This window comes from Clarias gariepinus, chromosome 22 (genome assembly GCF_024256425.1).
Source record: "Clarias gariepinus isolate MV-2021 ecotype Netherlands chromosome 22, CGAR_prim_01v2, whole genome shotgun sequence".
Classification (NCBI taxonomy): domain Eukaryota; kingdom Metazoa; phylum Chordata; class Actinopteri; order Siluriformes; family Clariidae; genus Clarias; species Clarias gariepinus.
This window is the reverse complement of record NC_071121.1, coordinates 23,553,910-23,836,478: the sequence shown is the minus strand read 5'-3', so window position 1 is coordinate 23,836,478 and position 282,569 is coordinate 23,553,910. Positions and strand designations below refer to the sequence as shown.

Genomic DNA, 282,569 nt, shown 5'->3' with positions numbered 1-282,569 from the left:
TTGATTGAAAAGGGAAGCTATTGAGTGATTTCTATCATAAATTATAAAAGGACATAACATGTTTCAGGTTCTTGGCAAATGTATTTATCAAGAGATTTAAAAAAATGCCATTTTTTAAATTAAATTAATAGGATATTGTCTTTAATTTCTTAATTTAAAAAGCCCCTGATTATTTTGTTCCCTACCTCATAAGCTAGCTTAAGATACCTCCAGTAGCTTAAAGGATACTTAAAATAATACAAAATTATAATTCTTCATTTTTACTTGACTATGTGTTTTTTTTTTACCTGACTGAGCAGGGTAAACTTTTGTATGTGTTCTTTAGTAGGTGCCATATTGTGTAGAACAAATATCACATCATTGATTCAACAAAATGCACTATATTCCTACCAAAGAACTGATTGTAGTATATACAGTATATAAGAAAAATGACCTTCTTTTTTTCTTTGCTTATAAATCCAGACTAGTGTACTGACACATTTTAAAGGAATAGTTATGATATCATGTGCCTATAATGACTGAATTTCTAAAATTAAGTAAATTAGCAAAAGATTCATTGCCTCATTTAATACCACCTGATTATGCATTAAATCTGCATTCAGCATATAGATAATTTAGTCAACATCTCTTTTTTAGTTTTTACTGTTGTTTTTGCATTTCATAAATTGGTGGTAGATTACTGTCAAATGACCAGTTTAGTCATGCCAATAAAGGCCTGGTTACTATTACCAAATGTTATCTGATAACTTAAATGCACCTTGTTAAAGTCTCAGAGCAATGAGGTGAAATGCACATTAGAAAATAATAAAATGTTTTAATTAAATAATTAAATGTTTTAGGTCTCCTGAAGTGTAATAAATTGTTGATTGTACTTTTTGGTATTTAATTTTTCATTTGCAATTAAATACATGAAAATGTGTTCAAAGTGCTTATGTACCATCTACTTAGATACTTAGAAAACAAAGCTTGAGACTCCAAAATGCCATGTTGATGTATAAACACTGTACGTGTGTGATTTTTTAAAGAATTTTTTAAAAGAAGGAAAGAAAACCATAAATGTACCTGTTTGGCTGACTTTTATCATGGGTTAGAATTAAAAACTGACTCTTTGTACTTTAATGAAAAGAAAATTCATTATAAATCTTAGCCTTACATCTTTTCTGCTTACTTTTTCTGTTTAAGCTTTACACTTCAGGTAAGATTAAATTCTTCTTAAAAAATTTTTTTACAGATTTTTCAAAAATTTTATTTTTATCTAGCCAGTCAAGTAAGAGAAACATGCTTTAGCAGCTAACATTTTAAATATTTAAAAACAAACAAACAAATAAATAAATAAATAAATAAAGCTACACTTAGAATCGTAAATACATAAAATATTAAAGAATTAGACAAAACATAATTTCACTCTCAACCAACAATGACAGCAAGAAAATCCTAGCCGACAAAAATATATAACATTCAAAATTCAAAAAGAGTTTGTCATTGGCCAAAAAAAGGACCTTTTTATTCCATCAAGCTGTGTTTAACGCTACAGTCTCTCCTGAGAAGTGCTCATCCTGTCACAATAACTAAAGTGTCTGGATGCTGGCTTCCAGCTACACAACACTATGTGTGAAACATTGGCTTCCTGTCATGCTCAAATACAAGACGGGAGAAAAAAAAATCACTCACCCGTTGCACTTGGAAGTGATAAGTTTTCTTGCCTTAAGCTTAAGTTTGAACCTGCTGAGACTTGCTGTGTAAAGTTTATCTTTTTTTCCCCCTTTTTTTTGTAAAGACATTTTTAGAAGGAAATAAACAGCTAAAATAAAATAAAATGCTTATTATCACCCTAGCTGGGGCTTTTGCTCTGTTGGTTAAATATGTTAGCTGCAGTGGCGGCTGCTAGCTTTTGAAACAGGGAAGGCTCATATTAGGCCTTCATCATAAAATTCATTATGTTCTTTGCACTTTTTATGCCTTTTGTATGGCCTGTCAAAGTTACCCAGATCCCCAAAACCTACGTTTGACCAAACTGTATTCTCACAGCACTTCCAGTCAGCCAGTTCACCTTGTCATATCAGGAGAGCTGAAGAGACCTGTTATTTTTTTCTGATTTTTGCACCACATCAATCTTGGGCATTGGTCTGCCCTGCTGTTTAATTCTGAGTCTCTCCTCGGAACTCGAATCTCTGTAGCGCTGATGTATACTTAAGACCTGCTGTCAATCAAAAAAGGGGTTCCGCCCTTAAAACAGCTCCTCCAATCATCATGCAGCAGCCCAGCGTCCTGGCCCGCCCACTGCTCCATTCACTCCCAGAGAAGCTGAGCTTCCCTGGAAGTGACGATTTTGGTGCATTTATTCAATTACCGTCCAGCTTTTCTGCAGTGAAAAAAGCTCCTCTGTGCCCATAGAGCTTCAGTGAAGCTGGGCTTCAGGAGGGTTTAACGCGCTGTGCTGCGCGAAAATGTATGACAAGAAAATCGCGTCAAACAATCTACAATAAATACCTTATTTTGAATGAGCTAGTCTTGAAGTTGAACGCGTTCTAGCGCACTTTTATTAAAACCAATATAAATACGACAGTGCATATATGAGCATTTATTTTCTGACATAGTAGAGGAAGCGGAGCTTCCCCTGTTGTCTTAGAGCAGCCGCCACTGGTTAGCTGGTGATATAAATGGCACGTATTATGCAAAAATTATTATTGATTTTCAAAATATTTCTAGACATACATATCCAAAGATAAAATTATGAAAATGTAAATTTTCTGTTACATTTTTTGTTAATAAATAGCTTGAACCTGCCTGTCAGTTTTCAAAAAGGACGTTCAAGGTCCTGTGTTCTAATTAGCTGGAAACATGTAAACATAAACATATAATATAGCGCCTTTAATGGGAAATTTTCCAGTTCTATGCATCATTTACCAAAATCTTCAAGTTTTCAATGTGTCATTAATAATTTGTCAAAATGGTAAATCAAAACCTGTTCTTGCACACTTTGCTGAAATTATAATTCTGTTTCATTCATTTTAGATTTTCTTGACATTCTTTATTTTATATAAATGCATCGTTTTGCATAACACCACGCTTTAATAATTTTTTTTTTATTGTTCAATGAGAGCACACTAATTTAACAACTTTTAATGTAATCTGCGCACAGTAACAGCGAAACAAAGAGGGTTTGGTCATTTAAACACACTTGGGCATTAAGATTACTGTATCACTATGACATGGACCGAAAAAATGTTCTACTTTTACTATCGCCTTACCCAACCAGGGACTTAAAGGTGTGTCCTCGTCGCAGTTGTGGCTTCACAGCTGCACTTCAAAGGACTCAATCTTATTGTTATTGTGCAACATGAACACATATCATACTACATACACCAATAGAAACAATATAGTGCATTAGAATGGGGTGGATAAGATGTGGTGAAACGATTCAGTACTGAAAAATAAAGAATCGACAAGAAAAAAAATTGTTTGTGTCAACATTTCTCAGGAGAGTGTGTTAAAAGACAAACCCTGTCCTGTAGCACTCAGATAAAATGGCCTTTTATCTGAATCTAGGTCATATATTCATAACAGGGTTATTTTAAATAGACAGGGAAGATCCTGGGAACGTAACAGAGATGAAGGACTTGCGAAACATGGACAGATCATTTTGTGCTTTTCATGATTGTGTCATTTCTAACACAAACATGTCTAAGCAAAAACAACTTTTCATGAGATCTGGGGCTGAATTACAAGAAAATACCAAAAATGGAAAAATTACAAAAAGCACATTTACCTAGTGCTAGTTTCTAACGTTTTAACCTTAAAAATTTAGGTTATGTTATCCTGTTGTGCTCAATGTGTTCTATTATAATGTTAAGTTATAGACTAAAGTAATGTAAAACCAAAAAAATGTTAAAATTCAATCCACATTTAGAAATGTCATAGGGATCAGTGAATTTATATTACAGGTAACAGTTCCTGCACTAAAACAGATGTACTTGTGTATGTGCATCTTGAAGGTTGTACTTGAAAATAGAAAGACTCAGTTTTATGTTTCCTGACTTGCACTTCTTTATGAGACTTAGACAACTTTATTTATAGACAATTGTGCGTCGACATGCCCTTAAGAGCCACCATAGGCATCTTAGCTTCTCCTTGTGATAAGACTAGACACTGTAAATGATAGTTCAGCCAGGCTATAAATTCAGCCTGACAGGAACGCTGCGTATCAGAAATGCTGAAAAATCCTCTGACTGATGACTTTCTGTGTGGGAATAGAGGAAGAATCAGAGGGCTCAAAAAGAAAATCAATACTAGCTTTTATACCGGATCGTATAAAACTAAAAAAAACAAAAACATGAAAAAGACTTGAATTCAGAGCTTTAGGTATAACTAACATAAATGTTTAGTGTAGTTTGATCATCTCGGAATACAGGTTTCTTTTTGTGTGTGTGTGTGTTAAGCTTCAGGCAACTAAAGCTCTGATGTCATACTGCTTTTTATTAGCAGCATTTGATTTGGATGTGGGCTAATGGCATGCTTCTTCTCCCCGTCAGGTTACAGTGAGCACTTCAGACGTGCTTTAAAGAGAAAATAACAAATGACAGAGTGCTGTGGTCTAATGCAACACTAATTATTTTTGAACAACAGTGAGCATCCTATCCATGCTCGTATCACAGCAATTTACCAAATGGCTTAAAAAAATGAATTAAAGAATGAGAGAACACAAAATTCTGATTTTGTTAGAATGCTAGTGGCAAACCCAGAAATGCATTAAACATAGAATATACATAGAATAGTACAACAAGCAGTGCAATGCTTAAAACTGACTGTAAAAATATGATTTTGACCACCTTTACTTTACATTATTCCACACAATGTGGTGTCGACTTCATCTGTGAAAATGATTCCTCATGCTTCCAGAACCATTCTGTTAGAATCCGAGTCCTTAAACATGGTTGTGCCATCAGAGAAGGAAAACTCCATAAATAAAAAAGGTACACGGTGGTACTAATACGATAAACGTACCCTTAATGGCTTGAAAAAGATCTCTGATGATAATTTTTTTTTTTTACAACTGAATTAAAGGTACATTCTACATACAAAGCTATTCTAACATCAAGGTAAAGTGTAAACCTAACTGATATATTACTCTCTTTGTATTACACGTGCATACACTCTATGAACAAAACACACATTTCCTCATTAAAATGTGAAGCAACATTTACATTTTCTAATAATTAGCTTAAATATTAATTATCATAGCAGTGAAACTATATATAACTTTGCATGGTATAAATAATGTCTTTAATGGTACTGTACAAACAGAATTGGTACAAATTTGTTTTTCTATATTAAGGTACAACTCTGTGCCCTTGAAAGGTACTGACCCAGTGACAACGGTTTGTACCTTCATTAATACAAAACTGTATTTTTATTTCCGAGAGTGTAGAGACCTAAGCAGCTGAAGCAACCCCAGATCATAACCCTGCCACCAGAGGCTTGTACACTGACCACTATGCATGATGGGTGCATCGCTTCATGAGCTTCTCTTCTTACTTTGATGATCCCATCGCTCGGGAATAGGGTCAGTCTGGACTTATCAGACCATGTGACCTTTTTCCAATCTTTATGTTCCCTAGCAAACTGATTAATTTTTTTCCAATTAATCTCAGTGATAAAAGTGGTTTTCTTATGGGGACATACAGTATCTGTTTAGTTCAATTCCCCTGAGTTCTCATCACATTATATGTATGTAAATGCTCTTACTATTATTATTAAAGATGCAGTAGCTCTGAATTATATAATTTTTTTTAACCAAGCGGTTAGATAATTTTGAACATTGATGAAAATTTTTTCCACGAAGTTGACAATTCAGTACTATCCTTCCAGGTTTTAATAATGCATTGGACAGTTCTAGTCCAATTCCAGTAACCAAACCTTTTGACCAATCGAATTAAAGAATACAACCGGCTATCACAGAGGTATTTAACACAAAGCTTTAGAGTAGTCTCTGCTTTTTCATGTACCAAGTAAACAGTGGTTCTGTTTTTTACGTCTTACTGTGCTGTTTGTCCTCATGTTTATTTATTATTTTTTGTTTTTATCTCACTGATAGCTTGCCAGTTTCTGACATAACCCAAATATTTTAAAACTCTGTATCGGCAGACAACAAGAATGAAAAAGCAGACAGCCTGGAGGAAAGTACCGGTCATCGATTCGGTGTCCGTTGGTGGCTCTTTGTGTTTAAAGCTAAAAAGATGAAGCCTAAAATCTCACAAGTGTGACAGGGTCTGACAGAAGGAACAATATCCATCTTCAGCTTGTTCTTTGGAAATGTCAGTCTGGCTCGTACGTCAGTAATGCACAGCCTGCACAAGCTAGATATTTTGCTTAATTTGTTGCATCAGTCAAAATGCTGGCTTAAAGCGAGCAAGGACTTTATAACCTCAGACGTAAGGGATGTCATAACCCCCAGTGACAGCTACAAATGTGGATGGTCATTCAGCGTTTCAGAGGCATTAGCTCCAAGACAGGACGCATCTATTTTTCCCCCTCACTGAGACGAGCAGCCGAGCGAGGCTAAATTGAGATGAATAGCGCTCGGGCAGTGCCCTGGCGATGTACCTGGGAGTGCGCAGACCTGCATTAAAAACGTTTACAGAATAGTAAAACACTAAAATATAAGCAAAGCATAAATTATACTGTCGTTTCTGCAAATGATCTAAAGGGCCTGTCCTTGTTCAGTAATTGCATGGGCTTATGGGAGATTTGCGCACACTCAGTCTGTGCTGTTTGCTTATGGAATCTCAGCGGATTGGGAAAGATTTGTTCAAGAATGAAATTTTCAGTTATTAGTGCATGTCCTGGAACAGGAACTGCATATTTTATAGGAGCAGAGCTTAATGGCTTTTTAGGATTCTTGTTCAGTTTGTTAGACAGCAATGAAATGTTTATAAAAATATTTTAAAAGTAGTAAGAATTGTAGGAGAAAAGTAACAGTTTTTTTGTGGGGACATTTTTCCTGGTCCCCACAATAGTACGATTCATAGTTTACTTTTACACCATATAGAATTGTAACACTTGATTGTAATATATAAATGCAATGCAAAAAAGTATATATTTTGCCTTAATATTTTATTTATTTATTTGCTATTTTTAATGTCTATTTACTTTAATCTGACTGTATATATTTATACATTTTTCATTCTTATTAAAATTCGTGCATGGTTCTTGCTAGAATGCTGTAATTTAACCTTGGGATCAGTATTATCTTATCTTACTCTCCGTGACACAATGGGCATTGGTGGCTCAGTGGTAGGTTTTCTCAGCTGCCATGAGGAACGTCTGTTTTAATTTTATTTTCCGGTTTTAATTTCCACCCAAGTCCACGGTTGCAGTTCTGGTCCAAAGTCCAGATAAAATGGGAGGGTTTTGTCAGGAACGGCGTCCGGTGAAAAACCTGTGCCAAGTTGTGTGTGGAACAGATGGTCCGCTGTGCCAACTCCAAATCCCATTCCCAGTTCTGTGCAGAAGTGGGTAGTAACAAGTTACATTCACTTTGTTAAATTTACTTAAGTAACGTTTTGAAAAAATTTTACTTCTATAAGTAGTTTTACTTCACCATACTTTTTACTTTTACTTGAGTATATTTGTGAAGAATAAATACTACTCATACTTTGCTACATTTGGCTACACTCAACTTGTTACTGTTCTAAACATTTATTCTACACACTAGAATTTTTTTGTCTATTTTTGCCAGAGAAATGCAGCCGGGGGATCTAAGACATGACTGTGTTTGACCAATCAGATGTAGCAACAATAATCACATGACTCCGTTTGACCGATCAGCCGCAATTACAATAACCACATGTAACCCCCTCCCACCCCCTTCCCTTCTTGGCTTCCAACACACACACACATACAGACGCACACTTTCTGCCTTACACAGAAACTCCGCTTTGTTGTGATTCTTTTCAAAGGTAAAGTGCCGGTTCATTTGTGTTTTTTTTTGTTGTTTTTTTACTTTACGGCAGTGATTCTGTTAGTATGCGCTCATGCAAGTGTGACTAGCGATGTTCCTCGCGAATTTTTCTGATAAAACAATCTCTTTATATTTTGTATTGATTAATTTTATGTATTTATTTTTTTGGGATGTAGAATAAATAATTTAAGTTTCCATTATTTTTTATGGGAAAATTTAATTTGATTTATGAGTGTTTGGAATACGAGCCTGCTTCCGGAACGAATTACATGTACAAGAGTCTCACTTCACCATAAACTGTGGGAGCACGGTGTCAAATTACACGCGCACACACACACACACACACACACACACACACACACACACACACGCACACACACACACACACACACACTCTTGCCTTTACAGCCCCCCTACCCCTTCCTCCTCCCAGCTTCACACACACACACACACACACACACACACACACACACACACACACACACACTCTTTGCCAGAAACTCTGCTTTTTCGCGATTCTTTTTAAAGGTAAAATGAAACACGACAGGCTGATACAGAGAGGGAGAGAAAAAAATGGATCTTTACCCTTTAATGAGACTCGCTTTTGCTTTATACGTGCACACACACCTGCACTGTACAAACACGCTTACAAACACAAAATAAAATATGTCTTACACACACACGTGGTCACAGTGTTATGGTAAACAGTACACGCGTGCACGGATGTTGACTATACCAATAAGAGACAAGCATTAAGACCCAGCAGGGGAGACAATTAACAATCTTAACTAATCGTTTTGTAAGTCAAAAAATTAATAAAAAATCTTTGCTCGTCTTGTGGAACACTCGTAAACCACGTTACTTATAATCCGAGGTTCCACTGTAATATTATTTTAAAGTACAGCTACTGTTACTTGAGTACAATTTTGGGCTACTCTACCCACCTCTGGTTCTATGATCCTTTCTTTCCAGTCTTACGAGGGACAGTAAATTTAAATTATTATATGAAAAAAACAGAAAATATTTGCCCAAATTATGTCTCAAGAAATGAGTATGTTCAGGAACATTTCTTCTTGTTTAAAAAAACAGCAGTGTTCTGTAGTTCTGCGTGATGACAATACACCATCAAAACCAAAATATTTATTTTCATTGCATAATTTTTTTTTAGCAATAATAGCAATTTATGACCATCCCGCATAAGTCCTGAGGGTGATATGTTCCTTTGGTCTACAGTATATAGCACATAATGAAAAACTGACATCTCCCCAGCTCTTTCTTTGTTTAATAGGTCTTGGGCGATTGTGGGAACTCATCAAAGCCTCCAAAAGTATATACAGTAGGGCGATTTACTGCTGGAGTTAGGTTTAAGCATAACAGGGATTGAATTTTTGTTCTTTTTGCTCCTTTTTTGGCTGTTTAATTGAATTCTTTGTAGAGACATCCACAACCAAAAAATAATGATCCACGTCCCAGCATGCAACACTGACAGCTCCACCACCAGCAGTTCACACCCATGTGTTTCTACTGTAATTCTGTTTATTTCATAACAGAATTACAGTAGAAGTACAATATTCTCTGTTACAGTTCTACATCTTGTCTAATTACATTTATGAAAATAATTATATATATATATATTATTGTATAATATTAGGTATAATATTTAGACCTCATATTATGCCTGGCCAAAAAACAAAACAAAAGTTTTTCACTATTTCATAAGTGTCTATTCTTTTATCCTGCAACAGGCAAGGGGAAAATTAAATAATGTCTGAGACTGGCGTAAGAACTGTCCAAACTATCATTAAAACCTAGAAGGATAATACTGCACCATTAACTTTGCAGAAAAAAAATAATAAATCATGATTGGACATCAAGCAAACTTTTGGTGAAATTGCATCTTATAATTCACAGTATAAATCAGAGCTATCTTTACTGGTGAAAGTAAGGGCATTTCTTCACACAATTGGGAGTAAACAGCTCACAGCATTGGGAGTAAACAGCTGTGTGTCCATAAGAAAACCACGCGTTAATGGAACAAAAGCTTCAGTTGCTATGGAGCGTTAAGATTACACTTTAAAGTGATGGAGAAAGGTCATGTGGGCTGATGAGTTCAGATTGACCTATACAGTACCAGAGTGATGGGAGTCTCAGGGTAACAAGGGAACGCATGAAGCTACTGTATGCACTTATCATGTACCAGTCTCTGGAGACGTTGGTGTGTTATAATCTGGGGTTGCTTCAGTCGCTCAGGTCTAGACTCAGCAACGTTATGTCACAATAAAATGAAGTCAGCTGACGATTTGAATGTCCTGAATAACCGGATTATCACATCTATGTCATCAAGAAACAGCTGTTCCTTAATCAGCCTCTTCTTTTTCTCTCTCTCTCTCCTACTTGAGACAACAAAATCCGCCTTTATCATTAAGATTTAAAAAGACAGATGGACAATAAACGTCCTTACGGAAAATGTTTACATTCAACAAACTATTACTGTTATAAAGTGATGATTATATTGTAAGACTCGCTTCATTACATAACACCTATAGGAACCATAATCTATTAGAATGAACGCATTAATATAAAAATGTCACTGGAAATACAAAATTATACGGTGTGCAAACTTGAAATGTCATTTATCCTTGTGTGTACTGGGTCGTGGGGGGCCAGGAAGCACAAGAGCACATGGCGGGGTACAACCTGGACAGGGTGGCAATCCATCACAGAGCACACACTCACACACTCATTCACACACTACGGGCAATTTGGGAATGCCATTTAGCTTAATCTGAATTTCTTTGGACTGTGGGAGGAAACCGGAGTACCAGGAGGAAACCCACCCAGCACTGGGAGAACACGCACAGTGAAATGTCATTTACTGTCTATGTAACTATTTCTTTCGAACTAATTAAGCCTAACCATAAAATTGAGGTTGCTTTTTTAATTGCTTTCAGTCTAGTAAAGTTTTTTACATCAGCATCAGAAGTACTCTTAACAGCTTTAAAGAACAGGATGTGACCTGGCTGTTACATAAAGCCGCTGTGAAGGCTGCAATTACCGCAGCTGCTCATTTTTTTCGCCCCCTCTTAAGTCTCAGCTGCACTTTTCCTGTTCTCCCTGAATAACTCCTCGAGTGAGACTAAGCTAAGCGTCGTCTGTGCCAGACCTTTTAGGAGCGACCGCGGAGTGAAGAAATGACTCAGAGACGAGTTGAGGCTTTAATTATGTTTAAAAAGTGGCCATTAGGCCGACTAGTAGCCTGTTGTGTGAAGGCAAGCCCTAATGAGCTATTATGCATGCAAAAATGGCACTTCGTTTCCTTTTCCTCTTTCTCTGTGCCCTCGTCATCATTGTGATTCATCGAGTTGCTCCTGAGGGGAACGTCAGAAACTTAAGAGCTGTAATGTTTCTTAACAAGACCTGTCAGTCAGGAGACAGACCTGTTCGCTGTCTGTCAGGTGATAACACAGCCTAAAGCCCAGATCGATGCTGTGAGTGTGTGTGTGTGTGTGTGTGTGTGTGTACTGTACATCTCTCCTTTGTACCAGAAATGCTTAAGCAGACAGACCGAGACATGAAAACACCTACATACTTTATCTGCTCGAGCAGACACATTACACTGCTAACATCTCGGGAATATTTTCCAGAATGGTTAACCATATTATGGCCATAAAACTCAGATTATATTACAAAAATTATAAAAACAATTAAAAAAAAAGTAGAGTTGAGTTGAAAGTTGTGTTTTAAAGGAACGAAATACAATATAATAACTATGAAAAACTAAAAGGTATTGCAAAAGAGTCCCCCCCCCAATTATTAGATAGAACAATTACAGTAGATTTTTCTTTTAATTAACAATGTTGTTGCTAGGCAGCAAAGGAGTAACGAGGAAAAGAGGTAAGCACCAAAAAGTGGGATACTATGACCGAACTTAAATTCATTCACTCAAAGTCCTTATGCATAAAATTCATACAGCAATAAAAATGATTGTGATGTTATAAATACACAGTAGGTGTTTAATGAACGAAGCAGGAAACGGCAAGACTTTGTCTGTGCACATATTGAACTGATTGCAACCCTACATAAGGTCTTGTGTCTGGTGTAAGTATTTATAGAAACTGTAACTGATTAGGAGGCAGTCGAGGCGGAGCGCTGAGGCCGAGGCGAATGTAGAGGCATGCTGGGACTTAAAAAAAAAAAAAAAATTACAGGTTGCATAAAGGGTGAAAAAACGAAAAAGGGTGGTTGACATCAAAGTAAACAATAAAGCAAGGAGCTTTTACATACTAACTTTTATTTTTTTAAAAAGAAATAATTTTTTTAACATCGAATCTAAAAACATTTAAAAAAACCCAGTAAATAATGCATTTTTATTTTTAAGAATAGTATCCAAGGCAATAAGTGTTTATTGAATGAAATTCACTTATCGGTCAGTATCAGAATATAAAAAATTCTGTAAAAAACTTAAAATAAAAGAAACAGAACTAGATAAACTTGTGTTCTTCTATTTGATATCATCAGAAAATTCAAATTTTTTTAATTCTGTTATAATGTTTTAAATATTTCAAAAGGGAGATATTTTAGTAAATTAATGAAAAAGAATTATATATAAGATTGCCGTTACATTGAGCTGGCTGGCGGCATGTACTTGAGCTGTTGTGAAAAACACATTATTTTTGCCTAGAATATCTTTTTCACTTTAAATATTTATATTAATGAACTCAACAAATATGCTCTTATATCTCATACTGAATTAAATCACCTCTCAAAGCTCTAAGACTGAATATTACAGCATAGCTTTCTTTTAAATAAATGAATATATATGAAGTACTATCTACTATCTATCAGAAATACACACACACACACAGACACAGACACACACACACACACACACACACACACAGGGTAGAAATAGACACACAGACAAGTAAGTATAAACGTACAGAGGGAATGAAGGGGGCGGCAGCGTCCTGACTCCCTACACAACAAAATCACGTATCCGTCAAGTAGTGGCTAAAGAAAAGACAGCGAACGTGAAGAGAGGCTGCGGGGCTGAATGAGAGAAAGCGTGAGAGGATTTCTAAGGCCGGCTCGTGGGTGTGCTGTGTCCCTCACTCTGTGCTTTTGTCTCTGTACATACAGTATCTCTTAGTCTGACTGAAGCTCAAATAGACGCTGTGCACATTTTCAACACACCTCCAGGAGGAACATTAGCCTTGGCACATCACAGGGCTGAGAGTTAAGTTAAAAAGCCTACAGCTAAAGATGAACTGAAGAGAGACATGGAGGGTGAATAAAAGGTTTACTGACCCCCTACTTTAAATGCAACACAGTACACACTCCTGATAACGTGTGCATGAAATGTTCGCTGTACAGACTAATAATAATTATAATAATAACAACAACAATAATAATAATAATAATAACAACAACAAAAATAATGATAACAATAATAATAATAATAACAAATAAAAAAACTGTTTTTTAAATCCTTTTTTATTTATTACTTCTCAATATATAGACCTTTACATTATGTGATTTCAGTTTTTTTTTTTGTTTAGTATCAATCATTTAAAAGATTAAATTATTGTTTTCCTGTCTTACTTATTATTATTTTTTTTTTTGTAGAAATAATTTTGGGGGGATTTTGCACATGTTGCAATGATTTATTGAACTGAATGATTTTTTACTGAGTATCAGTACAGCTGTGATGCAATCGCAGGTGATATTCAATACAACAGCACGACCTTGAGTGTGATATTGCTTTCATCAACCCATTATGGTTTGTTTGTTTATTTAGCCTGTTATTTTGCTCCACAACTGGCAAAGCTGGCAACTGACAGTTAGTGTAATTACCTGGGGAGAAAGTAGTTTTAAATTCTTTACCCAAACTATGTAGCCAAAAGCTGAGGATAATAAACCACAGTGGTGGTGGACAGTCCTGAGTGCTTATGCAACTTACTTTATTTATACTTTAGAATATCAGCTAACCTCTGGGGTTCCATGGTTCAATGCCAAATAGCATTAAATGGAAAGCTAGTGCACTATGCAGGGTGTAGAATCTCTTTTGTTCCACATACCAAGTAGTGTCCTCGATTATGAGTTAGAGCGGGATTAGAAACAATTCAAAATGACTTTGAAGCAAATACTAAAGAGACAAAGTGTTGTTTGAGATGTCATAACGTTATCAGATATGTTTTCTTGCTGAAAGTGTTTCTGTGACTGCATGGTTTTAAGGTGAGTTTTGGCAGGAAGCTGCTCTCCCCTCAGTACAGCGCACCGCACAGACCTGCTTTCACCTGTTCTGCGTCCGACAGTTGGTGTAATTAATGATTGTTAGAACACCTGTGATGTGTCCCAGTGTTGTTATGCTCAATATTAGCGCTCGTTAAATACCTAACAGAACTAACTGTTGTAAAATATTTATTCACATTGTAAACAGTATATAATAAAATATTTATCATTTTTTATTTATGACCATGGATATTACCTGCACAAATATTTCACTACAACAGTATAAATATTGCAAAGTCCCGAGTCTTGCTTTAATCATGTGAAACACATCCTCCCACTACTTCACTTTGAATTACTAGTCAACTAGTTAATAATTAATACCCAAGCAACCTCTCCTGACTGTGCATGCAGAGAAAACAGATTACACTGCATTTATTGTGTCCACTTGAGAACAACTACCATTTACACATTTGTAGCGGTTCTGCTTCAGCATTATCCAGGAACTGATCCGTCCACTTTAATGTCTCCTCGAGGGGTCGAGGGGGTTCAGAGTGCAACGTCGACAAGCTCACAAACTGATGCAATGGTACTGATTCCCATCCAGTGATTAGCTCCAGGGGTAAGTTTGCAAGAGGGCAGAGACAGATCGATAAGGCGTAACAGGGTAGTGCGGGGCACAAGGCTAATGGGACTAGAAGACCGTCGTACACCTCAGACTGAAATGAGCAGGAGGCCTAAAGGAAGCACTTCAAAGTAAAGCATAGTACACAGTATGAGAGAGAATTATAAAGATAAAAGATACAGTATAAAGTCAACTGATAAATGATGACTTACTCCATGTCTTAGAATGTTCTGTTAGTATTCCAGAATGAGTGCAGGTTTTAGCGGTAAGTCGTTACAAACAGTTACAAGTGTAGATGTAGATAGGTTCATTGCTCATTATTGCAAGTCAACACTTCATGTTTTATTAACTGAATATTAACAAGCTTTCCCAAAGTATGACTGCAATCAAGCACTTTACATAAAGCAGCTGGCAAAGTTCCTCTTCAATTACCTGTACAGATGAGTTCAATAAACAGCTGTGATCAAAGTGGGTATAAATTATTAATTTATGCAGCCCAAAGGTGAAGTTGCATCTTTTTTTTTGTAGCTATTATGGAAATTGTACCCTAGCTCCTAGTAAATAGCTGCGCTTCTACTTAAGCACAACCTCATCAGCATGTGGGCCTGATCATAAGACTTCAGGCTAATGGGAAAGATTTTCACTTATTTGTCCTTTTTTGTCTTTTTTTTTATTGTTGCGATGGTGGCTATGATGACATTGGCATTTCAGGATTTTAGAAACTGTTGATCTCCTGAGATTTTAAACACTTTCAAAAAAAAAAAAAAAAAAACCACAGGAATTGGATGTTCTGTTGGTGAAAATACCTTGGTGATGATACCGTAGATGTTAGAATGGACAGGACGCTAGGGTAACTCAAACTGGAGAAATTGTAAAGTAGGGGTGCATTGATGAATTGGTTTTCATGACCAAAGCAGCTTATATGAAGGTCATAGTGTCCTGGAGATCTGCCCAATCTCTTATCCTGGGTGCATGAATATATGTCCTGTATATAGATTTCCCAGAGAGATAGATTTGGTCTAGTAGTCCTAGCAAAGCCTGTGGCTGCACGTTTGACTCACATGCTGAGAATGTAACCCAACTTCCAAGTGCACAACGAATGAGAAAATTAATTTTTTTGTCCGGTCCCAAACAATGCTTGATAGCTCCCAAACAGTTTGAGAAATCTTATCGATTTACAGTTTAATCAAGGAATGAGGCCCTGCTCTCCAGTTTGGTAAAAGTGTTGTGGCGGAGAGTGCAATACTGAGCATGTAACTGGGAGCGAGATAGAGGTAGGCTTATTATAAATCGATGTGGGTCCAGTGTTATATTTGATTGAGTGATTTTGCTGTGATTTCAAGCCCATTTTGAAGCAGTTAACTATTTATGATCGACATAATTTGTTGATCTCTTTGACATGACGTTTTTCACTTTCCGATTGGACCCAAAAACGTTCCATTGGAGAACAGTTTGATATAAGTTTCAGAGGGTTGCATGAATAATAGAGGGTGATATGACCCCATACTCCCTACTAATACTATAACAATACATAATAATACAATACATAATAATACTAGTATTAAAAACCACACTGTACAACTAGGATAAGCAGAAAAGCATCTCAGAATGCAAAATATACTGTATCAAACCTTAAGTATGATGGGCTTACACTGAGAAAAACACATTCCGAAAATCTACAGTATTATAAATATTAAAACTGTATTATTGGAGTATATTTCAACATCTGATTAATTAGTGTTCAATACAGACCTGACCATCTTTTTTTTAACATTTGACAAAGAAACACCTGGTCTTCCTGCCTGACCAACTTTCCAGTGTCTCATCTATAAACCTACATACATTCTGATATTAATCGATCAGCCGAGAAGGTTTTTTTTGTTGTTGTTTTTATTTTCTCAGGATGCACATGCTCTGGAGGTGAAGTCAAGTCTCCCTTGTGGCTCTCGTTTAAGACGCTGTCAGTAACAGACACTAATTAGCACTAACAAGCTCCCTTGCGAGCTTGTTTTTCGCTCCATGCTGCCATTGTTCTCAGTGCTAGAAAGAAGAACGGAAAAACCAGTGGATAATGTTTAGTAGGATGTCTTAAAAATAGGGGTGTTAATGCACCAGTGAAGGGCGATTAAGTCCGGACGCTCCCTGCTGGTTTAAACACCCACTCTCGCTCAGTTCCTTAACATTAGCACTAGAGCTTTCCTATTCACTCTAAAGAAAAGGCACAGAATGTCTCGTCTGCAGATGTCCAACCATGTATTCTTAGAATTCTTGCTTTTGCTTAATATGTAAAAACATTTCAAGTGGAACATCTTCATGAAGCAAAGAACGCCTAACTACTATATCCTAGAGGAAGCGCTTTCTGACAGCATCAGTCTCAGCATCACTCTCTGCTTATTCGTTCCCGTACTGTAAGTAAGCACATCAAAGAGCCATTTGTAAAAGTAACAGAAAAAAGTAGCAGTGTAACCTTACTATACTTTGATTTTCTCTTTCTCAAGCTTGTGTCCAGGCATCAAAACGAAAGTGTCTACTCAGCATTTATCTTCACGGCAAAATACAGCATCCACACCAAACAAAAAGTGGTCAGCATAATTCATCATCTGACTCAGACACTGGCAAGCTGATTTATATGAAGTCCTGGCAACCAGACAAAAGCATCACAGTCTCTCACGTTTTTTTCCCCCCTTCCTTTTTTAATCCGGGGAATTGTGGGTAAGTGTGCAGACGGCTGAATTACTAATACACTCTTTGCTGACAACAGAGTTTCAGGGAGGTGTTTTAATCCAAGCACATATAAAATCTTTCACATTTGTCATCCTATATTATGAATAATTTATTTACATACAATAACATACAACAAATTTCATGCAGTATTCCTAAATCGGAATGGTTTTCTATAAAAAATAAGTTTAACCTGCAAAGTTAATATTAATAATATTCTTGTTCTAATTTAATTCACAGGAACGGCGTATTATGATGTACCAAGGGGCGTTCGAGTCAAACTGGGACTTATGATAAAATGTCTTGAGAATGAAGGCATAAAACATTTTCAGCATTTACAGAAGACACAGCTCTGTAAGCTGTCTCAGAGGCAACTGCACTCGTTATAGAAGGTGAAACACTTTATCCCTGATAAATAACTTGCAGAAGAGATGCATCTGTCTGGGAAAACCGTCCACACAATCATTGATCACAATCAACACGTCCACGTACAGTTCTGACCTTACTCCAAGCCATTTCCATATATCAGGGCTATTTAAAGGAGTTCCTGGTAGGCCGTGTTTTAGATGTGAAGCAGTCAGTGCGATACTGAAAATACTTTCTACTGTACCTTGATGGTATCCAAGCACTGGTGAAACACTGGAATAATTGCATTAGTGTAGCAGAGGATTATATAGGGGATTTTTACTCGTTTTACACAACAAAAAGTCCCTGGTTGACTTGAAAGACCCTTGATAAATTGTTGATTCAAGCACACTACACTACACTATGTCATTAAACTGTGTCACACACTGCATACTTATGAACTATTATAGACACTGAGTATTACCACAAGGTTATTTCCCTACTTTGGTTAGTGTTTGAATTGTGAGATGAGAAATCATCTCATCCAGGCTTTTCATTTGAGACAGATAATAATATTAAATATTTAGCATTTAGCTGCTGCATAAGGAGAAATATGTGTTCCACAACAGCTGGCATGAAATTGATAAACATCACAGTGGCTAATGTGAAAAACGAATAGACACTGTATTGTACAGGTAAGTCCTGTACTATAGCGTCCCATTTTTTTTCTTCATATTTTGCTTCCAAAGAGCCATTTTTCAATGTAGTCTTGAGGAATAGTTCTCCAGGCTTCATGATCCCGGAGAGATGGTGGGTCCAGCCGAGCAGTGCTGGCGGATCAGAGGGAACGTGGTGTGATTAGAGCTGAGAGGGAAATGGGTACTGGGTAAGTATAGTATATCTTTGCAGGCAAGCATCAGTGTTTTGAATTTCTGCTACAGGAAGCCAGTGCAGGGAACGGAGAAGTGGGGTGGTGTGGGAGAACTTGGGAAGGTGGAAAACAAGCCGTGCAGATGTATTCTAGATCAGCTGAATGGTGGACAGAGGCATACCCGCCAGGAGTGACTTGCAGTAGTCCAGTCTTGAAAAAACAAGGTACTGAACAAGCACCTGGATAGAGAGAAATGGGCGGATTAGGAAAAGAAAAAAAAACGAGTCAGGTTAGCAACCTGTGGAGGAAAAGACAGATGATTATCCAGAGTTACCACAAGATTGTGGGTAGTGACTAAAGTAGTGATCTGATTGTTGTTCAGGAGGATCACAAGATCCTGACCGGGGGCTACTTAATGCATGAACCAGTGAGAAACAGGTGCAGATGTTCAGGTGACAGATGATCAGGCGCGTGATTAGTATATAGGTGATGCTGAATGCTGAGTGGCTGGAACTGACGAGAGGGGAAACGAGGCTGCTGCTGAGGTTGTTACATAAACAAACTGTTTTTAAAGTGATTCTTAAGACACTGTGCAGACTGGCACAGCAAAACATTTATTCATTTTTTTATTATTATTTAATCTGCATCATTTAATTTAATATGACCAAATGACAGGGAGCTCAAGACTTTTTCACAGCACTGTAGATCTTGTACAGGAGCATGTAGGTTTTAAGCTTAAAGTTGCCCTTATAGCTAATTATAGTACACAGATTAGTGTGTGGTGCAGTCCAAAATCATTTAATCTTTAATCTTTTAATACTTAAAATCCATGATAGCACCATCAGATTTGCACTAAATTTACATTTACACTAAAGTAAAAAGAAAAAAAAGCAACAAAGCACCAAAAAAAACCTCCCCGTGCCAGTGCCACGGTTTGCCTACACACAGGTGTGCCTTGAGCGAGCTGGAGGGTTGAGGAATAAATCAAACCGTATTTAATTTTACAGCTGCACGTGTTCTGTAACACAAGTAGACTGTAAGAACAGAAGAGGATTCATGGCGTGTCAGAGTCATGCGCTTGCCTTATAATTCATTATAATGACACACTTCGCTTTTCCTTTGTGTTAGCGTCTGTCATTGTATTGTTGTTCCACACAGTAGGAAGGATCTAACCCTGCGACACCATCTACAGTACTTCAAGCATGCAATGAACATTATTTCATTCAAGCACCTTTTCTCATTTAGAGAAACTTACGGCGCTGCGAGTTTCATTTGGTTTATGAGCTCAGATTTCTACATTATAACATACAGAATAAATAAATATAACATATTTTTTTCTGTTCTCCTCTGTTTGATTTTCATTACAATTTTAACCATGCACTAAACTGAAGGACGGCAAAAAAATAAAAATAAAAGGTTGTTCAAAAGGTAGCCTCGAACATCCTTCGGCTGGGAGTTAAACGGCCTTGCCGAGGATAAAGCGGTGACGCTGTTCTGATCTTGTGCCAGATCTCCATTATAATTGCAGTTTATCTTCAGGTTGTGAAACTACGTACATCGAACCACCTCTGGAAAGTCTCCTTCATTAACAAAGGTGACTCAATATGGTAAAACTTTCCTCCAACACGCAACCCCGCCCCCCCCACGTTCCCTTTGTCCCATTTAGCTTTTGTTCAGCAGAAATTATTAGCACTAATGACTCGAATCTGAACGTTGTAATTTTAATTGCAGCTTAAGAAATGAAAAGCGCATTCGAAAGTGATTGTTACCTGCTGGAGAAATAATCATCTCGAATGCGATTTTTCTCAAAAGTGCGGGACTCACCGATCGCATCATCTGAGTCACTTCGGATAAAATCGGTGAGGCTATGCGGAAAGAAGGGTGCAGTTTGTAGGATTACACTTTTGAACACAGTTTAAATGTCTCCTGCATTCAGATTGCTCATTTTCCACCTGCTGGCTTTCTAATTTCCGAAAGATAAAGGGCGGCCAGAAAACAAAAATGAAAATGATCCTGTGCTTCAGAGCACTAAAGATCACAATTTTAATAGCCACAAGTGTGCCTTCTTTAGTTCTGGGCCAGTATTTTTCAAGATGGTGCTCAGGGACTTCATGATCTCGCGCTGACATTTTTTCTTATTTGATTTTCCCTGTAAACTTACAGAAGATATAATACAGATATGAGAACAGTATGACAGTTCTACCCTGCTGAACCGAACCAAGTCACATCTCGGCTCACACACAGATCGATATTCTGTGCACACACTGTTCCCTGTGTGCTCATCAATCAAGAACCGGTACACACACACCTCCAGAAGAAAAAAAAAACATGCTGGCAAATGTACTTTGATGCGCTCCTGTGAGTGGACGTGTTAGACTGGCGTCCCATCAAGCCTGATTTCAGATTTTTAAATAAGGCCAAAACAACCGTGACCAGAATAAAATGCTTACCTTGAAGTGCTCTTAAATAGCCCTGTATTTACATAAAAGATGTAAAATGACTCATAAAACAAACCATTTAATACAATTATTACATTATCTTATTAAGGAATGATATGGTGATACAGTACAATGGAGGCTGCATGCTTAAAGCCTGGCGATGCCATGGCAACACCGGCCTCTCTCGTCTCGTCTCTCAGTTCAAAAAGATGTAGCAGCTTTGTTTTTCTTGTTTCAAGTACTCTAATCATCCCTCAAGTGTCTGGCAGATAGATTGTTATTCTTATTTATTCATTTTAAAGCGTGCTTTCAAGTCAGTATGTGGTTTATTTCAAAGGCTAGCATGCTAACAGTGTCTTTAAAGTGGCATGAGCGGGTAGGGGTTTATTGATCCACATGCAGCTTTATTGGCAAAACCAACAAACCCAAAGGACAAAGACAACACTCAAGTCATAAAGAGCTCATGAAATCCATAAACTAATTGTTTTGGCCAAATCAAACATTTAAGAAGTATCACATGACTGAGAATGCTGATGTATTAGTTATTACCGTGTGGGCACAAAGGCACAGTTCGGGTGCTGAACATATCTCAGCTGTGCTGATCTTACTGTATAAGTGCAGAAGTTCCACAAACACTATTTATTATCAACAGATTATGATCGGTTTATTTATTTAATCAGGGAGAACTGTTGCGTAGTGGTTAGCATTGTGGCCTCGCGCATCTAGTGAGGCAGTCGGTGGGCGCTTGTGCGTCCTGTGACGGATTGGTACCTGGTCCAGGGTTTATCCCGAGCCCAGTGTCCAGTGGGCTTGGATGAGTGAGTGCGTGAGTATTTGTTCAACCAGTTATTTTTGCTCTGCCGACACGTATGCCAGCGGAGCGAACTAATCGTGACTGGTAGAACTGGTGATTAACAATTAGCGACTGTAAATAACAGGGTTGAAAGTAGTTTTAAAAATTCTTACCGCTACATCTGTATGTGTAAAAGTGAGTAGTCAAAAAGTAAAGTAAATAAACCATGGAGTTGGTGAACAGTCCTGAGAAACTTTATATTCATCCTAACACACACGCCACAAATGTTAACACACAGACTCACACACCACACAAACAAACACGCACAAACACATTTACTCATCACACAAAGACTGACACACACACACTAACCAGGGGTGTCAAATAACGAAGTACAAATACTTCGTTACCCTCCTCAAGTAAAGATTTGGGGTATCTATACTTTACTGGAGTAATTATTTTTTTAGCCGACTTTTTCCTTCTACTCCTTACATTTTTACGCAATTTTACGGGGGGTAATGACACAGGGTGCTTGGGCCCGCTCATCGTTGCTCACAACTATATTCTTTTCATAGTAGCTTGGCTTAGCTGTGAACAGAACAACATTTACGGTTCAGAAGCACTTCGGAATGACTTAGAAGTGATTACTTAGGAGACAAAGTTTTTCTTTAAGTTGACATAACTGTATCAGATGTGTTTTCTTGCTGAAAGTGTTTCCATGACTGGTTTTGATTGTGGGTTTTGTCAGGCAGCTGCCCTCTCTTCAGTACTGCGGATCGTACAGACCTACTTTTCACCACGCTGCGACCGAAAGTTGGTGTAATTAAGGATTGTTAGAACACCTGGGACAAGGATTAATACATACAGGATATCAGATTACTTGGTCAGAACTGTTGTATAAACATCATACACCAACTATTTTAAAACCAGAATGCATGCGCGAAATCGTTCGAAATACAGTATGGTCTAATTTTACAGCAGTAAACTCAATGAGAAGGCTGTACAAGTATACCTTTATGACATTTCCTCTCTTCCCTCTCCCAAACAGTGTTTAGGAAAATGTCATCGCATAAAAGCGCAACATCAGCTTTGTTGACGTGCTGAGTGCTGATTTCCAGATCTACTGTATGTCATGGATAAATGAATACTGTTCTCACACCAGTGTTTGTATTTCTTATGATACCCCTGAGAGTGTCAAGAAAGCATATTTGGGTCGGCATCTTTGTGAAAACCTCGTTCTCGAAATCTAATATATAATTAACTTCGTCCTATAGGAGAGGATAAAACGTGCGGACTCGCAAAGCAGAACTCGATCACTGCCAAATCGAAATGTAAATTCGCTCAGGCTTCGGTCTCGTTTAAGCGCTGCTGAAGCACGATTTCAGAACATTTCTCCCAGTATGCCTTTAAGGAGAAGATAAAACGACAAAGCCGGCTTGATCTAAATGAGATTTTCACTATTTATGAGCTCGGGGGGAGGACTATTGAGCCACCAGATATATTAATCTCAGTATACTCAATAGACAGATTTATAATCCGGATCTATTAACACAGAAAGGAGGCCATCGAGTTAAATAGATAGACGGATAGATAGAATTACTTATTTAACCATATTGAATAATTGTTTATTAAAAGCATGGAGCTCCTCAGTAACGCAGTGTTAAAAGACAATAATAATGCAATTAAAAACAACTTGCTCGCAGCTGTAACTGTGTGAGATGAGCATGCAGTACATTAGCAGCATAACTTGCTTCATTGTCCCGCAGAGAGGCAGAGGTCTGGAGGAAATGCTGTCTCAGTCAAATATTGCAGTAGTTGCTTATGGGTCTTTGTTAGACCAAATTCCAACCCGGGAATTTTTCACAAGACACATTATCCTTTAACTGCAAAGCAACTTCACGGCAAAGTTGTCTGATTTCTTGGCTATATTTCTCCAGGGGCAAATACTAAACACTTGTTATTAGATAGCTGTATACTGTACAGTATGTTGCAAGATTGGAAAGCACATCAGAAAACAGGGTTTCACCAAAATATATGTTTTTTCCTTTACCTAAAAGAAAGAATAACCAGAGGTGACTCCATTCTGCTCTCCTGCCTTCACTAGGTTCATTGGCACTTACCTTGGTTTCTTTGGTGGCTTCATCCATACAACCCTGTGGAAGGAATTTGGGAATAATATGTGATATCAACCTTACGTTAGAGAAACAGATAAACTTATTCACTAACTTATTGTATATAGCACTTTATCCTGTATACATGGTGGCAGGGGGCCGGTACACCCTGGACTCATCCGGATACACACACTCACCCACACAATATGGGCAATTTGGGAACGCCAACCTGTATGTCTTTGGACTATCTGAGGAAACCAGAGTACCCGGAGAAAACCCACCAAGCACAGGGAGCCACGGCGCACAGCTGCAGTATTTGGGTTTGTGTGTTTGCTGGCGTTTACCGCTGAATGGCGCTATATAACTATAGACTGACACCTCAGGCGTTAGTTTATTCTCTCAGGGATTATTGAGCCGCAGCTCCTTTAGAGCTGCACCTAGTAGCGGATAAAATCAAGTGAAACAGTGTAGGTAAACAAATTCATAATCACAGTACTAAAATTACAGTACAATGTAGAATTCAAATTTTTATTATGATCATCATAATTTTTTAAAATAAATAATGACCCCCGTTCCGCTGTACCACTGCTGGCAAAACCTTATGAAATACAAACGAAACATTAAACAAATTTACAATCACAGTACTAAAATTACAGTACAGATTTTGAATATAAAGGCTACATAGCCTTTATAAGACTCCACTTTTATTTAAGTGCACTCATAATGATGCAAAAACGTTATGATTTCGTAAAATAATGAGAGCAAACAGTGTGCGCTATTCTGTATTGTTTTCGGTGAACTTGAGCGCGTCAGAAAATGAACTTGAAATTCTGTGTATACTTGACTCACAGACGTGAAAAATATATACTTATAGAAAGCTTATGGAAAACTATTTTAGACGTCTAATTTTAGACGATGTAATCCGTAATTCGAAAAGTGAATTATAGGCGCGTCCACTGCTGCAGAGACGAAGAGATGACGTGATCACCTTCATCGCAGCCAAAACCAAAGACATCACTAATTTATTAATGACTTATTAAAATGGTCAGAGTCATTCTCCTTGTTGTTTTTCCCCGACGCATTCATAATCATTAGTCTACTTCTGCCTGTGCGCTCTGGAAAATTTTATGCGTGCGGTTGAGCGCCTGATTAGACCACATAGGAAATTAAAGAGGAGGATCACGGCTCAACATCCCGGAGTCCAAACCCCATTTAAACTAAATTAACAAAATGATTTATATATTGAAAAATAAATAAAAAACAAAATTTAAATAAGTGTGCTATGGAACTTACACTTAAAATATACTTTTTCTATAACATATTTTTGAAAAATGTACTATAAAACAATTATTTTTAAGTACTTTTTAAAATTTAATTCCAAAAATTGGTAAAAGCATTATGTTAGTATACTTTTTATATACTGTATTAACTGATGGCACAATTTTTTTCAGTATATTTGCAATGTACTATCGAAGATTTGAATATATTTCTAATACACCTAAGTGTTTTTTTTTACTAGAGATATACAGTATACTACAGTTAGACATGTATTTCTTCTGTGATGCTTCTTTTATGTAACAGATTCTAAGCTAAAGTGTAAAAGCTAAAAAAGTCTAAGCTAAAAATAAAGTTTGCATAATAGTCTGAAACTAGTTCTAGTTTTGTAATTCTTTTTCTTCATCACTTATTCTTAAATTCCTCAATCTTATGTTTTCAAGCATGTATGGCATGTAAAATAGAATTAATCAATACATACGCTTTCCAGAAATTCTGACACATCTGCTAAATCAAAACATTTTTGTAAATTTTCATTCTTACAGTGAAAAAGTACACAAATCTACACAATATATTATACTACATGTCAGTGATTCACTATTTTATTTTATATTTTAAAGAGGAATAAGAAAGAGGAAGAAAATAAAGGAAGTGAAATTCATTAGTCATGATCTCATTTTAACAAAGTATCTTAAAGCTAAAATTGGCTGCTAGTTTTATAATGAAAGTCTAGAAGCGTGTCAGAGTCTGGACACTACAGTACTTCCTTTTTGTTGTTTTTAAGAAATGTTGCAATTTAGCAGGTACCAATCACAGATCAATCGCATATCAATCGCAAAATTAATCTGCAGTTTTAATGTTGAATTTTCAGCATAGGCCTGTACCAGATTCTAAAGTGTATGATTAGCCATAACATTATGACCACTTAGTGAAGTGAATAACATTGATTAGCTCGTTACAATGGCACCTGGAAATAGGTGGGATTTATTAGGCAACAAGTAAACATTTTGTCCCTAAAGCTGATGTGGTGCAAGCAGAAAAAATGGGGAAGCATGAGGATTTGGGTAACTTTTAAAAGGGCCAAATTGCGATACCTAGATTACTGGGTCTGAGGAACTCCAAAACTAGAGCTCATGTCAGGTGTTCCTGGTGTTCAGTGAATAAGACCTACTGAAAGTGGTCCAAGGAATAAAATGTGGTGAGGGTCATAGATGGCTAAGGTTCTTGATCAACGGAGGAGCAAAGGCTGGCCCATATAGTCTCAATGGGAAAGCCTCAGTAGCTCAAACTGCTGAAAAAAATTTTATGCTCGTTCTGATAGAAAGGTGTCTGCAAACTGAAAATATTGCTCACGGATGGTTTGAAGAACACAGCAATGAGCTTAAGGTGTTGACTCTGTCTTCAGATTCTCTAGATCTCAATTCAGTTGAGCATCTGTGGGTTGTGATGGAAAAACAAATCTGATCCATGGAGGCCCGAGCTTGCAACATACAAGCCTTAAAGGATCTGCTACTGATGGCTTGGTGCCAGATACCACAGCACACCACCGGGAGTCTAGTGGAGTCCATGCCATGATGGGTCAAGGCTGTTTTGGAGACAAAAGTAAGACCAGCTCAATATTAGTGGTCGTGACGTTATTGCTGATTGGAGAACATATACTGTAAATATATCCGTTCTGGGACCACGTTTGTAAGTCGGATTTGTTTGTAAGTCCGACAAAGTGAGTCTTTGAAAATCTTGATTTGCTTTAACTGACCCAAAATAATTAGAATGATGTTCTGCCCTCTCCATTTGTTCAGCGCTTAGAGTTGCTTATGTTTGAAAAATCTCTCTCACTGCTTTGGGAAATATAAACCCAAACAAAGCATAGATCACTGGATTGCAGCACCGGATAAAAGCCATTAGATGGCAAATGTAGCTTGCATAACTAAGGTGTTTTAAGTTCTAAAGTAAACCTTATTCGATAGTAAGTTAAGATGTCTAGAAAATTCACTATGTTATAAGCAGCCCAACAAATAAAGAAGGTAAGTACCAGAAGGAAGGTGAGACTGGTATTTTTTTCCTCTGGTTTGTTGGTAATTTGACTATAGTTCACACAATCCTGATGTAGTAAACACTTAACACAAAATCAATATTCTCTATATGCATAAAATAAAGGAATTCAGTCTTGTTGCTCTTTACAGACTCCTGAGTAAGTAGATGCCATGACAGGCAGCACGACTGGCAACGCTGCCAAGAGGCTCACCACCCACACAAAGCTACTGTAAGAGCACATCTGACACAACGTCTTTTCTTCCAGCCTGAGTGAGGGTGCACCATGGTTGCGTATTTCCGAATGCTCATCAGTAACAGGAACATGATGCTGCTGTAAAATCCAGCTGGGAAAGTAGAGTGAATCACTTCGCATGCTGCATCTCTGAAAGTCAAACCTGAGATGAGGTGATAAACACTGAGCACCAAGTTGAGCATGAAGATGCTGGTCAGTAATCTAAGCCTCATGCAGGATACATTGATCACAACAACCAGGACGTTACCAATGAGACTGAGGTCACAATGCTGAGGGTTTGGGAAATTCAGTGCGTCTGTATTCAAGCATGAATCTTTCCTTGTCCAGTTCATAATTATAAAATTAATCCTTGTACACAAATACATCGAAAGTCTTCATTAATCTACTTGTTTCTGGAAAGCAAAGTAAAATAAAAATAAATAAATAATAATAATACTAAAATAATAATAATAATAATAATAATAATAATAATAATAATAAATAAACAAATTAATAATAATAACAATAAAAATAAATTAAATGAACAAAGTAATAATAATAATAATAAATAAACAAATAAACACAATAGTAATAATAATAATAATAATAATAATAATGCCATTATGTTTTACTCACATGCTATTCATTTATTTATTGATTTATGTCTGACAAGCTCAACTAGTGGTTATATCTCCTAACATGAGCCCAAATGTGATAAAAATAAATAAATAACATCATTATTTTCAATTTTGCAGTTTAAAATCATGAAATTGAATAATTGTGATTTGGAGATCACTTAAACGTTTGGTTAAACCACAACTACATTTAATATTAAAAGTAAGAGCATTCACACACACACACACACACACACACACACACACACAAAAATGAAGAGAATTAAAGGGATTAGGACTAAACAGTTGAAGCCTTAAGAACTCAAAAAACACGTGGTCTGATGAGTCCAGATACTGTAGATCTGTAGATAGAGTGATGGATGCATGTCTCCAGAGTGAGAACTTGTAGTTCATGCAATTCTTAATTTATATCCTGCTCTGGGACTTGATTGTTTAAACTGTCCCCACCCTGAAGAGGACATTCTTCAGTCTCTGTTTGTGCAGTATACAGGAGCTCGGGTGAAGACCAGAAGACAACTGATGTGACTCGCATAATTGAGATATTTTAAAAACTGCAAAGAAAAATTTATTGGATTAAAATGTTAAGGTGTACAGAAAATTCATTATGTTATAAGGAGCCCAACAAATAAAGAACATAAATAAGAGAATGAAGGCGAGTCCTGGAGTCCGGTGTCTCAGGTTTGTTGGTAATTTGGTATCGACACTCTAAATCTCTATGTAGTTTAACACTCAGAAACAAAAAGGCACACACACAAACACAAAGCTCTCTTTATGGGTGAAGGCAAGAAATGCAACATCGCTGCTGTACTTACAGGCTCCTGAGTCAGGAAATGCTGCAGTGTGTAACACGACTGGCTATGCTGCCAAGAGGCTTAACACCCAGGCAAAGATAAAAATGCATGTGACGCAACGTCTTATCTTCCAGCCTGAGTGAGGGTGCACTGTGGTTGTGTATCGCTGAATGCTTATCAGTACCAGGAACATACAGTAATTCTGCTGTGAAATTAAATTTGGAAAATACAGTAAATCGCGATTATGGGCAATTCTATGGGCTTATGCTTTGTCTTGAATCCTTTGTTGTCCAGTTCGTAATAACATTTAATTACATTTGTTGTGTTGGTTTCTAAAAAGCAAAGCAAGAATCGCAAATAAATATAAATAGTAAATAAAAGTCATCATATTGACAAGTCACTGCCTTTAAAAATGTTTACATTACAAACCACGTTGCTCAATTCCAGTTTTCCGGTCAGATCGGATTTGCTATCATGACGATAAACATCCACAATTACAAGTGACTTTTATGTGACTTTAATGTGGATGCATTAGTCCTGGGAACCGGCGCGTATGAACTCATCAATACATTTTTGCTCTCACAATCTGTGTTAAAACACATTATGAGTTTGCATCTGCTGATTCATTTCAAACAACACTTGGGGTTTTGCTCTGAAGGACAGCAAGCAGTTACCCAGCTGTGTTTGGTGAGGTCCAGAAAGAAGAAGAAAGCCTGACATCTCGCTTTGGCTGTTTTAGCATTGCTATGAAATTCGCATGCGCAGAGGCAAAAAAAAAAATGCTTGTTACTGTAAATAAAGAACATGTTTACAATTAATGTCTTGCCTTGTGAAAAAAAAAATACACTTAATGTATTACAAATATATTAAAATCTTCTGTAGCACATTGCAAGTATACTAACAAAAAAAAATATTGTATTATACTGTAGTAAAGAACCCTTTCCAGTATGATGTTATAGGCAAATATATTTTAAGTGAAAGTTTAGTGTGATTTCCAAAGCACTTTTTTTTTAATACTGTTATGTTAAATAATCAATGTAATAATGTACAGAAAGCATACATTGGAATACAAATTGTAATACACTGTAGTCTCAGCATCTTTTCAGTTGAATTTGAATGTACTTATTCATATGGTCTTATTCGTACTTATATTTTTTTGGTTTTGGTTCCTGAAACTCACTTTTGCATGTTCAAGCTCATTTTTGTGTGTTTAAAGTCTTTTGTGTGTACTTGACATTACAAAGCTACAATTGTTGTATTGTTATAACTCAATTTGAACAGGCTCTGCTGTCCTCCGCTAAATCTTCTTTTGAATTTGCTAATATGCTGTATTTACATCATTCATATTGTATTTTCATTAGTATAAGATAAATTTCATTTTTCATAGTTTTTGTTACTGTAGGTATTTTGAAATGAAGTACATAGTTTAAACTATAAAATATATTGTCTAATGTGTTATCGCTAAATCTTGTGCTTGTGTTTGTTAGTTAACCTAAATTTGTTTGTTTGTTTGTTTTGTAATCATGTGCAGTTAAATTACATCTGAAATCTGTCCGTCATTACTGATGTGATTTGTTTCAATAGCCATACAAACATGTTATAATATAGAAAGTGCATTCAGCATTTGTAAATGGTCCTTAAACCCTTTAGTGTACTGTTAACACATTTGCAATAGAGTAGAATAAAATGTTGTGTGCATTTAACAAAGTATATTTTTATTGATCACAAATTATACTTTTAGAAATTAAAATTGGCCAGCTCACAAAACCGTTAACCTTGCAAGTGACTTGGGGTATGAAATTCTTCCTTATCCACCTTATTTCATCCACCCCGATCTCACACTCAGGGACTTCTTCCTCTTCCATCACTTGAAGAAACCACTTTGTGGCAGGTGTTTGATGACAATGAGGTACTTACCAAGGTGGAAATCCTTTGTCAAAAGCCAAAAAGAAGGCTTCTTCAAAGACACTCTCCACCAGCTTATCCATCGTTTATAGGAGTGTAGGTGGAGGAGCCACCAACATTCGCTTTTATTACATAATTTTTTCTTAGCAATAATAATTTTATGACTCTTAATGTACTCATACTATATATAACTTCCATTTATTTTTTATTTTTATTATTTGCTGAATCAGGGACAGTACATTAGTACACACACATAAAAGTAGACTTGATACACTTAAAATTGTTCTTTTGTATAATTTAATTACAATTTAAATTCATTGGTACAAAATTAGTTGTTCAAAAAAGGCAAACTCCAAGTATACTGCTCATTATTCTGGTTGCATGAACTCTTAAGTATGGTTTAGCATACTAAAATATACTTCTGGGTTTGTTGTTTATATGCAGTTTAATTTTGTAATGCCTTATAGAATATACTGTACTATATATCGTTTACTAAAGTTCAGTCATTGAATTTCCTTTTCCTTATTTGTCCTGAGTACTGATAGAGTTTTTAGTCTTGAAATTCCTCTTTTATCTTAGTCTCTGTTATCACTAGGAGACACTACTTATTTAATTCGGAATTTCTTATGGTTAAGACTTTTGTCTTTTATCTGCCCAGAGAATTAACATCAACCATCTTTACTTCTGTACACATTCCACCAGATGCTAATGCCAAGCTTGCAATGAAAGAACTACATGCAGCCATTAGCCATTAAGAGTCAACTCATGCACATGCTACTTTTATCGTTGTGGATGACTTTAACCACTCAAACTTAAAAACAGTGCTTCCTAAATTTAACCAGCATGATTCCTTCCACGCCAGAGGAAATAAAACCCTGGAGCATGTTTCCACCAACATACCTGGAGCTTAAAAAGGCTACATCGCTCCCCCACCTGGGACAATCAGGTCACCTCTCTTTGTCTCTCTCCCATATTACTCCCTATATTCAGCACTCATCAAACATGTGGGACCAACAGTAAAAACAATCTTACTAAAGGCTCGCAATGCCAACTTTAGATCTGGTGATGCACAGACCTACAGTACCGCAAGGGTCAATCTGAGGTGGGGCATTAAGATGGCCAAGTACTGCTACAAGCTGACAATTAAAGAACACCAATTCACCATCTCCAATTCTCAGCAGATGTGGCGGGGCATTCAGGCCATCAGCAACAGGCCCATCAAGCCCTCACCCTGTCCACCGATATCTTCTTTCTCACGTAAACTAAACAACTCAGCTCTCTGCAGACTACCAGCCACCAGCCACTAGCACCCTCCAAGTTAGCCAATACACTCGGAGAACTGGGCGTCTGGACTTTTTGACCAACAGGCCTCATCGTGCTTGGATAGATTACCACTGCTCTTCCATCCTTATCCTTGGCAACAGCGTACCACAAGGCTGTGTGCTAAGTCCCTTCCTCTACTCTCTCTTCACCTATGACTGCAAGCCGGCACATAGGTCCAACACAATTAATAAGTTTGCAGTTGACACAACAGTGATTGGATTCAAAACAGACAACAATGAGTCAGCTTACGATATAGAGAGGAGATGAACCGTCTGAACACCAAGAAGACCAAGGTGCTCATAGTTGACTTCAGAAAGAAGAAAGGTGACACACACACACCCTTTAACATCAATGGAGAGGTGGTGGGCCATGTTCCTGGGCATCCATATCTCTGAGCATCTCTCGTGGACTAGACAAGCAGGTTCAGAAACAACTTTTTCGCCACAACTGTTTCCTTGCTGAACTCTGCCTCCACCTGAGCACAACAAACACATTGACTGGATGCATTACCTTACCTTGCACTACCGAAATTGCTGCTCTCACAACTAACATAAACTAAACACTCAGGACTGGACTATTTATAATTGTTGCACATATTGTATATTATATAAAATGAGCTCCTCATCCCACTCCCAATAACAAGTTACACACATGCATATAACCTTCTCTACTGCAATATCATAACCATAGTATACAATCTGTTTCCCCATCTATAACCAATGCACTCATTGTACCCTTCTCTGTTTATATTTTACATATGCATATTCCTTTATCATGCCATATACAGTATCTTCCTTCATTGTACTCAGTTTATATAACCCTTTCTGTATATAACCCTCTCTGTGTACAGTTTACATATGTGTACAGTATACATAAGCAAGTTATTTAGCATAGTATACCATATCTTTCTCATTGCATACATCTAAAACATTGCACTCTGTTTACATAACTCTTTCTCTGTATACTGTTTATATGCAAATTCTTATAATTCATTTGCTCATTCGCACTCATTGTATTTACCTCCCTCACTGTTTATGGTTTACAAATGCAAATTCTTTATCATGGTATCTAATCTAATCTAATCTAATCTAATCTAATCTAATCTAATCTAATGTGACTTCATTACAGGCACACCTACATAAAGAGCATGCAGGAACCATGGCATAAAGGAAAACAGTGAATGAATCACAGACAACTTCCAAAATAGTGGACTTTGTGTGTCTTTTATGCTAACATGACAATAATAAAAGTATTTAAAAAAACAACAAAAAACATCAAAAGATAATTCAAATTTAAGCTAATGAGAATTTTTTTTGATGTATTACAGATCCCCTCAGCTATATTTATGGCAGAATCAGTGTGCACAGACTGACAAACTAGATTACTAAATTTAGCGCACAGATTACTAAAGTGAGCGCACGGATTGTTACAAGTAAATTGAGCGTTCAGATTAATAAACCGAGTGTGCCGATTACTAAACTGACCACATCGATTACTAAATTGAGTGAACTGATTATTAAACTGATCAGATGATGTACTAAACTAAACATTTGGATAGACAAACCCAGCACACCAACTACTAAACTAAAAGAAACAAACTACTTTGAGGAATAAATCAATCAGCGTGCCAATCAATCACAGGACACACACATACACACACTCATTCACACACTACGGGCAATTTGGGAACGCCAATTAACCTAACCTGCATGTCACTTCCATTTCCTTGCTAATTTTTCTTTCTTTCAACACAGATTACTTTCCAAAGCAAAGCCTTGTCTATCCTTTTCAGATCTTAAAAAGACTATACATGCATGTATTAGGTTAGATTCCTGTAATAGTTCATACAGTGGTCACCCACAATCATCCCTGAACAGGTTACAGTCAGTTCAAAATACCGCTGCTCGTCTTCTGACTAATACATGTAGGCGAGGACATACTGTATAACCCCTGATTTGGCCACACTGGCTTTAAATTCATTTTAGAGTTGATTTTAAAGTTGTTATGTTTGTCTATAAAGCTTTAAATAATTCTGCTCCAAAATACCTTTCTGACGTACTACTGCTGCATTCTTCATCACGTTCACGTAGATCCTCCCCTCAGCTTCTTTTGTATATAACTATATATATATTTATACTATACAGTATCTAACGACTAAGTAGTAGCACAGTGGCTCAATAGTTGCCACTGCCTTGTGGTCCGTGTGCATGGATTTTTTATAGTCTCCTCATGCTTGGTGGGTTTCCTCCGGGTACTCCAGTTTCCTCCCACGGTCCAAGGACATGTAGATTAGTCTAATTGGTGTTCCCAAATTGTGTTGACTGGAGGTCCTTCCACTGTTGTAAAATAGCAATAAATACAATGGTAATCACCATTGAAGAGCTGAAGATGTTGAGGTTCTCCTTGGGAGTGACAAGGATGGATAGGATTAAGAATGAGTTTATCAGAGGGACAACCCACGTTAGATGTTTTGGAGATAAAGTCAGAGAGGCCAGATTGAGGTGGTTTGGGCATGTTCAGAGGAGAGATTGTGAATATATCGGTAGAAGGTTGCTGAGGTTGGAACTGCCAGGCAGGAGGTCTAGAGGAAGAGCAAAGAGGAGATTTATGGATGCAGTGAGAGAGGACATGAAGTTAGTTGGTGTGAGAGAAGAGGATGCAGAGGATAGGGTTAGATGGAGGCAGATGATTCGCTGTGGCGACCCCTGAAAGGGAACAGCCGAAAGACAAAGAAGAAGAAGAAGAAGAAGACAATGGTAATCACCACTGGCCTCCAAGGCGCCACCATAATTTAGAAATTAATTCTTTAAAAACCCTACAATATGATTTTTTTTTCTTATTTTGTCTCTCATAGTTAAGGTATACCTATGATGAAAATTACAGGCCTCTCTTATTTTTTTAAGCAGAAGAACTTGCACGATTGGTGGCTGACTTAATACTTTTTTGCCCTACTGTATAGGGTATAGAATGTAAAATAAAATGGTTTCCATCCGAACTCCATGTTTTCTCTAAATAAGCAGAAAAACATTGTTTCGTTTAAGAAATAAGCCAGGGTTGAAGATGTTTTTTTTTCTACACAAGCACAAGTTCATCAAAGGGTCACTTGACCTCGAATCCAAATTTCCAGAAGGAAAAAAAAAAAAAACACAACTAATTCAGCAGTTTTAATTAAATTTCAGTTTCGATCCCACTTGCTGAAGGACAACCATGAATGAAAACAATTAATATAAAAATGCAGGCTGAGCTCTGTATCACCGCACCGCATCCAGAATGATAATGTTTAACCCTCTACGTGATTCAGCTTAATTTAACCTGGATAGACGCTTGAATAGCAATGTGCTTGTGTCTTTCACAGCTCCAGCTTATATAAATACTACCTTGTACGAATTTCGATCTTTGCAGGCGCGTATAAATGGTGCTTAGTCACACATGCGCTCTTGTTTTGAATAGCACTGGCTGTGCAGCCTTGTGAACCTCACTATTATCTTGTGGGTATTTCTGGAACAGAATGACAAAAAGTGTAAGCTTTTTTCTAGCTGTGGACTTTATTGTAATTAACCCTTAAAAAAGACGAATACATAATTTTTCAACATAACCTCCTTGATGAATCTTTATCCTTGTAGGGCTGCTTTCAGGGGACCAAACAGGTGGAAGTCTGACGGAGCGAAACAGGACTATAGGGAGGAGCCTTAAACATCTCAAACTAATTTTGCATCCTGCAAGGACTTGAGCTTTTCTTTAAGCCTCACTGTAACAAGCACTGTTGATTATTGTCCCCCCCACCCAATAATGTTCCAATACTTCTGGCCCTTAAGAATCCCAAAAAACTGTAAGCATTGATGAATTTTCCAGTTGATGGTTGACTTTTTTTTTTTTCCTCAGTCGGTGACTGAGGATGTTTCCGCTCCATACTCTGGCATTTACTCTCAGACTCGCAGTGATGAATCCATGTCTCGTCACCAGTAATGATTCTCTTTAAAAAAACTTTCACCTTCCTTAGAGTATCGCTCCAAATGCTGTTTGCGGATATCCAAACGCGTCTGTTTACGCTATTCCGTGTGTTGTTCCGGCACCAGTGCAGACCACAAAAAATTAATTACTGCATGCAATCACAAGTGGGGCATACATTTTTCACTCGCACCGCAGTTTCAAATGAACTAATGTAATACTGTACATTCACACCTGCTCAGCAGTGACTGGGGAGACAGTGGCCTTGAACAGAAAGCGCTGATAAGATGGTGCGGCCAACAGAGGTGTACTACATGACTTAAGATGTTTGACTTAACTATGTGTGTGTGTGTGTGTGTATATATATATATACATCTACTTTTTCACACAGGGCTATGTAGTTCTGTTTGATTTAGTTTTCCCTTAATAATAAAAACCTTTACTTAAAAACTGCATGATGTGTTCACTTGTAAATCTTTGACTAATATTTAATTTTTTTCGATGACCTAAAACATTAACGTGTGACAAACATCTTAGCAAAAAACTAAGAAATCACTAAGGGGGCAAATACTTTTTTCACACCACAGTATAAATGATGTATGTTATTGCATGGATATGTTGAGCAGGTGTTTTTAAAGACGTGCAAGCCATTTTTTTTTCCAGCTCTATGTTATCAGTGTTATGCAATCCAAGCGTGGCAGCTCTGTAGCGTCTCTGTTCCTCGGGGAAGGATGTCAAAAAAACAGAGAGAGGGAGAGGCAGCTTTCAGTAAGTGTGCAGAATAGGATTACCGAGTGCAATTTGCCAACAGGCAAACTCAAACAAATTTAAAACGAAGTGTGATTAAAACAAAGACATGGAAGCACATGTAGAATGACAACAACGGAATCCTATGGGAGAAAGCTATAACACAAGCTGTAAAACCCTCGTCTAATGTCTGTGTGTGTACTAAAGCCCAGTTTTTCACCCGTGTCATAAGATTAAAACCAATGCCCATACGTTATTAAAAAAAAAAAGATCAAATCTATAAATGCTCTACTGTATGTATAAACTGATAACGGAGAGATGAAGCAAAGCAGCCTTAGCTATCCGAACATGTGTGAGGACGAAAGAAGGTCAGCAGTGTCAAGGCACGCTTAGATAAAGTGCCCACGCTGAGATAGACTCCGGGGTTTGACTGACAGGAGTGTTTATCCTGGCTGAGGATATTAATCTGTCAGATAGGGAGATAGGGTTTAGTCAATACACACACTCCTCATTACTGAACCCAGAGACGAGCAGCCGTCTGCACTGCAATTTCACCGTCTTGTTATTGGTAGAATATATAAACAGCCTGCCTATTAGAACGGCATATTAATTGTCTGACTATTCAGTTAGGAATAAAACATGACAGGGTGCGGTTATAGGACAATAATCATCAACGGAATGGTATGATATGAAGAGGGCGGTTTTAGAATCAACTTCGAGACATGTTTTGTGTTCTCATAACTGAGAGCTTGTTAAATTAAAGTCTTTTAAGCATAACGTTTGACAAGCAGCAACATGCAATGCATGAATGAAACTGATGATTTGAAGACTTGGGCTTGTTTAGTCTTAATCTTGACTCAATCTTGCTTTTGTTTGGACTCCGTCTCTGTCTCAACCTCTGTTGACTTGTTGTGGTCTTGGACTTGCCAGTGCCTGCAGTGCACACGGGCATGAAGTGGAGCTCTACCCAGTGGACACAGGTAGGAATGCAGGACAATATACAACCTAGAGACCTATTGGGGACATCTTCAGGACATGGGCATTTTATAGAGTAAATAGTAATGGTAAAGCTTTTATTGCTAAAAATGTTCTTCTAGTGCTGATCTGAGGGCTGGTCTGCATGCTCAGTGGGTAATACCATCACATTTAAAAGCATTTCGTTCCCATTATGCCACAGTAACATGCCAAAATTTTCAATATACAGTAACTTACATTTCATTTTATTAAAGTGTTACACTTCACATTGTAGAACAGCCACAAGACAAGCTGGGTCCTGTTATCACAGCTATATAATGGTTTTTCCTTCACCAGTCTAGGCGTCTTGTCATTTTAATTAGAAACCTCGCAACAAGAAAACGTCACCTTGTCAACAAATAGGCACATTTCCGTGGGATGCACACCCAATATACACACGACTCTCAGATAAGTAGGGTTGTTTCTATAGAAATTATATTGTGATAAAAGCGCAATAATATTAATTTATGATTCGCCTTTAATCTTTACCTAATGTTAGATCGGCTGCTCAAGACAAAGAGTAAAAGAAGCCCATCTAGTAGGGATGGTAATGATTAATAATTAATCAATTAATTGCTATAAAGGACATAATTCAATTAACTGATAAAGTTTGTATTAATTGTATTAACTGATAAAATTTGTTTTGCATCATATTTCTCATGTGTCTGCATTTTTAGCTGCGTTGTTTTTTAGACTGGGCTTATTAGTTGGCTCTGTCGTCTTGCACCTCCAGTTTCCGTGTTCGATTCCTGCCTCAGGTCTGTGTGCATGGAGTTTGCCTGTTCTCCCTGTGCTTGGTGGGTTTTCTCCAGGTACTACGGTTTCCTCCCATATCCCAAAGACATGCAGATTAGGTTAACTGCCATTAGTATGTAGTGTGTGACTGAGTGTGTGTGTGTGCCCTGCAATAGATTGCGATAGACCCTGTCCAGGCTGTACCCCGCCTCGTGCTCTAAGTCTCCAGAGATAGGCTCCAGGCCCCTGTGACCCTGAATACAGGATAAGCGGTAGAGATGTGAGAGTGGGTGAATGTTTTTGACTGAGTTTTATTATTATATTATTTATAAGTAACAGGTATTGATGGTTAGCTTATTTGACTTAAAGTTAGGGAAATTTTTAAAAATAGTTTTATAGGTCAAGTAGTGAGATGTGAGAGCTTCGTAACAGGCGGTTTTTCACAATGGTAAAGTCTTCAGCTGATTTAATTGTTTTTGTCTTATACATTTCAGGCGAGAGAGAAAAGAGGAAAATAAGAAAAGAGGCTGGTTAGGGAACATCACCTGAAGACATGCTGGTTTTGGAAAATAACCAACGTTCGTTTGGGAACAATGACTGCATCACAGCCTTGTTAATTATTTTCCTATAACAGGACACCACATCATGTTAAATAACATTGTAAACTGAAACACATTTCCAGATAATGTAAAAGTAAGAAAAAATTAAATACTGTATATAATTTGTAAATTATTTGATGCTGCCCTTTAGTTAATATAATTACATTATTTGATATCTAATGCTACTCACAGAAGTGGTAATCATTTCTAGGTCTACTGTATATACTCCCAGTACTTTGTACTAGTTGTATGTTAAGTAAAAAAATACATGACCTTTTCCTATTACAGACATGTTTTCTCAAAATGTCAGTGCAAATATAAATCAGATGACAATGAAACCTTTGCGTGAAAACTAGGGTTAGCTCTCGGCTCCACTCAGCTGTGCGTTGGCTCTCGGCTTCATTCGGCTATGTGTTGGCCCTCGGCTCCACTCGGCTGTGCGTTGGCTCTGGGCTCCACTCGGCTGTGTGTTGACTCTGGGCTCCACTTGGCCGTGTGTTGGCTCTGGGCTCCACTCGGCTGTGTGTTGGCTCTCGGCTCTACTCGGCTGTGCGTTGGCTCTGGGCTCCACTCGGCTGTGCGTTGGCTCTCGGCTCCACTCGGCTGTGTGTTGGCTCTCGGCTCTACTCGGCTGTGCGTTGGCTCTGGGCTCCACTCGGCTGTGCGTTGGCTCTCGGCTCCACTCGGCTGTGCGTTGGCTCTCGGCTCCATTTGGCTGTGCGTTGGCTCTCGGCTCCACTCGGCTGTGCGTTGGCTCTCGGCTCCAATCGGCTGTGCGTTGGCTCTCGGCTCTACTCGGCTGTGCGTTGGCTCTGGGCTCCACTCGGCTGTGTGTTGGCTCTGGGCTCCACTCGGCTGTGCGTTGGCTCTGGGCTCCACTCGGCTGTGCGTTGGCTCTGGGCTCCACTCGGCTGTGCGTTGGCTCTGGGCTCCACTCGGCTGTGCGTTGGCTCTGGGCTCCACTCGGCCGTGCGTTGGCTCTGGGCTCCACTCGGCTGTGCGTTGGCTCTCGGCTCTACTCGGCTGTGCGTTGGCTCTGGGCTCCACTCGGCTGTGCGTTGGCTCTAGGCTCCACTCGGCTGTGTGTTGGCTCTGGGCTCTACTCGGCTGTGTGTTGGCTCTCTGCTCCACTCGGCCGTGTGCATGTAAATCAGGTGGTGTGTGAGGTGCATGCTGTCTCTCTCGCTGTACTAAAGCGAGCGACTGTAATGAAGGCATAATTCTTCGTGTCTCCGTGGCATTATTTTCTTCACACTGCTGTCTCGTTAGCGCTGGGCATGTGTTTTTGCTCCCCATCAACCGAGTCATTTCCATCACTACCAAACCGAAATTAGTAATGGAAAACAGAGTCGTGTTGAGAATGCTAGTTTTGCAAGCTTATTACATATAAACCTCTCCTTAATAAAATCTCCGCAATCAGGATTTTTTTTTCAATGCTTTCCAGCGAGCGACGTGTAATCAAAGGCTCGTCTGTTTATTTATTTCTATATTTATGCCACAGTGAATTGAAGACTTTAGGCAACGCATCTTTTATTCATCAGCATCGACTAAAAAAACAGTAATGAAAAACATATTAAAGGAATATTCCAGTGCCTTACAAACAGTCTCTGTATGTGTGATTACAGCAAAAAGCAAACAACAACAACAGATGCGGATGTTTGTTCCAACCCTAACACAGATACTAAACAGGTAGAGATGATGGACCTTAAAATAACAACTCTCCCAAGAAAGATAATGAGAATGACCCAAAAACCAATAATAACTACAACAATGGCAACTATAACAGCGGCACCAAGGACACCTACAGTATGGACAACAACGAACACAGTGATAATAGTTACTATAACTGTGACTATAATTAACAGAGGTGTCAAGTAACGAAGTACAAATACTTCGTTACCTTACTTAAGTAGAAATTTTTGGTATCTATACATTACTGGAGTAATTATTTTTTTAGACGACTTTTTACTTCTACTCCTTACATTTTTACGCAATTATCTGTACTTTCAACTCCTTACATTTAAAAAAAAAAGGCCTCGTTACTCCTATTTTATTTCAGCTTGTCATTCAAAAAACAACAAAAAAAAAACATCCAGATAAATCGCGCCATCCGGATGAAGCAAATTTGATTGTGGTTGGATGAGAAGTATAAACATACCATTCCGACACCCTATTGATTGGTACGCGATCCATCGCACCAGCACATGACGTCACGTCACACACTCCAGCAAGGACGTTTGAATAAAATAGCATTTTCAGTTGATAACGTTGTGATAAGTAGACGAAGATGTCCGTGATAGAGATGTCACAACCAAAACAGGAATTATATATTTAAAAAAAAAAAATATATATATATATATAATAATTTTTTTGATTAATCACTTGGATTAATCATTCATTCTGACAGCACTAATGTTTATTGTAGACAACCATACAGGGGTAATTGTTACTAAGCCTGCCCTGGGTACACTAATTTCCTTGTATGCTGCCCTCACAGATTCCTGCAGCTAAGCTTGGATGTACATTTACATTCCAATAAAGGTTACCGATGACACGCCTCTGAAGTTTGACTTTTTGCACCATTAAAATACTTATAGGCAACTAGTTATCATATCTTCTTCTCCATCAAACATGTTAATGCTCAGTAGTACACATATATGGTTCTTTAATGTATTTGCATTGTACTAAGATGCATTCTTTTTCAATTGCCATATACAGTATCCCAAATCACTATGGCCGTTAAAAATACAACAAAAAAACAACACATTTTTCTTTTTTTTTTTTTTATGAGGTGTAGGTTTAGTGCAGTATATAGGCCCGTGGCACAGCCCAAGCTTTTATCCTTAATGCTTTTTCCCCCTCACGTTACTTTCACTTTTATACTTTAAGTAGTTTTGAAACCAGTACTTTTACACTTTTACTTGAGTAAAAAGCTTGAGTTGATATTTCAATTTCTAAAGAAGTCTTTTTAAACCCTAGTATCTACACTTCTACTCAAGTAATGAATGTGAATACTTTTGACACCACTGATAATAAATTACTATAATAAAAACTATAATAGCACCAATGACCATTCTGACAATGAAGAAAACAACAATGTCCAAAATGAACCACACTCTGGGTACATTAAAACTTCTGTGGGCCAAACTCAGCGCTTTCCGTTACAGACTACTGTCTTCCCAGAATCACTGGTGTGCAGGTGTGAACATGTTACATCAGTTCATTTGTAACTGCGGTAAAAAAAAATGGATGCTGGACATGTGATTTGTACAAAAGAAGGGAAGCTTACTGTGATTGTTTTTTTTTGTGGTCTGAGAGTGAACCTGGTGCTGAAGCAACTCAATAAAGACCATAAACAGAAGAATTTGGATATCTGGAGCGATACTCTAATGAAGGTGAAAGTTTCTTAAAGAGAATCGTTACTGGTGACGAGACACGAATTCCTCACTCCTCGAGTCTAAGAGTAAACAGCAGAGTAAGGAACGGAAACATCCTCAATCACAGAACGAGAAGAAGTTCAACCTTCAGCTGGAAAATTTATCAATGCTTACAGGTTTCCTGAGATTATCGAGGGCCAAAAGTATTGGAACATTATCAGGAAAAAGGTTCAACAATCAACAGTGCTCGTTACGGTGAGATGCTTATTGAAGAGCTGAAACCTAAACTTCAGATTAAACACAGAGGGGATGTGGTCTTGCATGACGATGCACTTCTGCCCACACTGTCGACACTCTGCAAAGACCTGAAGCATTCTTTCTATAATTCTGATCTTGCTCAATTAGACTTTCACCTGTGTGGTCCCATGAAATCAGCCTAACTTGGACAAAGATTCACTTCTGATGAAGAAGTGGAGATAGCAGTGCATTCATGGCTCACAGTCAGCCCAAACATTTTTAACTCCCGAATACAAAAGCTTGTTGCTGGACAAAGTGTATTGCAAAGCAAACAGATCATGTCGGAAAATTATGTATTTCTTTTCTATAAATAAATTCTACAGCCAGGATGTGGATTACTTTTTACTCACCCTCATCATTTTTTAACATCATATTTTTTATTTTTTAACAACAAAAGACAACAACAGTGACTGAAACCAGAAATAATAACTATCATGACGGTAGCTATGACAGCTAAACCAGCAATAATTACAATATTTCGACAACTACTGTATGACAACAACAACAATAACAACCCTGACAGTGAGGACAACAATAAACACAAAAATCATTACAACAATAACAACTATGACAGCCACATCACCAGCAACTATGGCTGTAACAATAAAGACAGTGACAGGACTGTGATGATTATAATTAACCAGCAACACCAGCAACACCACTCATTATGACGACAACATTTGCATTTATATTTACATTTAGGCCTTTGTCAGACGCTCTTATCCCTAGTGACTTACAAAAGTAGCAACAATAATAATAATTACAGATGTGGCCATTAAGACTGTGCGTGTTTTCCCGCGAGATGCCTCAATTTAGCGCGCGGCGTGCCGCATTCGGGAATTTAAAATAAATGTTTTGTGCTTCACTAAACATCCGCCAAATGGCGCATGGAAGGACTTTATCTAAAATTGTGTATAAAGTTAACCTAAAACAATATTGTTTCCAATGCTAACGCAAACATGAATTATACTTTGTTTTACAACAGATATTTCATAATGAACGTGTGTATATGTGCTTCATGTTAATTTCATAATAATAAAATGACCAAATTCGTGCTTTAAAAGTTTCTTATATAGTTTTTGTAATGTCTTAACACTGATGACCGACACACTGCTGACAACTATGAAACTAACAAGACAGATAATAACGATGACCACAGTGATAGTAATTGTTACAACAATGACAACACCTATGACAACAAAGTCAACAAAAATGTTCAAAATAAACAAAAACAGTAGCTATTACAACAATGACAACAACCATAATAATGATTACTACAACAAACAGTGATGACATCATCAATGGTTAAAACCACAAATACTTAAAAAGTTAAAATAATGACAACAATGAACGACAACAACAGTGACCAAAATCACAAATAATTACAGTTCTTTAGTGACTATAACAATAAAGACAACAACAATGACAACAATGACAACAATTATTACCATGAGGACAACATTAAATTAAATGTGTAATATTTGGCTGATAAATAAATAAACAAACAAACAAATAAATAAATAATAAATTAGTGGTGTGCAAAATGATTTTTTCCTAGAAAAAAATGCACTAGCCTTTTTTTTATCTATGTACTGTATATTAACCCTTAAACATCGGGTGTTTTTTGAAAACATGAATATGTGTCTGCCTTTCATGCCAACTTGATTTGTACTGTACATATACAGTACCATACAGTTTTAGTCAACATCAGCTGCATGAGGGTAATGCAAATATCAAGATCGCTCATAAACCATGAAATATTCAGTCACAAGGTATTTTGCGGCAGCGCCCGGGGGGTGGGGGGGGGATGGGGAAATCGTGTGATTAGTACACCTTTTAATAGCTTAGCTTACATCTGTGTGCTCAGTGCAGAAATAATTCATGCAGTTGCTCATGCAACTTTGCTTTGTAGGTCGTTGTAGGCTATGTACTAATTATGCAGAATTCCCAGAGTGCATAGCTGCAAATCTAAGAAGGATAGAAATGTGTTATTTGCTTTATTTTAGAAAGTGATTGTAATCGGTGTGATAGATTTGCTCGAGTGAAAAAGACTTGGATATGGGCAATGCTGCATAGAAACAATCACACACACACACACACACACACACACTATCTTGGGATTTGAATCACGGCTAGTCATTACATTTAGGAGCTTCGAGTTACACAACTAGATTTGTGTCAAAGCCCAGTGCTGGTTATCCAATTAAGGCTTGTCTGGGAGATCACTGCAGATTCACCGACAAGGCTTTGCACCTTCTTCTTCTTTTTTTTTTAAATAGGTTTTACAGTGATCTCTGAAGACACAGGCAATCTATCCTCTCCTCACACCAGCATCCCAGTAAATGTGCATAAAAGTCTGGTGAAAATTTCCAAGCAGTAAAATGAAATTGCATCCGGAGAGTAATTTCACACCTCGCTTTTGAGTTCCTTTCTATTAGAATAAAATGTTTGCCCTTCAATGTGTGTGTGTGAGAGAGAGAGAGAGAGAAAGAGAGAGAGTGTAAGAGAGAGAGACAGTGTGTGTGTGTGTGGGTAAGAATGATTCTGCAAAGCCACACCAATGGAATGTTCTTGAATCATCATCAAAGGTGCAACAAATAACCAGGCAGTTCAACACATTCCTTTACAGCTCGCTCCTGATCACAAATTAAACTGTAAAATGGTTACTAATCATCATGTATGCAAGAAATCTAGATACATACAACATTCGAAGGATTTACACCGCTATAATTGCACACGTGCTCGCATTTACACACGTCCTCATTAAAACCGTGCACATCTGGCTTCGAGAAGCAGAACGACAGCAGGCGTAAATAATGCACGAGCCAAAGTATCCGCTTTGTGTTTTCCATCATGAAATGACAAGGCTCATCTCTATGCGAGAAATAATCGAGACATTTATTTTCCCCGCCGAAGCCAGGAGACACAGACGAATGCAGAAACATGTTAATGCTCTGTCTACCACCCCAGTGCCCCTCTAGCTTTCTTTTACATAACCACAGCACTTTCATTTCGGGAGCTTATTAAGGGAGAGGCCTTATTAGCGGAGATGAGGAGATTAAAGCGTAAAGGAGTTTGATCTCAGTCTTTGGCAGTTCTATCACGGAGCTGGAGATTCGCTCACTTGTCTCTACAACTAAAAGAACTTCTCCCAGGTGAAGAGCCAGATGAAGCGAGTCTTTTATCCGGAGGAAGATGTTCATTAATATCTGTACAGTACTTTGAGACAAAAAGTTGGGGAGTTGGACATTATAACACTGCGGAGGTCGGGGTTATTTCAGCCAGCAGACAGTATATAAGATTGTCTACAGAAATGAGAATGATGCTATTTTGTGAATGATACTGAATTTTGTAAACGTTTAGACTTGAGTGATTGTATAATCATTATCTCCTCTACAAAATCACGATTTTCAGATAAATCAATATTTTTATTTACCAACATGGCGGTGGTGGCTCAGTGTGTTCAGGCTCTAAGTTACTGATCAGAAGGTTGATGGTTCGAGTCTTTCGGGCCCTTGAGCAAGGCCCTTAACCCTGTCTACTCTGGGTGCCGTATAATGCTGGACCCTGCACTCTGGCCCCAGCCAGGAGAATTTCACCGTGCAGTAATGTATATATGAAAAATGATGGCTAAACTTAATAATAGCTTAAGTTAATAAAGCTGCTGGAGAAGTACTCACTCACTCACTCATCTTCTACAGTATACCGCTTTATCCTGTATTCAGGGTCGCGAGGACCTGGAGCCTATCCCAGAAGACTTAGTGCCGAAGCAGGGTACACCCTGGACCGGGTGCCAATCTGCTGGAGAAGTATTTGTAAATAATCTTCAAACTTTTATACATAATGTGTGAAGTTGCTAAGACTGTTTATGGCTTATGTTCATATTATTGCTTTTATAAAAAGCAAAAATTGATGTTTGCAGCTGCACCGTGTGGCCTCACACCTCCAGGGTAGCGGGTTCAAACCTGGTCTGTGTCTATGGAATTTGCATGCTTGGTGGGTTTCCTTCCTACCACAGTTCAAAGGCATACAGATTTCCAAATGTCCCACAATGTGTAAGTTTATATGTACTGTATGCTTACATGCCCTCTAATGGATTGGAACCCTGTCCAGAGTCTTCACTGCCTATTGCCTAGGTCATAAGTCCCCTGGGGATAAGATCATGGCCTTGTGCAACCCTTTACAGGATAAGTGCATAGAGAATGAGTGTATTCTGTTTTTTTTTTTTCATAACGAGGCTTAATTTTGGCCAAGTGGATGAATGTACCTCACAGAAGTGTCAGTTTTGCTATACCATGTGCACCATTTTAACAATTTCAGTGTAATTATTATCTTTATTCTTTATTACACTTTATTATATTGTTTTTTTTATTCAGCAACAAATATTATGTCTTTTGTCAAGCGTCATGATATCTAGCCAATTTTTATGTAATAAACTGTTTTAATGTGATAAAGTTTATTGTGTTAAAATGGTTATTATATTTTCCATGCCTAAAGGAGCTTAAATATAATCAAAATCTTTTTATAATACTTATATTTCTTTTAATGGCTAACTTTGCTGTGAAAGTTAATATTAAAATGACTAAAAATATTAATACTTCCGTTACATACTCACATTCCCATGAGGCACAGGTCATAAAATAAGTGAATAATTTTGTGGAAGATGTTTAAAAAAGAATGAATAAATCATAATTAAACTGAGTTTAATCAATCCACATATAGTATCAGACCCTTAATAATAAAAACCTTAATTTAAAAACTGCACAATGTCTTCACTTGTGTTATCTTTGACTAATATTTAAATTTGTGTGATGATCTGATAGATTAAAGTGTAAAAAACTTACAAAAAAACAAAAAACAAAAATAAATCAGAAAGGGGGGGCAAACACTTTTTCACACCACTGTAGGATCAGTTATAAGGAGGAGCGGGCGTCACGGCTTGGGCTTGCAAGGCTGTGTCTGGAGCTCACGATGAAGCAGCAGAATGAATTCACAAGTCTAGACAAACATTCTGCCTGGCAGTTTACATAAAAATGCAGCCAATCTAATTAGGAGGAGCTTCATTGTGCAGCGAAGACAATAAATGACTTCATCAGGGGGGAATCGTGGAAGACCTTAAAGGGATAGTTTGGGTTTGTTAACTTGTATTACTAGTCGTATCTGTACAGAAAATAGCCAGGGAACGAAAAGAGTTAAATATGTGCTGATGATACCAACTCGAATACAGAAGCTTCATGTGAGTCTCAGCTGTACTTTGGAATGCATTTCTGCATGGAATGAGGGTTGTGGAATTACTTACCTCGACCTCATATTCTGGGCGTCAAACTTCACCGTCGGTGTGCAGAGCAGGAAAAGTTATAATGACCGAGACCTATTGTAATCTGCTTATACAGTACTGTATACGCATCTCAATTTTGATTTAGGACTAACTTGAACTATCCCTTTAAATGAATTCTGCAGCATTGCACCTCAAGCAGAAGGAAGAAACAAACCACAGGAGAAAGAAGCTGCAGTACGCGCCTGGAAAAGCATCTCAAAAGGCTGCGGTTGTTAAACAGCTGCTGCTGCCGTCAGAGTGTCATAATCAATTAAAGCAGTCTTTTGAGGCTTGTTATCTGGAGTTCAGCAGTTTCATAGGTGACTTCAGTATGTCCTGGACACCATCTTCACCTGACATGTCACCCTGTGGGAAAAAGCGTACAGTAATGAGAGAGGAACTGAAAAAAACGAATCTTTTCCGTATAGAGAGACAGCCCCGTGTTCAGCTGTCAAGGAGAAACTCTCGGTAGTGCAGTGAAGACGGATCTGAACTGTTTGTATTTTTAAAGGTGCGGTTTCTAATCTCTAAAGAAGACCCTCAACATATAACTTTACTATCTTTTTAGAAAATATTTCTGTGAAAAGAGATCTGTGATCCTGCCATGCGAAAAAGTTTGCTAGGTTCATTATCCGTTCCCTGACATTTAATTGACTTCCTGTTGTGCCGCTATTAAGGCAATGCAATTTCCCGTTTCTAAAAATGAACACTGCTGTTAACGCACCAGAGAGCAGCAGATTCATCACGATGTCCCTTTATGTGAATTTGTCCAATGGGTTTACTAATGTCTTCTAAAAGCCTCTTGTGAAAGGTCGCCAAAGTAAAAATAGACTGTCAGATTTGATGGAACTGGAACAAAAGGACAGATGCGGTCCTGTCTGGAGCTTGGACGGAGAACTCGGCTGAGTTAAAGTCTATTGGAATAAAAAAGCAGTAAAAATGGGAACTGGGCCAAAACATGAGAAACATGATGAAAAAAAACATCAAAGCGATGTTTTTTGTTCTGAATAACATGCTAGTTACTTAAACTATACAGACACACTATACACACACACACACACATATATAGAAATGCAATGTACAAAACAAAAAGCTCATTCACAACATTCAAGACCTAAGTGTAATAAAGGTGAAGCTTGATTTGCTTTTCTTTCTGCCAGTACAGTAAAATGCGACAGCTTCTATAAACGCATGCAAACTTGCGGAGCAGCAAAAAGACCTTGCGAGTCATTTTGTCACATTACTGAGCTTTATGAGAACATTCGCTTCCGGCGAATACGGTACGTGTGGGCGTGTTATGTGTGCGAGTGTCTGGTACACAGTAGGAGATCGCTCTTTAAGATCTCGCACTGTAATAGGGACAGCAGCAGAACGAGCGCAGGCCTGGTTTGCTTGCCTTGTGTACGCTGAGGTGATCTGTCTAAAGCGCTGAAGGCACTTTGCTCTCTCACACAGAAAACACTCGAGACACTGAATATTAGAAGATGGCAATCGGCAAACTGTGGAGAGAGAGAAAGAGAGAGAGAGAGAGAGAGAGAGAGAGAGAGAGAGAGAGGGAGCAGTTAGAAAAATCCTAAGAAGAATTATTGAATCACTTCTGTTATTGCACATTTTCTCAAGCGTAGTGCCAAACGATGCCCAAAGGAGAACGGCAAGGTTATAAGCTTTAATCTAATATATCGGAGTGTAGGAGCGTAATCAGGAGAGACTTCACTCTCTTAACTGAAAGGATTTTTTAAAAGTGGGTCAGAGTTTATTAACTCTCCTTACACACCTTCTTCCATTCTTTATTAATTGATTATTATTTCTTTTTGTTTAGACACAATGGGTTCACCGTCATGCAGCTGTGGCCTGCTAACAGTATATAACAGTCGTGTCCAATCTTGTATTGAACATCCCGTTACATCTTCGATCATTTAAAATAAAAAAAAATCCCAGAAACCTTATTTTCATTACAATTCTACCTAACGGTAATAAAATTGTATAAAGTGTAGACAGGTCAAAGACTGCTTTAGTTTTATTATAATTACCTGAGAGTTTTTGGAGGAGGCTGGAAGAGCTGCTATATTTCTGAATTGGCTGTGAGGTTTGTATTTGTACTGGCACACAGCTGGAGTTTTACTTATATAATGGCACGCTCAATGTGACTGCATTAGAGAAAAAGAAATCTCAGATACTGTTAATCTGAAGAACTGACACTGAAAAAAAAGTCTGTTCACTTATTTGGAAAATCAAGACATCAAAAAGTTGTAAATAGAAAAACAATGGAGGGTTTAATGTACAGTAATGTGACAAAGTGGGACCATACAGTTAAAATTGCAATAAGGCAGTATTAAAATAATGCTTTTTTGTGATTGCTTTTACATAAAGAAGCTGTGTTACATTTTATAAATTCATATGCTTTCTTTTTTTGTTCCTCTTGTGCTGGGACAGACAACAGCAGAGTGGTTTTGTATAAGTATATTGTTAACAGCATTGCCCAAAGGCAGAACAGTTGCAGCCCAAGGGTTGGAGGATGTCGAACCGTCGACACTCCAATCAGCACCCCAGAGCTACAACCACTTGAGCAACCTGATGTGTCATATTTTACATGTAGAAATACGTAAGTACATGTACAGTACATACAATATATACAGTATTTTAAAAAATGGAATAACATATGACCCACTTTTTAGCCTTTCTTATAAAAGAAGCTAGGGATTTTGAGCGTCCCATTTAACCATTCCTTGAAACCTGCACGTTCCTATTTATGACAAAATAAAATGTCCTTGCTAGGTTTAAAAGTAGCATGGGTATGTTAGTTGAGCAGAAAATAAATGGTTTATTTATTGGTTAAAAATGCATAATTTTTTTTTGTACATTTCAACTATTTTAAATACAGGTTGTTTTTTTAACAGGTTTATTCTGGCAACCGCAGCTCCCAGCTTTTGTTGTTGTTTTTGTTGTTGTTGTTGCAGTGCAGCTGCGGCACTTTTAAGCATTTCGAATGGGAAAAGATATATATATATATAAGATATATATATATAATTATTCTTTTTTTATCTTTATCTTTTTCCATTCGAAATGCTTAAAAGTGCTGCAGCTGCACTGCAACAGTATGTATTTTTATTTTATTTTTTTTTACATTTATGAAATAAGTTTAAATCTTACAATACACTGTGAAGAACAAAGTCTGGTGTGAACACTGAACGTCAACAATTCTGGCTGTTTTTTAAAATAAGTTATTTTACAAGGTCCTATTAAATATCTATTACAATAGAAGCAAAACTGTATTAGAACAAAGTTACATTGTATCAAAAACTACATTTGGCCGATAACGAAAATTAATCAACACCTTCCGATCGATCAGAATCGACCATTTAACAGCCCTATAGTGCAAATATATTTAACTAATTAACCTGCCTTTTTTCCTCCATCATTAAACCGGAATTGACATGAAGATTAAAATGTTTAGGTTTTATTGATTTGCTATTGGGTCGAAATGACTGACAAATGATCGGCAGTGATTTTCTGTTAGATCGGATAATTGCTCTGTCTCCAGCTTGAGTCAGGATTTAATTGCATTTTCAAGGAATGAATTGTCTTTCTTTGTATATACTAAGTATAAGGGTTTATTCGATAAATAAATAATTGTTCTTAGTTTTTTAAAAATAGTTCTCACTTTCATTGATCTAGTTTCCAAAATGGTGATTGTTTTTGTCCTAATTCATGTTACTGTATATTACTTTATTTCTGAGTTTGAGTTTTCGGAACTGATTATCAGTTCACCTCGACTGATCTTGACCTAATTGTATTTTTTCTTCATTCATGGATCTGGGTCACGTTTCATGGACATGACATCCATCTAACAAAATCCTCACTGGTTCGAAAAAGGATTTGAATTCTGATTCAAAGCAACAAAAATTTCAACACTGACTTTATAGTGTATCTAAGGAAATCTAAATTTTAGAAATAAAAGTAGAGTAGTGTTAATGAGAAGCTGTTTGATGTTCCCTGATTGCCAGGATGACGTTCAGAAATGACATCAGCGTTGACGTTGTGTCAGTAAAAAGGAATGGCAAATGTTTTTCAGAAAATGTATTTATTTAGAACTCATTCACTGTTACACACAGTCTGTTTCATAATCACTCTTCTAATGAGGGGAATGATGTCAGCAGCATGGCAGGCCAGCTGGGCACCATGGAAGGTGTCTGAATCCAATCGCTAAGTCCTAACGGGTGAAATAAACCGATAAAAATTACTCCATACAACATGAAATGGGTAGGCCTACTGAGACATTACACTGGGATTTATGAGCTGGACCTCTGATCTGCACAGCTTTTCTTTGGGTTTTTATTCTGTACAGCACACTGATGTATGAACACTCAGAATATTAGATAGTCTGGGTGTCAAAGGGCAGCGAACTCAATTGCAAAGAGATTAAAAGTTCTCCGGCTGGGGCTTTAAGTAGAACAGACTGTGCAGGTTCAAGCATCCTCAACCGTCTTCTCTACTAAGTCTGGTCACTAAGCATGGTAATCTGAGGCACTCACACATGGGACCAATTCCTGGGAGGGTGACCAGGTAAGAATTGTCTATCCACTAAGACACAAACCTCCAGGTGGAAATCTGTTCATGCAGCTCAAGGATGGATTATGTGCATTAAGGCTTTATATATTCATTACATAATCGTCTAATCATTTATACCGCTTTATCCTGTATACAGGGTCGCGGGCCTGAAGCTTAACCTAGGAGACTTAAAGCATGAGGTGGGGTACAACCTGGATATACACACATACACACACTCACATACTCATTCAAACACTATGGCCAATTTGGGGAAAGCCAATTAGCCTAATCTGCATGCCTTTTGACTGGCCAAGCCCAGTGGGAACTCAGAGGCAGGAATCAAACCTTGACCCTGGAGGTGCCAGGCGACAATGCCAATCCACTGTGCCACCTTCCTCTCATGTGATATTGCCTAATTCGGATCTAATGTGCTTTGTCACACAAAGTTAAATGAATATAAAGTGCCTTGGATGCTAGAGGGAATCCTGGTATACTGTATATAAGTTTGAGACCCCTCCGGACTTATTGAGACAGCCTATTCCATAATATCTCTAAATCACTGCATCACGCGTCCAATTGGTCCCAAGGTACTAATGGCTATCTATGGGATGAATAATGTATAATAGACAATAAGTATCTACTGTATATGTTGTAAATCAAAGTGGCAATGAGTTTGACTTTATTTTTAGATTCCACGGAGGGTTCACTGGAGTGTTAAGAGGTCGCAGTAATACTCTCAGGAAGAGAGGCAGCTGGTGAGAATGAGCTGAAAGTGGTGGAAGTGTAAGCTGTTCAGATTAAAGCCCTGGTGTTCACAAACAGCTGGGAGATGCTGTCAGAAAGCTGTTTGCCTTCTTGTTCAATCGCAGAAAGGTTGCCTAACTGCTTTAACGCTGACACGGCCTGACAGAAACTACTCGACAGGAAAGATATTTACTGTAAAATCTTGTTACAAAAAAGACTTTAAAAGAAGAATTTTCACACCAAACTCCTTGAATTGGAGTCTAGAAGGCTGAAACCTTAAGTTTCTTCACTTTCCTATACTGTACATGGACAAGACACTGATGAGACAGTAGGAAGGAATGTAACATAGCTGTTTGTATTAAAGTTTCTCTCTCTCTCTCTCTCTCTTTCTCTCTCCCTCTCTCTGACAGGTCATGCAATATTTAGAAGCTGCGACTATGTAGGCTACAAGTCAGCTGGCGGGCGCTAGATCTTGCTCTGAAGTGTTAATCATGGCGCAGGACTGTGAGCTGAGACTGAGACAAAGTGTTACATAAAATTGGAAATGTGCGACATCTGCTTAGCGACTAGACCAGGTGCACGGCAAAGTGAACATACAGTGTTTATGTCGGTCCAGCTGAACACCAGTGAACACTGCAAAGAGATTATTTGACACAGCAGGTGGCTGGTCAATAGTGTGAAGAGTCAGGAAATGCAGAAATAGTTTGGTGCATAACTTTTCCTTTACAAATATAGTATTCATTTTTCATTCTAACAGCCCTGAAATTTCAATTATATTGTTTTATAATACATCACTGTATAAAAAGTATTAAAGTAATAAATCTTTTATTGCCTTATAATTTGCAAGTACTGCATGGCCAAAAAAAAAAAAAAAAAGGATTTATATTCCAAACTTACTTATAATGGAAGTTCTTGTTGGAGAACTTAAAGGTTGCCCTAATCCATAATATGTGATACATTTTTTTATATAAAAAAGAAAATTCACACAAAAGAAACTATGCATTTGTGCTCGTTGTCCTTACTGCACATGGTTATCAGAGGTTTGATGTTAAAATTGCAAGTTTTTTATAACACCAGCAGTAAAAATGCACACTGGTAATCAAGCTTGGAAGTCATAAACAAGCTAGAGTCAGGCAAAATGCAGACAGGTGTAAACTGCTGTAGGTTTACGCCTACACCAGTTTTTTGTATTTACCAATACAAATTTTTTTTTTTTGGTTCTTTGGCTAATATAAAAATCGATAAAAAGAAACCTAGTCAAACATTAGAAAATATATACACATATCAACCATAATATCATTTTTTTTAAATTATCAACAGAGGTGGGTAGAATAGCCAAAAATTGTACTCAAGTAAGAGTTGCTGTACTTATAATGTGTGTATAATACGTAATAATATTACTTACGTAGAAGTAAAAAGTAGTTATCCAAAATATTTGGATGACTACTTATATTACAAAATATGAGAGTAAAAAAGTATTCAGTGAAAAGATACTCAAGTACTAAGTAACTGTTTTATCATAATGTCAAATTTATTCTTTTTAAACAAAAGGATAAAATAATATACAAATTCTGACATTTCTAAATAATAAAATAAATGAAATAAATAAAATAAAATCAATTAATAAAACTAAATATCTTTACAAAATAGCAACTTAAGGAACAAGAAACACAAATTTCCTAATCTCACTTTTTCACAACAGAAGGCTTTTAAAACATATACTGTACCTACTGTACTGTAGGTAACATATGTATATTTGAACAGTGTAAACTATTTCCCATGTAAGATAAATGGCATATTCAGTTGCCCTCCAAATGGCTCACCAGGTAGAAAATCACATTAGAACATGTACAGTACAAGAGTCTCACTTTACCATAAACTATGTCCAGCAGAACAACTGTAGAAAACTTATATTTTTAGCCTCTAGCTTATTTGCTAAAAATATATGTTGACATTGTTAAATAAAACAGCTAAACTAACCGTGAAATGTTTCCTTCAGCTGTCTAGTAGTGTCTACCACAGCTGAAGATTTGACTATGTGGTTATTGATATTGCGGCTGACCGGTCAATCGGAGTCATGTGATTATTATTATTACGTCTGATTAGTGAAACACAGTCACGTGGTGGATCCCCCGGTTGCATTTCTCTGCCAAAAATAAAAAATATCTAACGGTAGGGTAAATGGTTAGAAAAGTCGAGTGTAGCTGAATGTAGTAGAGTACGAGTAGTGTTTCTTTATCATAAATCTACTCAAGTAAAAGTAAAACATATGGTGCAGTAAAACTACTCATAGTATTATATATTTTTTTAAGTTACTTAAGTAAATGTAACGGAGTAAATGTAACTCGTTACTACCCACCTCTGTAATTATATTACAGAAAACTGGTGACACGTTTACGGTCAGATTGAATTGTGTGCTGGTCTCTTCTAGTACAGGATCAGTGTCGACTCAGAGTCATGGCACGTATATCATAGAGAGGCTTTGAGAAGGCAGAATTAATTATGTATGGTTGGGTGGATAAATCTAGAAAAATGTGTAGGTAGTGATAATAATGCTGTATCTAACAATACAGCACAAGAGGACAGCTGAGTGCTACTGTGGAATACCAATGAAACACACACACACACACTCACACTAAACGCCTAAATTCGGCTCTCAGCCAGCGTGCTGTGGCTCATTGATCGGGATTGTTCTGTCCCTAGCACACCTCGTTCTCCTTTCTGCTTCTAGGAGAACTCATTAGCGCCTTCTCTAAACCCTTCCTCAAGCGCCGCCGCAACTCTGTACCTCCCGTTGTTCCTCAGTGAGCAGGTGACAGGAGTCACACACACACACACACACACACACACAGAGCTCTGTTCTCTGTGCTAAAGCCAAGTACACTCTTACGCCCACCACTCCTTTCATCTGTCTCCAAGAAGACTCTCTGGCAGCGATGGAAAAAAAATGCCAAATCACAATCTCGGGCATCCTCCAGACACCAAAAACACACAGGAAATGTTTCTTTCAGCTCACACTCGATGCCGTTGGACCGTTTGTCCCCGAAGGCCCCATCTGCACAACATGTGCTGTGTGATTTGATGCAGATGTAGTCTGCGGATTCCCCGCAGGGCTCAGCATCAAACACTCGTCTGCTCGGCACACGGGCAACAGTGATGAAAGACGCCTTTTCTTCCTCCGGTATGGCTTCCATCTGGACCTCATCTTCTGTTTGCCGATGTGTACGAGATGGTATACGTGTTTTGTCTAATGTGGTTTCTCAGTTAAGGCAGCACACGTACATATGGGACAACAGGCCACATGTTTAAATCATTCAAACTAGCTATGTACAGAATACATACTGTAGTATAAACAAGAGCTTTAATATGTAGCGACCTGGGAACACCCTTCCCTCTATTGTATGAATATTCAATTCTGTTTTTGTTTTTGTAAACATTGTCATGAAGCAGCTCCAGATGTAAATTTAGATCTCAAAGGAGAGAACAATAGATGACAAAGAAAAGGGGGGAAAAAGATGAATCACACTATCCATGTGAAGAGAGTGCAAATGTTTAAGGCAACCATTTGAAATCATTAGTAAGGGCTGGCTAGCTAACTGCTAGCATACAGTAAATTTCAGGTCAACACCAGAGCAATTTTATTATTTCAGAATCTTGACTTGTATAATCATATTCTTAGATAAACCTGTCACTGTTGTACACCACAACAGTGACTAAAATACCTAAAACAAGTCATTAGCTAGCTGACTAGCCAAACAATTGTTAGCCTACTGTACCTTGCTCCCCTGAGTTTACTCTCAAAATCTCTTTATAAATAAAAGAAAAAAAAAATTACAAATGGCAATTGGTACCTGACTGGCTAATTATGGATTTCATACAAATAATTAAAATTTAATATTTTATTAGCATTATCCTTTAGATAACAAACTTTAGAGACAAAGAGTGCTTAGCTACTCTGCTAGCAAAATATTATTGTTAAGGTATATTTGTAATTAGAAATATTATGTGTAAGGTATATTTTCGGGTATATCTTAATTTTTTTCTTTAAGCTATATCTTAAATCTTTATATCTCTATATCCTATAAATTTCATGTTAGAATTGCAGGAAATATGTAAACCTGTGATTGATCCTTGCTAGTTTACTAGCCAGCTAGCTAAAAAGAAATGGGTGAACATGGTTTCCAAATTGCATATTCATGTATTCATGTATTCATTTATTTCAGGTAATATCTGGTTGTAAATTTGGTATTAACAGTTAGTAAAAACATTATTATTATTATTTTTTTTGCATTTTGTCCTTTTACCAGATTCAAGTTTGCCTTAATGGATAAAATCTTTGCCATAGTATCAGTGTCACTGTAGTGTGATGGTACCTGTACCATGGTATATAGTAGCATTTTACTTGCAATGGTACCCCCTAAAGTTTAACACACAATACCATAGTTGATACCATGTTGCTTGTGGAGCATCAGCAGGTATATGTTATGCCTGTCCTATACCATACCAGTAGTACAGTATGTTCTACAGTATGTAGTAAAATGTGCTTAACTTTTGTAGATATTGTTAAATAATATGGTATATAGTGGTATGTACTATAGTGTATCATAGTAACCTTTTTATGGATACATGTGTTTGTTTTTTACTTGTAAGTTTTCCAGTAGGTGATTATTGAAGACGTATATTGACCATTCCTCAATGGCTCTCCGAAGACTAATTCATCTGAATAATTCACATTTCACCCTCCTGTGTGGGCTGTTCAGCTCTAGAATACAAAATAATAATAATAAAAAAAGAGAGGCTTTGTGTAGTAAGCCTGCAAATTCAAATTAGGGACTGTTCAATTTCTGAAGCGACAAGGGTAAAATTATGGAAGTCGCGTTAATATGAGGTTTCTGTTTTGTTAATTAAAGGTCGGGTCTGTCTGTCGATGTAACAGACTGAGTACCGGGATGCAGAAACAGTTGAGACTTACGTCATGCTGAAATATCGAGCCAGGTGCTTTTATGGTCATTTCCTGTACACTCTGATCATCTGACGAATCTCCTGGCTTTGACAGGGCTGTGTGTGTGCGTATGTGTGTGTGAAGAGATTTCTGCTTCCCTCTCCAGAGCCCACTCACAGCCGGTGTCAATCTGCATAGCCATTTGTGCAGAGATTGTTCATCTTTTTAGCTGGCAAATAAAGTGTAATGAAACATTGCCTGAAAATCACAGATAATTCTGATTTTTTTGTTGTTGTTGTTGTTTTCCTCTGTTTCTTTGAATGTGAACAGACAAACAGATCACACATTCACACAATTCAGGCTAATATCCAAAAACAGCATCTTTATCAAAATAGATTTTTTTTCCCCAGCATTTTATTATACTGTAATTTCATGTTATTTAGTGCAATTGGAATGACAGCTTATGAAATGCCTAGTACAATATTATTATTATCACAAAGCAACTCTTCGATAAAAACATGTCTACGAATATGAGTCAGTGTCAGCTGGCATACGATTTTGAACAATGCATTACCTCTTAAAGCAGTAAAGCTTATTTACCTGTGTGTCATGTAGAAACAAACATAGACTATATTCTTATATTATTTTTCCTTATATTGGTCCCAGACATGTCACAGTGCAAACCAGGGTCAGTAAAACAGCAAACATTTAAAAGATCCTGCCTTAAATGCCATGGTCGACGTCTCCACTGGTCATACGGTAAATGATTCTGGAGCTGTAATGTACGGCAGCTGTAAACCCATCAAGTCAATGGCTGATATCCTAAATCATGGATTAATTCATTAGTGCTGCTGCCTTGGTGTAGATGCTGAATGCTTTCACTGAGGTTTTGGCCAGAAGGGAAAGTTACATAGGCGAGAGAGATGGTTACGTAGAAAAAAGCACATTATACACAAATAACATATTTCCAAAATGATCCAGTAAAATCTGAGAAAAGTACGTATTTTCATGCAATCACATGAAAAGAACACAAAGGCTTGTTGAAGGTCTCTTTTGTCCTTGTTTGTTTCATAGCCCACGAACTGAGCTCCTTCTGTGTTTGTCCTCCCGGGGTTGCTTTGCAGCATGACGCTCTCTCTCGTTGTGCTTTTGTGTTTATTCACAAAGTTCCACTTTATTAAACACCCATATAGAAAGTGCTCACGAGGCAAGCCAGCAGCAACTCAGCATTAAACTTGCTGATGGTGGACCAGGTCAGGCTCTGCAGGAATCGGCTATCTCTGAGGATACAGCGCTCTTCTGAAGTGGACAGAGAGGATAAAGGAGGCAGGGGAAAAGGTACAGTATAAAGAAGTCCAGTATCCAGCTTTGGTCACACAAGTGTGCTGAGCGTCATGTGCACATCGTCTCTGATGGTGATTGAAAACCCGTCTAGTTCATGAACTATGTATTTCAGCTCTCTCTCAGGGGGTTCCTCTGGCTCAGGCTTTGGTGGATCAGTATTTGATACCTTTCCCTCTTTGTTGGCTATCTGCTCTTGCACCTCCTCCTCCTCTTCCTCATCCTCCTCAGTGATGGAGAACAGACGATTGGAATTGCCAGGCCTGTCTACTGGGGGCTGATAGTGACACTGTCCATTCAGGAGCTTCCGTATGGGCATAAGTGGCATGATATCCTCTCCGAGCAGCTCCTGCTTGCGGTGCCGGAAATCACTTTGCCGTTTGAGCCTCTTAAACTCACTGAAGGCTGAAATAGAGTTCTGGTACAAGCTAAGAGCAATAGCATGGGCCTTGTCCGCCTTGGCCAAAAGCACAGCGTGGCAGCGTAGAACCACTGCCTTGTGCTTGACCTGGTGTCGGTAGATCCAGGCCAAGATCTTGGGCCGGTAGGGGTCTGTTGTGCAGTAGGTGATACGGTTAAGGGTGTAAAGGTGCGGGGGTTTCCTGCGGCAACCCATGCGTATGCCGTGTGGTCCTACACTCAGCTTCATCTTTGCACTTTGCTCACCGTAGTTGCTGGATGCCCAGATCTTGGCGACAGCGTCATGCGTGCAGCCCTCACCCTTGGCCACAACAGTCACTACGCTTCCCAGATAGCGGACACTGTATATGGGCTCCTCCTTGTTTAGCTCCACTTTCTGGCGCTTGCTGTGGAAAACCCCGGCGAGCCAGTGGAAGGGGCACTCAGGCACCAGGTCAGGGCAAGACCTTAGCAACGAGGACAGCAATGAGTGGTAGGTGAGTCCAGCGCTCAGGCTCTTCGCTTTGCTCTTTGAATCGTCCTCCACCAGCACAAACTTGCTCCTTTTCCAGGGCAGCATGGTCCCAATTTGTCTGAGGGGCTCGGTGCCCCTCTTGCCGGCAAACAAGCGAGCGTGTGTTTGTTGTGTACTGAATGCCTGGGAGCAAGAGTGAGGAAAGCTTTTCTGTCACACGCTGAAGAGAGACTGAGAGCAATGAAGCTCAGCTGGTCTGCTCCAAAGCTCGCTCACTCGCTCGCCCCTCCTTTCTCTCCTCCTCCTCTCCTTCTGGTCTGTTCACATCAGAGAGAGCGAGAGCGAGAGAGAGCAAGAGAGAGAGCAAGAGAGAGAGGGTGCGATGATCAGTACTGGGCTTCCAGCCCAGTGTCTCAGCATCACTTATCTTTAACTCTTCCTGTTCCTCACATGATTCTACCATCAATATGTCCAACAATGAAGGATCCAGAAGCACAGTAAGACTGTTGCTCTTTAAATATGTAGGTTTTAACCAAGTAACGCGTGTGCTTTTTGACAGTTTATAACTCTTAGAAATTCATGTCTGTCAATTCTTAAAAAAGGCAAGTTTAACAAACTAGGAATTACAGTAGGTTAACATGAAGAGCTGGTTGACAGTGAGCATTTCATCAGAACATTTTTATACAATCAAATAAAATTAATACAAATCATTAACAGCCATATGTGCATACATCTACTGTATGTGCCACCCAGCATATTGGGCAACAGATGTATATCCATTGTTTCTGTGGCAGTTATTTACAGGGTCAGGCTGCCAGCTCATTGCCGCAATTGGTTGAAAGATCTTGTTCAACCCAGCAGTGTCAGAACTTAAACCAGGGCTCTATCAGCTTTGCACATCTGTTTCCTGATATACTTTGCTTATTCTCCTTAGTAAAAAAATTCTCTGAGATATAGAGATGACTTTTCTTCAACAAATCTTGCTATATAGTAGATTCTTAAATGGATTGATTTCTGAGCTAAACCATATTATCAATTTAGTGAAAATGTTGAGAAATTTTTATTTTTCAGTTCTAGAACGAAACACAAATTTAAAAAAAGTGTGAAGAGTTAAAGACAGGCGATAAGTAATTGGTTTAATATTTTGAAGAATTATTCGTCAGAGTGGGAAGCACAGCACTGCTATTAGTTCCTCTGATCTGTTTTGGCGGTGCAGCTGTCCATTTTTATGCAGAACAACACATGAAAAAATGGTTTGCTTCAATCATGCTCACTTACTCAAATGACTTGCTGATCTGTTTGCACTTCATTAATTTCTATTAGTACAGAGATTGAACAAATGTAACTGCAGCTGTTTGCCTTATACATTGTCATACTGACATTCCACATCCATGATACATTGCTTCTACAGGATTGCCCATGTGTTTGTTTGCTAGACGTCTCTGCCAGACATGGTTTCATTTCAATAATGCTCGAGCTATTTCCATGTCTATTCCCCTGAAGTCTGAAGTATATAATAGCAGACAAGGATGTGGAGGGAAGCCGTTCAGCTGGTCAGGTTAGCTGTGATGAATCATTGGGGGTGGGTAGTGGAGGGCTATTGCACATGTCCAGTCGAGATGAGATCTCGGTGTGATGGATTGAGTCCCATCTGAGTTCCCGGCTTGTGATTACTTGCTAGTAATAGGGCAGTTGGAGCTCTTGTAGATATTGCTATCAGGGACTTCCGAAATGTGGACCTTTGGTATTTCAAAACCAATTTTATAATGGCAAGAGTGACACATAATGAGACAATCTTATTTCCACAATAGTAGCAGGACACGGTTGCACAACATGCACAACCCATAGGCTACTTATCTTCATCTTCATTGACTCTGTTCTATAAAATATTTGTCAATTGTCAAAATGTTTGTTATTTAAATAACATGGATGGACTATTGTTGGGGGGCGGTGGCTCAGTGTGTTGAGGCTTTGACTTAGGCTCAGAGGGTTGAAAGGTGGTTCCACCAGGTTGCTGCTATTTGGCCCTAAAGCAAGGCCCTTAACCCTGTGAGCTCCAGGGGCACTGTATAATGGCTGACCCTGTCCTCTGACCCTTTTCTGACAAAAAGCTGAAATACAGTTCTTTGATACATTGTAAATCTAAAATAGAAAACATTACACACTCTACTTAAAAGGTTATTTTAGGAAACAGCTTGTAATTAAATATTTTTGTACAATAAAGATCATACCAGGATACCAACTCACTTTAGATCAGTCGGACCGCAGAAGATTCTCTATGATCCTCAGCTGAACTTCAGAATGCATTTTTTTTGCACAGAACAAAGGTTGTGTAATTTGGCCCCAATTACATACATTGTACTCGCGTTCCGGGGGACAAATTTCTTAATCAGAGCGCAGAGCAGGAAAATTTATAACAACCAAGACCTATGATATTGTACATGCACTTTAGTTTTTATTTAACACAAATCCAAACCATTCCTTTAAAATGAAAAAGGATAAAGTGCCTATACACGACATACAATTGTCAAATTAGAATATATGAACATTAATATTCTTTTTTTCTATACAGTTTATACTGTGTAAGTGTTTTATGGTGTCTGAAGCTAGGGTGTAAGGCTGGTAGTTGGACAACCAAAAAGGGATGCCAACCTATTAAATGGCACAATTACACACCCAATCATGCACTCAGTCTACAAGATACTGTATGTATTTGGACTATATGGAGAAAACTAGAGTGTATGGAGAAAATACAAAAAGCATGATAAGAAAATGCACACACACTCTTTACAGACAAAATAAATTACGGAAATAAGTAACAAAGGTGTGCAGAAATATGTATTACCCATAACTATCAGTCTCTCCCTGATGAGCAAACCGAAGGTTAAGGTGGCAAGGAAAACTGCCCTGGATGACAATATGAAGAAACCTTGATAGGAACCAAACTCAACAGGAAACCCATCCGTGTTTGGGTGATATTATGAACGAAATGAACTAAAAAAAATTAAAATAAAATGTTAACAGAACAACAACAACAAAAAAATCTGTTAAGCTGACTATGGAATGATGTTTCTGTTGAGTCAACATAACATTTCGTGCTATTTTTCACATTCAGGAGTGTTTGTGACGACTCTAGGCAAACATTGTGTCAGTTGGGATTTACAGTGTAGTTCGTCCAATTAAATGCTCTCTAAAAAGCTGAGGTGGATTTTGTGCTAGCAGCTCGTTAACGGGAAACATGATCATTGGTGCAATTTTTTGGGGGGCATTTTCTGTTTTGCTTCTTCAGACACACATTTGTGCAAGGTGACGTGGGGGTGGGGGTGTGTGTGTGTGTGTGGAGGTGGGGGGGGGGTGGGGGGGGGTCTTGGGGGATTGTTAGTTGTCAGTTGTGTAGTTTTACCAAACCGTAGTTGTTTACTGCTAGAATTTTACACCCTTAAACTGATTGAGATTACTATTCATCTTTATAGCACATAAGTAAGTTCTATGTTCTGATATTCAGATCCGCCGTCTCAGATCTCTACAACTCTCAGTTTCCATGAGCATCAGCTGAACTATCATCTTACTTGCTCATCATCAGATCATCTTAACATTTTGATTCATATACCTATACATTTTATACAAACTTAAATAATTCTTTTGATTGTGTAAAGCTGCTTTGCGACAATGTCAACTGTTAAAAGTGCCACACAAATAAAATATAATTGAAAAAATACAACTGAATCTATTGCATTTGGTTCACCCAAGATTTGGTCCTGAGATCGGACAATTTGTTTATTTATTTATTTATTTTCAATAAACAAAAATCTTTTTAATGCTTAAAACATTTTCCAACACTTCTACTTCTTTTAAATTCTGTCTGAAATACACACACTAGTCCCGTCCGTACAAACTGCTTTAAAGACAGCAGAGGGGAGTCAGAATAGTCCATTAAGTCAGAGTAGTTTTTTTTTTAGAGCAGATTCAAGTAGAAGCTATTTGTTTGAGTGAGTACACGTGCACACGCGGGTTTCTTGGACACGAGCCGAGTGTGTGACAACACAAAAAAAAAGAGCTGCAGAAGATTAACGTGCAGGGCAGAACTCAGCCATGACTCGCTGGCCTTTGCTGAGATTGATGAACGTGGCTCGTATTGACTTAACTGCCACTGAAGTTAACGCCGCAGAGCAGGGACGAGAGCTGAGGAATGAAATAAGGAAATGCCCGAAGAAAAATTGACCCAGAGCCATCTTAGTTTTTCATTTATGACCACCATTCTGTGATGGTTTCTTTTTTTTTTTCTTCTCCCCTAAATCTTAAATTTGAGTGCCAGATTCAAGAAAAGCAACTTCAAGACGAGGAACTGGTATGAAACCGGTATGAAATGTCACACAGTAGGGAAGAAGCGGTGCAATTGTGACACTGTTGACAGTAATGTCTTTAACATAATATCATGTATATATTTCTTTCTTTAATCAAGCACTAGTTGTTCAATAGTTTTTTTAATTCAGAAATCATGCATGTTCAGTACTATGAGAAATGTTAAATGATGTACGGTAAATTCAAGTGACAGGCTGCAAAGTGTTTAAAGACACAATTAAAAAAATTGGTTATTTATGTAAACCTCATTTTCCCTCTCTTCTGTTCCATCCATTTATCATTCAGCATCACCAATAAAAGTTTGTTTTTAAGGAAGACTGACCTGGAAAGTTGGGTTTAAAGGACAGGGAAGCTGAGGAGAGAGAGATACTGTAGGTGGCGGTGATGCAACCTTTAGTTGCCGGATAAAGCAGATGAACCTTCAAGTGCCGGATAAAGCAGATGAAAAGTTAAGGACTAAGTACAGTAATAAGTCAAGACAAGATCGAGGAAGCTTTAAGAGGCCAGAAAGACAGTCAGTTATCGCTAATGTAACCTACCTCCTGAATTCCAACCACCATTAAACAACAAAGAAGAAGAACCACTCAGCATTCAGCATCACCAGTATACTAATGACTGGCCTCATCATCTGCACCTGTTTCTTACTAGTTAATTCTTTAAGTTAGATTTTTTATGTTTAAATGATTTATTGGCCACTGTGTGGCTCAAGAAACAAAAACATTCATCTGAAACTGCTAAGATACAGTGACTGGACTGAAAACGAAAGACAAAATCTTGCCAAAACTGAGAGCCAAGAAAGTCCTTGAGGAAGAGCCTGGAGAACTATTCCTCAAGAGTACATTAAAAATACAAGAAACTCTGTCTCTTTGAAAGCAAAATATGAAGCAGTGAGGGGAAAGGGGCAAGACTCACACAGTGCTGTAGAACATCACGTTGTCTGCATATGAATGCCTGGAGCTTGAGGGAATTAATTATGTGCGTGACTTTTTACTAATGATGAAGGAAGCAAGCTGGAATGAAAGACAGCCCCGGCCTCATGTGAAGTAAATGATTCCCTCAAAATGACGAGCTCTCATCGAGGCTGTTCTCTAAATAATGCAATGGTGTGTGAAAGATTTTTTTATAGTGTATTGACGAATAATCTCTTATCTGACTATGCACTAAAGGCTTTATAATCAGCGTTTATATCAGCGTCAGAGTCAAAAAGAATTAAAGAATTAGGACTCCTTGCACCCTACTGTTTGGTCAAAGTTTTAAATCTATGGACAAGAACAAACAAATAAATAAATAATAATAATAATAATAATAATATATGTTATTGATCTTGGAGCTGAAGGAACGGAGTCAAATCTGCAGATGTTTTTTCTCTTTTTCATGTAAAGGATTTTTTTTTCTCTACCCCATCCCATTTATCTGCCCTCCTCTTGCATGAGCAGCCCACAGTGCGGAACAGTGTCGAATCAAACCAATTATTTTTATCTAAACATGCTCCTCTCGCTTTTTTGGTTCACTTACCAGTCTCCGTTTCTGCATACACATAGTGACTTTGATTATGTAGCAAAGCTCCTGGCGTAGATCATTATTCTGACCAATTAGGTTCGAGGATTCCACAGCAACAGCTGTGGCATTTGTGATTTGAAAAAAAAAAGGGAAAAACGTGTCTCATCAGTTAGGACACAATAAGAACACACTTAAGGTGTTTGGGTTAAGTGTTTTATCTTTGTAATGCTCTATTGTTTGCTTGTTATGTTTCTTTGAATTCCAGATTTAAAAACTTTGGTATAAAATCCACCTTGTATTACTGAAATATTTCAGGGTGACTAAAATAATGAATAAAAAAAGACCATAAAATTTGAATAATATACGCCGCTGCACTATATTTTGAAAATAAATATATACGAAATATAAAACTTGAATCCATCATTGTGGAAAAAAGAAGGATCAATGAACTCTCATATTAAATTCAGGTGCTGCTGGAAATAAATATGGTAAGGGGATCGGTAATGCTTTCCTTTAAACTTTAAGTAGGACCAATTATATTAAAAAAGTTCACATTTTAGTCATTTATGGGTCTCCAGTGTGTGTGTGTGTGTGTGTGTGTGTGTATCTTCCTATTTTGTCCTCTTTTTATAAGTCTGACCAAGACAAGCCAATTAAATTTATCCGCTATTGTGACCTCATATAAGAAGAGCCCCTCCCCCAACGTGTTTCAGTAGCTTATTTACACAGGCACTGAAAAGTGAAATAAAGGAAGTTTTAAATAGGAAAAGAAACAGGTTGTTGTTAAGCACACACTTTGGGGGAGTTCTGAGTACCGTTTTAATGTTTTTTAAAAAATAATTTAAATAATTATAAAATGATAACATTTTAAATATTGTAAAATATGGGACCATTTAAACTTTTTTTACATTTACTTTTTCCTTTTTTTTTTTTTAAACTTATTTCATACTCTCATATGGTCTTTGCGAAATCTATCTACTTTTATTTGATTCTCAAAAAGACACAGTAAAAATCCACTTGTTTAAATAATCCAGCATGTGGATGCTGGTGTGCTCTATTCCACACAAATCTAAAAAAAAAAAAAATCAGCTTTCCTATATTTGATACCATCAAATAATCTGATGTGGATGCCAAAAACAAAACCCATACATTTATATTTGTAAGAACGGCTTACTTTTTCCTACTTTGTCGGTCAGCGTGTAATTAAATCAGGCTCTTGACAGAGCTCGACTCAATCCGGTGTGATAAAAGACGAGAAAGAGGACCGGCTCTTAGACGGGTGATTTATAGTCTCTGGTGTGCTTTCGCTTTGAGGAAATGTCTGGCACGATGACAGCGTACATCCTGGCCTGCTGTGACGACTACAGTAACGGCAACCTGCAGCCAAACAATCATGCACTGAATACCAAGCAGGTAAAGTTTGTCCTCTATCCCATGTGGCGATGGAAAAAAAAACCCAACAACATATTAGCTGTCTATTTTGTGGCCCAAACAATGTTCTTAGTCATTCATTCATTTATTCATCCTTGGTCTCTTTTCTTTCAGGTTTGTTAGTGTTGATAGTCAAGCACACCATTTAACAATCGTCGAATATTTCATCCAGACAGGAAAACACGCACAAGGGTTATCTAGTCCTTTTAATCTCACCCAAACGGGTAACTTCTCCACCCGGTTTTAACTGATTCACCCTTATTTCCATATTCATCAGACTCGGCCCCGATTGCATATCCGCCTCGCTGCCGAACTCTCTAAAGAGCGGAAATGAAAATCAGCATGATGCAAGCCAGTGCCAATCGGCTTCATTATTCACTGACTGCTTTTGTCTCGTAAATCCTCAGAGCCAGCACTCCGGATGCATTATGACTCTCAATAGATGGCATGATTTTTAATATCCTTAACTAGCTGAGATGGTTTGGCACCTGTTTTTTTGGTCTTGTTTTTTTTTTTTATTAGAAATGAGGTTTTTACAAAGAAGTAGAAAAAAAACAGAACAAGCATTAGTTGTTAGTCATCAGACATCACATTGCTTACGACCCCAACCTCCCTCCCATTTTCTTTTCTGGAGCCAATCATCCTTCTGTTTACCATTTAGCTTTACTATAGTGGATGCAAAGTAATTAGGTAATAAAGTGGTAATAAAATCCATATTTCTAATATACATTTATTGAAACAAATTCTACAGTTACTTTATTACATACAGTAGAAAAATGAGAGCAAATTATCAAATTGTCAACGTGACATGTACTGTATGTCTGTGTGTGACTGGTACTCCACACACTAGCAGTCAGTCAAAAGTTTGGACACACCTTCTAATTTTATGGTCTTTTCTGATCCTTTATATTTACTGTAAAACAATACTGAATGCGTTCAAATTATACCATCATCTCCTTTAAACAGTTGATATTGAGACCTTCAAAACGGCTCTAATCTAAGGTGCTGGTTGTTAATTGGTGATTTCTGAGGCTGGTGACTCTAAAGGAACTTCTCCTCTGCAGCAGAGGGAGGTTTTGATCTTGCTTTCATTGGGAAGGTCTTCATAAGAGACAGTTTCATCATGGTGCTTCTTGGGTTTTGTAATTTTGCATAAATTTCACAATACTGTTTTTTTTTTTTTTACACTTTTATAACGGTGTTCTATTATTCTGTACACTCAAAAGTCCCAGTATGACTTGAACAGCCCTTGTGTACATATATTTTAATAGTTTCCTCACATTACTGTATATGTGTTTGGCCCTGCTCTGATTGGCTTTCATTATTTATAGTTTTTTGTATATTGTGTTTATAATAAAGTTTATAATATACTGTATTGGACAGAGAATGACTGTTTGTAGCTGCTACTGTATAATGAAAGCGAAAGCAGGAACTAACTTGTTTTGTGGTTTTAAATGTTAAACATAAACGAATACTTTATAGCACATGCTGTTTTTACAGATTCTTGGTAACAATAGCTCCACTCCATCACACCACCATGCTTACAGTAAGTATGTAATTATTTTCCTCCTAATGCACACTTCATCTGTTTAGTGTTTCATTTGTTTCAGTGATTTTAAGAAATCAAACAGTGTATTCACTTTGTACTCTTTGCCTTCAGCTCAGAGGTTTATGAGTCAGAAAATAGATTTTCAACATGGCACATCTGTCTGAATGACAGGGAGATCCACGAAATAGAGCGTCATTATAAAAAATAAAAAAAAACACGACAGGATGACACAGCCAGACAGACAATAATGAGGTCATGTGATAGAAAAAACTCTGATTCGGGAAGGACGGCTTTTCCTTGCCAAACCGTCACTGCCAGCTGCATCATTAGGGATAAAGATTTTTCATTATATCCAGAATTTTTGTACCTGTAAAGCTGCTTTACATTAATGACAACTGTTAAAAGCACCATACAAATACGAATTGAATTGATTAAATGTAAGCAGTTACTGTTTAATGTCAAAACCTTAAGTTTATACTTCTATCGAACATATTCGATCTGCTTGTTTATTCTATTTTGTGAATAAAGTATTTAAATCAAATTAAATTAAATTAAATTAAACCTTTAGCAAAGAGAAATCACAAAAAAATTATATATATTGTTGTGTAGTTAAATATTTTCTCCTAGATGTTGTCTATAGTATATTGGTATATGTGTCTGATCAGACTGATATACGCACTCAAAATCATCCTATATCTCAGAAACAAATTCCTCATCGTTCTAGTATGTATAAAAAAGAAACAAAGAAAATTGGTCAAATCTGTCACCCGGTATGAAAATCCACAGGTGTTCAATATAGAAAGGATGGAGAATGAAATGTGGTGCAAGAGTAAGAGAAGACCCAGTCTTCGAATAAAACACTGATATTGTGATCATGTCAGGTTCTCATTCAGTGTCTGTTCTCATGCTTCATCTTCTTTACACTAGACCATAGAAAGCTCTAGAAATTAGTACAAATGATGTACACAACCCCTGAGCTGGATATTAACCAAGTCATGTTGCTGTATGTTGATAGAGCAGGATTAAGGGATTATAAATGAAAGAACTAAACAGATAACAGGGAATTAGGAAGAGTTTGGAGAGGTATCCTTAATGCAGCTGTACACATTAAAGATAGGATCGTGATTAGGTATCGTGATTCTTTTGTGACGCAGATTGTACTTTCACATCGACTCATTTGACACCCTTACCCAAAGAAACTTCTGAACATCTGAACAGTTGAGGGTTAAGGGCCTTGCTCAAGGGCCAAACAATAGATTTGAACCTGAGACCTTCCTATTTAGTCGTATCCAATTCCCACCCATCGTTAGAGCACTCATTTTATCTGTAATGAACAACTGAAAATATTTGAAAATAAACCATTTTTGACCCATCAGCCAGTGTGCATCACATGTCACATGACTGTGTGCACCTTCATGCTAAACAACAAAGAATTTATTTTTAGTATTAGATGATGTCCTTCATTTTCTCTGAGCAGCCTGTGTTTTTTGGCTTAGTGGTTGGCACTGTGGTCTCTGGACCTCCAGAGTCGAGGGGTCTATTCCCTGTCTGTTCAAAAGTCATGCAGATTAAGCTCAGTGGCATCTCAAATTGCTTGTATTGTTTGTGGCCTGAGATAGATTGGCACCCTGTCTAGGGTGTACCCCATTTGTGCCCAAAGTCCCCTAAGAGCCCCCTGCAACCCTGTAAAGCATAAATGGTGTAGAAGAAGAAAGAATAAATACTTGACCAAATACTTTGTTTCATTAATTTCAAGACTTATTTTTTAGGATTTATTGGCATGCATGTACCTAATAATTTTCCACAGTAAGGGTAAGTCCCTGTGTATGAGCTGTTCCTATAGAAATGACAATATGCTAGAACCATGAACTGTTCCAGAAAATAAATCTACATTCTTGTAAACCAATCAGATTTCAGAATTCAACAGCAAATTGCTATCATAGTCAGTAGCTAATATAACTTTGTTATATTTTTTAAATCATTCGAGAAGTACGCTTAACGTTTATGCAAATAAATGCTGGTCTGGTTTTGCTTTGTCTAACAATGCAGTTTCATGCTAGCTGGTAGGAAGATGGAAAAAGCAATTCTGTCAGGATGAATTGAAAAAAAAAAACACCTGTCTGAAGAAAGGGCCAGGGGTAGCTCAGTGGTTAAGGCATTGGACTACGGTTCGGAAGATCACAGGTTCAAACCCCACAACCACCAAGTTGCCACTGGTGGGCCCTTGAGCAAGGCCCTTAACCCTCAACTGCTCAGATGTGTAATGAGATAAAAATGTAAGTCGCTCTGGATAAGAGCGTCTGCCAAATGCCTAAATGTAAATGTAAATGTAAGAAAGGCAGGTCATTATGGCAGGCATGCATTAGGCCTTGGCACAGTCAGGGCAAGACAAAGACTGTGACAACACTGTGATGGGTACAAACAATATATAACACATGATATATCGATATGATATGATATGATATGATTTAATCTGATATGATATGATACAGTATGATATGATACAGTATGACATGACATGACATGATGATGTTAATGGCAATGACCTTCTTAGAATCTTTTTTTTTTAAATGCTCCATTGTGCACCATCCCATGTTCATTAAAGTGAAGATGTATGTAACGCCAGAGCTACCGTATTAACAAACATCCCGCTTCATCATGACGCTCTGTGTGTAGTCAGCCGCAGCTAACCACACTCCATCTGGAAAACATTTGGAGCTCGCTCGTTCATCCATATACCTGCACCAGTGCATCTGTGCATCTGTGTGTGTGTGTGTGTGTGTGTGTGTGTGTGCATGCGTGTGTGTGTGTGTGTGTGTGTATGTGTGTGAGGGGAATGACTAAGTGTGCAAGCTGAGTGTGCAAGTGAATGGTTTTATGTGGGTCATAAAACAATCATAGAGCATCACATGGTGACATCAATGTGCATTAAAAAAAAGTAGTAAAATGCAAGAAGTTATGTTTACATTCTGCTTTACTGCATATTGTGTGGATTTCGAAAAGCTTTTCGAAAAGGTAAAACAACACTATCGTACGCTGCTTTCCGCCACTATACTAGCAGAAATTTCTTTTATTTTTCTTTTCATATACAGTAGCTAGCAGTAACAACATACTGTAGCACCCTAGTGTAACATGTTGTTGCTAAAGATAGCTAGCTTATTTTATTTCAATTTTATTAAAAAGCAAAAAAAGTTAGCTACAGTAGCAAATATATAATTTTTCCTGCCTCATTATACTGTAAGCACCTTTTGATTGCTACTTATGATGTTAGCTAGGTTAGTTACAGTATGTTACTTGCATTAGTTCATTAATTACATTTTTAGCATCTGGTCTTTTAACACCACAAGGAGGAGCGATGTGAGTGCTGCATATGTAAAATTTTTGACTAAATGATATTTAATTGTTCTTTGCGCATCTATTTTAAAAATCACAATGCCCCCTGGTGGACTGGAGGCGTCAGTGATTACTTTTTTTTTATTTTTTTTTTACAGTTTGCGTTTCCTACTGTATATACATACAGAAAGTCCCCTAAGTTCTGTCCTGAGAGCTCATTCGTAAGTCCAGTTTGTCCAACAAACATTGTCTATGTACTAGGATACTAACACGATTGGCTATACATACTATATTACAGTACAGCATTCTTTAGAATTGTGCTGATGGTTGAATGATTTGTGTTAAAGGAATGACCAATGTCTGCCATCTCGCTCCATTCTCTTAATTATTTTCCCTGTTCTGGACATCCCTGGGCTTGCATTGCACTGGCAGAGGATGCATGCTGCATGCACGTGACAATGTACTGCAGACATGTGACCTAACTTCTGCCATAGAACATGCACGAACACACGTCCGTATCTTTGAACATTTGTATCTCAAATGTTTGTATGCTTGAATATTCATATGTAGGGCACTTACTGTACTGTACTGTACATGTTTCTACTGTATGTGTAGGCGGTCTAACCCTTAAACGAAGTTTTTGCACAAATCTTTTCTCACAAGTATAATCTATTCTGATTAACTCCTATAAGATACATTACATAAAATTTTCCACTTACTAGTTCTATGAATTCATTCATTAAAGTTATTTCTAGATAAGAAATAATAAAAAATAAAGCATACATCAGCAGTCTACAGCAGCTTCCTCGAGTCTGAGTAATTATCTGTGCTGGCTGTGTTGTATCCCAGGTGGAAAAGATGTGCATCTTAGCAGGTATCTGACTAATTAACCTCTTTCTGTTTAAAGCAGTGGAAGATAATTGACATTTTAATGAAACCAGTGCAGCAGAGTGGTACTTGTCAGGGCGCTCCTCTGCTGCACATGCTCAGGGTTATCTCCACAACCTTCTGCGTGGCTTTGTGCTGCTTACACGAAACTGTTTATCATGCAAACCCGAGTCGCTGGGTGGCTGCTGCTGCTGCTGCTGTTGTTGATGCCGCTGTTGCTACTGCTGTTGTTGCTGCACCGCCGCCTTTTCTGCTCAGGGAAGATTTATTAGTCTCTGACCTCATCACCTGGAACACTGTTCATGAAGAAGTGTTTCTGCAAAGCGACTCTTCTCAGTGGTTCCGCATACAGGAACACAGTGTGGCTGTTTTGTATAGACACATACTGTAACCTAAGCAGTATGACTAATAATACTGTATAAAGTATGGATTAAAATATACTGTATGCTGGTATATAAGTATAAATATATTGACCGTCGCGAAAAAGACTATTTTGAAAAGTTGCTTTGAAGCTGACACTCAGTTGCCTGCTGTATGGCATTCCTATTTTTTAAACATTTTAATTTTGGAACGTGCCACAGCTAGATTTCATAAAGCTACACTTCGAACAATTAATGCTTGGACTGCTGCTATAGACTTTGTTAAAGAATCGATACCGTGATTGGCTTTATGTAAAATGAACGTATGCGTGTAACACTAACCGCCGCCCCCCCTTTGTGTGTGTGTGTGTGTGTTTACATTTCTTTATTCTGTGATTCACTTATTATTCATTTTGTGTGTTCCTCCCCCTTTACATTTTTTTTCTTTTTACCCCAACTCTGAAAGTGTTGCATTTGTTTGTTTTCATTATTGAATTTCCAATAAAAAGTCATTAGCAAAAAAATTAAATAATAATAATAAATATATCTTTTTTTCCTTTGTAAGTTTTTATTTATAATAACACATTTATAATAACACAATTGTTACCTTTAGTGCATAAAAACTAATTAATTTAGTCGACAGACAAAATTGATGATAAACAACCAGGAGACACTACACTACATATGACCAGTTTCACAGGAAAACACAATAAATGCCATTTTCAGGCTTTTACTTATTTTGGCAAATTCTTTCCCTCTGGTGCGCAACAAAACCATTTCTGATCCTTTTTTTAGAAGCTTTGAACTTCCACATTCCATCTGTAAAATAACACATATGTTAGGTAGAGTTAGGTAATTTTATCATTTTGAGTCATACACACACATTCACATTTCATAAAAATTTCAATAATTCTTCTGATTGTTTAAAGCTGCTTTGCGATAGTCAATAGTTAAAAGCGCTATACAAATAAAATTGAATTGAATTGAATTAATTATATGATAATAACAACAACGACAGTTGTACTGGAATAGTTCTTACAAGAACAGTATTGTGTCTTTTGTAAAAACCATTAAGACCATGATAAAACTGTCTCTCATGAAGACCTTCCCAGAAAAAAAAGCCAAAACGTACCTCTGCTGCAGAGGAGAAGTTCAATTAGAGTTACCAGCCTTAGAAATCACCAATTAACAAACAGCACCTCAGATTAGAGCCGTTATGAAGGATTTACAGAGCACAAGTAACAGATACATCTCAATATCAACTGTTCAAAGGAGATTATTGTATAATTTGGACGCCTTCTGTATTATTTTACAATGTAGAAAGAAAGATCATGGAGTTAGAACTAACTAAACTGTAACCTGATGGAAACACTAATGTATGCTATAATAAAGCACTTACCTGTACTATAATAGCAATTTGTCACTGCCACTACTCTCTGTTTGGTTCACTATTCAATTCAATTCAATTTTATTTGTATAGCGCTTTTAACAATTGACATTGTCGCAAAGCAGCTTTACAAAATCATGAGAATTATATAAGTTTGTATGAAATGTGAATGTGTATGAACCGAAATGATAAGACTGTCCCTGATGAGCGAGTCGAGGACGACGGCGACAGCGGCAAGGAAAAACTCCCTGAGATGATAATAGGAAGAAACCTTGAGAGGAACCAGACTCAACAGGGAACCCATCACTTTAGGGGTGATAACGGATAGCTGGGATTGATCTGCAGTCGTGTGAGGCTGGAAGTTCAGTATAACAGGAGATTACTGTAAGTTAATATGGATTCCAGTTCATTACTGAAGGCTCAGGTAGACTATACATTAGGAAACCCCACTACAAGCTCACAATGAGCAAAAGTTTGCTATATCAAACTTAACCAACATATTACTGATACCCAAATACATTCTTAAATGACCGCAAACACAACTGCAGGCTGATTTATACATTGTGACAAAACCGTTGGAGCTTTTTGCAAAATGAAACACAGTTAACAAGTTTGACCAAATATTTTGCTTTTGCCACTTTTGTGACACAATAAAAGCATGCGCTACATATTCTTTATCAGTTTGCAATACTTTAATAAAAATTTCTTTATCTCATTTTGCCATCAAACCATATAATCTTTACATTCTCAGTCAAGTAAAAAAATATATATTAACAGCAATTAAGCATAATATTTTATGCATATATATTAATTAATATATAATAATATATTAATTAATAATTATTATTATTATATAAGCATATAATTATTATTATATAATTATTATTATATAATTATTATTATTATTATTAAGCATAATATTAATATATATTAGCTAAATTTAGGAACAAAGAATGTTTAGGGGACACCAGTCATGCCAATCAAAAGCTAGAGATTTAAAAGTGCTAAAGAATGATATGAAAGCCACTTATTATAAAATTTGTTTGTATTTTCTTTTCTTTAATCTTCTCAGGCTTACAACTATAAGCACCTGAGTGCTTGCAGAAACCTCAATGATGCGAGGAGGACAGCTAAATCCTCACTAAATCCTGCACAAAATGCAAAAAAAAAAAAAAGTACTCACATAAAAAAAAATTAAACTTTGCTTGGCTCAACAATTTTTGAACAGCTACCAGATGTATGTGAAACCAGAAGTACTGAAACTGAAAATCCAGCCAGAATGTTGGTCTGTTAGTCGAAACATTTTCAAGATTGTATGCCAGGGGTCGACTGTACTGAAATGATGTACAGTATGTGTTACATTAGACAACAAATATCTATTAAGGCTTGTCAAAAAATGATAGTAACGTCAACCTGATGAGCAGCAATGCAACTGAGCAGAAGATTTGATTATGCCAGCAACTTGGCTGAACTCCTTAAATAAAATATTTGTATCTTAAAACATTTTGTTATCCGAACAATAAGATGTACAAACATCTAATCTAATTTATTAATTTATCTGTAAAATATAAACCAGTATTTTACATAAAACATAAAATCTTAATTTATTTTTAAAAATACACCTAGTATTTATTTGCAATGAATTTATAAATTTAATTCAATCTGCTTTCACACCAATTTATTTTTTACAGTGCAGTAGACTTCCCGCGAAGTAGCAGGTGGCATCATGCCAACAAGGAGGTGATTGTTTTTAGTCTTGTGGGAGATGAATATAGCAGTATGAGAAGAAATTATTATATTTGACAAAGCGTGAAGCAGATTTGCCAGAACGGTAGGATTAATGGATAAGAACAAAACATATGGGTTAGCACAAAGGAGCATGACGTTTATCGCATTTATTTTGATATTGTATTTGAAACAATCAGGCTTTAAAGACCGTAATCCTGTATACAACCTTAAACTGTAAAAGAGTGAGACGAGAACAAGCTGCACTTCTATGAATTTTATTAAGTGCAGCGTCCCATCAGTTATCCACCAAATCCAATCCCGGCTCTCGCTCCCGCGGGCTAGTTGTGATTTGATGGCTGGAGAAGTGTCATAAGAAAGGAGTTGATTTTACACCTTTGAGATGAGCAACTTTTATACCACCGAATCAGATCTGGGGAAAAAAAAAAAAAACTGTCTCCCACATTTCTGGCCGTGAGAGACTGTGAAAGAGATTAGGGAGAAAGATTTAATACAGTGTTTAATTTGGAATTATGTAAAGAGAATGATATGATATTCTTATAGAAATCCGGGAGAACTTAAAGCAAAAGTAAGAAAAGCAGGATCCATGATTGCAGTTTGAAATAAATGGTTCTCAACATGGGAGATAAGAGGGATTCTCAAGACAATTAAAGATGGTCCAAGATTTTGAGAGTAGAATTGACACTTTATATGTTATGCCAGTGGGGTTCATCGATTGAGGAAGAAGAGGTGAGAAGAGTCATTAGAGATGATGATACATCACTGACTGTGTCTCTAACTTGCACTGAGATTGGTTCATCAAGTCTGTCAATTTACTCACTCATTCACTCACTCACTCACTCGTCTATACCGCTTTATCCTGTGTACAGGGTCACATGGGACTGGAGCCTATGCCAGGAGACTTAGGGCATGAGACAGGGTACACCCTGGACAGGGCTTTGAGTAATTAAGAGTACTCAAGTCTAGCCCGTTTCTTAAAACATTACATTTGTCACTTAAAAAAACAAGCGCAGCATTTAAACAATACAAACTCACTTCATTTAACTTCAAGTTAAATTAAACCACTACGTTTTTACTGAACAGCACATAGCTCATCATCCGCCATAGTTATTGTTTCTAAACAAGCTTAGCAAATGCACATAATGCCAGTGTGTGAATAGGTTAGAATGTATAGAGTGTTTTATGTCCTTAAATGTGTCTAAAGAATTGTAATGAGTGGGTTTGAGACTAATTCGCTTGTAGAGTTTGGAAAATGGTCAATAAAAGGCTTTTCAACGCACACAACTTTGGGTAAGCTCAGAAGCTCACACACTTGGCACAGAATCGGTTATGTCCAAAGTGATTGATGGCTGATCAAACTAAAAAACAGCCAATTCCGGTCACTGGCTGATTGACCGCTTCTCTCTATTATAAATGTAATAAATCATTGAAAAATCTAATTTGGGGTCAATGTACAGTATGGAGTTAATACATGAATCACGATTTATAACTGAACCAATTTACCCCCCACATCTCCACTACTTACCGCTATAGTGGTTAAAACTTGGTGGTCTTGATTTAAATCATTGTGTGATAAAAGGAAAGACATTGAGACAAGAACAGAAGAAGCTAGGGGGGAAAAAAACATTGACTTTAACAGCATTAATCCTTCCAGTCAAGGCGGGTGTTAAACTTCTCCATCGTCGAAGATCTGATTTAACTTTAGACATTAAAGGGAGAGAAAATTGGCAAAGGAACAAGACATTAACGATCTTGTTTACATCGATTTGCAGGTGTTTAAAGGCAGAAAGCCTCTGTTTAACGGAAATCTCTGTTTAAGTTGTAATGCAGAAGCATTAATGAGGAATTATTCACTCTTGGAAATTTACTTAAAGGTGCAATATTTTACTATTTGTTTAACAAATTAAGACAAATCTCAGAGATACCCAAAAGTGTGTGTGTGTGTGTGTGTGTGTGTGTGTGTGTGTGTGTGTGTGTGTGTGTGTTAAACCTCAAATATAATTGAGCGACTGCTGAGCCACAGCCTCCCAGAGACCAGCAGAGCTGAGCAAGCCGGGCGAGGGATCTTCTTATATGAGGTCACAATAGGGGAAAAAATCTATATATCTCTCTCTCTCCATCTCCCTCGCTTTCTCTCCCTTCTTGTCTGTTTTTTTTTTTATGCACACTGGGACCCAACTGAAGGTCTAAAATGACTAAGCAGTGAATTTTGCATAATAGACATCATGAATAATAGAAAACAAACCAAGGATCTGAAGAAAAGTGCATTTATTCAGCAGCTGTGGGTCTTAAACAAAGAACAATAAGTCGTTATTAGTCACCATTAGAGCGACAGATTAAATTCCATCCTCAGATGGAAGAATATCTCAGATAAATTGGGGTATCCAAATTTTTGAATTATAGTCAAAAATGTATACATACTGTATAGTAGTCTACAGTGGAACCACTATGTTATAATCAGGTTTCTTTTCTTAACCACCGGAAAGTTTAACTGCTGTCTGCTTTGCCAAGCCGCATTATTTTTTTTATTAGCTTTATTATTTGACAGTTGCAGTGTGCTGCTGCTTACATATTTTACAGGAATGACATGATTCAAGACTGCCATCTACAGTACAGCACTGACTCTCTGCTCCTGTGTTTGTTCCTTCTTAATCCTCCTTTTTTAATTTCTTTAATTTTATTGACTTGTTGAATTGTTTTTATTAATTAAAGTGTGTGTGTGTGTGTGTGTGTGTGTGTGTGTGTGTTACAGACAGACAGACAGACAGACAGATAGATAGATAGATAGATAGATAGATAGATAGATAGATAGATAGATAGATAGATAGATAGATAGATAGATCTAAAGCTATGAATAATACTTCTCACCCTGTATTCACCTAACTATTCAGGCTCCTTTAAGATAATAACATTTTATTGCTTTGAAGCTTGAAATGAAGACAGACTCAATTTTTGTTTTATCCAGCTACACTTACTTCGTAGAAATATTAACATCCAAGTCAAAGATATAACAAAAACATGTAATTATAAAAAAAATATTATAGTTGCGAGGACTGATGAGTGGGCCCAAGCACCCTGTGCCCTCGCCACCCTGCACTAAGCGCATGCATTTAAAGGGGACGTACAAATCTACCATTATGACATAATTTTATAAAAGTGGGAATTTTATGTTTAGACGTCCAAAAAGACTCAAATGCTGGAAAAATTGCATCACACTGTGATGTCACTCAATATGATGCCTTTTCACAGCTATTTATAGTATATGGATATTTGCATATACGTTATATTTATACAGCTCTAAGCCTCAATTATATACCATCCATAAAGTTTTTTTTTTTATTTATACATTCATTACATTTATTAATTAAACTGTAGAACAGGTTATTGGAAATAATTTATTAAGTATTGAATAGTCACTAAATTGGTGACACAGAACAAACAGAACAGTGGCTGTGAAACGGTTGCACCCTCCACACCACACCGTGGCGGTAAATTCATCACATACCTTAAAGTTCACATAAAAATCAAGGCTGCATTAAAAAAAAAGAGCACGGTTGCTCCCTAGGTGTGCTATCTAGTGCACCTCTGCCCTGTACAGTACTCCGTGCGTGACATGTTTGAATTGGGACGGACCCAGGGGAGGGGCTTTAGTGGAAGTTACTGGACGTGGAGAGTTGTTGACATTTCTCTGGGTCATTACAAATGCTAAGATTATAACATAGACATAATTGTTCATAAAGGTTTGACATAAATGTCGTTCGTTTTTATCCTTGTAAAACTGGGGTCTGTTTATAAAAACACAGCGCTAATGAAATGTTAGCCTAGCATTCAGGTAACCAGCCAGGAAGGACAAGCTAACCAGCTAACTAAAGCTACAAGACAAGTGTATTACACACAGGTAGGTTAGTTATCTCAGTGAGTGTGAGATCAAGCTTTGGTTTTTATTACTAGTATTATTATTATTGTTGTTGTTGTTGTTGTGTTAAAATATCATAAATAAAAATAAGAATGTGACTGATTTCACTGTTTTAGTTTATAGTTAAAACTAAAAGTCTGTTTTAGTAACCAATGACTCTGAGTATCTGGTTACTCTGCACATAGCCAAGGTCCATGTATATTAATATGATATTAAAACATTATATGTTGATATCATTTCCATATTAAGTATTGTTACATAAACAGGGAAGCTTTTCTGAAGGCACAATTGTAAGTGTACAGACAAGCTTCCTTGTTTATGTAACACTACTTAATATGCAAACGTACAATATGTTACTGTACTGTTTCATCCTAATAGAAAGTGACAGATTAAAACATATTTCTTATATCGTATCAGCAGGGATCACCTGATACAATATCACGATATACATTATAGGTGCAGGGTCATATTGCGATTCTATAAGTATCACGATTTTAGAAATATCCCAGCTCAATATTTGATTTTATTTCCTTTAGATTTTTTTTTACAATTTTGAAAGTTTAAACCTTTAAAAAAAAAAAAAGGTTTATTCAACAGCTTCACAACTAAATCGAACATACAGATCAATTCCAGGGGGGTTTAATTCAGTGATGAATCGCAGTACTTTTGTGCAGTGATTCACGTATCGACACACTGACTCTTGCCGTGACCGGTGATCCCCTCTGATATAAAAGATCTGTATCGAGCGCAGAAGCTTTCGAATGGCGCAACAGAAACACATTATTATGGCATTACACACGTTAAAAGCCTCCAATCTGCCCTTTACTCCGAATTATTCTCAAACCTGCTCATTACACACGTAATAGGTTTTAAAAAAAATCTATCTAGGAGTCAGTGTGGCGATATATGAATCGCTTCACAATAGAATCGCGATTCAGTCAACTAAACTGATTTTTCTCCTTATCTTTGTTTCTTATAAAATAATCCACTGGATTGTGCCGTCATTTGAGAAAAAAAAATCCCAAAAAATTTTTAATTAAATAAAAATAAAAAAATTTTCTTATTCTTAAAGGTTTTAAGTGGTTAATGGGATCTGAAAAGAAGGTTGGAAACACTGGAAAAATTTCCACGTGTTGTGACTGTAGTTTTCTACACCTGTCTTACTACTGTTACTCGTCGTTTTCATTTTCTTCTTCCTCATGGTTTATTGCTGGTTGGAATCCAGTAGGTTACTGTACATCATCACTGACCCTACGTCTCATTCTCCCTTATGATCCCGGCCCTGTTTTGCAGTCCAGCCTTCCAGAACCTTCTTCATTTTACTCACCCTAGTTCTTGGAGCTGTGCCATCATATCTATCCTTTCCTGCACATCCTTCCTGCACGAGAGCAGTACATGCTTAACAGTCCCCTGTTTATTGTCCTGTTGGGTGTTTATCTACTACAGTGGAACCTCGGATTGCGAGTAACCCAGAGTGTTCCGCAAGACAAGCAGATTTTTAATAAATTTTTACTTGAAAAACGAACTAGTCTTAGTTTACGAGTACCAAGTATCATGTATCATGCATGCGCTTCTTGTTTCGACGCAGAGCATCACGTGATCACAACTGAGCCAATGTTTTTCTCGCTTCCCCCCCCCCCAGAACCCCCCCGATTTTCTCCCCAATTTAGTCGTGTCCATTCCTCCCCATTACTAGATATGATATAACTTTTTTGGTTAGTCTTTAGGATAAGATTATTATGTGATGATTATAATTAACAAGCTTTTTCCTATTATCTACTACTCAGAGTTTTACAAAAATGGACTCCAATGGCAAACCGTCCACAGGCCAGCTCTTGCTTTTGGCCACCAGTTCAGCTCTCACTGCTCTTCTGTACTCAGTGTACAGGAAGAAGTCCAGCAATGCCACCAGATTAAGAGTAAGTAGGAAAATGATTGAGATTTGTTTGGCACAGATAACATACAGTAGCGCCTGATTATGTTCTAATTAACAGGAAGCCAAGAAAATATCATTAGATCAAGATCTGCAGAGCATCCTCGCCGAAGCTCCGGGCAAATGTATACCGTATGCCGTTATAGAAGGTATGGATGACCATCAGCGTAATAAGATAAGAATACTGTACGTGATTACGTCTAGTCTGATGGTAAACCCACAGAGTTTCTTCTCTTATTTGTCTTTAGGAGTGGTTCGGTCTGTTAAAGAAACCTTGAGCAGTCAGTTTGTGGACAACTGCCGAGGCGTGATCTCCAGACTGACGCTAAAGGAGAAGAAAATGGTGTGGAACCGGACCACTCACATCTGGTAAAACCTTGATACTTAAATAATCTCATTATTCGTTTGTAACAAATTCTGAAACTGACTTCCGAAACCGTTTAAAACCTTTGAGGAATGACTACGAGAAGGTCATCCACCAGCGCACCAACACCGTGCCCTTTGTCCTGGCGTCACACGACGACGATATAACATCCACCGTGCGCGTCATCCGCCCCCTGGATGCCGATCTGGACCTGGAGAAGACCTTCGAGAACTTCCACCCGGCCACGAGCTCCTTCACCAGCATCGTGGGTCACTTCCTGAGCGGCGAGCGGCCCCAGGGCGTGACTGAGATGGAGGAGATGCTGCGGCTGGGCGCAAACATCACCGGCGTGGGCGAGCTAGTGATGGACGGCGGCATGGTGCGCCTACAGCCGCCCAAACAGGGCCTGGCCTACTTGCTGAGCAACCTGGATTACGACACGCTCCTGGAGAACCACAAAAGAAGCGTGAGGCTCTGGAGAATCCTGACGGCGCTCACGGGTCTGGTGGCGTGCGCGACACTGGCGTACGTACTGTGGAGGCGCTACACCTGGCACAGGGAGAAAAAAAAGGAGCGGGAGATGATCGAGGAGATCGAAGAGCAGAGGAGGAGGAGGACAGACGGGGAAGAGGAAGGCATGCAGGTCGGAGCTTGTGTCGTGTGCCTGAGCCACCAGCGCTCGTGCGTCTTTCTCGAGTGCGGCCACGTGTGCTCCTGCTGGCAGTGTTACCGCGCGCTGCCTGCGCCAAAGAAGTGCCCCATGTGCCGGGCTACTATAGACCGCGCGGTGACCCTGTACAGCAGCTAAATCGTCTCTGAAAAGAGAAAAACTTTAGGTTTAAAAATTGTCCAGCATGGTTACGGGTGCTACGCTAATACCGGGTGAAAATCAAAGTCCCTTATTTAGCCTCCTCTTTAAGCACAACACCAAATGGGACATGCAATCTGCTCATCATATATACACTATACAGCGGTACCACGGGATACAAATTTAATCTTTTCCAGAGACAGGTTCCAAAGGCAAAAAAAAAAAATTAGGTGCAGATAATCTGTTCCAATCACCCCCAAAAAATACCAATATTACCAATTTCCAAAATTGTAATCATATTTTGACATATAAAAACAATTAAAAGATTTAGAAAAGACGTAAATTTAGTAAAATATATAAGAAATAGACTTTAAACCATGTTTATCATTCATTTTTTCCTTTTGCCGCCGACCGCTAAAAAACTTAACTGAAATTGGCTCCGTTTTCTTCTTGCTACCGTTCTTGATAACATTATTGCGACCCATGGTGCTACTGTATGTTCTGCACAAAATGCCAAAAAGAATAAAAAATGTAACTCGCTTCGCTTGGCTTTCCACTGACGCAAACAATTTTAGTACAGCTCCCGGACATACGCGCTCATATGCTGAAAATGCTTCAAATGCGGTGATAAATTCCTTGCAAAATTTCAGTTCTTAAGGTGAAATTTCTTTAGGTCGTGTTCATATGCCGAGGTACCGCTGTACACGCAGAGAGAGAGAGAGCTGATGAATAAAAAAATTGCGATAAACAGATGCTTAAAATACCTCAGTAACTCTCACAGTCAAGGAATTATTTGGTGTATAAGATTTGCTTTATTTCACATAAACTATGATGCTGACATACGGTACGATGGATTCATTTTCAGCAGGTGATTCTGACTGGGTTCAGTCAGAGTGTTAGAACAAGCGTTCCTGCTCTGATGACTGCTGCCAAAGAGAGAAAGACAGGATGAAACTTAAACAATATGAAATGTGCAGGTTGATAATCATCATATCTGTTCTAAAATCGCTAATGGATTAAAGCATTTGTATAATTTATTAAACTATATCAGCACTTCTATTAAAAATAGGAGAAAAGTCTGCTGATTTACTTGACCTCTGAAAGTGATTTATATCTGTGTAAAGATAGAGCAATATGATGGTGGGTGATTTTTTTTTTTTTTTTTTGGAGCTGGTATATACACTATATGGACAAAAGTATTTTCCTAAACCTGCAATGACATTGACATATCCAAATACATATACTTTAGTATGGAGTCGGTCCCCCTTTTGCGGCTTCCACAATAGTAAAGGGCCTTCCCCAAACTGTTGCCACAAAGCCAGAAGCATACAGTAGTATTGTCCAAGATGTCTTTGTGTGCTGAAGCATCAAGATTGTCCGTCACTGGGAGTAAGGGGCCTGACTAAAACACCAAAATTCAATAATTAACAGTTTTGTCCAAATACATTTGTCCATATTCATAGGAAAGGTTTGACACAACAAGCTTTATGCACAACATACTGTACCTGGTAAATAGATTGTTCAGGGGCTTTAAAATGCTTGAAAATCTTCATTTTCTTTGAAAAAAAAAAGATTACTTTTCATAAAAGGCTTCAATAAAGTTTTCTTTTGATGAATCATAAATTAAAAATCTTGGCTGAATTCTTCAATAAATAAAATCAGAGCAGTGGAGTGTTCAGTTTCAGCTTCAGATTTTCCCTGTGGAAAAGTATTTAGGATGAAAGATGAATTTTTGCGTGTGTGTGTGTGTGTGTGTGTGTGTGCATGTCTCGTTAACTTCAAAAGAATGTGAAAGAACCAACATTTATAGCTGCTATCTTCCAACCATGTAATTGCTGGAAGATATGCGCAGATACAGTATAAGAGGAAGCAAATCATTTCAGCCATGATGTTAGGGAAAATAATCAACTCTGGGCTTGTGATGGTTCATTAAACAAAATTTTTTACTACTGTAATTATTACTCTGCTTTATTATTATTTTTCTAGAATGGTTGAAGGTGGTATTCATATTGTTTAACCTCTAGTCCCAGCACAAATAACCAGCCCCACCCTTTTTCCCCACCCAAGGTTCTCCGGTCAGTTCTGTCGAAAAGAGGCTTGTGAATGCTTTCGCATTAATTTTGATTTGATTTTAAGGCAGGAGCCTAAAACGGTTAACTGCTTCTGAAAATATATTTGCATTTTAGTCAGTGTAATGTTTGTCATAAAGGATAGATTCACAATAAGAATTTACCTTGACCAAAAGAGGGCGCTGTCTATCTATTATCTGCAGGACCTTGCATAAGTAATTAGACTCCTTGAACTTATTTTATAGTTTTCTAACCTGGAATTGACGTACAGTAAACCTCATTTGGATGTATATTATTTGATAGATAGAATATTTCTAACATTTTGACCATCAGCTGCTGAGTGTAGAACCACTTCCCTTCAATATTATAGGTTACAAAAATAAAGGTATTTTTCTTTGTGGCTGTGCCATCTACACCTGGAAATGTGAATGAAGTCTACAGTAAATTTAGGTCCACTGACATTGCCTTGAAAAGTAACACAGGCCCCTTCTCAAGTAATAGTTACATACCGAAGGTACAGAAACATTCCTTGATGGTATCATGGCAGCAACCAGGGCAAATTGTGGGGAAAATGTCAAACAGATGAATGGGGGTAACTCACAGGTTAAGGCACTGCTGGGCCCTTGAGCAAGATCCTTAACCCTTTAATGATCAGATGTACCATGAGATGAAATGTAACCCGTCCTGGATAAGGGCATCTGCCAAATGCTGGTTAATGGCATTATTTTTTTAAATAAAAAATATGTATTTAAAGTATCAGTAGTAGTGGTGTTGCATTAGCTGTCTTGATTGTGTTGTTTTTTTGTTTGACATAAAAAGGCTTCAGCTCAGATCATTGCAGAACATCTGCTACATCCCCATTTAACCTCAAATTCAGAGTAAAATTAGGCAACATTAATTAAAGTAGGAATAAACAAAATAAGGACTTTTTAGAATATTGTTTAAATAAGCTAGAATTAAAATGATAAGGCATTTAAAATTATACAGTCAGTACTAGTCTAGCATTTGGATTTCTAAATTCTGGAACAATACTGGATATATATATATATATTTCAAAACAATAAAATAACACATATGGCATTAGGCAATTAAGTAACACCACCACCAACAGTCAGTTGTTATTTTAAGACATGAAGATCAGCCTTTCTGGAAAAGTTGTTCTTTTAAGAACTTTTCCAGAAAGACTGATCTTCATGTCTTAAAATTGTGTCGAGTGCGTTTGCAAAACCCATCAAGCTCTAGGATGAAACTGTCTCTCATGAAGACCTTCCCAAGAAAGCAAGACCAAAACTGACCTCTGCTGCAGAGGAGAAGTTCATTTAGAGTCACCAGCTTCAGAAATCACCAATTAACAACCAGCACCTCAGATTAGAGCCGCTTTGAAGATTTTCCAGGATCAGATACATTTTAATTTTAATTGATTATTGCATAATCTGGATTCCTTCAGTATTGATTGGTTTACGATGTTTAAAGAAAGATTTTTCTCCCCTGCTTTTTATTTATTTTCTAAACCAAACACTATTGTGTATACACTGTATCTGATACTTATATGCTGTAGAATCTTCCAGCTCCAGGCCCCATAATGGGTGATATATACATTACTGATTCCTACCTCAGGTTTGTGTAATTGTTATTCCCAGTTTGCATGTAGTGTGTAATTGACCTTATGTGTCTGTGTGTGTGTGTGTGTGTGTGTGTGTGTGTACAGGATAAAGTGGTACCATGAGTGAGTGACTGAGTGATATTCATACTTGCAAAATAATGAAGCTCATTTTTGCAGAATGATGATCCATACTGTACACACCATCAGCTTTGGAAAGGAAAAACAAAACATGCATGTTGCAGACAGTCAAACAGAACGTGCAGCTCACACAGTAATAAGAGAAACTCATCCTGATCTAATCTCGGATTTATTTTTCGCTTCCCATCAGCTGTTTTTTTTTTTCCCTTAGCTGTATTACGACTTTGAAATCATCCAAAAACACGACAACCCACGTGTCCCAAATCACACAGTACACACTTGTGTAGTGCACTATTTTTTGGGTGGGAGTTTTCTCTTTTTGTGTGTGTGTTTGTTTTACTCGTTGTTGAAAAGCTTACTGGGCGGGAAATGTAATGCTACACAGACGGAGAGTGTGCAAACCTCGCACCCTAACTAGTAAAGATTGAAAATAGTGCACGTTTTATTCGTAGGGACTATTTCGGACACGAGTACGTGTTATGTTGAATCCGTACTTTGGAAATAATCGTATCCGTCCGTCTGTGATTGGATGGTTTCGAGAAATCCCGCCCATCTGGATTGTGATTGGGCAGTAATTCTCACGATGTGAACCTGATTGGTTGGTTTCGGGGCGGGCCGGCCAATCCGCGCGCGGGAGAGCAGATTTTTACGTCGTTGTGATTTCTGTGCAGCACGTGGCTTCTCTGACTGTACGACCTGCTTTGAAACACCGAAACACCTAAAGAGGCTCGCGGGTAAATAATTTATTTTGTATAATTGCGTGTCTTTTGACATTTCCGGGTATTTAATTTGTATCTAAGACAGGTTTGTTTCTTGACTTTGGGTTTAGACGAAGACAGAGACAGAGAGAGATCATCATGTCGCAGGTGTTGCCTTACGAGGAAAACATAAGTCGTTTCGGTAACGATGGAGACGAGGAGCAAATGTCTCTCACCTGCCGCGTGCACAACACCAACAACTTCTACAGCTCCACGCAGAATAAACGGCCTCCGAAACTCGGGCAGATTGGACGGAGCAAACGAGGTAAGCACGACTTCCACACGACATGTTACCTTTTAAAGTTAATGAGGCTTAAAATTTTCAGGTACATCCAGATAGAGAGCAGATCAAAGGAAAAAAAGTCCACTCTGAAACATTGTAAACATTTTTAAATGTTTGATGTTTTATTATTATTATTATTATTATTATTATCTTTCTTGGTTTGTTTGTTTTTTGTTTTGGTTTTACAATGTGCGTTATTCATGTGAGAAGTTTGATGGATTGTGTTCGTCTGTGACGTCACAAGAGGGCACTATTATTGCTAGTGCATTTACAGAGGAGTTAAAAATGTATATTGCATGCCTTCAGATGTGTGTTAACGCAGAGGTTTCAGACATCATACCGTGGTCATTTGAGTTTCTGGATATGTCGGGTAGAATAATGTCGCAAAATGTAGGACCTTTAAAAATGGGCATATTATTGTTAGACGTGATCATGAGTATGTGTGTATTTGTGCCACTTCCTTGCCAATGTAACACATTTTAAAATATTTTTGCTCAGTCATGTTTGTATAGTTGGTTAAAATGAAATAATATTCGGTTCATCATTTTGCCTAGGTTGTGCTGAAAAGAAAAAAAAGGTATGTCCCTTTATACTGCACGAACCTGAGCCCGAACTGTATGTGTTATGAGGTTACAGTATATGAGGTTTCTCGTCTGCCATGCGGAAGGCCCAAACCCCAGCCACTGGATGGCAGTGCCGGTCCCAAGCCTAGATAAAATGGGAGGGTTGGGTCATGAAGGGCATCTGGTGTAAAACCCGTGCCAAGTAAGTGTGCGGATCCGTGGCGTCTCCTTGTCGGGAGCAGCTGATGCAGTAGTCCAACAACAAATCAGCTAAACTGCATGTCTTTGCACTGTCTGAGGTAACCAGAGGAAACCCACCAAGAACCAGGAGAACATGCTGGAGATGACATTCAAACCCACAGCCCTTCATGTTCGAGGTGCCACCATGCCACTCCATGGAGTTTAGCAGGAGAAGAAATGATGTTCCCGAAACTAAAGCGCTGCTGCATCACTTCCATCACGTGGAGAGAGGTTTAAAAAAGGCACAATCACTCCTTATTAATAATGACAACCATGGATAAAAAAAGCAAGCCATCTAGAGTGGATGTATCTTGTATTATTTGGGGAAGATTCCTATTGCTTGATTTGTAGTATTCAGGTGTCATATCATGTCATCGTCTCTCTCGTTCTCAGTGCATTTGCATTTCTGGTTCGTCTGTCTGTAAGGGTGTAAGCCCAGAGGTTTTCCCGTGGAAACACGAGACGAGTCGGTTCGCTTGTTTTCGCTGCCTGCACGTTATTATCTGCTCATATTCTCTCGGCCGTGGTTGGTGTAATGTCTGGAAAGATAATGTCAGGTCGAGGGATGGGTTTAGATGGATTACATAATGCGTGCGTGCAGGAGAGGAACGAGCGAGCGAGCGAGCTGGAGATGCTGGTGATGGGGATTTTAAAGTGGCTGGAGTGAGGAGCAGGCTGAAATGCATCATTCAGCTGGATTTAGTTGCATTAAAAATAGGCTCATTAATGAAATACAATTAATTCTTTATCATCATTATTCTTATTATTTCTAATTCATGTTTTTGTTTAAAAGCAGTTTTGATTGTGTTTCATTGTTTTAATTAGGACCTAATCAGATCTCCCCTCTCTCTCTCTCTCTCTCTCTGTGTGTTTCCCCCCCAGTTGTCATAGAAGATGACAGAATTGATGAGGTGCTCCAGAACACAACGGAAAAGTCACAGTCGAATGTGTAAAAAAAAAAAAAAAAATTACAAAAAAATTCAATCGAAGGACGTTTTTAAATGTTAGACGTCTCACCTCTGTGTGAAACGGCACTTTGCGGCGCTCTCCAGTATGGGTTGAATTTTTTTTGCACAGCACAGGAGGAGAGCAGCACCGGCGCAGGCTCTTACACAAAGAACACTAATGTCTGACCTACTGATTCTTCCTGAGGGCATGTTTTGATCACTTATATTTTTTTTCCTTCCCTTTTTATGGTTTTAACGGTCTAATATTTCTAATTTCTTGTTTAACCTTAGTGGTAAAGGTGCCGTCGTATTGTGAGAATGCATTAATATTAATAAGCACAAATCACAGACTAATGTGAAATCTTATTTTTTTTTTCTCTCTTTCTCGGTCTTTAACAGCGCACTTTTTTTTGGTTGGTTTTTTTCCCGTTCATTTTGTGCACAATGGAACTGTGAATTTCTTCAGTGATGTGTTTTTTTTCACTTTACACATAGATTTTTGCAGCACTAAAAGACAGTTTGTTTTTTATATATATATATATAAAATTATAATTAGTTTTTTTGAAACTTTTTTTTGATGTTGCTAATCGTAATTTTTGTTGTCGCTGAACTGCCTGCGCAAAAAAACAAAAAAAAAAACACTACTAATAAAATGAAAACGCTAACTTTTGTACGGAGAAGCGAGTTTGTGAAACTGGCTTGTTTGTAGCTGTAGTTCTAGCACTTTCCCGACGTGCTCGCCACTCTGTGCTGTACAGGATGTTCGTGATCACGATTCGTGCCAAATCTTGCAAAAGTATGCCAGTCGAAGCTGTGTCCGCCGTGCTCTGCGTACTGTGAAATTCTGCGAGCCTGGCCGTCCTGTCCGTTTCAGGGCTTTTCTAAACCGCTTTTGCATGAGACAGGCTGAAGTGCCTCGCTGTGTGGCAGTTAAACTGGTGTACTTACAGTAACTTTGGAATGACAGACCTCAAAACTCTTGATTATTACTTATCGTATATGTTGCACTTCTTACTGTTTAACAGGGCTACATTGATTACGGAAAGTATGACCATGGAAATGTGAATATACAATAAAAACCAGTACAAATTATCATCCCTTGTCATTCGTTTCTGTATTTTCTCTTTATCTTGCACCACACTTTACGGATGCTTCCGACACGTATGAGATCTCTGGAACTAATCCTTAGTAATCCATGCACTCATAAGGTGCATTTTTTTTTTTTTTATCCTTGTGTGCACATACGCTTCTAATCACAAAGCAATCTAACTTTTCCATTAGAGCAAGGGATGTCCAAATTGGGATTTTTGATTAATTGTATAATAACACAATTATGAGAGTAAAAACTCTTTATCTTATTATAATCCCTGCTACACTAATGCACTCAAGCTAGAAAGTTTTCTCAGTAAGCTGGAGCCATGTTTGAACTTTCTGCTTGATGCCTGAGACGCTGGCCTCCCAGGAACTCCCTTAATGGCCCAAACATACTGTATGGATATGGCTTGGATCGAGGTCGGAAATGTATTCCCACCTTAGGTATGTGTGCGTGGAGTTTGCATGTTCTCCCCATGCTTGGTGGGTTTCCTCCAGGTACTCCGGTTTCAGTCCAAAGACATTCATATTTGTCTACTTGGCGTTCTCAAATTGTCCATAGTATGTGAATGATGTAAAAAATGGGAATAAATACAATGCTATTTGCCATTGGCTTCCAACGTCTTCTGGACAGATATCTATCTATCTTAAACTTTCATGTTTATCTGATGGTTGGCTATGGGCAGTTTGGAAACACCAGTGAGCCTACAACACGTGTTTTTGTGTTGTCCCTGGGTCTTCTCATTATTCAAGGAGTCTGTTTAAAAGAAACATTCTCTGGATTCATGCTAAGCAAATGTTAATCAATATTTTGAAAATGAATCATTTGCAACTGGTTTGTGCCTGCATCTGCTAGAGCATGTTAGAGTTGGCTGGCATGGCAACAGCGAGGCGCCCCGTATTAGCTTGTTAGCTTTCATTTAGGCCCCTGAACCAACACCAGGTCATCAAAATGCTCAATTATTCAGCGCTCGTTTTCAGTTAATCAGCAGCTCTTTATTCAATGTTAGCACCGAACACTCTCAAGAGCCTCTCCTGGCTCAAGAGAAATGCTGTTAAGCATCTTTTTTTTTTTTTTCAATGTTCCAATGTTCCCCAGGCTCTAAAAACACTTTCCAAGTGGTTCAGCCTAACTAGGTTAAGTATAGGTATAGCAAATAAACCTGGGCAGTGTTAGCATGTCCAGAGATCTCATTAGCATCTTGCGCTAGCAGTATTAGCTAGGATCTGTAAATTCTAGCTACGTTGGGTATTCTTATTGCTCAAAAGTGGACGAACGGACATGGTTTCTACTTCAGCGTATGCCTACACGACACATTGTGTGCAAAGCCGATATATAACACTTATTTGTCTAGCCTGAAACCAATGCCCCATGCAAGGTGGTTGCCATGGAAACATTTTTTTTTTTTACCACAAAGGGAGACACTTCAGCTGTGCTCATTTCCAACAATTCATTCATTATGGTGCATTTAAACGGATGGCATCATTTCAGGGGAACAATAGGTGAAGAGCTGTTTATAGGATCATTTCTGCATCCAGGCTACAACAGCAGTGCAGTTGAATCCATTTCTCCTTCGGTGCAGCTCAGGATCTCGCTCTCTCTTTCTCTTCCATGTCTTTGGGCACCATAACTACTAACACAAAGCAGAGGGAGGGACAATCACCACATCAAGCTCCCAGGACAAGCAAATTATGTCAGGGTGGTTGTTGTTTTTTTTGCCCAGTGGACTGATGACTCAGTACATTACTTGCCAGGACACCAGTTTTTTGTTTGTTTTTGTTCTTCATCCAACCATGGACAAATTGTCCCTCTTTGCTTTCACAGCTACACAAATGCAAGTACTGTAGATTCCCGCATGATACCACAGCTATCTATGGCCGGGTGGCAAAAAGCAAACTTGGCCATGTATTTTTTCCGCCGCCTGTCAATCACAGCAGGCGATTATGGTATCTATGAGCTTAGGTACACTCAAAAAAATAACTTGTTGAATGAACGTAATTAAATTATGGAAAGAATTTCCACCTGATTTAATGGCTTTCTTTCAGCATTAAGCAATTTTGTTGGCCCAACTTAATGTTCTTAGGTTCAGTCAAATTAATTTTATTAGGTTCATTTAACTTATTTACTACAGCTGCGTCCAACATAATTTAATACTGTTAACATAAATGAATAGCGTTGGTACAACACATTTTTCAGTTGTAAATTAAGTTGATCCAACTCAAGTAAATTTTAATTTCAAGCCCTGGTCAACAGAATTCTGTGAAGGAAGGAAGCATAAGACAAACGGGATAAAACAGAGATTTTTATTTTACACCAGCAGCAACTTACAAATTAAGTCTCAATTTGAAAAGATGTAAAAAACATAAAACACCACAAATAAGTATTAATCATAGAAAAACAATTAAACACCAACAGAAACGTTTTGTACTTTATAACTGTACGTTATAACTTAAATATGACCGTTAGAGACGGTTGGTCAGGAAACTCCTGAAGTCAGATACAGTCAGGACACTTTCACTCACAAACTCCTGTGAAAAAATACAGAGATAGATTCAATTAAAATTCATGATACTTAATTTATCAAATGAACAATATTTATATTTTCTTCCTCTCGCTTCACAACTCATGAGAACAGACCGAAACCAGAACCGAACCGCAGATTAAGCACGCGCATATAACCCTCAGTATTTTAAGTGTAAAAATACAAGAAATAGCTTAAACCAAAATAACGTGACTAAACATCGCTAAACAGCAGGTGACATTTATGTTCGGTATTTCGTTTCTATTTAGAAAGACGGGAATTAATTCCTGCTTACCTTTTCCACACGCCCGCCAAACGTTTGTCTTCTCAACACGCTGTGTTCTCTTCTCGCGATATTTCCGGTTTTGCTATTTCCGGTTTTCATAGTGACAAGATCTCTTTGGTTTATCTCAACATGATTAAATCTAATAAATGTTAAGTTGTTGAATTTTATGTAAATACAATATCATTTATTCATGTTCATCTTGGAAACATGAAATTATTATGTACAAAACACATATTACATTTTAGTACATGTAACAGGTAGCCATGTTTATTTTTTTGAGTGTACTGTAAGCATGAGAATGCATCTGGATACAGTTTACGCCCGATCTATTAGAAGATTAGAAGAGTTTAAACTTGGGGACATGGGCAAAAAGCATCCACGATGAGCATCAGGGTTTTAAACTAGCAAAATTTCCAGTGAATCAAAAATATCAGAAGTGCATGGGCAACTATCAGGCATGGTCTAATACAAGTAAGATCTGACATAGACATCACCTATGAACGATGTTTTCCTCAATGAGACAGGTGTGGTCTAATTCCAGCATCACTAGGTCATATGCTCTGGAATTGCATTGGACCCAGACCTAATATTAGCTATTTATAATGTTGGTACAGTAGTGATAAAGTGTTGAGCTGTCTTAAAGTCAGCATACAGTGATTGAAGCTGTGGAACTCTTAGCACGCAGGCTGATTTGAACTAGAAACAAAAAAATCCACCACACTGCTCAACTCTCATTAAGGATGTTATGCCTCACTGACAATGGAAAACAAAAAAAGAAGACTGACCATTTTTATGCAGCATGGAAGCCATTTATTGACTATTTTCATAAAAAAGCAATAATGGAGTTGGTGTAATGGTGTAGTGCACTGTCGCCTTGCACCTCCAGGGTCCGTGTTCGATTCCCGACCAGACTTGATTCCCATCTTTGCATGCATGGAGTTAGCTTTTTCTCCCTGTGCCTGGTGGGTTTTCTCGGGGTACTCTGGTTTCCTTCCACAGTCCAAAGACATGCGGATTTGGCTAATTGGCGTTCCCAATTTGTCCATAGTGTGTGTTTGTGCCCTGTGATGGATTGGCACCCTGTCTAGGGTGTACCCTGCCGTGTGCCCTAAGCCTCCTGGGACAGGCTCCAGGCCCTGCGACCCTGAATACAAGATAAAGCGGTATAGACGATGGGTGAGTGAGTATCCTTCGGAATAATGACAATCTTTAAGAAGTGTATTAAAATGTTGTGCCAATTTAAAAAAAATTAAAAAAGAGAATGTAAAATGAAAAAATAAAAAGAAAGTAATTATTATTCAGATATCACTTAAACATATATCGTAAAGATATCTCAAGACAGAATACATGTGTGTGAATGAGAGGAACCTAAGTGGAACGGCAAGGCTACAGGGAGCAGAGGTAAAGAAGGTGCAGGACCTTAAGTTCTTAGGGTCAACGATCCAGAGCAACGTAGAGTGTGAAAAGGAGGTGAAGAGGCGGGTACAGGCACGTTGGAATTGGTGGAGAAAAGTGTCAGGTGTGTTGTGCGATAAAAGAGTATCAGCGAGAATGAAAGGAAAGGTGTACAGGACAGTGGTGAGACCAGCGATGCTCTACGGCTTAGAGACAGTGGCGCTGAAGAGAAGACAGGAGGCAGAGTTGGAGGTAGCAGAGCTGAAGATGTTGAGGTTCTCTTTGGGAGTGACAAGGATGGATAGAATCAAGAATGAGTTAATCATCGGGACAACCCATGTTAGATGACCAAAGAGGAGATTTATGGATGCAGTGAGAGAGGATATGAAGTTAGTTGGTGTGAGAGAAGATGGAGGCAGAGGATAGGGTTAGATGGAGGCAGATGATTCACTGTGGCGACCCCAGTAAGGGAACAGCCGAAAGACAAAGAAGAAGATTCAGATGTTACTTAAACACTCAATGAGGTGGAGGGGCAGGGGTAGTTAGTGTCAGTAGTCAGTAGTTAAGGCATTGGGAAATGATCTGAAGATCCCAGGTTCAAGTCCTACCACTGCCAAGTTACCTCTGTTGCACCTTTGAGCAAGGCCCTCAACCTTCAACTGCTCATTATACTGTAGAATCAGACAAAATGTAAGTCGCTCTAAAAAAGGTCGTCTGCCAAATGCTGTAAATGTAAATAAAAAAAATGGATGGATGATTGGACATTAAGACAATGTAAGAACATCATATGCTCTAATGAGTTCTCTCACTCACTTTTACCCATACTTTTACTTACTCTTACTTTACTCTACCACTTATCCTGTTCAGGTGAGCTGAAGCAGCCTACTGTATACCAGGGGACTCAAGGGGGCACGAGGCAGGGTACACCCTGGATGGGGTGTCAATCCATCATGTGGCACACACACTCCCACTTACGGGCAAGTTGGGAATGCCAGGTAGGCCCTGGAGGCCACAGTGTTAACCATTAGGCCACCGTGCCGGGTCTGATGAATCCAGATTGACCATCTACTGTATGGAATTCTTTTTCCCTGATGGAGGAGGCATATTCCATGACTTGTGTATGGAATTGTGAATGATGGGCCTGGCCTTGCTGATGCAGAACGCTGTTCTCTGAGGACTTGTGGCTGCAGTCAGGAATGGAATTTCCTACCTGAGCCTCCAATAATGAACTTAAACACATCTATTATATTGAACGTCCAGCCTCCTAACACACAGTATGACTGCAGATCAATCCCTGCCATCCGTTATCTCCCAGATGATGATGGTTTCCTTGTTGAGTCTGAGTTTTTAGAGTCAGGGTTTCTTTCTGTAGCAATCTTGGAGAGTTTTTCCTCACCACCATCACCCTCGGCTTGCTTATCAGGGACGATCTGACGATTATGATTCATACATATTTTTTTGCACACATTTCATCCTCATTTGTCTAATTTTCCTATGATTCCGTAAAGCCGCTTTGCGACAATGACCGTTGTTAAAAAAAAAACCTTTATAAATAAAAATGAATTGAATATTGATTTAATTAACCTTAATTGAATGAAAAAAAGAAAGAAAGTCCACATGATATAATTAACTCAATTATTCATTATACATCACCCACACACAGCTACTTTTTCTGTCATTTAGTTGAGAAATTGTACTTCAGAGCTCATCCGACAGCTAGACTATCTCAAGGTCATTCGTCTCTGAATGAAACGTTTCAGTGAGATTGACATTAGTCTAAATCAATTTCGTTCATGCAAATCATGCCTGCAGGATGTCAGGTTTTGTTTCGCATAATGGGATCAGTCACTGAATTATTAAAAGGACGATAATGAAGCTGGTTTCATTATTTTTTTTATTAATAAAATAAAGGCTTTCATGAACACGGCTACAGAAAAACAGAAACTCCTCTCATAAGTACACATTTTATAATGTGTAATATTTAAAGATTAATTTCTTGGCAGCAGTTGCTAGTGAGAAAGTCATTTCGTTAGATGTTTGTCTCTGACATGCTCTCATGTTTCAGTTCATGTATTACAGTATTAAGATATCTGTGGTGCAAATAAAACTGTTATTTATTTATTTATTTAAAAAAAAATCAAATGAGACAAAAAAAAGAGATTTTTTTTTCTGAATAAAGAATGAGATTAAAGACATCATTTGGCTCATGAGTTCTTGTTTTTCTTTTCTTTTCATCTCATTTCTCTTACTAAGATAAGATATGAATCTCTTTTCAGATTTCCTTTTCCTGCATAATAGTAATGAATAGTGGTTAATTTTAAATGTAATTACTGTTATTTCATTCTGTAAGAACAGCACAGGAGCAAAAAAAGATTTTTTTTTTTTTTTTACATTTTTGTTCATTGATCTGATTTCACAACCTCTCTGCTCTCTCCTTGTGATTCCTGTCATCATTAGCAGAAGCTGACAGACTCGAGAGCGTGCGAGTGTTTGTTGTGCGAAACGACGGTCCCGCAGGAAGCCGGGATAGCACATGGTAACACACTCCTGGCACAGAATACTGTATGCTGAGGTGAGTGCTGCCAAAGTTGTTGCTATGGTAACCACCACCTCCACCTCCTCCTCCTCCTCCTCTTCCTCCTCCTTCTCTAGCTTTCTCGAACACACACGCGCACAGAGAGTCCGCAACAAAGTTGAGGATGAGTTTAATTTTGTGGAGGAGGACAGCAGGTCTGAGCATCCTACGCGCGGCCGAAGAGCAAGCGCTGCCTTGCTGCAAAAAACTCTTTATTACTTCCAGTTAAAAAAAATTAAGGGAAAATTAAACAAATTGTGTTTATTACGGAGGAATATCAGTAATGCTAATGGTTTGAAGAAACCAGTGATTGGGATGAATGTTGATCTGCAACTTGCAGGAAATAATGGAAGATAAATTTTAATAAATAATAATCAATAGTTATCAATAATTCTAAAAAAAAAAAAAAAGGGGTGAATCCACCATATACTGCATGTGGTAAACAGGCCAGCCAAAAAAATAATAATCCACCATCTGGATTCAACTAATCAAATATGTACGAGCTTTCTATTAGATAATTACTGCAGCTGACAACAAGTTATTTAACCCTAACTGATGCAGCGAGGAGCTTCTCATTTCTTAAACAACCATATCAGAAGAAGACATCCTGTGATCGTGGCAAAGATCTTACTTTCGAAAGGGGTAAATTATTGTCCTGCATCAAGCAAAGCAAACAGCTAAGGAGATTACTCTCACTCTCACTCATCTTCTATACCGCTTTATCCTGTATTCAGGGTCGCGGAGGGTCTGGAGCCCATCCCGGGGGACGTAGGGCACAAGGCAGGGTGCCAATCTCTCACAGGGCACACACACATGCTTTACTTAACTATTCATTAAGCACATTTAAAAACAACTCAAGGTTGACCAAAGTGCTTTACACATCAGAAATAAAAATAATAAAATACAATACATGGAATTTACATCTAAAAATAGATACACACTCTTTTACAAACTGCAGGCAATTTGGGAATACCTATTAGCCTAATCTGCGGGTCTTTGGACTGTTGAAGGAAACGGGAGTACCCAGGCAAGCACGGGGAGAACATACAAACTCCATGCACTCGAGACTGGAATCGAACCCGCACCCTTAAGGCGCAGGGCGACAGTGCTAATCCCTACACCATCGTGCCGCCCCTGATGAGATCACTCAAACTAAAATATACCAAAATTGGGTTAAGAACTGAAAAACACATTATTAAAACCTCGAAGAACAGTGGTGAACCATCATCTTCCGGGAAGAAATGTGGTCGTAAAACAATTGTGATCAGACATTACGTAAACATGATATCAAATAAATAAATAAATAGAACTCACAGCTATGTTTAATAGTGAATAGTTAAATAGTAAGAGCGTTTACACACACACAATGTGAACAGAGCTCAGGGGATTAGGACTAAACAGCTGTGTAGCTTTAAGAAAAACACTTATCAGTGAGGGCAACGAAAAAAAAAGACTTAAATTTGCTATAGGCGAATGGACTGTAGAGCATTGGGAAACTCCAATGGACTCCCATGAGATCTCCCATGTGAGTTTCTTTCAATTAAAATAAATGTTATGATATTGATTAAGCTTATCAAAATAATGCCATCTTTTTGATCAAAGCAAATGACAGTTAAATGAAATATTAGACTCTTTTTTTTTTGGCCAGACAGTAGGTAATGTAATCTGTGTGCTGTTGTTCTGAATATCAGCATGGCTGTGATGCAGTCATAGAACACAGGCTGAGAACTGAAGATATCATAGCCTTGCTGTGCACAACCTCTAGTGTGACCTCTAGTTCTTCTTCATAAACATAATGTGTGTGTGTGTGAGAGAGAGAGAGAGAGAGAGAGAGAGCGAAAGAGAAATGAAACAACACATACAGTATCTGCATTTTCTTTTCAACACTAATGCATGTATGGTTCTGTGTTATCAATGAACAAGCCTATCCACGCATGTCTCCTTATAATTGGGATACAGCAACCGTCTTCCAGCCCTGAGCACCGTTAATTGGCTCTGGGAGATCACTGATAACGTCATCTGTAAAAACAGATAGCATCATCTGTAGAGCCCTGATGATCTGCTTAGTGAGTCTCTTCGACAACAAAGTGCCGAGTGACAGAGACATGATCAGTGTGTTAATGTTCCTGGCAGGCGAGTGGGCGAGCAGCTTTTAGTAGCTGATGTGTCTGATGCCTGCAACAAACACGAGTACAAAACTGTCAAGTCAGTGATCACATTTATGGAACAATTGGGAGCCGTGAACTTTCCATATTAGATATTTCCCACGTCTATGGGTTGGATTGTATTCATGCTTTTTTTTTCTAAGGCCAAATGAATAAATATGAACAGCCCACAGATGTCAGCTCTCAATTTCTTTCTTTCTTTTTATTTATTTATTTATTTATTTATTTATTTGGCCGTGTAGGCATTCGGATAAAAAATAGATACAAGTCTAAACGCTGAAAAGATTGCAGTTGCCTTATTTTCCTGCTTTTGTTGTTGAAGCCTAAAATAAAAAATGACATTGTGTAAGAACAAAGATTGTCCCTGATGCATGGCCATGGAGTCTGTAGAAATGGGTTTAACTTGAATAAATCCAAAAAGTCAGACTGTAATAAATGCCACTTGAATTTTGATTAAAAAAATGTAACCTGTGAGTGAGAAGTTCAGAAAAAAAACAGCTTTTTTAAATATCATTCCCAAAGACTTTTTTTTAAAAACATTTTTAACTTGCTGATCAGCTTGCAAATCTGAAAAAAAAAAAAAAAAAAGATTTTCACATTGAAAATAGGTGTCGAACTCCATCCTATTAAAATATATTGGAGGCTACAATAGAGTCAACTAAATTTGACCTAAGCTTTTAAACTGCCACTATTTGGCCAATTTAGTGCGAAACCAAGATCAAAAGCGTCCCAAAGTCTCCAAACACTAACAGTGTCCAATATGACTTGATAAGACTTCAACACAACACCCAAAACTGTGTTTCAAATAGACACTAATGAAGGTAGGCACTCTAACTTTCACTGAAAATTGCTGCCTGGAGAATTAATTAAATTTAGTTTTTTTTTAAACTGCCATTGCACCCAAAGTTTTCACAAGAGATATACAGTATACATAAGTCACTCAACGTCTTCTGCTATTCCGCTATACTGTATAGACACAATACCCAGTAATACCCAAATGTGTTTAATGTTTCAATTGTTGAATTATGGTAAAACAATTAAGTAAATCTGCACAAATTATTATTGTTATTTTTTTTTTGTAAAAACCTTTCCAAAAATGTGGTCTAGATAATACATACGTCTTTTGGGGATCGTTCATAGGTCCACAAACAGGTTAATTGTTCAGATCGAAGATGTTGTAGGGTCCTACATGGAACATAATCCTTTACTCAAAACAGTTTTCAGTATTTTAAGAACAATATGGAAGACATAGAGACTTCAGGTTAACTTTAATTAGATGTTTTACATAAACGTTAGGAGATTAATCTTATAAGTTTGCCAAAAAGTACACAGAGTCACAAGATCCTAGAGGATATATACTAATATACTAATAATACAGTATACTAATAATAAAAATATAACAATAAATTAGATTTTGTAAATCATAACTAATTCACATTTTTAATGCATTCCTCCTTTTGGAGTGCAATCTCCATACAAATGTCACCAACTATAATGTTTACTCTATAGTAACCAACTAATGTGATTTTGCAAAACTGGAAAAATCCATCTACATGGTGGTCTTAAAAGCCCATGTTTTGTTCTCAACCTCTAAATCTAATGTCCTATTTAAAAATAAATAAATAAATAAATAAAAAGAGTATAATGGATGTTATGAAATACACACCTGTAGTTCAGTAATGCTGGGGTAACTACAATGGCAGCAACAAAGAGTTACTCACGGCAGCTGCTATTTAGCACAACTTCTAGTTTCTCTTAAATGCTCATGTGACACTTTTTATGTGAGCTTTTTATGTAAGATCAAAGACAGATAAAGACAGTAATAAATTAAAGAGTAGTAATTCATTCATTTGTCTTCTATACTGCTTATTGTGTACAGGTTCACAGAGCCTATTTCAGGAGACTTTGGGCACACCTGGACAGGGTGCCAATCCATCGCAGGGCATGCATGCACACACATACTATCCAAAGTAACACCGCCTAGCACGGGGAGAATATGCACACAGACCTGAGGTGGGAATCAAACTCTTGACCCTGGAAGGTTGAGGCCACAGTGCTAACCACTATGCCACCATGCCATGTAATGTAATTTATAAAGTAATTCAAATGTCTCGTGGGTTTAAATAGTGAGATCATACCTTTAAAGGTAGACACTATAGTGCACATACAGGATGAACATTATCATTTTTTTTACGTACAATTTTGTTCCTTAAATAGGAAGGGCAAAAGTGTGTATGTACTGTACACATACTGTAATGTAGTGCCTTGCCTAGGCTAGTCTTTACATATTAACAAGTGGCAGCATTATTCCTCCCAACAAGAGGAGAGATTTGTAGGGCTATTTTATAAATGTCCTGCTATTTTGTCACCACTACAGTACCTCTGGCAGGACTGCTCATAATTCCTCTTTGGGGTTACGGGATCTGGTACAGGCCTTCTGATGAGACTCAGTGATGTTATTATGGCATGACTGAGTAGCGAAACCTCATTAAATAATTACAGCTGGTAGGGCCATTGATAATGACAAGCTCATGATCCATCCAGAAGGGCGGTGGTCTAAATGTTTAAAGTCATAACTTGTGCCAAGGTCTTACCAGCGATCCATCATCAAAATGGCAAATCCTGTATACGAACTGAATTGGGAACTGGAATTCATACATACACTATCATGCACTCCTCTGCAATAATACAGTCACGATGTTGAATTAGTAATGCTGATCAGATGACATGGGGCTTGTGCTTTCCTCAATAGGGCTGCAACATCCTGCCAGGGCCCGAACCACCCGGCCATCACCAGGCAGCGGCGACACTCAATCCTCCGCCTTGCGAACGGCGAAGCCCTAGAGGAATCATCTGTGTCGCTCATGATTAATTTAAAGCTACCACCTACCGCCCGCCAACCTCGTGTGCGCGATGCCGCTCCGTTCCCCTCGGGGCTTGAGTGCAGAGACACCACCATCGTCTTAGCTAAGAGACCGGAGCTAATAAATCTGCTTCACCTTAGGTGCTTATGCAACACTTTACTGTATATACTCCTGAGAAAAGTGTCAGCGTTGGACTGTGATGCACATGCGCATCATACCGGAGAGAGTTCTATATGATAGATATGATGGATATGAACTTATGAACTTACAACTTTTAAAGTTGTAATATAACAGATGCAAGGCTAAAATTGAATGAGATAGGATTCAATTATTTGTCACATGTGTCTTTGCACAGGGGAATTATTATTTTTGGTGACAACTGGTGATTGAATAGCTTTGGGATCTAAGCTTCCTGAAGGAATTCCAGCTGTCTGTAGGTTTCATCATAGAGACAAGCGAAAGCCTATGTGATTGTGAATTTAATGGAGTGGTTTGGTACAATCTTGAAGTTACTTAACGTATACCTACAGTACTTAACTCATAAACATAAAAAAATGAATATACTGTAATATTGGCAGCAGTTCCCTCATGGCATAGTGATTTAGTGGTTAAGGCTGTTGCCTTGCACCTCTAGGGTCCCGGTTTAATTCCTGCCTTAGGGTCTGTTTGCATGGAGTTTGCATGTTCTACCTGTGCTTGGTGGATCGGCCGTTTCATTTAGGATCAGCCAGTTTCATGTAGAAGATGGTAAGTGTGTGTGTGTGTCCTTTAATGGAAATAGCCCTCTTGTGCCCTAAGTCTCCAGGGATAGGCTCCAGGCTCCCAGCGACCCTGTATATGGGATAAAGTGGTACAGTACAGAGTATAAGTGAGTGTGTGAGTGGCAGCAATTCCAAGCCAGTAAAAATCCTTTTTGATATAAACATTTTTAACACTTTTTCTTTCTTTATACTGCTTTGCAAAATAATAAATAAACCTATTTATTTACATAGAGGAAGGCAATTTGTAAAAAAATTTCCTCCATTCAACTATAATAAAAAAACTTTCCTCGGATTGACCCAGTGCTCAGGTACAGAGCAACCAGAAATATAACCATGAAAAAATCAACAATCATGATTTCTCCGAAAATAGCAAAACCATTCCAGTGAAGTATTGCACTTCAGAAATGTTCTTCTCAAGGTTAAAGGGTAAATAGGAATCAATAAGTGGACACGTAAAGGCAAAGTTTCTTCAGAGCGTAAGGAAATAACTTTAAAAACACTCATGCATTGAACAGTTGCCTGGAAACCCATGTTTCCACAGAAAAGCTTTCATTTACTGTTGCTGCTATTTATTCCACATCCGGTAATGGACTATTTCAGTGAAGGAAGAAATTTTTTCCTTGGAAACTGTGCATGTTATGGTCAAGCTTAAAGACTGTTTAAATCTGTTTTGAGAGGTGGAATGTTTTGTCATTACTGTCAGAAACACTGACTTCTTTTCATAATTGTGGGCATGATTTTATGCTTTGCGCTTCTGCCATATGATTGGCTCATTGGATAATTGCCTGAATAAGCAGGTGTTTATAATGTGATTGGCGAATGTATATAATAAAGCATGTTTAATCCTTCATTGGGCGGCACCGGGGCTTAGGGGTTAGCACTTTCAACTAGCACCACCAGCGTCCGGGTTCCATTCCTGAGTTTGCATGTTTCCTCCAGTTTCCTCCGGTTTCCTCCCTCAGTCCAAAGCTAGGCAGATTAGGCTAATTGACTTGATCCAAAATTGTATGTGAGTGTGTGTGCCCTGTGATGGCTTGGCATCCCGTCCAGTCTCCCAAGTCTCGGATAGAATGGCTTTAAAGAATAAAGCGGTATACACAATGAGTGAGTGAGTGACCCTTTATTCTAATGCTTATGAAAATATAAAAATACTAAAAGAAAATTCATTGTTTCCATTTTACATCATCTTCATGATTAGAAATAAATAAATAAATAAATAAATAAATACGAATAATATTACCCAAGTTTAATATCAAATAATAAATATGACAAGATCATCAGAATGATTGTGAATTATCAAAATTATTTTTGAATTTCAGTTTTCTTTTCTCACCAATAAGTGTTATGCAAATAATTTTTTTGTTTCCTTACTGCTGATGATTGAGTTGCAGTTTGTGGCTTGGCCTTTGTATTTATGCTCTTAAATCCTCTTTAAATACTAGTTTGTGATATCTTCACCCCACCCCCTGTGGAGGGTTTATGAAGTCACTGGCAGGTTTTTTTTTTATGACTCCTAACATGTTTCTATGATTGGGTGTTTTTTCTTGGTCGACATGTTCCATGCCTGGACATTCCAAATTCTTGTATTGGCTACTGTATTTTATGTAGATTTAAAGATCAGGCTATTAAATAAAAAAATTATAAGCTATCAACTCATATTTATCATTTGATCCCGAACCCATATATGTTCAGTGTATAGCAAACTGCTGTTCCAATACTTATGAAGATGGGCACAGGTAGAAAAACTGCAACATACTGTACAGTACCACCATTCCAGTTATCTAAATTGACACACATACAGTACAGTAGCTGCGTGGTTTCTGTAAAAAGCTCTTAAAGCATCTTAACACATATTGTTATGACGTTTGTTATACAATATGCAGTCACAGGGGTTTAGTCTGGATTTAATAATAATTACACATAACCTAATCCTAATTAGTGTACATAAGCTCCCATTACCTATAAGAAGCACAACAGTGACACCAGACGTGTCTCGACTCTCTAAATGAAGTAGACTTTTCTGCTTTACCCATTTTTAATTCTGAATCTTAACCTATGGGTCTGGATATTATGAGCAGCTGATTTAAATCTTGAAATCTTAAGACGTCTGAATCATCATGCGATAAAGAGCACAGCAGTCATGATTAAAACCGGTCCTTACCGCTGTGAGTATAACCTCGGTCTTTCAGCACTGAGAATAACAATCATTAGAGAATTACTTCACCCAAGACTGACCACAGTAATAATAACCGACTGCTAAAAGGTGGCTCTTACCATTAAAGAAATAACAGCTCTTAAGGTGTGTATGTGTGTGAGGGTTTGCTTGCTTTCATTTTGGGCTGCAGTACATTTGGAAATCTCGGAGACAAGTCGAGTCAAATTGGCTTTTATTGTCATTTCCAGTTCAGAACACAGTGAAACCAAACAGCGTTCCTCCAGGAGCAAAGTGCTGCATACAACAGCATAAAGTGCAGCATAAATTATCTAAGAACTATGCGATACTCTGTGATAATGAGTTACGATGGGTTACCCCAGCTCTGATGTTCTCTGTTGGGGGCGTGGCTCATTAGTAGCTCATTTACATACATTAAAATAAGGAATGTGGAAAAGGAGAGAAACAGATGGAGTTTTAAGGTATGACCAAAAAATGTGTTTCTGAGTGGTACAGTATTTCAGCCGCAGCATTAACACACACTACTTGAGACCTGGGTTAAATTGGTAAAGAATTTTAATGAGCATTCGAGTGAAACCGGGATGAAGTGATGAAATTTCTCGTGAACAAAACCATAAAAAGATTAACATTTACAGAAGAATGTGAGCACAATACGGTATAAGACTGTTAGCAGACAGCGTCAGTAAAACAATTGATCAGTGCAAACATTTTAAAGGAGGACGTATGTACACCTGATCCTTGAAAATTAATAGATAACTTGTTGCCAACTTGCGGAAGAGACGCATCAGTCTGTGTGAACTGTACACACAATCATTCACCAACACCACTTGCACATTACAGGAACTCGCCACATCCCCCATACAGTCCTGACCTCACTCCAAGCAATTTCCAAATGTTTGGGCCATTGAGGGAGTTCCTGGGAGGCCAGTGTTTAAGATGAAAAGCAGGAAGTCTGATCAACTTTCGACTCTGATGGTACGCAAGCAATAGTGAAACGCTTTCTATATATAGATATCTATTTATTTCTATATAGAAAAAAATAAAGACTTTCTTAACTGTGTTCTGTTATTCTGCACGATCAAAAATCCCGGTTCGACTTGAACGCCACTCAGGAAAAGCTAAATAATTTAAGATCTTTAAGCTTTCAGACATGGGAAAGTTTTTAGAGTGATGGACTTCACAGTTTGTGATTTCTCTGCAACAGAATAAGATGCATATTTTGTCGTATTGTGTTGCGCAAGACTGCATTATTGATTGTTTTTTTTTTTTACTAGAATGTGAAAGTGTTTGTTCCTTACTTTCATCAGTGCACCAAAGTAGATAAAATGCATTCGTGTACTTCATCACGGATCACCCAAGAGCAGTACACCATCGAAAGGTCGATAATTAAGTTCCATGACTGCGACTATCCAAACCACCGTGTCCACTTCGTCAAGTAGGATTACAGAGGATGAATCACAGCTCACTGTCGGAGACTCAGCTGACTCTCTCCACGGAAGAACGAGGATCATTCACACGGTCAATCATTAGCTCATAAATAATAAACTGTTTACAAGCTGACGATCAGAAATGATCGAGGGCTTTGGAGTGAAGCTCAGTTCTTCAGAACGCTTCCAGTTTCCATAGAAACCAAAGTTCTAACCAAAGCACGTTGCACTTTTATAAGTTATCAGGGCACACGCTGTCCTAATCACCATGGTAAACGGCGGTGTTAAAATAGTCGTATTTGTCATAAAATTATATCAGGCAGCGTGACGCAGCGGATTACAGTAAGGGCCAATTAAGTCTCTCACTCAGAGTTCCCAGCAAATTGCACACGTTTAATCAAGCTGTGTTAGTGATGTTAAAAATAAGATGAGATATGTTACAATATGTTAGGAATTATTTGCCAAAATGTTATATTAGTGTATGAACAGCTTAACTATTTTTACTGTGTCAAGTTTCACTTAAGCTCGGAAAGTAGCCAGTCAACTCTGAATTCTTACTCCAAGTTCAGAACAAGTTGTCATGCCAACATGGCCGCCCATGCCATTAACGGTAAATAACGTACTGTGGTAGCTCATTACTTTAATCAGTCATTATAGACACAGTAACTAGTTGAATTTCCAACAATGACCAATCAATACATCATAAACGTCTGATCACTAATTTTAACCAACATGATTGTATTTAAGGTTTTTTTGTCAGCTGAGCTTGAAAATATATCATGAATCAGATTTCCAACTTCTGAGTTAATTTGATCACAGCATGACCATTAGTCAAAATGCTTTCATTTTTAGCAGTACAAAATTCACCCATGTACAGGGTCACGGGAGGCCTGGAGCCCATCGCAGAAGCCTCGGGATACAATGCAGGTTATTCCCCAGAAGGCATCCCAATTCATCATAGGGCCAAGCAGGCACTCATACAATTAGGCATTTGTCAGATGTTCTTATCCAGAATGATTTACATTTTAATCTTTATCTCATTATACACCCGAACAGTTGAGGGTTAAGGGCCTTGATCAAGAGCCCAACAGGGGCAACTTTGAAACTGGGACTTTCTGAACTGTAGTCCAATGCATAATCCACTGGGCTACCCCTGACACACCCCAACTTCTTGAGAATCCAGAAGACCCTCTGCGTAGAGCATTTATGTCCATACTGGACTCAGTAGGAGTAAATCAGTGTGTAGTAGGACCCACTCATAAAGCAGGTCACACTTTAGATAGTTACATACTGTATATGCACTGAATGATGCATATACAGTATAGTATGTGCGATCCCTTGCCCCATCTGCTAAAAGAAATGAGAATCGCAGGTTGGAAAAGGCAGGAAACGGCATGACCGGCGCACAGCTGTCAGCGATTTCACATAAATACTGTAAGAGCAAAACAGCTTTATACTGGCTTTTACTGGTGTGATTTTGAAAATGTAAGCATACAGGGTGATTAAGCTCACAGAACTAGGAAAAGTCATGAAAGGAGGGTCCTGAAATTTGATCGAGTGTGAAGTATATATTTTTTTTTACCCCCTTGCGGTCAAATGACCGCTGCTTGGCGCTTCTAGTGTTAATAATATCTTTCGGATTAAGCATAAGAAATTTATTCACAACTCCACTGTCTGAAGTTATATCAGATCACTATCATGTCTCAATTAAAGTGTGTTATAGTGATAATGTATGCGCAGCACCACGCTACCGTACTAAACGTACATTCGCATCGACTACAACACAGAGTTAACAACTTTGATTGGATTACCGCCTGACCCCACAGAACTCGATCAGGCGACTGAATATTTAGAGTCGACGTTCCGTTATACCGTAGATAATGTAGCTCCAGTTAAAAGAAAAATTATTAGATATAAGAAACTTGCTCCCTGGTATAACAACCACACACATACTGTAAAACAGACCGCTCGGAAATTAGAACGTAAATGGCGTCAAACTAAATTGTTAGTATTTCAAATAGCTCTTAGTGTAGCTAAATTAACGTATTTCTCCACTCTTATAGAAAATAACAAAAATAATCCTAGATTTTTATTTAATACCATAGCTAAATTAACTAGAAATAAGACCACTGCAGAAATCTCCACGACAACATCATGCAATAGTGAGGACTTCATGAACTTTTTTTATAATAAAATTGTAAATATTAGGCATAAAATTGAGGCTTTGAAACCGAACAATGTAATTGATGCAGATGTTAATCTAGCCATGTCAGATCAGAACCTAGAATACTTTACTCCCCTTGAAGAGAATGAACTAATTTTACTCATCTCTTCTGCAAATTCATTAACTTGTATATTAGATCCTGTACCAACACATTTTACTAAACAGATAGTACCAGCAATAACAGAACCCCTGTTGAGAATAATTAACTCCTCACTCAGCATTGGTTATGTTCCAAAATCTTTTAAATTAGCAGTCATTAAACCGAATATTAAGAAACCTGACCTCGACCCCTGTCAGCTGTCCAATTACAGGCCAATATCAAACCTCCCCTTTATCTCTAAGATTCTGGAAAAGATAGTAGCGGAGCAGCTATGCTCATATCTACATACTGTAGAAATAGCATACATGAACTGTATCAGTCAGGATTTAGGCCTCATCACAGCACAGAAACAGCTTTCATTAAAGTAGTAAATGACCTCCTATTGGCCTCTGATCAGGGTTGTGTAACTATTCTTGTGTTACTCGACTTCAGTGCAGCGTTTGACACCATTGATCATGGGAGTCTTCTTCACAGGTTAAAAAATGTAGTAGGAATTAAGGGTACAGCCCTCTCCTGGCTCAGATCCTATTTGACTGATCGTTATCAGTATGTAAATGTAAATGGTAATTATTCTGCATGCTTTCTAGTGGAGTTTGGTGTTCCAAAAGGTTCAGTTTTAGGCCCACTGCTTTTTTCCCTATACATGCTTCCTCTAGGCAACATAATCTGTAAACATGGTATTAGTTTTCATTGTTATGCTGACGACACACAGATATATATATATATTTTTCCCTTTGTTTTAAGGGGAGGGTAGTCACATTGAGACAGTAGTCTTTTGCAAGTGAGCCCTGGCCAAGAAAAGCAAATGTATATGTCTCAGCAAAAAAACACTAAAGAAAAACCACTCAGAAAAAGTTACTAAACTAAAGTTGAGCAATTTGTGCAGGACATAAGAGATTGGATGCTAATTAACTCCCTTTGCTTAATAAGACAGAAGTTCATGTCATAGGACCGCATTCAGCTAGAAGTAAGATTTTAGATCACACTGTAACTTAAGATGGCCTTTCTGTTCCATTGAGTGCAACAGTAAAAGACCTAGGTGTGATTAGATTCCAGCCTTTCATTTGAACCTCATGTAGATAATATTACCAGGATAGCATTCTTTCACCCCTAGAAATATTGCCAAGATAAGAAACATACTGTCGCTAAATGATGCAGAAAAACTATTTCATGCTTTTAGTACCTCTAGGTTGGACTATTGTAATGCCTTGCTGTCTGGTTGTTCAGCTAGATGCATAAACAAGCTTCAGCTAGTCCAGAATGCAGCAGCAAGAGTCCTCACTAGAACCAGAAGATACGAGCACATCACACCTTAAACCTCATACCTTATCTTCACTTCATTGGCTCCCCGTGAAATTTCGCATTGATTTTAAAGTATTACTCTTGACATATAAAGCATTAAATGGTCTCGCGCCGCAGTACCTGAGCAAACTGCTAGTGTCTTACGAACTGCCACGCCTAAAAAATGATTCTGTGGCCTTGTAAATTTCACAGTTATAAAAAAGTTATGTTACCTTAATAAAATCTCTAAAAGTCACATACATGATTGTTTGAGTTAGACAAATCAAAATAAATGCCTAAAAAAACAATTATTCATTTTGTCTTAAATTTACACTATAATTTAAGTTTACTTCACTAGTAAAAATCAGTATTTGACTAACTGAATTATATTTTTAACATGCACTTAATATTTTTTGATACATTTCAATCAAAATATCTGGTAATGGAGTAATTGTACTGATTATTTTCAAGAACTACAATTATAAATTATTCCAACTCAATATTCTTTATTTTTAACAACAAAAACTTAAATAATTGAGTAAATTGCCAGTTGCAAGTGCTCATGGGAAGTCTGGTGTAACATCAGAGACCAGAAGGCTGTGAGGATGGACATGAAGCACCTGGAACATTGTGGAACATTCCTTACAAATTCTGGTGAGTAAACAGCTAACACAAGTTACTGTAATAATGACTCTGTCTGCCTGCACACACAACTTTATAGGGTGTGAGTTACTGTTCTGAATCCTGTCACAGCCGAGCTCCAGAGCTAACGATAGCTAGCAACAGGTCAGTCCTGGGGTTCAGTGTGATTTAGCTTGTTTGTTCCGACCACCAAACTGCTCAGCTAAAGCGCGTTTAATACAGACACTTAAACTCTGGCGTAAAAGGAGAGATTTAACACCGAGCAGCAGCGCGTGCATGTCCGGGTTTTTTCCGGGTTTCTCGGTGTAAACGGCGGCGGTTGTGCCGCAATATTTGAATTTCTCCCGCCAAATGCGGTGATTTTGTGCAGCCTACCGCCACTGTGGCGAGGATATAAAACTAGCATGTTCAAATAATTACCGCATGTGTAACATTACACACCTCAGACACTGAACCGCGAGTCTGCTCGGCAACTCCTACACTTTAAGGAAGAAACTCAGAATAAAGCAGGTTTAAACAGCAGAAATGAGGTGCAGTGTCCGGCAGTGTTTAATCCGTTACTGTATATGAGTATTCTTAACATGATTAAACACTGAGCACGCAGCAGCAGATGTTATAAATAAAAGTGCTAAGTACTGTACTAGTAACTAAAGCTATGAAATATAAAGATTTAGTGAAAATACAACATTTCTCTCAGAATTAGAATTGGGAGAAAGTAATATGAAATTTAAATATTTATATTGACAATGTTATGTATGTTCTGATATGTAAGTAAAATAAACTAAAACTGATTGATTTTGTGTGTTTGTGTGAAACATGTTATATATTTTCTATATCTCTTTCACAGCACCAACACCACTAATGAAAAGAAGTTGAATAGAGATAAAACAGGAGGTAAATGTCAACTTTTTTAAATGTTACAGAAGTATTAAATGTGTAACCATTGAATCAAAGATAGAAATAGACTATTAGTCCAAAAAGTATGTATTTGAACGGAAGTACTATTTTACCAGTCTGGTAGACTTTACAGTAACAGTCACACTTGTACTTACTTGTACACTATTGTTCCTTTTTCAGGTGCCAGTTTATGGGATGGCGGTGTAAGCTCTGCACATTTGTCGTATCATCAAAAGGAATTTCGATCATTATGGAGTGAAGCATGGTACTGTTGGTCATGGATATTTAGTGTCCTGTCTTCATTTAGACTGTCATTGCTTCTTTAAGACCTGAGAAGGTCTGCACACACATTTGTATGGATCCCACAGTTTGCAGGAAACTGAAGTGTGAAGGTGTGCAATCTTTCAGATGTAAAATGTGACTCATTAGATTCTAATATAAAAGTCTACTTTCCATGTGTTAACTGTATAATACTTGTGGCAGGAGTATTGTTTCTGAAACTGTTTACTGATAACATAAATTCAGCTCTTTGTTTATGATCTTGTTACATGTCATTTGCAAAGTAAACCAGGTTGAGTTTAGACTTCATGTCTTGTCAAATTTGGCAAATAAATGTTTAATTAAAATGAAAATGTGTATTGTTTCTTTCATTCAGTTAAAATATTTAGTAAATGTAGCACATTTGTTTATTAAATAATAGTATAATTTTCAGTATCTTCTACCTTCCATTTTAATTATATCTACTCAATTATTTTACTCATTTTCACTTTTCATTAACTTCTAATTTTCATTACATTTACTCAATTTTGTACATCATTGTACTAAATATAGTTATTCAGGTCTACTTAATTTTTTTACTGACTTGTACTCAACTCATGAAGTATATTTTACATGTTTTTTATATTTTTTTATATTTACTCAATATTTTTAAGTGTAAAAATGTTTCACCAAAAAAATTGAGTACAGCACAGTTTTATTTTTTAGAGTGAGTCCAGAATGCAGCAGCAAGAGTCCTCACTAGAACCAGAAGATACGAGCACATCACACCTTAAACCTCATACCTTATCTTCACTTCATTGGCTCCCCGTGAAATTTCGCATTGATTTTAAAGTATTACTCTTGACATATAAAGCATTAAATGGTCTCGCGCCGCAGTACCTGAGCAAACTGCTAGTGTCTTACGAACTGCCACGCCTATTTCGATCAAAGGATGCAGGCTGCTTGTCAGTACCGCGTATTATTAAAACTACAGCTGGGGGCAGAGCTTTTTCTTACAAAGCCTCAAAATTATGGAATAGTCTTCCAAATAATGTTATGGATATGGAGTAATATATTTTATATTGCAGCATGTCCTAAGGTGTTTGTTCCTTTTATACCACATATGTAATTATGGCAATTTTTTAATTTTATTAAAGAACAACAATGTGTTCAAATGTAAACAATGTAACAATGTGTTCAATGTAACATTACTTAGTATCAAATCATAATTACGTTTAATGTTGTGGACTGTGGCGGCACAGTGGTATAGTGGTTAGCACAGTCGTCTTGCACCTCCAGGGTCCGGGTTTGATTTCTGTCTGTTTCCTCCCATAGTCCAAAGACCTGCAGATTAGGTTAATTGGTGTTCCTGTTTCCTGTAGTGTGTGAATGAGTATCTATATGTGTGTGTCCTGCGATGAATTGGCCTGGGTATACCCCGCCTTACGCCCTAAGTCTCCCGGGATTGGCTTCAGGGCCCCCGCAACCCTGAATACACCACAATATGGTATAGACGATGAGTGAGTAAGTTGTGGACTGTGCTTCTGTTATACCAGCTATAAACCACTGTTCCCTTAAAACTCTTGCTTCCATCTCTCTCTCTCTCTTTCTCTTTCTCTTTTAAGGTCATCAAGGAAAAAAATTATCCATGTCCATAAATTGTCATGTTACCATAAAACCACATCTTCTGTTCAGTATGAAGGTGCGACAATCTTAAATAAATCAATGTCATTAAATAAATAATTTTCAATGTAATTTAGTTATTAAATGTCCCATTATTTAATTTGATTACATTTTGAAATATGTAATTTTTTAAGTGCTTTTTAAATGTTATTGCAAGCATTCATTTAATCATTTATTCGTTTCGTGATTGATTTATTTCAAGCTCGCCAGTCAGTCATGCACCACAGTATTATTAAATCTGTCAAAGTCCAATCAATCCCAGCTGGCGTGCTCTAATAAAGTTCCTGATCCATTTAGCTTTGGGCTGCCACCTGCCATTTACGGAAAAATTGCTTTAAAATATTTTAAAATGTTCAATAATCAATGAAAGATTAAATTAATTAATTATTTTTTGTTATTTTTGTTTATTAATTTTTTTTTATTATTTAGTGTATTTATTTAAAATTTTCACATTCCTCCAGCCACAATCCAAAAGCCTTTCCAGTTCGGGAAAGGTACATTATCGTTACAGCTTTACCTCTTATACCACTCCAAAATTCTCATACTGGAGACTCCTTCCAAAAATGCTAAATAAGTATCTATTCAAAGACACTTAACACGAAAAAAAAAGGAAAATCTGTTTTTGTCCAGTGTCCTGCATACAAGTCCCAGTGAAGGAGCTGTTACCATGGAAACAATAATGTGTTGAAATGGGTGCATTAAAAAAAAACCTTACAGTTAGACGTACTTACAGAAAATCAAACCAATCAGAAGGCAGAATTTGACACTGACCCTCCTTAAATAGCTATGTTGGTGCTTATTTGTTTAATGCGCTTAATATTTGAGTTTACATTACATGTCAAATAAGTAAATAAAAAATACAACTTACTTACGTACTGGGATTAATACAAAAAATCTAAATCAGGCACTGATCATATACTGTACCGCATTAACATGATAACAGATGACGGATGAGAGAGTACAGAACTCAGTCCCGAAGAAGATGAAGGCTGGAGAGGCTTCTGGATCTGATGAGAGTTCACAGTTGTGTGTGTGTGTGTGTCTTGCATGGCCTCAGTGAACAGGCTCTGGAGGAGAGACCCTTTCAAAACAGCTCTTACAAAACAACTCCCTTTGATTTCTGCACCGGCGAGGGCACAGAGGACATCCTGAAGATCATTTCTGATTTAATGAGGATTGATTAGTTCAGAACCCCAACACCAACCCCCCCCAACCCCCCATCCCCCCCATCCACACACACATCTCTGTTTCATCATGCTTTACTACTGATAGCATCATCAAAGGCTTGTTATGTCCGTGTCTGATCTCATCTCGCAGTCTCTCCAAGGCTACATCTCTTCATCTTTGGTAATTCGTTTTTAAATACAGAGCTGCAACAAGTTATATAAGGTGCTCGAGATTGTCTTGAACTTTTTTTCCTAGACAGCAGCAAAGGCTTCGATCAGTAAATCAGGTCGTCTGCATGCCAGGGCGGGACGCTAACATGCCATGAAATCTTAGTCGCGGCTCGCGTGGCTGCTGCCGTTGACATTATCACACAGCTGTTTCCCCTGCAGCATGATCTCCTGTTAATCAGTGTAACCTTTAATCACTCGCATGAACCACAATCTTAGAAGCTTCTGCACTGTAGGAGCGGATTTGATTAGCCACACCCCTTTCTGCTGCCTGATTTTTTACACACATCAAAAAGGAATAAACAAATTCTACTCACTGGCTTTTTTAAAATACTATTGCTAAAAAAAAAAAATGCTGCCTTCTCTGTTGCCATGGAGACACTCCTGACAATCCTTTTGCCCTTTGACACGCCCACACAACTCTGATGAGGTGAAAATGGGGGGTAAAAATGGAGGAGACTGTTATTCTACATTTATGAAGTTGATTATTTTCCCGATACAGAACACCTCCGAGTGTGTTATCGTCATATTCATATACTTTAATATATCTTCATCATAGACTACAGCAGTATCCTATTACTACTGTGTATTAAAAAATACACATTATACAGTTCTTTATATACTATAGTATATAGTATTTATTATGACAAACCAAGTATTTGTTTTGACTGTATTTAGCTTTAATTATTATTATTATTACTATTATTATTATTATTATTATTATTGTGGTATTTTTTCAACAACCTTATGCAATCATGTACGTCCAGAGTGGCATTAATTTTTAGCTTGTGATCTTGTATTGATGACAGCTCACCCCAAAGACTTTCAATAGTTTATATGTGATAATGATTCCTCATGCTCCCAGAACCTCTCTCACACTCTTTCACCATCTGAGTCGTGGAATATTCTTTTGTCATCGGGTACAACAAATATCTATACATCTGTTAACCTGGTCATTCAGTACGTTCAGGTCGTCAGCTGACTTTATTTATTGCCGCATAACGTTGCTGAGTCTCGACCTGAGCAACTGAAGCAACCCCAGACCATAACACTGTCTCCAGGGGCTTGTACAGTGGCCACTATACACAATGTGTGTATCACTTCATGAGCTTCCCTTCTTACCCTGACACGCCCATCACTCTGGAATAGGCTCATACTGTATGACCTTTTTTCCAATCTTTGTGCAACAAGAAACTTTTCTTTTTCCTAGTCTTGCTAACAAGTGGCTTTCGTAAAAATACACAGCTGTTTAGTCCCAATCTTGAGAGTTCTCATCACATTGTGTGTGTAAGGAAACGCTCTTATTTTTAGTACTACACATAGCTCCTTTTTTTTTAAGATGCAACGTCATCAAGCGTTTAAGTAATCATAGCCCGATCATAGTCAGTCTTGATAAAGGTGTCCTTCGAGGTTTTAACAATTAGGCTAGTTGAAGGTTCTTAACTCAATTCTATTCATTTTAAGTCTCCTTAGTTGTTTTCTTTGCTTGATGCAGGCCGATAATTTGATCCTTCTAAAAAAAAATTGTTCTTAGGGGTTCTTAGAATTTTATTAACTTTTAATTAAACATTTTTTCGATCCAATTAAAATTATATTACATTCATCACAAATGCAGTCTAGTAAGCCAATCCAGATGTACTGTATCATGTTAAAAAAAGCTAATTCAATCATTAAAAATCCTTTTGCCATTACAGTATGCTAGCACAGGTGTACATTTTTGAAGCTTTTTGTAGACTAGTTAAGTATCTAAAGCATCTGCGTTTGTGAATTCGATATTATAATCTAAAAATATCAATTAAAGAATAACTCTCTTCTGAAACTGATCAGATGATTCTTGTTCTGAGAAAATAAAGCTTTTCCATGCAACAAATTGCCAACAAACTGAAGTTTCCGCACAAGTGTGTGTATATACAGTACGCTCTTCAAAAAGCAGTACAAACTGGCTCTAACCAGGACAGAAAGAGAAGTGGGAGGCCCCAGAGCACGGATGAGCAAGCGGAAAACTACAGCAGCGTCTCCAGTTTGAGAGACATCTCACAGCTTATCACAACTGGCAGATTCATAAAATAGTTCCCACAAAACCCCGGTCTCATCCTCAACAAGCATTATCCAGACATTGGATAGAGAAAGATTGGGATCGAATGTTATGAACAGACAAATCTGAGGTGTTTGGAACACAAAAAGGAACATTCGTACCATTTAGGGAAAAAAAAAAAGTAGATAGATAGCACTTTATCTCTGTGGGTGTCACACCGCCCCCTAATGTTCCATGAGCCGCATTTCAAAAATATATGATTGGTTCACTTTTTGTGCCTCAGAGGGAGCACATGATACTGTAGCTTTGACTGTCCCTGGTTGGGTAGAAATTAGCAATGATTCGATTAAATTATAGTGAAATAAAAAATATTGAACCAAAGAAAAAAAATGATCTTGAACATCACATGCAGAACCAAGTCATACACTGTGAATAGCACTTGACTGGATCCCCAATAACAGGACAATGGATGTGTTTTCCAAAGAACTTTGGTTCACTTACAGTACTTTACGTACATCCCCCAACAGGACAACAAATTTCCAGCAGGTGTAGTGGTAAAACTGCTTTCAGCCGAGCTAATGGACATGGCAGTATCAAGTTCTTCTGTTTGGCTCTTCAGCAGTTAATCAATGTGGTACTTCCACCCGAGGGTCATTTTGTTACAGCATACAGGTATTTAGACGACAGACTCGTCTATTCTCAAACCTGGACAGATCAGGTTTGATCAGATCTGTCTGATCTAAAAGAGGTGTGTACTGTTGGACTCAGAGCAAATAACCCCAAAAATACTACCTGGGGCTAACAGTACATGTGGTATTACATGGATTTACTTAACCCCTCAAAAAAAGAAGATAAAATCAGCAACCAACCAAAAAAAAAACGTTTGTGCCTTGTAGGAGTTGGCAGGCAATTATGGTTGCTTTGTGTCCAATTTCTCATCCATAGCCATCCCATCTCTGACCTGACAAGGAAGGCACAGCCGGAACAAGTGCACTGGACCAAGACCACCCTCACCAATTTGCCGATCCTTCACAACCCTGACTCCAGCCAGACTCTTCACTGTCCACACAGACACATTAAGACAAAATGAGGACACAATACAACAGCAACGATGGTTACCTGGCACGGGAACTGCAACTATGAACATAGTTGGCATTAACACTCATCAACAATATAAGACTTAAATACACACCCTATTCAGTGACCATCTCGAAACATTTTGCACCTGATTACATTCAGTACTACACGCGACTGATCGCTGGGAAGTGTAGGCCAGTGTTTCAATAGTGCTTCTCTGGCAGCATTTAAACTGAATGAAGTGCATTACAGTTACCAAGACAACATTCTAGGAGTAGATGGATATAAGGGGGAAAAAATCAAGGTGTTCAAGGTGCTCTGTGTCTTAAGAGTTCTTTGAGTAAGCATACATAAAACACAGCCCATGTGCAAGCTAGTGGTCAAATTGAATCTCCATCGTAAGACGCATCCTTTTGCAACTAAATCGGATCCTCCATCTCTTTTCCGCTTGTCAAAGTGTGGTGCAGCATCTGCTGGTTACAAAATGTATTGCTTTTCAGCAGAGCCTGAAAATAAGTAAGTGGAAGAAAAATTTTTCTTATTTTTTAATTCCGTGTGTCCATGTTGTTGTTCAGGATGCCACTAATCCTTTTAACTAATTTATGTGAGATGCAGAAGAGTGCAATAAAAAATATAAAGACAAGCAATCACTTCCAAGGTTACAGATGTATACTGTAAGATCAAGCACCTAGGCATGCAGATCGCTTCTCCAGACATTTGTGAAAGAACGGGTCACTCTCAGGAGCTCAGTGAGTTCTAGCGTGGTACCGTGATGGGATGCCACCTCTGCCACTTTCAGGTCACTTTCCTCATTACTAAATATTTCAGTCAACAGGTAATTTTTGTAATGGCAAAGTGAAGACAATTGCAAATGACAGAACCTCCAAAGACCTCCAAACTCCATCTGGCCTTCAGATTAGCTCCATGGTTGAGCAGCTGCATCCAAGTCTTGCATCACCAAAAACAATGCAAAGCATTGGATGCAGTGGTGTAAAGCACGCCGACACTGGATTCTAGAGCAGTGGACACGTGTTCTCTGGCTTTGGGCTCGGCCCCTTAGGTCCAGTGAAAGGAACTCTTAATGCTTCAGCATACTAAGATATTTTGGACAATTTCATGCTCCCAACTTTGTGGGAACAGTTTGGGGACGTCCCCTTCCTGTTCCAACATGACTCCGCACCAGTAAACAAAGCAAAAGTCCATAAAGACATGGATGAGTAAGTTTGGTGTGGAAGAACTTGACAGGTTCTGACCTCAACCCAATAGAACAACTGAGATGAATTATAATGAAGACTGTGGGACAGGTCTTTACGTCCCACATTAGCGTCTGACCTCACAAATGCGCTTCTGGTGGAATAGTCAACAATTCCCATAAACACACTCCTAAACCTTGTGGAAAGCCTTTACAGAAGAGTTTAAGATATAATATTTTGCATTGTGACCTATCCTCTTCTTCTTGTTCTTTTTGTTCTTCTTTTTATTATTGTTTTATTCTTCCAGTAGACCGATCACTTTACATTGGGCAGCAAATCAAAACTATTACATTCTGATTAAACACTTTTATGATGTACAGTACAGACACATCTTATCAGATCAGCGTCCACAAAAATAGTTACATTGAAATCTCTAATTAAAATGATTTCCATCAGATTCGGAAGAAATATCACCCACATAAATGTAGCTCCTGTTTAATTCTTGATTCTGGTTAAGCAGGATTTCAGCGACGATGTTTATTTCACATTTATTTAAGGAATATCTAGTTTCAGTGTTTTACAAGAAACTGAATTGTAAAGCTGTAACAAAGTTTTTTGACCCACTTTTGTGCTTTGTGTACTCCTTAACATGACAAGGTGTGTTTTTTGCAAAACTGACAAATGCATGTTAATATATTAAAATAACTACATATCACTTTACTCCATTGTTGAGTATTTTCCTCTCGCAGCATGCCCCTTGACTGACAGTCGGTAGTGCTGTAATAACCACAGGCACTCTCAGATCATTTACTCAGCAGCAAGACTTTATTACATGCAGTTACACACTCTGTCATTGCACGGGAGGCACTACAACGAGCCGACAATCGTTTGATAACCACTTTGGGAAAAAAAACACACAGCTGACCTCAAACATAGAGTTCATAGACTTTTGTTTTCTTTTTTTTCACATGGAGAGTCAACGTCCACATTCACGAGCGAAATGTCACACATCGGCGGTGGCTCTCGGACGAACTCATGCATCAACGGACTCATGCTTGCCACGGGGACTCAAGCTACACAGCAGCGATACCTGAGTGACAGTTACAATCTGGTATGGGAAAATAAAAAAATAAAAAAAAATCAATAAGCAGGAGATTTTTTCGGAATTCACGTACCATATGCCACAATTTAAGGCAATCAAACGATGGTAAAGTTCAGCAGCTACAGAGTCACAGATTTCCTAAATACACTGGCGAACAGCACATAAGAGAAAAACTTCACGTGACTTAACAGGAAGAAGAAGAAAAAAAGTTTATATTCATTCATTAAAGAAGTTCAGCTGGGTCAGGCACTTAAGACTGGAGAGCACTCGACAGGAAGTGCTGTCTCAGCAATAGTTTGACATCTTATTAAGTCTCCAAATACAGTAAAATAATGCTGCATGGTAAATACGATATATATTACTGCTGCCTCTTGCAACATTCGATCATTCAGTGCCTTAATTAAGGAATTTCCACAGACTGCTCTAGGACCTTTTAGCGACCATCTAAGAAACAGTCGAGTTTTACAAGATCTGCTTTACTCGTTACAGAAAGCAGCGATCACGCACTCCACCAAATAAAAATACGTCTACAGTACAGAGTTACTTCAGGACAAACACAAAGTCGTCGGGTTACACCCTGCTTCGTTCCCGCAACTCGAGCAACAGAGTGTTAACAACAAACGTTAACGATAGCATGCTTCGACATCGGCGTGGACATTCCTGAGTGGACGTCCCAACAGAATCCACATCAGCCGTCACAACCATCTTCTGGTTTTACAAACAACTTCTGCTTAGAAGCATTTATAATGATCAACTTATCATTTTTTTAGGTTTTTAAGGTCACCCTTAGTCGTTTAACGAGTCTAATTTTATTGGCTCTTTCAATAAGTCTATTGCATCACTGCAGCAGTTTTGAACAAATGACACGAAAATAAAAAATTTGGTGCTTATGTTTCCGAAAAAAAAAAGAAAGGTATTAAAAAGCTGCAAGAGCTCAGCATACAACCTAATTATCACGTCACTAATGTCAAGTCAAATTTTGTTTGGTTCTTTACTGATGGTTTGAACAACTTGCATGGAATGTGGATCAAGTAAAACCAGACAACAAAAACCGCCAAGCAATGGTGTACTTTACAGATCTACATGCTGTTGGGGTTGTAGCACAGCATGTTGAGCTGCAGGTTCTCGTCCCAGTGTCTGAGGATGATGAAGAGCTGGTTGGCCGCCGCCTTCACCGCCGCCAGCTCTCGTCCCTCAGGCACCACCTGCGTGTCCAGCCACAGGCTCGCTTTCGCGGCGATCAGTTCCCATTCAATGAAATAGCTGGCTGAGTTGTTCTCAAGCCACGCCAAGGCCACAGCCGTAGCCCACACCATGCCCTCAGGCTCCTGCTCCATCCTCTGCATACCTCCGGGCAAGACCGGTGTCTCCGCGTTCCCTAAATCGGACCCCCGCCCGCTGTCGGATTGGGAATAGCTGGGAGAAACCGAGGCCTCGTCCAAACCCGATGAACTGCTTCCGGTTCGGGGGCTGCGTGGCACAGAGTCCTCAAATTCTTCAAAGTCTTTAGGTGGAGGTGAAGAGCCGTGCTGGACCTCCAGACTGTCGGTTCTCCTGCTGCTGGAGTGAGAGAGGTGGGGAAGGCTGAGTCTGTGGCTGGTGAACGGCGACGTCCACTTTAGCTTGTCCATGGGGACGTTTATGGCCTCGCACAAGGCAGCATCAAGGACGAATGCACCGCAGGACAGCTGCAGAGACACCTGCAACAGTGAAGCGAGTAGATTAAGGAGAGTGGCTTTGACATGAGGTTTAGATAAACATCATTCAGAGCGAGCTCTGTCTCGTCCCCCACATGCACAGAAGCCTAGCCGAGACTATAGCTGGCTTTGGTGTGATGTTTTTTGTGACAAGTTTTTAAATTCCATTTCTATTCCATTCATATCCATTTATTCTATGTTTAGTGTGTGTGCAGTGTTGGTTTTGCAATTGCGCTTATAGCCCAGGAGCATAACCTTTATGTTTTTGCTTGTTTTTTTTTTTTCAGGACATTTGTTTTTGTTTTTTTGCTGTTATGTTTTTAGTTTTAGATTTTTTTTGTTTTGTTTTTTGTTGCTGTGCTTTTGTTTTTGGAGGATTGCTTCTAACATTTTTAGCACTCATTTTTGTTATATTTCTAGTTTAGATTTTTGTGTTTTTTTGGGGTTTGATTCAATGTTTTTGCTTTTTTCCATTGTCTCCTTATTATTGATATTTTTATTGTGGTTTTGCTTTGTTGTCTCTTTTGTTTTTGCTGCTGCTATTGTATTTTTTCCTCTGCTTAGATTTTGTTTTTATTCCATGCTGTTTTGTTTTTGCTGCTTTGGTATTGTTTTTGCTATTGTGTTTTGTCTTTGATTTTGTGGTTTTGTTTTTGCTTTTGCTGTTGTGTTTTTGTTTATGTATTTTTGTTTTTGTGTTATGTGTGCTGTTGTGATTTGATTTTTCTTGCGGCTTGGGCCTTTGCTTTGGTTTGTGTGTGTGTGTGTGTGTGTGTGGGTGCGTGCATGTGTTTAATTTTGTAATTATAATATGTTATTATTGTGGTTTTGGTTTTGCTCCTTGTGTAGTTTAAGCTTATTAACCATATTGCCTAAGGATGCAACAAAGTTAATAAGTTTGACTCCAATAAAAAATAAGCTAAAAGAAAATTTACAGCTGTCAAAAATCAAGAGAAGAGGAAAAAAAGAACAATCTGTAATGGCCACATTTCTCAAAACACATCCTTTATAGTTTTTTCTTTTTCTAAGCATCATTAAGCAGCTAAGTGCCGTCTGGTTGTCAACATCCTTTCAGCCTGAAAGGACGAGAGACCAATTGACATTTAACTTTGGACTTGACAGTCGCCCCCTATGAGAACCTACGCCATCAAGCACTTGGTGTGAGCCAGCTTTGTACAAATTCCTTGAAATTTTACATCCAAAACTTTTCAGTGATAGACAAGGCTTCTTCTTTGTCTTTCGGCTGTTACCTTTCAGGGGTCGCCACAGCGAATCATCTGCCCTTCCCTAACCCTATCCTTCACCTCCTTTCCACCCTCTCCGTTTCTCTGGACCGTTAACCCTAAGTACTTAAAGTCCTGCACCCTCTTCACCTCTGCTCTCTGTAGTCTCACCGTTCCACTTACTGTAGGTTCCTCTCAGTGACACACATGTATTCTGTCCTGCTACAGCTAAGCTTCCTTCCTCTGCTTTCCAGAGCGTACCTCCGCCTCTCTAGATTTTCCTCCACCTGTTTCTTGCTCTCACTACAAAGCACAATGTCATCTGCAAAAACATTTCAGTGGTAGACAAGTAAGACACGAAAAATAGAATCCTGTCAATCCGACAAGAAAGAAAAAGTTTTCTAGAAATAAACTCTAAAATGAAATATCCATATATCTATATATGTTTCTTTTGCTTATTCAATTGATTTCTCCTGTTTCCTAAGGTTGTGCTACCGTTTGCATATGGAACAAAGGCATTTTTAAAGTTAGAGATATTACTAAATAGAAGTATTACCCTTTTTTTTTGCAAGGAATGCAAAAAAGTGGAAAACGCATCATGTGATAATGAGAGGATTGTTATTAATATCTTATTTAAATAAAAAATAATTAGATTTTATCATGTAATATCTCATTATTATTAAAAACATTTGTTAGTGTCACATTATCACAAGATATGCTTTATGAAAATCATCACTCTATTATTAAAAAAACATCTGAATTTAAAAAGAACAGCATATAATTGGTAAGAGCGTGCTTATTATTATTATTATTATTATTAGAAAAAATCTATTTTATGGAAATACTTCTTACTATTTATTACAAGCAATATTGCATATTATTATTTCAAGAAAATTACAGCATTGAAAATGTCACCAGCCTTAGTACTGTATGTTATTATGTAAATCACATACTTAATATAAATGGCATTTTTTGATTTTTACTTAAATGATTATGCAAATTATTATTCTCTAACACACAAGATTGTCTGTAATAAAGACATCTAATTTAAAAACTGTAATATAAGCTTTTTTTGTAAAACTAGACTTAAACTTCCAGGTTTTAAGCAAAACAATACATCCTGTATTACACAGTGGCTACCGTGAGTAGTTTAAATGTGTTTAAACTGTTTTTGGAGAACGTTGAAGCCAAGAAAAGAATGTTTACACTCCGTTACTACTATTGCAGTCACTTTAGCGTAATGAATGACAGGGACAGGTGTACAGTTTGTTGCTTAGCACTCATAATATATTCTGTGAAACAAACAAACACCATGTTATAAAGGTAAGGTACTGTATGAATAAATGATGTCTTTTTTAGCTCCCTTGTGGTTTAAAGGAAACATGCTCAGCACCTTTTCAGGTCGTGATATTACTTGCGTTATTAAGCAATAAATAAGACAGAGTTACCTAATTTTGCTGTGAAACTGTTCACGTGTAAAAAAAAAATGTATATATTGATTAAAAAGAAAAGTTTAATTGAAAATTGCAAGAAAAAAATTTGTGGGGGGATTTTAAATGGATTTCAATTGATGAATATTACTGAGAAACCAAATAGTTCTGTTTATCAAGTTGTATATTGTTTTGTATATATATATATTTGTATATATTGTATATATTTTATGACTACCATAGTGCAGTACAGAATATTTTGTATGAACATTTTATAATACAGTATATTTTGCTTTATCCCAAATAAAATTCTTCCTCAGATTTCCTTGAAGCAGTAGAGTTGTTGTTTTTTTCTTGGTGCTTTGTTTTCATAAAGCTCATGTTCAAGAGCTAATTTAACTCCTCTACACCGCAGCCTACTTCATGTTTACCTGAGCGTTGTTGCTGTCGTTGCCTAGATCCTAGACAAGTCTGTTCTTACAGGATTTCATAAGCAGCCTTTACTCTTAGCTTATTGTTGTGTGGCTTGAACCATCCAGTCATCCAAGACCCAGAATCTACAAAAATCTCAAGACAAATTCCACCTACTGTAGCATTGAGCAATACTTCCTGCTTCTAAGGAAAACATGTTTGCTAATTAGTTGATGCTAATAGTGTAAAATAGTGTTTATTCTCAGGTGAAGATAAAGATTATTTATTTATTTATTTATTTAACAGCTAAATTTCTGGTACACAGTTGTAGCAAATTAGCAGTGTTTACATTCGTCCAATGGGACTCAAAATAAACATCTTAAATCAACAGTGAAGTATTTGCTGTTTATTTATTCAACAAGTTTCATTTATTCAGCAAATTTATAAACAAATTGTAATGCTAGCTAACTTTAGTAGAAAATAATTATGCAGTATATTTAAACAACTTGATGACGCTTTTGTTTCGTTGTGATATCACCCAAGTGAGAATGGGTTCCCTGTCGAGTCTGGTTCCCCCCAAGGTTTCTTCCTACTGTCATCTCAGGGAGTTTTTCATTGCTACTCTCACCCTCGGCTCGCTCATTAGGGACTAACTGATCGCTATAGTCTATTTCTATATATCAATTAATATATAACTCAGTTATATACAGTAGCACTTATTAGCAACTACAAGTTAACCAAAGTGCTTTACAGAATAAATAAAACAGACAAACAATAAGAAAAACGTTAAAAATAAAATCAACACAAGCTGTTAAAATAAATTAAACATGTAAATTTAAGAAATTAAGAAGATTAAAAAATAGATATGTAAAAACAATAAAACAGAAAGCGTGAAACTGAGTATTAAGAATATAGATTAACATAGGATAAAAACAGAATATTAAGAAATAAAAACTGAACTTTGAGAGAATGTTATTATAAATAAATAAAAACCATACCTAACTTTTATACATTTAAATCTAGTGTAAATAAATGCGTTTTTAATTTGGATATAAAAGATGGCAGATCGGAAACACATCGAATTTTAAGTGTTCACTAATTCCATAGTTTGGGAGCCGCTACCGCAAATGCCTGATCACCAAACCGTTTGCATTTGGATCTTACCACGTCCAAAAGAAATATATATTTGTGTGCTTCACCATACAGTAGGTAGTGAAATCCTCTGGACATGTATGGTATAAATTGAGTGCTTTGGTTATTTAGCACTATGTTTAATCCAGCTTTAACTGAAGTTCTTTTTTTATATTTTATTCCATTTTAAACTATAATTATTTTCTTTTGTTTTGTTGAGCTATTAACACAAGCGAGACTACAATTTCACAGAATAAAACAATACGAACCAAAGGGATGTAGTCCTTGTTGTCATTATCACTGTCTCCCACTGAATCAGCTTTGCTCTGTGCGCGGCACATGAAGCCCCGAGCCGCTTTAGTCAGGAGCCGTGTTCTGGTGAGACTCAATCTGAGAGAACAGAAGGAAAAACATCTAATAAAATGCCACCAAAGGCAAACCTCATTTTTCACAACATGAGTTTCTGGAATCATTTTTCTTCAAACTGGTTCTCATTCAGTAAACAGCAAACTTGTAGATTACCTTCAGCATGAGCCTTAAGAATCCAGTAGCAAAATATATATTGCACACAAGTGGCTGAACTACTGAATTTCAGATAATATCTTTGAGGAATAGACATTCTGCTCACGGCCAGGGCAGAATTACAGACCAAAGAAGCAAAATAAATAAATAAATAAATAAATCACTGGCTCTAATACTGTAGGTTCTCAAAAAATGCATAAACAAATAAAATATAATATAGCAAAAACATTGTAAACATATTTTCCAGCTTACATTGAATATAATAAAATCAACACGTTCATAATACTGTATATATCTGAACATAAAGTTATGGGTGTCTCACGTGTGTAACTAGTTCTTTTTGGCAGGACCATGATTGGATGACATGAAACAGATTTCAGTGATTTTAAACCAACTGTAAAATAACTTTTGATGTTAATGTAAAAATAAGTTTTTTCTTACTTACCAAATTTGAGTCACCTTAACACAATGTAACTGACAATCTTTAAATGATGACTAAAAACCTACTGTATCTCTGTTTATTCAATATTTGGGTGAATTTCTCACCAATAAATAAATAAATAAATAAATAAATAAACCTCCCAACAATGTTTGACTGGTACTTAGTTAGTAACCTAGTAACCTAGTGTAACGACCCATCAGTGACGGAAAGCACTTTTGTATGTCACTTTAGATAAGAGCGTCTGTCAAAATGACAATGCGAACATACTTTAAATGACTCCAGGATGTAATGTAGCTTTACGCCACAGCAGGGCTGAGATACGGCACAGAGCACAAGATCTAAACATAGTTATGATTTGTCCAAAACAGAAAGGAAATGAAAAATAAAGAAAGAAACTGTGTGTGTCTGTGTGTGTGAATTATGCTTTTAGACTCCCATGCATAACTGTGACATTGTTGTGAATTAAACTTGCAAATATCTGGCAACTGAGTAAATGCTTTTCTACAGCACCTATAATGGTCACATCATATAATTTTTTTCTAAATATTTTGCTAATTTTTTTTTAACTGTATGCATCATTTACTAAAATGATCCAACAAACAATCAGATAACTTTATTTAATTTGTTCAATCATTTTAACTAATTCATTCGCATAGTTTAGTGAAATAAGCAGACAAAACATCTGACAAACAATAAGTAAAAAAAATAAGGAAAAATTGTTTTTTGTAATTTAATTCACTTTAATAAAATTTAAATTCGAAATTTTTTATTTTAATTCAAGTTGCATTTATTCATGTGCACAATTTAGTAAAATGATCAAACAAACTGAAAGACGTTAGATTTTTTTTCTTATTCATTAATTGACTTTAGTACGTAAATTATGCAAACAATTTAGTAAAATAACATACTGGAAAAATTTTCTGATAATTTTAAGTAACTTATTCACTGATTCAGTTAATGACAAACACAATTTATTAACATAACAAATGAACTATAAAAACATTCTGATAATTTTATCTAATTCAATTATTTATTTAACTCATGCAAATAATTGAGTTAAACAAAGTCAAAAACAATTGACTTTGCACAATTTAGTAACAAAAATAAATTAGATTTTATTTTTCTAATTGGTTTACTTGTTTTGCTTAATCATGCATTCAATTTAGTGAAACAAGAATGAACTAAAAAAACAATTAGCAATTTATTTTCTAATTTATTTTTTGTTATACTGTATTTAATGGTGCACATAATTTAGCAATACAAGAAAATGAACTTTTTTTCGAAGCCAGTCAATTCTTTTACCAAACTGTGTATGTGAGTCAGTAAAAAAAAAAAAAATGAATATGATGTGAACACTCAGAGGTGGCGTACTTTTTGTGCAACAAATGGAAAGCATCTTGGATTTGCTTCACTGTGAAAATAAAAAACTTGGCAAATAGAGATATCTTAAATCTAGTCACATAGAGCTGAGATTAGCCGAGTCGAGTGGAATGGGACTTTTTTTTTTCCACTTTCCTTTATTCTCTCTTGAAAATTAAGTGACATTTTTAAGCAGAATGAAATGCACCAAAAAAACTGTCATTCAATTCCAATATCTCTCTCCCGCACCGTGTGGTTCTCGATCTTTGCATCAATCCATGACGCAGAACATGGTCTTTCTTTATCTTTGTCTCTCAGACCCACCTGGCTGAGAAGAGGCTTTCCACTGATCTCTGCATATGGTCCGAGGTCACCGTCGGGCTCCTCTGAGAGGCTGAAAGAGACAGAGCAGGGGCGACAGGTCAGCTGTGCTTGTTCCTCAAGGTTAGCACCAGAAAGGACAGTTTAAACAGCAGCACTACTTCCTGTGGAGTGTGTGTGTGCGTGCGTGCATACACTTACAGTAACAGTGCTTTCAGGATTATTACTGCTGTGGTGCCTGGAAACCATACTGTACCTTCTGTAAAGCTGAATCGTTCCCATCCAGCTGATGAGGGAGTACTGCAAGGGGAGGCTTTGTCCTCAACTGGGTATAAAGATCGCACATTAGATGAGATGAAATTAGATTTTATTATTATTATTATTATTATTATTATTATTATTATTAATATAAATAAAAAAATAAAGATGAAGGTCTATATTTTTCCCCCATTAAGCTCAGTAACTATAATGCAATATATCATTTATACTATGTCATTTTAAGTGAATAGTTTCAACAGTGGCCGGAAGGGATGTTGTGACTTTTGAAGATGATCTCACACGTTGGCGTTATTTGCTCTTCTCCCTCAGCCAGGCAGCCGGAGTGCGAGTGACCCAAACTGGCCGAATAACCCCGGCTCTTCCTGCTTCCTGAACGCTGACTCGAATGCGAGCTGCCCTTCCGCTCCTCCCCTGAGAATACCCATGGACAGATATTAGCATTGACGATTCAGGATAATTGGGAGTGTTTGCATTTTAAAGATAATAATTCCTGCATGCTTTCTACTTCAGAACAACTTTTTCAATGATGTTTTAAAAGTCAGATCAGCCTGCAGTCTTCCCTTCCGCTTCTCTATGGGGAATAAACAAGGACTGCTGCAAGCAGCCACTAATTAGCATTACTTGCCAATCTTGAGCACAGAAATCAGGAGATTTTCCAAACCCAATCAAAATAGTCCTCCGGCCGGCAAACTTAAAGATTTTGAACACAGCTGACCTTCTTGCAAATAAGATTTTGCAAATTAAAGGCATTCATTGTCTGTTGATTAAATTGTCCTTAATACACATGTTCATAAAGTGACTGGAGGAACTAAAACAAATTGTTTCTATTTGTTAATGTTGTGCTAGCTTATTAGATATGCTCATTAAATATAGTCACTTTAACAGCTTTTCTTGCTTTTATTAACCGTACTAATATACAAGGGGCTGTTCAAGTCAAACCAGGACTTTTAATTGTGTAGAATAACAGAAAAAAGAAACTCCCTTTATTTCTCCATACAGTATCTCCTGCTACACTAATGCACGTATATCAGTGTTTCACTAGTGCTTGGATACCATCAAGATACTGTCGGACGTTTTTACAGTAAATCCAAGCCATGATCAGACTGTCTGTCTGATTTATGTCCTGGCCTCCCAGGAACTCCTTTAATAGACCAAACATGTGGAAAAGTCTTGTGGGAATAACTCCCAGCCGTGTTCCTGTAATGTGCGAGTGGTGTTGGTGAATGATGTCGTGATTACAGTTCCCACAGACAGATTAAATTTTTCAAAATTTTATTTGATTTAACTTTATTTGTATGGCGCTTTTTGTATGGCGAACCATTGTCATTGTCACAAAGCAGCTTTACACAATCAGATGCATCTGTTCAGCAAGTTGTCGACAAGTTCTCCATAAATTAGGCCCCCAAGTGGCGCAGTGGTAAATTGCTTTTCGCAAACAGTTCAAAAAGATGAGGTCGGTTGCCGGAACACATGATAATCTTCAGCCCTCCCTGACTGTTAACAGTAGCCTTAATGTAGGAGCCCACTAATGATAAGTGGGAATTGGACATGACCAAATTAGGGTGAAAATCAGACAAAAAAAGGTATTCATCAATTTTCAAGGATCAGGCATCTGCAGCCTGGATCATTATTCCCTTTGAACATATGGCCTTCTTTAAAACATTTTTATTATTTAAATGTTTTACTGCGACTGAGAGACTTATGTCTGTACACTGTGCTTGAAGTCTTCCTTAAATGTCAATTCCTTTTATGCCTTTATTCACAAGAAATTTCATCCCAAGTCCCAGTTTGACCTGAACGTTTCTTGCATATTTATCCCAGTTAAATGTTCATTCGAAGCTACAGGAAATGAAATTTTTCTAATAAAAAATTGGAAAAAGACAATTGATTTAAAAATATTTTACAGCAAATTAACAACAAATTGGATGCGATAGAGATTTGACTCACCAGAGTAAAGGTACTCAATAGAAATGGGTAAATATTCGTTGCTGTCTAGATCAACGGGCACGAAGGCTGTGTATTTGCTCAGAATGTTGCAAGCTTTGCTGGTCTGCATGGCGTACACCTGATATCGCCTACCAGAACCTGATAGAAATAAGAGCGACAAATGACTCCTCGCCCAATTTTTCGCAGCTTTAAGATACCAAACCTCTACACTTGATTCAGGAAAGTGCGTCATCACGTTACATACCATGCTCGATCTCACACTCCTTTCCAGCCATCTGCTCGAAGTCCTGAATAATTGACCTTGCAGCGAGATGATGGAAGGTTTCGTTCCAGAGATCCTCGTGAACCTTTTCCTCTCGCTCTCGCCCCTTAAGGTAGGGTTCGATGTCGAAGCTTACCTCCCATTTCATGGGTTTTCCACACAGCAGTCCCGTGACGACTGCCTTGCAGTCTCCTTTAGTTTTGTTCACAGGCTTGAAGTCTGGAGCACTCGGGTCTTGCGGTGTTTCCGCTTCACAGAGCTGATGAGCGTAGCCATCTGCAAAGCAAACAGACAGCAAGTAAACATCTGAACATCGTACACGAGTCCATTTAAAAGCTTATAATTAGAGACTTATGTGTATCTGTTACTGAGTCATGAGGGCTGTTCAAGTCCAAACGGCGACTTTTGATTGTTCGGAAAAACAGATTACGAGACTAAAAACTCCCTTTTTTCTCTATATAATCCCCTGATACACTAATGCAGAGCCATGATCCCTGGGTTTCACTAATGCTTGAATACCATCAAGAAAAGAAAATTCAGTACGCCAGAGCCATGATTGCATTGTCTGATTGACATTTGAAACTCCGGCCATTAATGAAAAAAAGGCCTGGTTTGATCACCAAAGGCGTGCACCACATTTTTCCAGGATTTGCTTTGGTAAAAAAAATTTAATTAAATAAATAACCATCGTGAAAAGTCATCTCTAAATAGCATATTTTGGTTTATTATGTAGTTCCACCTTTGCATTCTCATAACTCTGTTTCTTTCACTACCAGTTAAGGGAACAAACAGCAATCATTCCAATCAGGCTTTATTTTAAACTCATGCTGTGTTACAAGACCGCACTGAGCCACTCAAACCCCAGGCATAACCGCATCATTCAGCACATTCATTCTAATGCTATTGATCCGTTTCATTATGAATAGACTGACCGGCTTCTCCTGTGCTGCCCAGGGAAGGGCTGTCGCTGGAGGATTTGGAGCCGTGCTCCTTGTTCAGGCCACGGGTGGCTGCCTGCACATCGGGGTTCACCTGGCTTTCTTCTGGTTCAGCGTCCCCTCGGGGTTCGTCATGCAGCGGGCGTCCGTGCCCTTTGGACACAGTGGCACTCAGGCTGGCCAGCTGGGGCTGCATGTGAAAAGCATACAAAAACAGTTATAGCATTTTGTGTGATGATTTGCTCTGGCCTAAGGCAGGGAGTCTGCGAGTTGGAATATTTCAGAAAGTTCAGTTCGCACTGCGGATGGAAGCAGTCAGAAAACGTTTTCCCAGTGGAAAATTGTCATGCCAAACAGGATATGCAAACAGACGATTTGGACCATCAACATCCGAATAATGACAAGGAAATGATAACATCACGATGGAATATCAAATGCCCATAACACAATGTTGAGGAGGAAAAAATCAGACGTGATGCATCTGAACATAACTGTATTACTGTAAGACATGCTTAGATTAACCTCACTGGAATATTTACAAAATATTTTTTTTTATTACATAAAATTATCATAAAAATGTATATAGTACAATGCTCATCCAACGTTAAACTCCTGTTAGGCTAGTACAGACTTTTTCCTGCAACTTGTTAGCAAACGAGGGAGATTATTTAGTTTTTATAAAGTTGTTCCTTCCATTCCTTAAACCAGTGTTTTCCAAGGTGTGGCTCGTAGCCCCCAGTGAGCCATAAGGGTATTGTAGGTGAGTCTGAAACATCATTCATAAAAAATATAGAAAAAAATTTACATTTAATTTTAAATATTTAAAATTTAGGTTTAATTACGTATTTACATTTAAAAAGTTTTTTAAAAAAAAAACATGGAATTGTTCATATTTTAAATTGGGCCATAGTGCTGCCCTAAACTAATGATTATTTAGCTTGCTTTGATTAAATTTTAAAAGTACAGTGAACCATTTTACCATTCTGGACAGAAAAAGATATCAGAACAGCAGAGTGCACGAGGCCGAGACTACTGTATAGTTGAACACAACCTATTTGTTAAACGCAGGATTCAGAAAGCGTTTAGTTACTCAGCCTAAGAGATTTTGCATTTTTCAGAAATTCCTTGTATTAGTGAAAGTGAAAAAAATATAATGTGAAAAAATTACACTATATGAAGCAATGACACAAAACCATTTTTTTTATTGTTGTTCCTTATTTAAAAACAAAAAAAATTAAAAATGAGTTCTTTTTGATCATGAAAATAATTTTTCACATGTTCTTAGAATTTTCAATATTAACAGTATTTAACATTTCTCAGCGTCTTGCTCATTTCTTCTTCCTGTCCACGTCTCTTAGTGCTAATTGAATATGCATATCGATGTTCCTTTTATAATAAAACTCCACTTCCTCTTTAGCACAAATCGTTCTTATCAGATCCTTTTATAATACAGAACATACTGTATAATACACCAAGAAATAATGAAGCAGACACAGTAACAGCGACAGAGTGATATATGAATAACCATTAATTACGCTAATAGTGAGGTATTAACAACCTGTGACCTGTTGTGTTGAATATTATCTCATTACGGTATGCAGTATGAATAAATCAGGTAGATTATATCTGTGTTTCATTTTTCACGTCTCTGTTCTGAAAAGTGGTCACTGGGAAAGCATGGCTGCAACAAAGATCCGGGTTAATAAAAGATACTTGTGAGTGATGTAATATTCTCTCACCCACTATAAATTTTTATCAAGAAGTCTTTGAGGTTGGTGCATGAGATCGTCCTTGTTAGGATGGAGAGAGAGAGGACGAGGAGGTGGAGGAGGAGGAAAATCACATCCTTGCTTTGTATTCTTTATTGCATTGCAAGTTCCTCTTTTGGGTCGGGCATATTTTTGTCACCTCATTATCTTTTCACTGCCACGGCAATTGCAGCACTGACACATCTTGCCATGACAGCCAATAAACCTCTCTCTCTCTCTCTCTCTCTTTTTTTACATGTCAACTGAACCAAAGGAGATTTTGTATTACCGGGAATGTGGCCATGCACCACAGGAAGTCATTACCAGTGTCTACCTGGATGCCAGTCTGTCTGAGACGCGAATTACTTTTCTAAAATTTTAATTCCTGTCTTGACCTAATTGTCCTGGGGATGCTCTGCTTTACCAAATGGGTCAAACTGTATTTGTGTGTTGATGTGACAGAAATAAGAATGAATTGTCCTGAGTCTGGATTTGAGTTGGGAAATGAGATTAAATAAAAAGTGGAGGAATCCTCAGGATTCTTTAGTCTTTATCATCATGCCAGATGCTTGGTGCAACAGATGGCACAGTGGAGATTACCCAAGGACATTTTGACATCAGTGAGAAATAAAACCCTGAAATTGCATTTATATTTGAAGACACCAATAAAAGCCTTTAGCTGTTGGGAAAAACATCAAACATTAGAAATCATTTCTTACATTACTGAATGTGTGTTAGTCTTTCCATCCATCTATTATCTATGCTGCTTATCATGTGTAGGGTCTGGTCACGGAGGATTGGTAACCACTAAGCCGCCAAGTGTAGTGTAGTGTAGCGTAATGTAGCAGTGACATTCCTTTTGGTAAACCGTCCAAATGACCTGGAAAGATCCATAGCACAAGCATAGCTTAGTCACAAAAACATTTTTAAGAATCACTAAAGGGAGTTTATCATCCTGAGATCATCATCCCACTGATGAAGATTAATGTCCTATGTTGGAAAGTTTGTCTTGTACTTGATTTGTGGTCATTAAGGTGCTGTTTGTTTATGTACGAAATTGTTGAGCCACCCTGAACGGATTTCGTATCTTTTGCCTCTCATTTTTGGCCAGTTTTTTGTCTCTCATTTTGAGTTCAGTCCCTGTACCTGAGCAGTTTCAGACGAATGTTTCTTGTTGCAGATGATGACGGATGATCAGGCCGGTGATTAGTACACTGGTGATGCTGAATGCTGAGTGTTTGGAACAGACGAGAGGGGAAATGAGGACGCTGCTGAGGTTCTTACATGAACGATTACATTTTAAATTGTATGTTTAGGCGCTTTGCTGTAAAATTTGCATTTCTGTAATTTATTACACAATGTGATTTAATTTGATATGATGAACAGAGTGACGCCAGACTCTTAGACAGTACTGAGTGTCCTCTAATAAACTCTTTTCCAACAGGAAAATGTTCGTATAGCAGAAAAGCAAGAAACATATTACATAATACCCCACTTTTGAGACAGAAATCATAATGAAGTCTATCGAGTGCAAAAACAGAAACAGGTATTATAACCAGGGACCTGAGGAATTGGAAATGGTAGATTTTTCAAAATGCTCATACAAAACTGTGTGAAGTGTACTTAGTGTAGGACCACTGATGCATTTGTAAACAGTAAAGGGCTGTTAAATGTAATATTAACTATGTTTAGTTTAACATGATTAATTGCTTAAACTAGTGGATTTTTTTAGTTACTTAATTTCTGAAGGCATCTTTGTTTGCATGTATCTAAGGCTTTTGCACAGTACTGTATATAAAAATCAGACACATACTGTATCAATACAATAAATACTTATACACTCGCAGATTATATTTTATTTTTGTACATTAATGTGAAAACCTTTCACTTCAGTATATGAACTACACTGCCCGGCCAAAAAATCACACACTCTCCTAATTTGTTGGACGGCTTTTGTTTTGATTAGGGCACGCATTCGCCTTGGCATCGTTTCAATAACCTTATGCAATGTCATTTTTTTTTTCAATCCAGAGTTGCATTAGTTTCCCACCAAAATTTTGGACTGTGGTGTAAAGCCTTCTCCAGTAAGACTCTCAAAGCCTCTCACTGGGGTTAAAGTCTGGACTCTGTGGTGGCCAATCCATGTGTGAAAATGATGTCTCATGCTCCCTGAACTACTCGTTTACAATTTGAGCCGAATGAATCCTGGCATCGTCATCTTGGTACTGTATATGTCCATTTCATAAAAAAGAGTAAGAAGAAAAAACATTGATGGAAAAAAAACTTAGTCATTCAGTATATTCAGGTCATCTGGCCTCATTTTTTTGGGGCACTGTGATGCTGGACATTGACCTGAGTAACAGAAGTAACACTGGTTCTGTAGGCATTAGGCATAATGTGCTTGCTTCACCCACCTCGCTACTTATCCTGTAAATCTGGACTCATCAGACGAAACATGTTCTTTTTTTCAATGCTCCACAGTCCATTCCTTCCTTCCTTACCTGGCCTCGCTGATAAGGCTACACAGCTGATTAGTCCCAGTCCCTTCAATTCTTTTTGCATTGTGCGTGTAGAAATACTCTTACTGCCGCCTAATAAATATAGAAATGAGTTCTACTGTTGTTGTTTATGATTTGATTTCACCAAATGTTTAAGTGATCTCCGATCATGATCATAAAAAAAGATTTTACGACCACATTTCGTCCTCAAAGATAGTGGTTCAGCACTATCCTTCCAGGATTTAATCACACGCTTTACAAGTCTTTACCCAATTTTAGTTGCTTCAGCAATCTGCAGGCCAATAATTTGACCCTATACTGAAATCGAGTAGCATCTTTGCCACGACCACAGGATATATCTAGTAACATGATTGTTGTCAGCTGAACCACATTAACCACTTTAGCAATTTCCCAGTGGAAGTTTGACCTTCACCTTTATGACCTTTGAAATTTATGGCTTCTAATAATTCCCTAAAAGTTTCAAATTAAACCGCTACAAAATGTAAGAAAGTTAATATAAGGCCCTTAAACAACCTTAAAGGCTAACCCATCTCACGTCGGTACTGTATGTTTCACATTCTTACTAACCTCATAGTTCATCTTCCACTGGGTCCCATTATCGGGACTCGTCTGGCTGATGAGCTCCTGGACCTTGGCTCTCCTCAGAGGATTTTTCCCCACCACTGAGCTCGGGTCACTGGAAGTGTAGGCCTTCTTCAGAGGATTAGGGTCTTCGATCTGATTAGTGCTGTATGCACGTCTTCTCAGAGGGGAGCTCATGTTGGTCCCTGTAAGGGGAATTTCCATAATTAAACAATCACTATGCCAATGAGAAGGGCAAACAGAATAAGTAAGGATCACTCTCTTGGTTCACTGAACAAGTTTTTAATAACTAATTTGAACCGTGCCTCTAATAGCTTCTAGCTTCAGAGAACCACCAGCTAATTTGCAGAACTTTACTGTCAGAAAAAAAAAATGGAACCAAATTGAATTTTGAATATACAAGAAATAGCTCTCAAATGTATATTTCTTACAAAGCTCTTTCCAGCTATAGACTCTTTACTGTTATAGACTGCCACCTCCGGAGATGGGTTCTGTCTTTTGCAAGAATTCAATAATTCCATAATCCATCTGTGGATTGTGAACACCATCCGTGGTGGTAGCAACATTCACTAGGACAAAGGTCTTTCCAGTTCTGGATTATTACCAATTCCATCCTGTTCCACCATGCCGGGGCTGCTTTCAGACATGCTGCTCTGATATGCATCAAACATTCCTGTGCCGGATATGTCTGGGACTGGACCGTGCCCATCTGAGCCGCTCTTCCCTGATTCCTCCTCCTGACTGTGGTAGAAGACGGAGCTGGCCGACTCATTGGAGCGCATCATGCTGTAGCGCCGTCGCTTGTCCTGCAGAGAAAGAGAGAGAAAGAGAGAGATGACATTTTGTTTTTGTTTTGCTCATCACTAATGAGGCACAATAAATTAAAACTGGTATTTTAAATAAAATGTGGCGAGTAGTTAATGGTGAAGGGATAAAATGCTAAACTCAGGGATAGTTAAAAAAAGAAAGTTTCCTTCAAGCAGAACTTTTAAGTCCCAGTTAAGGGAGTGCTACTAATGAGCTGCGAATGTGAGTCCTCCCAAAGGTGCTAATCTCTGGAGTCACATAGCTGTGCTTACTCCAGTTTTTGGACGGGAGGCTTGTTGTTTTCTTCTGACTCATCTTTTTTTCATAAGGATGTTACTGCTTGCATTATGCTCTCTAACTTAATGACTTTATAACTTTTTCACATTTCCAACTTTATGACTTTAAACTTTAACTTTATTAAGTATATACTGTAAATACTGTATATGATATATAAAATAATAATAATAATAATAATAATATAAAAAGTATATTGGAATTGAATTGATTTTATTTTTATGTACATAGCGTTTTTAACAATGGTCATTGTCGCTAAGCAGCTATACAAAATCAAAAGGAAATTAGAGAAATGAGTATGAAATGAGTATGAATCAAAATGATCAGATTGTCCCGGATGAGCAAGCCGAGGGCGGTGGTGGCAAAGAAAACCCCCTGAGATGGCAATGGAAAGAAACCTTCAAAGGAACCAGACTCAACGGGGAAATACTGTACCAAAACTACACTGTTTGTCCTTTTTCCTTTTTTGTATGGCTGGAGTTTAAACCAGTTGCATAAATGCTCACCCCTTTTGTGACCTTATATACAAAAAGACCCTCCTGGCTCGATGCTCAGCTCCACTCAGTTCTGCCAACTCTGCCATCTCTGGGCACCATTTTTTACAGCTGCAGTAAATAAGGCTAGACAAGTTGGTTGCAGCTATCTTCTAATGGTTAACCTAGCCCTCTTTAGCTCAACAGAAGGCCAAGCTCAGCCATTAACCACTAAAAGCAAAACCTATTGATCTTTAGCTCTTACGAAGGGCTTAATTAGCTTTTAGCAACAAACCAAAAAAGTTCGACCTAGCAATCTTTATCTTTCAGGAAGGGCTAGGTTTGCCATTAGCGGATAACCGCTAACCGCCTTATTTAACTGTTATGTCTTTAAATATCAAGAATGTCATCATGAATAAACAATGTGGGAAATGCTTGATCGTTTTTTTCAGTCTGGAGTAATGGAGCTTTTAGAGGAGGTGCGTTAGGGAACATCTCAGTCTCAAAGACATCTGCTAAACTACTCACAGTCTTGGGATTAGAGTGGTAGCGTGTTGTGTCACACACCACGCTGTATCCGATCAGCCGGTCACCAGGAAATAGGTACGTTGTTCCAACTGGAGACAGGAGCACCTCCTTCGTCTCAGGATACAGCCATTCGATAGAGATGTCACTCAGGACTGGAGCCATGGATTTCTTTAGGCATTTAATCATCTACAAAACACATAGACAAACACGGATGAGTTCAATTCTGACTGGAAATGATCTGAATGGTAAATTCCTATGCTTTCGAAAATGAAGGCACTTCTTGTCCTGCTGTTTTAACTTAGCTGAATGAATTGTTAATTGCTAGTTCTCTAGCAAGCGCTCCACAATTTATATCCCTGCTTTAATTGCAAGGCAGTGACATTCAGAGCAGGATAAACATGTCAGCGTGAAAAGAAGAAAAAAAAAAGAAAAGAAAAAAAGAAACCTTAGGCTGCAGTCTTTCTCCTTCTCCCAGGAACTCAGCAGCGCCTCCAGAAACAGTCGCGAGGCTCTGGATAAGCCGCCTGCAGGCTCCTTGACCGATCCCGAACGTGTAGCACCTGCAAAGTAATCAGTCACGTGTCAGATCTGCTAGGTGATATCTACTCAGATAGATGGGATTTTTTCTTTTCATGAAAGAAAAAAGAAAATCTTTACAGCATCTTGTTATTTCGTGGCATGGACCTCAAAAGAGGAAATGTCTCATTTAGATATTTAAAGAAAATATCTCACCATAAAAAGAGATCATGAGCAATAAAAACAGTTAATTGTTACGCAAACATCTCAGCACTGCTAAGACATGTTTTGTTATGAGTAAAGCTTTAGAGCAAAAAAAAAAAAAAATCTCATTGTTTTGAGAAAAAGTATCTTGTTGTTACAAGGAAAGTGTCTCATTCTTGCAAATAAACACCTTATCATCATGAGACAACATTGCATTGTAGCAAGAAAACATCATAACTACAAGAATCGCATTTATGAAAAAAAAAATCTGATAGTTACAAGGCAGTATCTTTTCACTGTAAAAAAAAACACAATTAATTATTTTTAGGATAGCATTTTGCTGCTACAAGAAAACATTCTATTATTACCAGAAAACATCTGGTAATTATGAGAAAACCATCTAGTTATTTTAACTTACAAGAAAATATCATGTCATTATGAAAAAAAAACCCCTGTCATTTGGAGTAAATATGAAATGACATATCTGATCTTGTTTTGTGATATAACCTGTATTACGTTTTCTTGGAGTAACAAGTTGCTTTTCATGTAATACAAATTACAGCAAACATCATCTCATAATAGAAATTATGGACAGTAAGTTTTTTTTTTTTCAAATCAGATCCCTTATTGACACTACCACCAACACCACACATCCACGCCTAAGCTTTAATACACCACAGGACATTTCAAATGGGTGCCCGGCAGATAAAGACCCCACCGAAAATTTTGCAAATATATATATATATTTGCAGAATTTTCGGTGGGACACAGGAACTGGCAAAGCGAAAGCTGGTCAATGAAGTCCTCGAGTGTTCCTTGAACGTTTTTCTTTTTTAACTGAGCAGTGTAATAATAGGAATTATTATTATTATTATTATTATTATTATTATTATAAAGAAATATTGTGTTTATTTCTAATAGTTACAGAGTGTGAATCAGGCTTCTTAATGTATTTTGGGATGCTCATGCATATCAGATAAAGGAAAAACACAACTCAGCTTGCCCTTTAGTGTTGTCAGGGACATCTCCGAGATTCATTGGCGTTGGAGCTTGCTCATTATGCAGGGTTTGCTGATGCAAAGCAAGGACAATCCCTTATGCCGTGGAGAACTGGGCAGACTGTGTGTGTCTAATGAAATCACAGCATGGGGTTCATTCTTTAGAAGTCAAAGAGTCTGACTTGTTTGTTCCCTCTGTGTCAAGCCAGAATATTGCTTAAGGGTAGATCCATCTAATCGACTAAAACTAAATGTATATATACAGTATATATATATATACTGCATATAGATTTTGTGTATGTATGCAAGCCAGCTCTTGACCAGCAACATCCTGTTTCGTTCAATCTGAACTGGATTACAGTCGCATGCCATTTTGCACGTACACCAGCCAGGTTTGATTTGATTACACACTTGCATTATGTTCACTTGTTTTTTATCAAAAAAAAAGAAAGAAAGAAGGAAAGAAAGAAAAAATGGCAAGTGTTTTCAGTAATAAGCTCGGTCTCTTTTCATTCAAAAGAAAACCCATTGATAAATATCAAATCACAGCTTTGCTCAATTCTCAATTCTGTTTCTGATGGGTTTTCTATAAGTACAGTATATAACAGGTTTACTGTATTTAAATGTATTTATTCTAAGTGTTCGCTGTTTCTATTGTAACAACATACACTTGGTTGGAGAATAATAATAATAATAATAATAATAATAATAATAATAATAATAATAAAAACAGGTTTACAAATGTGTTATTACAATATTTAACAAAGTACTGTATAACATGGACTTATTGCTGGGGTGAAGGTAACTTCAGGGTCCAATAACCAGCTATCTGTAGTCTACAGTCTTGTTTTCTCGTACCTGATGAATCTGGCGTGACTGCGGACCAGCTCGATGACCTTCCCCGTGTTATTGATGGCTCCGTCGGTGAGGAGGAAGAGCAGGCGAGGATGACCGCGCTGCACCGGCTGCCTCAGGATCCAGTTCAGCGGGGCCAGGATGTTGGTGCCGCCCATGTCAGCCCGGATCTTCTTTATATAGTCACACGCAGTGCCTAAGCTTTCCTGTGATGCAGTGATATGTATTAAAAATATCTGGCTTGCTCATTTAATACTAATGCATTGATTTTAAGTTGATTTGAGTGAACGTTAAGCCTGAATGTACAGGTATACAGTAGCTGCCGTAGTCATAGTCATGGTGTTGTTGCACTGCAGGATGGAGGTAAAGGTTTAAGATGGGCCAAGACCTGCTTTAAGATGGTTTAAGTTTGAGATGCAAAGAAGCAACCCTTTTCCCAGTGAGTCACTAACCTAATCTGTATGTCTTTGGACTGTGGGAAAAAAACGGAGTACCTGGAGGAAACCCACCAAACATGAGGAGAACATAGAACCTCCATGCACACTGGAGGTGTGAACCACAGCACCACCATGTGCCTATTTAAATTATGATGGGAAGTTATTTCTAACACTTGTTGTTGGTCTTTCAGCTGCTCCCGTCAAGGGGTCGCTGCAGCAAACCATCCGATCCGCACAACAACTTGGCACAGGTTTTAGGCCAGATGCCTTTCCAGACACAGCCCTCCCACTTTATCCAGGGTTGGGGCTGGCACTACAAACGTTGAGACAAATTGAGACTTTGAAAGATGTAGCTGAGGCCGAGGAACTGTCAAATCCGGAATATACACACCATGATTAACCTTCCGTCATTTCTATCTCTTGAAATTTTCCCCCATTTTGTACAGAATGTATATCTGGAGACACATACTGTATATAGATATTTTATGGATAAGGATATTTGGAGCACTAAACAGATTATACAGAAGATACAGATACAGACAGTGGCATTGCATTATAGCCTGAAGACTATAGCGTGAATCATATTACAAGGATAAATGGTTTGAAAATTGATTTTGGCAACACTACAGGAATTTAATCAAGAAACGTTTTGTCTTGGGAATCTGACATTTTGCCATTTGCTGCATAAGCTGTACAGAAGTGTTTGAGCCACAAATGCCAAGATTATTAATAATGAATGAACATAAGCACCAAGAAGAAGAAAAATTGCAAAAGCCCTTTTGCGCAATCATTCTTCATTTACAGCAATAGCATTTTTAGGCTTTTCTCCACACAAAATAAAAGCTACTGTACTGCTGAACACTATTAAAACACCAAATCAGATCGTGGTGTTTGTTTGTTGTTTGTTTGTTGTTTGTTTGTTTGTTTGTTTGAGTTGTAGCTCATCATCAGTACTGTACCTCATCGCAGCTCTGACTGCTGGCAAACACCGGTTTAAACGTCGAACCGAAGCCGATAATATTGAACAGGCAGGCCGGGAACAGGCTTTTCAGAATCACCACCATGGCATCCTGGCAACACAAACACCAGGAATGAATGATTGCCGAGAAAGGGACGAAATAAAAGCTGAATAAGGTGGGTACGAAAGGAAAAGGACAGAGGAAGAACCAAGAAAAGGTCAAAGCTGCCACTCAAGAGCTATTCTTTATATCTCAATACAACAATAAATAGTAACTGTGCAGATGTCACTGTATTGTAGTATATTAAAGCTTATATTGACCAGCAGCGCCAACGCATGAAGTCATGCGCGCGCAAGAAAGGTGAAAGCACTAACAAGCTAAAGAACATACAATGGTTTTAAAAAGTGTTATTTTACAAATGTGGTATTTATGCCACTTTCCGTACAACTTCAATCTGATTTATGCACATGTATTAAAATCTGTAAATGTTCAATCCAGAATGCATTCAAAGCTCAAAAAAGCCAAAGAGTTTAAAAAGTATAAAACTTTTTATAAAACTAGGGTCAATACAGTATCTATCTATCTATCTATCTATCTATCTATCTATCTATCTATCTATCCATCCATCCATCCATCCTTTCATTTATCTTTTAAATTCAATTTTTGTGCAGTCTGTCGCAAAAACAACATTTGTTCAGATTTTTCTTTCCTTTAATCCACATCACTTATTTTAATTCAATGTAAAGAAATGTGGGACGTCTCAAGACTTTTGCACAGAACTGTACATCAATTTATTGAAGTTGATCGGACAAAACTATCAATAAACCAGGCACTTATAATATCTTGTGAAGATATTCGATATGGATAATAAGGTACAACAAGTGCAGCAATGGGTTGTCTCAGAATTAAACTATTTATTTTATGACTTCTGTTTAAAAATATTCATAATTCTGTTCAATCATTTTTTTTTATGTATTCTTTCTATTAAAAAGCCACATAAAACACAAAATTGGCGACGCCGTACAGTGAGGAATTTTCACGTAGCTGTATACTGTATATTAGCGCGAATCATTTCACAAGGATAAATGGTTTGGAAATTGATTTTGGCAACACTACAAGAATTTAAGCAAGGGAGGTTTTGTCTTGGGAAATTAAACGCTGACATTTTGCCATTGCTGCATAAGCTGTACAGAAGTGTTTGAGCCACAAATGCCAACATTGTTAATAATGAATGAGCGTAAGCACCAAGAAGAAGTAAAAGTCCTCATTCATTATCATTCATTATTTACAGCATTAGCATTTTTAGGTGAAAAGTTTCCTCCAGCAAAAATCTAAGCTAGTGATAAACACTTTAGTTTGGAAAAAACACTAAATCAGATTGGAGTTATTAGTATATATCGCCGTATATGGGTCGCTAAACCACACTTAATAAACGATAAAGACGTTCTTATGGAAGGATTTATGGTCAGAAAATAGTCTGCAATTTTTTTGTGGACACCGAACACATACTATGTGTAACTGTGTTGCATGAAGGTCAGATTTATTTATACATGCTGTCCAACCGTCAGACCTGTAAAACTCTAAGACAGCACCTTAATTCTGTTTGGCTGAGAATGAATCATGTGTTTGTCTCGGTGGATTGCTCTCTTTTTGGCTCTGGCTGCAGTAGAGTGACCCGGTCCTATGAGGGTGACTATTGTGGTGGCAGAACAGGACCGTCCTCGCGCAGACACAGAATGAGTCATCATTGCTTCATGCGTCACACGGCCCAGCCTCACACACTCCAGCGCATGGTTAACATTTGCTCCCTTCACCAAACACTCAGACATAATCACTCATGTGGCTTCAGGCGTGCTCTGACCAACACCGTCTGATATTTCACCTGCTGCTCTTTTATGAGGGACTACTTTAATAGCTTCATTAGAGCCAAGCAGAATCCTAATGATACTCACATTTTAATGAAATTATAAAAAAAAATATGCTTGTATTAGGCTCAGTAAAGCGGTAAATGCAAAGCAGTTAATGTGTATTAATGGGATGCTGGAGTGTTTTTCAGCCTAAGCTCTATCCACTCTATTCGTAACAGAACACAGTTATAAGAGTTAAAAACTCCCCTTAGTTCTCTATATAACCCTCTGCTACACTAATGCACTTATCCCTACATTGCTTGGATACCATCAAGGTAAAAGGTTTTCTCAGTACACCAAAGCCATAATTGGAATGCCTGCTTCACGTCTGAGATGCTAGCCTCCCAGGAACTCCTTGTAGTGACTCAAATGTGGGAATGGCTTGAAGCAGGGTCAGGACTAGAACTCCCAGCCGAGTTCCTGTAATGTGCAAGTGGTCTCAGTCTCTTCCACAAGTTATCGGTTGATTTTCAAGGATCAGACGTTTCACTCGCTGAATGTTCATGAGAACGACTACAGAGGGTCTAAGCCCCCCTGGCCAGGATCTTCATTAGGTTTCAAACAATATCCACCAAATGCATGTCTTTGGTCTACACACCAAAGATGAGCTTACAAATGTAAAGTATTTAGCAAATTTATAGTTTTTTTTAACGCTACCTTTAACAAAATTCAACTTTAACAGGCATTTTGAGAAACTTTTTCCTTTGCTTACAAATTCCCAAATATATTATGTACCATTCTTACACAGATTTCTTATTCATGGTACATAGTTTTATGTAGTATTGAGGAATAGTTCTCTAGCCTTGTTGAAAGTTTTGGTCGTTCATTTTCAGTCCTTCTCCCTGTACTGACCAGAATGTTGTTTGCTGCACAGTGACCTATGAATCATTTAGGCATACAAAAATCCACCTAACCTAAGGAATGAACCAGTGTGAAACAGATGCAGATGATGACAGATGATCAGGCCGGTGATTAGTAGACTGGTGATGCTGAATGATGCTGAGTTGTTGGAACTGACGAGAGGGGAAATGAGGTCGCTACTGAGGTTGTTAAATATTTTCCTGAAGAATCATTAAAGTACCTATCTATCTACCCATCTATCTATCTATCTATCTATCTATCTATCTATCTATCTATCTATCTTTTTAAATTGTATTTTTTACAGTAACAGTCAAAAGTTTGGACACACCTTCTAATTCAATGTTTTTTACTTAATGACTTATTTTATACATCCTAAAACAATGTCAAAACTATGAAATACCATGTATGGTATTAGGTAATTAAGTAACAACAACTACTATAGTCAGTTGTTATTTTAAGACAGGATAGACAACTGTTCTGGAACAGTTCTTGCAAGAACAGTATTGTGCTTTTGCAAAACCCATCAAGCACCATGTCTCTCATGAAGACCGTCCCAGGAAAGCAAGACTAAAATGTACCTCGGCTGCAGGAGAAAAGTTCATTTAGAGTCACCAGCCTCAGAAATCACCAATAAACAAACAGCACCTCAGATTAGAGCCGAAAAGGAAATACAAATCAGGAAAGACTATGGAATTAGAAGGGGTGCCCAAACTTTTGACTGGTGGTGTAATTACTAGTAAGACCTCATTTGGACTCACCATAACCCTGACCCTTATTTCGTCTTGGTGTACAATCATATTGTATTGTATTCCATCAAATATATATATGAATCTAACAAAAAAGATTCGACTGGGTTGGCTTACCTTAACCCGGCTCATATTGACACCACTCATGCTCCCACTGCGGTCAATAAGGAAGATAAACTCCCCCTGCACCTTACGCAGGTCAGACGTCTTGGACTGCAGGTCAGGGCAGAAGTTAAGCATAACCACAGGGTTGTGAAGAATGTCTTTATGGAGCCTTTTATGGATGATGTCCACCTGTACAGAGCATGAGACCAGCACAAATCAGGAGCGTCTGCTTCCAACAACATCACACACATCTTGTTTAGAGGCTTTTGTGGTTTTTGTGGCTTGATCATCAAATCGAGGCCGTAAAATTCGGAACTGTGTATGCAACGGAATCTCATAAAAAGAGATGAGCCTAGTTAATAATTCAGACTCTTCTGAGCGAACAAGTAGTAATTACCCTTTTCACCAGTCCGCATTCTTGCATTTTTTATGTTTGTGTATGCTAATTCACCGGTAATGCAGCAATGAAACTGCGTCACATCAATGTCTGTGGAATTTAACACACTCCACCTATTAATGTATCTCAAACCCAGAAAAAAATAGCAAATAATCCCAATAGCCCCAAGCCCTGAAATTTATATCGTTAGTGATGATTTATATAGAATTCGTCTTTTTTGCAGTTCATAGTCGTTCCTGATTCACTGTCAGATTTAAAGCTTTTTATTATCGGTGTAAACATAATGAGGGGAAGAGGCAGATAACACACTTGTTATGCTGCCCTGTAGGTAGAAGCAGCATGTACACTCCATCGGAGACCTCTGATAGTTTCCATAGAAACCCCCTTTTCACAGCGATCATATTTACAGCTGAATGTTCTCAGCCTCCTGTTGAGGAACAGCAGTCACTTAAGGATCTAATTGAACCTGCCTTCTCGCAGGTCTTACTCAAGGTTACAGCAAAAATGTTCAGGGAGTAGTTTCGACTAAGTTATGATTGACTCCTCCTCCGATTTTGCTCCTTCCAAAATAGTGCATGAAAAATGCTTAGTGCTACGTTATCTTTTTGTCGGTCTCTTTCTCACTTTCTTTTCATTGCTGGAGTCCTTCTTGATGGCCTTGATGTAGTCACTCCTTCCCTTCAGATGTTCGTCATACTCCTCTAGTGTCATGTCTCCATCCTCGATAAGTACATGTGGCAGGTGTGGCTCTAGGGACAGCAGAAGGAAAGGAAAGTAGACTTCAGAGTGGCACTAATCAGTCTCCTTGAAACACTTAGTGAAAAATAATCAGTTGATAATATGCTAAAGGAGCGCGGAAATTAGTTAGAGTTCTCGGGGGACTCTTCAGTAAGGTCTGTTCAGGGTTTAAACAGTTTTAAGACGTTAAAGTCTTGGACTGTTGGGTGACTTTCTCACCTGGTGACCTCTTATTTCCCTATAATAATTATAGGTTTAGTAATTGTATTAGAGCAGAGTAATCACAAAAATGTGGGCCTGGTTATTGAAAAATAATAATAAATATTTGCTACCTGAATGTACACCGATCAGCCATAACATTAATTCCATTAACCTTATAACCAGCTATGTTCCCCCAGGGGTATGGATCTTTATGTGTGTGTGTGGGGATGGGTGGGATGCTTGGATGCTGTGGTGCACTGGGTGTTCTGGTGCCTTTCTGTCAAGGCCAACATTGATTATTATTTTATTTTTTTTGGTGATTTGTGCTGCATTGGCTTTATTCAATGGGATTGGACTGGATGGGCTGGCCTTTGGTCCCTGTGGGCATAATAGCGCCATGGTCACCCATAATCCTATCACCAGTTTACTGGTATACAGTATACAGTACTGTAATTGATGATCATTGTTATTTACTGTACTTCACCTGTCAGTGGTCACAATTTTATGGCTGATCAGTGTATGATACCAGTCAAATATTTGGACACACCTTGTAACAACAACAACAATAACAACAACATAAACAACAGACGTTTTTTTTTTTTTTTAAGATATGAAGGTCAGCTGTTCTGGAATAGTTCTTGCAAGAACAATATTGTCAAGTGGATCAGCGAAACGCATCGAGCACCCTGGCTCTCATGAAGAGCATCCCAGGAAAGCAAGACCAAAACTTACCTCCGCTGCAGTTCTAACCCCAGAAATCACCAATTAACAAACGGCACCTCAGATCAGAGCCATTATGAAGGATTTACAGAGCATAAGTATCAGAAACATATCAACATCAAATGTTCAAAGGAGATTATTGTATAATTTAGATGGCTTCAGAATCATTTCATAATGTAAAAGGAAAGAAAAATCAGGAAAGAACATTGAATTAGAAGGTGTGTCCAAACTTTTGACCTGAAAGTTTATGGAAGAACTGAGACCGATTCCAATTAGCCATTTACTGTACACATGTTTTTTTTTTTTGCATTCTACTACTAATACAATGTATTATTAAATACTGCGTACATTCTTCATATATAATTTTACTCGACCATATTTGTTAAAAATAAAAAAGATATTTACCTGCCCAGATAAATTCCCCTTAAGAGCGTTTACTCATTGCTCTGTTTAACCATTTTAAGATAATAATAAAAAAATAATTTAAAAAAACGTAAAAAACACCAATAAATTTCTACAGTCAAGGAAGAATGTAATATCGAGTGCCAATAGAACACTCCCTCTGACAGTCCACATGATGTCAAGGCTTGTATGATCTCACCACTGAATAACCTCTCTGGCTCGACAGTGTAATGGACTTTGTGACACCGATAGTATTCCCCAAACACCTACAGCGTGTGAGTCAGCATGTCAGGATATATTAGTGCCATTATTAGTACTCCTAACACATGCTGAGGTGGCACCGGGATCAGTGAACAGATTGCTTTACGACTGGCCATCTGTAACTTACAGGAGAAAAAGGAGATTTACCAGAAATAAGGATATAAAAATGGGTTTTATTAATTTTTCGATAGGATTTCTTACCTGAGAAGCCATAATTTGGGGGATTTAAAAAAAAAACTTTAAATTGTGATTGACATGTCTTGGAACTTATTGGTCTGGACATCAAATAAGGCATCGTGGGCATCTTGAAGGATGCTGCCAACAAAATTCACTGGAAGCCTGATGAGAAAGCACCAGATTGATTTTTCTCGAAAGATGAAGGTCAGGATGAACAAGTTGAAGGGGGACAAAAAGGTAATAAGGAGACATGTGAAAGCAGAAAAGCAAGAGTCTTGCTCTGGGCTGCCTGAAAACAACCAAACTGAAGCCCACACAAAGAAGAATCCAATAAGAATGATAGTGAGGATGATGTTTCAATATTTTTGATCTAATAACAGCCCACGCCTGGTGTGGGTGTTCAGGAGATTTAAGAGGGATACAGGGAAGCCCGAAGGCTGAAAGTGCTCATCTGTGGTCATTTATATCCAGTTTGGGGAGCTGCATAAAAATAAAGGCAACCTGTAAAATTCCATAATGTTGGGATGGCGTAGGCATCCACACATATTCAGGAGATCCATAACGGGAGGTGTTGAAGACGGTAAAGACGACGGAGGACACCAGCAGTGCGACTAAACAGTGGCAGCATGCAAGTACCAGTGGAATTAAAATAAAATCTACGTCCTATAGAAATAACGGTCGACTAAAAAACAAAAAAAACAACAATAAAAAAAACGCAGTGGATCCTCAGACTTTCCTTGGAAACCTGTAGCAAAACAGCACTCCATAAGAGTGGCTTTATTTTTCAAATACCTGCACCGAATCCCATCTGGAGACCTCAGTAATGAGCAGGAGAGTAGGGAACATAAAAGCTCATCTCTCTGCTGGAAACCTGAAGAAAAGTGTATTATAAAATGAATAACACCATCTGTATAACAAGACTGCACTCTCCATCTGTTTGACTGTGCACAGTGGAACTTGGAACTTGGACAGCTGTTGACAGCATGAAAGAAAAAAGCTCAGTGTAAGACACATCAAGATAAAAGCCAGAATGGATTCCTACTGTCGTAGGGATGGAATTGACCAGGCGATGAGTGGTACCTGGATGTATCGCTTGGCCTTTAGGGCTTTCAGCAAATTAAAGAATCTTGTTTCTTGTGACCCGACAGTCCTTTAAGTGTCTCCTGGAAACTCCAAGAAAGCCATTATGTGCATTTTACCAGAAAGTGGAGCCACTTTCCCATAGAGGCCAAATTGTTGGAGGGCTGCAAAGATAGTTGACCTAAAGATTCTTGGTCCCCTCTGTGAGTAAATTATTGGTTTCTTCTCTGGAGTTCTTTCATAGGAACCGTTGCCCTTCCCCAGGTGGCTGAGCAGCCAGCTCTAGGAAAAAGCTCCAAATTACTTCAGTTTAAAAGAAAAGCAAAATACATAGATTGCTTTTCCCAAATAATCCTCAAAATAATCTTCCTTGGCTGTTAGTGAACTACATGTTTATAATGTAGACTGAAAAGAAATTGCCACAGGCAGGACTATTGTTAAAGGATCTTTCTGAATGGACTTTATCAAGGCAACATATTCACAAAAATTTGCCAACTGGTAAACACTTACCCTTTTATTGAAGACAGCTCTTTGTTGACAGTGATGTCTTCAAAAAAAGGATAAGTGTTTACTGTATGAATAAATAGCATTTTGTAGATGTAGTACAAACTGAGAAAGATGAGTGAATCTATGACTACGCCAAGTACAGACTGCACTTGTCTAGTAGCGTTTACAATTCTTCTTTGAAATAGCTTTCTCAAAAGCTATTAGGTTTCATAAAAAAACATTTAAAAGGATCTGTGTGGGACGCTTTACTGCTGAGCATGGCTGCTTCTACCAAAGTGCTAAATTACACCTACCTGTTCTTTTCTTGTTTGTTTGTTTAGCAAACGTAAATTACATGACGTGTACTGTATGTGATTATAGTTATGGTTGCTTGTATAGCACATACCACTGGGATAAATGAGGATTTCCACAGGGCAGTCATAGGTGTATTTGTCTGCCAGGGTGACCACAATGCTGGTTGCAGAATGGGCGGAGGGGTCAGCGTCCGCCCGGATGGCGTGAGAAGGGCTCTCCACTCCTGTACAGGAAAACCTCAGTCTTACAATATATAAAATTTATTATATTTACCAAGTGGGTTTGTTAAATTAAGTAGTCAGTCATTATTAGTCTTACAATTAGTGTATATACATACAGTATTTACAAATATGCAGAATATAATTGTCCCAGTGGCCATTTCGTAAATAAGTAAACAAGAACAAGAGGGAAACAAAGTAAAATAAATAGTAACTGTGTCAAGATCTAGTGTTGAGTAGTCCTCTATGGATATATGCAAGTGTAAATGGATAAAGTGAAAGTCCAGTATATACAGTAGTCCATAGCATTATTGTTGGAATTTAGTAGGATTTGACGGATGATTAGTTGAATAGTGCCCTTTATCCAATCAACTAACCAACCTGCTGTCCATCCATTTATCAATCCATCCATCCATCTATCCACCCAACCATCCAATTAACCAACTAACCAGTTGTTTTCTGTCCATCCAATAATCCAAGCATCTGTTTATCCATCCATCCTTCCATCCATCCAACTATCTATCAATCCATCCTCCCAACCGACCAACCAGCCATCTCCTGTCCATCCAGTGATCTACATTTCTGACCTTTAAGCTTTACATCCATCTACTCAACCAAAAAAACAGCCGTCTTCCATCCTATTATCCAAGCATCCAACCTTTCATCTTTTCACCCCCCCCTAACAACATATCTAACCAAATATCCTTTCTGTTTGAGTGGGCTTTGTAGTGTTTGACCACTGATCGGAGGGTCCCAGATTCAGACCCCACTATTACAAAGTTGCCACTGTTAGGACCTTGAGCAAGCCCCTTATCCCTGACCTGCTCAGATGTCAAATAAAATAAAAATATAAGGTGCTCTAAATAAAGGTGTCTGTTGAATGCTGTAAATATAAAAGTAGTATTACATTTGCAAGTAAGTCAAATGAATGGGTGGTTGGAACATTAGGTGTGTAGGAGATGGCATCCAACCAACCATCAGCCATTGTATATTATACCCAATGTTTTAACCATCCAACCAACCAACCAACCAAACATCATCTATTTGACCATCTTCCATCCATCTAATCCACCATCTTTCTGACCATCCAATCATCTGTCAATCATCTGACTATTTATCTGCCATCTGTTCAGAAATCCATTAATTCACAGCCACCCATGATGAATATCATTTCTCTGAATATCCACAACTCATATTGTCTAAGCAAGCATGCACTATTCATCTATCCACTCGTCATCCATTTGCCATCCAATAATCAGCAATCTAACCAATATCTCCCCATCAAGCAACCACCTACTGTATTTGAATATTTTGGTATTTTTTTCTCTGTCCATTTCCATACATCAATTAATTTATCAGTTTATCTATCTATGCCAGTATAAGTAATATTCTGACCTGCCAGTAGATATGGTCCTCTGATCTCTAGCTGAAAGTTGAACTCGTAGTCAATGGAGTTGATAGACTCCTCCTCCAGTAGACAGGACAGACACAGTTGGTTGCTTGAGGCCATCTGCTCATGAGAGCCCAGAGCACAGTGGTGTCTCTCTCTCCTTGGTCAGAAACAAAAAAAATAATCTTACACACCACTGCTTATCAAGCTAAGTTAAATCATTTTTATTAGATAAGAGCAAGAATGCCTAACTAAGAATTTAGAACTCGTACTGTTTGCATAAAACAGACGTGTTAAACACATTTGACCAGTGGGAAACTTTTTCATCGTTAAACAGAAAAGCATAAATAGCTAACAAGTACTGTTGATGTCCTACTTCCGGCTTGTGCTGGGAGAGAAAGCCTGCTCCTCTTTAATGGAGCGCTGGACCCTTGGAGTGCAGACAGGCGGCGAGGTGACCCGGATGCCGCCATTTGGAAGGGTGCAAAGCTCATAAGAGGTGCTGACCAACACATTCACAGTCTCCAGAGGTGGAATAACCCCCAGATTTACCACCAACACCATGCTCTCCAGATCTTCATCAAGTACCACGTGACCTGCGGGACAATCAGAAAGTACTAGTAAGGGTCCAATCAAATTGATGTAATCAGTATGTTCTATTACCTTTAATGAGCAAGTGAAGTCAGGTCACTGAAGGATGATCTCAGCCCTCGCCCTTCCCACAGTTTTTATTAAGATACTGTATGATACCCATGCTCTACATCAGCAGTTTGAAAAGATTTATGGACGAAGATAGAATACTTCAATATTCTACAAACCATTTTTTAATTTAACAAGCACTTAAATGGCAGTGACTCAAAGGACGTTCTGGAGGAGGTCAAAACATGGCACAATTTAAGGGCAGGTTTAAAAAGAAAAGAAAACAATAAAATCCCACCATTGTCACTCTGTAAGTTTCCATTGGTTGCTGTGCAGCAGTCGAAGTAGCAGTCTTCGATTTTTGCCTTGTCTTTGATCTGCAGTGTTATTATCTGGCTGGATATCATTGCCTCAAAGCCCACCACCACTGAGCCCTCCTCCAGCGGGTAAATGAAAATACCTAAAAAAAAAAAAAAAAGGAAAGGAAAGAAAAAAGAAAGCAAATAAACGGATGCCCACCTAAAAACAACATGTTCAAACATTAACTCATCTCTTCTATTAACATACAACATACAATATAAAGTAAAGCATTCAATTGTTTTTTATTAAATAATATACCAGTAACAAGTTACAGTAAGTGAATGAAAAAGCTTTAAATACGTTTCTTTTTTAACTGACAAAGTGGATGCTATTTCAATATACATAAATTCTGGTTGCATCTGCCTGCTGTATTTCATAATTAAATTTATTGATGCTGATCCAGAAAATTTAATTAAAGACGCATTCACTCTTTGTCTATATGGCTTTATCTGGTATACAGGGTTGCAAGGGACCTGGAGCCCATGAGACAGGGTACGCACATACCGCACACACACACACACACACACACACACACTCATTCACACAATTCGGGAATGGCAGTTAATCTAATCGGCATGTCTTTGGACTGTGGGAGGAAACCGGAGAACCCGGAAGAAACCCATCTAGCATGGGGAGAACATGCAAACTACTGTAGACCCAAGGTGGAAATCGAACTCATACCCTGGAGGTGCAAGGCGACTGTGCTGTTCAGCTCATCAGGTGATGGGTTCTAATCTTAAATAAAGTTAAAGGCAACATGACTTCGAACCTCCAACCCTCTGAGCAGCCTCTCCCACCTCAGCAACTAGACCTAACACACTCCCCACTGACAACCAATTAACATCTTTCTTTGTAACTTGTGCTTTGTGCTCTGAACGCTTGCTAATACCAGAAGAAAAGTCACTTTTATTTAATCCTACATATATATATATATATATACATATAGTCAGGACATAGTCTCCAGCAGCTGCCTCATTGAAGCTTTCGATTTATGTTTCTGGCATCTGGAGGGAAAAAAAAGAAAAATGAACCTAAAACACTTTCTGGTGTTGTTGCTCCAGAAAACAGCAGTGGATTTGCTACACTGCGAGATCCCCCTGCACTATGACTGAGGCTCTATCCATCACTCTGATTCCTTTTTTCCTTTGAGGATTTCACAGGCTAATGCTGTAAAGCTACTACGCCTGACATCAACAAGCTTTCCCTAGATAGACTGAGGCTGCCAAAGGAATGTCTACTGTCTGGCCCAAATGACTTCGTGACTGCTCGGAGGGTAGCCGAAGTCCAGGCTACGCATTCAAGCGCATCCACTTGCCAGAAAAAAAATGAGTCATACTATATAGACCAAAACAGCATCTTGTTGTAGAGTATTAGTTCTGTAAGTAAACGCATCACATATTGTTTTGTAGTTAACTTTTATGCACATTTGATTTTGCATTGCTGGTAGAATTTGAAAAAATATATGTATTACACTAAGGTCATATCAGGTCATGTCACCCGATCAGTACTATAAAAAATACAAAGTATGTCAGATCTCTATCATCGCTGTGGTGAAGGCAAAGACGGGTCGCACCTTCTATGGGATGATCCTCAATGTTTTCGTACGTCATGGAGGCCGTCATGGCCAGGGTGTAACCCCGGACGCTGGAAGTGATGTCAGAGACGCTGAGTGGCAGCGCGGTACGCTTGGCCTTGTTAATCAAGCCTGGCATGGTTGCAGACTGGCAGCTGTTCTTTCACACACACAGAGCTGCGCTGGGGGACGTCTCTGAAAACACAAAAAGTCACAAGCTGACATTTTTGTATTTATTGCAGCATTTCTGCCTTTGTCTATTTATTCATATAATTAATTACTTATGGGACTTACCACACATTCGACTCATGACCACTTTATTATGTTCATGTGCATTACAGTCAATTTGTTTATTACTTTAAAATAAAGTACGGAAAGGAAATAAAGTAATAAACAAAATGTATGCCCACCTAAAATACTACTGTATTTTGTGTAATTTAATGGTATTTGCTTAAATTTTATGTTCCATCAAATGTTGTAACAAGCAAGTTTCGTATACAATCAGTAAAAAAAACTCTATCTGTCTGTATGTTTATCTGTCTGTCTGTCTGTCTGTCTAGCTGTCTGTCTGTCTGTCTATCAGGCTTTCCCCTTTTTCAGTAATGATTCAGATTCGAATCACGGCATGGATGAAGTCTGTCCACGGAACACTTGACATGAAGAAGGAATACACCTAGTCCACCTACATGATTTTGAAAGGAGAACCAAAACCAAAATATTTACAGGGAAACAGAGAGGACATTGACGACTTGATACAGGCTCAGGACTGAGGACCCTGTTCCACCATATGCAGACATACTACCAGTCAAAAGTTCCGACACACCTTCTAATTTCGTGGTAGTTCCTGATTTGTGTTTCATTCTACATTGTAAAACAAAGGTCAAAAAGGTCCTCATGAGAGACAGTTTCATCATAGTGCTTGAAGGGTTTTACAAATGCACTCAACAATGTTCTTACAAGAACTATTCAGGTCTTAAAATAATAATTGACCGTTATTGTTGTTGTTTGTGTTATTTCATAGTTTTGAAATGTAGGAAGTAATAAACAAAACAAAAAAGCTTGAATCAGAAGGTGTCTCCAAATTTGTTAACCCGTAACTCTAAGTTGTTAAAGAAGATTAAGAATGCTTAATGCTCTGCTTGCTTAAATCATTTTTAAAAAGCCAACAAGGAGAGATAATCAGCTTTTCTTCTTATCGTTAACACTTACGTTCACAGCGCTAATGGCGGGTGTAATTATTACGTTACATTACATTCTGTCCTGTTTTAGCAGCACTGTTACATTTGATCCCACGTCCAATTGCTGATGGGACCATCCTGTTGTTTTCCTATTCTCCATACAATCAAGTGATATATATATATAGATATATAAATTATTTTTTTTACATTTTTATTATATATAAGACTAATATGTTTCCTCTTCCTTTTAAATAAGCTGCCTTAATTGCATGTGACAGAAATGTATCTCTCATAACCTAATCCCTCGGCCAGGATAAGGCAAGCGATGGCAGCTGAAGATTAAACATCTCTCCGAGCGCTTATCATAGAGCAACATCGGCATCCAGCATCTCCATCATCCATCCAATGCACCTTTCAGCCAGCAATAACTCGTGCACAGAGGAAGCATTGTATTACACACAGCATATTGAGAAGGAGGGAAAGAAGGGACAGAGGCGATGCGTTTAACCGCTCCACTTTGGTAGTCTGTGCCAAGAGTGCCATCATGTGTCCGGAGAATGTGCGTCTGAAACAAAGCAGGTGCCTCGTAATCTGATTCGGCTCTGAGATTTTGTGAGCAGGCAATTTAATGGAGAGGCATGCCACAGAAACCTATATTTATCCAGAAGTCTGATTCAATTACAGCATCCCTGTGATGACATACGTGTGTTTGAAACATGAGCAGGACATGGGGGGGGGGGGGGGTGGAAGGATTTCAGAGAAACAGGAGGTCTAGGAAAACCCAGAGTGTGACTCAGTTCCTCTGCCAGGAGTCTCAGCTGACTGACCCAACGCACAGTCTAATGAAAGGTCTCCACCGTCTAATATAAACCCCTGGACCCCTGCGTCCATTCATGCTGAGAGACAAAAACACGCTGCAGAAGTCACCTGTTGATCCGTGCTGCGTCTTCACATCACACCAAGCTTCCTAGACACCACCGATAGTGCTTTTTTTTTTCTTTCTTTTTTTTTTTTTTACAACCTAAATTAATTCAATACATAGTATTGAATTTCTCTAGTATGCAGTAAAAGGATTTAGCATGCCTGGTCTGATCTTGCACATTCTATAGTCTTTCATTGCACTTACCACTTTGCACTTTCAGATAAAACCAAAACCAAAAAAAAAAAAAAAAAGGAGCAGGCTTACCTCACATTGGTGTTAAGATGCTGGAGGAAATCCTTTTCTAATACTTGCAAGGTTTTTGTGACAGCAGCATGAAAAGCAATCCTTTTGCTGTGTCTTTGCTTCCTGTTTTCTCTCTGTCTCTCAGTCAGTGAGTGGCGTGAAAGCACCAGCAGCTGTCACAGGTGGTTGAAACTCTGAATTAAACCACTCTCACAAAAACAACTGAGAGAGGGAGACAGAGAGACAGTGCGTGTGTGTGTGTGTGTGTGTGTGTGTGAGTGTGCGTGCGCGTGAGCAGCAGCAGCTGCAACCCCACCGATGCAGCCGCTCGCCACAGCAACATGTGGTTATAAAAAGTAGCTCTTGGTCTGGGGATGGAGTTGGTGCTGATGATGGGGTGATGCTGAGAGAACGATGCAGAAAAGGATGTGGACGTGTGTCTCATTCAGCAGCATAACATCCCCCTGATTACTCCATCCCCTTTTTCCCTGAGCCTCAGCACCACCTAGTGTGCCCTCCTCCCCCTCCTCTTCCTCACCTTCCTCCTTCTCCTCCTCCTCCTAGGCTGACCACAATCACTGATGAGGGCACCTATTTGTGCGTCGTTTTTGATCAATCTGAGCTGGAATGAAAGCCAGCAGCATGCAAAGAGAGCACAGTATCATTTTGGCACAGAAAAAAAGAAACATATGTTTTGTTTAATTGCCTCCCCCACTCCTCCCCCCTTTTACTCTTTTTACATTTTTGCCACTGTGGCTGATTTGATCCATCTGTTTTTTTTTTTTTTGCACAGAAGGTAACCATGACAATCAATATGGACCCTCTAGAGCTTCTTAAAGACAACAGGTTGGTGTGTGTGTGTGTGTGTGTGTATATATATATGTATGCATGTGTGTGCCTGTGTGTGTGTGGAAGAAGGGCTTATCAGAGCTTTTACAATTAAATTAAACCGCTCTCTCTTTCCCTTTCTCTTTTTCTCTCTCTTTCTGTCTGTATCTCTCTCTCCTCCCTCTCTTTCTTTCTCTTTCTCTTAATAACAACCCACACAACTATACTATAATTTGTCAGTTCTTTTATACATACTGTAATGCATGACGCTACTTACCCATTAATCATCAGCAATAAAAGTCTTCATCCGACATGAGATTATTATCAAGAATGTCAAAAGCATCTGCCCTCAGCGTCTCATCTCTACATCTAGTTACAGGCGGAACATCTCCGCAGTGATATGATTGCCTATTATTGTCTTTATATATAAAAAGCATTAATCACAGCACAATATGCTATTTCTTGTTGAATAATATCTCTTGTAATTCTTACAGTATGTGTCTGATATGTCTGATCAGGGTCACATTCACTTAATAGGAACTCTATATACTGTAAGTACCAACTGTAGGCAGAACTTCCTTCTTTGTAGCCTACCTACTGTAAGGTTTGAAATATTCCTCTGAGATTCTGGTCCATGTCAGCATGACTGCATCACATAATTGCTGCACATTTGTCAGCAGCAGATTACAAGCAGGAAGGTGCTCCGGTGAATTCTGTCCTCGTTACAAGGGAGGCCTGAAATTATTCATTCAAGAAACCAGGTTAAGACATGTGTTAGAGTGAAAGGGGTAGTTAGAATATTCATAATACACATCTCCAGATGCTTTAACCAAGACAAACCTCTACATCCTATTTGCACAAGAAATACATTTACATTTAGGCATTTGGCAGACGCTCTTATCCAGAGCGACTTTTTTTTATCTCATTATACATCTGAGCAGTTGAGGGTTAAGGGCCTTGCTCAAGGGCCCAACAGTGGCAACTTGGTGGTTGTGGGGTTTGAACCTGGGATCTTCCAAACCGTAGTCCAATGCCTTAACCACTGAGCTACCCCTGGCCCAGAAATAAATACTGATCTGTATGTTTGTTTAAGCATGGTGGTTTAGTGGTTCGATTCCTTCTTCAGGTCTGTGAGCATGGAGTTTGCATGTCTCACCGTGCTTGGTGGGTTTCCTCCGGGTGTTCTAGTTTCCTCCCACAGCCCAAAGAATGCATTTTAGGATACTTGGCGCTCCCAAATTGCCTGTAATGAGTAGGTCAGTGTGTGTGTGTGTGTGTGTGTGTGTGTGTGTGCCTATACCTTGCGATAGATTAGTACACCGTCCCTGGTGTATTCCGCCTAGAGATCCTGAGATCGACCTCTGGCGACCCTGTGCAAAATAAGTGCTATAGAGTCTAAGTGAGAGTGGGTTCGGGCGGTTTGGGTGATGTGATCTTATATAGTTCTGGTTCTACACCATATGTTGCAGATTGCCGATCCTGGACCTGGAGAACCCTTTCTCCTTTTATTCCTGCTGATTCAATAGGTACAGTAATTAATGACACGTTTTGAGTTGACGTGCTTGTATTGAGCAGAGATTATACTAAGCTTGTGTTCACAGTTGTAGTTCGGTTCTCTTGGTTCGGACTGAAGCATAAAATGCTGCATTAGTTCTAAAATAAAAACTGGCCAAAGGAACTCGATTCAGTGAATCGAATCATTTGTTCCGGTTCACTAATCTGAAACGGCTCATTGCCAGTTCATCCTAGACTGGACAATAAATTGGATGTAACATAGTTTTATTGAATTGTAATTCAATATCAAGGAAGAAGAAGAAGAAGGAAAGATTCAATTATGTGACTCGATTCCGAGAGAGGTATTTAGCTCGAAGAGTCGCTAATTTTTTAAAGAGTCGGTTCAATGAATCGATTCGTTCATGAACGACACATCAGTCATGTAGTAATTTCATCTGCCTTTAGACTTCCGAATAAGTCTTCATAGGCTTTTAGACATTTCTCAGATGAAGTGATTTTATTATTTACTGAGGATATTTTTTAAAAAGTAGGAACTAAAGTTTAATGTTTCCGAAGTCAGACCGGACACCTGATGAGGCGACACAGAACCGTTAGATTAGTGGAGCTCAGTGGGGCGAAATCAGTGTTTTGAGAAGTTGTGTGAAATTATATAAAAAAAAATAAATAAAAAGCGTAAAAAATATCACCAAGCAAGAAACGAAATGGCATCTGATTCGTGGGCATTGTCTGTGGATCAACAAGAAGCAACAACCAAAACAGTAGGAAGTTTTTTTAATTTCTTGTTGTTGTGAATAAGAGTCGCATCATCGTGCTGCACATGCTAACAGGCTAGCTACCACAGTGAGACAGCGCGCGCCGCAGACACACCTGTTTATACTGTTCAGCTGTAATATTTATAAGATTTTATTTGATTGCCAAAAACAACAGATTTAAAAAAAAATGCAAGCACAAACAGAATAACATGTTAATTTGGTTATAACCATAAGTTTTTTTTGTTTTATCCCTCGGTTTTCCTCACAAACTTGTCTGCCTTTGAGTTAGAGCTGCACGATTGTTTGTTTAAAAAGATAAATGAATATTTAAACAAGGTATTTCTTGAACTGAGTCTATCCATTTGTACAAAATCTTTTTATGCCACAAAACAGTTTCTTCATAACTTTCTCTTTCTCAAAAATTCTTTTGATAAATAACAACACCAGTTACACACTCAGACAAAAAACAAACAAACAAAAAAAAACATGAATAATTACACGATACCATTTTCCCAAGTGGGACGTTCAGTTTTGCTCCCACCGCAGTTACAAATGAACTGATGTAACACGTTCACACCTGCACAGCAGTGACTGGACCAACACAAGGTTTAATATAACTAAAGTGCAAATAATTTTTGACTCACCATTGTATTTATACACTTTTGTGGTTATTTAAATTATAATTATAATAATAATAAATAAATTATAATATTATTTAAATATTATTTTTTATTTAAAAATGTATGTAAAGTACGTTAATATTTTGTAGTATTAATATAAAATATATTAAATCAAATCAGCCACTTTCAATCAGTTTGTAGAAAATGTACAAACTGTATATATATTATGGATCTATAAATTAATTAATCTTTATCTCGTTTTCTCTTCAGAACTTGTTACGATTCTAAACAAACATGACACATAATTCGTGTCTACTACGAAAGACGCTGTCCTGACTGACATTGTGTGAATAGTTTAGTGCGCCCCCTGCAGGATTATAGAGGAACTGAAACGTTTCACCACCCTAAATGCAAACATTTAGAAGTTAAAAATAGATCTTGAACAAAATAAGAATGGCAATGAGTAATTAATACAATGTTTTCCATATCTGTAATAAATATATCACATAATCAGCTCTGTATTTAATGTCAGTTATTTATTGCATGCCAGTGTTAATAATTTCTAACTAATTATGGAAGCCATAAATAATTTCAAAAACCTCAGTTAACTCATAATTAACTAACAACATTAGTCTATATCGTATGTATGTTCTATATATTACACTTTCCTGTCCAATTATTATTCCTCGGCTGACATACTGTATTTTTTATGTTGGTGTTTGATTTACAGTAACTCACTGATTTTATACACTGTTATTGTTCTGTCTCTTATTTGCTCCGAATAGTTTGAACTGCTGCACATTGGAGAAAGAAGAGTCACCCTAAAAGCTGAAATAAAAGGTAATTGTTTTTTACACACACACACACACACAGTTTGAGTTTTATGTTGTTAAATGAAAAGTCAGAGTAGTAGTTATGAGCTCTCGTTTCTTCAGAAACAGGAAAGACTACCAATGGTGACAAATCAGATGAAGAAGATAACGGTGAGTGCTTTTTGCTTTTTTTCCTGTTTCTTTTCTTTAAAGCATGGACTGTATCAAAAAGCACTGGACGAACACTCCATGATGTCACACATAGGTGAAATTTTTTTTTCTGAAGAGCAGTTTTAAAGCTCAGCTGAATAACATGAAAATGAGAAAAATTAAATGTATAAAAAAACATTACATTGACACTTTGTCCCCACATGGAGGTTGCTCCTTGGGTTACTTTTTTTATTTATTATTTACACGTTTATTGTTGATAATTGACGATGATCATTATGTGGTAAGTAGTTCTCCGTGTTAAAAAAAATTACAAATGTATGTGCAGCCTGGAAAGAAAAACAGAAGCTGTAGCCAAAAACGCCTAATAATCGGGGTAGGATGCTTAGGCACAGTACAGCAGGAATATTACATCATGATACTTTTTTATAATGCATAATATGCCTGATGATCTAACAAAAAGGAAGAGTTATTGTTCCAACCCTGAAGTTTCCAACAGAAGTAATTTTATTAATTACCGAACAACAGATCAACAGTGTCACTTCTGTTAGAGCAATTATAAACATTTGTTCCTTCCTTCATCAACCAAATGCAGTGTGCCTCGTCACTAAGAAAACACACAGTCTGGACCTGAAGTTACACTGTTCGTGTGTAGTTTAATGTTTTATGTCTTCCAGAGGACAGAGCTGCACAGTCTCTTCTTAATAAATTAATCAGAAACAGTCTGGTCAACAACACGAATCAGGTGGAGGTGCTGCAGAGAGACCCGAATTCACCTCTCTACTCCGTCAAGACTTTTGAAGAGCTGCGTCTGTGAGTTAATGCGCTTTAATGCAAGTCAAGGGTTTAACACAACGCTTATTATCTGTATTCAGGTCTGACATGTCTGACTCAGTTTCTCAGATCAACTTACTAAACGTAGACATACAGTGTGTCTTAGTGTCTTAGAAATAAAGATTATACTGTATATTGCTCTCAGTTGTGCATACTTGCTATGTGTGTGTGTGTGTGTCAGTCACGTTGTTAGACGGGGTTATCATGAATACACTGTGTTCACAGAAAACCTCAACTGCTGCAGGGAGTTTACGCAATGGGCTTCAACAGACCTTCAAAAATCCAGGAGACCGCGCTGCCGATGATGCTGGCCGAACCGTGAGCGAGTCGTTTCTACCTACGCATCTGCGCCAACTCCTTAACTGTGCCCACGGGCTGTTGATGCACAGAGCCTAACTCATTATGATGCACAGAGTGGGGAGGTTAAAGGATAGAAAGAGCAGACAGGGGAAACAGACAGACTTCCTGATGCACCAATTATACACAATTATTATTATTAAAAAAATATCTTTAAGCTCTGACACCTTTGTTCCATGTTGATTGTTTTTTCCTAAGATCATTGCGTAATGTTTACGTATCAGTGCTTTTATCCTCTCCTGATCCTGTGTTTGTATGTGTGTGTGGTTGCAGACCTCAGAACCTGATCGCTCAGTCTCAGTCCGGTACGGGGAAAACCGCCGCCTTTGTACTTGCCATGCTGAGCCAGGTCAACCCAGCCAACAGGTGGACACAGGTGAGGGGTTTGTGTAGATGCTCACAACACAGTTCTGAGTAATGCTCGATTCTGATTGGTCAGAAGGCCCAGATTAATTTTTACTGGACTGCAGGTGTAACTCAGATTAGAGCTGCTTGATTATGGGACGAATCATAATCATTAAGATCGTGGTAATTTAACACGATTACACATTGATTAATTAAAAAAAAAAGTAAGAAACTGTCTTGAATGCTTCAGTCTGGCTGAGAGTGGCTTTTATTTTCAATTACTTTGTTTATATAATATTTTGTATGGAAGTAAAACATTTCACAAAGCTAAATTGTATGTTTAATTACATGAACTGAATAAAAACTTACTGAACAAGACTGTTTTTTTTTTTGTCACTGCTGAACGGACCGCAGCAATCTGCACTCCATCACTCTTCATGTAAAGACCTGGAGTTTTTTTTCTACCCCAATTGAACCTGATTTTGAGGACTAACATTTTGGCCGCCTGAATTTGTGAGGTTGAAAAATGAAGATGGTATTTGTAACAGTTGTATATGATTAGGGTCATTGTGATTTGAAATGCTTGAAATTAAACATTTTCTTTTGGAATACACAATTTAAACACAATTTTCATTGCAGTGCCGAAAATATGCCCAAGACTGTTTTTTCTCCCAAACTGCAAGGCATGAAATATTCAAACTTTTTTTAGCAAAGTTTTTATCCAGTTCATGTAATTCAACATGCTATTTTGCTTTAAGGAATTTTGTCACTGTTATACAAAATTGTAGTTCAATTTTGATTAATTGGAAAACCCCTTATTTCTGTAGTACAGAATTTACACTGTAACCATACAAATATTACATAATTACATTAATTTACCAGTAAGGAGAAAGTTTGCTTCACAACAGTGACTAGTCATTGTTTATTATTTTCCTATAACAGCATGTCCCAAGTGTTTTATTCCTTTTTTTCCGCGCACAGGGATAATGTTTCATTGCTAACTAATTTTGGATCTTCATTAATAGACTAGAGAACGCCTTCAATGCCTAAATAAAACATGTTTTTGCATTAAAACAGCGTTTGTATTATTAAGCTAATTCTCATCCATGAAAAAAACTCAGTTTTAATCAATCATGGACCCTGAAACTGAAATCGTAGTCGCTACTTCTGGTGACGGGTTTGTTGAAGCTTTTCTCTAGTAATCAGATCGAGGTAATAAATAATCCAGTTGCCGTTTTTTTTTTTGTCAATTTCTCACCACATATTAAGCATACTGGTAAATCGGTCTCATCAGCAGCGAAAGCAAAGAAATCTGCCCATGTAGCATCAAACGTCTTCTGAAATTTTTTTTGGATTTATCCATGGTTGGCCTAGTGGGGGTCGAAAAGCTCAATAAATCGCGCGCCGGCAGGTGACACACATCGAAGGTCGTGACGCATATTTTAAGTGACAATTTTTTTTTTTAACACGTTTTATTTATAGGTTACAAAATCACCACAATCTTCAAATTTAGACTTACAAAGCTTTCTAAAAAAAAAACTAATGAACTTAAATGAAATAAATTTAAATGAAATACTCATTATTTATTTTTAAAGCCACAGGCATGAAAGAGCCACATGCAGCTCATATATACTGTGGGTTGCTGACCCCTGGATGATTCAAGTTGAACTGTACCTCTAGTGTGTAAATGTGTAAATTGGTCAACTTGTGGTGCTGTGTTGTTGCCCCTGCAGTGTCTGTGCATCTCTCCGACCTACGAGCTCGCCCTGCAGATCGGGAAAGTCGTAGAGCAGATGGGCATGTTCTACCCTGAGGTAAAACTGGCTTACGCCATCCGCGGCAGTAGACGTGAGTGACCTACGCTAGGGCGAGTATCTGCATTCAGTTTAAATAACAGCGTTCAGTGCAAGTGTGTGTGTGACTTGCTGTGTCGTTCCTCAGTGGCGGGAGGAAGTAAAATCCAAGAGCAGATCGTGATCGGCACCCCCGGCACCATGTCCGACTGGTTGACCAAAAAAAAGGTGATCGACCCCAAGAAGATTCAGGTGTTTGTCCTGGACGAGGCCGACGTCATGATCGCCATGCAGGGCCACCAAGACCAGAGCATCCGTATCCAAAGGTGATAACATAATATAAACGGCTTTATGAGCAGATCATATATGCATGTGATGTTGATGTAATCTTGTTCCTGCGTCAACAGGAAGCTTCCCAAAGAGTGTCAGATGCTGCTCTTCTCTGCGACCTTCGAGGACTCTGTGTGGCAGTTCGCCGAGCGTATCATCCCCGATCCCAACATCATCCGCCTGAGGCGAGAGGAGGAGACCCTGGACACCATCAAGCAGTACTACGTGCTGTGCAAAAACAGACACGACAAGTTTGACGCCCTGTGCAACATCTACGGCGCGATCACTATCGCACAAGCCATGATCTTTTGCCATGTGTGTGTCAATGCTTTTAATGAGATGATATAATCCATAACCTTGGCGTATTAAAGTGGAACCGTGTGCACACATGCCAAACTTAATGTTTTTTTGTTGCAGACTCGCAAGACAGCAGCCTGGCTGGCAGGAAGGATGGTGGCAGAGGGTCACCAGGTGGCGCTGCTGAGCGGCGAATTGGCCGTCGAACAAAGAGCGGCCGTCATCGAGCGCTTCAGAGCAGGCAAAGAAAAAGTGCTGATAACTACTAACGTGTGCGCGAGAGGCGAGTACTACAAGACAAAATGAAAAGTAACGTGAATAAAAGCAACGTTCTGTATATTAACACCATATTTTGCTTCAGTGATGGAGTCTACCCCCGGAATTCACAGGGAGCACCCGCAAAATTGTGATTATTTTGGATGTTGTCAAAAAAGTGCCTATAAATGCCAATTTTTATAGTTTAAACCGTAAATATACTCCCAAAACCTTTTAATTTGATATCAAACTCATCTTTAAAAAAAAAAAAAAAAAAAAAAAAAAAACTGAATGTAAAGGTAAACCCGAATACTGTACAGAACTGTACTGCTGTGTCACCCACAGTGCTAGAATTTATAATACCTATGTTACCCCCTATATATACTGTAATTCAATCAAATGTGTTTTCTTTGGTATCAGTACTGTAGAGTAAATACGGTAATAATTCACCGTCCCGAGCCACGTTTTTTTCCTCTACAGTTGCTTTGTGTTCTCTCTATCGCACTAAAGAAATTATACAGTATTATACTGTATTTTCTATGGAAATTTAGCTGACTTTATGTTGATATTTGTTACTAAATTAGTAAATTATATTGTTTTTAATAGTTTAGCGTTAAAATGCATGAAAAATTACAGCTAAATCTTGGATTGTGAGCATAATTTGTTCCGAAAGCTTGTATATCAAAAAGTGCTCGCCCTATCATCCAGAGATTGCGAGTTCAATTCCCAGGTGATGCTGTAACCTCTCGCAGCCGGATGTCTAGAGAGAGCTAATTGGCCGAGCTCTCTCAGAGGGGCGGGATTAGAGATACTTAGTGATCCCACATTAATCACGGCTCTACAGCCACCAGGGGCATCTGTGAGCTCATGCAAGCGGAAGGAGCAGATAACGCTGTCCTCTGAGTGTGTTATGCCGCCCCCAACGGTGCGTGAGTGAGCAAATCATGAAGACAATTACCTACAATACTGCTTTTACAACACTGTATTTCAAGACCTCGCTCGTTTACCGAGTTAAAACGTATTTTAAATTTTTGCTAGTCTTGCAAAACACTCGCAATACAAAGTTTTACTGTAAAAGCCATAAACAATTGAGGTGGATATTTGCAGTTTCCACAAACAATTATTAGTTAGGTTCTTAGAAAACCTAAACTAGTGATCTCTGATCCGCGACTCCGCAGGGGGGTCGGCTGTATATTCATCGAAAACGTTTAACAAACTACAGTCCTTTTAGATAAAACCTTTTATATAAACTGTTCATTGAGAATTCAGCACCCGACCCCCCCAGACAGCAAAGTGAATAAGAAACAAAATCATGCTTTGTGCCCAGCAGGCATCGACGTCGAACAGGTTTCCATAGTGATCAACTTTGACCTCCCCCTGGACATGGACGGCAACCCAGACAACGAGACCTACCTGCACAGGATCGGCAGGACGGGACGCTTCGGCAAGCGCGGCCTGGCCATTAACATGGTGGACGGCCAGCAAAGCATGGCCGTGCTCAGAGCCATCGAGGAGCACTTCAGTAAGAGAAGCTCAGACAGCAATTCTGGTAAATATCATTATTATTATTTGAATTCTTAAATTATTATTTGTATCTTGTAGATAAGAAAATCAGCAAGCTGGACACAGACGACCCAGATGAAATTGAAAAGATTGCACATTGAGGTGATGGAGAAAAGAAACACCTTATATAAATATGCAACACTAACATGTATAGTGTTTACTCCTTTAAGTTTGTCTGACTTGAATTTATCTGTTTACTCTGAGCTAACAAGCTAAAGTGTTTATGTTTACGCAAACTCACATTGCCTTAACCTTTGAGGAACAAATACTAAGTTTGAGGTTGATGCACTTTTTGTTAAGTTAATTAACAGCTGAGAGTTATTTAACAATTATTATTTTTAGATATATACTGTGAAAAGAACACTATTTGCTGTCTCTTAAAGGATACGTGTTCTCACGTGCTGTTGGAAACACGCAAATACCAAAAACAACTAAAGAGGGTGTTAGTCATATTAAACTGTCACTCATGTTGCACTTGGACTGATAGTTTGGGGATTAGAATTTGAAGAATGTAAAACATTCCTTCCTAAAGGCATTCCTTAATTGTAAAATTAATAAAGGACACTTTAAATGCAAATTCAGCGCTTGAGATCATCGCCCAGCTGTTTCGGGGAGATCAGAGTAATAAAAACCAGATGCTGGATCACATTCAGATTTCTGTGGTACGTGGTTTCCTTTGTGTTTACTGACTTTATTGCTGAATGATTGTTAATGCTTAGATTTCTATAAGAAAAAGGATTGATCATTTTGCTTTGTTACTTGAAAAAGTACGCACTCTGGGTAGGTGCGTGAGTGCCGTGTTTGGATTTCCTATTTTTTTTGTTTTGGAGTTACAGGCTAGGTGTAAAAAAAAAAAAAAAGGTTTGTTTTTTCTGTGCTGCAGGTTTCAGCTGTTTGAATGTGTTGTGTGATGTGTTGAATAAAAATTTCCTTCCTACTGGAATCTTATGTCATTTTATTTGCTCCTGAGTTGATTTTTTAAATTATTATTATTACTATTGTTCTTGTTTCTAAATTACAGTAATTATCCATTTTGTTGAATAAATCTAACAGAGGTCACTTCGCGTCTAAGTCACTAATACTTCTTAAAAACGCTTGCTGTCATGGGAAAGTCAAAATCATCAGCATGCTGTGAAGCACCGCCTGAGGTTTTTATTATTATTTTTAAATTAATTTATTCATCTTATATAAGGATTATCCTGTACAGTCTTGATTGGTGGGTTTCCTCATGGGAATCCAGTTTCCTCCCACAGTCCAAAGACATGCAGATTAAGATAGTTGCCGTTCCCAACTTGCCCCAAAGTGTGTGTGTACGTGCACGGGAGAACGTTCATGATTTTTTAAATTTTATTAGCATATTATCTCTTTTCGTGGAAACATAGCCAACATGTTACCTCAAGCTCGGCCAAATACACCATTTAAATTCTTTTGGTAATTTTTATGTGATGCGTGCACAGACAGACAATTTTTTTTTTTAATGTCTTGATGCGTCCTATTTCTCATCTTATGTCCGCCAAAATAATTTTTTCTAAAATATTTTTAAAATACAGACATGCCAACTTTACAGTTTTATTTTGTAGTATGTATAGATTTATAGTTACATTTAATGTCTCCGATCATTTGTGCATAAAGAAAATAAAAGTGTTTGGACCGTGAGACTTTCCTGTGTTGGAAAATAAAAGGCACACATCTTTAGCTCTTACTGTTCATAAGTTCACACTAGCGCCTTTTTCCATAAACGCTAAACAAATATCAGAGTTAAATGATGATAATCCATTTATGGCCCCAAGTGAAGGTCGGCTTACTATACAGGTTCCTGTGTAAGATATAGAATTGACAGCGGTTTAGAATGAGCACATTACACTAAGTGTACTGTACTTCTGTGATTTGATTGACAGCCGGCGCTGTGATGTTACTGAATATATTGTACGAGTGACAGATTCTTTACAGCACACTAATTGTTATAACATTTTGGACTTGCACCTGCAGTACAATATGTATTTTAAACTGGTTTTGTGTGTATGTTTGTGGTGGTGGTTTTTTTCCTCCTCTAATTTTCTTCTTAATTTGGTCATGTCCAATTTTTACCTGCATTCCACATCAGTGACAGTTACAGCGAGGGTGCAAGGCTAACATGTGCCTCTTCTGCTGCACACAAAACCGCCAGCTGCATCATTTCAAACTGCTGCTCGTGCACCACTAGGGGGAGATGTGTAACTCTCAGAGGAAAATGCTGTCCACCTCCTTGCTCTTGCATGAGCTCACAGACACCCATGATTGGCTGATGTCACTATAGTTGATGTCAAAGTGTAAATATGCCCCTATACCCCCACTGCTTTCAAGAGAGCGTGCCTGATCTGTTCTCTCTAGACTTCCAGGTTGGACTTAGAAGCCGAAACACTTCTAACAAACAACTAAAAGGACAGGACCAATACTGATTTTAAAAATAAGAATCCCTAGATCGATGTGTTTATGCGACATGGAATTCTACACAGGTGGTTGTGATGATGTGCTATAGAAAGAGGACATGGGTGTCAGGGATGAGTAAAGACAGTTCCAAGGGGTCCATGAGTAACAGAGGGGCTTTATTAAATTTTGTGGCAATTATAAATGGCTTTCTTTGTGAACGTTGTGAAGGTTGTGGCTTTCTACTGAGCCAGAATATTGGCCCCTTAGCAGAGTGTGTGAACGTCTGTTCATAACCGTGCATAATAAGCAATATTCTTTACTATATGTTATTAAAGATGCAATGATTATAGAAACCATCTTGAGATGTTAAGAATCGTCTTTGTGGCTAATGCATAAAACTGATTTATTAACGATCCCACACTGAGACAGAGTCATGTTCAGATCGGTGAAGCTCCTCCGAGGAACCTCCATGGTCTCGATCAGAACGTGTTCGTACCGTTTTCCAGATATGTCTCCTGCCTTTGCAACGACACTCTGGAGTGTATCCGTGGATCGGAACTGGCACTCTAGCCTCTGACCGCACGGAGTCCGGAGAGCAAGCAAAACACCTGTCTCACCCTCCTGGCAAAAGACAGTCCTGCTAGACGCCCTCTCAATGACCTGATCACTCCTGGAGAATTGACGTCCATGAAGCCTAGACCTCGAGGATCTCTTTTCCATGTCTGCCCTGGACGCTTCATCTTCTGATCTCTTCTCTATAGACGGGAGGACTCTGTATTTGTTTAGCGACAGCACCGGGTTGTCAAAGGTTTGCTCAGTGGCTGAACTCGCTGAATTACCGTGTTTGAATAAAGGGTGTGGGGATGAAGAAGAGCCGAACCTGGGGCTTGGCGTGGGTGGAGGACGAGGAGAATGAGAAGGAGGGCGTGGAGAAAATGGACGCTTTTCGCATAGAAGCTCATCATCTCCAAGACTGGCTTTGGTCACTTTGGGTCTGGTGCGTCCTTTGGCGGATTTTGGTCTCATCACGTGCATGTCTCGCTCTGGAAAATGAAACAGCACTTTAACATGGTTGTAAAAAAAAAAAAAAACACTCTTTTTAAGGTTGTAAAGCATAACGGATTTGAAAGCAAACTCAAACTATAAGTAAGGAATAAAACGCTTGAGTGTTTCCAAAACTAGCACAGATTTAGACTTACATTTTATGGTGTGAAACGTTCATTAGGCAAATCGGTTTAACAAACAAAATCATATAGTTATTTGTTGATGTGGTAAAGCTTTCTGGTGTTTGGCATTTCCACTGTCGGAATATAATTTTTTTTTTAACAATCTGTCATACAGTATGACCTTCTTTTTCTAGTTGTTGTCCTATTCGATTTGACCAATTGTACAGTTCCAAAACTGTAATTCAGATATTTGTTTCTTGATTGGATAGAATCAGGGTCTGAGTACTGAACTGAAGGATGCTCTGATGCAATATCAAAATGTTATTTCGCATATACATTAGCTAAGTCAGAGGAAAGGCAGGATTTGTGTTGGATCAGATACTGTATCAGATGCTTGCGCTAAATGTAGTATGCAGTTATGATGTGACCTATATGATACCGTGGTATAAATGTACCGTTATGCCCTGCCTGGCCAAAAAAAAAGACGCCATTTTAGAAAGGCCAAATTATTGAACTGAAAACAACTAAGGCAAAGAAAACAACCAAGGAGATTTTTGCAAATAGGTTAAGAACCGTTTTACAAACTACTAAACCATGTAAGGGTAGTGCAGGACCATCAAATCTGATTATAAAAAAGCAGGAAGACACATGCATTTAAATGGGACATACCAAGAGTAAAGAACTTCGCCTGCTGGGTGCTGGAAAAAATCATGACACTATGATGTCACTCAATGTGATGTCTTTCAATATGATGTCACAAAGAAAGTTATAACCACAAGTTTAAGGCATAATTACTCACTCACTTAACTTCTATACCGCGTTATCCTGTATTCAGGGTCGCGGGGACCTGGAGCTTATCCCAGGAGGCTTAGGGCACAAGGCGGGTTACATCCTGGACAGGGTGCCAATCCATCGCAGGGCACACATACACATAACGAGCAATTTGGGAACGCTAATTAGCCTAACCTGCATATCTTTTGGCTGTGGGAGGAAACCCACCAAGCACGGGGAGAACATGCAAACTCCATGCACACAGAGACGGGAATCGAGCCTGGCCAGGAATCGAACCCCGACCCTGGAGGTGAAAGGTGACAGTGCTAACCACTACACCACCGTTAAGGCATCATCAGAGCTCCGCAATTTCGGGTGCATTTTGAATTCCTGTTGAGTAGAGCACATAAGATTTCCTTCAAAGTTGGGTTTCACATATATAGGTTCAAGTGTATGAGATATGCAGCAAAATCTTGTGTGAGGACCCCGGGCATGGCTTGATCAGACATCCTAATGGCAGCAGGTTTCAAACTTTCTGTTGATTTTCATGACTTTTTGAACATGTTAAAACCCCCAAAAAGCCCTGGATGCTGAAAAAAAAATCCTTAGAATAACATGTGAGCCCTTCACACACTATGACATCAGCACTATCACAACAATGATAATGACATAATAGCCATGATGTCATCGTGCTGATGTCATAGTGCTTGGGCCCTAAAATGGTTTGAATTTGTTAGGGAACAAAAAAAATTTAATTCTGGAGTAATTAAAAAACGTCATGTGGTCTGATGAGTTCAGACTGATCCTATGTCAGAGTGATAGGTGCATCTGGTTAAGAAGGGAAGCGTATGAAGAAATGCTCCCATCATGCATAGTGGCCACCATACAAACGTCTGGAGGCAGTGTTATGATCTGGGGTTGCTTTAGCTGCTCAGGTCTAGACTCAGCAATGTTATGTGGCAATTAAAAAAATACCTGAAATTACAGAATGACCAGGTTATTACATCAATGGAGTTTTACTTTCCTGATGGAATGGGTATATTCCAGGACTTAAATTGCAAAAGAGTGATTTGGGGATCATGAGGAATCATTTTTACACATGAACTGGCTACCACAATGTGTTCTGTAATCAAAGCTGAATTGAACTGAATTAAATCCTAGGTTATAGATTAGGTTAAGAATTTCTCCAGAGAAATGAAGGAAATGAGAGGAAATGACTTTATATAAGAAGGTATATCAAAAAGTTTCGAGACTAGTTTGTAAAACGCCAAAAGAGATCATCCTGTTTACATTATGAGCTGTGCAACTGGTGCTGTTTTGACCAAGGCAGGTCCACAGCTAGACCAAGTGCATGCTCATTGTCTTTTTCAAAATACGCACCATTGTGCATCGAGAACTCGTCTCCAGGGACCAGACTATCAATGGGGAATTCTACTGTAGGACATACAGCGAAAACATCTGGATCTGCTTTCGAATCTCGAAACTTTTGACACTAAACTTAACTCCAGACCAATAATGTAGGACACGTCATGTTGATCACACGACCCGATCACAGTTTTGATTAGTCGTTCTGAGGTCTCAAGCAGGATGTTATGACCCCACACATTTCTATAACTGATCATATTAGATGTAACTCACGATGTCTGCTTGATGTTAATTATCCACTTGTCATATATATTCATTTATTTTACCAAAACATACTTTTGAAGAGACACACAGATACTTTCTGTTATGAGATTAAAGGTTGGAAGGAAAATAGTTCCTTCTATATAGTTCATTGATCATTACAGCTGAAAAAGCTGCTAGTCTAATCATTATTTATTAGAGGGGTGTTTAATTAAAGGTGTTAAGAGTATTTAGAAATAATAATAGCGATAGATAGATAGATAGATAAAACTTTACCTTAAGCTTTATTCTGTCTCTGGGCGATTAAAAATGCGCACGCGGACATTTTCTGTGACGTAACTGAAGTTGCCAACACAGTAACGTCGCCTTGGTAACGGCTCACGTGCGTCGACTGCGCGCGTTTTTCCCCCTTAGCTTTTGTGGCTAACTCCCGCTACACGACAATCCGTCCGCCATATTGGAAAGGACCAAATCTATACAAGTTCATAGAGAAACACAGGCGTACGCCGATATTAACTTGCGTTATTTAAGGAAATGCTATGTTCAGATGATATTAGATGTTACCTAATGCTGTTACTACAACTTAATTCATTTAGGTCATTTAGATTATAATGCGGTGCTGCTGCGTTGCATATGACGTGGATATCCAGCATTAAACCACCAAACGAAAAAGACTCGTTGTTGTATTTGTTTATTTATTTATTTATTTCAGTGGAAATATCTACAACATTTTTTGGTTTCAGCTTTGGTTACATACACACAACAAATATTTTCACATAAATACCGGTGACCAAACAAGTGATGTGTCGTTTAGGAGTGAGTCGGTTCAAAGAGTGAGTCTATTCAGAGAGTGAGACAACACTTTGAGTAAGTCGACCATCACCTGAAAAAAGAGTCGGGTGAGTCGACTCTTTGAATCGACTCACATTTCAGGTGAATTTTGAGAGTCAATATAATAATTAATATTAATTCCATTAATTAATTCAATTTTGCTTCCTTGTTTTAGAATTAGACAATGCCATTCCACATTTGTTAAACTAGTAATTTGTCAATCTTTAGACTCAATGCAAACTATTTTTAAAAAGTCATGTTGCTTGTTTGCAAAAATGAGTCTTTGTTTGAATCTCAGTTGAGTTTAGAGGCAGATCTGTTGTAGATTATAAGGAGTATAGCATCATAGGGGCCGTTCACCTGATTAACACCTTAACCACTGAGCTACCCCTGCCCAAGTTGTAAATTATTAGAAAGGGATATTGGTTACCAAAATAAATGGGAATAACTTTTTATAACAGTGCAAACGGAACAGAGTAAAATACCAGTGCAAGGATGCTTACTGCTTTTTTCAGTGTGCTTTTGTTGAACATTGCTGATTTAGCCTGGGAATTGTTGAAATAGTTTTGTGCAAACATGCACTACAAAATGCAGTAGAGTACAATGTTCACCAAGCTATTTCAGCCATAATCTGGAATATAAAATAAAACAGCTCATAAAATTTGCAAATTTCGGGAATGACTCATTTTGGAGATGAAAGAGTCGACTCTTAGTGGTGATCTGGCTTACCAAAAAGAGCAAACAATAACATACAGTTAAAATATTTAAAATATTTAAAACTTACTATATTTCATAAGGGCATTAAATATATTTTACAGCGTAGTGTTTAATGTACATTCAATAGATCCCTTTTAACCAATAATAAATATATGAATATATTTTCTCAATTGTATAATATACCAGTGGATTTAAAAAGTTAAAGGAACAGCAAGAATGTCAGAGTAACATTAAGTAACCATGGAATACATGAAGTAGTGTAGAGCCTTCTAGGGTAAGTCGAGCAGGTTGTTTTTCGCATACAGGTCCTCTGTGATCTGATAGACTTCTGCGATCATAGGTAAAGCTTCACCCAACAATGCGATCACCTCCTGGTGGCTGCCTGCGTTCATCACATCGAAGAACGCGTCTCGGCCTGGCAGAGTGCAAAACGCCATTTCGGCTCCTTTTCGGATGATCCACGGGTGGTGCTGCGCCAATGATGCGTTATATGCCTCAGAACACATTACAGAGGTCTTACTGTTCTCTGTACTGGTGCGCAGACTCTCCAAGAAAAGCTGCAGCCAGCGCAGGGCACGGTGCAGACGCAGCAACGTGCGGCAGCCTGATGCTGGGTAGTTGCCACCTTTGGTAAGATCCACCAGCTTGTTGTCCAACTCGTACTTCACCATGGACTGGACGGTAGTGTAGTGTGTCCCGTTCTCGCCCATCAGAAAGTTCTCCAGGATCTGGATTTTAGTGACCGCATCCTTGGAGATGAAGGAGAAGAGGCTGCCTAGGGTGTTCATAAAGCTGAGACAGAGGGAAAGAACATAAAGCATTATGTCATAGTTGTCAGAAAGAAATGTCGCAGCAAAATGTTAGACGACAGGACAAAATAGATGGGATAAAAATGAGGGGAAATTGGAAATAATAAGTAGTAATAAGCAGAACACGAATTGGGCACAGCAAATATTAATAGCACTCTATTTATAGAAGGTGAACACACAACATTAAACATGTATTGCTCTTATGCAGGAGAGGGTAGCGATGGTGGCACATCTTCAAGAACTAGGGAGAATAAAAGTCTTTATTAGGAAGTAAAAATAGTCTTTTGAGATTAGGGAGTCACTGATCAGGGAAGAAAGCACTAAAAGTTGTTTTTAAGAAAGACTGGACTGGAAAGTCTGCTTTAAAGGACAAGTAGGCTGAGAAGTGGGAGAGATCTATAGGTGGCGGTGATGCAGCCTACAGAACTACAACTAGATGCTGAGTAGTTCTGAGAAGAAAGATGTAGAGAAGAAAGAGTGTGTGTGGAAATGCCGGATAAACCCGTTGAAGAGTTTAAGACCAGGGAACTTTAAAGGTTTTTAAGAAAGGTTAAAATTACTTTAAGAAGCCGGGAAGATGAGGGAGAATGAGACTGGATTACTAACAACAACAAAGAAGAAGAACATAAAGGATTATGTTGTCAGAACAACATGTCACAGATAAATTAGGAGAAGACATCCATCCATGGTGTCCATGTAGAGACTGGTTTTGAATCTGGTGGTTGGAATTCAGTAGATTACATAACCACCAACTGTAGGATCTCATTACCGTCCTAGCCTCTTAAACCCGATTTTCCAGTCCAGTCTTCCTTAAAAACGTATATTACTTCCTTCCCTTATCTTGCTATTCAGTGTCCTGAACACTTCATCTGCTTTATCCGGTACTTCCAGACAATCTTTCTTCTTGTCATGTTTTCTTTCAGTACCACTCACCATCTGGTTTAAGTTCTATAGGTTGCACTCATAGAAGTTAACTTGCTCAGCACTCTCAGCTCATTTTCTGCACAGTGAAGCATGGTGGTGGTAGCTTCATATTATGGGGATGCGTTTGATCACCAGGGAAAATGTGAACTTGGAAAACTGCCCAGGGTTGAGGGCAAAATGGGTGAATAATAGCTAAAACTTTTTTATATGTGACTTACAATCACTTGGAATACAAACAATATTTCATAGTTCAAGCACTGAGAGCAATAAAAGTCTGCATTTTCCATAAATGCAAATAACATTATATTAAGAGGAAACACCACTTACCTCACAAGCTCTCTCCAACCTGCTATATAATACTTTATGTAGACCTCCCTATTATCACTGAGACATGACTTGAAGTTTTCTAAAATATTCTGTAGGCTGAAACAATCTGCCATTTCTAGTTATTCTAGTAATCTGCTAATCCTGTCTTTGAAATTACTCAGTCACGATAGAAAATCAATCACCAGGAAACAATATTATTTATAATTAAGCAGTCAGAAACAATAATCAATAAAGCATATAATGAATATCAGTTAATAAGTGAAGTAGATAGTTGTTCTAATAACCCTGTGTTACCTACTGCTGATCACCTATCTCACTTTAACCCGGGACTATTTTCCCTACCCGTATTCCACCTCCTTTTTCCTGACGGACCAACGCTTCACTTCGCTGATAGGTCCGTCTTTAGGGATTATTAATATTCTGACCAATCAGCGCTTGTGTTTTAGAGACGAAGGCGGGATTTGACAGAATACAGGTGTAAAAAAAAGCATATCAGACTCTGTTGAGTCGATATCTTCCGGGTTTGAGAAGTATGCGCCAATTAAAATGAGCCATTTGTCTCACGTGTTTAAATCGACCAATCGGATTGTTTATGACTGTCGCAGCATTTATACATCATGTCCGTTGATTTTTTTTTTAAATATATGTATGTTGATGCTTTGTATGTACGCTCGGCGATAATAATAGCGATTTTATGGGAAATAATTTGAAATTTTACGAGAAAAAAGTGAAAAGGTTTGATGTTAAAGTTATAAATGTAGCTAACGTGAGGGTCAGTGCAGCAAGCAGCCTTGCTTGCACTATTCACAAGTGAAAGTTTTATTATCAGCTAAACAACTTATTCACAAAGATATACTTTTTATATGTCGAATAAAAAAGTTATTCGACATATATAAACTTTTAATTTTTTATTTTTAAGATGCCGGACATCAAGGTGACGCCTCTGGGTGAGAACCATGTGTTTCTAATGTTGTACAGTTATCTCATTAGGTTACTGTGTATGTGTAATAGGAGGAAATAACCACTGGAGGGCGTGCTGTAAGAGAAACCTAATCAACGACAGGCTGGTGGTGTACTGGTCAGCACTGTGGCCTTACATCTCCAGGGTCGAGGGTTTGATTCGTAGCTTTGTACCTCCAGCGTTGAGGGTTCGATTGTGTGTGTGTGTGTGTGTGCGCGCACCTTGTGATAGATTGGCATTCTGTTCAGGGTGTACCCCACCTTGTGCCCTAAGTCTCTTGGGATAGGCTCCATGCTCCCCGCGACCCTGTTATACAGGATATAGAAGATGAAGCGTGATGGAGTTGGAGTATTTCATTCCTCTTAAACCACTGAAAATGTCTTCAGTGTTTTAATAAATATATTATGAGACAATACTTCTTTTGACATGTATATAGAAAAATAGTCAGCACCTTTTGAACAGTCAGATTTGAGAATTCCGCAATCTCTGGTATATACTGTTTGCCTGGCGTCTAATCATAGCTCCGAATCATAATTTTGCACACCGTAGTCATTGCATGGAGTTATTGAAGATACAGCCTTTAACTTGGTGTCTGATTTATTTATATATATATATATTTTTAGGTGCCGGACAGGATGTCGGACGCAGCTGTATTCTGCTGTCCATCGGAGGCAAGAACATCATGCTAGATTGTGGGATGCATATGGGATTCAACGACGATGTAAGTCATCTGTTCAAGTGTCAGAAAAAAAATTCTGTTTAATGATCGTCTAAACGTGAGTTTGATTTCTCTCATTAGAGGCGCTTTCCAGACTTCTCATACATCACTCAGAACGGACGCCTGACGGACTTTTTGGACTGTGTTATAATAAGGTTTGAATTTTCTTCTTTTTTTTCTTCTTTTTATTATAAATATTAAAAAATAGCAGTTGTACTGTAAAAAAGCTGTTCAGTCTGAAGATGATGTCAGAGATCTCAACAAAGCTGTGATATCACGTTCAGTAGCACCTAAACACACATTCCGTTCTCGTCTTGTCCAATTCAGCCATTTCCATCTGGACCACTGCGGCGCTCTTCCTTACATGAGCGAGATGGTGGGATACGAGGGTCCGATCTACATGACCCACCCCACCAAAGCCATCTGCCCCATCCTGCTGGAGGACTTCCGCAAAATCACGGTAGACAAAAAGGGTGAGACCAACTTCTTCACCTCGCAGATGATCAAAGATTGCATGAAGAAAGTGGTGCCGCTGAATCTGCACCAGACTGTCCAGGTGGGTCTCTGTGACTGTACTTCCTTAAGACCTCCACTTCATTGGTTAAGCTTAAAAGAAAATGACAGTAATAGTAATGTGTTAGACGCAGATACTGAAAAGTGTTACTAAGGTCTGAATTTATCTCATCTCTCCGGTAGGTGGACGATGAGCTCGAGATAAAAGCCTACTACGCAGGACACGTCCTCGGGGCGGCCATGGTGCTGATTAAAGTCGGCTCAGAGTCCGTCGTCTACACGGTAAGCGCTGTTTATAGTGTCGTCTTTATTTATTTATGGATGAGTTTATTATGAAAACAGAGTAGAAGTTACTGTTATGTTTGCAGATTATACTGCATATAAACAAGGTGCAGGATGTATGGAGCAAAAAGAACAATAGGGGGCCTAAAATAGAACCTTGTGGGATACCATATTTCAATATTGCAGCGTTAATACCAACACACTAGTGACTGAGTTAGGTGAGATCTTTAAACATGGACTTGTATGTAAGCAAATCCTGAACCTCATTGATTAAACTGGATACAAAAAAATTTATTCAGAAATCATTCTCAGGTGCGTTCACGAGGAAGTGTGAGGAAAGGTATATTCATGGCAATGCTATTAGTTTAAGAAAAATGTTTGTATTTAACACGATTATTTTTAAGGAGACTTACTAACACACACTTAAAATTTTATCAAACCTCCTTAATTTATATTTCAGTTTTTCCAAAGAAATCACTAAGTGTAAGTTTTAACTTGTCTTTATTCAGGGTGATTACAACATGACCCCAGACAGACACTTAGGGTGAGTACTAATTTATTCTTTATTTAAATACTCGGGCCCGAATTATAGGTTGCGTCTTAAGGTCCCATTGCTACCTTTTTCTCCAGAGCGGCCTGGATCGATAAATGTCGTCCAGATATTCTGATCACAGAGTCGACCTACGCCACCACAATCCGCGACTCGAAGCGCTGCAGGGAGAGAGACTTCTTAAAGAAAGTCCATGAGACCATTGAGCGAGGAGGAAAGGTCAGAACAACACTGTAATCACACAAACAAATGCATTTGGGCTGGTTTATCCACTGGTGCTTTATTTATTTATTTTCTTTTATGATTTGATAGGTCTTGATTCCGGTTTTTGCTCTTGGAAGAGCTCAGGAGCTCTGCATCCTCCTGGAAACGTTCTGGTGAGCACCGAAGCCGTCTCGCACAACAGGAATTATATATGAATTATATACACTGTTTATTTATCTGTATGAATAACAAACCATTATTTAAATTGTATAATATAATATAATCACATAAGCAACACATCTTCACTTAAACAGGGAGAGAATGAACCTGAAAGCACCTATTTACTTCTCCACGGGTCTGACGGAGAAAGCAAACCACTACTACAAACTCTTCATCACGTGGACCAACCAGAAGATTCGCAAAACCTTCGTGCAAAGAAACATGTTCGAGTTCAAACACATCAAAGCCTTCGATCGCTCCTATGCAGACAATCCCGGACCCATGGTAGGGTTTTATTCAGAATTCTAATATATATTATGAAAGGAGCGCATGTCTTGGTGCTGATCTGTTACTCCGGGTTTGTTTCAGGTTGTCTTTGCTACTCCGGGGATGTTACACGCAGGACAGTCGTTACAGATCTTCAAGAAATGGGCGGGCAATGAAAAGAACATGGTGAGACGTCACATCACACTGGGGCTTTGTAATACAGTGTCTGTTTCTACTCAGTGCAGTGCAGGACATCTTTGAACTGTTTCACATCACCGGTGTGTGTTTATGATGTACACAAGAGACAGTTATATGCATTACCGCTTAAACAGTTTGGGATCACTTATAAATAGAGCAAAACTTTCCTCTGCTGGAGAGGAGAAGTTCATTTAGAGTCACCAGCCTCAGAAATCACCAATTACCAAACAGCAGCTCAGATTAGAGCCGCTATGAAGCTTTACAGAGCAGAAGTAGCAGAAACATCTCAATATCAACTGTTCACTGACGCCTTCAGCATTGCGTTCCAGTGTAGAAAGAAATGAAAAAATTTTTTGAACAAACTTTTGAGTGGTTGTGTGTATTCAGAATCTAGTTATGCACATGCCAGATGTTTCAAACCAATCAGGGAGTTTGTGCTGTACGATTTCTTGTTATCATGGAAAACTGTGTATTCTAATTTCATTACATTGAAAGAGAGAGGGGTAAATGTAATATAAAAATCTCTATTGTAAATTATAACTTGTTTTGTTTTGATTGTTACTTACATTGGTGTTCACGTCAAACAGAGACTTTTGATTGTTTAGAATAACATAACACATTTATCAGAGTAAAAACTCCCTTTATTCCTCTATATAATCCCCTGCTACAGTAATGCACTGATCCCAGGGTTTCACTATCGCTTCGACACCATCAAGGTAGAAAGTTTTCTCAGTACACCAGAGCCATGATCAGACCGCCTGCTGTATGTCCGACACCCTTGAAGAACTCCTGTAATGGCATTTACAAACATGTAGAAATGGCTTGGAGCGAGGTCAGGATGGTACAGGGGATGTGGCGATAACCGTCAGCCGCGTTTCTGTAAATGATTGCGCGTGCAGTTCACACAGACGGATTAGTTTTTTTCCACAACTTGGCAACAAGTTATCTGTCACTTTTCAAGACTCGGGCGTTCCACCTGCTGTGTGTTTCCTGGAGCCACTGCAGTGGGGCATACGAACACACCGCCTTTTTAAAAGTGTTGTAAAATAGGAAAACCGATCAATGCGTAATCAGTTTAACACGTTTATTCACCCGTAATTGCATCACAATTCATGGTTTGAATGCCCTTTTTTTTTAATTGTTTACTTGTCTACAGTTTTTTTTTTTATAATGTCTGAGTTATTTATTGATTGATGTATTTGTTTATCAATTGGCAGGTCATTATGCCAGGGTACTGCGTGCAGGGAACAGTCGGCCACAAGATTCTGAACGGCCAGAAGAAGCTGGAGATGGAGGGTCGAGCCACGGTAAGGCCACGATTATCCTCAGAGCTCTGATTCATTACTTAGCAGCTGGAGGTTTTGTACTTGCTAGTCACCAAGCCGCTCCTTCGTGCTTGACTAATGTTTTCACACACACACACACATCTTAAAGAACACACACACACACCTCTTACAGAACGCATACCAGCCCCATTTGCACATTCGCACATGACAGTATAGTGTGTAAATCCATACATGTGTGTGTGTGTGTGTGTGTGTGTGTGATGACAGCTGGAGGTGAAGCTGCAGGTGGAGTACATGTCTTTCAGCGCCCACGCCGACGCCAAAGGCATCATGCAGCTGATCCGCATGGCCGAACCACGCAACATCCTGCTGGTTCACGGCGAGGCCAAGAAGATGGAGTTCCTCAAAGACAAGATCGAGCAGGAGTTCAGTGAGTGCAGAACAAGAGCTTTCACACCAGAGGGTGTATTCATAAAAATTTTAAGTGGTCTTAATGACAAAGTTCTAAGAATATTCTTAGAATTGTGGGCATTTCCTAAGTTTCTACTTAAAATTGAAAAGTAGATCCTAGTAAGGATAAACATCATACAGTACTTACAAGTTAACTGCAGCGCTTACACAGACACGCCAGCTATCCGTCAGAACCCCATCTCTCTCCAGTTACTTTCAAGTAGATTAAGTAAAATAAAAAATTAAAAAAACAACATGGTGAATAAATTACGGTGGCCAAGAAGTGCAAAACAAAATAAAAAGCAAACCAAAAAAATTGGGAAAAAAAGTAACAAATCAGAAAACACAACAATAATGCAGTTAAATCCGAAAAAGAAGGTGTGGTTTGCGAATGAACCGCTGATCTTGAGTGGCAGATGTCTCGTCCTATCAGCGCTAAGTATTTACTTCGCAAACTACACCTACCTTTTTCTGTTTGTCGATTCCTACCTCTGATTGGACGAGACATCTGTCACTCAAAATACCTTCATTTCTGGTTTGACTGAATTGTCGATGAATTTTCTGATTTGTTATTTTTGTTTTCAGTTCTTTTATTTTGTTTTTGAATTTATTTTGTTTTCGGGTTTGTTATTTATTTATTTTTCGGCTTTTTTGTTTTTATCATTATTTCTTTGTTTTGCACATCTCTGCCACCACAAGCAGCTAAAGCGAATAAATATACTAATGGGTATATTATTTCACTGAAAGGGCTTAGAATGTATCAAGCAGCACACACTCTGACTATATATATATATATATATATATATATATATATAACTATTATTTTTTTATTATTATTATTTAGTTTATAAATACTAGGCTGCTAAATGCGATTGAATTTAATTCAAAAACACTTTATTTATCCCGAGGGGGGCAATAAAGTAAGGCACACAGAGTAGTACAGAAAAGAGAAAAAACACAAACATTTCTAATTCAAGACATTTAGATGGAATGAGAAGAGCCAACATCAAAACAAAAAAGGAAAATAAAACCATTTATGATGATGATGATAAAATAGAATTGCGCGATAGAGCGAGGAGGGAGTTTACTCATTGTCCCGCGCTCTCACAAGAGGGAGGATCTGATACACATAATAAAGGAAAAACAAAAATGATAAACAAATTGTTCCAGACTTGTTTCCAGGGAAAACGTGAGAGTTTGTGTGCCGGTGGTGTGAGCACTGTATAAGCCACAGCCACGGATACCATTTGGGGGAAACAGTGGGTCTCTAATAATAAATCTGCCTGCGAATGTGTGTGTGTGTGTGTGTGTAATGATGGAGTGAGTGACAAAGTGTGAAAAGAAAGCGGAAAGTTTTTTTTTTGTTGTTTTTTGTTTTTGTCTGTACATTTATTAAATATTATTCTGACTCAGAATATACTTTGTTAGTCATGAACCCGCCATATTTTCTCTAAAGATCATCCGAACCCTCTCGACCTGACTTTTCTGTCTTGATCTTAAATCACTCTTAAGCTTAGACTCCTAACTCAGAGTTTTTGATTTATACACTTCGCCCTAACGTTGTGTTTTTCATTACTAAATAAAACCCATTAAGTGTAGCACTGTTTTGAGAACCCTGTGACTAGACAGGCGACACAGCGGTATAGTGCATGGTACATGTATCCAGGTCATTTTTTTTTAACATTAAATGTCACAAACGTTTACAAAATGAAGTGCTTTGTGAACCACAAACATTTTCCCCAAAACCACAAACAAACAAACGTACAGCATGAGTTTCTTTTTTATTCAGCGCTTACTCTGAATCGAGGCTTCATGAACATTTAAACAGGGGTGCATCGCGCTTGTTTTCAGTCCAGTGACGAAGTGAGGCATTCTGGGACAAGATAAGAGACACAACTAACAGTTTTGCTCTTTTTTTTCTCATGAATTGTCTTTTCTTGATATGCCTTTCTCTCATCCTAGTTTCATCATGTTTCCCTCCCTGCAGATATCAGCTGCTTCATGCCGGCGAACGGAGAGACGACTACGGTGACGACTAACCCGAGCGTACCGGTGGACATCTCGCTCAACCTGCTGAAGAGAGAGATCGCCCTGGGAGGTGTTTACTTAACGCGCCAAGCTAACACACTTACTCAAGCAATCACTTGCAGATTAAAACACACGTATTAAGGGGCTCGGCCTGCAGCTGTTTAAATTAGCTTTTAAACCTACAGGCAGTAAAACTTGGATTAGAGGGAATTTTAGGGTTGCTAGAATGCATGTCTATATTGCTATGAAACATATTTGCTCCCTTTCTGAATTTTAATTTACTAGCAATTTCTCACACTGAAATTTTACATCTACATTTAGGCATTTGGCAGATGTGCCCTTATCCAGAGCGCCTTACATTTTCTTATTTCTCATTCTTATTTCTCATTATATCATTATACACTGAGCACTGAACTACTCCTGACTCCTGAAATGATAATCATTAAACAAATTTTAATGTCACGCAAATATGAACCGAGTAAATACAAAATTGATTTTTTTAAAACATTGATTTCATTCATTGAGGAAACAAAAAGCTGTCTACACCCACCCAGCCCTGTGTGGAAAAGTAACTTCTCCACCCACCTGCTTAATCATGAATGAACTGAGATTTATTTATTTATTTATTTATTTTTTTTTGAAAAGCTGAATTAAAAAAATTGAGAAACAAAATAATTAAAATTTTTTTGAGTATAATTAAAATCTTTTTTTGAGAAAAGATAATTGCTTGATTGCATTTGTTGCTGCCAATTTATAAATAAATCTATAAAACTAATGTCAGGAAGGGGTCAAATACTTTTTCACAGTACTGTACTGTATATAGTTGCATTCGAGGTGGTAAAAAGCTGTTCCTCTGTAATTCGACCTGGGGTGTGCACATCCACAGTGCGTTAGAAGCAGATTATTTACGAGGTTTGTTTAGAGTTGTAACAATTTGTATTTAAAACATTTATATTGAATTGAAATATTTAATTTTGAGAGTCACAATACCAATCAAATCTGCCCCTACATGTAGGTGGATGTCATGATAATATCGTATCAGATGATCCCTGGTGATTCCCATCTTCAGTAGTCTGAGTGTGTTTTTTCAGCTGGAACACACTACTTTGAACCACTAAACATTGTCATGAGCGTACTTAGAGGATAGATGTGATGAATTCAGTTTTTAATAAACAATCTCTAAGCTCCTAAAAAACATACTTTTAGCAATGACGATTTGAATTTGTGACAAATTTATTAAAATTTGAAATCCAGTTTTTACTCTAAGGTGCCGTAAGCCAGAGTGATGGCGGTTAATCGCTTTATGAATGTCTCCTTTAAAAGGTCTAATCCATCACGTTCAAGACATTAAACAAGTGACATTTAACTTTTCTTTTCCTCACCCATGCCAGGTCCTTTACCCGACCCTAAGAAGCCACGTACCATGCATGGAACTCTGATCATGAAGGACAATGTAAATCTAATTATTATTATTATTATTATTATCATTGTTGTTATTGTTATTATTATTGACATTCAATATCTTTCTTTCTGATTATTGATTTTGAAATCTGCCGGTTGTTTTTTTTCTCTCTCTCTCTCTCTCTCTCTCTCTCTCTCTCTCTCTGTGTGTGTGTGTGTGTGTGTGTGTGTGTGTGTGTGTGTGTGTGTGTGTGTGTGTGTGTGTGTGTGTGTGTGTGTAGAGTCTGAGGCTGGTTTCCCCAGAACAGGCTTTAAAGGAGTTGGGACTTTCTGAACACCAGCTGCGTTTTACATGCCGCGTGCATCTTCAGGACCCTCACAGCGACGCAGACACACTCGCACGCATCTACAGCCATCTCAAGAGGTCTCTCACACACGGGCATCGTTTAAATATCCTCATGCCGCTCCAACACACAATGTAAAATCACGCCGATTTTCATCACATCATCGTTCATTGTGTGCAAACCCGCGATACAGAATACCGCTGGACAGAAGGGTGTTCACACGTGATTAGTTGAATGCAAAGTAAAGTGTTCATAAATCTGATATGAATACTACCATTAACATTTTAACTTTACACACTATATTGTCTTGTTTAACTGGAGTGTTTGTAGTTTTTTTTTGCGCACACACACAGGGATGGGGGCGAGGGGGCTTTTTATTTCCACTTCTAAATGAGAAAGTGGTGGTTTACTCAGTGACTCATTTCAACCCACACCGTCCCATTTTTCAAATGTCATTACAGCGTGCTCGAGTACAGTGTGTTTGTTTTGTGGATTTTTTGTGGGTTTTCTATTTGACCTTAATAGTAACCCCTGTTTTTTTTTTGTTTGTTTTTTTCCCCCTTTGCGCTTTATTAGCATGCTAAGAGGTTACACTGTGCAGCACCTTCCCGACGGCACCGTCATCGTCGAGTCCATCGTCCTGAAAGTGTCCTCGTCGAGCGACGACCCCAACCTTAAAGTTATCCTGCTCTCCTGGAGCTATCAGGTAATAGCCGTGTAGACCCACGCATCCATATTAGTGGACCAGGGCACGTATGTGATCGGGGCGCCGATAATTTTACAAAGTTGCCTCATATACATCAACATGACCAATAACGAAGTAAAACCGATAAAAATAGGTGTCTAGAAAGTATGATCTAGACCTGATCGTCTGCAGAACAGATCTGAAAAAGGAAGTAGGGGAATTCAAGCTTAGAGGATCCGAAACGCAAAAGGTTCGTGTACGTTGTTAAGGAATATTGTGCATCTCATTTAGAAATGGAGATGCTAAACGTCTGCAAACATGTCTACACCGCCACATTCATCTGGAGCTCAGTTGTGGCAGCAGATCAGTTCATCAAATCATCCAGATAACAATCAAGATCTTTAACTTCACATCAAAGGAACTGTGATCTCCCTGACATTTTCATCAATGTCACATAACCTGCTCTCGGCTTCTGAGATTTTCACACATGACATAGGGTGGTGAGAATTTACGCCGAATGGTGTAAAACAAAAACAACTTGCTGATGAAAGATAAGAGAGTTCGAAAAAACTGTCAGTCTGGTACTAACGCAGCTTTGGAAACTCTGACAAGCGCTCTTACAGTGTGCAGAAAAGCATCTCAGGATGCACCATGTCAATGCTAAACACATGTGGACTGAAAAAAAAACAGACGACCACATCGAGGTCCACTTCTGTCAGCTAAGGACAGGAATGTATAGTGTGTGTAGTCTGTAGTCCGGAGATTAGGGGGAAAAAGGTCTGGGTGATTAATCAAAAAGTAATTGAAACAGAAATTCAGAACCTCTAATCGAATATGACATTATATAACATTTTTAACAATAATAAATGTTTAAATAACATGTACATACTGTAGGATTTTTTTTTTTTTTTTGTCAAAATAAACCTAGGAGAACATGAAGCAGCTTAATTAAAAAAAAATTCTTTCATCACACACTAAACTAGCAAATTAATTACTTTTTTTATGATTATGGTAAAAACTTTTTAAAACTTGCTTTAAAGCATAAAAACATATAGTTAGATTAAAATGATCATATTTTTTAAAATTCAGAAACAAAAACATAATTTTGTCAATTTTAATTATTTAATTTTTTTCCAGCTGTGTATTTAGTACAGTAAAGTTTTGTGCCTTTAATTATTATTATTATTAATAATAATAATAATAATAATAATAATAAACTTTGTGTTTAATCATTTGAAATTATAGATTATGGTTGCATCCAAAAAAAAAAAAAATACAAATACAAATATTCCAGATTTTATGTAAAAATAGGCCAAAGTTTTGTCTTTTTTTTTTTGTTGTTGCAGGATTCCCATGGAAAAGCATAAACTTTTAAAATATTAATTTCCCCACTTATATTAAGACACTAGTGTAAATATTTAGGTAATGTTAGCTCTACTTAGTTCAGTAAAATATAATATTGTAGATGTGCGTCCAAACCCTTGAGTAGTACTGGATACAAGGTGAGGTATATAAAAAGCTTTTTGTGACTATAAAGATATTAAATAAATATGAAGCAGAAATAAAGGTATTTTTATCCAAAATGTGCAGGATGTTGTTCATTGCACAAACCCAAAGCTCGTATTCCAAAACACTGGTAAACCAAATTAAATTTTCCCATAAGAAATAATGGAAACTTAAATTATTCATTCTACAGCCCAAAAAAAGAAATACATAAAAATAATTAATACAAAATATAAAGTAAAAATAAATCAAATTAACCTGCACTTTACTTTTCGAAAAACTAAAAACTAAATCCCGGCAGATAAGCGTTTCCATTTGTGCGTGTTTGTGTGTGTGTTTGTGTGTGTGTTTGTGTGTGTGTGTTTGTGTGTGTGTGTGTTTGTGTGTGTGTGTGTTTGTGTGTGTTTGTGTGTGTTTGTGTGTGTTTGTGTGTGTTTGTGTGTGTGTGTGTTTGTGTGTGTTTGTGTGTGTTTGTGTGTGTTTGTGTGTGTTTGTGTGTGTGTTTGTGTGTGTGTGTGTGTGTGTGTGTGTGTGTGTGTGTGTGTGTGTGTGTGTGTTTGTGTGTGTGTGTGTGTAAGGCTAGAGTAAGTGGAGACTCTTGCTTTCAGCCCCTCTTAACAGAAAGACTGTTGTTCTTTTATAAATTATTAAAGCTTCTCTGCTTTATTTTAATGTTGCTCGTGCCCATTAATTCATGCTTGTGTAATGATGAGATGGACAAACTCTTCCATGCCCGTTTTTTTATTTTCTGCATTGTCAGGTTATAGTACAAACATTCGGGTGGATCCTGCACTTAAATCCAACAAAAAAAAAACTACTGAAAAACAAAACTCAGGCACTATATCCTAGCTTACGTCTCGCATTCGCGTTCACACACACTGCATTACCCACAATGCATCTCTCGCACTGGACTACACTTCCGCAAACAGCAGTCATAAATTAACGTCTCTTTCCCGCTACACTGTTTTATCTGAAAATTAGCAATAAGCATCACTAATGACACTCGTGTGACCGCAAACTAACAGAATCACTGCTGTAAAGTAAAACAAACAAACAAATGAACCAGCACCTTACCTCTGAAAAGAATCGCGACAGAGCAGAGCTTAATTTCTGTGCGCGTGTGTGTGTTTGTGAAGGGGGCTTCACACACACACACACGCATAGCCCGCGCAGTGTCAAATTACGCTTGCGCGCGCACACACACACACACACACACACACACACACACCGCAATGAGGAAGAAAATAGTTTTTTAACCTCTGTATTGAGAATTACTTTTGCTTTACTTGCGCGCACACACGTGTGTTATAAGAAACATCACACGCGCTGTACACACACGCTTCCGAACACAAAATAAAATATGTTTTACACACACGGGGTCACAGTGTTATAGTAAACAGTACACGCGTGCACCGATGTTGATCATACCAGTAAGAGACGAGCACTAAGACCCAGCAGGGGAGACGATTCTGCAGCGCAAGAGAGAGAAGAACCGTTGGCTCAGTTGTGATCACGTGACGCTCGGCGTCAAAACAAGAAGCGCATGCATGAAACATGATACTCAGTGCTCGTAAACCAAGACAATGTTCGTTTTTCAAACCAAAACTTATATTAAAACTCTTTGCTCGTCTTGCGAAACACTCAAAACCGCGTTACTTGTAATCCGAGGTTCTACTGTACACAGTATAAAACTAACATCGTCCATAATCTTGTTCCTCTTCTTCACAAAATCTGTGGATTGTATTTTTTTTTTTTTTTCAACTCAACCAGGTTTATGCCTGTTGGGGAAAATGCATTTAAAAAAAGTTTTTACTTGGATTTGGGGGAAATTTGTCATGTTGAAATTGATTTAACTAAATAAACTTTGAAATCATAGTTAAACAGTCAGTCATTAAAATAAATCTACATTTATTATGCTTTATTGAAGTGAAATTTAATCAAATTACATCTTTCGTCAACAAACGGTGTAGAAAGGTGAGCACTCTGTGAAATATTAATTGTGGTATAACCAGTTTCAGTGTGTTTGGTATTTGTGTTTATGTGTGGTAAACATTTCCTTCACAAAGTTTCCTTCGCCCAAGTGGAATTTACATTGTAACAAACAAACTTAAAACACTCAGAGCCCGAGTCCAAATGTCACAAGTCAGCACTAAACACACACGTGTAGATTTTTTTAAGCTGCAAAATTTCCTACAGTAAGTCTTTTAATAGAGTACAAGTGCAAATCTTAAAACAATAGCTTATTAAAAGTTTTTTTTTAAAACATCCTGAAAAAGAAACAAAAACATTATTATAAAGTAAAATTTTTAAAAGAATTATATAACTGAACTATCTCGCCACTTACACTGCTGATTTTATTTGATTTCATTTCATTATTATTATTATTATTTTTCTTTTTTTTTTTTTTAGGATGAAGACCTCGGCAGTTTTCTTTCTAACTTGCTGAAGAAAGGACTTCCCTCCGGACTGTGAGTGTCTACTGATGTAGTTCAGAACAGCTGAATAAACCTTTTTGTAAAAAAAATAATAATAATAAAATAAAAATAAGAAATCTTACTGCTTCTGAATGAATGAGTTACTACACAAGCATAAGTATGTACACCCACTCTACACCGTGAGAAAGTGTCCAGGTTACTTTTAGAATATGAAACCTTTTGACTACCGTGTGTGTGTGTGTGTGTGTGTGTGTGTGTGTGTGTGTGTGTGCGGTAAACTTATACAGCTTTATATATACGATTACCAGTATACCACAATTAGTTTGACATTGCAGTAAATGTACAGTAGATTTGCACTATACAATAAACACTGTAAAATTAGTCATTTACATGTTCCTTTAATTCCCTTTGACAAACTCACTGCTCACTTTCACTCTAATGCGCCTTTATTTATTTTTTTACATATTTAATATATACATTTTTTTTAAAAACATATAAAATAATGTTCAGTGATGGCTGTTGTACAGTACGTGCTATGCGCTGCTGTAACTATGGCAGGAGAAAGCTTTAAAAAACAGCAATAAAAATGTTTGCAAGCTAAACAAGCACTGAGCATCTCTATTTACAACCTAAGCCTTTAATTAAAACTGTAAGAACAAACTTTGCATACTAGAAATAAAAAAAAAAAAATTACAATGAGAAATAAAGATCTTGTCGTTTCTTGCAGTCCAGCTGCCATTTTAGAAATAAAAATTACTTCATTAAATAAACTTCTAACTTATGTTCATGGTTGTAGATGGTCATACATATTTCCTCACACATTTCATACTCATTTCCCTAATTTTCTTTTTTGATTCCGTAAAGCTGCTTCACGACGATGACTATCGTGCCATAAAAATTGAATTGAATTGAATTGAAGTTGTTACGATTAAAAGGTACACTTATGATTATATGGTTGTTCACGTCATCTTGGGACTTTCCTCCAGTGGTGTTCACACCACATACAGTAGATATACGCGTTCCCAACCCTTACTCCTAGACGTAAACCATTCTAGAGCATCCTCATCGTCATCCTCCTTCTCGGTGTAGGATGTGAAAGCACTATAAACCATTTCCTTTTGTAAACATCTTGCATTGATGTTTCTGCTACATGTTTATAGCCACAACATACAGCCCTGGTCAAAGATCTTGAGCCAAAAACCACCTCTCATTTCTTCATCTTTTGCTTCTAAAAAGTCAGAATTTCTTGTTGTTGTTTTATTTATATATATATATATATATATATATATAGTGTGTGTGTAATATTAAGGACCAGTTCTGCAGTCTTCATGAATTTTTTTTTGTGGTTCTCATTCTCAGTCCAGTCCCTGTACCTAAGCAGTTTCAGAGGAATATTTTAGTCTGTTAAGCCACACAGTGGCATGAATCTTTCATAATAAAAGAAATCACTCAAAAAAAAAAAAAAAAAACTGTGAGAAACAGGTGCAGATAATGATTAAATGCCAAGTGGTTGGAACCTGACGGGAGGGGAAATGATGAGGTTGCCGCTGAGGTCGGTACATAAACAACCTCTTTTTTTTAAATTGTTCCTTTAAGCACTTTGCAGCCTGTTTCAGGAAAAAGCTTCTACATTAAACGTAATCTACATCATTTAATTTCATATGAAGGAATGAGGGATAGATCAAGTCTTTCGCACAGGACTGTACAAAATGTTGATGGCTGTGACAGATGGTATGGACGAACGCGACACTACTAAACCAGAACTAAACCACCAAACCAACTATTTTAGGCTAGACAGCGCTGCACAATGGCGCTTTAATCATGAATGTGTTCCTTTTCCTTTCACAAGCTGTGTTTTAGCTTATAATATACAACATAATAAAACTGACAGTGTTCAAGATTTTATGGAAAAATCACTGAATCACATAAAAGAGTTTATAGCAAGATTTCAGAACTGGATTTTTTTCCAGCCTGCATGTTTGTGTTTTTTTTTTTTTTTTTAATAGAAGATTAAGATGAGGTTATTCTAAACAGTTACCAAAAAAATCCTTTCAATACGCTTATAAACTGAGTCACACAGGCGTCCATGTTTGTCCCATCGAATTATCGATTCTTAGAAATTTCGACAATTTCGATTTGTTTCCTCACTGGCATTGTAGCCCCTCCGAGATGACGTAGACGCCTTTCCTCTTCTTTGGCTTCAGCAGCTTGAAGTTCCATGTGCACTTCCACTTGAAGTGGCTGGTGGCGAAGTAATACAGCACTGGGTCGAGCAGGCTGTTCAAGCTGACCAGCGCCATGGTAATGCGCCTGGCTTTGTAGATAATATCCGCCAGCAAGCAGTCATGGATGACCTGAGTCCGCCACAGCAGGTGCAGAAAGTACACTAGGTGGTAGGGCAAGAAGCAGAGGACCGTGATGGCCAGGACGGTGTAGATGATCCTCAAGGCACCGCGCGCTGTACGGGTCTTGATACACGAGATCCGACGTGCCACCACCGGGTAGAGCACCAGGATAACGATTGATGGAAGCAAGGCGCCGAAAACCAGGCTGAAGGCACTGTACGGAGCCAGACTCGTCTTCCATTCGTTCTCGGAGAAGTTCTCAAAGCAGCTTGCCTTCCCGTTGATGACGTGCATGTCTGGCGAAGTTAAAATGAAGGCTAAAATGACCCCCCCGCCAAGCAACCAGACGCAGGCGGACACGACAAGAGCGCAGCGTGTGTTCCGGAGACGCAGGTACGTGTGGGGATGGACGGTGGCCAGGTAGCGGTCCACACAAATGCAGCTCATGAAAGCGATGCTGATGTAGACGTTGGCGAAGAACAGCGTACCCGTCAGACGACAAGCCACCTTTCCGAATGTCCAGTCGTTGCCATTTAGGTGGTAGTGAATGCGGAAGGGGAGCACGCACAGGAAGATGGTGTCAGCTACGGCCAGGCTGATGATGTAAACTCTCGACGGGGACTTGTGCTCTGCTTTGAATATGAAGATGTAAAGAGCTCCCAGATTCCCCAGCAGACCAAACACCATCACGAGGATGTAGGTGATGGGGAAGAGGTAGAACTGGAAATCGGCACTCCACTCGCCGGCGCATGGGACAGTGCTGGAGTTGTTCATCTTCAGAGATATTTCTGTATTTCTTTCATGAAATTATAGTGAATAAATGTAGATATATAGTTATTCTCACTTTTCATTTTCAAATTTTAAACATTACATCTTTATTTATTTACTGTACACTGATGAGCTGTACACTGAAATCTTTTTTTTTCTGTTTGACTTTAATCTATTACATCACATCTGCTGCTTTATAAAAACTTCAGCATCCATTTTATAACCTTAACCTTCAAACTCTAAACTGTAAAATAAACAGATTTTTTTTTTTTTATCTAAAATTCCTTAGAAGATAAAGCACATTTTCTTACCAGATATTTCTGAGTTTTCTGTAAATCAGTCCTCGATAAAGCGCTCTCCCGACACGTGCCCTGTCTTCAGCGAGTCTCGTCAGCTGCCTTGTTCAGACTCTGGTGGAAAAACGTTGTTTCACCTCTGTGGTTCAAGCTGAACCAAAAAAAAACATGAAGACAGGAAGTCATGAGGCGAATGTTCCTCCCCCTACCCCTCTGCTCTGTAAGTCACACTCGGAAATACAGAGCTGTTATCATGATGTTTTGTCCGATGACCACCCACTGGAGTTCCTGCTGTACGTTTACTACATAAATTGTTTGTATTTTTTCCGCTCTGGTTCATCTAGCTCTCTCTGGGGGCCTGTGTTTGTGGTTATATAGACACGATGCAATCGGATGTGCTGCAGATTTCTGCGGGCGAGATTGGATGCCTTCGTTATCACCATAACCAGTGTACAAGCTGAAGTATGCAAAAAGCAAATAAAAATAAGCTTTTAAAAATTATTAGGACCTTTTATGGAAAAAAAGCTAAAACTCAAATATGATCATAAATAGTTTTTCCACTCTAAGAGATATTTGTTTATGCTTTAGCAAGAAATCTACAGCAATTAAAATGGTATTTTCCATATTTTATCTCTCTATGGTCATTTTTTTTCTAAAGAACATGGTCCAAATTGATTAAAACAGATTATCAGCCAATATCAACAGTTTGGTTTGTTCAATTCATATAAGAAAGCATGAACTTTAGCTGAGCAACATCAAAAGGCCTTGAAGACAACAGAAACAACTACAACTGATGATCACAGAATTCTTTCCTTGGTGAAGAGAAACCCCTTCATGACATCTAACTGAGTCAAGAGACCTCTAAAGGAAGTGGGCGTATCATTGTCGAAGTCTACAATCAAGAGAACGTGAATGTAAATACATGGGGGGCCTCAAGATGCAAACTGCTGATAAGACTCAAGAAAAGAAAGGCCATATTGTATTTTAGTAGAAAATGTCTAAAAAGCAGTGGTACGCACTGTTGCCTTGCACATCCAGGGTCTGGGTTTGATTCTTGCCTCTGTGTTGCATGGATTTTGCATGTTCTCCCCAGCTTGGTGGGTTTCCTCTCGGTATTCCAGTTTTCTCCCATAGTCCATAGACATGCAGATTAGGCTAAATGGCGTTCCCAATTTGCTGTGAAACCAAGATGAACATCTACAATAATAATGGAAAGAGAACAGTATAGAGAATGAAAGGAAGGGCTCAAGATTTAAAGTGCTACCATATCTGCCAAACATGGTGAAGCAGTGCTGTCATGCAGGGGCGTCTATGGTTTCCAATGGAACTGGTTTATTGGTGTTTATTGATTCTGTCTTCAGTTTTGTCATCAGAAAGGGAAAGGCATGAAGACCAGCAAACAAGCAGCAACTAAATGTGGCTAAAGTAAAGTTTGCAGATCAGCTCAAAGGAAGAAACTTATCAATTGTTGATGTCCATGGGTTCCAGACTTCATGGAGTCATTAATTGCAAATGATTTGTAGATCCGAGTTATAAAACACAATTCTAATATTTTCGAATGTTTGTCCAAGTGGGCGGCATATTGGTTTAGTGGTTAGCCCTGTCGCCTTCTACCTCTATGTTCTGTGTTCGATTCCCGCCTCAACGCCTTGGAGGGGTTTTTACCTTGTTCTCCAGTTTCCTCCCACAGTCCAAAGACATGTCGATTAGACCAATTGGCATTCCCAAATTGCCTGTGGTGTGTAAATGAGTGTGTGACCCTGAATACAGGATAAGGCGAGATAGATGAGTGAGTGTTTGTCCCAAAACTTTTGATTCCCAAATGCTTCATGCAATTTTCTTTTCTAAATCCATTAAATTATATCCAGATGTACAGTAGACACTGCAATCTCATCTTCATGCTCCATTTTGACAGTTATACAGTACAAAAGCAACATACCAAAGATTGTATACAGGCTTGACTGTAACTGATGAATCATTGACACCATGTATTTAAATTGGGAACGCAACTATGCTAAAGTTAGGACAGAACACAGCGACAACATGCTACGCACAAGTCTCTAGAGTTGTCGAATCGAATCAAATCAGGACGACGTCCGGCGAAAACTTTTCACTTGGTCTGTACCGTGCCTTATTCGGGAGACATCTGCAGCACTTTAATGGGACGTCCTTTCTCCAGACTGATCCATACACGTGACTTGTGACATGACAAACTTGGAGGTAGTTTGTTTTTCTGGGGCTATAATTCCTTAAGAGAGAGTTGCAGTGAGGAACCGAAACAAGCTGCCAAATAAGTGCATCCTCTCGTGACCTACTTCATATTTACAGTGGTGATTTCGATGTGGCCCTGAGCAACACTAACCTTAGAGGAGTAAATGAGCAAGTGCCTGTTCTTATAACTTTTCATGCAGTTTATGAAATCATGTCTACGGTGTTTGCGTTGATATTTATTTTTTGACAGCGGCCTGGGATTAACTTAATCTTATGCGTGTCATGTTTTCTAATATGAATATACTGTATTTCCAGATGTAGTCTAGTAAGCATTTTTCTGATTATTTTTTTTTTTTACTTTTAGCACTATCTGTTACACAATCTGATATTATCTGTATCTGTAAAGCAACCTTTTTTTTTTTACTCCCAGAAATAGATATTGTGTGAATACTTTCTCTCTCTCTCTCTGAACGTTCCTCAACCCATCATCAGCTCCATCACTCAAGTTCACAACCGCTTTAAGATATGGGATCCACCGCCCCCCATCCGCCAATAAAATTATCTTCTGTCCATCAAAAATTATCTAGTTTTATTAACATATTAAAATAGTTTCCTAATTTCCATCCCTCTCAACCCTGAACAGGCATTTACTGAGGCATTTACTGAGCATGCACAGCTTAATAATATTAATATTAAAGAGGACCATTTATTAAAAAAAAAAAATTGCAAAAAGGTCTCCTTTGTGCATATAAAAACAAAAGATGTTTAGATGTGAGAAGAATATTCAAAACATTCTCCTCTTATTGACCATGTTTAAACACGACAATAAGCTGGTCCCCCTAATGTGACTTCATATAAGGGAGAACCCTCCCCTTGGCTTGTTTCTCAGCTTTGCTTGGGGCTCTGTGGCTCTGCAGTCGCTCATTTATAGATACCACAATGTCTTATCTTGAAAAGTAAAACGTTATCTTTGAGTTAAACAGACAAACTTTGAGAGTTTGTTGAAGAAATAGTAATATATGGGGCCTTTAAACACCCATACCACTGACCAGGCATTCTTTATGTTCATGCTGAAGTTCACTGAACTCTTTTGTCCCACAAGCTTAATGAACGATCCCAGTTTCACTGCATACCTCACTGCATATTCTTACAATAAACAATAATAATACTTATTATTATTATTATTATTATTATTATTACATAACATCTATATGGCTCTACAAAGCATCTGTTCTTTGTTATTCCATTAATGTTTTTTGGTTTTAATAGATACAGTACACCAGATGGCGCTGTTCGTTTGAGTTCCTCAATATCTCAGCATCTTTCTCCTTTATGTAATATTGATTTTCACTCAGGATTAGACGGCACGTTTTTTGAATAACATCGATTTCCTTGTTTTTTTTTAATCTTAGGCACAACTCTTATATGATGCAGTGTGTATCCGAGAGAGAGAGAGACAGAGAGAGAGACAGAGCGAGACAGAGCGAGAGACAGAGAGAGACAGAGAGAGACAGAAAGAGAGACAGAGAGAGAGACAGAGAGAGAGACAGAGAGAGACAGAGAGAGAGACAGAGAGAGACAGAGAGGAACCTGGGGCCAAATGTTCCATTAGTGAATCGCCGACACATAATCTGTTGATGGAAAAGGGCAGTCAGGGACATGATGTTGGATTTGAGTCAATAAAAACAAAAGCATGTTGAGTATCACAATTGCACACTCACACACACACACGATGTTCGCAGTGTAGATTCCGGGGCTTATGAGATGAGTGAGGTGTTGTGCGATCTGGCCTTTAACTTTGCAACACGTCTATTGATTTCTCAGCACTTCAGAGACGTCCTACACTTCCTGTGTGTGAATGCAGCTAGAAAATAATTCACTGTACGTCCATTATTACTAATCTTGCTTCTTTAATTGAAAATCTAATTTATTATTATTATTGTTGTTATTATTATTATTATTATTATTATTATTATTATTTTTAAAGCTGAACGCTAAGATATTTGAAGAATCCTGGAGGAAAAGTCTGTTTTATACTGTAGATCTGTTATGTGATGGTCTGGAAGTTTGTATATTGATTGTTGAATGTTTAAAACTTTCACATTTATTCCTTTATAGATTTTTTTTTCCTTCAGCAGTGGTGACCTCGTGAAACAGACGTATTGCTGCGCCTGATAATGCCTTGCTAATTCAGATCGATAATGAAACATCTGAACTCTTCCTCTTTCTTGAATTGTACCTCTTCAACCTCTTTAAAGCACACTTTGTGTGTGTGTGTGTGTGTGTTTGAATTTTTTTTTCGGAGAGACTTTTATAAGGTGATTTTCTTTGTAATCCTTCCAGCAGTCTTAACTCTAACCCTGACATTCTTCTTTTCTCTTTGGCTTCAGTCTGACTCTGACTTCGTTCTCTTTAAAGACTGAGGAAGCCTTGACACCCCGGTTTGGTCTTGAATGTTTACAGCGTCTATAAGCTTTATACGGCATTCTGAGCCTGCGTATGTGATTGGATTCGCTGTAATGCGATTAACACAGATTTGCAAAGAAGGTCAAGCAAGTGTTTAAAGGCCATCTCAATTCTTGTTATTGTAGATGGAGCGTGATCGTGATATCCACAAGTCGTTACTCAATTGTTTTTCTAAAGAACAAAAAAAAATTATTCTCTATATACGTAATCCTCTGCTACACTAATGCATTTATCCCAGCATTTCACTAGGGCTTGGACACCATCAAGAGCCATGATCTACACATTTGAAATTCTGGCCTCCCAAGAACTCCTTTAACGACCCAAAAATGTGGAAATGGCCTGGAGCGAAGTCTGGACTGCAGGACTGTACCGCGGATGTGTCAATAACTTCCGGCCGAGTCCCACAAACAGAAGCATCTCTTCCACAACAAAACACAGGAATGACTTCGGTGGGCTCCGAGCCACTGCGGCCTGGAGCGACATTCACAGACGTACAAACTTCTTTCAAATGATTCAAATGTTTTACTGCAGCGAAGAGTCTCATGTCAATCAGTTTTACGCCCTCAATCACAACAAATCCCATCTTCATCATCACAAGTCCCGGGTTAACTCGAACGGCCCTCGTTCATGACAGCACACTAAGATTACTTCTTTCGCTTACCCCAGCTTGTTAGAGACCTGAGATCAGAGCACGGAGTCAGAGACGTTACAGCACCCCCTGGTGCGAAACTGGTTAAAGGACATTGTTCGAGGGTCCAACAGTGACAGCAGGCAGTGCTGGGGCTTGAACCACTGACCTTCTAATCCTAACTCGTTTGACGCACTTTTGCCTCCAGCACTACTGTAGATTAAGGGTTGAATTCTGACCAAGGGTGACTTCTGTAATTCAACCTGTTATTGGGAATCCCATAGTAATCATCAACAGCATCACAGTACATATATGAGCTGAATTGCACTAGGTTCATGAATCGAGTATCAAAATCAGTTTAGAGTTAACAGCGACTCCATGTAAGACAACGTCCAAAGACCATAACTCTATCGATCGAGTTCGGATTTAGTTTTTAAGCACTGATCAGTCAATTGAATTAGTCATTCTCTCTGGTGCGAACACTATATATGGTGGACAACCTACTGTATCAAAATCTCCAGACCTTAATGGTCTGAATGGTACAGTATCTTGTAGATCTGATGCCCCAAAACAGATCTACAAGCAAGTAGAAGAAGAAACCATAAGAAGATACCGGGGATTGGTTGGCCACATCCTTCTCATGCGTATCCCAAACGTTTCCAGACACCTTGTCTAGAGTATCGAAGGCAAGAGTAAAACAGGACGACCATGGAATCTTTGGTGCAAGTCGACATCGAGAAGACCTCTTGAAGCAGGACAGGAATCCCTGAAGGACGCATGATCCAGGAGGGGTACGATAAATGAATGTCTTGTACAAGCTCGCCTCTAGCAGAAGTCGTCCTCTATCATCATTGAAAAAGCCAGCCAAAATGATGTCCTGCTTTTCAGGAAACACAATCCCACTGGACATGGACAAGCAGGGAGATGCTGATGGAGATGTTGTGCCGTTACTTCCTGATTCACGATGTTCCGTGGATAAATTGTGTTGAGCTGTGCGCAACAAAGGCTTTTTCAGCATGTCATCTACCAGCTGCATTTATCCTTCAACTTGGTCATAAAGAAAAGTTTAAAGCATTTTTTCCCTTCAACATCTGTAGTGTATTAGTGATAACCACATGCTTCCCTGTACTGCGAGGGGAAAAAGTTTAGAAATCTTAAAACACATTTTTTCGTGAAGCAGCTGTTGGAACGGCGATTAACCTTTTAGGCCCCCTTATTCATTCATATTAATTGATATTAGCTATATTAGCTATATTTATGTGAGAAATATTCCTTAGAACATGTTTATGAATATCTCTGAATAAAAAATGATGTTTTCTGTTAAAAAAAATGATTGAAATAATGCTCCAAATCGACCAGATGTTGTTGTATGCATTTAGGGATAACATTCTTATGTGTAAATATTTCAATGCAAATTCTAAAACAGGGTGTTCCAAGTCGTACCCCTTCCCCAAGAACATTTAAGTATGCAAAGAATCCTGTGTAGAAACAGCTGTAATTAGACTCCCTCCCATTATGTACTGTATAAGCTCAAGTTTTTCCAGTACAGTAGAGAGAAACATTGAAAATGTTTCCCTGTCAAATGTTAAGGCTGTTCAACTGTTCCATAAGGTGTATGTTCACAGAGGTTTGCGTCATCTGAAATCCTCTGAAACCTCATTTTAAAGATAAAGTTATTGACCGAAGCAGACGCAGAAGAAACCAGGACTTACTGGATGTGCATTTCTGCGATACTCTATCTGACGGAAACCTTAAGCTGTAAGTGCTGAGGTGGTCTCGTTCTCTCAGATCTGTTTAAAGATTCAGTCCATCCTAATGTGTTTGGGTGGACGAGGCGGGACGAGACGCTCTGGAGCTCAGAGGGAATCGAGGGTGTAAATTGCTCGATCGCATCTTGGAAATCAGTAATGAATCTGTATTCAGGATGAACATCCAACCATACTGTATACATTATTATTATTATTATTTCAAGTCAAATCATTAAACATGAAATTTTACCCTATTAATTAAAAGCAGTGAAAACCATAAAGAACAACACTGGATGTTTAGGCTGAATAAATATCGATGCACAGGATTAATAATGGATCGGATACGGGATAAACAGAAAGAGCTGCTTTTCCTTTCAAACGCTAACTGAGAAATGTCTGGTCTGATCCACATCAGAGGTCATTAGTTGTACAGTATCTCGCACCTGCAGTCTGAATAATGTTCCACCCCTTACACGAGTGTTCAGAGTCTCAGCACTTGGCTTCCTCAAAAAGACCAGATGGAGAGAGGCTGGGAGGGGAAAAAATGGAGAAGGCAAAAAGGAGTGAATGTAGGTCATCGTTGGCGAAACCTGGCTTCACATCTCTTTCCAAACCCAACTGCCGCTCCGTGCTGCCACGCTGCATGTGTCTGCCATAAGAGGGAGATAAAAACCAAAAACTGAGCTGAGCTGACAGACAGGAAACCCCTTATTGTAAACACACACACACACTTCTTATTCATCAGCTTGACTTTGCAGTATTTGTCATAATCTACAGTACAAGCTGGTAGCAACTTTAATAAAAACGAAAACGTTCCATAGTTCCTTTCTCACTATGTCTCATCACACCAACTCATTTGTTGAATCCTTGATCCTGATTGGTCAACAAAATATGTTGATTAATTTCCTGTAATTTTATGCCTTGGTTTTCAGCCACTAGGTAGATATTTACACAAGTGACAGGAATCACGATACGATATTATCACGATACCAAAGTGCCAAGTCGATTTGTATTGCGATATCCTGATCCGATAAATGATTTAAAATAGAAAATTGTAACAATTGTAAACAAACTTATCAAATCATTTGCTACTACAACACATGTGATACTGTGATACCGCCAATGAGTGAATAGTTTAGAGTGCACCACCTGTAGGATTTTAGAGGAACTGCAACATTTTACCTCCTTGAATAAAAAAAAAACATAAATGAAAAAAAAGTCAGTGTGGCGATACATGAGTTACCACACAAGAATCGCCATATTAACTATTTTTGAGGATTTACTGTACATCCCCATTGTGATATGCTGCAAGTTCTATAGTAGTGATTTAGGTGTTGAGGCTTCTCTCAGCCAATAGTTTTATCAAAAGGTTCATTTCAATAAGCTTTATTCAAGGGCTCTTTGTACTGCCATCTAGTGGGCAAGTTCTGTGTAGCAACTAGATCGTAAGATCACAAGCAGCACAATTAATATGTACATGCAGCTGCACTGGTCAACGAAATGTTTATGCACATAATCAACATCTCTGATTCTTTGAAAATTAACTGAAGAGTGCACAAGCCTTTACTTAAGTCCCGAACGTTACGGTCACGTGATTCCAGCAAACGCGAGGCTTCGTTTGTCCTTGGTCAAGTGACTCTCAGGGAACCGACACGCCCCTCGAAGCGAGGCCTTATTTGGACACGCCCCCTTATATTTGATACAGGTTTTGGAGCTTCTGTGTCACAGTAACATTGTTACTTATGAACTAAAATGAATAAAAAGAAAGTTATACAGTCCTCTTATAATTAAAAATAGATAAAAATGTATATAATGTGATGTTTGTTAATAGATATGTAATTACGGTCCATCCATCCATCCATCCATCCAGGAACCTCTGTAGTCCAACTACAGGACCGTGGAGGCCAGTGGTCACCGTTTTATTTTTTTCTATTTTGTACGACCGTGTTAGGACCTCTGGTCAACATTCACACACTACGGGCAATTTAGAAACACCAATTAGCCGAATCTGCATGTCTTTGGACTGTGGGAGGAAACTGGAGTACCCTAAGGAAACCCACACAGACCCTATGGAGGTGTTATAATTGCCGTGCTTTAATTTTACAAGATTTAATATTTTACGGTTGTATGCCAGGTATACAAATTTAATCCAGAGGCAAGTTCTTAAGGCAAAAAATTCATATTTCATATTCCATTTTTCCATAGAAAGTAATGTAAACACAGATACTGTAGTCCTAAAAGTCTTACCAATATTACCATTTTCCAACACTATGATCATATTTCTGCATAAAAAACAATCAAACCATTTAGAAAGACATGTAAATGAAGTAAAATATTAAACAAATTAAAATTAAATCTTACTTAACCTTTATTTATGGTTCCTCTTGGCACCGGCTGCTTTAAAAACCCAACTGAAAGTGGCTCAGTTTTGTTCTTGCTAACGTCCTGGATAACATTCTCGGGGCCCATGGTGCTACGTCTTCACTAAATCTTGCACAAAATGCAAAAAAGTTGTTCTTCGCTATAAAGTATGAAGAGATAGGTTTGTTCAAGGGGAGATCCGTTACTGATTAGTGAACACAACGTGTGAGTTCAGCAGATGGCCCGATTTTAATACAGGATCCACGCTGCTGATCACTGACAGTGATAAATGCCTGTTCGATCGCAGGTGATAATATTTTACTCGCCGTGTACCCCAGCCATGACATCCCTGCCAGTAACCTCAAATCAAAAGGGTCTCTTACTACTTTCTCCAGCTGAAACTGCTGACTCATCGGCGTCCAAGGGGAGAAAAAGAAAAAGAAGAAAGGTTGCCGTTTTGAGCTTGTTTAGTGCGATAGAGAGGAAGTGAAGGAGGAGAGGTGGGAAGCGTGAGAAATCGCAGAGGATTCGAGCTTGGCTAATTTTAGCCCCCCAAACACGTCGGAGGAGGTTTATATAAGAGACACAGGAATGCGAGTGAACCAAGAAACAGAAACATGGAGAAACTTCTCGAGCGCTCTCGTACTGGTAGAACCGCAGGATTCCATCGCATGCTCCAAGACAGCTCTGAATCCGGTCCTCATGCTGAGATCCGGTGCTGTTTCGGTATTTAGGCATGAGCAATAATTTTCCATATTAAGCTGAAGTGGAGTGGAGCGGGATTACAGGCGGGCCAGTGTGTGCTGGGGGTTCCTCAGGAGCAGTACTTTGTTATGTTATAGAGGAGAAGTACAGTTTTTAGCTATCAAAAAACAACATGCAAGTTTTTTCTCGCCAGCCTCTTTTTTCTCTTTTTTTGAAGTTAATGAGACAGAAAAATGCAGTTTGTTGTCTCATAGAGGAGCAATAAAGCATAAAGTAATCCTCACCCATCAAGACTAGTGAAAAAGTTCAAGTTAGAGCTATGCAGCTGACAAATTTAACACTTGAGATTCCTTCCAAAAATATTACATAAACCTCTCCATCATATGAACAACTACGCATGAAGAGTTTAACTGCAACTCTATATTTATGCAAGCAGAAACACAACAGCAGGGAGATTCATCAATTTTGACAGAAGTTTTAGAGGTGGATTTATAGCATTTTGCATTAGAATAGTTCTTTTTTGCTTTTGTGCCATTTTAATACCCTTTGACTTGCAATAAGGCGGCAGAGTGGTGTACTGGTTAGCCTTGCACCTTCATGGTCTGGGTTCGATTCCCACCTCGGGGTCTGTGCGCTTGGAGTTTACGTGTTCTCCCTGTGCATGGTGTGTTTCCTCCAGATACTCCAGTTTCCTCCCACAGTCCAAAGACATGCAGATTAGGCTAATCTGTATTCCCAGTTTCCGCAGTGTGTGTGAATAAGCATGTGAGTATGTGTGTGTTCACTCTGCGATGGATTGGCACCCCATCTTCTGTTGGGTGTACCCTGTCTCATGCCCTTAGTCTCCTGGGATAGATTCCAGAACCCCCATGGTGCTGTATACAGGATAAAGTCGTATAGGAGATGATATAGTATAGTATGATAAGATGAGAACAAAATATTCCCTATCGGTGTGATTTATAGTTTTTAATTGGAATAGCCGTCTTAAAGGGAACTTGAAACATAATAAAATTCTGATGTAATCTATATACAATAAATAAAAGAAAGCTTTTGGTTGTACATTGCTCAGAATTTACTCTTTCAATTATATCTTTACGTTTTATACATTGGAGGACACAAAACCAGTCTCAGGAAAAATGTCTGTCCGTCTGTCTGTATATCTGTCCAGTCAATTTAGTCACACCATCACACCAAACTGGCTGGACAGAATTTAATGAAACATTTCTAGTCCTTTGATACTTTCCTGAAGTAAAACCTGCAGCATAAATAAAATCAAAATGTTGAGTAGAGAGGAATTTATGAGGGTTAGGGTTAGGGTTAGGCTGTGCCAAATTTTGTCATAGCATCTAGTGCTTTTTTGTACAAATATAGCACTTTTTCCCCTCAAGGTGGGCGTGGCTATATGTGTCACTCAACAGAGCCAATCAATGTTATAATTTACCATATATATACCAGAGTATGTGGAAGACACAGAAACAACAATCCTCAAAAAAAAAAAAATGCGCGACACAGCATGGCTTATACCAAAAAAAAAAAAACAATAGTAGACTAAGACCGAACATTTAAAGATGAATGGAAAGGTCAATGTATGTTTAATCTTCCTAGGGGAAGTTTAAAACCAGTTTGTCTCACATGTACTTTACATTTTTTTTCACAAGTAAAAAGCAGTAATGTGAAACACCACTGTGAGGTAAAACAAGGCCGTGTAAACTACCCACACTCTGCTTCCTGTTTGCACTAAAATAGCCCCCCCCAACATAATCGCTATAAAAATATCCATTACCACATAATTTTATTGACAGAAGTTAATTAACTTTTTCCAGGACTTCTATCTGCCTGAGGTTTAACATGCACCATAAAGCAAATCAAAATAACGAGTAAAAGCGATGTTATGAACAGTTTTGTGGTAGATTTAATAATCTACTTTAAAATAAGGCTACTAATAAGGTACTTGCTAAACAAACACCTGCACTTAATATTACTAATATTACAGTTAGGCATCTGGTCTGTTCCAGAAATGTGCTTGTAATCCAAATCACTCTCATATTAAAGTGAATTTCCACATAATTATAGAAACTTAGATGATTTGTTCCATAACCCGAACATATTTATACAAAAATAATTAATACAAAATCACATACAAAATGAATACAAAGGTAATTGATACAAAAGTAATTAATACATACATAAAAATAAAACAAATTAACCTCCACTTTACCTTTGTAAAGAATCATGGCTGGTGCAAGATCTTTAACCCTCTCTGTCACTTGCTTTTGCCTCCTTTTGAGGATTTTGTGGAAATGTGACGTTTCGTTTTTTTAATAGATTCATCTCCTGCTAAAGCATTTTTTTGACTTTTTGTTGACTATACGAGTGACGCACGAACAATAAAACTAAGCATGGGAGATGATTACGCATAAACCCATAGCGCAAGAGAGAAGAATCATTCGCTCAGGTGTAATCACGTGACACTCGGCAGACAAAGCACATACATAGTACAGTACTCAAGCCCTCACTTGTTTATCAAGACAAGACTTATTAATTATTAAAACTTTGCTCGTCTTGCAAAACGCTCGCAATTCAAGGTTCCAATGTAGAAAAGCTGAACTGAATATTTTTACTGGGATTAAATTTCCACAGCTGAAATAACAGCGCTGAAGTGGTAAAACTAAATTTTAAGGCACTGCAGTTGTTTTAAGACAAAACGTAATTTTTTTTATATACGATCTACTTTTTCGATTTCTCATCTGTGATTGCTTTCCAGTTACCGGACAGGGAGTGGATCTGACTGATGACGAAAGAAGTACTTCTAAGTTAACATGATATAAAATACTCAACCATACAAAAAGTTGGAAAGAAAGACAGACAGACATCTACATGGGCTTCAACATGAAATAATATTATCACTGATTACATTAAAGCTGATCAGATTATTTTTAGCTTTAACCTTTTAACAATTTCTACCTTTAAAATGGTTTTTGCAAACACTCCACGTGATATCTATTAATTAGATCGAGCCGATCAGTAAATTAACTAATAAATAAACAAGATACATCGGTGTAAAGAGGAAATAACTGTAATAAAGAACAATAAGAGAATTATACAGTTTGTCAGCAGGATCAGTAAGAAAACATGTTTCATTCCACACATCCCCCTCCAGTGTTTCCAGCTTCCCGTGTAAAGTGTTTTCCTTCTTATTTTGTGAACACTCTCCCCAAACCCTATTCACGCGCCCGCCTGGACACTCCTCTACCTCACAAAAGGGCAGCATGAGATCATTGCTAATCAGTAGCTCAGCCTCCCTACGTGGGGTACCGCCGAACAATAGCACGCTCTGACAGCTTGAATTGAAACACTCAGCCGCCCTCCCCCGAGTTGTTCCACTTCCTGTGAATTAATAACATCTTCTATTTCTGGCCTCAGCAAGGAAAAGCAAGCACTCGGTTTAGTCCGTGCCATTTAAACTGTTGTATGAAGCAGGGCTATTAATACACCTACCTGCGTAAAGGCTTTGGCAATGTGGGTAGAGCTAGCGCTGAGAAATTGAATATGCTCTCATACATTGTGGTTATTAATTAATGTGGCTAATGAATAAACAGTAACAGTCATGTGGTCACGGCCACAACATGGATTTCACTAGATCTGATACAGACTTCATTTAAAAGGCAGTGTGTCTTATTTGTGTATATGCGTTAAAACATTAACGATTTAAATAAAATTTTAACTAATTTTTTTTACATACTAAAATTTTATGGTAACCATCAGAAAAAAAATATTATGCATCAGTATAATGCCAACAATTGCAATTAACAAAAAAACAACAGCAATAAACATCATGCTTTTACCAGTGGAGTTGTATATCATACAGTATGGAGACTGATGATTTGATTTGATCTAAAGCAGTTGTATTTCTTACACATTGTGAAATAATAAAAAAAACACAATTGAAATGCTGTGTAACTTTATTATTGTTATTGATTGTTTTATCGCCATGTCTCGTACAAAGCAATCATCTGCCATTCATCTGCTCCCCACTCCAGTCCAGTAGGTGGCGCTAATTTACCAAGCATGCCCACAAACTTAAAAGATCAGAAAGCAGCGATACTGTTGCAAAATACGAGTATTTGCGAAGACGGAAGCAGGTGGAATTGTCTGCTTAAGCTGTGGTATATTTTTCAATGAATTTGTCACTTTTCACTTTGCAGATTTGCAGATTAAAAAGTGTGAGGGGCACAGCGGTAAAGTGCTCGCCCTATCATCCAGAGATCGCAAGTTCAAGAATTCTGGGTGATGCTGTAACCTCCTGCAGCCGGGAGGCTAGAGAGAGAGCTGATTGGCCGAGCGCTCTCAGAGGGGAGGGACAGGAGGCACTTAGCTTTACACTTCACATCAATCACAGCTCTACAGCCAATCACTGAGGTCTGTGAGCTCACACAAGCGGAAGGAGCGGATAGCGCTGTCGTCCAAATGTGGACATTCCACCGCTCCAGCAGTTCGAAATGGTGCGGTTGGCTGGCGTCAAAACCGTGATGGTCTATAAAGACGTTTATAAAGCCCTGACACTGGAGACTCCTTCCATACGTGCACCAATGAATGAGCTGTTTCTATAGAAACAGTAATGTATTTGAATAAATGACTCACAGTTGTTGCTGTTAAAGAAATTCTTCAACTGTATCATGGATTAAAACAATAATAAACTAAGTATTTATTTTTTTATTTTTTTATTTTTTATGGTAGAAAGTGTTGTTTGTCTTCTTCTCACAGAAGATCTTGTGTTTTTTAAGACTACAGAGACCAGACGTTTGGTCGATAAGTGGATGCTGAAAAGACAAAACTGAAAACTCGTTTTTTATGGGGACAAAAAAGTAGTGTTAATGATTGTTAAAGTATTCCTGGCATTGCAAGTACAACCTGTCACAAAAAGAGGAGTGTGATTTATTCCTGCCTTTGGACTGCACTGAGATTCTCCACCTGCTCTTCTACAATGTGCTATTTCTGCTCTGACTAATGTAACAGGAGACCTCTCTAGGAAGGAACGCACATGAGAATGCTTCTCACAAGTCCATCCAATAACTACCAACCAAACCCATGAAGTTCTGATTGGAAAAAATACTTCTCTGATATACAGCACTTAAGTATTCTTTTGGCTTATTATATTTATACTTAATTACCATTTATTATAAAATAAACACTTGTACTCTTAATTAATTACTTTTCCTTTTTTTTTTCCTTGGGTTAAATTTAGCATTCAATCAAGTTGGCCAGTGTAAAAGAGAACTATGAAAAATCATAGTCAAAATCTGAAGAATTTTTCATGCTCCACATTGACGGTATGCATGGCTGTGACAAAAGAAATATAGTACAAGACAGACCAGTTTTCAGATGAAAACAAAAAACCTGATGGACACTCCTCGGATTTGCATAACAATAGAAAAGAACGAGTGTAACAAAGTTACCAGAAGAGCTTATATTCTCCAGCAAGCTCAGTAAAACCTAACAGCTGTTTTACTTATAGTTCTGTGCAAAAGTCTTGGGCACATACAATAATATGACGTCAGCAAAAGATAGTTTTGAAAATTTGATTTCTGCATAAAAGAAACTTTTATAAAGAGCAAAAAACAGTCAATATTTGTAGTGAAAACACGTTGCTTAAAATCAGGAGTTTTAGACAGATTTGTTCAGTTTTATAAGTAAAACAGCTGTTAGGTTTTACTGAGTTTGCTGGAGAATATGAGCTCTTCTAGTAACTTTGTAACACTCGTTCTTTTCTATTTTTATGCAAATCCCAGGAGCGTACATTAGGTTTTTTTGTTTCCATCTGAAAACTGGTCAGTCTTGTACTATATTTCTTTCTTTACAGCAATGCAAATATTTTCCTGTAATGTTATTTATTTATTAATTTTTAAGTTATATATGGAAATACTGAATGATTTTGTACATAGTTATGGACATGATAAACATATATAACAAAATTGGTACAGCGTATAATATAATAATAGACTTTAGCACAGTACTGTACATCTGATTATATACAGTATCCTCCACTGGATTTAAACAGTGTTTAACTTGTGGATAAACATGCTGTAGATCATCTTCATCGTCTATACCACTTTATCCTGTATACAGGATCACAGGGGGACTGGAGCCTATCCCAGGATACTTAGGGCAAAAAGCTGGTATACCCTGGATGCCAATCCATTTGCAGGGCACATAAACATACACACACACACACTCTTATTTACACACTACGGGCAATTCGGGAACACCAGTTAGCCCAATATGCATGTCTTTGGGCTGCACGAACTCCATGCAAACAGACCTGAGGTGGCTGCAACTGGCTAGAAGTGTTATGTTAAACTAGCATTGATTACAGTAACATAAACTGCCCAAGCTTGGCATCAACATAGCTAAATGTAACTGTAGATTTAGGTTTATATTTGAAAAGACAGAAGACCGATGCGCGGATTATGAGGTTAAGACACCCTGAGAAAACATGGTACACATGGTACTACAATATATACAGTACCATGGTACAGGTACCATCAGACTACCGGCATGCCTATACTGTGGCAACATTTCATATAAAATTCAGCATCTGGTGAGGGTGACCAGTATATGAGTGTGTTGTTTTTTTTAAACGAAACAAGAAACGAAACCATAGGTTTTTTTATGGTTACTTTGAATAATAGGTCGATATTTAAGGCGTTTCTGATTAATTGTTTATTTCAATAAAATGTTCCCTATTCCGTTTTAGCTTCTGTTTTGCTCTAACCAAGAAGGAACTTAAAACCAAAAAACAAGTTCTCCAAATGACAGCGAGCATGTCAGGACTCCAAAGAGAAAGCAGTTATATTTCCCAGTTATAACCCTGCCTCACGGTTCCGGAGTGCCAGATGTGGTTTACCAATACTGATCATGAGTTACTGCCTGTGTGGAGTTTTTTTTAATCTTTTTTTGTGTGTGTCTTGGTGGATTCCTTTGGGGTTTTTTTAGTTTCTTCACACCTTCCTAAATACGTGCAAGTCTGAATTCTGGGCTTCTGAATCTATTTGATGTTAAGACTTGCAGTAAGTAATTGATAATTGATTTGTTAAACATTACAGTCAATTCAAACCTAGCTTCAGAACAATAATTCACAATAACCCCAGGGGGAGGCATGAGTAGGACTTTATTACATTTATTCATAGAGGCTTTGGGCACAAGGCGGGGTACACCCTGGACAGGGTGCCAATCCATCACAGGGCACAGGAACACCAATTAGCCTAATATACATGTCTTTGGACTGTGGGTGTAAACCCGCTAAGCACGGGGAGAACATGCAAACTCCATGTATACAGACCTTAGGCGGGAATCGAACCCTCAGCCATGGAGTTGCAAGGTCACAGTGCTAACCACTATGGTATTATATTTTTCATGTATTGCATTAAATTGCGTCAAATGTTTTAATTGTGGAAAATTAGTCATTACCTAATCAAATCATATTATTATTATTATTATTTTTATTATTATTATTTAAGAAATGGACCATCAATTTAAATAAATTCCCTTCCAACATTCTGTTCTTATTCAATCTTCTGAACAAAACTTTGAATTAAAAGACTAACGTTTACATGTGATCATGTACTAAAATCAAATTTCAGCTTTGTTCCGGCTGAACGTAGTTACTGTGTATCTTGGAGCAATGACCTGTCAAGGAAACAGGCAACAACAACAACAACAACAAAGAAATTCAACACGCAAATTAGCTCCTCTTTCTAATTATGTCAATTCCATGTCATTATGGCTGCAGGATACATTTTGTTTATGGCATGTTTTTAGTTGAACTAGGGGTAATCTAGTCACATGGCTCAACTGTGGCCTGGAGCTTGTTATTAAAAGAAGCGTAAGTGGCCCTTTACACACGCTGCTCTAATTACGCCTTAAAACGCTCTTCTCCTCCGCCTTTCATGTAATTATGTTATTTTGTGTTTGAAGCTGTTTAGACAAATTTGACACACACTCCAAAGATGCTGTTTTCTTTTTTTTCTCCTTCTGTACTTTTACTTCATAAGGAAGCCTTTTTTTTATTTTTTTACAAAATGAACTATTTAAAATAATTCCTATTATTTAAAAATATATTATTTTTAATGCCATATATGATTTTTTAAATAGACACACAACCTGGAACGGATATATAGAAGAGGATGGACAGGAGTGTTGGGGGAGTGTGTAGTGAGGTTATTTAGGGACTGTCTTAAAAAAGTGTTCTTTTCACAGTGACTGAATGCATTTAGATATCTCGTGTAGAATAGTTGCCCAGTTGTGTTGTCTGACAGAAATGATTATGCTTATGTCTTCGAAAATATAACAAAGACATATATTATATAGGCTTTATTATCACAGAAAAATCTAAATTGTCATTTGAATGTAAAGTTAAATAAAAAACAATAAAATGATATAATATGACATCCATGGACATTGCACATTCATGCACATTTGCACTTTTTCACATTGCATATTATGGACATTTATGGACCATGGACATCTACACACACATGCACATTTGCACACTTCCTGGACATTTTCACTTATTTCTATTTACATTCATCTTTATATTTTCTTCTCATTGTATAAATAAGTTTTTTATATTTTGTTCTATTTATTACTTGTTAGCTGTTGTTACATTGTAAGGTCACGGGCGGTCGTTTAAGCATTTCACTGCATATCGTACTGTGTATGACTGTGTATGTGACAAATAAAATTTTAATTTAAATCAAGGTGAATTACTTGGGTAGTTTGGACTTTGCACTTTTTGGGCTTGAGTCTGGGCTTGTTTGACATTTTCTTAAATGCCACAAGTTCAATTTGTTATATTTCTAAATGTAGCATGGTCACATGAGATGGGGAATTAAATATTTCATGTGTTTGCATACAGACATCTATTAAACATACTAATATACCAATATACCTCTATAACCATTACAACACACAGTACATGAGAAAAGTAAATAGGTAACTGAAAAGAGAGATTTCTCAAAAAATGTGTGAGTGGTTGTTGTAAGATCTTTACATCAATCTGATCCAGAAATTTAACTATTCATTATCCAGGTCTTGTTAGAGTTAATTTCTGTATGAATTCTCTCTCTCTCTCTCTCTCTCTCTCTATATATATATATATATATATATATATATATATATTATATATATATATATATATATATATATATATATATATATATATATATACACACACTACAATATAAAAAAAATTATATATTGTATTAAATTGTGTTCAGTTTTTAATTATATAGGATTAGGCATTATCTAATTGAATCAAATTATTATTATTATTATTATTATTTTAGAAATCACATAAACCATGGGGTGTGCTGATAGAGTGCCTACTGACAATAGATAGATGAATAAATTAACAAATAACACCAAATCCAGAAATCACATTTATACTGACTTTGAAATACTTTTTTAAAATAGATTTTTATATATTGCTATTATTACTTTATTTTATTGTAACAATATTGTAGATTTGATATTTTACATTAAGCATTTCAGTGCATGTCATCCTGTGTACGGTTGTTTATGTGACTAATACAATTTTGATAATGTGATTTTATTTTCTACAGTACGCCGCTTGTGTTTTTGCGTTTTCCCGCAGGTTCGGCTCTTTCCCCACACTCCCTGACTCTCACTCCGAGCCCGTACAGCCGCTCAGTCCAGCTCCAGTCTGCAGTGACTCTCTCCTCCTCTCTCCTCTCCTCTCCTCTGGATGAGTTCATGCACTCTCACTCAGGATTGCTCATATTCATCTCCTATTATTTGTTTCTTTCTTTCTTTTTTCTCCTGCGATGAAATTTTGGCTTTAAACCGAAACGAGGACCAAAAAAATCCGCTGCTGGAAAAATGACGGTGGATTTTGAAGACTGTCTGAAGGATTCTCCCCGCTTTAGGTACATTTCAAAAGATTTCTCGTGATGTCTGTCTGTTTGTTTGTTTGTCTGTTTGTTTGTTGTTCCTTACAGATAACTATTTAAATATACCGTGAGCACGAGCTCATTACGACCGATCGTTGTTTTTCTCGAGTCTTGTGGTTATTTTGTTTCTAATCATCCCGCATTAGAGACCACTCCGTGTGAGGTGTGTTCACTGTGCCCCGGGAGTCTGTGTCTGACATTTCCGCGCGTTTGGACTCCAGTTTAACACTAAATCCTGAGTGATATCTCATCTTGTTTGTATTTGAATCCCAAAAGAATAGAAATGGAAAGAAAATTATGTTTTTTCATTTCAACAACCTGTAGTTAATCACAATAAATGCACTTTATCATTTTTGCGGATTCCCGCGGTCTTGAACGCGCGTCAGATTTTTTTCCCTACAGAATGAAAATAGGCATTAATTTGCCCTAAAACATACCAATTCTTTTTCTGTTCTGTTATTGGAAGCAAAGTATCATTGGATGTCCCTGTTTCATGGTTAGGTTGTGTCATTTCCTCTGTAAATTTATCAATATTTATATTTCATATCTATTTGTACAGCCATGGCATAACCTGCTTGGTATAATAATGTCATAACATGTATATGTAAAGTATATGAGTGACTGGTGGCAGAGGTGTTATAATAAAATAAAGTACCCTGACAGGAAGTTAATGGTGACAGGCGGCGTGGTGGTGTAGTGGTTAGCACTGTCGCGGGGTTTGATTCCCACCTCCTTCTCTTTGCATGTTCTCCCCGTGCTTGATGGGTTTCCTCGTTAAGGTTTCCCCCCACAGTCCAAAGACATGCTTTGGCATTCCCAAATCGCCCGTAGTGTGTGAATGAGCGTGTGTGACCTGCGATGGATTGGCACCCATCCACGGTGTACCCACCTCGTGCCCTGGAAGTTTCTTGGGAGCCCCCGTGACTCTGTATACAGGATAAAGCGGTCTAGATGATGAGTGACAAAAGATAATGCAGGAATATTAAGGATGACCGGAAGGGTCTGAGTTCTGTAAGGTAACATGATGTTTCATTCATACTGTACAACCATACATTGAAGTGCTACCTCATCATCATCATCATCATCATTATTATGCACCTTCTCTTACTAAGTCAATTTTTAGCAAGAGAAGTGGCATGATGATGATGAGGAGGCGGAGGAGGAGGAGTTAGCTCTTTAGTGTAAGGTTGTACAGTATGAATGAAACATCATGTTGCCTTGATATCAGAGTGTATTTCGAATGCCAAATGCTACAGATCCACTGTTTTCTGCTTAATGGCTTCCGAGGAATCTGTAGGCTGTTTATATGGGGAAATCCTTAGTGACGTAAGATAATGTCAGGGGATGAAAAGAGAGAAGGAAGATGAGAATCCCAGACAGTGTTCTCAGACCTTGTCTTCATCCTGACTCACTCAGTAAGAGAAGTGGCATCATGATGGTGATGATGAAGAGGAGGAGGAGGAGGAGAAGGAGGAGGTAGCTCTTCAATGTAGGGTTGTACAGTATGAATGGAAGGAACATCATGTTGCCTTAATATCAGGGTGTATTTCGAATAGAAAATGCTTCAGATCCATTGTTTTTAAAAACTTCACAGCTTTTGAGTATCTCTAGGCTGTCCATATGGGGCAACTTTTAGTAGTAGTGAGTGTTTCCCAAGGGAACTTTCTAACCATGAGTAAGAACTTCAACCAGAAGTAAGAAGTCAATAAAAGCAGGGGTGAGAATCGTCTTGGTGGCAACATGCTGGGAAGGTCAGCACAGACTTCCCGGTTCTCAGCCATGGATTTCAGCTCTTCCTGGGAGATCCCCAGATGTTCCCCCTGTATATCCCTGCAGGTCCTTAGATCAGCCCCCCAGAGTCTTCATTCAGTTGGACATCCCTGATACAGCTGTAGCAGAAGCTGACTTAGGAAGCATCCTTGTTAGGGAAGAAAAAAAATGTGGTTTTCATGAATAGGATCGGATCTTCAAGGCGCGTACAAGTCAAACCGGGACTTTTGATTGTGTAGAATACCAGAACACAGTTATAAGAGTAAAAGCCTTCTTTGTTTTTCAAATTTTCATTAATGCACTTATCCCAGACTTTCACAAGTGCTTGGATACTATCAAGGTAGAAACTTTTCTCAGTACGCCGGAGTCATGGCCATGATGGGACTGTCTGCTTCAGGTCATTGTCACTGCAGGGAATTATAAAGAGAAATAAAGGTAGATTTTTACTCTGTGTTCCCAAGAGTCCCAGTTTGACTTGAACGCCCCTCGTAAAAAGAGAACTCAGATATCAGATAGGTTGGTAAAGGTACGATGAATACAGGGATGCTCTGCGCAGTGGAATATATATATATATAATTGTGATCCACGACTTTGTTTAATGCTCTTGATGAACGATGTGAGGACAGACCCAGCGTGCACGCTGGACATATTACAAAACCACCCATAAACCTCTGATTTCAGATCTTGGCAACAGAAGCTCGCAGAGAGATGACTCAGCTAGTGTCCTGGTGGTCCGTATTGGATCGGTGTCAAGTATCAGTAGATCTCAGAGATCTGATATTGGAATTGTATTTAAAAAAAAAAAGAAAGAAAAAACATTCCAGACAAACTATAATACAGATTTCAGGAAATAATTCCAATAAGAATTTACGATGCGTCGATTGAAAAAATATATTTTTGGTAAAATACTTTAAATATTTACCTTTTTTAACTAAGGGCTTGATCTTTTGCTTTGTGTCGTTTCACCTCAGCCTGATCGATTTTGTATAGCTTGATCCCGAATTGCGGGAGTGCGGCACACTGGAAACACATCTGGCTGGATTCTGCATGTGGAAAAATATAGATGTGTCTCGTCCTGTAACAGAAACGGAACGTTTGGCAGGAAAGGCATGCGGAGTCCCGTCTGCGGGAATCCCGTTCACTGAGAGCGAGCACCACACTGCGTTAAAAGAGAAATCTCGATTTAGACAGCAGACACAGGCAAGCGTGAGAAGGGCTTTAAGTGCGCTCGATTAATTTGTTTTTGACGCGTAAATCTTTTAAGACAAGATGTCCACTCTTGCGCTTGAACTTTCCCCAGACGCACGCTTAACGGTCGAATTTATTGCATTTTTACCCCCCCAAAAAAATCCTTTTTTGAGAGATGTTTTATGAGGAACCGGATGACTTGAAAAAGCGGGGTGTCTGATGCACATGTGGAGCCCATTCCCATTCAAACGCTCCAGTGACACATAAAGCAAGAGTCCAAGAACGCGCAAGAAAACATGGCATGGCGTGAAACTTGGGAGTCATACGCGCTGTCCCGACGCTGCAGGTCGTGCTGCTGAGGTTAGACAAATAAAGGATGCATTCCTTCCCAGCCACATCCTTTCTACATGACCAGCTCACATTACTGTGCACATACATATGTGTGTGTGTGTGTGTGTGTGTAAAAGAGATACAGCGAGAGTGAACGTTCTGCCATGCGAGAGTGTGAGAGCAGCCGGCAGATATGATCTCTGCTCCAAATCAAAGACTTCCAGACTCACTCGCGGTAATGGCTGCCATCTGGCTTTGCATCCGCGGCCTGTACAGCGAAAGGTATTTACAGCGACCTCCACATGTTTACGTGTGAACGAGGAAAGTTTCGCGGAGAATGTTCATTTCTCAAGCACTCTTTTTTTTTTCATGAGTCCGTCCAAGCTTTTTTTTTTTCCTTCTTTTTTTTAATAGCTTGCAACTGTTCTTCTTTAGTTCTGGGAAGAGGATCAAATGGACTGGGTCGACGCCCTGATTTTTATACGCGGTATTGTTTTTCTATTTAGTCTGGTGCTGTGTCGGTTTTCAAGAAAAGCCCATGACTTGGAAGTCATGAAGTTTCGTAACGCTGCGCGGAAAAAAATGTTTCCCAGACCAATAAGAGCAGCGTGAGAGGAGCCTGGTGCATTAGTGGCGCTTTTGTGGAGGTAAAAGCAACAGAAGTGTTACGTAACATCCCAGGAGGTGGTGTTGAACCAAAAAAAAGGGGGGTAAAGGAAAAAAAAAATAACCTTGTTTCTTTCGATCAGGATGTGAAATCTATTCCACTTCCTTCATACGATGGAGCGTGCTGAGCGCGGTGACTGCATGGGTGCTTTCACACTCCACCTCGAATGAACTCTTCGTCAACATTGGTCCGCCAGACTTATTTGATCTTTGCCAGGTCCTGGCAGTTATTTCTTTTCAAGCGGATGTCCAGCTTGGGTTTAGTTACCGAAGCAGAAAGAGACAGAGAGAGAGAGAGAGAGAGAGAACTCAATGTGATGCACAACCATCTTTCATCCTATGATGCATTGGGGAAATCTTCTACGATCACATCCATGCCTGGAAGTCATAAGTCATAAATCTAGCACTGAAATATGCGGCGTCCAGCGGATGGGAGCCAACTGACCAAATATCGCTCGTTGGCTTTTTTTTTTTTTAAAGCTGCCGTGTCACCCCGTGCTTCAAACGCTCGAACGTTCCTCAGAGTAAAAGAAGAAATTACCGTTCGATTACATCGAAAGATTCTGCTTTCGATATGAACTTCCCATGAGTCAGATTTTTCTCTGGTAGAAAGTAACTACACATCAGCATATGAGACGTATTAAAATATGCCGTGACACGATGCTGCGTACTGATGAATACCTCATACTACAATGTAATAGCAAGCCGTGTTCTGAAGCCAGGCTCTGAAAGACACACGGTGCACATTTCCAGTGTGCCACGTGCACTGATTTGTGGTTTTGTCTCAACTATTTATGGATCCTGAGCTGTGTCTATATTTGTAGCGCCGATGACCGCACACACTGAGTCTTAGTGACAGCGTAGAGTTAAAAGAAGCTACTTGTGGTTGAAACTCGAATTATTATAAGTGTTATGATTCTACAGCTGCGAAATCCATCAAGCTGAAAGCAAAAACAAAAACTATTCTATTCTAAGCTATTCTGCTGACTCAGTTCCATGTGACTTTGATCCACGCCATCTCTGCTTAGTCATGAATAAAGCCTCTGTTTCTTAATACGCCAATTCCGTGACATGGACATGGACGGGGACGCATCCGTGTCTCCATTCCCTCTCACATGGACTGTTTGTAGATTTCCTCCAGCAGAATACAGCTATTGTCATACTGACTCTTTACACTGGCGCTGGTTCTTCGGGAGCAGCTGCCGGATGTGTGGAGGCCTCTTCGCCATGGGACTCAGGATCATGATGCTCTGAAATGGAGAAATGGAAGGGAAAAAAAGAATAAGGATGAATGAACCTCATCAAGAGACTGTTTATTTTTTATTTTTTATGGGGATTCATGGCTCCTGAAGACCCTGAGCTTATCAGGTGCACAGTCCTGATGGTCATGAGAGGCAACAAGGCAAAAACGCTTATTTAAGCTCATAATCTTAGTTGCATTACAGTTTTCCCGACACTTCGGCACTCTGTCTTACCCTCCATGAGGTTGCCCCAGACTCACTGTTGGTGTTGATCGAGACAACAACCAGTCTACAGTCCTGACTCTAGGTCCTGCAAGACTTCTGAACATGTTTGCGGTTGTTTCCTGTCTGATGTGATGTAGACGTAAAAAGAGAAGAGTGGTGATTAAAGGGTAATTCAGTTATGCATCAATCTAAGCACCTAAGAAACTTCTCTCAGACGTCTTCCTCCATCTCCTGTCTCAGCCTGACCCTGATAATGCAATGAAAGGCTCTTGAAGTGTGACGTTGTGAAGAAGGAAGGCCTTCTCAATTTATTAAGGGGGTTAGTGAACTGGCTCGTCTCCCAGGATGCCCGCAGAAGGTCTTCACAAACAGCGTAGATTGAAGTCAGCAGGTTGGATGCCTTGGCTACTCTTGCATTGTTCCACATTGTGTCTCTTGATATCCACATCCAAAGCATCAACGTGTTTACCACCCTACGTTCTAAATGGGAAACGATCCGTCAATGACTCTTTGAGTTGTCCCTTAGGTGGAATTCCATAAGGTGTTGGAGACAGAAGGTGGAAGTCGGAGAACCTTAAGGAACCCTATAGGAACTTCAGTGTCAGAATCATAATCAGCTTTACTGGGCAACTGTTCTTGAGTGTATTAAGGAATGTGTTCTCAGTTTATAGTGATCCTACAGTGTCCACTTACACTGAATTGACATTTATGGCAGGGTTTAAAATTTATAATCTTTGTGGTTGCTGGGAAAGTTTTCTTGTCCTGATTAGTCCATAGCATTTGCCAGAAGATAGGAATCTGAACCGCCTAAGTTTGGCGAGTGAGGAGTCTCTTATAATTCTCTCATGCTGTTTCCTGAAACAAGGTCCTAGAGGATTTCCTGATAGTACCCTCTTCCCAGCTTAGTACCCTTTAAGTCTGCACTTTTTTTAACCGGATGGCAGAGCTGAACCAGACAGTAATTGATGAAATACAGTAAAGAAACGGTAGACTTGTAGAATTGGCACAGCAGCTCTTTGGGAAGATTGGGTTTCCTCAGCTGGCAGAACAACAGTACATGCTTGAGCATAGCTGCAGTGTTCTCCTCTTAATTGTAGTGTAGAGGATTTCCAAGTCTATACAGTGCAACAATGCTGAAGGTGCAAGTACTGGATGTGATTTCCATACTTTTCTTTTGGTAAGAGAGCTCGAGATCCATTTGCAGGTGGATATTACCACTGGGATCGAGTCGAGCGCAGTACTTGTGGTAAAGGATGTCCAGAATTATAGTATTAAATGCTGAGGAACTGATATCCCAGTCTAAGTCCAAAGGAAGTCAAAGTGCTCCAGGATGTAGCGCAGCCGCTTGTTGATGCATCTTTCACTTCGTCTGTATCCAAAGGTATCCAGCAGTGAGTCTGTGATGTCCTTCAGATATTCCAGCACAGGAACTAGGATTATGGCAAGAACATGGGGAGACCCTTGGCACTGCCAGGAACCCAAGCTCATGTTTTAAAGGGACTCTGAAAATGTGAAGTGGCATTTCTGTGAAATTTTTCTATTTCAGAATGTAAGATGCTCCTTCTTTCCCAGTTTCGGTTCACATGGACGACTGGTACACTTCAAGAGCACTGATTGGAGGATCTCTCTAGCTGTAAGGGCCTGAAAGGAAGCATTCCCAAGCAGCAGAGAGATTTGCAAGCCACTGGAATTGTCAGAGAGAGAGAGAGAGCAGACTTTAAAGAATGGCTGCAGATCTGAGAAAAGCTTTCAATCCTCTTTTTCTTTGATATGGAGCTCTGTGCATTTTTGAAGATTATTTTAATGTGGTTTCGGGAAAAAATGAACTAAGGCCATATGGTAAGATTTCCTGTGGTCCACCAGTTCCTAATTCCTAATTTAGACAGAACTCAGTATTCATCTGGAAAGTGAATGTACCAGTGAAAAAGATTTTTGAGATATTTATGGTGTTATGTGAGGGGCTTTTTTTAGGGTGTTAAATCTGATATAATCAAAACTCTAAATTGATATTAAACAGGAAAGGGGAATTAGTAGAATATATGCGAGGTTCTTGTATTTTTTTTGTCTTTGTTCTTGCTTTCCCCGTTTCTTGCTTCCTTTTCTTCCCTTACTTGACATCTGACGTCTCAAAGAGTACACCCTAAGTATGGGAAACAACAGACACACAAGTCATCTCAACCAGAACCCCCCACCCCCCCACCCCCAGACATTAGTAAGAAGCATCTGAATCTTTATGTGACTTCAAAACCAATGGCGATGATGTCATCCGTCTTAGTCTTTTGTTGTGGAGGCACCACGTGAAGCGCGGCTGTCCTTCCTGTTTTGGCGTGGCTGAATAGCTGGGTCCGAGCGAACACAAAGCGCTCAGTGCTGAGCAGCCTGCTAATTTATCTCGATAGACCCTCCTGCAATATGACAAAGAGCCACTAAGGGAGGAAAGTCAGCACAAATGGAAGCCCGAGGGCACCTCGGAGAAGGGCTCACTAGTGTGTGTGTGCGTGTGTGTGTGTGCGCGAATGGTTTATTAAGTAAAATGCATTCAGACTCATCACATGACTTCCTGTGGACTCGTATTCCTCGGGATTAGGTCACTGCAAATTCTTCAAACACCTCGCCAAAGCTCACATTTCTATGAGTCAATAGAAGAAGGAAGAACAAAAAAATCTGCTTTCATTCTAAAGCTGTTGCAGATTTTTTTTTAGGACTATAAGCTAAACCTTGGTTCATAGTTAAGGGTTTTCTTCTCTGCAAGTTGTTTAATCAGCTCACTATCTGATTGCAAATGAGAATCTGGATTTCTTTTGCTGTTAAAACTAACACCACTTTTCCTTTGATATGAATCAGAAAGGTTCGTCAGAGATAATGAACTTCCAGGGTTAGGGTGTATGATAGAGTGCTTGATGGAATTCCAATAAACTGGTATAAAAGGAAGAACTTTGAGATGTTTCATTGCGAACCATTGTCGCACAGTCTCACGTCTCATTCATTTTGAGCAGTGAGAACACAATGGTTCCGGGCTTGGGGACCTTCTTGGGTCCACTTGAAGAGATGTACAGCGCAGTACAGCATTCTCATGCATGGATGGATCAAATATGGAAGCCAATCGAACTTGAACACAGAAGTAGACGCTGTTTAGACGCGACATCATTGGTGCCATGTTGATTTGTGGTCTCTCCGAATGAATCAGTTTTCTGGTAAATGCTCTGTACTCATGTTAGGGTGGTTCTTGACAATTTTAACTTTAAGTTATTTTACCCTTTCAAAGCTTTCCATACCATCATAATGGTAAATTGGTTATCTTAAATGGTCAAAAAGTGTTGATTTATTTACTACAGACAGTAGTGCCAGCTTAAAGTAAATTCACAATTTGGATTAACGTGCTTGTTCTTAAACATTGTCTTAATAAAATAGTATTTTTTATTCACCCAAGCTGCAATTGCATATTTGGCAAAGTTGAAGACTGGCACTTGTCTGCCTTGACATTGAACACTACAGCATGCAACCTTTCACTGAAAAGGAAACCAGGCTGCACATCACAGGAAAGGGAGTGGTCTGGATTTGACTGCAGAACATTTGACTTAATTTGCAATCACAAGCATAATAAGGAGGCGCTGTCCAACCCAGCATGCCTTAGTTGTTGCCTTGTGATTATAAATTCACCACAATGCAAAAACAGGCTTCAGTGAGCACAGCTGCCAGAGATTTCTAGATGATTTCTAAGCCAGTTGTAAGATCCAGTGGGTTCTGGGTTTGTCGCAGGATCTCCATCCATTGTGGTTTCCTACCAAAAGCCAGACAAGCCCTTGTAACATGACTAAACTACCTCAACTGGCTTTACTAAAATCAGCAGAGTCGTTTCAAGGTCCTCACTCTACTATGTAGACTAAACTGTGCAACCATTTGAAGAAACATCATTTCCATCACCATCTTATTCTTTCAGTCACTACAAGCAGCTCTTGATGATAACGTCTGACCATCTGCAAGGTCCAAACTGGGGCTGATGTGCAAGGTTAGTTGGGTGACGGATGTCCATGTGATGAACAGTTTGGACTGACTAGATGTTTGGAATTATCGTTCTTTAGATTAGGGCACGGTGAAGAAAGCAACGGTGGCAAAATAGTGGCGCTGAGTTTGAGATCTGGTGATAGGAGGTCATATTTATTTTTTATAGATGAAAGTATTTGGCCAAACCCACAATGACATTGTACATTGAACATCAATAGGGAGTTGCAGCTTCAACAGCTTCCACTCTCATTGGGAGGTCGTTCACAAGATTTTGGAGTGTTTCTGTGGAATTTGTGCCCTTTCATTCTGTAGAGCATTTTTGAGGTCAGGCACTGATGTTGGAGAAGAAAGGCCTGGTTTACAATCTCCAGTCCGGTTGATCCCAAAGGTGTAGCTGGGGTTGAGGTCAGGGCTCTTTGCAGGCCAGTCAAGTTCTTCCACACCAAACTCATCACCATTGCTTTATAGTCCTTGGTTTGTGCACTGGGGCACAGTCATGTTGAAATAGAAAAGGGCCTTTCTCAAACTGTTGCCAAATATTTTTGTCCACATAGTCTATTATTATTATTATTATTATTATTTATACTAGTGGTACTTTGGGGATCAGGACCATCCTGTAGGTTGGGAAGTGAAATCCTCGGTCACATTCATTCCATGATTCAGTGCAGCTGTCTAATGCAACCCGGGTGAAATCATTCCCTCAGCAGCCATGACCAAAGTCAGGCCGAAGCCTCCTACCAAGAGCGTCTTGGGAATTTTCCAGGTGTATAAACACAGCCTGAGCAGCGCCATTCACGCTATCCCATTCCCACAAATTCATCAGGCAGATCCCCCTTGATCAGGAAGTACGAACTCCCTGATGTACTAGAGATCACAAGCCCACGCTTCGCTTCTGTCTCTGTTCGCTCGCTTCTGGAAAGGCACCGAAACAAAACGGGTTCCAGCAGCGATACAGTTGCCAGTCCCGCAATCAAAAAAATATTTATCTGTAAAGGGAAGTAGCAACACTGAGCCAATTATCTTTTTACTTCCATGTCTTTGTTCTTTAGTTCTCCTTCCATGTTTTGTTCCGCGTTTAGCAGAAGTGAGATTGAATCAGTCATTAGGCGAGCAGCGCTGGTGTCGAGATGTTTGCTGACTCACATCTACAGCTCATCTGGTTCTGATTTGACCCAGCCTGCACACTAATCTCCCAGCATGCTGAGGGGCGGTCCTCCAGCTCAACGACAGGAAACATTCGTGGCTGATGGCGGTGCACTAAAATATTAACACAGAAGGAAGGGTGTGTGTGTGTGTGTGTATGAATATGGATGGGACCGACCTCACCGTCCGTCTCAGGACTGAATCAGAACGTTTTACACTGAAGTGAATCATATCTTATTTATAAGTAACGCTACAGTAATACTATTAAATCTGGAGGTCTTATGGAATTAATCACATGATTGATGAAGAGTGGTGTTGAGTTCCATCCATGTAACTCATCTGCTACAGAAAACCATGGCCTGTTTACGAGGCATTGCCAGGCTCAGTGCCAGCCCTCACCTCCACCAGTGGGATGCCAGCGCTATGGTGTGGTTATCGTAGCGGTCTCAGGAGGCCCTGTGGCTCTGAGGCGTGAAGGGAGCTCCTTAAACTTGACCGTGGTCTGTTTGTTTTTGGTGTAGACCAGCTGCCCGTATGAACACCACCTACTGACAGATGTTAAATAGGCAAAACAGTACTCTCCCTTAGAAGACTTGGACGATTAAACCACATCCAGTCATCCAGCACAGCTGGAACGAGAGTCAGAGCCGCTGTTATAGAAAATGAACCGACACCTCCAGTTCTAACAGTGCTGTAGGTTAAAGGCAGCTCCAATCTGAAATATATTTACTTGTCTGGGCGCCATAGGATGTGAAAGCACACTCAGTGTACGTCACATGGGGAACCGTTTCCTACCCAGACGTTATCTTCTCGGCCATCTAGTGGGACTTTGTTAAGCCCATGAGCGTGAGTTCATCGACATCCTGGCACAAACCCATACAATGACGTCAAGAGAGCAGCAGTGAAAACGAGGCAACGGAAACACCTGTAGAGGAAAAAAAAGATCGATGGATAGAACGCATAGCGTTTCATTCGCTCGGCCTCCCTTTCTCTCGGTTCGTGAGTGTTTATTTTTGGCGGCCCATTGTTGTTTTTCAGGCTTCTTCGCGGCAAAGCGTCACGTCTGACTTTACAGCTTTCGCAGAATGCAGTTTCTGTTTGGACATTCGGCCATCTAGATGTTAACTGCGTTGAGAGATGAACGCAAAAGTTTGCTCCCTCTCAATATAACCAAAAACACTTAAGGTGTAATGTGTTGTGTTTTGTTTACAAACTGGGCCATGTAGAAGTACCCTGTATGCCAAAGATGACAGATAAAATATAAGTCATTTGTGAAAATATGATCAAAATTATATAATTTCAAATGTTTGTGCCCCCACTTTCTAAGCGGGATATTAACCCCTCTCTGTTTTTATAAGTGCCCCTCCAACCCTTTTCTTATTTTCCGCGAAGGTTTCCGATCTTTTTGGTTCTACTGTTCAGCTTAGTCGCGGCAAATCACTAGTTTACGAGAATGTGAGCGACTTAATACACCATCTTTGTTATAGTAACACCAGTGGATATTAATCCCTAATCTATTAATTGCCATTAGGAATTTACCCTATTCAAATCGTATTTACCCGATGATGTTTGTTTTGCATGATAATGTTCCATAGCTCACATATCTATCTTGTACACTCGCTACTAAGTTATGCTGTAGATATGCTCACTGTGGTCCATGGAATTTTTTTTCGCTTTGTCAGTTTTGCATTTGCAACCTTGTCATGATGTTTCAAAAGACTGGAAGCAGTGTTGCCAGATTGGGTGATGTTTTTCTTTTAACTGGGCCACTTTTATTACTTTTGGCTAGACAATGTGTCTGGGACTGGTAATCAAAATTAGGCCGTTTTTGTGAAAGAATACACTAGCGTGTATATAAATAATTTAGCTTGAGTACACGTTCTAGAACTGATGTTATTATGGGTTTTTTTGTTGTTGTTTTTTTACAGGGTCATTTGGCAACCCTTACTAGCACAGAGCATGCAAGAGCGCTTGAGTGAAAATATGATTTGTGTGCATGGAGAAAAACAAAGGTTTCGCTCAGTAAAAAAGGCAGAATTGAGGCGCATGCAGTGACTGTAAAAATTGTATTTCAAACTACATTTATTATTCTGTTTTCTTAAATGATTTGGATTCTTTAATTTGTCCCACATACATTTGTTGGGATTATGATCGCTATAAAAAAAAGTGTGTCTTGTTAAAATTAATTATTGATTATCAATCGACTGTTGATTGTTGACGTGTCCAAGTATTTGGTTAAGAAAAATGTACGAAATTTGCAAACCTAATAACAGCTAACTCAGAGAGATTTAAATAAATAAATAAATAAATAAATAAATAAAAATGTTACCAAAGTTTTAATCGTTAGATATGCTGAATGGTTATTTAGAGTTTAGGGAAGGAGTCTCCAGTGTCAGCGCTTTATAACATTCGGTTTCAATCTTTAGAACAAACTTGACTTTCTCTTGGTGGCTCCACAATAATAATTAAACGTTAATTAAACAGTACAGTGTGATGTTCTTTGATCATTGAAAAATTGTTCTTGAGGATAAACGACTTCAGGATTTGTCTATAATTTTGAACCTCCTTTTCATGTTGCGAACATTAACATGTGCTTATTTATTTTTCTGTAGAACACAGTTTTTCTTTTTCATATGCAATCTTTTCTATCAATCTCATTAGTTATAAATATGAATGCAAAACTTGTCTTCTAAAATAAATGTATATTTTTCATTCAAAAAAAACCCTAGTTAGACGCAGCTCCATGGTATTTTATTTATTTTTAATTTATTTAGTACGTTGCTCCCTTTGAGTCGACTTCCCATCCAGCGAACGTGACTGAATGCCGTCTGAAATCCACTATCTGCGGCATGGCGCCATCTTTTCCGCCATTCATCTTCGAGAATGCTAGGCGGTGGACAATGGAGTATTGTATACGATGGTTCTCACAGCCTGTGCGCGTACGCTCGTGCGTGCGTGTGTGTATGTGTTTCAGTTCCCTCCTGTATATCCACTGACATTTTTGTGCGCTGTAGTCATGATGGACCACCCCGTACGAAATTCTACACGAGTCGTCTCACATCATGTTCACGTGCTGTCTTGTGTCCATATACAGATTGTTAAACACTAAACATCCAGCACTTGGCTCGTCTCTGTTGGCTTCATTTATTCGAATTTATTGAGCGTTTTTCGCCGAGGTTCAGGTTTGCAAATAATGGAATCTGGTTTTAAAGTATGACTTTTTAATGAATAGACACAATATTCCTAAATAATGACAGACCCAAAGCCTCGTATGGAAAACCGACTCGAACCCAGTTAAGACCACTCTGTAGAGTCGGGGCTCGGTGTTAATCACGGCATTGTTATTCGAGGAATGCGCACTAACTACTCTCTCCACACAGCGTCTCAGTAGCGGGGACAGGCTGAATGAAAGCACAGTGCACTCAAACTCACCACATCCTCATCATGCCAGTCTTTGTTGAACTACCATTCTGTCTGCCAGTGTGTCTATGAGTCTGTATGTGAGAAGTGTTCCCCAGAGACAAGGCCTAATTAATACTTACCGGGGTGGAAGGACGCTTTGTAATGCAAGTAAGTCCTTCACACTCTATGTAATCTAAACACAAGCGTGAAGACGTGCCAGAGCTGCAAGGAGAATCTCACGCAAGAAATAAAACAAACTATATTCTATATCACAGCAATTTGTCCACCATAAGAAACTTTTATTTTGTTGAACATGAAATATTCTTAAAACAAGTCAGGTCCACGTTACAATACAGTAAAATAAACAAAGCACTCGATCCATCCATTATTCAAGATCACTCATCCTGTGTAGGGTGAAAGGGTGCATGGAAAGGCTGGCATCCCAGTAAACTCAGGGCATAAGGCAGGGTATAGCCCGGATAGGGTGCCAATCTACAGGCTACACCAATCAGCCTACAGCCTTACAGCCATGTCTTTGGAGTGTAAGAGTAAACCTGAGTACCCAGAGGAAACCCAACAAGGACAGGAAGAAGATGCGGAACTCCCTGCAGACTGACTGGAAGCAAGATTTGAACCCACAACCTTCATTATGTGAGGAAGCTACTGTGCTGTCCTCAGTTCTGAAAGAGTTTCAACTCAGATTCAAATTCGTGGATGACATGAGCCAACCCTGATGTTATGAGAAATCAGTAATGTACCATGATTCAGTGATGTCTCATGATTCTTTTGTATTTCTCATGTATTTGGATTTTGGACTCCAAAATGCATTTTTTTATTTTTGTATTGCAGTGGCTTAGTCGCCTTGCACCTTCAGGGTCCAGGTTCGATTTCTGCCTCTATGTGCATGGAGTTTGCATGTTCTCCCTGGGCTTTGTGGGTTTCCTCCAGGCACTCCATTTTCCTCCCACAGTTCAAAGACATGCAGATTATATTGATTGTTAATGGTGTTTCAATATTGGCATCCTGTCCAGGGTGTACCCTGCCTCACACCCCAAGTCTCCTGGGATAGGCTCCATGTTCCCTGTGACCCTGAATACAGGATAAGGCGGTATAGACGATGAGTGAGTGAGTGAGTGAGTGAGTGAGTGATTATTATTACGTTTGATTTGGTAAAGTGTTGCAGTTCCTCCACAGTCCTACAGGTGGTGCACTCTAAACTATTCACACATTGGCAGCATCCTGCATGGTAGGAGCAAATAGTTTAAATGGAGAGATTGATAGGTAGTTAATTTATTAATTCCATTTTAGAGTACTTTTAGCATTTTATCAATCCTAGAGGGAAATTGTATGTTTGCTCAGAATTGAAAAAAATCCAAGAGAAAAAACAAAATATTTGAATTGGAATATTTGAACTATAGAATCCAATACAAGTGAATCAGCACCCAGGTATTGTGGTAATATTGTATCGGGTGATCCCTGGTGATTCCAATACACACTATCTACCTTAAGGTTACTGGCAAATTGTGCTGTTTGAGATTCTTTTTTGCTCAGCTCGGTTGTAAAAAGTAGTTATTTGAGTCACTGGAGACTTATCATCAGCAAGGAGTTTCTATCAAAAGGTTATTTCTTTTGCGAAAAGCAGTTTCTGGTTTAAAAAATTTTTCCCCATTCTGATGTTTGATATTAAGATCAAAGTTTTTGGCTTGTATTTTGACTGATACATCAGTGTTTTTATTCTAACGTTCAACCGTTAAGATGGAGATGGAAACCCTGTCCTTTGTTCCTACTGTATTAAGATGTCTGAAAATGTAAATTTTTCTCCATTTGTGCCCTCTGGTTTTATTTATTTAATTTCTTTTCATTTTATTACTTTTTTTGCTTTCTTTTTAGTCTGCTTAAGTCTGTATCGACATTTCATTACTCTCAGGTTTCCTCTGTTTGCTCGAACTGTATCCAATGATTTCCACCACATTGTTCATTGACTAATCTCGTGCTGACACTTGAAAGCGACACCCTGCTCTTTTGCTGAGTGATCCCGATTCCAGGGAGAGAGAGGAGACATGCGGCAAGATCCGTCTTCACCTAACTGCTTATCTCGCCTCTGAGAGAGCAGCTTTAGATAACAGGAATGAAGACCGATGAAAAGTTCCAGCACTGAAGGGAAAATCCTTACATTGTTATGCGGTTGTACTGTAATATGGAACATGATAAGTGACCGAACTCACATTTTTGGGTTGAAGAATCCTGGTAAATGTCAGCAAGGGGGAAACCGCTTGGACTGACCCTGTCTCTTCTGGCAAGTGTCCACCAGAGGATGTGTGTGTGTGTGAGTGTGTGTGTGAGTGGGGGGTTGTGGAAGTGTGTGCAGTCACTGTAACCTCTTGCCTGACAGCTCTTGTGTCGCGTAATCCCGCTTGGGATGAGGCAGCGTGGGGGCAGCTGCTCTCACGGCAGGGGTCAGAGGTCAGCACTCAGAGGGTCGTGTCTGAGCTGCGTCTAAATTGAGAGTGACTAATCAGCTCATTAGATGGCCTGCGGGGTTTGGCTGCATTTCCTGTGAAAGATGTGCTGGTTATGTGTGATATTGCGCAGCGTGCTCCTCGAGCGAACCGGCAACAGTTATGCTGATGATAAATAAGGACGCGAATAATTAAAAGCCCAGGTTGATTAACAGAGTGGAAAAGCTATGATGAGAATGAGAACTGTTTAAAGACATGAAAAACCTTGATAAAAGTCTGTAAACCTGCGTCAGTGGAAGCGCCAGGACAGCGTTAGTTCTACATTCCTGGTGAAAAAAGCAGCGCTTTGAGAACGGCCAAAAGGCATATTTTCCCTTTAGCTGTTATGTTTTTTGCAAATTGTCCGAGAACTAAGACTTTCCAGTTCCCACACTGTTCCTCTATGTTTTTTCCTCCCACTCCGGATCAGAGCCTTAACACACTCTATGGATTATTCCATATCACTCAGGACAAGAGCTTTATCAGCTGAAGCAGCGGGGCCTTGTAGAGGATAACAGGAAGGAAGGAAGGAAGGAAGGAGGATTCACACTTGCTGTCACTGCAGAGGATCTGTCCTCTCTGGCTTCCTTACGTTTTCCCTCCTGATCACATTTTAAAGACAACAAATTGTCCGTGTGACAATGGGGATTGTGTAAGCACAGGTTGTTAGTTTAAACCTGATAAACGTCCGTAGTGTAAAGAGTAATCTTTTTCCCACTTTGATTGGAAGGCTGGAATATAAAAGGTAATTTTAGGAAGCTATTAAAGTAAGATGTCTTTGGAAAGTGGTTGATTAAGCCAGTATTGCTTTTTTTTAATTTATTTATTTTTTGTTTTTTCCAGATTTTCTCCCTAATTTAGTCGTGTCCAATTCCTCCCCGTCACTAGGGGGCTCCCACATTAAGGCTACTACTACCACTCAGTCGGGAGGGCCGAAGACTATCATTTGTTTCCTCCGAACCATGTGACGCCAGCCGACTGCATCTTTTTTTCGAACTGCTTGCTCACGCACCGTTGGGGGCGGCGTAACATACTTGGAGGACAGCGCTATCCGCTCCTTTCGCTTGCGCGAGCACACAGACGCCCCTGATTGGCTGTAGAGTCGTGATTAATGTGGGAGCCCGAAGTACCTCTCATCCCTCCCCTCTGAGAGAGCTCGGCCAATCAGTTCTCTCTAGACCTCCGGCTGCGAAAGGTTACAGCATCACCCGGGAATCGAACCAGCAATCTCCAGATAATAGGGCGAGCGTATTGCTTAATTATCATTCATTTATGGTTTTTAGTATAACCTTTGTTTTTTTATGACTTAATTATTGAGTGAGTACAAAAACATTTTTGATTCTCAAACGCCAGTATTCCACCACAAAATTGAAAGTTGCAGAAAAAAAACAGTGTATTATATAAGCGACCACTTTTTTAGACAAAAAACAAACAAACAAACAAAAAAGAAGCAGTCAGGATCTTCAGAAGAACCGTGTGTGGTTCTGCAGGTTGACTTAATAAAGCTTAGTAGCTCATTTCCGTATAAAACTCCACAACTTGTTCTTGACCTTAAAGAGTTCTCTAAGTGTCATCACACCAATTATTGACTTTGTTTCATTAATTCCTGTTTACTGGGCTATATGGGTTTTTTATTATTATTATTATTATTATTTATTGATTAATTTTTTTAAAGGGATCCTTGCTCTACAGTTTTTTTATTTTGCATGTGCCTAAGACTTTTGCACCGTTCCATACATTCAGACATTTTTTCACATCCAAGGGCACTTCATATCATATCTACCCAGTTTTGAAGAAACCGGATGATACCAACTCAAACACAGAGAGAACCTGCAGACAGTAAGGCAGGATCAAACCTGCGATTCTGAAGCTTAGGAAACAATGTTACCCATTAAATCCAGGCCCAGGAGAAATTTTCCAACCCTGAAGAAATTTCCAGACCCTGGAGAATTCTGCTCATGCATATAGATTGTCTGATCTGTTTTTTTTTCTCTCTCCTTTCAAACCAGACAAGTTTTAGTCTTATATTATGCTTTCATGTCCGGAAAGGGCATAAAGTATAAAACTATGCTTTAGAATCCCGCCAAACCTGACAGCACTATAAGCTCTGTAACAGCCCTGTCTGTACAAGATCAATCTCTCACACTCCAGAGTTTAGCAGCTGGTTTGGGCCAGCGATGGGTGATAACAGAGCCGGACTCCCAGAGGGTTATAGTAACAGTCTGTAGAATGTTATCTGTAGGAGAATGTCTGTGTTGCTTAACCAGCAGCGTCCGGTTCCTCCGAGCCAAAAGTGTATTAATCTTTCCAAGAGACTTGGACATTCCTGTCCTTTCTGTAAAGGATGCACATGCCGAGGTTGGAGAGCAGAACCATGTTACCATTATTTAAAGCTTTCCAATCTGCCAGGGGAAGCACTTTTCCCTCTCGCACAACAAGCATACTTGGCTCCTTGTTTTCATTTGAAAGGAGGCCAGTTTAACGGAAGCATTCTCAGCTGTCCTAATCTGTCTTCGAGAACTAAGGCTTGTGACCCTGCCAAGCTTTCAGCTGCCTAAAACAAATCAATGTAGCAACTGAACGATCGACAGTGCCGCGCAAACCCAGAGGTCCTGCTGATCTAAGTGCCCGTTTGTTAACAGACGAATTCTGTTCGGCTTTATATCTGTGCCATATCTCCGAACATCTGCATGCCGGTTTAGTTGAGTGATTGTCCTCACCTCGTCTTTGGTGGCTGCCAAAGAAGACTGCCCCAGGCAAATGTTTTTACCGATGTCCAACCAAGTAGACCGTCTCAAGGATAATATTGGGTCTGACTTCAGATGTGACCGTATGCAAGCAGCAGAGAGAGACAAAAAGAGGGAGAACAGAACACCCAGATTTTTACACTTTTCCCACGTCTTTATATCCTGACTGTTGATGCTTTACATTCTAGACCTGACAGCCAAATTCTGGTGAGCTACATGTGTTTAGTCGCTCTGTAGCAGGGCTTAAGTGAGTCCAGCTGGCCTTAGCATACCAAGAATTCCCAAACCACTGCCTGTGTGAGAAAAGGTACCACCCACATGTACTGGCTTTGTGTTTTCTAACTGATCCCTACATATGTGCCAAAAATAGTCTTTCACCTGAGACCTGATGCCAAGAGTTCTCATTGGGGACACCAGTGCATTGTGGGAGGTATGGATCAAGTTTGACTCTGGGAGAAGCCACGTTGGCCAAAGATCAAAGGGAAGGGGTTGAGTTGAATTTACAGCAACAGCAATTAAATCCGGTCACTTCCCTATCAGTAGGGTTTGAAATGTTGGACGCAATCTTGCTTGTGTGCTGGTTTATGGGAATCTGCTGGAAGCTAGACCCTTAGTCTTGCTTGCATGATACTTTGCAATTTCATAACTTTTGGTTATGGCCAAGGGGTTACGTTGTGCACATTATACACTCAGTGGTACCAGTTATTTACATCCATACACATTTGTTGCTTGGCCCCAAAGTAATAATTTTAGCTTGGTGTTATACTTAGTCCCCAGTATTGTTGAGACTACAAAGTTCTTTTTATGTCTCTTTATATAAGACATTTGCTAAATGCTGTACATGGTATTGTAAGATTCCATAGGTGGGCTTGGTTTGTCTTGGAGAGTTTGCAGATTTTTGGAGCAGGTAGTTCTGAAGGGGAAAAGTTTGGACCAGGTAGGATCATCAATGGCTTATAAGTTGGGTCAGGTGAGATCTTTAGATCTCTGAGTGATATAAAATGTAGGGCCAAAATTTTTCCCAGAACCATTCTTTCACAGTTTGAGTCCTGGAATATGGCCATACCCTCAGGGAAGAAAAACTCCATAGATGTGACTTTTTATTGCCTAGACCGAAGCAACTGAAGCAACCTCAGATCATAACACTGCCTCCAGAGAAGACTCGTACAATGGGCACTTGTCATGAAGTGTGCATCCTTTCTTACCCTGACGCCCACATTGCTGTGGAATAGGGTCATCTGGGACTCATCAGACTACATGACCAGTATACAAGTCCTTGCATTAATTGTTGTTATCAAAAAGATAACATGTTGGAATTAGCGGCAAATCTACTGTAGTAAATTCAATAATACAACAGTGGTGGTATAAAGTGGATCTAAATAAAGGAACCAGTCTGATACTATTTAAACAAATTTTTAAAAGAAAAATGTATTCATTAATATTCTTTACCAATTATCCTGTACAGGATCACGGGGGGCCTGAAGCCTAGTGTAACCCAGGAGACTTTGGGTACACCCTGGGCAGGGTACCATTTCATTGCAGGGCACACTCACACTCACACACTACAGGCAATTTGGGAACACCAGTTAGCCTAATCTGCATGTCTTTGGATTGTGGGAGGAAACCGGGATACCTGAGGGAAACCCACCAAGCACAGGGAGAACATGCAAACTCCATGCAGACAGACCCCGAGATGGGAAACAAATCCTGGACCCCGCAGGTGCGAGGCCACGGTGCTAACCACTACGCCACCGTGCCAGCAAAAAATAATTACTTGAGAAATAAGCAGGCTTTTAAATCTAAGTGTGGGACTAAAGGAATTTTGGCCATGAAGAGACTTCAGGAATCTGATACATCGGTATGGCTGTTTCTCCAGCTGTATCCCTGACCATATCCCTGTAGTAATTCATCATCATCAGAGCGTGAGTGATTAATTACAGCCTGGAAGTCTCTGTGAGGCCGGTAGTGCACCAGTGTGTGCGTGTGTGTGTGTGTGTGGAATGTGTTTGAGAGAGGAAGTGACAACAGTAAAGTTACAGTAAATAAAAAATGAAGGATGGAGGATGCCTTATTAGATGTGACTCATATACGGATCTAACTCAGAAAGATTCAAAGCAAGTCAAAAACAAACAGCCGCTAATATCCTGGAAGATCTGCCAGGGCATGACGCCAGGTTCGCTGTTTTATGTTCTGGGTTCGACCTCATGACTTAACACGTGGCCTGCTTTAGAGAATGAACCATAAAACATGCCATGTGGCTGCTTTCTGGTTTAATTCTATAAAGCTTTGATCATCTACAAAATTCAGATGTTCATTTTAGTTTTTTTTTTCTTTCTTTCTTTTTTTCTTGTCAGGCTTTACCCCTTACCAGCTCTGTAGCGGTGAGATGCAGAAGCAGACAGACATAAAGCAGAGTTCTTGTTATAACTCTGGAGCGGATGCTTTTCCTGTAACCGTGTTCCACTTTGTGAAACATCTGCTGAAACACGTTTGTTCGGATTATCGCTGATGTTATAACAGCTACAGACAGTCGTTCCTTCGCCAGTCCATTTATCACTTAAGTATGTTGAAGCATCAAAGAGAAACCTCAACACCCTGTTTGAACCTGAACAATTCCAAGAACTTTACTCATGCTGGAGACTCCTTATAAAAGTCCTTGTGCAATTTGTTATTATAGCATTTGAGTCCAAGCATATTTCGACCAAAAATCAGACTAAACACGTGGGACGTTTTTAAGAAAAGCCCCTCCCTGGCTTCACTACCCTAACACAGACAAAACCCAAAGCCCATATTACCCTAATAAAGGGATCTATACTCCGCCTGATGATGTTACATCTCAGACAGGATGTAGCTCTGAGTCTGACTGGAAAAGGCAAAGTCCTGGGCCCGTCCTTACTAAGCGTCTCAAAGTAAGAAATCGTTTCTTAGTGGCCAGAATTCTCAGAGTGAGCAGTGTATCAACGTTCTTAAAATAGGAAATCACTCTTATCGCCACCAAAATGTAGGAGAGATCCAGAGGTGTCCTAACTTAGGAGTAGTGATAAAATTCAAGTGTTCAGGCAGAGATGCATGTGGAGGACGTTTTGGGAACACAGAGTCTGTTTGTTTTTTGCATCTTTTGGGGGCGTCGCCAACTAGTAATGTTTCATTTATATTTATACCTGACTTGCACCTCATTTTTTCCCCAAAATATTGTGCACGAGTTTACACTTTTCCAGATGAAAGATGCCTCTCAGCTGCTTCTTTGTTCTAATCTCTAAAGTTCTTTGATCCTGTGCTGCTTTTATGTTTGCAACTTGATAATAGGATTTATTATGGCTATGTGTTGACTCGAAGCTTTGTATGAATGATTTCAATGATTTTGTGATGCAGATCAGATTTTTTTGTTGTTGTCCAAGGTGACATTAACAGTCTGAGCACACAGTGTCCCTGGAACAGTTCGCCATTAAACGCCTCGCTCAAGGGCACAATACCGACATCCATCATCGGCAGTGAGGCAGTCGCGGAACTGAAACGCCTCGCGTAGGCTGTATCTTCCAGTGGAACGGAAATAGAGACAGCTAGAGGTGTGCGTGGGACTGTTCTCTTTTTAAATCCTGTCGAATCCTGATGAGTCGATCAGCAAGACCACTGCACCAATTATGAGCTCCGTTTGTCTGTAGCACAGCAGGTGGTGAGTTTCTGGAAGAACTAGTGAAATCATACAAGAACGAAACCAACTGCCAGTTATTGCGTTTAAATAAACTTTTATTTATTGCCAGTTTATTAGCTACGTACCATTTGGAGTGGTAATGCCAGGGTGAATACACATTTTGACCAATCAGCTTTTGATACTACATTGTGGTGAAAGTATCGGTCTTAAGTGGGGGTATTCAGGAAAGAAGACGCAAGTGTCTCTTGGGTGGGACGGGTCTGCTTCCCGTCAGCATCGGTTACCATGGTTACAACCCTGTGGAGGATGGCGGGAATGTGCCAGAAGGTCTTTGGAGTGCCATGTTCAATGGAGCAGGACAGAAAGAGAAAGAGAGAGAGCGAGAGAGAGATGGAGCCCGTGGGTCAGAGAGAGCAGCTGTCCTCCAAGCGTGTGCCTTTCTATTCAGGAGACACACACTCACAGACAGTGCACACACACACACACACACACTGACACAACCAAGTAGACACTTATGGAAACCCAGCTAGTCTAATGGTAATCTCAGTAATCCATACTAATGCCAGTTTAGCGTACATTTCAGATTTCCATCACGTCTCGAGCCATGAGGTGAGACATCCACACACTCAAACGTCCAACCCCAAATCTGTGTTCGTTTAAGATGAGTTCACACTCCCGTGATGCGATCTGGATTTCCACAGGATAAACAACAGGAAGCAGGCATATTCGGTCAAAATAAATACTTGTCTACATCAGGACCAAAAAAAATACTTCTCCCGTTTCGTCTCAGACATGGAGGTTTGGCCCACGGTTTGGCACTCGGGCGCTATTTGTCTCCACTCTGTTTTGTCTGTGTCGAATTACTGGCAGTCAGCATCTCGCTTTCTCTCATCACGCTTTCAGTGATTTGGACACACACACACACACACGCCCATACACACTCACACGCGGCCCTCTGTTAGCTGGCAGACATTGTGTAGATGAGTTCAGTGCCTCACAGTGGGTGTGTGTCTCAGTTATATTTTACTTCCCCGGCTGCCAGACTTAACCGATTCGCTCGGCTCCAGAAGTCTGAGTTCACCCCCAACAAGAAAAGTTTAATCCTTTATATATAATAAAAGAATAAAACAAGTTTGCAAATATGAGTCAGGAAAGAAGAGAACTCGTCCTGGTGCGTTTCTACTGCAAGAACCTTTCCAGGAACGTTTTTTCAGGAAATGCCTGAATTTCCAATGGAAGAACGATTCCAGGAACCTTTTCTAACAAAATGTGTGAATCCAGACAATCACAACTTCGCGTCATTCACGTTATCATCTCTTTTAATTTCACTTCTCTCACTCTTATGTGGGACTTGGAAAGACTTTCCCATGTTGGAAACTGCCAAAGCGCTGACACTGAAGACTGAACAAAAGATGCCACCACCACCATGTTTCCCCTGTTGGGCCTTTAAACAAAGCCCTTAAACAACAGCTTAGACATATAATGCGTTAAAAATGCAAGTTGTTCTGGATAAGGGCGTCTTCCAAATGCTGGGATCTGGGAAGTAAATAATTTAATGCACACAAGTGAATTTTTTCGTCCTAGCTCCTACGGGTGTAGCGGTACGCCACAGTCAAGATTCTGTTCAGTAGCCGGGAGCCTAGAGAACAGATTGCCCAAGCTTTCTTCAGAGTAAGAAGTGGCATGCTTCTACTCCCGTGTCATTCACAGTGACATTAGCCAATCATGTCCAATCACATAATCAGCCATAACATTGTGTAACGTAAAACATTACGGGCAGTATTGTGTAGGTTCCCTTTGTGCCACCGGGGCTGGTCTGACCCCTCGAGGCATGACTCCACAAGATCTCAGGGGGTGTGCTGTGGGGTATGGTACCAGGATAATGGCAGCAGATCCTTTGGAAGCTGTGGATTGAGGGATGGGGACTCTGTGAATTGGACTTGTTTGACTGGACATGGATGCTTGATCGGATCGGTATCTGGGAAGTTTGGAGCCCTGGTCTGTGGCCTTGGGCTCTTTGCCTGCTGGTCCCCGTGTGCAGCAGGCTGTGGTACACTGGGTGTTCTGGTGCCTTTCTGGTGTATTATCGCCAGCGTTGACTTTTTAGCAATTCGTACTGCACTGGCTTTTCTGTTGAAAAAAGTCTTTGTTTCTTTCTTTCTCTCTCTCGGTCAAATGAGAAAGCTGAGCTGACCCATGCCAGCTCTTTCTCAGATTCAGTGCCAGCAGGGGGAGGAGTGAGATTAAAGGTCACTGCAGCTCATCCTTATGATTATTTGCTCAGGATCTCATTAAAGCCCAAAGCTACAAAAGTCAGACACTTTATTAGATTTCCATTTCATCACGTCCCGCTGTTAGATTCGCTATTTAAACAGGAAAAGTGTTTTATTCCTGCAAATAGTATGCCCCGGGAATCATTTTTTAGCTCAAAAAGAGGTTTTTGAAAACATACTGAACATTTCTTACTTCTCTCTGTCTCACGTCGTCTAAGGTGAGGCATCAGCTGATCTTATCATCTAGCACGTAGGCGTCTTCCAGAAAACAACACTGACAACACCTCAGTAAGGTTTGGGACACTTGAACGTTTTTACTTTTTCACGGGAACAACCGGGTCACTGCCGTCTCTTCCCTTTATTTAACGATTGCGTCATAATCACAAAATTCGCGCTGACTTATTCGTCTGTGAATATGTCTGGATACGCATCACACCCTCGTCCTGTACAGATCCAAGGCGGGACTCGAGCCCAAACCCTGGAGGTGCAAGGCAACAATGCTATAAGCACTAGGCCACCTTGCTGCCATCATTGTTGTGTGCTTCTTAAAGTTAAATAAGGAATTTACAGGGATATTAAACGTTGCTTAATATGGTGATAATATTCTGTCTTGAGACATTAAAACTGAAAAGCACACCTTTCAATTGTGAAACATCATGCTTGAAGTAGTTGGATATCTTTTGTATCTTCTCGACCATCTCCATCTTCGTGAGGAACTTCACCCAGGAGGATTGCTTCTTCTACATTTCTACGTTATACAAAAAAATAGATTTGAGAAAAACAACCTACCTGAATCCGTACTGGAGCGATGAACAACGTTCTTCTGAAAGGTCTTACTATGATTAAGTGCGATGATGATGATGATGATCTACAGAAGTATTTCAGGGCAGAGCACTAACTCTGTGTTACTTTGCGTTTTTCAGGGCGAACATCGATGAGGTGGAGATTGAAGTGGTGGAGATCGAGGCGAAGCTGGACAAGGTGAGACGTGCCAAAGTGGGACATTACACTATAATCACAGTATAAAGCAGCGTAACCTGAGGACGAATGGAAGCCTCGCTTTTATTTCTTCGTAAAGCGTTTCCTTTTCTTGTGAGATGTATTTGTACAGTACGTGCTAAAAGTCTCAGCAAATCTGAACACTTTAGTATCAGGCGAATGTTTACATTCTGCTCACGTTCTGGCATAAATTATGTGATCTGAGAGGAAAAAGCTGAGCTCTGTGCCACTCCAGGCTCATCGATGGAGGAAACTAAACAGATGATGGGGCCGCTGACTTTCAGCCAATCAGCAAAGAAATCCCATAATGCACCGCTCAGGGCTGATGTTTGAAATGATGCTCCTTACCAGAGTCACAATGTCCATAGTGATTAAAACAAATACTGTAGTGCATTAGTGTCAATAAACAAGTTTTATTTTTAAAAACAATGTTTTTTTGTGAATTAATAAAAAAAAAAACTTTTTGGAACAGGATTTTATACCATTTGTACTATTTTACTATTCAAATTTTTATTTAATAATATTTTAATGTGAAAATACCGAAAAAATCTAATTTTATTTGATCAAATTTTAGAATTATTTAAGACATTTTTGTAATTTTTTGCTATTTAAACCTGCACGTTTTAGCCACTAAAATAATTATTGAAAATTATGTAAAAATAAAAATAAAAAAATATGTAGATTGTAAAAGAAATGTAAACATAGTTAATTATAACGTATTTTCTATTTAATTTATTTGTATATATATATATATATATATATATATATATATATGTTAAAAACTATTTTATTAAGCAATTTTAAGGAATACATTTAAATATTTTATACAAATTATACAGATGAAAAAAAAAACTTACTAAATAAAAAAAGTTTAATTTTTTTGCAGAGTATGTTAAATGTTCAAAAACTATTTTATTCTTTTAAAACACCTTAAATCCGTACTGGAGCGAATATAATAATGTTACATTTTTACACATAAAAGAATATGGATTTTCAAAAGGTTATTTGCATATTATATACACATTTTCTAAACTAATAGTATTTTTAGTGCATTTTTAGTTTTAGATTGTAAGATAAATATTTTTAATAAATAGATTGCAATTTGTTTTTACAATTTATCACATTGTTTAATTTATTAAAATAAACACCATTACTTTATTTAAGATAGTATTTAAAAATGCAGCAAAAATGTGAACAAAAATGTGTTAGATATTAATATTACACATATTAAGATAATAAATATATGTCATTACTGTATTGAGAAATTGTTTCTATCATCTGTCCTGCATTCCGTCCCTCCACATTAGTGCTTATGACACAGTTGGTGTTTTAGTGCTGAGTCAGCACTCGAGTGCCTCATACAGTATCTGCGGTTGTGTTTATCGCTGTCGACAGATGATCAGCGCAGAGTTTAATGCGTTTGTGGTTTTATTTACGACCGTGCGTACAGTCTGGACAGTGAAGAGTCCATTAGAGCAGCGTTAGACTGACTCACTCGAACAGATGCCGCGCTACACCGCTGATCTCACCGCTCCATCTGCTCCTGATGAGCCTGAGTGACAGCTGTCAATTCCCATTAGCCCTCCTCCTCCTCCTCCTCGTCCTCAGCTCTGGCCGTGATCAGGGTCCATGTGATTATTCCTGATGTGTCAATATGTTGTGATAGGTTTAGTACTTTTTATTGTCCTTAGTGTTAATGTGATGTAAATTACTGTATGGCTTCTAAACACAGCGGGGTTGATATTGTTGTATTTACTACATAAACTGTTAAACTTGTTGGCGCATCATTTTAGCATGAGAGGAATATTTTAGGTGGGACTTTGGAACTGCTTCTATTGGAAATGTCTCAACTTCATGGTGGTCACGGTGGAGTAGGGGTTCCCACCTAGGGGTTAGCGTCTTGCACCTCCAGGGTCTGGGTTTGATTTCCACCTCGGGTCTGTGTGTGTGTGTGTGTGTGTGTGTGTGTGCAGTTTGCATGTTCTCCCCGTGCTTGGTGCGTTTCCTCCAGGTTCTCCGGTTTCCTCCCACAGTCCAAAGACATGCAGATTAGACTAATTGGTGTTCCCAAAGGAGGCACGAGGTCCTCTACGGGTGTCAAAATGGGAATAGATACAATGTTAACCAGCTCTGGCCCCCATGGTGCCTAGTTGGTCTACAGAGGTTCCTGAGGTTCCTGGGTGGAAGAGGAGGATGGAGGGTCATCACCGTAACCCTGCCTCGTGTTAGGCTGCAAAACGTCACTCCGGTGTTGGTTATTCTTCAGTAACAGCACACTGCAATGATGTAACATGTGATTTAGGGATACTTTGGGTCAGGATGTACTTTTATGAGACGGCATCGTTATCATGGGATCGCTTTTTATATGTTACGAATGAAAAAAAAAAAAACTTGTTTCAAGTAAAACAACGTTTTTAAATGCGCATAGAGAGCGAGAGAGGAAAGAATCGCACAACAAGTAGAAAAGAAAAATGTGTTAAGGATGCCAAAGCTCGAGCTCCAGAGCCTCATGCCTGTCGTCTGGTACAGTCTCACACATGGAGGCCACCTGAGAATGTCTCGCACACTCTCTCTCTCTCTCACACACACACACCCACACACACACACACACACACACACACACACACAACCCAGAGTGATAATTGAGGGCTTAAAACAAATATGAAACCACACAAGACGGCTGTGTGTTTATGTGAGAGTGTGTGTGTGTGTGTGTGTGTGTGTGTGAGAGTGAAACTGCAGCTCGGTGGCATGCAGGAAGGAAAAGTGGGAAAAAATTCTTCTTTTGGTCTTTAGAAGTGAAACTAATAGGAAGATTAGCCAGAGCACTTATGATGTAAGAGAAACCAGACCTGTCGTGTGTGTAAAGAATGTGTGAGTGTGTATCTGATCTCTCAGGAAGTCTGCTCTTCTGTATGTGAGTTGTGTAAGTTTATTCTCCTCTCTCTCTCTCTCTCTCTCTCTCTCTCTCTCTCTCTCTCTCTCTCTGTAGCTGGTGAAGTTATGCAGTGGGATGATCGAAGCCGGGAAGGCCTACGTCAGCGCCAACAAGCTTTTCGTCAACGGCATCCGGGACCTGTCTCAGCAGTGCAAGAAGGATGAAATGATATCAGTAAGCATGTGTGTGTGTGTGTGTGTGTGTGTGTGTTCCATAATGACTTATGGTTTCTACATAAATAGTGAGTTTAATGCCCATATATAATTTATATAAAAGGGTGTGATGTCAATTAAAAGGAAAAGTGCATGGGATGATTTTTTTAGCCACATCTGTACGTTTTCAGTCTTCAGTAGCTGCTTTTTTTTTCTTACACATTTACAAAACTATTTTGACCTCATGTAGCTTTAACATGGATGAATGGATCAAGGTTTAGTTAATTATTTATTATTTCCTTCCAGTTAAATAATTAGGTCTATTTTACTAAATATACCTTCATTGTATTTAATGAGTTCAACCTAAACATACTCGTTTATTCGATTGGAAAATCAGATTTAATTTAAATATACTCACTCACTCACCTTCTATACCGCTTTATCCTGTATTTAGGGTCGCGGGGGTCTGGAGCCTATCCTGGGAGGCTTAGGGCACGAAGCAGGGTACACCCTGGACAGGGTGCTAATCTATCACAGGGCACACACACATACACACTCACACACTATGGGCAATTTGGGAACGTCAATTAAGCTAACCTACATGTTTTTGCAATGAAACCGGAGTACCCAGAGGAAACCCACTAAGCACGGGAAGAACATTCAAACTCCATGTACACAGAGACGGGAATCGAGCCTGGCCAAGAATCGAACCCAGACCCTGGATGTGCGAGGCGACAGTGCTACACTGCTACACCACCACCTAATTTAAATATACTTTTTTTTCCAGTGTATTTCACTTCTTATTATCGAGCAAATGTTTATATACATTATAATACCAGGAATTCATTTGTTTTGTAAACATCCGTTATATTATAAAGAGATCGAAATGATGACATCATTCTTCAGTTGATCAAAACTTTATAAACAATAATAAACTGCTGTGATGTAAAAGGAATCAAACATTTTAGGAGAAGATGTAACTTTGTTTTTGGGTTGTAATGTTTATTATTTTGTTATAACACGAAACACAACACAATTCCTTACACGATTGTCAAAACAATGTTAAAGACGATACTGCTCCGTACGCGTATTAGCTAAATTAGAACCCTAGCTAGGTGTATGTTTAAACAAATCGCAGAATCATTTCATGTTGTGTAATGCCAGTTATTTCACACTCAGTGAGACGTTTCTGTAAACAATTTTATTGATAACGCATCACAAATCAGTTGATTGCACAGAGCTCGCTTTGTTCGCTGTTTTGAAAAGTGAGTGACACTCGACATCTTTCTGTTTGTTTACAGGAGTGTCTGGAGAAGTGTGGCGCAAGTCTGCAGGAGATCGTCAACTATCACATGGTGAGTCTGGCGCGTTTTCCTGTTTCTACTGGTATACTGTGGTATAAGAGACTCGACCACTGTATCCTGACTTTACAGTAAACACTGATAATTTAGTTACCCCTGAATGCCTGCTTATTTCATAGTTCAAGAAAATTACAGCGATAATGTAAATTAAGACATAGTGAAATATTTAATAATTTCTACTACACATGAGCCTGTGTACTTTCTATACTTTTTCTCCTCATGTTTGTATTGGCTACGACTTAAACAAATGTATTATATTCCCTCCCCAATGTGACCTCATATAAGTAACCCCCCCCCCCCCCCCCTTCTTATTGGTCAAGGTGTAAAATTATGCTTTATTATCTGAGAGGCATTTCAGCTGGAGGGTAAACACACACTTTAGGGACGTATGCTTACTTAAAAAAAAAAAGTAATATACAGTATGGAGCTTTTTTTTTTTTAAAAAAAGGGTGAAAATCAAATATTAAAAACATTAATGTAATTTTATTAAATTTATTTTTTTTTTTTTAGCATTTTTAACAAAATTCCAGATATTTTTCAAATAAACAATAATTTAGCACTGAAAAGGAGTAAGGAACATCTACATTGCTAAATAATTAAATATTTTACATAGATTATTTTACAAAATTTAAAAAACAATTAAATGTATTTTTATGTAAAAAAAATAGCATCAACATCATTTTAGAAAATCATAAAACTAGCAAAATTTATCAAAATATTTTTGCTACATTATAAATATCAAAAAGTCTGTACTACTGTATGAAGTGTTAATTTACAGTAGAATAAAAAAAAATTAAATAATAAAAATTTAAAATTTTCCTTGAACACAGGCATTTTTATATTAGGGTTTTGTTTTCATTTGTTGTTTCCTCATTTTATTTATTTATTTGGGTTTGGTAACTAAAATATCAAACTTCAAAGTCCGGTGATATGATACTTCTACTACATCACAAACTCATGACTTTGTTCTTACTTGACAGAACGAATGTCACAGCTACATAATCACGTTAATATCATATTAAATAAATCTCCATGAATGTGATGATGTGTTCATGGAGATTCGTAAATGTTCCAGTGCCCGGTCTGTTGATGAACGTTCCGGAACAATCCGGCCTAGCATTAAACGCCCGAGTCGAGTCGATACCTTTTAGCACTGTGGCTGTCCTATAGATCGCGCAGGGGGTCAGAGGTCATGTCTGAAAGCTTGAAGCGTCACAAATGAGGTTAATGGCCGAGGTCACGCCGCGCTGAGAAGCATGTTGACCCTGCGTGACCCTACTTCTGCTACCCCTTCACACAGTATGCTTGGGTGGTGACGAAGAAGACGAAGAAATAGAAACCGACTGGAGGTCCGAACATCAAGATATCCAGTGGAACGACTCTAGTGTGGATAGTTATAATTATTATTATCATCATAATTAAAAACAGAAATTCCTAGCTGGTTTAAATGTAGTTTTTTGTGTACAATTAAGTACCGACTTAATTTCAGTTTGGAGACTCCAGTATACAGTACGTGAATCCAGACTGTTTATCTTGTCGAACTGGGCAATTGAACTTTTTGTGCTTTTCTGACCTGTTGCTCGGGAGCTTTTTTAAAAAAATTTATTTATTAAAGTTCTGTTTCTCTGAAGAACTGGGACGAGGACTTCCCAACCTTTTGGCTCACAACATATGGAACGACAGGAAGGAAGGAAACGAAAGGCTACAGAGTGACGTCAGAGAGGGTGAATGAACGGGTGAAGGAGAAGTGTAAAGGTGGAGGGATGTCACTCAACGATTTCTGTCGTAAAACATTTCCTGAAAAATATTATCGGATTATCCACACGGCAAACTGATTCTCTCTCTCTCTCTCTCTCTCTGTTTGTCTCTGCATTAAGGAAAACTTTGAATATTCTTCCTTTACGAGTGTAATCCTTTAATTGATTCTGCTACTATTCAATCTGTCCAGTAGCCTATCAAAAGGCACCTTCGATTTGACATTTTTAGACGTTCGCATGCGTCACCGGTCTGCCATTGGTGGCTCAGTGGTAACTTTCTTGCCGGCTATGCGGAAGGTCTTGGTTCGATTCCCACCCAAACTTGAGCCAGCGATCCCAAGCACAGGAAGGGTATCCGATGTAAAACCTGTCGTGTGTGAGGATCAGATAAACCACTGTGGCGACTCTTTGATGGGAAAAGCTAAACTCATGGCTCTCATGGTCTCCCGTCTGTGTGTACAAACAAAAAACGTGAGGAGGATAAAATCCCTGCTTTTTTCCCATGTTTGTAATGGGCAGGGCTTAAACAAGCCAATTTAGATAGATCACCCACCCCCCCCCCCCCCCTCTCCAATGTGACATCATATAGGATTGAATGATGTTGCTCATCTCTGGTGGGGGCGTGGCTCGGCAGTAGCTCATTTATATTTGGAAGAGTAGCGGTTATACAACAAATTAGCACCAAACACTCTTTTCCTTTAAGTACACTACTCTCCCTTGGCATGGCATCGTATTCAAATACTGAGGGTCAGGGTTCATTACAGCAGCCGCATGCAAAGTGTGTGTGTTTAACTGCGCTCAGGATGGACACAACATCAGGAACACAAGCATGTCCAGAGGTTTTACTTCCTGGCCTATAAGAGGCCTGATGGAGTTCACGGGGCGATCCAACGTTCTGCCTGGAGAGTCACGTCCCGGAAAGCATCGCTGCATTTTTATCACCTCTCATAGAGTCATATTTCTACCTGCACTGAGGCACTGAGATCTGGTCAGTTAACACAGCTTATCACACTGGTGTGAGGACTCAGGAACGGCGTGTTTTCAACACTGGAAACACTGGTTTTACTGCAGCATCTTGTAGAAAATTCAGCACTTACTGTACCGGTGATAAAATCAGAGCTTTGTCAGTTCTTTAAACCTGTAGCCTCATCCCCGCTCTCTCTCTCTCTTTCTCTCTTCATCTATTATTGTCATGCTTTGTTTTCCACCAGCTGTGCCTTCTTTCCCTCTAGTTTTCCCGCCCTCCCTGTCCGACTGACCTATTTTATCTGCAGCGAGCGCAGCGTGGCGGCGCCGATCAGCAGAAAGCTCAGTGCGCAGATGAATATGAATGAGTGCGAGCAGGATCTCAGAGTAGCACGTGTGGTGGGTGGGAGGGGATCCTCAAGTGTCTGTGTGATGGAGAAGACAGGGAGTGAGCGCCCTCTGCTGGTGACAAACGCGTCTGTGCACGTGGAACGGTTTGTAACGATTCTCTCGTTTGCTGTGGTTCTGTATTTCAGATCCTGTTCGATCAGGCGCAGAGATCCGTGAAGCAGCAGTTGCACAATTTTGTCAAAGAGTAAGTGATCACATGCATATTTTCTGGTTAATCGCTGTCGTGCAGGGTCAATTTGCATATCAGAACGTGATTGGCTCAAGTATTTTATGATGCACTAATACCTGTTGGGGACCTGATTAATAAATACATAATAAATACATACTATTGGCCTCCGCGGTCCCTAGTTTTACTACAGAGATTTCTACTAGATGGATGATATTATAACATCTACTGGAACATGATTGGCACTTTTTCAACCAGAATATGATCAAGTCTTAATATGTAGTAACATCTATTTACAACATGATTGGAAATTCTACCAACTTGGGTTGTTTCAGATTTCTCTTGCAGATTTTTTTAACTAATAATTAAACACGCTAACAATCGCTAATTATTATTGATAACACAATACAGATCCACATTTTTATGTAAACACTTCTAGCAGGACAAAATCCAAAGAAAGCTTCTGAAGTGCTTGTGCGCCCTCTTGTGGTTAGAATATTAATAAACATGTGAGCTAACAACCTTGACCAGATGTTATGTTTTTTAATCATTTAAATTCTTAATGGAATTGAATACCGAAATGCTGAAACCTCATTTTACATTACTGATCTTTTATTCAATTTCACATTCATTGTGGATCTCTTGTTGGTTGATTCGGTGAAATGAATCGATGAGTCATTTTTACGAGTCAGATCCGATTCATACTTTATATTTTCAGTCATTAATTTAAACTTCCAAATGGTAAACAGTCAAAAATTGACAATTTCCTAAAAAATATTGCATCTTTTGCAGATAAATACAAACCACTTCCACATTTTTGCAATTGTCGCATCTTCCTCTTTGGGGTTTTTGAGCAGTTGGTGCAATACCGCCACCCGCTGGACTGGAGAACATTTGCAGGGGAAAAATATCACTTTGTACGATTTTGTTTTAGATACTTTAAGTATTGTTTAATACTTTATAATCAGCATGAAATATAGCTGTTTAAGACAAATCACACAATGAACATTAGTGCTATTGAAAATGCCCTGTACATCCGTTTGGCTTAGCACATATCCCTTTGGATTTATTGTGGTTGTGTGTTTTTCAGGGACGTGCGGAAGTTTAAGGAAACGAAAAAGCACTTCGATAGGGTGCGTGAGGACCTGGAGATCGCTCAGGTGAAGAACGCCCAGGCGCCAAGGAACAAGCCGCACGAGGTGGAGGAGGCCACCAGCTCACTCAACGTCACCCGCAAGTGCTACCGCCACTTAGCCCTGGACTATGTTCTGCAGGTAACATACACTGGGCATGAACACCTCAAATTAAAGCTATATCTCTGACACTCTGACACTGGAGACTCCTTCTTTAAATAAGCATCTCTTCGCTGTATACAGCGCACTGCTCAGTACAAAACATTTCTTTATATGCAACACATCTGGAACATACATCAGTCCAACATGAGTGGAGTGAACAACGTTTTATTTTCCCTCCTCTACAGATCAACGTCCTTCAGGCCAAGAAGAAATTCGAGATCCTAGATGCAGTAAGTTCCACAATTCCTGTTAAAAAAGAAAATTTTGCACTTGAACTTGAACTCCATGTTGGACTTCTAGTCTGGTTTGGTTTCTAGTTCCCAGTATGCACTGCATTGTTCTTTTGATGTGTTTTTTTTTTTTTATTTCCTTCATTCATTTCTTCCTCTGTACAGATGCTGTCGTTTATGCACGCCCAGTACTCGCTCTTTCAGCAGGGTTTTAATCTGCTAGATGAAATCGACCCTTACATGAAGAAGCTGGCCGCAGAGGTGACCGACACCCACATGCTCTAATACACATGTTAAGTCTGATTAGATTCATGTTTTTAAGGCCTATGGGAGGGGGAGAAGCCTGGGGGGGGGGTGTAGTAAGCAGGAGGGATTTAGTCAGAGAAGGAAGATTTTACATGATGCTACCACCACCATGCTTCATTATTCTTCTTTTGTACTTTCTACAAATTATTTTACGAATTATTACATTTCTGTAGCTGGACCAGCTGGTGATCGATTCAGCGATGGAGAAAAGAGACATGGAGCACAAACACGCCACGATACAACAGAGGGTACGCAAGACACACGACAGAGCTTTTCTTAAAAAAAGGCATGTGGCTGATCTAATTTATCCATCTTTTCTTTTTCCTTTTATACCGGACCATCCGTAAACAATCGTCGCCTTGCAGACTCTCCTACAGGTCAGTTTTATCACTGATAGAAATAGATTATCTTATTAATCCCTTGTATTGAATTCTATAAATGTTCACTATTTATTTGTAATCTACATATATCTATATATACAATGTAATGTGAGATTTAAAGGTGCAGTATACGGAATAAGATCTTGTGTAATTAAAATATGAATGTCTCACATAACACTAGTGAGACTTCCATAGAGCAGTTGTGTGACGGCTCAGTGGACGCCTCCTCTTGTAGGTGTTTGGGGGGGAAAAACTTATGAGAAACGACTGTAGAATGAATCTGTGAGATTAATTCAGATCTCCTGACTCTTGTTTTGTCCTATCCCAAGCATTTTAATAACCTTTACAGACGGGAGAAAATAAAGCGGAAGTGGTGTCTAAATCTGAGTTCAGAAGGAACTGAGTTTGTTTTTTGCAAAAATAAGGATATACGGGTCGGCATTGTGGTGTAGTGAAGGTATCGTAGGAATCAAACCTAACCGAGAATCGAACCCGAACCCTGGAGGTTCAAGGTGACAGTGCTAACCAAGTTCTCCCTGTGCTTGGTTGGTTTCCTCCGGGTATACCCGGTTTCCTCCCTCAGTTCAAAGACATGCAGATTAGACTAATAGGTGTTCCTAAATTTCCTGTAGTGTGTGTATGAGCATGTGAGCGTGTGTGTGCCCTGTGATGGATTGGCGCCCTGTCCAGGGTGTCTCCTGGAACAGACTCCAGGCCACCTGCGACCCTGTACACAGGATGAAGCGGTATAGACGATGAGTGATGCTATACAGGACTAAAGTTGGGTAGAATTAAAACATTCTAAGTCATATCGAGCCCTACTGCAGGTTACGGTACAGTATGTTAACCCACGGTTCACCTCTCGCTCCTCCACCGAGTTTTGATGTAATATTTAAAGGCGTTTCTTCGCTCCAGAGTAGATGTTGGGCTTTAAAAATGAATGTCTCTCAGAGTTCAAACGGAATATGGATTCATAAAACACACACATCCTGGTCAGTAACACACACTCACACACTCGCATGAGACTCAGAATTTCTGCCGTCCTGCTGATGAGCTGTTTCTCCGTCAAACAAATATGCGAAATAAACATTAAACGTTTTAACACTTATAAATACATTTATAAGAGAGTTAGCTCCGACCGAGCAATCCGATGGGCCGAGAGGCGCTCCACGGGTGCTGATAACGCACGGTAACAGCACTGGGACGCTAATCACTCTGCCTCACTGATGATCTTATAACGTTAATCTCACTGTCAGTCACAGATACTGTAGGGCATTGGTGGCCTGCTACTGTATGTGGAAGGCCCGGGTTCGATTTCCAGCCAATGCCCAAACCCCAGCTGGTTTAAACTGGTTAAATAAATAACCAAATCATAATCGGTTGATAATAAATTGTGATTGTGGAACTGTTGTATAGAGAAGAGCAGTATAACACTCGTGCTGTTGTGCTGAATATCAAAGATTAAAAGATCGAAGTACAAAGGAGGTAAAAAGGACAACAAACAACAAAATAATATAGAATCGAATTAATTTATTTAAATGCTTTAAAAAGAGATTTAAATGTACACTGTTTGACATTACATTTTTTGGCATTCATACATAAAAAAATAAAGATTACAGTTCATACCGTACATAACTTTACAACTGTACTGTATATTTATAAGACTTTCCAGTTAATCAGTTTCACAGTCGATTATATTAGATTATAAATGTACAGTATGTAGTTTGCATAACGTGTCTGTGTATTTATTATACATATTTTCTTTGAAAATTAATAATGTAGCTTATTTTAATATTATTGTAGCACCAATACTTATACACCAAGTATTATACGAAGGGTGTTGAGATGTCTCTGCTTATATGCCGTGTAGTGCAGACACACTTATTTTTGTGTTCAGCCTGTCTCCATGGCGCCTGAGGGTTGGATTAAGGAGTGCGCTCCCTGTGCATGTGCTGCGCTCAGAGCCAGTGACAGCTCAGGGGCCACAGCAACGGATATTTAGCTCAATGTTCATAAAGTATTTCATAAATAACCATGTTGGAATATCTTAAAAACTTTCAAATGAAGTTTTTCGGGAGGTTGGGCGTCACGCTGGTGGGTAAAGTGTCACTTTCTAATGAGATTTACTGTACTTTAATGGATTGTTCAATGGCAGATATTTCTGTATGCTCTTCTGTATATTTCTATACTTTTTGTCTTCCAGTGGATTTTATACATAACAGAATATACACTTTTAATACTTATAGCTGTTTTATTTTATGCAGACAGTATTTTTATAAATTCTGGTATTATAAGTATGATAATTCTCGATTCTTTTTTGTAAGACAGGGTAATGGTGTATACTGGGGGTACAAAACATACTTTCAGTATAATAAGTAAACTTAGGGTAAAATAAATCCTAAATTTGAAGGCTTTCAAAACAATTACTATTTATACATATAAAATATATACAGTGAGAATAAAATTAATTAATATATGCTGTATTGTATATAAATTATTTTAATATGATTTAGTTCTGCAAACATTGTTTAAAATAATTTTTCCCTATTTCCTATAGCAATTCTTACTCTTCTTATTCTTATTATTATTATTTATTTTTTTCTTAAAGAACCCAGGATGTCCGGCTCATTCTCATGGTCCAACATGATCATAATTACGTGCAGTGTCAGTCAAAGTTTGGATTGATTTTCTGCATTACAGTACAACACTGGACTTAACTGGATAAAATAACATTTATAAAAATGATGTAATTCAGTTGTTGTTTTAAGACATGAAGGTCAGCTGATCTGGAACAGTTCCACTAAGAACAGTATTGTTGCAAAACCCATCAAACACCATGATGATGAAACTGTCTTTCATGAAGACCTTCCCAGGAGACCAAAACGTTACCTCTGCTGCAGAGGAGACGTTCATTTAGACTCACCAGCCTCAGAAATCACCAATTAACAACCAGCACCTCAGATTAGAGCCGTTATGACGGCAGATCATAAGTAACAGATGCATCTCTATATCTAAAAACTGTTCAAATGGAAGACCATGGATTTAGAAGGTGTGTTCAAACTTTTGACTGATACTGTACCCTAAAATCTTAAATCTAATCCATCTATACTGTATATCTCTACTATACTGTTCTTGCAGGAACTGTTCCAGAACACCTTCGTGTCTTAAAATAACACTGACTGTAGTTCTCGTGGTTGTTACATCATACTTAATTTCATACTTCTGATCAATCCAGTATTGTTTGAAAATCCAGAAAATAAATCCATCGTGCTCTTATTTTAACAAGAGATCGAGCATTTGTTATACTGTAGCTTGTGATTTGCATTATGAGTTAATCTTGATGTTGACATAGACATCATTTTTCCAGCTCTTTCAGTAGCTCTTATTGCGTAGTGAGCCACTCTGTACATACAGTAAGCGTGCATACAGTAGAACTCAGTAACGACTAAGAGGCAATAAGTCTCCGCTGTATTGTTCACAAGCCGAGTGAAGCGTTTGCTCTGGAGCAGTAATGAGACTTGGCTTTCTGTGAATAGACCTGAGTGTTTGCGTAGACACCCTGGTGTAGTCTTGGGAGAAACAGAGAGGGGGGGGACGTCTCATAGGAACCTCAAGACTGGCATTTTATTATTATTATTATTATTCCTTGGAACTAATACTGATTATTAGATATTGAATGTTAAAGATCCAAATGATCATATTTAACAGGCAAGAGTATTCAGGTCGAGAAATCTCCTACTGGCTTTCACACTGTCTAATTAAATTGCGAGGAAGGAGACGATCTGACCAAACAACACATGGGTGTCACTACGGCGACAGTCTCTTTGTTCTGATCTCATGCCATTTTAAATCCGAAGAATTTTTTTTTATTGAACATGCATGTGTAGCCTCCAGTCAGTGTGCATGGAGTTTACATGTTCTTCCCCAAGCTTGGTGGGTTTCCTCCGGGTTCTCCGGTTTCCTCCAACAGTCCAAAAGTCCTGCAGATTACGCTAACTGGTGTTCTCAAATTAGCTGTAGTTGATGAATGTGGGTGTCTTTGCGTCCTGTGATGGATTGGCATCCTGTCCAGGGTGTCCCTCGCCACATGTCCCCTGGGATAGCCTCCAGGCCTCCCGTGTCCCTGTATATAGGATAAAGTCTCCGTATAGACGATGAGGCGACGATTTTGGAGTCAGGCTGGTGATGCATGAAATCCCACGTGAAAAGAAACCGGAATCTATTTTTATCCATCCCTATTAAAGAGTTCAAGGAAGTTCCTCAAATATTGTATGAAATGCTGTAACACCACCTTTTATCTAACTTTTCTTGGGGTTATAATTCGTCCTAAAAAGAAAAAAATTTCATGAAGGTTTGCGACTGTTTTTTTATTCAGCGCCTCTATTCTCACTCTTCTGATCAGGACTTTGCCTACGATGACCCGAAGATGGAGTTCAACGTGGACGCCCCGAACGGGGTGGTGATGGAGGGCTACCTGTTCAAACGAGCCAGCAACGCCTTCAAAACCTGGAACAGGTGAGGAGAGGAAAAGAAATACACAGCATGGAAAATATTCACAATCCACATTTGACTCGTGCACACAGAGCTTTTCACACCGATTGATCTTCAGCGTTATCCGTCTGATAATCCGTCTGTGTTATACGCGTGTCTCCTCAGGCGGTGGTTCTCCATCCAGAACAGTCAGCTGGTGTATCAGAAGAAGCTAAAGGCAAGCGTTCTTCACAAGTGCTGCACTCACACACACATTTCTATTACAGCCTTGTTTTGTTCGTCATGTTAGAGAGAAAATCGCTTGGATTTGCCGAGACGGATTCCTCAGTCAGGCTCTGTGGATTTATACTAGATTACAAGGCTGGTCCTTTATACAGTTCACGCCCATCTTTGGCATGTGCTAATGAATATTGAATGAGTATGTAAATACAGTGGTGTCAAAACAAACAAGATGTTGGAAACCCAAACAAGCCAAGCCCAAACTTGTGTCTTTTTTTAAAAATTTTTGTGAGTTGCCACTGTGTCTTGAAGAAAATTACAATGAGGTCCCAGGTCACATGATCTCAGTGCCACGGAAGGGAGGTCTGGTCTAATTAGCATACTAAAAGTACAGGCTGTACTAAACAATTTTCAAAAATTCTTTTTATAGATAGATGTGCAAGGCCAAGACAATAACAGTATCACTCGTCATTTTTATAAATTTTCTTTTTATTAATTTGTGCAATCTGAATCAATCATTACGTATTAGGGAATCTATAATCTTGTACTGATACACTGAGAACAATAAATAAATGTTAAATGATTTATTACATATAGTTATGTCTGTACGTATAACGTCTAATGTCTTATTTATGAAGTTTAGTGCTAGTAAAAGAATATTTTTAATGATATGATATTCAACGATATTCATTCTATAGCAGTTGCAGCAAATACGTTTATTTTTCTGTGGACACCAGCTTCGAGTTCATTCAGTGTGTTTATCCTGTAGGACTCCCTGACTGTTGTAGTAGAGGACCTGAGACTTTGTTCGGTCAAACCCTGTGAGGACATCGAGAGGAGGTTCTGCTTTGAAGTGGTGTCTCCTTCCAAGTGAGTCCCTCTGCATACTGATTCGAATGTCCTACAGGGAAAGTATGGCTTTCCTGATGATGATGATGATGATGATGATGATGATGATGTGGTGCAGGAGCTGTATGCTGCAGGCTGAGTCAGAGAAACTCCGACAAGCCTGGATCCAAGCAGTGCAGGCCAGCATCGCGTCGGCCTACAGAGAGAGTCCAGACAGCTACTACACTGAGGTTTGCACATGTACACACGTGTCGTATGTTAGGAAACTTTGGGACTACATCATGGTCACATTAAACATAACGTCGTGTGGAATGCATAGTTATATGATAAATGCCTCGCATATTTTGGTTTTATTTTTCTCCTTCAGCGTCTAGACCGGACGGCGTCTCCCTCCACCAGCAGCATCGACTCGGCGAGCGAGCCGCGAGAGCGTAGCGTCAGGGCCGAGAGCGTGCTGCAGAGGGTGCAGTGTGTCCCGGGCAACGACGTGTGCTGCGACTGTGGCCAAGCCGATCCACGCTGGGCCAGCATCAACCTAGGCATCCTGCTCTGCATCGAGTGCTCCGGCATACACAGGTATCACACACAGCATGGAGTCAGGGGTATGTGTTCTGTACAGGAACAGCAGGAACACTAGTCCAGCGATTAGTGGTTAGCATTGTCGCATCTCACCGTCAGGGTCGGGGTTCGATTCCCGCCCCAGTATCTGTGTGTAATTTAAAGTGTTCCTCCCGTGCTTGGTGAATTTTCTCCCACAGTCCAAAAACATGCAGGTTAGGCTAATTGCTGTTCTCAAATGTTTAAACGGCCCCTTAAATACCTGCCACAGAAACAGATATGTACATTACAGCATTTGGCAGATGCTCTTGTCCAGAGTCACCTACATATTTATCTCATTATACATCTGAGTTGTTGAGGGCCTTGCTCAAGGGCCCAGTAGGGTGATTTGAACCTTGGACCTTCCAAACCCTACTCCAATGCCCTGGTGGTATTATATCTCTAAAGTGAGTAGTATTCGTCGCCCGATGTGCCAGATAGCATGTGTACGGGCCAAAATATCCAAAATACCAAATAACACCAGTCATTCAGTCATATCTAGAGACAAAAGAAGAAACCTAACTCATGTTTTATCGATATCTGTTCATGAGTTGTTGTTTGTTTTTACTCTTTTCTTCAGTTTCGAACCATCCTTGGTCTTTTTTTCGCAGCACAGACAGATCACGCCGATCCCTTCAGTACAGTCCAGAACACCTCGTGAATATTAATGCACCCTCCGGAGGCCACTTTTCTCACACCAAGGCCCAGGCCACTTTCTTCTTTTTCTCCATTTAAATTCGGACCGGGTTGCCGGGATACGCGGCGACACACACTGATGTGAGAAAGGGCGGGCAGCTGTTGAGTTTCTCAGGAAAGCAGCTCTGTAATTTCAGCCCTCAAACTCTCTCCCGCTGCTCCGCTCAGAAACGCGTCTGGACTGGAGAGTGAAGGTTCCTTTCTCTGAGAGAGACGTGACCGCTCGGGCCGGCCTTTTTTTGTTTTGTTTCCAGAGAGGTTTAGTGTGAAAGAATGCCTGCGTGCAGGATATAATTAGACTCTGAAAGTTTATGGCAGCCTGTCCTCTCTTCGGGATAGCTGTGTACAGTTTAACACAACCATCCAGACGTGTGTCAGACAGCTAGTCATTTAACCGCAGGCGTGTACTTGATGTTTGTTTTTCTCTCTACGCAGGAGTTTAGGAGTGCACTGCTCCAAAGTCCGGTCTCTCACCCTGGACTCCTGGGAACCTGAGCTTCTTAAGGTTTTTTTTCTTTCTTTCTTTTTCTTATAATGCACTACAGTGGCACACTCCACACGACGTGCACAATTTCTACTTCCGCTAACATGTTGTTTTTGCCTGCAGTTGATGTGCGAACTGGGTAACAGTGTTATAAACCACATCTATGAGGGCACGTGTGAGGAGCAGGGCATGAAAAAGCCAGGAGCCAACAGTCCCAGGTGAGAACATCCACCATTTCGGTATTAAATTTCCTTCGACTGCTATCATCAAGGGGTCGCTACCGCACCCAACTTGGCACTGGTTTTTACACCAAATCCCCTTCCTGACGCCATTCTCCTGTTTCTTTAACCGGGCTTGGGCTCGGCTTTGTACAGTAGTATGAGGTGTAACAAACCACCACGGCTGGTCTCGGACCCGGATCCTCACATCCACTAAACAACACCCTTGCGCCTTAGCCGTCTGAGCCTCCACTTTCTTTTACTTTTCAGTACAGTTAGTAAATTCCTCCACCTTTCTTCATTTCTGTTCTTTTATAACCCAATTGCAGGCAAGAAAAAGAGGCGTGGATTCGCGCCAAGTACGTGGAAAAGAAGTTCTTGAAGAAGATGGGAACAGCGGAAGCCCTGGTGAACAGCGAGAGAAAATCAGAGAGGCGTTGGGCTGTGAAAAAGTGCCGACGCTACCACAGCACCACCGCCGTGCCCAAACACCGGCGGAAATACAGACAGGATCCCGGCTCGGGTTCCCTCTGCTCAGGTAGCACAGCACGTCTCACCTTTAGTCGTTAATGTACAAAACAGAAAGCCGCTGCTCACATCCCTGCTCCTTTTTTTCTTCTCGTCCATCAGCCACCACAGCTTTGGAGAGGAAGTTCAGACGAGATTCGCTCTTCTGTCCTGACGAACTGGACTCCCTGTTCTCCTATTTTGACAACAGCTCGGGGCCTCGCAGTAAGTCCTACAACCCAGACAGGACAAAGAGACGAAAGCTTATCCTGAGACCGAGTGTAGCCTTTCATAGCACTCTTCCTTCATTTATTAAATCGAGTACATGTGGTCCATTAGTGCAGCAGACCTCGCTCTATAAGAGCCTATAATGCAGTCGAAAGGGAATGTAACCCTATATAAATGCTTATTGATTAGACCTGAGAGCTAATCAATGGTTAGGTTAGCGGCTTAGGTTGATGTAGAGAGACAAGAAGAGGAGAAGAGCATCAGAGAAGTGATACTCCAGAGTTTTTCTGTGGTGTATGAGGAGTAAAACACTTTGGGGGGCGTGCTGTTATCGGAAAGTAAGCAATTCGTGTTTCAGTGTTTGTTTTATTCCATGAATTAAACAAGGTTGGCGCTATCTGGTTTATTCAGATCTCTACAAATGCACGAGCATAATGATGTAAACGGTGATAGGAATGGGAGTGTCAGCATGTAACACGTCCACTGTATGGCGCTCTCTGGTCCCGCAGGTCTCAGCAGCGACAGCGGTCTGGGCGGCAGCAGCGACGGCAGCACAGACGTCCTTCTGTTTGGCCCGGTGGTGGACAGCGTCACTGAAGAAGGTGAGACCACGAAAGACCTACACACCGTCGTCTTTCTTAGATCTTTACACGCAGAGTTAGTGAGACATGAGGCTATTACTAAAAACAAGGACACATTTGCATGCAGGACACGTAGGTTAAAAAATAATAAACCTATGGTTTAAACAGGAAAAGCTTTCACAAGTGAAATTAGAAAGTATCTGCGGGAAAAAAAAAGGTAAAAGATAATTGTATGTTTACGCTTAATTGAGAGTGAACATCCCAATCCAGACGTAGATAAACAACCAGCCGTCTGGTTTGTGTGTATGTGCGTGTGTAGAGTGTGAAGTGTCCGAGGACTCGAGCGGTGAGGTGGAGCTGGAGCCGGAGGCATCAGACCCGGAGGACGCGCGTGAGTTGCCTCTCGGCACACTGCTCTATAAAGCCTGCCAGGCTCGTAACCTTCCCGTCATGGCCGAAGCGCTGGCACACGGCGCTGATGTCAACTCCGCGAACGACGAGGACGAGGGCAAGAGTCCCCTCATACAGGCCGTGATCGGAGTGAGTCAATGGTTCAGTTAAGCAAATTGTTAAGCAATTCTCCGTACAGAATCCTGGTTTATTTATTTTTTTATGATTGTTTTCTTTTTTCCCGACAGGGATCTTTAATAGCATGCGAGTTTCTGCTACAAAACGGTGCAGACGTCAACCAAAGAGACCTGAAAGGAAGGGGGCCGTTACACCACGCTACGTATTTAGGGCACACAGGGTGTGTAGACACGAACACTATTGCAGGCACACAGACACACTCGGTTAGTGTGAGTATGCTGTGGCTGAATGTGCTGGGTGTGTGTGTGTGTGTGTGTGTGGTGCTGTGATTTGCAGGCAGGTGTGTTTGTTCCTGAAACGAGGAGCCACACAGAATGACGGCGATGATGACGGTCAGGATCCTCTCAGCATAGCGGTGCAGGCTGCCAACGCTGACATCGTCACTCTGTGAGTGTCATTGCACACACACACACACACACACACACACACACTTCAAGTTAGAGTGAATAACAGAGACACGGTATGCCATTCAGACATTTAAACGCCTTGTGAAGAGGATCGAGTGCCTTCTTGTTGCTACTCGTCCTACTCGTACTGATCTTTCATAAAAAAACTGACTGTTTTATTATATTTTATTTATATTTTATTATAAGGAGTGTTCAAATCAAACCGGGACTTGTGATCGTGCAGAATCACAGAACACATCCTGAGAGTATAACGCTCCTTTATTTCTTTATATAATCACCTCCTACACTAACGCACTCATCCCAGCGTTTCACTAGTGCTTGGATATTATCGAGGTAGAAAGTTTTCTCAGTACCCCGGAGTTTCTCAGTACGTTTTTGGCGGATTTTCCCCTGATTTTCTCCCTAATTTAGTCGTGTCCTATTCCTCCCCATCACTAGGGGGGCTCCACATTAAGGCTACTTACATTACTACCACCCAGTCGGGCGGGTCGAAGACTATCAGGTGTTTCCTCCGAACCTCGTGACGCCAGCCGACCGCATCTTTTTTCGAACTCCGCTCCTTCCGCTTGCGTGAGCGCACAGACGCCCCTGATTGGCTGTAGAGTCGTGATTAATGTATGAGCACTAAGTACCTCTCATCCCTCCCCTCTGAGAGCGCTCGGCCCATCAGCTTTCTCTAAACCTTCGGCTGCGAGAGGTTACAGCAGCCGGATCAGCGCCAAACCGGGACTTTTGATTATGCAGAATAACAAAACACATTCCTGAGGGTAAAAACTCTCTTTGTTTCTCTATAATCCCCTGCTACACTAACGCACTCATCTCAGTCTTTCACCAGTGCATGGATATTATCGAGGTAGAAAGTTTTATCAGTACGTTGAAGCCACGATTGGACCGCCTGTTTGAGTCACGTCTGAAACGCTGGCCTCCCAGGAACTCCAACCATGTGGAAATGGCTTGGAGGGAGGTCAGGATTGTATAAGGGATGTGGTAGTAACTGTGTGGAGAATGACTGTGTGCACAGTTCACACAGACTGCAAAGCCGTTTCAGACGTTCCACTAGTGCAGTGGTTCTCAAACATTTTCTGTCATTCCCCACTTAAGAGGGTGGGCGAATTTTCAAGCCCCACTTGTCAACAAAATGATAACGAAAACGGCCAAGTGTACTATTTATTGAAATATCAATTTCTAAACCGATAAGATCAAATAACACCAAGTTCAAAACAGATAAAATACACGTGCAATTGTTATAACAGGCTTACTTTGTCACTTATCTAGAGCTTTCTTTCAAAAAAAGATGTTGTCGATAAGTGTCTTCCTACTTTGTCTCATGCTGTCTGCTGCCAGCGGTTTAAGACACAAAACACACAGAGGTCTCTCCTCTGCCCCACCATCCCCACCATGAATCCAAGCGCAACATGGGCTTCATCATGTTTTCCTTTTGGCTGGATTTTTGGTTGATTGGGCTGATAGGACTGAATCACCTGCTTATTTGTGGTCCATGTAACAAATGTATCCATTGATGTTATTATGCTCACTACATACAGTACGCTACTGTTTATTTAATTAGTTAATTTAATTATAAAGTAAGCAATATAAAAAAAGGTTGTATAGGGGGCAAAATATATAAATTATATATTTTTTCATATACCACATGTATATTTTTATATTGCTTATTTTATAATAAAAATCATTTCCTGTAATTTTTTACCACAAACAATATTTAGTGTAATTTGTGATAAATAATTTGTTATTTGTACATTGACAAACCCCTACAAAATAAATGTGCCATAAAATAATCATTTTGGGGGATTTGTATTAACCGTCTCGACGGCTGTCACGTGCCTAGGGTTAATTATAATAGTAATAATATATTTGGTAATAATAAACCTTTGAATGTATGTCCTAATATAATATTTGATAGAGATTATGTAGGGGGGCAATCCGTGGCAGGGGGGCATTTTAGCGCATAACACCTGTTTGTGTCCGCGGTAAAGTTAGTTTGATATTCGCATCTCCGAATTCAATAGCTGCGTAAATAAACCCGCGAATAAGATACCCTCATATATTTCCTCTCTACAGTGTGTTTAAGCGACATCCGCCTTAAATTATACATGTTTAAAAGCATAAACACCATTATTCTCTACGGCACAAGGGATGATTTAGGGATCATCGCAAAATGCCGCACAGCAACAAAAAGCGTAGAACGATATTGATCTTCCCTTCTGTTCAGCGCCTGAAGGATCAAAAAGCAACTTTGTTGCCACACTGGAAACTAGAAATGCCAGACTAGTACTGCTTGATAAGATATTAATGTTTAACAAAAGCACAGAAACATCAGAATACACATAGGAATAAATGAAATGACATATATAATACCGAATGTTTCCTTATATATTGTTCCTCTGCAATTAACATGCCGACGTTAAACCGTTATTGTTGCACTATGGTTCCACTTTTTCTCTGATGTTATTTTAATTTACTTGTATTAATGATCAATTTATTTGTGTGTCATTATTTAGTTTCGAGTGTCTGATAAAGAAAATAAAGATTAAAAAAATCAATTAAGAAAAGCATGAATTAGAATAGGTACTTTCCTATTATTTTCCACAAATTCCCTCCCGTTCATTGCGCCCCACCTGTCATGTCTCTATTCCCCACTAGTGGGGCGCGCCCCACACTTTGAGAACCACTGCACTAGTGTGTACGGAAAAGGGCTGCAGCGGGCTCCGAGCCACCTCGGTTAAGATCATACTCTCCTTGAAGTCTTCTTGAGTCCCGGTTTGACTTGAACACCATTTGTATGTTTTATCAGTCGCGGTGATTGAAGAGACCCTTTCTATCTGTTTGTCTCTGCCTAACTCTCGTTCTCTTGCTCGCTCTAGGCTGCGTCTGGCGCGGATGAACGAGGAGATGAGGGAGTCCGAGGGGCCGCTGGGACAGCCAGGTCAATACCCAAGCAGCAGTCCTACAGAACAGCAGTACAAGAAATGCATCCAGGAGTTTATTTGCCTCAACATAGCTGAGTGTTAGATGTCCCGGTGTAGCATAGACTCTGACTCTCTCTCTAGTTGTTTGTCTGTGTCTGTCTCTCTCTTTCTGCTAATCTCCTGCCTCACACAGTTATCCCACAGCACATCTAAATACCATAGGGTGGATCTCACTGTGCAAAATCAAAGTATCATTCTTCCATACAGTATCTCACAAAAGTAAGTACACCCCTCCCATATCAGCAGCCACTATTTTAATTATATGGTCTTAAAGGACGATACTATAGAAATTAAACTCGGAAATACTTTAGTGTAGTCAATGTGCAACTTGTATAGCAGTACAGATTTACCGTCCTCTAACAATAACTCCACATGCAGACTTTATGGTCTAGATAACTTCCAAATGAAAAAGAGTACCCACCCTAAGTGGACATGTCCAAACTGTGTCCACAGTGTCAATATTTTGTGTGAACATCGTGTGATTCCACTTGAGGACTATGTCCCACAGGTGTTCGATAGGGTTCAGGTGTGGAGATGTACTCGGCCACTGACAAACACATGGACATGATGAATATGTCATGTGACTTTGCCCGGGTAAAGATGTACAGCTGTCACCAGCTGTTTTGACAATAATGCCTGTATATTGAGTTATTTTTGGAAGACAGTAAATCTATACTCTTATACAAGCTGCACATCGACTACTCAAAAATATATTCAAGTTTCATTTCTATAGTATTGTCCTTTGCGAAGATGAACTAAATTTTTTGTCTCTGAAATTAGAGGGGTGTACTTACTTTTGAAAGAGGGTGTATTTGCTACTGAGACATCAGCAGCAATCTGGCTTTCTAACTGTAATGTTTGGGTTGGGAGAAAAAAAAAAACTTTTTAAGAAAAGCATTTAAGACTTGACACACACATGTAAAGAGAAAAACTATGCACGAGAGAGCTACGTGTTACAGAATATAAATCAGTCATACACTTCTTGCTGTTATGGTTTGTCATGAATGTAACCCTAACAAGCTTTATAAAGTCATGGTCAGCTCCCGGCAACTGTATAAATCTTTTTAAACTTTTTGCCTGTGACCAAAATACAGCGGTACCTCGGCATAAGAATTTAATGCGCTCCGGAGGCGTACTTAAGGTGAAAATTTGTATCGTGAAACACACTTTCCCATAGGAAATAATGTAAATGCAGATAATGCGTTCCAGCCTACCAAAAATATTACCAATATTACCAATTTCCAACACTATAATTATGTTTTCGCATATAAAAACAATCAAAACATTATATATAAATTGACATTAATGCTCAATTAACCCTAATGTATGATTCCTTTTGGCACTAACTGCTTTAAAAACCAAACTGGCTCTATTTTCTTCTTGCTAACTTTCTTAGGACTCATGGTGCTATGCACAAAATGCAAAAAAAAATAATAATAAATGAGATAATAAATCTCAGTTTTGAGCGTCTCCCGGACGAACACGCGACTTCGCGTCCGTTTCAGCTCGGCCTGTTCGCTCGCAATCTGTAAATGCTTCATATACTGAGAGAATCTGTATGCCGTGGTACCGCTGCACACGTTCATGTTCTATAGAGGGGACAGGGTTCAGCTTGTACTGGTGTTGTTGGTTTTCTGATATTTATGAATATCCTTCACCAGTCAGTGCAAATGATATCACACTTCATCAGGGTTTATTATTCGTTACGAATCACGTTTAAGCAACACATCAGTTATACTATAATGATTATACCATGAGGTGCTGTTGGATAGACTGGGAGTCTAACCCTAAGCTAAAGACTAACACTACGTGACCAATGTCTCAGCCTAAGCACTATCAAACTGCTTCCTGGTTCTCAGCTTTATCTAATTATGTCTAATAATAATAGCGTGACCAAAATGATGAGAATTGCTTTGAGGGGAAATCATTCCGGACAACTCTCGTCCTTGAGTCTTTAAAGCCCTGAAACACAGACATGGCTGTCAGCGGTAGTTTAGGACTAGCGTGGCTATGCTGAATTGCTCGCGGTGCAGGAGTTTTTGAGTGCTTGATACTTGCGAGTGCATTATAAATCAAAGTTCCATCCAAATAGGACATTTACATACGCAATTTGTAGCTGACGATGTACTTAATCTAATTAGCTGTTATTCAACAAAAAAATGTGGATAATGGAGGACGTTGTAAACATGTTAGTGGCCTGGTGGGTTAGTGGTTAGCGTTGTTGCCTGGGTTCGATTCCAGCATGGATTCTCTCCGTGCTTGGTGGGTTTCCTCCCGGTGCTCTGGTTTCCTCCCACAGTCCAAAGACATGCAGATTAGGCTCATTGGCGCTCCCAAATTACCTGTAGTGTGTGAATGATGACCGGGGGTCCCATCACGGTTGTACGAGATGGGAATAAATACAACGATCACCTTTGGACTCCACAGTCCCTAGTTGCACTACAGAGGTTTCTATAGGATGGATAGATGGATGTAAACATTTTTTCCTGAACATTTTTCAAGTCCAGCAAAATTGTAGCTATAGTTAAATATAAGGTAACACAACGTAAAATCTTATACATTAATAAGTATTCAATAAACCAAATTACTGTTATCACAGACACGGAGAGTTATTTCCTTTTCAACAGTATTCCTCGTGTGCATCTTTTCAACTAAAACAGGAAGAGATCATCCATCATTCTCGACTGACGGTAGTGATGTAGTGTGTCAGGGCTTTATAGTCTCATATTTGATCGTGGTTTCAATCTATTTTCTGAATGAAAAGAGCCTCCAGACACTCGAGGCAGCTGTTCTTTATTCGCTTGTGTCTTTGAGGTAGCTTTAAAAAAACAAAAAATTTTATTTAAATTTTTAAACACTTTCAAGGATTGGGCTTCGAGGGATTCGATATTCACACTATCAAATCAAACGCATGAATCTTGGGGATGTGGGCTTGGTATAAATAACTGTGATGTATTATATATATATATATATCGTAAAATCCTAAAACGTCTTTGAAGCAAACGTTAATTATGTAGAGCTGAAAAGCAAGTATGCACTTTTTTAGAAAAAGAAAAATACTAATAACAATGACCGTTTGTTGGTTTTGGATGCTACTGTATCTTGAGAATCGTCTTAAGATCTTTTCTTCTAACGTGCTGCCCGGAGCGAGGTTGCAATGATAATTTCAAATGAGATAATCAGTATTTTTTGTATTGTTTTATCAACAAAAAAAAAACACGGAAAGATAGTATTTTTTTAACTTAACTCGGCATACAGCAAAACGTTTATCCGAACTCTTACTGATCTGCTAAAATCCACAAACCATAACTCGCCAGACAGATAGCCAAATATCAGACAGGATTAGAAAAAAACATGGATGATTGTGTCTTTCATGTTGTGTATGTTCTCGCTGCATTTATCTGGTTCTCGGGTGTAAAATGTTGAGAATCTTATTTATTTATTTATTTATTTATTTATTTGTTTGTTTGTTGGTTTATTTACATGCTCTGTGAAACTTTTACTGTAAGTGATTGTATGAATATGAATATTCGTCTACCTGCGCAACGTTAAACCTTTCACGTCTGTGGAGTTTAAATTGAAGACGTCTCGAGGGACTGTTAAAGCATTAAAAGATTAGAGGTTTTAATCTTTATTAAGGTTATGGGATTATTCAAGGTCTAGGAACACTTTTAACCTTGACAAAACTCCACCTTTAAATGGCTCTGGTGTTTATTTACTTCCAACTTATGTAATTGCTTACATAAGTTATTTTAATGTACGAGGGCTGTACTGCTGTAATGCTCACGCGGGTATAACTTTTTGTTAAGCGGCATACTGTGTTCTGTGCAAAAGTCTGCAAATAAATGCTGTGGATCTTCAAGAAAAAAGTATCTACATGAAAAACTATATAAAGCATTAAACAGTAATGAAGTGAACAAAGGCAATAATTGGGGTGGTTAAAGTAATAATATTAATAATTTGGGTTAAAGTATAGTGTTAGTTACAGTGTGTGCAGGAAATTTTTAAGGAAATGAGCTGCTTAGTTTTACTGAACATCCTGCAGAACCAGACACAGTCGTACAGAGGACTTTATCGTACCTGCTTCTTTTTTCATGTAGCAAAACCCAAAAGCTTTTCTAGTCTTTTCTTCTCTTTTTGTCGAAGTGCTCTTTTACGTAATATTCTGCTTCCTTTTTTTGACCTATATATAATATATTATATAATATTATATGGCGCTGTAATAGTATATATAATATTATATTATATATTATATAACATAATATTTATTTTATATATATATATAAAAACACAGGTGCCTAAGACTTTTGCACAGTACTATGGGTTTTTCAGATTGCACATGTTGGTGGAGTAACTCATCCTTTATACAAAGGCACTCCTCAACAAGGACTCCATCACAAGCGATGCATTCCACTTTTCCCACCCTAGGGCGTTTTTTACATCAGCACCCTGGGATAATATCCCAAGAACACTTGACCCCTAAGTTTGGTTCATTTTGATCAGTGAGAACACAATCGTTCAGTGCTCGGAAACCGTTTCCCTGTAAAAGGTGGTTTCCGGAACGATACAGTGTACTCGGGGCACGGATCGAATCAAACATGGAAGCAATCGTTCCTTAAGAATGGTAGTAGATCACACGTCATCAGTGCTCTAAGTCTCATACGAAACCTCTAATCTGAGTCTCAGACTTACACAACCATAGCTGATAAATTAAGAAGGCCCTTGAGAACATTGGTCTTAAAATTTAACCTGAAAGTTTAAGAAAGTCAACTTTCTTGTGCTTTGTTGCTTCTTCTCTCGAGTTTAAAGGTGGTTCATAGACAAAGTAGTTGCATACTGCCACCTGCTGGATCGTGTAAATAAGCAAGCGTGCCCGAGAATGGAGCACAAAGAGCAATGCGAACAATCATTCCTGAGCATGGTACGAATCAAGAAAACGCTTACTTACTGTGTGGTTCGTCTTCAGTGCTGGTTTCCCCTTTTTTAAATTTCTTCACCAATCTATGCACATTGTTCTGGTCAGTAAACATCCTGTAGCCCAGTGGGAGACTATTAACCGTGGCAAAGGGGATTTTCAAAGGGGATTCGAGAGTGGGGTTCAACAATGATGAAGTGATGAAGACTATGTTGAGTATTACTTTTGTGTAGGGGAAGATTTACTCTATCAACATGTATCTGAATGTCATTAATTAAAAAGGTTATGCTCATTTTGGCATTACTGCGGCTACGGCCATCATGCTTTTCCATATGCAGGACAGAAGCTGTCCAAGCAGGAAGCAGGACGGGTCAGATCCTAAAGCTTCATGAACTTCATAACACTCCACAAGTTCACCTGGTGAAACGGCTGCTTTTATGTTACACTAGACGTTATACAGTACATTCCTGAAAATCAACAATGCTGAAAGTGAGGTGGTGAAAGTTTGAAATGAGTTACAGATCACAGGCGCATTTTTAATCTGGAAGGAAACATGTTTCATATCTAATCTGTAAAACAAGTATTACTTTTTTGTAATACTTATACTAAATTATACTTTATATACTCATAATAGATAGTTTCTTCAGTTTTAAAGCGGGGGTGTCGAAAATAAGTCCAAAACTAAATAATCAAGCTGTGTTTTATATTAAAATCAGACCGTAACTGAATTTTAGATTCGAAAGAAAAAGAAAAAGAGATCTTTCTGTCATTCCACTTAGAAAAGTGTAGAGCAATAAACTGATTTCATTTTGTCAATGTACACTAATCACTGAGCGCGATATGATTTGGACACCCCTGGTTCAGAGCATTGTCTCGTGTTTTACCTCATCTAAAGACCCGAGGGTGGGACGTGGACGCGGACAGTGTGTTTTTTTTAATGTAGCTTCTTTATACAGGGAGATGTTCTGGGTTCGATGTTCTTCATTAACGCATGTAGCACTTTTATTTGATTTATTGTTTACTTATTTATTTCATTTTGTTTGATTGTAAACAAAGGGAAAGAACTGCATTAGTCTGTAAAGAAATGTAGAATGGGGAAAAACACTTGATTACGGTACGAAACTCTGTTCTGTAGATACAGTAGATGAACTCTTGACTTGCTTTCAGACTCCACTTCTTCTCCTGTCGTACTCTGATCTTACTCTGTAAAATAACTTGTTCGACTGATGTATTAAAACTTTTACGTTCATCTGTGAACTAATCCACTCCTGTTCTTGCTCTGCTTTTTCTCTTCTTTTTTCCTGATAAAAAAATAAATAAAGGAAAGACATGAGTGAACCGCTGACCTGTTCTTCTGCTTCGTGCCTTTTGTTTGTCTGTCTTTATTCACTTTATGCTCACTAACACAGCACAGCTTTTACAGTGTGTATATAAATAACTTCATTCCTTTTCCTTACGCTTTCATTATAAATAACACAGGTGTGAAAACACTTCAAAGATCATCCTTAATTGTGTTTTAACACTTTCACTAACGGAAACCAAGTGGAATTAATAAGCTAGTTAGTGTTATCTTTATATTTCTTGCAGAATTATTACTGATGTAACTACATTCTGTATAAAGGACGGATATACAGTACACTCAGGTGGTTGCTTTTAAATCCAAAAAATATTTCTATGGGTTTTAGTGAAATATCAGTAAAACCACTAAAATGTGATGAACGTATAGGAGGCATGGGATGAAATATTATCTTTAAAATAAAATAAAAAAATGCAAAATACGGGTGATACTGTGCAAAGAATTTATTACAGAAATGTTTTGTAAGCTTTAAGGACTATATGGGGGTCAGACTATTAAGTTACATTTACATCACAGCATTTGGCAGACGCCCTTATGCAGAACGACTTATATTTTTATCTCTTTATTCGTCTGAGTAGTTGAGGGTTAAGGGCCCTGCTCAAGGGCCCAATATTAGCAACTTGGTCATAATAGGGTTTGAACCTGGGACCTTCAGATCTTTCCTCATGACTACATTACATTTTGAGCCAACTTTATTTCATTTTATAATAAGTCTATACTTGCTTACTTTTATCATACATGACACACAAAGCAGTAATATATCAATACAGCATTCATATTAAAGGACACGTTTAGCCGTTCTACATTCACAAATACTGCTGTTCTGCGTCTCATTATTATTTCATCAGATATGTTGATTTCTTACGTGTGTCTTAAACATACGGACGTCTTTCCCTCCTCTTCTAGGCGACACCACGTATCTGGACATCTTCCGCGAGTTTTCCCACATGGCGTCTCACAACCCTGAGAAGCTCAAGCGCAGGAGCATTCACTTTCGCCACTCCTTCAGGTAACTCCCATGATGCCCTGCTCTCTGGCATCCTCCCAGCAGAAAACCAAAGCTGGGATAAGCGTTAGAATTTAAGTTGGAACAATCTTGTTTTTTGAGAGTTAAAATCACTTTGATAAAATGACGTTGGTATACAGTAATGTTGCCTATACAACCTCAAAACGACAAAATTGTATCCACTGTTTGGAGCATTTATACAGATTAACATCTCGTTGTGCAATGTTCAACCACATCCATGCTCCCTTATGTTTCTAACAGGGTTTATACTGCAAAAAATACAATCTTAGCAAATGAAATATTCTTGAATCTAGCCAAATATTTTTTATAATTTCTTAAAAAAAGATTTCTACAAACCAAACACAAGATTGTGTCAAATGTTTTAGTCAAATGTTCTTGTTCTATTGCCAGATAATTCTGCTTCTTTTAAGGAATAAATTCCTAAATATTTGTAAAACTCTGCTAGAAGAAGATGACTTTTTTACTTGCAATTTTAGTAACGTTTGACTTCAGTTTAACATTATTAACATATAAATCATACAGTTCTTCTGACGTCATTTCATAAAAGGTGTTCTAAATTTCAAAATCAACCTAATACCAACGTTGTCCCAACATTTTCACAACCAAAAATTTAAGGGTGTGTCAGAATTCTACTCACTGTCTAGTCACTGTGGTTTAAAGTGACTGATTTGCTCTAATATAATCGATAAACCCTGGTGCCAACTGAGATAAATTTTCTTTTCATGTTCATGTTTCTTTTCATCCAGAGTTTGATGGACGGGATGTAGGCGTGGACCCGGAAATGGCAGAAAACCCCCCCAAAAAAGTCGAACTTCACATTTCACACAGAATCTGCACAGACTGGAGCTATAAAGCAACAGTGTTGACACGGACTTAGAGAATGACTGAATTTACAGAACCCCAAAAATTCAACTTAAAATCAATTACGAATACATTAATTTTAAAAAGTTTTTTTTGAAAATGCTTGTGCAAAGGATTTATTACAAAAATGTTTTGTAAGCTTTAAGGACTATATGAGGGTCAGCTGGACTTATCCTCCTTTTTTTACCTACACGTTATTTTAATATTTTTTTTTTTTTGGTGGGAGGGTATTTTGTGTTTGAATACTGTCTAGACATTCAGAAAATAGTGACTAAATCTTGCATCACTACAGTTATTGTAGAGGATAGGATTTCTACAATAGGTCATGGCTGCATATAATACAAAAAAATGAAGGAATGTCAGTTTTTGCTTTTGTTTTAATGCATTTATTATCTTCATCTGCTTCTTTTATTCAAAACAATCCCAGTTCACACTATGATGTATTTGGGACTGTAAGTAAATCGTCTTCAGCTCCTTTCCAGTTGTGTCAGGTTTGTAGCGTGATCGTCAGTGATGACTATGCTGGTGTAGTCCTACATTTGTCCTGCTCCTTATTCTGTACAGTTACCATATAGGATTGCAAACTCAAAGGCAGATGGTGTACGTGTATAGTACTTTTTAGATGCAAAATGCTAATATATCATGAGAATTGTGGTATTTTGTAACAAAAAAAATAAAGCTAAAATCAATCTGTGTGTATTTTTTTTGTGTTTGGCATCTATATGACATCTTAAAGTAAGGGTTTACTATAGCAGGATTGTCAACTAGTAATAATGGGCATGAGTGTGTCAATAGGGAAGCGTGGCTCCTAAAGTGAATCAATCCGCATAGACACCAAGGCCTCTTAAAATTTCCAACTTTGCAACAGAAATAAACATGTTTACAACCTGGTACCAAATAAATTAAACTTTTTTGGCGTCCACAGCTAGATTTTCCATTCATGGGAACTGTACATGGGTGAATTTTTTATGTAACTCATTAGTTAATAATATATTAAGCCATGAAATCATACATAATTTAGGCCATGGCTGATTTTCATTACAGGTGTGAAACTGCTAGATGTTTAGCTAACCAGCTAACTACAGTAGAATCATTGTAGTTTAAATTACCACATTAAAAAGTAGGAGTTGAAACAGGACAATACTGTATGTAGTGTATGGATGACGGATCACAATTAAATGTAACGTTAGCATATAAATTAACACTACCGCATTAGCATTTTAGCTAAAGCTTAGCTAGCAAACTTGTGGTAACTGAGGTAAGTAGACGTGTTCCAAACAACATCCTGCACAGATGAAAAAAAAAAAAAAACTTCATCAAAAGAACGAACGACTCAGACTGGAAGATATAAGAGGTGAGCTACTCATTCTGTTGATTATAATATGTTCTTAGCTGCACTGTAATATTTTCATTACTGGAACTATAGTTACAATTTGTGTATGTAGACGTATTGGGGGTCTTTTCATTGAAAATACAACATACTGTTTTATTTCTGATCAAAATAACTAAATGAAATAAATGAATTTAAAAAAGATCCGTTCATTTTGATGAACAAGACTCAAAGAACCGAGTCACTAAAATGATTCAAACTTCCCGTCACTACTTTGTGGACGCTGATTGGTTGCGTCACAATCGAGGGAACGAATCAGCCGTCGAAGCGAGCCTTCGTTTGGACCCGCCCCCTCCCGGAGCTTCCGAGTTTAACGTCAATACTAGCACGACTACCTTAAACCGCATTAATGTTTACTTTCAGGGTTTCCTTTCCTTTTGTGTTTTCGTTCGGGGGTAAAATTAGTTCTTGTGTTTGATTTGTTTTTTAGTTCCGGTTGAGTTTATAGGAAAAGGTGTGAAAGAGGTAAGACGCTGTTAGCATAATGCTAGCTGTGTGTGTCCTTTATACCCACCGGGTTTAGTATCATATGTGACAGTGAAGATTGCGTCATATTTTTTATTTAATTTATGTCACTGGCAGCATATGATATTTTTAGTAGTAGTAGTAGTAGTAGTAATACTAATAATATTTGAAGTACGCACTAAACTTACTCTCTTTGCGCGCGTGCCAACTCAAATATAATAGTGTCTCTTTAAGGTAAACCTTCATCCTGAAAACATTATTCACATTTATACTGTAATAGTTCTGCTGTTTATAGTGATTATTTTATTGATTTGTTGGCTGATTGTGTATTTTCGTTATTCCTGTTAGAAGCTCTCAGGTGTAACCCACTGACGTCACAAGGCGACCTCAGGGCATAACCCCCAGTGCAGTTGCAGAAAAACTAGAGAATGATCAAGTGTCGCTGTTTGAGGCTAAATAAGAAAATCTAGACAAACTTGTATTAATGAGAAATTGTACTGAGACGGAGTGAAGGATTTTGTAAAAACACTGGAATTTAAATCCCAGAATGCACTGCAGTGGATGAAGTTAGGGGTCAGATCTCACTCTATGACAAGTTACCTGATTTTTGCAGTTCAGCAAAGTGTTGGTTTGGAATAGTTTTTTTTTTTTTTTTGTCTGAAGGCCAGACAGGTTTGGCTGTCTGAAAACAGAGAGCTAGTTTCAAATCGGAGACGTGAACCTCGCAGTCTGGTTCACTGGATCGAATCAGAAACAGAAAGCCGGTCATACCTGAGAGCGAAAGTAGTTCGCTGTTTATACACGACGTCATCGGTGTCTTCTGTGCACATGCCAATTTCATTCTCTGACCTACACAGTCACTTGACATTATTCCCTGTAATACCAGTAATATAATTTTGCATAGTGCGAAAGTTAACTTCCTCGTTTTTCTTTTTGTCTTGTGTTTAACTCTTAAAAACCTGTCATAGAAAAGATCTGTCAATTTATAAACGTTGCAGAAAATACTTTAAAACTAATAAAAAAATAAAAATAATAATTTGGTCTATGTACATTAATTTGTAAGATATACTAATTTTTATAAGTAGTGTGTTAGCTGTGTTAGGTCACCAAAGAACAAACATGCAAAATGAAAAAAAATAAAACAGTGATAAAAAGAGCAAAGAATGAAACACTATGGAAGAGTAGCTAATGTAACCTCAGAAAAGGCACAAGAAGACAGATGTCCTGGTCACGACAACACTGCACACGCACAACCTCCCTTTCTACGGCACACACTATTCTGATGATGCACGCATCTCGAATCTATAGCGGGGAGTGAGGGCAATCATGCTTAATGTGAACATTTCTAAGAGTGTAATGTTAACCAACAAAATCTATGAAATAATACTTTTTGGTCATGTTTTAGATCTAGCTTTGAAAACAAATGTTGTGTTTTTAGATGAGCAGGAATATTAACAAAAGAGCTCCTACGACAGCAACACAGAGATTAAAACAGGATTACCTGCGAATAAAGAAAGACCCTGTTCCTTACATATGCGCAGAACCGCTGCCTTCAAACATCCTGGAATGGTAATGTGCTTTAAAGACTCTTTATCTGTTTAATACTCTTCATTTGATCTGAATAAATAAACTCCTACCATTACTGCTGTCATTTCAGGCATTATCTTGTTCGTGGTCCTGAGAACACACCATATGAAGGTATCTTTTATATATATAATATAAATTCAAGCATAAATTAGCATTGTGGGTGTGTGATTTACTTTAACACTTTTTTCTTTACCTGATTGCAGGCGGTTATTATCACGGGAAGCTCATATTTCCTAGAGAATTCCCGTTCAAACCTCCAAGCATATATATGATCACGCCGAATGGCAGGTTTAAATGCAACACAAGGTACTTGCACACAATTATTAAACATACGATTAATAGGATGAGCATTTATTATTAGAGGGGCATGCCATAACCACGCAGATGTGCTGATGAATTTTGGGTTAACTCCGACTCATTATTCAAACAACACGTCATTTAACAGCAAGGAGTGTCGACATTGCGAACATACCAGCTGTCTGTAATTATCATAACTCTTTTCACTTTCTCTATCTTTTTTAGATTGTGTCTCTCCATTACTGATTTTCACCCTGACATGTGGAACCCTGCATGGTCCGTGTCCACCATCCTCACCGGCCTCCTGAGCTTCATGCTGGAAAAAGGTCCCACTCTGGGCAGCATAGAAACGTCAGATTTTACAGTGAGTTTACTGCATTTAACATTATAACTAATATAAATTCAATTCATATTATTATTAATTTGTTAATATTTCCTCACATTTCTTGTTTAGTGTAAAATAAGACGCATTGTTTTTTTTTTTCTGCACCCGTAGAAAAGACAGCTCGCCTCACAGAGCCTCGCCTTTAACATTAAGGACAAAGTGTTCTGCGAGTTCTTTCCAGATGTGGTAGACGTAAGTACTGCATGCTGATTGGTCAGGCTTCGATCTTTTAGTGTTAGTGTGAGGTATTTCCTGGCTTATCTTTTCTTCAACTTAGCTACATGTCATTAGTGATGGAGTCGAAGTTCTAGGATTTCAAAAGCAATACATTTTATCATATAATTTCCTTAGTAACAGCATTACAATGAATGCACCATTGACGCGTTTTAAAAGCGTGCATTGCTGCTTACATTGTTTGTTTAGCATTTTTGGAAGGAGTCTCCAGTTAGTAATAAAGTATTTGCCCCTTCCTGATTTTTTTTAAATTTATTTATTTGCATAAAACAAATTTTAACACAAAGATAAACAGAGTACAGTTAAATCTTAGATTTATCCAAGCGTAATTCGTTCCGGGAGCGTGCATCCAAAGCACTCTTATCTCAAAGTGAATTTCCCCCATTAGAAATAATGAAAACTCTGATTGGTTCCACAACCCAAAAATATTCATATAAAAATAATAACTACAAAATATAAAGTAAAAATAAAACAAAATAACCTGGACTTTACCATTGTAAAGAATCATGACTAGTGTGAGAGAGATGAGAGAGGAGGAGGAAGGGAGTTCCTTTCTAGTGACACTTGCTTTTTCCTCCTTTTGAGGATTTCGCGGAAATTTGGCATTGCGTTGTGGTTAAACAGATTCATCTCCCGCACTGCTACAGCCATTAAAAAAAAAATAATTATTCACTCCCAAAAAAAAAGAGAGAAAAAATACTCATTTGGCCAAAAAAATAGTTTATTGCTGCTTTTACATAAATTGTAATGTTTCTGTAATGTTAATCATATAATTATTAGTAGATAAAATGTACAGCATGTCATTTTTTTTTACTTGCTAAAAAATTCTTAACCTAGGAAATGTAGAATTTTTTTCCCCCCTTGGAATTTTTCCTTTTCTGGTGGTCACAACATCGCATGATTTGACGTTTATTGGCACAGGCTTTATGACAGATGCCCTTCCTGCTGCAACCCAGCCATTTCTGCAGGCTCGGGACTGGCGTTGAGGATGCACAGGTGCTGGGTATTATACATGGGCATTGGGTTAAAGGGCCCAAAGGCCAAATCATGGCCATTTAGAGGTGGAAAGGCTTAAAACAGAGCCTCTTCTCTGTAAATGTGCTGTGGTATGAAAAGGGTAAAACACTTAGGTTGTTTTAAGGAAGAAATAAATAAATTTATTCCAGGCCACATGACACCAACATGGTATTGATTATTTTTACATTGCGAAATGTTTCATTCCTTCATTATTGTAATCTTATTCCTCTGTTCCTCCATGACAGGAGATCAAGCAGAAGCAGCGGCTGCAGGAAGAGGGGAGTTCCCGCCCTCAGACCCTGCCTCTGCCCGACGTCGTGCCCCGCAGCGAGGCACAGAACGGACATGTCCCTGCCGGTATAGCCCCGCCCCCTGAACCTCAACAGGTACACCGCCACAACGGACTCCTAGGAGGAGCGCTCACGAACCTGTTTGTCATTGTCGGCTTTGCAGCTTTCGCGTACACAGTCAAGTACGTGCTGCGGAGCATTGCACAGTAATAAACATGTGGAGAAACGACTCTTATGCCAAAAAAATATATATATATAAACTGTCCAAATCAAAACCAAACAGGGCTAATGGTGGGAAAAGGAATTGCGTGATACAGCGATTTCTTGGCATACAAATTTAATCTGTTCAAGTTCATAAGGCGAAAATGAGTGTAGCAAAACACATTCTCCCATAGGACATAATGTAAATGCAAATTAACTCTTTATTAATTATTTTATCAAAACAGACATGTAAATGAAGTAAAGTATGTAATAAATAGACATTTAACTACTCTTTAACTTATCTTTTAAACTTTCTAAACTAAAAAAACTAAAAGTGGCTCCTTTTTTTTTTTTTTTTTTTGCCGTTTTTGATGAATGACATTTTTTAAGACTCATGGTACTACTGTATCGACTAAATCTTGCACCAACCCCCCCCCCCCCCAAAATACACAAAAAAATCTGTAAATTCACTTTTTTTTTATTTCACTGATGGCAAAACAAGTTTTAAACGGCTCCCGGATGTACACACAACTTTACACAAGTTCCTGCAAAATTTCAGTCCTTCATTCAGGTGAAAATTTGTTAGGCGGGCTGTTCGTATGCCGAGGTACCACTGTATCTTTTTTACAGCTATAAGGACTGGTTCGGCGACTTTTCTGTATTCAGCCTCACGTCGCACCAGGAATTATTTTCGCAGGATTCATTTCCACATGGCACTTTTAAAATTATTTGTGTGAAGGATGAAGTTTTTGTGTGAAATCATTTTGCTCTGTCTTTGTCGTGTGCCTTTTATAATCCTTGCTGAGGCTGTATAGTTGCACTTTTTTGATGAAATACATAAAAAAAAGAGATAAATAGATATGTCATAAATATTGTTTTATTTTGCAGTTTATTTTGTACTTTTGGTAGAATAAAGAACTGCAGCAGGGGTTAGAGAATGCTGAATCGGATGGTTTGAAGTGAAATAAGTTATGAATGTTTGAATCTTGCACATAGGATGGTGCTTATATTTAATTTTTCAGGTACAGACAAATCTTGTATCCTATTCATTGTTACAACAGTAGACAGACGTAGTTCGCCATTTGAGCCTTGCATTCAAGTGACACGTGGATAGAAATACCTAAAGAAAAACGGATGTCACTTGTTTTTACATCAGCAGTGAGAACGGCGTTCAGGCCGCTCATCCAGAAGCAGAAAAGCACCATGAAAGTCCACATTAAACATTAAAAATACAGGCCTGATTTGTCATTTGAATGAATATCCTATATGATCATGTTTATGCACATGTAAAGGAAGAACATCGAATAGGAAATGAACTCTCTCAAACTCGAAGTGAAAAAAAAACTATAAAAATTATACGGTATATACTTAAAAAAAACTTTTTATATCGGGGCAGAAATGCACATTAGAACCACTTTAAAACTATAAAACTGCACAAAGATTTTGGAAAGCAGCTATTAATTAAGAAAGAAGTTCATAATGTTCATAGTGGAGTGGATGGTTCAGGAAACACCCAGATTGTGGCCTGTTACTTTGTGTGTAACCACTGATTGCTTTCTGTTGTGTTTGCTTTCTTTTTTTTTTCTTTTTTTTTTTTGTAGAAAATTCTGTTGGATCTGGTCAACACTACAATTTGTTTTGTGTATTTTTATAACGTTTGTTACAATGATGTACACACTATAACGCACAAAAATACCTTTAATTCTGGCTTTTATGGTGTAACTTGTGCAATATTCTGATTTTAAATAAAGTTACTTTTAATTAAATGTCTAGATATAAAGTGCATTTTTTTCGCATGTCTTGAACTGTTTTATTGCTCTTAAACCTCTTTTACATGTACAGTCGTGTAAAAAAGTGTTTTTGCCGCTTTTTTTCATGTTTGTCACACTTTAATGTTTCAGATCATCAAACAAATTTAAACATTAGTCAAATATAACACAAATAAGCACATCATGCAGTTTTTAAATCAAGTTTTTTATTCCTTATATTTATTAAGGAAAAGCAAAATTCAAAAGTACATAGCCCTGTGTGAAAAAGTGTTTGCCCCTCAAACCTAATAACTGGTTGGGCCACCCCACACCAATCAAGCGCTTTCAGTTAACTTGGA

The 282,569-nt window shown here is 38.6% G+C and overlaps 12 protein-coding genes and 1 pseudogene across 15 annotated transcripts; 6 read left to right on the top strand and 7 right to left on the bottom strand.

Annotated features, from left to right (window-relative positions):
• Positions 1 to 27,179: 27,179 nt before the first annotated feature.
• LOC128510368 (C-C chemokine receptor type 8-like) lies at positions 27,180 to 31,047 on the bottom strand (annotated as a pseudogene).
• An 8,682-nt stretch (positions 31,048 to 39,729) lies between these two features.
• On the bottom strand, positions 39,730 to 40,644 carry LOC128510367 (PGC-1 and ERR-induced regulator in muscle protein 1-like). Its single transcript, XM_053482596.1, has one exon. The coding sequence runs from the start codon at positions 40,642 to 40,644 to the stop codon at positions 39,730 to 39,732; it is 915 nt and encodes a 304-aa protein (XP_053338571.1).
• Positions 40,645 to 58,987: 18,343 nt separating this feature from the next.
• On the bottom strand, positions 58,988 to 60,976 carry fam43b (family with sequence similarity 43 member B). Its single transcript, XM_053483083.1, has one exon. The coding sequence runs from the start codon at positions 60,873 to 60,875 to the stop codon at positions 59,928 to 59,930; it is 948 nt and encodes a 315-aa protein (XP_053339058.1). The 5' UTR covers positions 60,876 to 60,976; the 3' UTR covers positions 58,988 to 59,927.
• Positions 60,977 to 80,973: 19,997 nt separating this feature from the next.
• On the top strand, positions 80,974 to 87,171 carry mul1b (mitochondrial E3 ubiquitin protein ligase 1b). The gene is made up of 5 exons (XM_053483418.1): positions 80,974 to 81,223; positions 83,029 to 83,160; positions 83,236 to 83,323; positions 83,423 to 83,543; positions 83,629 to 87,171. The coding sequence occupies exons 2-5, from the start codon at positions 83,041 to 83,043 to the stop codon at positions 84,344 to 84,346; spliced, it is 1,047 nt and encodes a 348-aa protein (XP_053339393.1). The 5' UTR covers positions 80,974 to 81,223; positions 83,029 to 83,040; the 3' UTR covers positions 84,347 to 87,171.
• A 1,372-nt stretch (positions 87,172 to 88,543) lies between these two features.
• On the top strand, positions 88,544 to 91,478 carry camk2n1b (calcium/calmodulin-dependent protein kinase II inhibitor 1b). Its single transcript, XM_053483046.1, has 3 exons — positions 88,544 to 88,890; positions 88,986 to 89,179; positions 90,883 to 91,478. Exons 2-3 carry the CDS (start codon positions 89,014 to 89,016, stop codon positions 90,951 to 90,953), a joined length of 237 nt encoding a protein of 78 aa, XP_053339021.1. The 5' UTR covers positions 88,544 to 88,890; positions 88,986 to 89,013; the 3' UTR covers positions 90,954 to 91,478.
• A 30,316-nt stretch (positions 91,479 to 121,794) lies between these two features.
• On the bottom strand, positions 121,795 to 160,059 carry vwa5b1 (von Willebrand factor A domain containing 5B1). Of its 2 annotated transcripts, XM_053482813.1 has the most exons (22): positions 159,916 to 160,059; positions 157,552 to 157,746; positions 155,917 to 156,078; positions 155,356 to 155,575; positions 154,985 to 155,139; positions 153,463 to 153,594; positions 149,616 to 149,740; positions 148,607 to 148,783; positions 144,976 to 145,086; positions 143,583 to 143,785; positions 141,452 to 141,566; positions 141,007 to 141,192; positions 139,509 to 139,710; positions 138,890 to 139,089; positions 134,050 to 134,245; positions 133,100 to 133,393; positions 132,856 to 132,993; positions 131,188 to 131,319; positions 130,886 to 130,954; positions 130,633 to 130,702; positions 128,255 to 128,375; positions 121,795 to 123,793 (listed from the first exon to the last, which is right to left on the bottom strand). In XM_053482813.1, exons 2-22 carry the CDS (start codon positions 157,688 to 157,690, stop codon positions 123,173 to 123,175), a joined length of 3,768 nt encoding a protein of 1,255 aa, XP_053338788.1. In that variant the 5' UTR covers positions 157,691 to 157,746; positions 159,916 to 160,059; the 3' UTR covers positions 121,795 to 123,172. The 2 variants fall into 2 exon arrangements, with proteins under 2 accessions (XP_053338788.1, XP_053338789.1); XM_053482814.1 differs by lacking the exon at positions 144,976 to 145,086.
• Positions 160,060 to 162,723: 2,664 nt separating this feature from the next.
• On the top strand, positions 162,724 to 171,300 carry ddx19a (DEAD-box helicase 19a). Its single transcript, XM_053481776.1, has 12 exons — positions 162,724 to 162,995; positions 164,395 to 164,449; positions 164,545 to 164,592; positions 165,267 to 165,402; positions 165,649 to 165,741; positions 166,054 to 166,156; positions 167,859 to 167,973; positions 168,067 to 168,244; positions 168,326 to 168,563; positions 168,666 to 168,828; positions 170,131 to 170,322; positions 170,403 to 171,300. Exons 1-12 carry the CDS (start codon positions 162,939 to 162,941, stop codon positions 170,462 to 170,464), a joined length of 1,440 nt encoding a protein of 479 aa, XP_053337751.1. The 5' UTR covers positions 162,724 to 162,938; the 3' UTR covers positions 170,465 to 171,300.
• A 1,627-nt stretch (positions 171,301 to 172,927) lies between these two features.
• Positions 172,928 to 176,666, bottom strand: ubxn10 (UBX domain protein 10). 2 transcript variants are annotated; one of them, XM_053483232.1, is made up of 2 exons: positions 176,612 to 176,666; positions 172,928 to 173,815 (listed from the first exon to the last, which is right to left on the bottom strand). In XM_053483232.1, exon 2 carries the CDS (start codon positions 173,805 to 173,807, stop codon positions 173,139 to 173,141), a length of 669 nt encoding a protein of 222 aa, XP_053339207.1. In that variant the 5' UTR covers positions 173,808 to 173,815; positions 176,612 to 176,666; the 3' UTR covers positions 172,928 to 173,138. The 2 variants fall into 2 exon arrangements, with proteins under 2 accessions (XP_053339207.1, XP_053339208.1); XM_053483233.1 differs by lacking the exon at positions 176,612 to 176,666 and adding an exon at positions 174,905 to 174,929.
• A 344-nt stretch (positions 176,667 to 177,010) lies between these two features.
• cptp (ceramide-1-phosphate transfer protein) lies at positions 177,011 to 180,264 on the bottom strand. The gene is made up of 2 exons (XM_053482089.1): positions 179,944 to 180,264; positions 177,011 to 178,675 (listed from the first exon to the last, which is right to left on the bottom strand). The coding sequence occupies exons 1-2, from the start codon at positions 180,054 to 180,056 to the stop codon at positions 178,153 to 178,155; spliced, it is 636 nt and encodes a 211-aa protein (XP_053338064.1). The 5' UTR covers positions 180,057 to 180,264; the 3' UTR covers positions 177,011 to 178,152.
• A 347-nt stretch (positions 180,265 to 180,611) lies between these two features.
• ints11 (integrator complex subunit 11) lies at positions 180,612 to 194,269 on the top strand. The gene is made up of 18 exons (XM_053482843.1): positions 180,612 to 180,678; positions 180,863 to 180,890; positions 181,528 to 181,625; positions 181,704 to 181,777; positions 181,950 to 182,178; positions 182,319 to 182,417; positions 182,927 to 182,961; positions 183,048 to 183,186; positions 183,280 to 183,344; positions 183,486 to 183,675; positions 183,760 to 183,843; positions 185,073 to 185,162; positions 185,409 to 185,571; positions 187,579 to 187,689; positions 189,011 to 189,072; positions 189,302 to 189,444; positions 189,941 to 190,070; positions 193,962 to 194,269. The coding sequence occupies exons 2-18, from the start codon at positions 180,863 to 180,865 to the stop codon at positions 194,022 to 194,024; spliced, it is 1,803 nt and encodes a 600-aa protein (XP_053338818.1). The 5' UTR covers positions 180,612 to 180,678; the 3' UTR covers positions 194,025 to 194,269.
• Positions 194,270 to 194,415: 146 nt separating this feature from the next.
• On the bottom strand, positions 194,416 to 205,104 carry LOC128510502 (lysophosphatidic acid receptor 4). Its single transcript, XM_053482844.1, has 3 exons — positions 204,893 to 205,104; positions 197,412 to 197,547; positions 194,416 to 197,128 (listed from the first exon to the last, which is right to left on the bottom strand). Exon 3 carries the CDS (start codon positions 197,104 to 197,106, stop codon positions 196,132 to 196,134), a length of 975 nt encoding a protein of 324 aa, XP_053338819.1. The 5' UTR covers positions 197,107 to 197,128; positions 197,412 to 197,547; positions 204,893 to 205,104; the 3' UTR covers positions 194,416 to 196,131.
• Positions 205,105 to 217,237: 12,133 nt separating this feature from the next.
• acap3a (ArfGAP with coiled-coil, ankyrin repeat and PH domains 3a) lies at positions 217,238 to 275,289 on the top strand. 2 transcript variants are annotated; one of them, XM_053482518.1, is made up of 26 exons: positions 217,238 to 217,459; positions 243,547 to 243,604; positions 246,615 to 246,734; positions 248,014 to 248,067; positions 251,333 to 251,391; positions 252,464 to 252,647; positions 252,854 to 252,898; positions 253,064 to 253,159; positions 253,378 to 253,452; positions 253,570 to 253,581; positions 257,987 to 258,099; positions 258,241 to 258,292; positions 259,064 to 259,164; positions 259,262 to 259,373; positions 259,511 to 259,719; positions 260,872 to 260,941; positions 261,044 to 261,138; positions 261,468 to 261,676; positions 261,769 to 261,870; positions 262,383 to 262,475; positions 262,774 to 262,994; positions 263,093 to 263,202; positions 263,319 to 263,429; positions 266,332 to 266,393; positions 273,615 to 273,717; positions 274,482 to 275,289. In XM_053482518.1, exons 1-26 carry the CDS (start codon positions 217,413 to 217,415, stop codon positions 274,486 to 274,488), a joined length of 2,520 nt encoding a protein of 839 aa, XP_053338493.1. In that variant the 5' UTR covers positions 217,238 to 217,412; the 3' UTR covers positions 274,489 to 275,289. The 2 variants fall into 2 exon arrangements, with proteins under 2 accessions (XP_053338493.1, XP_053338492.1); XM_053482517.1 differs by having other exon boundaries at positions 261,769 to 261,872; positions 262,376 to 262,475.
• Positions 275,290 to 276,277: 988 nt separating this feature from the next.
• ube2j2 (ubiquitin-conjugating enzyme E2, J2 (UBC6 homolog, yeast)) lies at positions 276,278 to 282,217 on the top strand. The gene is made up of 7 exons (XM_053483325.1): positions 276,278 to 276,451; positions 277,890 to 278,020; positions 278,109 to 278,149; positions 278,242 to 278,344; positions 278,561 to 278,699; positions 278,832 to 278,912; positions 280,217 to 282,217. The coding sequence occupies exons 2-7, from the start codon at positions 277,890 to 277,892 to the stop codon at positions 280,469 to 280,471; spliced, it is 750 nt and encodes a 249-aa protein (XP_053339300.1). The 5' UTR covers positions 276,278 to 276,451; the 3' UTR covers positions 280,472 to 282,217.
• Positions 282,218 to 282,569: the final 352 nt, after the last annotated feature.

Coding starts and splice junctions, on each gene's coding strand:
- mul1b (XM_053483418.1), top strand. CDS start 83,041: ATGGACTCCAATGGCAAACCGTCCACAGGCCAGCTCTTGCTTTTGGCC. Junction 83,324..83,422: donor ACCGTATGCCGTTATAGAAG/GTATGGATGACC, acceptor ATTTGTCTTTAG/GAGTGGTTCGGTCTGTTAAA. Junction 83,544..83,628: donor AACCGGACCACTCACATCTG/GTAAAACCTTGA, acceptor AAAACCTTTGAG/GAATGACTACGAGAAGGTCA.
- ube2j2 (XM_053483325.1), top strand. CDS start 277,890: ATGAGCAGGAATATTAACAAAAGAGCTCCTACGACAGCAACACAGAGA. Junction 278,345..278,560: donor AGGTTTAAATGCAACACAAG/GTACTTGCACAC, acceptor TATCTTTTTTAG/ATTGTGTCTCTCCATTACTG. Junction 278,700..278,831: donor TAGAAACGTCAGATTTTACA/GTGAGTTTACTG, acceptor CTGCACCCGTAG/AAAAGACAGCTCGCCTCACA.
- LOC128510367 (XM_053482596.1), bottom strand. CDS start 40,644: ATGGAAATGACTCGGTTGATGGGGAGCAAAAACACATGCCCAGCGCTA.
- vwa5b1 (XM_053482813.1), bottom strand. CDS start 157,690: ATGCCAGGCTTGATTAACAAGGCCAAGCGTACCGCGCTGCCACTCAGC. Junction 153,595..154,984: donor AGGACCATATCTACTGGCAG/GTCAGAATATTA, acceptor TTTCCTGTACAG/GAGTGGAGAGCCCTTCTCAC. Junction 131,320..132,855: donor TATTGAGTACCTTTACTCTG/GTGAGTCAAATC, acceptor GGGTATTCTCAG/GGGAGGAGCGGAAGGGCAGC.
- ints11 (XM_053482843.1), top strand. CDS start 180,863: ATGCCGGACATCAAGGTGACGCCTCTGG. Junction 182,179..182,318: donor ATCTGCACCAGACTGTCCAG/GTGGGTCTCTGT, acceptor TCTCTCCGGTAG/GTGGACGATGAGCTCGAGAT. Junction 189,073..189,301: donor CTCTGATCATGAAGGACAAT/GTAAATCTAATT, acceptor GTGTGTGTGTAG/AGTCTGAGGCTGGTTTCCCC.
- cptp (XM_053482089.1), bottom strand. CDS start 180,056: ATGGCAGATTGTTTCAGCCTACAGAATATTTTAGAAAACTTCAAGTCA. Junction 178,676..179,943: donor GGTTGGAGAGAGCTTGTGAG/GTAAGTGGTGTT, acceptor CCTCTGTCTCAG/CTTTATGAACACCCTAGGCA.
- fam43b (XM_053483083.1), bottom strand. CDS start 60,875: ATGCTGCCCTGGAAAAGGAGCAAGTTTGTGCTGGTGGAGGACGATTCA.
- acap3a (XM_053482517.1), top strand. CDS start 217,413: ATGACGGTGGATTTTGAAGACTGTCTGAAGGATTCTCCCCGCTTTAG. Junction 246,735..248,013: donor AGAAGGATGAAATGATATCA/GTAAGCATGTGT, acceptor GTTTGTTTACAG/GAGTGTCTGGAGAAGTGTGG. Junction 261,139..261,467: donor CCAGGAGCCAACAGTCCCAG/GTGAGAACATCC, acceptor ACCCAATTGCAG/GCAAGAAAAAGAGGCGTGGA.
- ubxn10 (XM_053483232.1), bottom strand. CDS start 173,807: ATGCACGTGATGAGACCAAAATCCGCCAAAGGACGCACCAGACCCAAA.
- ddx19a (XM_053481776.1), top strand. CDS start 162,939: ATGGCATCTGATTCGTGGGCATTGTCTGTGGATCAACAAGAAGCAACA. Junction 164,450..164,544: donor CCTAAAAGCTGAAATAAAAG/GTAATTGTTTTT, acceptor TCGTTTCTTCAG/AAACAGGAAAGACTACCAAT. Junction 168,564..168,665: donor AAGCCATGATCTTTTGCCAT/GTGTGTGTCAAT, acceptor TTTTTGTTGCAG/ACTCGCAAGACAGCAGCCTG.
- LOC128510502 (XM_053482844.1), bottom strand. CDS start 197,106: ATGAACAACTCCAGCACTGTCCCATGCGCCGGCGAGTGGAGTGCCGAT.
- camk2n1b (XM_053483046.1), top strand. CDS start 89,014: ATGTCGCAGGTGTTGCCTTACGAGGAAAACATAAGTCGTTTCGGTAAC. Junction 89,180..90,882: donor GATTGGACGGAGCAAACGAG/GTAAGCACGACT, acceptor TTTCCCCCCCAG/TTGTCATAGAAGATGACAGA.